This window comes from Lepisma saccharinum, chromosome 9 (assembly GCF_977018435.1).
Source record: "Lepisma saccharinum chromosome 9, izLepSacc3.1, whole genome shotgun sequence".
Classification (NCBI taxonomy): Eukaryota; Metazoa; Arthropoda; class Insecta; order Zygentoma; family Lepismatidae; genus Lepisma; species Lepisma saccharinum.
This window is the reverse complement of record NC_139237.1, coordinates 34,944,752-35,230,341: the sequence shown is the minus strand read 5'-3', so window position 1 is coordinate 35,230,341 and position 285,590 is coordinate 34,944,752. Positions and strand designations below refer to the sequence as shown.

The 285,590-nt window shown below is 37.4% G+C and overlaps 4 protein-coding genes across 10 annotated transcripts; 1 reads left to right on the top strand and 3 right to left on the bottom strand.

Annotated features, from left to right (window-relative positions):
- Positions 1-90,003: 90,003 nt before the first annotated feature.
- Positions 90,004-274,749, bottom strand: LOC145991995 (uncharacterized). 7 transcript variants are annotated; one of them, XM_083127994.1, is made up of 4 exons: positions 274,360-274,749; positions 263,598-263,759; positions 245,875-246,335; positions 90,004-92,433 (listed from the first exon to the last, which is right to left on the bottom strand). In XM_083127994.1, the coding sequence occupies exons 1-4, from the start codon at positions 274,519-274,521 to the stop codon at positions 91,254-91,256; spliced, it is 1,965 nt and encodes a 654-aa protein (XP_082984120.1). In that variant the 5' UTR covers positions 274,522-274,749; the 3' UTR covers positions 90,004-91,253. The 7 variants fall into 7 exon arrangements, with proteins under 7 accessions (XP_082984120.1, XP_082984121.1, XP_082984117.1 ...); XM_083127995.1 differs by lacking the exon at positions 90,004-92,433 and adding an exon at positions 118,412-120,731; XM_083127991.1 differs by lacking the exon at positions 90,004-92,433 and adding an exon at positions 140,018-142,493.
- Positions 106,671-118,905, bottom strand: LOC145992833 (uncharacterized). Its single transcript, XM_083129228.1, has 2 exons — positions 118,820-118,905; positions 106,671-109,163 (listed from the first exon to the last, which is right to left on the bottom strand). The coding sequence occupies exons 1-2, from the start codon at positions 118,903-118,905 to the stop codon at positions 107,843-107,845; spliced, it is 1,407 nt and encodes a 468-aa protein (XP_082985354.1). The 3' UTR covers positions 106,671-107,842.
- Positions 152,938-155,830, bottom strand: LOC145992832 (uncharacterized). Its single transcript, XM_083129227.1, has 2 exons — positions 155,640-155,830; positions 152,938-154,741 (listed from the first exon to the last, which is right to left on the bottom strand). The coding sequence occupies exons 1-2, from the start codon at positions 155,828-155,830 to the stop codon at positions 153,478-153,480; spliced, it is 1,455 nt and encodes a 484-aa protein (XP_082985353.1). The 3' UTR covers positions 152,938-153,477.
- A 6,338-nt stretch (positions 274,750-281,087) lies between the features above and the next one.
- Positions 281,088-283,161, top strand: LOC145992368 (uncharacterized). Its single transcript, XM_083128751.1, has 2 exons — positions 281,088-281,129; positions 281,902-283,161. The coding sequence occupies exons 1-2, from the start codon at positions 281,088-281,090 to the stop codon at positions 283,159-283,161; spliced, it is 1,302 nt and encodes a 433-aa protein (XP_082984877.1).
- Positions 283,162-285,590: the final 2,429 nt, after the last annotated feature.

Below are 285,590 nucleotides of genomic sequence, written 5' to 3'. Positions count from 1 at the left end.
TGCCTTGCATTCACACTCTGCATCGTATACACCTGGGTTATCAAGGGGGGAGAGGAAGTACCGTTTGTGTTGTTCAGTTTATCGGCTATTTTGGAATTGGGTTTGTGCACTACTTTGATGCCATATGGGAGAAGGGCTTTGAATATGTGGTTGGAAGTGGTGGGATGGTAGGGGAAGGCAAACCATTTATATTGGCCGCTGGAGGTTGATTGTGGATGGGTTGATTGTGGTTGGTTAGGGTGTCTGACCTGTATTTCCGCTTTACTGCACCAAGTGGAAAGTTGTGCTTCAGTGTAGCCATGTTTCAGGGCTATTTCAGTGATGGTGGCTATCTCCTCTCGTAGATCCTCTTCTCTGCAACAGTAGGAGAAGGCTCTTCGATAAAAGTTCAGCCACACATTGGCTTTTTGCTTTGGGGGGGGGGGGGGGTGGACAGTGGTTGTGAATTTGTTAAGTGCACGGCTGATGGTGATGTCCAGTGATGTCAATATACTGGGTGACTATGAAAATTAGGGCATTGCATATGTGCAACATCAGTGAAATAAGGTATAAAAATTTTATAATAGGAGAAAATTTTGTATACCTTCTATAGAAATTATTTTATTCTCGCTGAAACATACAATCATATTTTTTGAGAACTTTTTATCAATATAAAGGAGTATTAATAGATATATGGAGCACTTAATTGTAATTTTTATTCTTTAAAGCAATAGTAACATTATATACTATGAGCACTAATTGTAGTTTGAATTAGACTTCTACGGAATTTTTGCAATACAGAAAGCAACAAACATTGAATCGCGAAGATGAGGGTGAGTGATTATATGATGAAATTGATGAAGGGACACTCACAAAGAACACCATATCCAGGCCTGGATCCAAACCTGGGACTCTTAGCATCATAGCATGCTATGCTAAACACTCCACCATGGAGGTCACCACTAACTTTATATTTGTCAACAAGTCTAGACATAACTCAAACTATTTCTCTTTATTATTTAGTCATAATTTATTAATATTCGATTCATGGATATATATTAATTAAGTTATGATTTTTTTTTAAAAAAATAGAAAAATACATAGAATTAAAATTGTTAATATTGATGTGTCAAATTTTTAGAATGCAATTACCAAACTGCAGTATTACAAATGTTGATAACCACTGCTCTAGCCAGTGACAGAATGACCCTGATAGAAAAGGCATGTTTCATGTTGTTCAAGCAAATGGACACGTCAGCTCTCGCTTCTGCGTGACGTAATGGCTGGCTGTGCAAACAACTTCACTTCTCAATCGTCGACTTGATATATCTGTTTCGCGTAGAAAACCAATTCCCTCGCAGAAATTGTAACTTGTCATTCCTACATGTTTCCTAGTACTTCAATGTTACGTGCATGTGCTGCACAATCACAATGACGCGAATAAAATCATGCTTGTGTGTTCTTGTTGGCTGGTGATGAAGAAGTGAAAGGTTGAGCACTAGCTCTGACAACGAAAGGTAGCATGTACACTGCTGCCATCTGAAGTTTGCACACACTAATATCTGCTAACAAATGATGATGAGGTTGCAAACTTAGTCAGGAGCGGAATGCCGATGAATTGTGACTGATTTTCTACGACAAATAAAGTACAAAAATGAAGTAATTCTTGGAAGATTTCCTGGCGGTGATTGGTGAAGAAGTTTTCTGAGGATATCTGACTGATATCCCGAGAAAACTTCATCAAAGTACAAAAATGTTGGCATTGGGAAAATCGTCACAACTACAATAAATCCAATAGATTTTTTTTTTCATAAATTCTCATTTTTGGGGCACAAACTATATAGTAAAAGTGTTTGCCCCATTCATATTTATTTTATGCACCAAAGATGGGATATGAAAAAATATCTAGCTGATTCATTGTAGTATAGCATTTAAACTACTAATCTTTGAGCAAAAATGGTAATAAATATAATGAAAGAGCATTGATTTCTGAAGAAAATGTTTCTTGAATTATTACATTTGGAATTATAGAACAGAAGTTACAGCTATTTTTATAAAGGTCTGAAAGTGCTAAAATCACATGAGACTAATTGAAAATGGCGTCAGATCTAAATACAAATCTGGGGGAAAAAAAATGCATGTTGAATTTTGAACACTTAAAGGATACAGAAATAAGTAGTTAAATTATTAATATTTTTAAAAATGGTGATGAGATGAAGGTTGGCCGAAATGATAGGGAATGACCCTGATAGAAAAGGCATGTTTCATGTTGTTCGGAATCCATTTTAAACTGTGGGCCCAATCCCAATTAACCTATCCTAGCATGAAGTGGACCTAAAACAAACTTGGAGGTAATTGCAGTTAACTTGCTAAAAACACTATACAAAATGCTATACCTTGGTTATGTAATTCCTGCATAAAATTGTCACATGTATAGAAGTATGGTCTACTATAAGACTTCTGAATTTGTAAGTTAATAAGATTATGCATTCTGTTTTTTTTTTTTCAATGAAAGTCTGAAAATTGTAATATTTATTATTATGTATTAAATGGTTTTGCTTTAATACCTAAGTTGACAGATTGCATGAAAAAGTGTTGCATATACATTCCATGTAGTTGCATACACATCTTATTTGATTGCATTGTTGTTTCATTATGTTGGTATATTGTAATAAAAAAAAACTGTCTTAAATATATATGTGTGCTCATATGTTTATATTTTGTAGAAATTTTGTGTGTACAGTGGTGCCTCCCATAACAAATGCAATTGGTTCCAGGATGATGCTCATTATGGAGGATTCTGTTTCCCATAGCAATAATTTTAATCATTTCCCAAGCCCTGTCTAAAATCGTGAAACATCATAAAATTTGCAGGGAATGTCATAAAAATCACAGCCGATTTTCTTCTCCACTTTTACTGGTTGCTAAGTTGCTGGCAATTTTTTCCTCGTGTTAGATCCCTGACTTTGGTAACAATGCTGTTCATCAAACTTGAGTAATTTGTGCATTGTTATTTTGGCTTTTGATGCTTTGGTGGGTCTTTCTTTTAGTGTATTTGCAACAATATATTTTTTTACGTGTAATTGTGTATAAAGTACAGTACCTCGTAGTTTCTCATGTAAGGTAATAAAGCATGTCTCCTGAAGGGTTAATCATGTGTCATGATATCCGCATACAGTTCGCAATGCAGGACTTTCGTTGTGTGAGGCACCCCTGTGTTGGTATGTATGTGTGTGTGTTTGTAGTAGCCTTAGAAGGTCTTAAGAGTCATTGTCGACAGTGATCGAAAATTTGTTGCCTTCTGTAATCAGAGAAATCTTTGCTAAAATTGATAATAAGTAAATCAGTTAAATTGTTATTGAGTCATTCCATGACAAATCAACGAAGGAAGGTGCAAATTTCAACCTGACCCATTGTGATTTCCATGAAATGTAGCCGAGTTTAGATACTGTGGAACTATGTATCTTTACAAAATTGTAGCTTTCATATATCTTCTACTTTCCAAGTTACAGAGAATCTACTTTGTGAAAAAGAAGTGTATTTTTTTTGGGGGGGGGGGGCTAAACTACGCGGCACATCAAAAGGTTTTCCATGTTAAGATATAATTTGTTTAATAATGGAAATATTGAAACAATGAGCATACATGTAGTTTGCCTGTACTGTCCTCTACTCAAGAGTTACCCTTTCACATATTTCCCATCACATTCGATGCATTTGAGCCAGCATTTTACTCAGGCATCAAAAACATTTTGGAAAAATTCCACAGAACACTTCCTGCCCCATCGTTCAGAGCTGTTTTAACCTTCTGTAGGTCCTCGAATCTCACGCATGAAGCACAAACTTAAGTAGTGAAGTTCAAAGTGGGAGAAACTGAAAGTGTGGACAAGACAAAGTAGTGGCAGGCCATCAACGTCGGTGAGCAACGACAACCGCCACAGGGTTGATGAGATCACTCGAGCAGGTAAATCAATCACCATCCAGGACATTTCTGATGCAGTGCACATGTCCTATGGGTCAGCACAGGCAATGATTTAGAGTTTGGGATACCATAAAGTCTGTACTAAGTCTGTGCTTCATGGCATGAGATTCGAGGACCTACAGGAGGTTAAAACAGCTCTGAACGGTGCGGCAGGAAGTGTTCTGTGGAATTTTTCCAAACATTTTTTGAGGCCTGGATAAAATGCTTGCTCAAATACATCAAACGTGATGGGAACTATGTGGAAGGGTAACTCTGAGTAGAGGACACTACAGGCAAACTACATGTATACTCATTGTTTCAATCTTTCCATTATTAAGTACAGTGTGTTTCAAAAGTCATGCAACCCAAACTTTGATCGCTTATAACATGAAACTGTAAGGGAGAGGCATCTTCTGTGTGCATGCGATGCATGCGGCGCATGCATCCATTGTGGAAAAAGAATTGCTACTTTCTTTCACTTAGATCCAAGAAATGTAATATAAGCTTAGTTGAGTGCTCTCGTGTAAAATAAATACTTCTCCTATATGAAGAAATTAGAATGTAGAAATGCTCATTAATATCGTCGCAGAGCAAGCTGTCGGATGGACCGCATCAGCGAAGGAAGATTTTAACGTGGGCAAGCACTGTTTGCATGCTTCTTCCATTCTCTCCACTTTTTTTCCCTCACAATGAGTGAATATCACGTTGGCTGCATGCGGTGAGGTGACAGCTACAGAAAAGAGTGTGCTTGTTGTTTCGTTAAACAAAGCGATTGATTTTTCTCCTTGGAGATACAGTGCAATGCACATTTAGTTTAAAGTTTGGTTTATTTTTATTTCTCGGCCTCTTTCAAAGTTCCACATGACTTATTGCAGTATTTTCCCGAAATATTTAAAAAATAACTGAAAATGAAACTGAGGGTGTGATACAGGACCTAATTAAAAGAACATTCAACTTTCGCTCTTTCTCGGAAAAACAAGAAATAGTTAAAAATGATAGACCTGCCCTTCTTTAACCGGCCTGTGTAGTAATCATAAGGATAAGAAACAGGAGTATGTAAGACATTTTCAAACTGCGCAATATCAAGTGATTTTATAATTTTATGAAGACTTCCACACCAGACATCAAACCTGGTGAGTTTTAAACTTTTATTATCCATATTTCTTTACCTTATGCGTTATGCAATATTTAGTAATGTTAATGTGCAAATCGTCAACTCTTGAATATGTAAATTGCTATCCCCCATTCCATAATATATGTGTTTTACTAAGTTTGTGTACAGCATGCCTTTTATGAAAATCAAGGATATGCCACTGCTGTAAGGAATATTTACACGGAGTTTTCTGCATTAGAAAGCCTCATCCATTGAGATATTTTTCAATGCTTAACATTATCAGTTTATTCCATAAGATAGGAGAAAATAAATACTTTGAAATTTTACAGAAAGAAAACTTCTTGAATATATCATTATGGCCACGAATGTACTGTAGTGTAGTACTGTAATGTTCCTACAAGCATGTGAAGTCACATTAAAAATAGTTAAATACTTCGTGGGAAAAAATGAAACTGTATAATGATCCCAAAAGGAAGCACTGCATCGAGCTTAGTGGGAATTCAGTTGTAACATAAGCCCTATGGATGCAAATCTCTAGAATTTGGCCGATAATCACCATGAAAGACCCACTCCTCAATGACATACCACTTGTGTCCCAACATCATTTTATAAAGCCCATAAATATGCATTTTTGGAAAAAGAATATAAATTTTCAAGAGTTTTTTTTTCTAATTTCAATGCTTTCCTTCTTTCGGTACCGACTCCTTATTATTGAAGGTATGGAAGTGAAAGTGTAGTGAATGTAGTTACATTTTCATTCTATGACATGGGATCGTCATTTTTCGATTGCTGGCAATTTGGGGGCCAGGCGGGATATACCCAATTCCTGAAATTTACAAAAAAATTTGCATGTCTCGCAGGATACTTTTTATGGGCTTTTTTTTTTTTTTTTTTGCTTAATAATGGACACAAGTGACATGTGATGGAAGTGTGGTCTCACATGGTGTTTCTCTGCAAATTTAAACCTATCTGCATCCATAGGGCTTATGCCAGAACCCTAGTTCAATAACATTGCAGCAACATTCCTTTTAAAAAATAAACTTCTTGGAAAAAAGCATTTTTGAAAAACCACTAAAGTTTACTGTTTTATTTCGTTATTCGAGTATGTCGTATAATCATATGTATGTTAATGAACAAATTCAGAACTGAAACTTAGTTTTTAGTTTTGGAGATGATGATGTGATATATGCTGTCACGCTGTGCTGGTCCATCAACAAGAGGCCGAGGATAGTAATGATGGGCCGTGAGTGAAAAGGAGTCAGGGTAGCCAGGGGTAGCATAGGATCCTTTTAGGAGTTTGTGCAAAATAGTGATTTATTATTTTTCATGTTAATGGCCAATACTTAGGCACATTCTGCCTGTGCTAGCAACAATTTTTCAACTTGATATGTTGCAGTTGACTCACATTGGTGGCAAATGACAGATTAACATGGCATTAGTCATCAGATGACTACTTATAATCCTGTTTCTTACATATGTTTCTCACTCAAAAGTGTCATTCTGTAAAAAAAAAAATCTTGCTGACTTCAGTCACTGATTATTTTTTAAAATTTCCTGTGTGGAGTAATCTGATGATGTTTAACATTGAAAAATATCTCAGTAAATGAGGCTTTATAATGCAGAAAACTCAGTGAAAATATACCTTACAGTTTTCATATTACAGGTGCTCAAGCTTTGAGTTGTGTGACTTTCGAAACAATCTGTAGATATATTATACATATGATAAAGAATAGCCGGCTCTGTGTCTTCATGAGTGTCCCTTCATCTGTCTGATGGAATGTGTGGGATGTGAGGTATGACAAGTGCTCCAACACAGCTGGTGAACACAGTTGTTTCATTACACCGGTCGGCATGGGCTTGGATGACTCGCAAATGGCTTTTGTCTCTGAATAATTTCAGCATGCTGATTCCAAAAAAATGAAATCCATTTGTACCCATCTAGTACCCATTTGGAACCACAAATAGGATGACTTGATGCATGCCTTCACCTCATGAGCTCGAGTTCCCCTAGGCACCACAAGCAAAGTCTGTATGAAATCTCCAACCAGGACACAGTGACACCGCCCCTCACACCATCATTGCCCCTGATGTATTCCAGGGTGCTGTGTAGAGCCAGAATACCACATTTGTGCACTATGTTACTTCATTTTGAGATGTTACCCAAAGTATGGTGAGAGGCAGCTTGAAAGCAGCATTGGTCATCTTGCCTCCTAACAAAGTGGCAGCCAATGAACAGTCCTTTCATCTCCAATGCAAATCAAATGATAGAAAATGTCAAAATCAAATAATATATAGCTTTAGAAGAAATTAATCCTCACACGCTGCACCCCAACATTGTAAATGACAAGCATTTAATTCAACAGTTCTTCGGCCTTTCCATTCCCAAGGAAGTTTTCTATATATTCTTGCGTGCCAGCAAAGCTGATTTTTCTTGTTCTGTCAGTGCTGAATTGAATTATTTTGCATCTATAGTTGAATTGGTCGAGGTCCATCAAATACACTTACTTGTAACTTTCCTTCACTCTTTTTTCGAGGGAGCAGGAGAGGCATTCATCTTCTAGGTTTAGAAATGCATTATTGTCATGAGATAGTGACACAACTAATTGCTTCATCTCACAAAATTTGATATGAATAGATGACAACATTTCTTCAGGAAACAAGTTGTTCCTGTATTATACTTTACTGATCAGGCAACCAGTTCTTATAGCGTAGACAGTGGCGGATTTATAGGCACTAAAACCTCTAAAATAAGCAGGCAAATAAGCACCAAAAATTAGGCACTTAAATAGGCATTATAAAATTTAAGAACTCTTCAAAAGAGGCAGTAAACATGAACTTGTTATTTCAATTTCCTTTCATCACTTTCAATTATTTGGACAGAGAATATAGAAGGTGCAGTAAATATTCAATTTTTATTTTTATTCATTTAAAATATGGAAATATACTGAAATAAATTTGTAGTATGCTTAAAAAATTAAGCTCTGTGGAAGAAAGAAACTTGAATTAGTGTGAGAAAATAATCCATTCCCAATTTATAACTTGGAGAAAGTCTTTCTCTAAGATTAAGGGACCACTTTGTGGCTCTCTCTTCTGAACTGTTCCAGAGATTCTGCAGCAAGTATACTGCACCATACACACTATCAACGAGTCCTTTGTTTCTCTTTGAGTAGTATGGGATAAATCATATAAAATGTAAAACAACTCCTCAACCACTGCTTTTTCCTGGTATACTGTATATTTCTGAATCCAAGACGAGGTTTTTTGCCACAATTTCGTGCCCAGAAGTATAGGGTCATCTTGCTTTCGCGGCATATGATGTGGAGTGAAGACGATGTACTATGGGAAGAAAAACAAGATCACAATGACAGTGGCAGTGACACTGGACTATGGACTATTTGAGTGAGGAGGATTAAGTGGGAGCTGTATCTGATTTTATATTTTATGTACCCGTACTTTTATTGTCTCCTTCAGTTACTTGTAATAAGGTAACCATTTGCAACTTTTGAAAATAGTTTTTCTGTAATCCCTTGTTGAAAAATGGGTGTCGTCTTGGATTTGGAGTCATCTTGCATTCAGAGATATATGGTACTTCTCTTTTACGTGTAATAATAAGAACAGAAGAACACTCTAACAGTTAGCAGTCCAGGGGAAATGCCCAAATTTCAAAATTTTCTGGAAATCAATTGCACATTTTTTTTTCTTTCTTCAAATTTGGGGACATGCATTACTAGGAGCATGCATATTTCATTTTTGACGAAAAAAACGAAATGTGAAAAAACACATTGTAGTGTTAATTTTTCATGTTTTTGAAAGGTGTGAGATGCATTTTGTGATCATGTTCTGTCACGAAATAATGCAAAATGAACTGCAAAAAGCGAAATTAACTCTTAAACACGAAATTTAGGGTTTATTCACCGATGCGACACCTTCTGAGGTCTGAATTATCCTGAGAGTTATGCAATTCCCGGAAAATTGATTAAATCTGCTGTTAATATTGGAGAAGCAAAAAGGGATTCCGTTACACAGAAATAAACTCAATACTCTGATAACTACATAAATCTGCTATTAGAAGTGAAATGTTAATTCAGTGGAATAAGTGTAGTTTTTAAATCAAATTTAGGATTATATTCACAATTTTAAAACCAAAATGTCTTTTTATATACGAATTTTCATCCAATGTTTCACCGCTATAACACCGATATTTTATTTTATTTACCGCTTTTGAACCTGAAATTGACTCCGTTTTTGTACCGAAATTTTGCTTTTTCATTTACCAAAAATATGTGCCTCTATGCATTACATATTCTCAAGGAGTGGTTGTTTGTCTTGCTTCCCTCCAAATTTGGACCATCCAGTACCCATAGGGCCGGTGCCACAGGCAAGTATCCGGAAATTATTTCTGTAAGCTGGCAACACTGTCATTCTTATACATTGTTATTATTATTTTTTTGCCCAAGAAGTATCATCCTATTTTCAATTAAACCTTGCATGGTTGTTGGAATGTACGACTGCTACATACAACAGTGTTTTCATTTACTTCGGTCCATTGTGTTGGCTACAGAGGCATGCTGAATACCATTTTTTTTAGCAATTTGGATTTTCTTCTTCTTGTTCTTGCTTTAACTTTCATGCATAAATTTCACCTCCACCAAAAGCCTTGTTATTACAAAAAAAAAAATTCTACGACAATTAGTTCTCGAGCTACAATTCTTGTCACAATAAAAAATAATGACTTCTTTATCATCTAGATTTTGTACAATTTCAAATCTATTTTATGGTTTAATCTGGTGTGAATTTCTTGACCATGAATTTATCTGTGCATAAATGGATCTAGAACTTGCCCTCACAGTTTCTGTCAGTGATTAGTTGTGTTAAGTGGAGTAACCTTTTCAGAATACTCTTAAATACTGAGGCAAACAAGGTTTTGGCTCCAGAATGAGAATAATCCTCTGTGGGCTTGTGTTTTGTATCTTATCCATGTGTGTTTGTAATTGTCCTTTCATCACTTTTATTTAATCACTATCCATCCTCATTGTTGCAATTAGAAAAAAAAACTGGAACGAAAGCAACATAAAAAAATGATTAGTCATCAGTGGCTAGTTTTGCAGGAGGTTAGAGATAAACAGGGTATGGCACTGATTACATTCCTCCACTATTGCTGAATTTAAGAATGGGTTGAACTCTACCTTTACACCCCTGTGTGGATGTCTTGTCAGGCTGTGAAGCTTAGTAGATAACCTTTTATCTTTTAAGAAAGGGCCTATTTGAATCACCTTCATTTATTCAGCTCCTGCTCAAAATTATTGCCATCTTTAAATTATTTCTTTATTTCTAAGTATATGATATTAACTTAGTTTTGTTGTGCTCCCAGGTACTGAAAATAAACAAACTCAAATATGTTTATTTTCTATAATGCATTGTTCATGTTAATGGTGGATCAATGTAAATTTATTAAGGAATGGGCTCAAATAATAGTCAAAATCAGGTACTTTTATTAAATATAATTTATTATTGCTAGATAAATGTCAATTAATCAAATATTAGAATCCTGATTTAAATTTTAACTGTGTGTGCATCAACTAACTTGTGCAATTTATGATAATGTATATAAACAAGTTCTTGGCTGTAACATGTACAGTATATTATTATAATGTAAATTGGAAGAGGATTGTGCACAGCTAATATTTTTCATTGCTTTCACTTTTTACTTGTAATTGCAAATCTGTAAAGTTAAGAATGTACAGGGTGTCCTTAAATATTCTTTGAATATAAATAGGCTTGGCATCACTGCGAGTGATTGTATGCACATGAATTTGGTGTCTTCAGCTCATGAATGCAACAGACATCAAGGTGATATTCTCACACCACATACGCTCACTCTCACCTGTGCCTCCCCTATGACTTAGTGATAACATCATTGTTGCTTCATATACAAGAGGTCCAAGGGTCGATACCCAGTGGAGGCACACTTTAAACCATAGGTCCAGTTGCAATAGACTTTCTGTGCATAAAGTGGACTTAAAAACAAAGTCAAAAAGCAGCTATGACTGCTGCCATCAAGGTGGATATGCTAGAGTGCATGCAGTGAGAATACCCTTGATGTCGGGTTTTCGACATGGCGGTGCATGTGCCAGTGTAATACTCCTCCTGGAGGGATCGGTTTTCTTGTGTAAACTACGACCAACAGTGACGCCATGCCTGTTGATAATCTGATCATATCTTGTGGATATCCTGCATATACAAAGTGTATGGAAGAAGACAATATGTTTCAATTTTCAATTTCAGGTCTCGCATTGCTAATCGTAAAAGAGGTTCTGTAACGAAAGAGAAGAGAACTAGACAAGCACAAGGAGAGAAGTATTGTGAGCATTGCAAGAAACGATTTGTATATGAGGACGAAGTTGAAGAACACTTGAAATATGGCTGTACTCCAAATTCCTTTCCCTGCATATTGTGTAATAGAGTGTTCAAGAAGTATTCAGCCCTGAAGGAGCATGTGAATACTCATTTCAGTGAACTAAACACTTGTAAAATATGTGGAAAATGCTTCACGCAAAGGGTAAACTTGCGTAGGCACTTAAAGCTTCACAGTGGGTCAAAACCCTTTGTTTGTAATGTGTGCGGCAAGCCTTTTACTCGAAAGGAACACCTTACATACCACCTTAGCAGTCACACGAGGAATCCCTACATGTGCGAATTGTGCCCTAGAGTTTTTCCTGAACAAGGAAAGTTGACTACTCATCTTGTTACAGTTCATGGAAGACTTTAATGTACACTGCTTGTATCATATGTCCACATCTTAGTGTTATATCAGGGTGGCACCAAAAATGCAATGTATATTTTGTGTGAGGTTTTTCCTCAAACATAAAGTTGTCCTTATGCAGAGTTGCAGAAAGCCATGTATTCGATCAATTCCTTTGTTTCTTCCTTTTTGCTGTATTTTTCAACAGGCTTCAAGCCTGGTCATCCTCTTTTGTATAGAAATATGCATTCCTTCTATATTCTAGGCAATTTGTTATCTTATGTGATGATTGCTGATGTGGCATTGCTAGTCGTACAAAAGCTGCTAAAAAAGATACAGCCTTATTCTAAAAAGAAACAGCTGACTTCAGCCATGTTTTTCCCTTGTATCTGCTAAGAAACTGCAGACCTACTTGAATTGCAGAATTCATTCTATTTATTTGTTACTTTCTCACATTTCTCAGTGCCACTTACCTGCTAAGAGATGCAGTTTTCCAATGTCAGAAATGCGAGCAGCAATATGTTTTTTTTCCTATTTAGCTTGTCATTATAAGTGTACCATCTTCATCTTAAAGTAAATATATAAGACATGAAATTTGACAATGAACCTGTAATGTTTTTGACATTTTTTTCTTTCTTAAAATAAGGTTCACTACAGTAGTCACCCTATATATGCATACGATTGTGGGGCATATTACAAGAAGGAACTATGATGTCTGAAATATTGTATATTTGAACACCATTATGTTTACTTGTCTGGATTCTCTTATAATATATGTATATATATTCCCATTCATCAGTTTTACAATTATTTTGCTTATTTTATTGTTTTGCAACAGCCTACTAACCATATTCAAAAATCTCAGAATGAAATGGACGCAATGATGAATGTACATTTCTTTTAGTTGACTTTTTTATAATATTATAGCTTTAATTTAAGTAAGAACAAAGAACAAACAGTAATGCATTATCTTCTATTTGTACAGTGGAACCCCAATTTTACGTTCCCGGGTTTTACATTTTCCCGCATTATACATTCAATCTTCATGGTCCCAATGCAGCAAAATGCTATAAAAATTACCTCGATTTTACATTTTCCCGTATTTTAAGTTTTTCCAGCTTGATCCCCTGAAAAACGTAAAATCGAGGTTCCACTGTATATGAATTGTCAATACCCTGCAATGACGTGTTTTAAAATCTCTGTTATTGATAAACTTTGAAGGAAAATCCTTAACTTGGAATATTATATGTTTCATTTAGGTTGTAAGCAATATTGCTTATATGGCTTTTTGTCAATTTGTATCTGCATAATAAACTTAGTTGTTGCTTTAAACTGTTCTGTAAATATTGAATCGTGCTACTCTTATATAAAGTTAAAAAAAAAAAACTGAAGCCTTTTTCTTTTGTAATTATTTAGTATTTTTTTTCCTCCACTAGATGACTGCAGTTATGCAGTTTCATGGAAAGTCATGAGTTTGGTTAAAGTGAAGTAAAAATAACTCATAATTGTATAAGGAATGCATCTGCATACACCAATAATAACCAGTATTGAGAATATGTAGAATCCAATCTCCATTATACTTGATTGGTTATTGTGTTGAAATCCACTACTATAATAGAGTGGATAGGGTTTTACATTTTCCCCATCCTGTATTTTAAGTGTTCCCATCTTGGTCCCCTGAAAAATGTAAAATTGAGGCTCCACTATTTTTTTTTTAAATTAAAGAATTGAAAGATATTTTGCAGTTAAACTTGCTCTGCCGTTGCATTGAGATCATAACTACATAAGTGATTTTCACATACAGGTCAGAACAAAGGTATGTGGTAAGAATTTTTTCATAGGTAAAAGAGGGAGAACAGTAATCCTAGGGTGGTCACATGTGGACATTGTTCAGCTCTGTGTACATTTAAATAAATGAGAGGAAATCTGTATTTAGCAATATACAGATGCATGCTTTCAAAAGTTCTCTTCAGTTTTATATCACTTCAATAGCTACTATGATGTTCTCAAACATCCCATCACAGGTTTATTCAGACGAGTTCAGTACAAACCAGATGTATGTAATTCCTCTTTCTTGGCACTGAGATGTTGCAATGTTTGAAGTTAAACAAATGAAAAGCAGCACATATTTACGCTTTTGCTACACATTCAATCTCAATCTAGCGGACAACAAGGGGTGAAGTGGGAAGGGAAGTGTACATCAAAGCACATGTAATGATTAGGTCTATTTTACAGAATTACAATATGTAAATCTAGCAGGGTTGGCATTTCTTTTTAAGTAAACAAATAAAACATTTTTTAAAGTTTTAAATAGTGTTTTAATCAAGAGCATAAAAAAATGTTTAAAAAAAGTCTTATTTTCTCGATGAAAATATCTCTTATGGTTTTCATGTCATAAGCAATTATGATTTGCTACGGCTGATATAAAATTTTAACCGATATCAATAAAGTTCCGATATAAAATTCCAAATTGTCCTTGACGAACCTGAAGAGATCATTGATCTCCTTAATAAATGCATGTTTCGTGGTGACCGCAGTGCAAAAGAAGTTGCATATTTAGACATTTACTTTTTAAAAAGTATGGAGATTATCCTTAAAAATTATAACAAAATGGCAGAATTTTGCACAAAATTATAAGATATTTATAGATATATCAGATCAGTAAAATAATCTGTAATTTTACCGATACTGATGGAGTACCGATTAATCTGTCCCATCCCTATAATGTGCATTGTGTGACTTTTAAAACTCTCACTATTTGATTAATCTACATGTTGGAAGCATATATCTTTAACAGAATTAGTTTCTGGAACAGAAAAACTTGCCAATGACGCTGACCATTGTTTACATTTTTGCAGAACAGACCACTTCAGCATGAATAGTAAGTGACATAGGATGCAATATTGATGTAAATCAATCATAAGCCATTGGTGAGCCAGTTTGAAGTTTCTGAACAGGTCTGAAAAATGCATATTTTAATTAAAAATTTATTAAATACACTTATATACCAAAGGTATTTTGTGCACATCAAACTTCAGCATATCAAAATTGACAGTGTTAGGGGTGTAGGGTGTATGGAATTCTGCAATGAAGTTGGAGTAGTTTCTTGTTATGTTTAAAAAAATACAATATTGCTTTGAAGTTGTAATTTTTGCACGTGTATGAACACAGAATTCAATTTTAGAAGACAATCTGTTTTAATTTCAATTTCAGGTCTATCATTGCCTATAGAGCAGGAAAACCTCCAGGCTTTTCTGGAAATAACGAGCATCCCTTTTACCATGGAGGAAGGACATTATTGGATAATGAATTGTCATATGGGTATTCTACACCAATAGTAAACCATGCAGCACAAAATTTGGGTTTTGGTTTAGGTCAGAATGAGTTTCAGACGTTGCATGGCCAAAGTTCATTCATTGTAGGAGAAAACTATGAATCTATGTGCAATGTATCAGTGCATTTTTATACTTGCAAACTATGCAAGAAAAGGTTTCCATCTGAGGGTCTTATTCGAGATCATTTCAGATGTGGTTGTGCACCGAAACAATTTGTGTGTGCTGTTTGTAATAAAGGGTTTTCTCATCCTCCTGGCCTTTCAAGGCACATGAAACTTCATTCTGGAGAAAAACCTTTTCTGTGTAATGTGTGTAACAAAGCATTTTCTCGAAAGGAACATTTGATCAGGCATTCAGTCGGCCACACCAGAATGAAGCCATTTTCTTGCGGCCTGTGTGACAAGTCGTTCACAAGAAAAGAACACCTAAATCATCATGCTAAAGCTCACCAAGGATTTTAAGTGTAAAGCAATATTTTAGAAAACAATATTTCGAAAACAAAACACAGGCTACCATGCATTGACAAATCTACTTTGCTACAGTAAAATCCCGAATACTGAATCACAACCTTTTTGGTGGAGTGGTTAGTACAGCATGCTATGACACCAGGAGTCCCAGGTTCGAATTTCTGCTTGGACATTGGAGTTCTTTGTGAGTGTCCCAACATCAGTTCCATCATATCATCATTCATCTTTGCCGTGATTAGCCAAAAATGGCAGAAGAGCGATGCTAAATAACAAAATCATATCAAATGAAAGACTGAATCGGTACTGTGCATCATGTGACTTTTCGTACATGTCATTTACTACATACGTAAAGTGAACAGAACAATTTAAGCTGGCTCCCGTGGTGGAGTGATTAGCACATCACGCTACGATGCCAGGGATCCCGGGTTCGAATCCCGGCCTGGGCATGGATGTTTGTGAGTGTCAATTCATCAATTTCATAATATCATCACTCATCTCCATCTTTGCCAAAAGTGGCACAGCAAAGTAAAATAAAGCAAATCAGTAAATCAATCAGAACAATTTAACAAGAGCAACAACAAGTTTTCTAATACATACAATGTACAGAAAGCTGTTCGGGATATAGCTGATCGACTCTCAAGGTGTACTGACCTCATGAAATGTCATGCTGCCACCACCGGTTGTATTCTGTCGGAACATCAGTATTGTGGACCATCACCTACATCTGAGTTTTTCAATTATAGCAAACTATGTTGGAGAATGGGGATGCGAATCCTATCCCATTCCTCTCTGCAGGCTTTCCAAAGACCGGGGAGGTTGTGTGGACGGTAATGTTTCAATCATTGTTTCGAGAGTATGAATGCACAAATACATAGGACTGGTGTCAGGGCTTTTCACTGGAATCTCCTGAAATGGGAAACATGGATCCCGTTTCCCGCTGCATCTCCTGATAAAAGTAGAGGGATTTTCAGGCAGTATCCCTTTAGGCCTTGCCCATATCAATGCACACTTGTTGAGTGTTCTCTCTGTTCAAACAAGGGATGTCTGTACAGAAGATGGGGGTCACAATGGATGACTGAAAAATGGCATCATTCACCTTCAAATTTCTGTCCACCTTACCTATCGACAACTTCTCAGCATAACCAAATCCAGTGACAACAACGAAGCTCCTTGCAGTAGAAAACATGCCATGCTATGGTATGTAATTGACCAAATATGATGACTGCCAATGAGGAAAATGTGTGCTTAATCCATTATGACCACAGTCCTCCATTTGGACCCAGCCAGTTGTCATTCATGGAGTTTTCTACAGTTGGTCCTGTGTTCAACAATGTGGTCGAGGATGAGGGGTGCACGTGGGCCTTACGAAAGCACCACAGCCCGATATGGTTATGGATGGTCGTGTTCACAGTGGATGGAACCCCTTAGCCATCTCACGCTGTGTTGGTGGATTTTCCCGGCATGCCATTTGCCGATTATTTCAGAGCACAACAGGCGATACCACAGATGACAGGCATTTGCAAAGTTGTTCAGATATATCCCAAACAACCTTCTGTGGAAGGACAGGTCCCATTCAAGATATCGCTGCCTTGTTTCCAGCATACACAAGGAACTTTATGTTGTTCTGAAATTTCTGCATTAAGTGTGTAATTTCATAATTTTTCAATTAAAGTATAAATTTCCACATACATTTCCTACAAATTTATTTCTTAGTTATAACAATCCCATATCTCCCCATTTTTCTGTGTATATCTGTATTATGTACCTTCCTTTACCTATCAAATGTTGTGAATATAATACATGCTTTAATGTGCAGTCAGGTCAAGAGATCCTATGTCTTTCTTCTTAACCTGTTCCATCAATTACCTGTTCAACCTCACTGCTACGTTAACAACTACAGTGATATAGTAACCCACAGAGCTTCAATTTATGTAAAACAATTTAATCCATAATCTGAATTCATACATCTTTACAAAACTCCATACTTGACAAAGAAAAAACAAATAAGTGAACAGGGGTACATACATATATTAGACTGCAGATTTTTGCACATTTGCTTGTTCTTTCATTCGAAAAAATCAAATGTTTTTAATTGATTAATACATTTCATGTAATTTGGATTACTCTGGTGAAGTTTTATAGTACTGAGTGCGGCAAAAAAACTTAACTGAGGCTGAACTAATTTATTTCTGAGAAGTACGCAACTGCGTGATACAGTACACTTCATATCAAACAATTACATGTTCAACATGTCTGCCACCATTATCGACAACGTATTCCATTCGTCTTATCATATCTTGGACCATGTTGGAACACTGATCTTGCGTTATCTCACCAATAACAGATTCTTTGTTGGTACGAAGCTGGTCCAGGGTTCTTGGAAATGGTGAGAAGCAATCTTCTTTCAGAAGTCCCCATAGATAAGCGTCACATAATGTAAGATTAGGACTACGGGGTGGGAAAGGAAAATCTGTTCCTCATGATACGATACCACTGGGAAAGAGTTCCTTCAACAATTCATTGTTACCATGTCCCACATATGCGGTTGCTCAGTCTTGTTGGAACACTTGGCGTTCAAACTGTAAACCATGAATTTGGCAAAAAGTCAAACGATTAATTATTTTTTCCCTATACACTACTGCATTAACTGTTCTTGTTTGCCCATAGTCGTCTTCAAGAAAGTATGGCTCAACCACACCATGTCTAGAAATTGCAGCCCACACTGTCAGCTTTTCAGAATGCAGCGGTCTTGCAGCATACTCGTCAGGCTTCTCCCAACCTAAGAAACGCATGTTCTGTTTGTTAACATGTCCACTTAGCAAAACATGAGATTCATCTGACCACTGCCAATTGATCAGATAATGTGGATCTTCATAGAGCTCAGCTAACACACGGCCACAAAAAACTAGACGTTGAACATAATCTGGGGGTTTAATTTCATTCAGAATCTGTATTTTGTACGAGCATGCACCAATTTCCTTCACTATTCGACGAACACTTGTTTCTTCAATTTGAAGTTCAAGGGACATACGCCGCATACTTTTTTTATTTGGTGATTGCAAAACTTTGTCTAATACACGACTGACATTATCATTTGTTCTCGTGCTTCGTGGCCAGCCTGATCACCCTTCATTATGGTTCTTCACCGAGCACGTAGTTCTAAACATTCTAACCCAACTTAGTAACGTATTGTTTGGAGGGGCTTTCTTCAAAGCGTTGTTTGACAATTTTCAATGACCGACCACCTCCCCGTCCTGAGCCATAACTACGGAAGTAATGTTCGATGCACCAACCACGTTCTGCCTCAGGATACTGTGGCATCTTGGTCCAACGGTTAGTCTGCAATGGCAAGAATGATTTGATTAAAAATCAGTATTACGTTATCAGCACAAAAATAAGTTGCATTTAAAGATATTCAGTTATTTTACATTTTAAATTTACATTTTATAATTTTTTTTAAGCAACAAGCTTTCAGATAAGTTCAGTTAAGTTGTTTTTTTGCCGCACCCTGTATATGCATATTTGAGACATTAGTGCATATTTGAGTTCAATGTGTACATCATTGAAAGAAATTTTAATTCAATCATTCATTTCAACTTTTCCTCTTTCCCTTTTTTCTGGGTCATTCCATACCATTTTGACTAACCCATGTTGCATCACCATTTTTTAAAAATACGTATTAATAAATTAACAACTTATTTCTACATCTAAAGCACAAAATTTCTCTCATCACACTGGGCATCCATAATTGTAAGTTCATAAGTTTAGTCAGTAGGGAAGTCACAGTATACAATTGACACACACACCATTATTTTTTGTTGTTTACAACTTTTTTAAAAAATCACAATGATGGTGAATGATGAACTAATAAAATGTGAACACATGAACACATCCATACCTTGCTGATTCAAACACAGGATTTCTGATTTTATAGTGAATCAGTGAGTTATCTGCATTCCTCTAATTGGGGTGTAAGAGGTGATTCCACATAGTACACCAAATTGTCAAGCTCACTTCCACATAGTGTAATCTGGACTGCATTTTGTAGACTGACGAGGCTGTGGCATCTGGACCTATGGCCAGTAAAATCTTCGTAGCACTGTGTGTGTGTGTTGTCCTGTGTTTGTCCTTGTGTGCTGAGTGCCCCTTTACAGCCTCAGCTTTTATCCAAAGTCAGAATATTTTAGTCCTCCAACATTACGGTTGTGGTAAGTTAGTAATATTTTAGTTATGGTAAGGGGCTGAATCCTGTATAGTGTGACAGGTGCAAAATATCCTAAGTGCTGACGCACCCAAATTTTCAAATTAGAAATTAGCATTCCTCTAATTCCTAAACTTTTTACACATGTCTAATTTACGTTCATTTTGATCTTATATTTACCATTAAAACCCCTCATAAACCATGCTCACATCTACCGAGATTGAACATTGTCATTAAATCCCTACAGCACATTATGCTAATAGAGATATCCTAAAAGTAAATAAGACAAAAGTTAGTCAAGATGGTATTAATACAAACTTCTGGAGAAACTACTGAGGAACTATCTAAATTCATTTACAACAACAAAGTCTTATGTTTTAATGGTTCAAGAATAAAATTAACAAGTATAGTGACAAATACATGGAATAAGCACTGTTCCACGGAATATCCTAATTACTCATTTTCTTAGAATTTCCTGAAAACTGAAAAAGACAAAGTCTGCAGGGCTTCAATGGGTGGAGAAAGATCAGCTGTGGTGTTTCCTGTTTCGTGACTTTGTCTTTTTTTATGCTGATCTCCCTTTTAGCTATTATATTTGTTTCATGATTTGGCCATAACTTGTAAAAACTCTATTATTATGAAATGTTAAAAATTACAGTGTATTACATGAAGAAACCTCAATATGGATGTAATTGTAGCTGTTGATTATTCAAAGATATTTCTTCTTACGTAACTGGAACATTCTGGAATTTCTTTCATCACAATCTAAACATTTCCTGAAGCTGTTCAAATCTGAGACCATGTTGTTCTATGTGCTGTTCTGTAGGTGAGCTTATGATTTTGGACATTTTTCCCTCTTTTTTACTCTTTTAACTGTTTTTATGAAATTTGACCAACCTGTCAAAATATTTCTGGTAATTAATGTTGAAAATGGACAGCAATAATATTTGCCACACTAAAGTACTTAGAATCTCTTTAAATTGGAAATGTAGCTGTGCTGTAAACTAGTGAACACACAGAATTCTGCTGTTGTTGCATAATGCACTGTAGTACAAAGTGATTAAAAAATATTGTTGGGGTTTTCATGCCTCTTGAAATTGGAAACAACAAAGTAACACTTCACTCAGAACACAAGACAGTAACTCAAAACATTTTATTTGACAGTGCTGTAATTGCCATATTGCTAGCTGAGAGATTATAACTTCATATACTAAAATCATGTTTGTCCAGATTTGTTGTATCCATACATATTTTTGATAACCAAAATTTCAGATAATCCAGAATATATTGTATTGAACATATACTTTATTATTATTATTATTATTTTAATGTAATGAATGTGACATTATGAACTATAATACGACACTGCACCATAAATTATAGAATTTGTATTGTAAAGATATACAGTAGTTGCTGTTGTAAAGTTGAATACATCGCAATATTGATACACTACTGAATAATGTTGTTAATAGACCTACAGGATATATTAAGTACAATGTTCTATCATGTGGAATTACTTGTGTACACTATTGAATATTGATTATAACAATTGAAAAAAGTTTTTTGTGTATTTTTGAGTTTGAGTTATTTTGTTTTCATTCCACTCCTGCACAGGAGTTAATCTGGACTGGACTTACAGTTAAAAATTGGGATCAGAACCACTATGTGAGTATTACAATTACTATGTGAAGTATTTAAGCACACCAAACAAAAAATAGACCCAGAAAGGAAAATTGTACCTAATAGTTGATTGACCCTCCCTTGGAGTGAATGAACGACAGCATAAATTTGCCATGGCATGGACGCCACAAGTCTTTGGATGTGGGTCACATCGAGTGCAAGTCACTCAGTCATCAACTGGTCACGAAGTTTGGCGAGGTTATGTGGATGTATATTTATCTGCTTGACCAGTTGTTCCAAGAGGTCCCACAGGATTGAGATGTGGGGAATTTGATGGCCAGAGAAGATGGAAAAGCTGCTCCACATGCTCGCCGTACCATACAGTGACAGTTTTGGCACTATGTATGCCACAGTTGTCATCCTGAAAAATTGTCATCCTGCAGCCTGCTTTTCGGACACTTCCTGGCGAAATGTTCTTCATGTGCTGTGACCTCCGTCATTTCCCTTTGTATCCCCATTCGATACCTGCATTCCATGTCGGACATATTGCCGGGAATCCCTCACTTCTTGTGGGGAATTCCTGCCGCATTCATTTTCGACACGCGATTTGTGCATCATTCGCTAGCCCAGGTGTGTTTTCTTTGGGGATATCATGCCGCATCTTCTTTATGAGTACTATTTGTCGGCATATGGAGGTGTGAAGTCCATTTTCACACGATTTCGGCATCCTCTAGCTCTGACACGGTGCGTCATTCAACAAAATTCCATTTACATTTTCGTCTTCATTTCACTTGCTGATTCACCTCCTCCGCATTATAAACGGAATTTTGCACCACCCTGTATATATAGTGTCATTTTAATGGCATGCTCGGACCATGGAAACATTTAGAGGACATCAAAACAAACAACTTTTCTTAGTAACATTTTTCTCGTTGGTGCATCGTTTCGGTGCTACAGTCGATCAAGAAAGCTCGTTTTGCCACCTGAATGCTAGCAACCACACACATTTGATTGTATTTGGGTCGTCATATCCCATCATGAAGCGATTCATTCCAGGGTTGCCAGGAACACACATATTCTGTGAAATATGACAGCTACAATCAGCCACATTATGTACTATAAAACAAAACGAGAAAACATGTTTTGCAACCCAACAGGAAGTAAACAAACTATACGAAAAATGGTAGAAAGAAAATAGAATTCAAGTGGAAGTGCTCATATCGAATTTTGCATTTACAATTTAGTCTATCCACTTCATACTAGTTGTCTGCGACACACTGAACAGATGACAAAATAGAAATGAAAGAACTCAAAATTCCAAAGGTAAGAAAGCAACTCATAATATAATTTATATTCAGGGCATTATGACTCAAGTGACAAAAATGGTTGAAAAAACAGGGGTATAAGTAGTAGTAATGCAAGCTCTCTGACAACTGTGTTTATCTATGCACCGGATACACATGTAATAGTTTGCAAGTGTGAATAGGGCTGTATATTTGCTACTGATTGATAATTAGATTGTTACTGTGGTTGTACGTGTTTTAGCCGTAATGTAACAACGTGAACCTCGGATACTTCCCGTTATCGGATCAAAAGTACCACAAGGCATCTGGACACAAACCTGTAGATATCAACCTTGTAACGAGATTTGCAAATATTTGACATGTAGCTTGGTGTAAACAGCCACATGTAAGCTGTAAGTCCAATAAAATTTATTGTTGTTGATATTTCATATGTAGGCTGAGACAAAATCTGATAATGACACTTCATTTTGAATACGTTTTTACCATTTCTCATACCGTTGGTTCACTTCCCCCTTCCCCTGAGATGACTGCTGATCTTCTGTCTGGTAGGCTATGATGTTCGGTCTACAGGATGTGTTTCTCGCTTCGTTTTACAGCTAATAATGTGGTTGGTAGTTTGTCATTTTTCACAAAATTTGTGTGTTCCTTGCAACCCTGCTGTGCGCTGTTTTGCTGCAGGAAATTAAGTCACAGATAGGATCAAATGTTGTGTTGGGTTGCCAGCAGCCAGGTGGAAAAACAGTATTTTTTGAACGGCTGTAGCGTCGAAACGAGGTTCCAATGAGAAAAATGTTACTGAGAAAAGTTGTTTGTTTTGATGTCCTCTATACGAATCTGTGCCATTAAAATGACACCCTGTATATAGTGATATAGTGGTAGGAAGGAAGTAGCATGCTACTGAAGCTATCTACAAAATTTGTAGCTGTAGTAGCACTACGTTTTGAAAATTGCAGCTGTAGCTGTAGCGAAGCTACAAAATTCCTGTAGATGTAGCAATGAGGTAAATTTTGAATGTGGTAACAGCATAAAAAGAAAATCGTCAGTAATGCTTACTTTTCCAGGAGCTTCATAGAGACAAAGTCTTTTACATGGAAATATGGATAATCTAGATTATAGATATCTTGATATCGCAGATTACAGATATCTGCATAATTTATTTCATTGGTATCTGAATAATTCTAATATCCAGATAACCAACTGACATATGGGTCAATCCATGAGTTCCAGATGTGACAATCACATCCTTCAAATCTAAATATTTTGTGAACAAAGACATCGAGCTCATCCATATCATTATTATAGTATTCGGAATGATGACATTGTTAGTGTCCTGAAGAGTGAGCTCTGTGAACAAAGTTGTTTTTGGGCATTTCAAGAATAGCTGGAGCTCTAGGTGTGACCACACGGTGGTAAAAGCTTCACCTACCCCCACACAACTTGGAAATGTAGATTGTAACATTTCATCTCATGTCTTTTATTCCAGCGAAAACATTTTTATTTTTATTCTCATTAATTTTTCTAAAAAGTTCCAGGTGTGACCTATGTGAATACCTCCATTTAATACCATATTACTCACCTAATACTTTAACTGAACAATATCAAAGGGGAAAATAACCTCCTCAACTCATAAATTTTAATAATAACCAAATTTATTTGTGAAAATTTCAAATTTATTGAGTATTCCTTATACACTCAAGTCTTAATGTAAAAAATACAAACTTTACCACATTTTCCACTTATCTTTTATAATCTGTATTCTTAAAGCCATTCAAGGACATGTAAATATCAAATTAGTAACTATTTAGTGTCCCGTAGTAAGCTAAAGCTAAAGTTTAAGTTTATTGTTGTTTAAATAGTATTTGCACTAATTTACTGTTTGAGTGGTAGGATCACTTTGTCATGGATTGGCTTATATATGAATATATTCCGGATAACAGCTACATTTTTCTTAACCACATCATTATTTCAGGGAGGAACATGGCTCATTTGCACCACCCCCTTAACAAATCCTGTGGATATCCATTGTGGAAGAGACATCAAAATGTCTGTAATTACTGTGTAAAACACAACTTGCAGTGCAAAAACGAGTGATCCATTTTCCACTACAATGACAAAACAATAGTGCCAGCAATCAATGGCTCAGTACATTAACAGCATTGATCATTGTCAGTGCATAGGATTTCGCCAGCAAGAATTTGTTACAAGAATGATAGACATACACTTTCTGCAATTACAATTATTTTCGTCATCATATTTCTTCACAAATTTTAAAATTGCAGTACATTTTGAACACTTTCGTTACACATCAGTTTCCTCAATATATATTATTATATTGTGAAAAATACGTGTAAGTTATTGACTTTTCTGCAGAAATGAAAAATTTTCTTTAGTTAATATACAGTTTCTAAATTTATTTATTTTTCCTACTTTTATGTTGCTTTTCTATAATGTTCGCTAATCATGACAATGAGGATGAATGGTTTGTTTAGTAATTTTCTTATCAAGAGTCGCTTTCTGTCACTTCTGACTAATTGTGGAAATGAGGAAGAATGATGAATGATGAGCAGCATGAGGATTGGGGAAGCAGGGTATCCCATCCTCCCAACTAGGCATCTTTCCTAGTCTTTGTTTTGAGTCCACATTATGCACAGATAAGCTATTCGAGACTGGATCCGAACCACTATGTCCCTCTGCTGGGTATCAAACCTGGGGGCCTTTGATTACAAGGTGATAAAATTTCCACTGTGTCTTCAAGGAAGCATGCCCAACAGGAAAACTTACATCAAGCATTGTTCCACCTGTTTCTCATTTATACCATAGCAGCAACCCTCAGCTATCCCCAAGGTTCGAACAGACAACCCCCCTTTCACCCCAAACTAACATTCCGTTAAGGGCTAAGAAGATAAAATTGATAAATGTCACATTTTTATATTATTTCCCTTTCGCACAACATGCTATAGTTAATTTTAATTGATATGATATTTTCCAATTAATTTTTAAAAAGTAGTCTGTGACAGAAATATTTTTGATGTGACTTTATGGGAACAAGTACACGTGTAAGACCTCACTTAATTAATCTTCCATGTCGGCTGCAGCAATATTTAATAAGAGAAATGATCATATAAAAGTATAGTTAACCCCCCCCCCCCAAGTATTGTTCCTTCTTCCATTACTTCATTATTTAAAACTGCACAGATGGTAAAACTACCCAAACATTGTCTCTCCGTGGGTATAGTAAAATGAACTCTCGAAGAGCATATGACAAAACAGCCAGGGACCAGTGACATATCAGCATGGTGGATCATGTTTTGAATGCCCCGCTGGCCTTGCAACTTTTAATGTCTCATTTTATACCTTAAATTGAATGGACAGATATGTGAGAATGTGCAGGAGTCATGTTTTTATGGTGTAGTTTCTAAAAGTTTAGTAAATAAACTTTCAGTTGGAATGTCAGTTAAAGAAGAATTATTTTATCTTAAAGATGAATATGAGTCATAATTAGGGCTAGGAAGTTGATGTTAAATCATCTTTTTTCTCAGCCTTGAAAACATTGCTAAACCTGATATCAGCCCGTTTGCATTTTTTTTAAAAAAATTTCAGCCTTTCTTGGCTTTTACGTAATTTTCCAGTATCTTTTGCCATATTTATTGCATTTTTCTTTATTTTTGAGGTTTACTTTTCTTCTCCCCTGTTGTTTTGTGAATTTTAAATGCATTTGCTAGCATAATTTATGTATTATTCTTGAAAGAGTCTGTGAGATATAATTTACTTCCAAAATACTGCCTTCTTATCTTAAAAAAATGAAATATTTATTCTAAAAAAATATGATATATAAACATAAAAAAATATACATAAACATATGATTTGTGTATAGTTATAGTCATTAATTTGGGTAACACTCTAATTACAATACTCATGTATCAAATTTGAATTAATATGCCACTGACATAGGTACGTTATTCTCAAACACTATAGTAAAAATAAGTTACTGAAGTAACACTGCTATCAAAATTATCAAATGACAGGAATCATTATAATAAATAACAGAATCTATTTTCCAGTAAGTACAACTATCATACTAACTGCGGAATATCCATATGGTTATTTTAAGTTTTCTTTATGCAGAAGTAGCGTGGGTTACGGAAGGTAGGCCATGATAAATGTAGTCATATGGTAAAAGAGGTGAAACAACATATGCATATCATGAAAACGTCTTGTGATAATTAATATTTGTGTGAAAACCATGTTTTGCCAAATATGTGATTATTTCAGTCGGCATAAGCACCTGTCAGAGAAAACAAAGGATCATGCACTTTGACACTGCTGGGTTTAGTTGCTTTGTGGGCTACTTGAAATTCAGGGTTTGTGCAACAATCTGACAACCAATGACAAACTTAAAAGAACAAATTCGATGCATCCTTGGCAAGAAATGTGAAAATGCCATCTAGACAAAGTGTGACATCATAGCAAAGGAAATAAGATGGTCATTTATCCTATATTGTATTTCCTATCTAATTGTAATTGGGTCACGCAAGAAAAGTTACGTTGATGGTCGCACACAGCAGGGGCAGCACCAGGGGGCAAGAAGGGGTGCTTGTGCACCCCAAATTTTCTTCTGCACCCCCCTATTCTAACCTATGTTGAAAACATGAACTCTTACAGTGTCATATGCCGTAGTCACATTGAGTGCCTAAATGTTAGGTATTGTAGTGAGACCACTGTTATTGTATACAATAGCCAAGAATTGAAAGAGAAGCCACATATATTTTCCAGTACTGTAGGCAGTCTTTAAAGATCAGAGGCCACCGTCTTATCTTTCGACAGTATTGTTGTTAAGAATTGTTTCTTCTTTTGTATTAAGTCGCCTGTTTGTGTTTTTCAATATTTTGTCTAGAGCTCAGTGAGTTATTTTTTTGGCATTGTTGTTAAATGGTTTTATTGTCCACCTACTTGTTGGTCCTCTTTTTTCCAAGTCGCACTGGAACAAAAATTTCAGGTGCTTTCAAGATATCATCAGGTTGTGCGTGCTTGGGAAATTATTTAACACGAGTTGTATGCTAGTTGAGCAACCGCAGGGGGGCATTACCTCCCCCAACCTTTGTCAGAAATCAATTCTACAAGGGCAAGGGAACAAACATTGAAGTAAAAAAAATCAAGGCTAGCAGAATCTAAGAGTAGCAGTACAAAATGATACTCAAGATGGAATTAGTTTTCATGTATTTCTTTACTTTCTCTTCCAGATGGCCAAGGGCACCTGCAGGGGGAATGGGGGCACAGAGAGGCAATTGCCATCCTCGATTTCAAATTTTATGCAAATAGAAATACATTATGTAAAAATTTTTTCGTACATTCATAAAATTTCAGAGCTGTAGCTGGGGGGGGGGGGGGGGGTGAACAATCTAAACTAAAATGTTTTAAAAGAGAGAATGCGGCACCCTATTAAATTAATATTGTTTTCAGTTTGCAATAATTTGAATATAAAAACTTTCTTGTGAGCGAAGCATTGAATGCTTTAATGCATTGAAAATTACCAGAAAGAGAAGTGAGACCAACTATGTACTTCAGACTGTTACTGCTAAGCAGTTTGGTCTTAAATGCATGAACAAATATTTGGATGAAAAGGAGCATGCACATTTGAGAGATTTATATAATTTTTGCTGTTGGTATGTTATGAGGTGGATGAATTGATTATGTAATGCATTTAAATAATAAGTTATATGTATATATGTATGAAAGAAACTTTGAATACGTACACAATTTAGTGTTAACATGTTGAATATGTATTTTGTTATTTTTTACGTCGCTCCATGTTGCATATGTGTCCTCCTAGATGGCTCAGTGTTAGCGTTGTCGCCTTGTAATCAAGGGGTCCTGGGTTCGATACCCAGTTGAGACACATAGTATTTCGGATCCCACTTTAAACTGTAGGTCCAGTCCCAATTATTAGCCTTACTGTGCATAAAGTGGACTCAAAACAACAACTCAATCAATCAAAAACCATGTTGCATATGTGTAAAACATATGTTGGACATGAAAGTTGTGTGTGTCATATATATAAAAAGAATTATTTATATTTGTCATGCATTTTCTGTCTTTCAAAAATACAGTTTGGGTGCTTGTTTTCAATTATTAGCTAATGTGAAATTAAACACGTTCAAAAAATGTTTCAAATTGTTTGTTCCAACACAAATGCTTTAGCACCGACTTCTACCCTGTTTTGCTTAATTTACGAGGATAATAACATCTTTGAATACTACTACTACTATTATTATTATACTACAACTAATAAGTCATAATAATAATTATTGTTGTTGTTGTTATTATTATTATCATTGGCAGGCTTATCCTGGTACTTGCCTCCCACCAGACAAAAAATCGTGGTTGCGCCTCTGCTAAAACATGCATGCATATTTCATGTTTTCTTCATTTTCAACATTGTACCCCCTAATTTTTATTTTGCACCCCCTCAGCACCCCCAGAGGATTAATCCTGGTACCGCCACTAGTGCACGGTGTCAGAGACAGGGTTCTTAAAATATGTTCAATTAAAGGTCTAAAATGCCAAACTCTCCATTATTATGATTAGATATTTTCTTGCAATAATTGAGATTCTATAAAACTATAAAAAGACTCTCTTCGTTAGTCGGGCATGGAACAGCAGACTTGATTTTCAGTAAAATTTTAGTTATGCCTATAGTCGTGCATGGATTTAGACAACAAAGGACTTCAACGAACCCCCTCCTAGCAGCTTAAAGATCTAACAAACACTGAAAACAAAATTGTGGTGTACAAGAGAAAGGTTAGAAACTCAGCTAGACAGAGGGAGTGTGTTGACAAAACAGTTGTTGATAAATAACGACGTTAAAACCACACACCCAGACATAGAGACCGTGCACAACAAATACAGGATTAAATTGTACAATGTTAAAATAAAGATTGACAGTTTTCGTACTGCAAGTATGCTTTTTACTTCCAAACATGTAGTAGCTCCTTTGTTCAAATCCCTAAGAAATGGTAAACATTTACCTCTCAAATGTACAGATTTAAATATATTATTTCACAATTGTCAGTGGGTCTTTGTTAGTGAAATGTAGTATATAATCTTGATATATGTAAAATTGTGAATGTCCAGTTCAGCTATACAGAGTAACTTTTTTCACTTTCAGGATCACAAGAGGCACACATAGTTTTGGTGCACGTGTGAATACTGAACAGTTTGCGTATGTTGGTAATGAGCATTGTGAACAGAATGATTTGTTAGTAGGTAGTGTTGTGCCAGCGAAGAGTGCATCTTTAACATTAAGTCATCCTCATGACAAGGTAAATGCATTCTATCAACATGAATTGATGGAAACACTACCTGGGAGCACGGGAATAGTGTTCGTGCGTGACGTAGAAAACCCATACATTTGCACTTACTGCACAAAAAGATTTGCTACTAGAGACAAGCTTAAAGTGCATTTCAGAGTGCATAGTGGAGAAAAGCCATACACTTGTGTGATTTGCAATAAATCTTTCTCTCAGCAAGGCAACTTGTATACACACATGAAAATCCACACGGGAGAGAAACCATATGGCTGTGATGTCTGTGGCAAGAGATTTGCTCAACGTGCCAGTTTTGACTCGCACACAAGGATTCACATTGACAAGCCTTATTTGTGTGAGATCTGCAAGAGGGCTTTTAAGTATCAAAACCAATTGCACATTCACAAGCTTGGACATACTTTGCAGCAGTGACTGTATTAATTCGAGTATTCTGCGGAATATCAAGTGTACTTGGTGCAGGCAAGCATCTTTTTAATTCCAGTGAATGAAAAACATTGCATACTTTTATGCTGTAAGATAAATCTTGCTGAATTAACATATTGCTTTACAGCTTTAAACACTGTATATAAGTAGTCTTACAGTATTAAAGCTCTTTGACATGTTAGCACTGAAGTTTCCAGAAGATGAAACCAGAAGTTTTGCCTTGAAAAAGAAGAAATGTGAGTTTCAAAAATTGCCAGTGATAGCATATCAAGGAGCTCTGTTCTTTGTTGTAAGTTACTGTTGTAAGTTCTTTGTTATAAAGTACATATGCTGTGTAGAAAAAGTGATGATTTGTGCCAATGTTGACATTATAAGAAAATTTTACCAAGAACAGTAAAGTATTAATAAAACATTACCAGTAGTGTACTCAACCAATGGAAAAGTAGAAACATTTAGTGTAAAACTTGAATATTTTCATCCTTAATAAATATGTGACCGCACATAAGTAACTCAATATATTATTTTTTTGGCGAGAGAGAGAGAATTATATATATGGGTCATTCCATGTCAAATCAGGCAGGAGTTGACCCTCATAGTCACCGATTTTGATGTTATTTGGTAAACAGCTTTGCTTCGCTCCAAAATCGACATCTGTCAAAGGATTTTGCCGAAATATGATTATTACGAATTATATGAGGGTTGTTCAAAATGTCAATTTTGAGCAACATGCCTTTTTCAATTACGTATATCTCGGGAACGAGTGAAGATACAGAAACGTTCTTGAGCTCGTTGCAAAGAGGAAAGAAGGTAGCATATTATGAGATGATCAAATGTTGAAACTTAGTAAAATTTGAACACATTGTTCAAATGTTCAAGTTTAAACAGCTCAAAACACACCCCAATCGATTTTTCTCATTTTTGGATATTTTTAACTACCATCCTTCCTCTTTATACTGAGAAAGTCTTATCGAGGTGTTTTTTGATATAAGGGAGCAAAATGAAAATGAAATTTGTCCTGCATCAGCAATGAATGGATCTGCAGCATCCCTATGATGAGACTTTTTGTTTGTGTCACGCTAAAGAATATATATACTTACTGTTCAGGGACAGATGATATTCCACTTGATAATTGGCTTCCTTATGTGCTGTTATTACTAGTATATATGTTATTGTTTCCATATTTTTAGCCACGTTCGTGTGGGACAAGACATTGGTGTGTTATGAAAACTTTGTGTTAGCCAAGAAAATGAAGGAAGGGGGGCAGACAGGGGATTCGTTGTCAGTAGTCTTAAAGAACTCGGTGGAAAAATTTCTGCAGTACTTATGTTCTCTGTATTTACACCACAACTTTTTTGCACGTTGTACAATATGCATGTATAATATGGAAAGTAGTTTTATTACACTGGTCAACAATGAAAAATTTTCAAGAATAGAAATGGGTGTTTCTTATGTATTTTGACCCCCTAAGCACGAAAATGTTATTAGTTTCTGTGTAGCACCCACAGTTTTAAAAATATTTCATTATATAAGAATTGTTATAATAAGCAATGCTATACATACATATTACGCTTGACAGGAAGATTGTGTCGTTTGTTCCCGCATGTTAAGTTCCCCCAACTGGTACCACATATTGTCTGTGTGAACTGTTCGTCTCGTCTGAATGATTGGATGAAGAACAAAGGTAAAGTTGCAATGCCTTTTGCTATCCCGATGGTATGGAGGGAGCCGACTAATCACGTAGATGATTGCTATTTCTGCATGATTAAAATAGCAGGGATGAAGGGCAAGGATAGAAAGAAGATCAAGTATCCCAACATCAAATCAGCTATTCGACCCGTAGTGCACAGTTCCTCCTTACCTGTCCCCGTTGCTCCAGAGACATGGTCATTGGACGATGAAACCCAGATCGATGCTAATACAGACACAGAGAATGAAAGCTCTGATTTCGATTACGAAGAAATTACGCCACATCTCCTGACACAAAACGATTTGAATGATCTTGTTAGGGACCTGAATTTTTCTAAGGCACAAGCTGAACTTCTGGGTTCGCATCTGAAACAGTGGAATTTACTACAGAAAGATGCTAGGGTTTGTTTCTTTCGAAATCGTCAGGCTGCCTTCACACCATTCTTTGCCATGGAAGACTCACTCTGTTACTGCAATGATGTGAATGGTCTATTTAATGCTATGGGACTGAAACATATACCAGTGGAATGGCGACTATTCGTTGATGCCTCCAAAACTAGCCTCAAAGCGGTACTCCTGCACAATAGCAATGTTTATCCTCCTATTCCCGTAGCTTATGCCACTAAAATGAAGGAAACATACAGCAGTATGGAACTTTTGTTGAATAAAGTTCAATATAACATCCACAAGTGGCAAATCTGTGCTGACTTTAAAGTAATTGGGATACTTACAGGATTACAATCAGGGTATACAAAGCATTGCTGTTTCCTTTGTGAGTGGGATAGCCGTGATCGAAAAAGTCACTACGACACAAGGATTTGGCCTGCCCGTACACAAATGGAACCTGGTTGCAAGAACGTAGCAAACGTTCCATTGGTGAACTTGAAAGACATTTTGTTACCACCACTTCACATAAAACTTGGACTTATGAAGTCATTCGTTGTTGCAATGGACAAAGATGGACCTGGTTTTATGTACTTACGTCAGAAATTCCCTGCATTGAGTGAAGCCAAAGTGAAAGCTGGTGTGTTCGTTGGTCCTCAAATTAGACTGCTTCTTCACGATCCTGATTTTGTCACAGCTTTGAGCCCTCTTGAACTGGACTGCTGGAATTCTTTCAAAAAACTGTGTTCTGATTTTTTTGGAAACAAGAGAGCAGACAATAGTGATGTGTTTGTCAACGAACTACTACAGTCGTACCGTAATCTCGGTTGTAACATGTCTTTAAAAATGCACGTTCTCCACTCACACTTGAATTCTTTTCCTGCTGGTGCTCTTGGACAAGTCTCCGATGAACATGGGGAACGATTTCATTAGACCATATCTACATTGGAGCAACGCTATCAGGGGCAATGTGCAACAAGTATGATGGCTGACTACTGTTGGACACTACTGCAGGATAGTAGTGGCACCCATAAGAGGCGCAGCAAACGTCCAAAAGTAATCTAGGTATGTATGAAAAATATTTCACTAGCATTTTATGGACTTTTGTGTTGATATATTAGTATTTAGAGACAAAATCATATTGTATGAGCATCATAGAAACCTAATAGCATTACATAGCGAATAGTACACTTTACACAAAAACTGAGGGTGCTGTGGAAAAACCAATGCCAGATTAGTGTTCAGCAGGTCGAAATACATGGGGATAACCCATTTTGGTGCTCGAAAATTTTACAAAGTTGAATTTTGTAGACCAGTGTTATTTATTAAATGGGGAACGTATTATGTGCAGACAAAAATGTTATGCTTTCTTTTCTTTTTTCAAATATGGAATATACAGGGTGCTCGGAAATTCCCCTTACAAACTCATAGGGCTAGTAGAGGGGACTGAGTAGACAATATTTGGAATAAGGACCCATGTCCGGAAACGTACCGTTTCCGTGCTACAACCATGACAATGTGTCGGATGTCCCTGTGTTGGTATGCAACCGGGTAGGCAGTACATGACTTCAGATCACCTGATGACCTAAAGTGACATAATTTATTACAACCATGTCAAATGAGGTGTTACGTAAGGTACGGAATTGAATGCTGTGTGACAGTACATAATACAAACAAATTTATTTGGTAACAATGCCAAGGGAACAACAAAGAAACATACTATTCATTGATCACGATAACACTTGTGTCGACAGTGGAACGCAAAAATTTGTTTATGTCTTCTGCACTGGATGTGTCGCATACGGCACTGCTCAACTACAACAGTGGCTCGATATGACGACCACCAACGTCGTTGCACACATTATACCGACGAATCATTTTCCGGTACAATCTCTCCATCACACCGGTGTCCCGTTAGTCTCTTGTGCAGCGACCAGAACTCGTGCCAGCAGTTCTTCCTCTGTCCTTACGTGAGTCTCGTACACCATACTCTTCATACGTCCCCACAAGAAATAGTCCAATGGCATTAAATCCGGCGATCGTGGGGGCCACACGGTTGGATCACCTCGGCCTATTCATCTTTACCCAAATCTTCGGTTAAGATGTCTCCGAATGTCACGTGTAAATTGAGGCGGTGCGCCATCGTTCTGAAACAACAGTTCCTGACGGACGTTCAATGGCACATCATCCAAGAACAAGGCCAATACTTCCTGTAGGAAGATCAAGTACGCGGCACCCGTTAGCCTGGCTGGATACCGCGGCAGGGTAGACGTCACGTGCCATCAGCTGATCTTCTGACGTCATGCACTGCCTACCAGGTTGCATACCAGCACAGGCACATCCGACACATTGTCATGGTTGTAGCACGGAAACGGTACGTTTCCGGACATGGGTCCCTATTCCAAATATTGTCTACTCAGTCCCCTCTACTAGCCCTAGGAGTTTGTAAGGGGAATTTCCGAGCACCCTGTATAATGATTAAATAACAAATATTTGCTCAGTCTCTCGCTCTCATTTTAGTAATGTTTTATTTAAATATATTAATCTCTTGGCCTCCAATAAAAAAAATGGGTAAGCTAAACAGTCATAAATACAGATGTATATATTTGGAAAAGAGAACACGTGTTCTTATTGTTGGTTTGTTTTATGTTACTTCACTTTTCTCCCATATTTGGTTATCGTAAGAATGAGAATGAATGATGATATGATGAATTTGATGAAGGGAGCTGGCAAAGAACAATCCAGGCTGGGTTTGAACCAGTAATGAGCATGCATTCTTGTTCCTATTTGTTGTACTCTGCAGTGAATAACGAAATAATTTGGAATGAAAAATTTATCCCAAAACTCATAGAGCCAAATGAATTTTATTGAAGAAACTATAAAAAGTTGTGTTTTGTTACCTGTATATGCCCTTTAATATATCGATTTTTTGACACCTCCCATCACTTTTTCTAGCTGTATAGATATAGATTTAATCGCGATAAGTAGCTAATGAGCTTGTGGAAGTCACGAGGGACAATCATAAACAGAACTCTGGACCTCTGATTTCACAGGGAGGGTTTTTTTAAATTTTTTATATAGCATTTTGCTTTTCCATTACTTTACCTAACTTAAAAAGTTTGTCACATTGGATTTCCAGAAAAGAGCTAAATCCCACCTAAAACGGGGATACTATTTCTCTGAAGCAACTAGAGCTAGACTGCAAAGAAAAACTGGATTTAACTACAACTGAAACCATTGACGTAATAGATGAAAAGATAAGTACTTGATGCGATTCGTGATTTGGACAAACCTTGCTCCAGAAAACTAAGTTGGCAACAGTAGTACGTACATCTGGACTTCTCTTACACTGCTGGAGATGGGGAATTCTGTCATCTGCTCACCGCACAACCGTCAAACTGACCCAAATGTGTGGTTCTTCTTACTCTTTCAACCTCTTTGCAAAGAAACAGAGATGGTTGACAAGGCTCTACTACTATTCGCTGGATTTTCGCGGTAACTCTCTCATGAGTGGTGGCTAAAGCACTGAGTGGATTGAAAAAAAAAGAATGAAATGAACAAAAATCTAGATCAAAGGCATATTTTTTTTTTTTTTTGGGGGGGGGGTAGGGTGGAGATGATAATGTATGATGGCCAGTAACACTTTTGAAAAAGTCACGCCACGCCACTGAAATAAACCAACAAATCAACCAGCCATGGGGGAATCGTTATCACAGCATTCTATGACTCCAGGAATTCTGATTTCGAACCCTGACCTGGACATGGGTTTTCTTTTTGTTTGTCCCTTCATTAATTTTATTGTATCATCTTCACGATTAACCAAATGTGAGAAAAAAGCGATGCTAAGTAACAAAAATCAAATCAAATCATTGATTGATTGATTGATTTGGTTTATTTTACTTTAATAATATAGAAAAATCAGGCTTATATGTTGATAATTACTTGAAGGCCAATGCCTTCTTTTCACGAAAATATGTTCTTCATAGTTTGTAGTTCATGAATTTTCCATTGTTGTAATTTAATTCCATGCATATTTTATTCTCAAGTTAAATCCTCCCTCCCCCTTCCCCTTCTGCCTGTCTCTGAGAAAAAATGCAAGTTCATATTAATGAAGTTATAAAAAAATGTTTCCATGAAAAACAAATAACAAGTAAATACGGTAAAACTTCTCCTAACGGACACCTCTAAATTACGGACATTTTTAAATTCCCTGGCAGAAATACATGGGGTTTAATGGTAATATTACTTCTTAATAACAGATGCAGACACTGAAAACTACCTCCCCAACGCAGCGGCGGCTCGTGACTTTTCAAAGATGCGTGCTACAACTGATGCTGTTTTTCATGTACTTATAATGACCCCCCCCCACCCCCCCACCCACACATATGTGCCGGCTCTGTGGCCACGAACATTAAGTGGTCGACTTTCAATCTCGCCATCAAAGTTCCGGGTTGGAGTCTCGGCCCGGGTATGGGTATTCTTTGTGAATGCCCCTTCATTAATTTCATTATTACAAAGTATATCCATACCCGGGCCGAGACTCCAACCCGGAACTTGGATGGTGAGATCGAGTGCCTTTAACACATTCGGGTCTGGCCTCATAATACAGCATTGTTACCTCTGGTCTGCGGTTTTTGGTTGTTTTTCAAAAAATCATAGAAAAAATATTTTTAATTTGTTTTTATTTACCACATATTTCTTAAATCTACAAAACTTCCTCTTTTCAATGAACAAAAATTTGTTAAATTTTATTTTCATTTTCAGACGTTTTTTAATATTTTTTTCAGCAATGTTTTGTGAAGAAGAAAAAAGTTCAACATTGTAACAAATGTTAATATAGAGATATTTTAAGTTCGTAATCTGGAAATTTCAATAATTAACTACATAAACTATCAATACATCTTTTGAATCTTGCCTAAGAATACTTCTTATGTGCACATAACAAAAAATTATTACAAATTACAAGTAATTATCTTTTGTATGAAAAAGTGGCTGCAGGACAGGACCAGACGATGTATCAGTTGGTTCTGCGTCATCTGTAAAAATTAAACAAATAAATAAATAAACTAAATAAATAAAATAAATTTTCATTTTACATACACTATACAAAATAATAAATGGAAAAAACTAAAAATACATCAGTGCATGTAGGAGAATCAAGCAAGAGGCAAGATGAATAGACCCAAAAAAATTACCTCTTCTCACTTCATTCATAAAATACTAGAGTTTGCAACACTGTTTATATTGTCGCCAATAATTATTACGAATATAACCTACCTTCCAAATCTTCAAATTAATCTGCATCATCAAAATCGTCGCTAACTTCAAACTCTGAGGCGGAATCCTCTATGCAGTCTGGATCTAACGACGCCATTCTAAACAATGCACAGTACATCAACCCGACAACAAACAGTCGCAGGTGCAAGATAAAAATAGCACATGAGTCACCTAGCGGTCGGAATTTCAACAGAGGGGCTTGAATGAACACGCGCATGAGACGAAGTACGAGCATAGCCCATCTTATAATCGGCAAAGCAATTGCATACCGCAGGACGGGCTATGCCCGTCGTTCAGCCCGTCGTTCGTCCACATTGACTTTAAGTGCACTGCGGGCTATGCCCGTCGTGAGACCCCAATGTGTTAAATACAGTGCTGTTGTCAAGATGTTCTTTAACAGCATTGTCTAAACTGCGGACAAAATCAAGGAACCCTAAAAATACCCCAGGGTTTGCGGAGGAATCTGTTTCATCGTGGCCGGCCATGCATGGCCAACGCAAAAGCTCCACAGAACTTGATGCAGTCTATGATTTTTGACAAGACGTGGCGATTTTTTTCAACTTGCTTATTATGTGATTCTAGATAAGCATGGCTTAACTGCGTTGCTATGTTGACAGTTCCGAGAGAGACAAAATTTCACTCATTATTCATGTGCTTTTTGCTTTCACTATGCTTTCTCATATATTCACATAAATGTTCTAGATGTTTTACCCCTCCTTTAGACCATGAATCATTACTTCCAAAAAGTATGCAAGGAAAACAGAATAATGCATTTCGAATTTGACACCCACAAAGCCATGGTTCACTATCGTACAGTTTTCTATTAAATTGCCTTTTATACGTAGTGTCCTTACCTCACTTTGCATTTTGCGATAGATCCAAATCTGGCAACGCCGTCCTAGCACTTTTATTTCCAACTTTTCTTCAAGTGTTCTTCAAGAGAAAGGTCACTGCAACAAAGAATCCACTGAATACATCGTACACTAACACACACTCACTTTCACTTTTAACAACAACAAAAAGCTAATCCTTCACAACAATGACCACCACTTCACACGCCACGCGATTTTAACAAAATGAACCGCGCGGAAAATTTTCGGGTCTGGAAGCCGGGGAAAAATGACTGTACTCTGTAAGTTTGTTTCTTGACTATTGAAGTGCTACATAAACACAAGGAAATATATTTCTAGCATTTAAAAACAGGTAATTTAGATAAAATATAAAATTAAAATTCCCTAAACATAAATTACATAGCAGAATCCACTTTCGGAAGCAAAAAAGGCACGGACTATAGTTTCAGAGTTGCAATCTTTACACCTTAACACCAAAATAGATAAAAGGCTAAGGGGTAGTGTCAATTCGCGTTCCAACTTTTTGCAGGTGCTGCTAACGTATACAACATGTTACAGACATTACATAAGTCTACACTGATAACGTACAGAACATTTGAAAATGACATTAAAAAACGTTGTTCTGACGGCAAAAGGTTGTCGTAGACTTTCTTCTTATCCTGAGATGGCACACTTACCATGCTGAGTCTTCCTGTAGCACACTAGCAGACGATTTTTCTCGAGTCGAGACCCTATCCCCCGTACAAATCGAGGAGTGGGGGTGTAGAGTACTCATGCGCTGAGTGATGAAAAAGGGGCGAAAACGTGCTGTTGAGATTTTAGCATGGTACACTATTCCTTATAGCCCCAACAGCGTGAGGGAAATACGTGGCGCCACTGGTAAATGTTCAGACTCTTAACATGAGAAGTTTCATTTCACTTTGGGGCTTCATTAAACTTCTTGCATCTGTGAGATTTGCTTTTTTCTTCTTTTCATTTTAACAAATTTAGCAACGTGCTATAGCACGGTAGCACATATTAAGCAGCTGCCACTGCCCCAACGCAAATAAAACTTCTTAATAATGGACACCTTGAAAGAAAATGGTCGCAATTCCTGGAATTTGACACAACAATGGCCAGTATTTTGAACTAGCTGCATTGTTTCATGTTACACCGAACATATTTCTTTTTAAAAGTGCAGACAGTAGACAGTATTCTTTGTGATTATCTTGAGAAGTGTGTGTCACTTCTGCTATGATGTTGCAGAAACGCAAACAACTGACTTTTAAGGAAAAAAGTTGAAGTCATCAACATCTACGAGGTAGAGATACTTAGTGTTTGAGATATGGCCATGCGGTTTGCTGTTGAAAAAACACAGATCAATGAGTTTGTAATGTATGTAGGAATACTTTAGTAAATTTATATTCACCATATGTAGTACAGTATTTTGTTCCTTCAATGTAGGAAAAAGAACATTATGTTCGTAAAGTATGTACTGTAATATGCTTATCCTATTGTGTAACATCCTACACTTTTTTTCTGAATAGCGGACACTTCTTAATAATGAACATTTATTTTTTTCCCCCAGGCCTGTCCATTATTGAGACGTTTTACTGTATAAGTAGCAGTATGTAAAGTAATAGGTCATTGATAATAGTAATGCTCAGGTGACACACTAACAACACAACTGGAAAGGGTGTCTAATATCTTCCTTACTCTACCCATTTCAACAAACAAGAAAGTCTATGCAATCAAAGAAATAATTGTCCAAATCATGCAATACACACACCATTTAAAAATGTAACAGAATACCAGCAAAAAATTTGGTCAGCCTTGTGCTTGCAACATTACTAAATTTTTGCTGAAGATCTTTCCAATTAGACATTACCAAGTGAATTTTCAGACATAACAGAGTGTGCAATTACTATTGCATCCCGCAAATTGATTACTTATATCAAAATAAGGAGACTGGTCTAGACAAGAAGTAGTGTGTTCAAAACTCATTGGTAAAACAGAATAAAATGTTTATCTACAATTATGGAAAATTTCCATTGCTATATCTGCAATTCATGAGTTAGGAAGATAAAGAATTCCTGTATTTCAGGAAGACATTTGAATCACACCAGACAACAAGATGCCACATGGAATATGCAGAATCATTTAAAGTAGCATAAATTTTGAGGTGGGTAGTTTCAAATAATGAGTGTAACAGAATATCTGTTCTTGTAATTATCCTGAAACATACTTGAATGAATGAACATTACAACCCTGGAATACAGCCCAACTGAAAGACATCATTGGGTTTACAGTGCACTTGCACTCCCATGGACAGTCTGTCATGACACATGTACAAACTGGACCACTTTAATTTGCTTTGTGCCCATGGGTAACCCAAATATGGTGACCCCTTCTTGAAACTCTATTGCATCTGCATCGAGATCCTTTTGGTGAGCTGCTTGCTCACAACTGAAGCATAGCACCTCCCCAGGTAACTGTACAAGACTTCTGGCACAGGTTGCTGCTTGTTGTTACTATCAGGATGCCTCAGTGTGGCTGTAAAGAAACTGCTGAGTGTTCTACCAGGGATGACTATCTTTTTTTGTCCTGGGAGCTTGTTTTTTAAATAAGGCTGGACCAATATATGACATGTTTAATGATACTGATAAACTGCACATAAACATTACTGGTGCCAGAGAAAATGGGTGGAGAGAGAGAGTGAGAATATTGGTTCATTTTATGCTCAGACTGGCTAATTGGGACAGGGTCTACAGTTTAAGACTAGTATGTTGAATGAAGATCAGATTGTGTTGCATGCACTCTATATGTTTTCATATGTTACAATGTTTACCCTATGCTGTGCAAATATTATTTCCCCATTCATATTTTTTTCTAACATGAAAAGACCAACCAATAGATTTTTTGTTTGTAACATGCCAGTTGTTTCTTTATTTCATCAATTTGAAACAGTAGCACGTTTATACATCAAATTTATGTGTGTAACATCATCTTATTAAATCATACAGCACGGACATTTGTTTCATTTACAGGTGTGCTTCGAAAATGGATAGAACAAGAAGATATTCTCCAATGAAGCACACAAATGCCAAACAGCTCCTTCAACTTGTCGAGTCAACAGAGCATGTGAGCCCAATAATTCAGGAAATATCCGAGGCCATTGATATGCTGTCGCATCCTTTACATATTCCAAATCAAGAATTTGGTGAAAGTTCATATCACGAACACAATTTATCTAGTCAAGAATTTCCCAGAGGAACACATGCTAATGTTCATACTTGTAATGAATGTAAGAAAGTGTTTGCCTGCAGATCGTGGCTTGCGAGACATGTGCAAGTTCATAATAGTGCAAGATCATTTGTTTGTCCCATATGTAACAAAGCTTTTAAGCATGAAAGAAATCTGTATTCACATTCCAAAATCCATGTTGGAAAAGGTTACATGTGCTCGATTTGCAGCAAAGACTTTTATACCAAAGGAAATTTTCAACGCCATTTGGAAACTCATCAAATCAAGCAGACGCGTGTTTTTGTCAGTGACGTGGTGTAGACTGTAAACTAAATCTACACATAATCTCAATGTAGTTTATATTTGATTATAGTTTACACACTTTATCATAAATTGCAGGAAAAAGCAATATGAAGTGTGAAGGCGAAATTTCATTTTGAACAAATTTGAACAATTCCAGCTCATATCAAACTGTAAAGAAACCCATTGTAAGGTTAATCTAGTAGGGAAAAATTAAATGTAAAGGAAAAAACATGGACATTCATGAACAAAGGTTGTGTTCTTCATGAACTTTTTCCTCGGCATTGGCATGTAATCATGCCAAAGTGATTCCAACTGTTCCCTGTCTTTGGCAAGTTTTCACGTCCTGATACATACATCTTCTCAACATTCATACTGTGCGGTAACTGAATATGTGAATCTGAAGTATGGACTTTGTGCCAGAGAATATATTGGTTGATCTTGAGACTATCATCTTGTCAGCTGGTGAAATGATTGACAGGGAGAGAGGAGAAAAATCATGCCCTTTTTTTCATTGTTAGCCTGCTAACTATAGTTCCAGTAGGGTAAGACAAAAACAAGCATTTTTGTATCTAAAGTTATCTGTTTGGCGGTTACGTGGAAATAGGTAATTCACTCTAAAAATTCATGTTTAATTATCTGCGCAGTTCTTTCTCTCGATTGATTTCGCCACCTGTCTGGTGGCTTCGTCGGGCATCTACTGTCTTACTGCAGGTGGCGTGGTTCCTTTCTCTCCCGCTCGCATTTGTGGAGGTGCTAGTTGATGCAGGCCTTTCCCTTTCTGCTGCTCCAGCATGGTACTTCCTTCTTTTGCCACGCATCAGGATTTTGGTGCTGTCTGTTGCCAAAGCAGCGAAATCGATCACAGACAAGAACTGCGCAGGAAAGTGAAACCTTTTAGAGTGAAGCATTTCTGTGTTTCTTACTTTCGGTAAACAGGCTAACAAAGGAGAATTCCTCTCCTTCCCTGGCTGTGTCTTCCACCAGCTGATGAAACAGTAGTCTCAAGGTCATGAAGATGTATTCCCTGACACAAAATCAAGATTTCACAATTGCACGTAAAGGTAGGAGGCAATAGATACATTGAGGGCAAGTGTATGTATTAGGGCATGTAAACATGCCTACACCAGGGAATGGTTGTAATAGCTTGGTCGTGTTATCATCCCAACTATTATAAATTTTAAAGTTTTCTTGCAACTATAAATTAAAGTGCACTTCCATAGATTTCAGACTTGTTAATTTTGAATGTTCCACCAAGAAAATGGTGGGTGGCTGCAATGGGAAGAGTTCATGAGAAAAATACATTTGCCCAGCAAACTGTTTGAAACTCAAAAGAAGGTTGCAAGGTAATTCTCTAAGTCTTCAACGAGTTCAAACTTATAATTCTATCCCGTTTCTACAAAACCCTATGCTGGATGTCTGTATGTATTGTAATGCAATCTAGTCAAATTTTATCCAATTTATCATGTGATAAAGTGATTGAATGTTGTACCATGACTTAGCCAATCTGCGGTATTTGTGAGCATTTTGTTTCAAGGTTAGACATGTTTCTCATACGCTATCTGAACTCGTATAAGAATATATTTCACTCACGGATCTCTATCAGGATAATAATTAATAGCCACATATAGAAAGCGAGACAGCTGTAAGATATGTATAAGAGGAAATTTTCAAAGAGCAATGTATGTACCTGGAATGCAAAGAATGACTTTGCACTGCTCTGCTCTGCTATAACTTTTTCTATTGATGACTTTCTTCTGTACTCTGTATACAGTTTAAGAGCAGCTTGAATGAAGGTGTTGTATGTTTGTTATCTCAGCATATTTCAATTTATGAAGTTTATGCATCATGTCTGCAGTAGAGATAAGGGAGCTTTAAACAGTGTGTAATGTGGCATGTTGCATAATTTTGGAAACTTGTTAGCAGTTTCAAGTTTACTTTCTGTACTTTTATTTTATTTATTTTATAGTGGCATTTTTTGTAATTCCTTGAGGCCCCATAGTTGCAATTGTGCAGTTGTTTTCTTCATAGCATGGATTAGTGTAAAAACAGGGCCACACATAGGTTATCCCAGTCTACTTGTTGAAAGTGTTATAATATATACGCGGGCTATCCAGAAAGTAACTTACATTTTGGAATAAATAAAACCCAAGTGAAGGGGACATTTTTTATTATATACATTTGAAAGTCAAAACTCTTACACTATTTTTGAACATAGTCTCCATACAAATTGAGTCACTTATCATAACGGTGCACCAGCTTATTAATTCCATCGTCATAGAATTTTGCCACCTGGGACTTCAACCACTCATTGACGCCTGCCTGCAGTTCCATGTCGTCGTTGAAGAGCTGCGTTGCAAGCCAGGTCTTCATGTGTGGAAACAACTGATAGTCGCTTGGTACAAGATCCGGACTGTATGGTGGATGATCAAACACCTCCCATTCGAAACCATCCAAGAGCTCTCAAGTGTGATTGGCTGTGTGCGGGCAGCCGTTGTCATAAAAAACAAAACCTTGGAACTCAACTTTCCCCAACACTTGTATTGAATCGCTCTTCTTAACTTTTTTAATGTTTCACATATCTCTCAGAAGTTGTTGTTGAATGACGTTCGAGGAAATCCACCAGAAGCACATCCTCCCTGTCCCAAAAGACAGTCGCCATGATCTTTCTTGTTGACAATGTTTGCAAACATGTCCTTGGTTTTCTGGGAGAACTTGTGTGTCCCCACTCCATAGACTGTTTTTTTGTCTCACAATTCACGTGTTTTAACCAAGTCTCGTCCCCAGTTATGACACGATCGAGAACTGAGTCACCATCTTTTTCGCAGGCCTCAAGAAATTTCAACGATGCTGCCATGCACTGTTTTTTGTGGTCTTCTGACGAGAATTTCGGTACCCATCTTGCACAATACTGATGGTAGCTTAGCTTTTGCATCACAATCTCATGCAACAAACTTCGTGAAACTTCAAGCGACAGCTCCGTAATTGTGAAGCGGCGGTTTTCAAGAATCTTTGCATTGATTTTCGCCACCAGTTCATCAGTCACAATGCTCGGTTGGCCACTTAGCTCTACATCGTGCACATTAGTGCGGCCATTTTTAAACATATTGCACCACTGCCTCACTCTGCCTTCACTCATTATGTCATTTCCATACACCTCACAAAGTTGCCGATGAATATCAATTGGTTTGTGGTTTTTGCCAATAAAAATCTAATCACTGACCGCACTTCACAACTCGCAGGATTTTCGATTGCAGCACACATTTTAAACATTCACAGTGAACACAGCAGAAGCACCATGAACCGCACGCTACCACAGCTAGATGCGTGCTGAGTGAGGGACGCTCTGACACCAAGATGGCGGCATTAGCCCCACCCCTCGTCCCACTCCACCAAAACGTAAGTAACTTTCTGGATAGCCCACGTATTTCTTTATTTCTGTGGGCGTGGTTCATCCTGATGCTGTTCTATCCCATAACCCACTTAACTAGGTACAGTCAAAGATATGTATCCATAAGCATATTCATTCAGTTTGTTCTGCACAGTGCAATACAAAAAATCCCATGGAGACATACGAAAATAGCGATGAATAGTTTGTGTTCATGTACTAGGGTCAGTCAGTAATTATTCACACTTGCTGTAATTTTCTTCAGGTTGGCCATACTGCTTTGTGCCCCTGGTACACTTTCAGAGGACAAAAAATGAATCATTGTTCTTTAATGAAAACAGAAAGTGCTGCTGCTTTGTTAACTCTGCAACAATAAGAAAAGAAAATAAGTGAGAAAGTCAAATACACTGCCCTCCAGAAATTAAGCAACAACAAGAAAATGTGAGGTAAAAGAGAAAACAGTTGGAGAAAAGAGAAGAAGAGTGGTGGGCAAGCTGAAAGAAAGCAACGAATGCGTTAGGGATCATATCCCTTATTAGTGTCAGACAATGGTCAGTTTCGTTACAAATAAAATATGTACACCCTCCGGCCTTGTGTTTGATTCTATTGGATGATCACCATTTGTTGCTTAATTTATGGAGAGCAGTGTATGTACTAAAGCAATGAGAGAGAGAGAGAGATAGGGGAGAGAGAGAGGCAGACACACACACATGCACTCACTCACTCATTCACTATCTATTGACATGCACATTTACAAAGCAGTATTGCCAACATAAAGAAATTTACAGCAAAACGTATGGATAATTACAATGGGGAACAGTGTTTGAGAGCTAATTTAGGGTGATTTCATGCTGCTGAATAATGATATAATAATATATTTCCTGAATTGGCTCTAATTTATGAAATAAATGCAACTAAACCAAAATGGCGGAAACATAAGACATACATATAAATGAACTTCCAACAACAATTTAATATTTCTTTTTGTGATTACAATCATTATTATAAAAATAAATTTATATAGGCCTATGATCATAATAATTAAGACAATATGTACACAATGAAGCAACAAACTATGTGAAACGTTTTCTATACGATTTCCTGCTGTATTGCCTTTTAGGACAATCCCTCTGTAAGCTCCAACAGTAGTCGGCCATCATGTGGCGATCCCACCGTCCCTGGTACCTTTCGTCCATTATCCTTATATCCTGATGGAACCTTTCTCCTTGTTCTTCACTAAAATCACCAAGGTTCTCAGGGAATCTGTCAATGTGGCTATGTAGAAAATGTATCTTCACACACATATTAGCTCCCAATTTCTCAAAATTTTTCAACATATTTCCTTCTATATCGCGGTAGTTTTCTGCTCTGTGATTCCCCAATTGCCTAGCAATGCTTCATAAGTTGCCTAGCAACAATTTACAAATAAATAAATAAGTTTCTTAATGGGAATTTCAACCCATTATCAAATTTTAATATTACCGAGAAAAGCATGGAGTAATTTTACCTCCTACATTTTCCATGGTGTGTTTATTTTTATAACTGGAGTCAATTCAACTGAACCAATCATACAATTGGCAATCACAGCTGTTTTGTGTGCTGAAACTTTGTGTTATTAAACTTTATGCCACAAAATAATTTTTTTTTTGTTCCCCAGTGTTATTGACTGGCCCTAATATCTCCAAACTTGATCATACAATAAGCAAGTAAGATTACAATTTTAATATGCTTACACAAAAAACTGTTATTGATTGTAAAATAATTATTGTACATAATGCAAGGTATATTTGTAAATTATTAATATTAGGTATTTTTAAAATGTTATGAAATATTTTAAAATAATTTTATTTTTACCAGAATCGCCATTCCTTACACTACTGTTCTACATAGTTTTTATATTTGTTGATGTATTTATCACAAAGGGATACTTACCTTACATTTTGACACACACTGGAAATTTAAGTGAAGATTCGGCCCTACCAAGAACTCAAATCTGGGTTTTTGGCATACTCTGCTATTCTTTTACCAACTGAGCTGCTGAACCAACCCTGGTTTCACCTGCATTTTTTCTTCTAATGTTGTAATCATGTGGGAATTGTCTCATAACATACATGCTTCTTAAATGCATCTTACTTAATGAAGAGTGGAAAATAATTTCTGATGTAGAAGTTGTGGCAGGAAGAATTGAAAGTAATTACAAGCAGTCTGTAGATGTTTGGTAAAAAATGCTTGTTACCCTGAACAAAAACTATCACCACTTTACTCCCCATGTGATTGTTTTCCCATTGTTCCAAAGTGATATTTCAGTTTGAACAATGGTAAAAGCATGACTGTCAAGATCAGCACTACGTGTGTTACGGTCTTTTACAAACATTTCCACTGCAGTGACCAATATATTTGGATAATTTGATAGCATCTGGGAGGAATTCATGCCTTGTAGGCTTGTGCTTGACTGTGCCAGAGGTTGTATAACAGCAATGGTCAAGAAATGTTTATGCAGAGACCAATAAGATAAAAAATTGCAAAATAAATTGATTACTCCCTCTGTCCCATAATTATAGTCTGGTATGCCAAAATGGTGACTTTTTATTTATGTTCTTTTGGACACTTGATCGGCAAATTTGTACTGATCCTTGAGTAATAACGTTGTATGACCCATTCCCATGTTTAATTTTCTTCTTCTGTATACACCAATGTCACAGTTTGCCTATCGGACAAATATTATGGGACAACAAACAAAAGTGTACCGGACAATAATTGTGGGACAGAGGGAGTATAAAATATGGAATGTTTGTGTCATTACAGACTCTCACATTCAAAGATTTAAAGCACCTGTTTCCTCATGTTCAATCTCTTTCATGATTGTCTGAAACAAAATACTGACATTTAGTAAATTGAAAGATTTCATTTAGAAATAAATTACATGCCCTGAGATTTTAAAATCAGAATTAAGAAATAAGTGTCTTTATTTTATTTATTGAGGCTAAAAAATATTTATTCACTAGTATAAAACATATTATGTAATAAATGTCAGCATTTTGTCAGATGGGAGCACAATGTGAAATGCTTTTATATTGCTAGAAAGTAAAACGTATGCAGTATGGTTTTAATTGATGTGTTTCTACGAGGGTCATTTCATAAATAATGAAAACTATTTTTTTTCTTACATGTTTATTGTATGTTAGGCAGTATCTCCGTATAGTCCTTCAGTGTAGTCCCCCTTGCTTTTCAATAACTGTCAATAACTGTATCCCAATATCTGCGAAGATTTGCTGTGCCAGTTTGGGTAGCACTGTTGTTCAATCTGTGGATGACTCACGATACTGCTACAGAAAATTCTTTCAGGGAGGTAAAACATTGTCCTTGCATGAGTTCTTTCAACTTGGGGTATAAGTTGAAGTCTGGTGGACTCTTTCTGGAGTATATGGCTGTCAATACTTTCTACTCATAATTGCTCAACAAATCGGTCACAACCTTCCTCAGGTGAGGGCATGCAAAATGAATGGCCCATCCCGAAACAAGCCAGGTCGATTTTTGTGCATTTTCTGTGTACTTTTTGGATCCAGGCACAATAAAATGCTGCTGTGACACTAGTTTCATACGAGACTCTATCAGTCATGTTGATTTCTTTGTGATCATAGGCAAAGGTGATCATTTGCTTCACCTTTGCTTATGTTTGTCGAATTTTTTTGTTTCTGGGGTGATGGGACTTCTCAACTCATTTGACTGCAACTTCAACTATGGTTAAAAGTCTGTGGTCCACTATATGCTCACCACAAACTTCACACAAAGCACTGTGAATTTCTGTCTGGTTTTTGCTACGCAAACTTTCATAACCCCATTAAGCCTTGTTTCCATGATAACCAAAAATCAAATATGCTGACCAAGGCAGAATTTATTTTATTTTAAAACATAAACTAAACGTTATGTTTCAACCTTCTAGCAAGATCTGACAAATGACAGAGTCTGGAGACCTTCCTAGAAGGTTGAAATGTAACGTTTAGCTTATGTTTTAAAATAAAATAAATTCTGCCTTGGTCAGCATATTTGATTTTTGGTAAACTTTCAATTTTTGGTCTTCAACCGTCACAGTACCCCGAGACACCTGCAGTTACCACTTCTAACACTTCCAACTGGCGTTGAAAACGTGTTGTGACCAGAGGCCTTCAACTGCAAGTTGTGTAACTTTTACTCTGATTGTATAATTCACTCTGAGTGTTGCCACTTTGTGCAATGTTTATGAAATGACTCTCCTATTCGGGAGGGATTCATTATTTTGTATTTGATTATTTTACGTCACTTTTGTACCACTGCACCTTACCCATGGTGATGTGGCAAATAAAATGGGAAAGCCTTACTTAAGATTTGAATCTAGAAGTCTTGGCTGCATAGCATGCTTTGCTAACTACCTCATCATGGAGACTGTCTAGGACATTAATTAACACTCTATGGGCAGACTTATAACGGCACTGTGTCCATTGATACATTTCATGATAATTTTACCATTTCAGCATTTTGTATCTACTTGTAAAAATTCTGCAATTTTCTATTTCTATTTTAGTTAATTTACATTGCTTTTTCTACATCTTGGGCTAATCACATTGACAGATGATGCAGATGCTTGATAAGGAGTAAACTCCCATTTCTTAACCAGTATTCAAATCTATGACCTCTTGCTTTACAGGATGCTGCACTGACCACTCACCATAAAGAGTGACAATTCTGTAATTTTATTATCCTGATGAATATTAGCCAAAATACATGTACTGTTTTTTGCAGTACCATATCCTATTGCAGTAATATTTTGAACAATACCCATGGAAAGTTACACTTACCACCTCAAGTATACCCTGTCAGCGTTCCTGATTCAAATACATACTATGAAGTTTGTCGTACTTGTACCCTTTGAAAAATGCCCATGATTGTCAGTTTTATAGTAGTTGCATGAGTAATTGGCATCGTAGAATGTTCGACCTACTGTTGTAATGTACAAAGAACACATTTATTTTCATTTTCAGGTTTGACAGCAAAGAATTAGGAAGTGGATACCCAATCGGCCTGGCCAATGTTAGTAAACAGCTTCCTCATGCTAGCATAGAAGAGAGTTCCATGTTATTGCAAGGAAATAGCTTTTCCGCGTCTCTACTGCCACAGCATTCAGATACAAGACACTTCGTGCCAAAATATCACAGACTGGAGAATTTTTATAGCAATTCCGAAATGGAACCTTACTATTTTAACGGGGAACGTGTATATTCATGCAAGTACTGCATGAGGGAATTCCATTTTAGGTCTGATTATATACGACATGTGCGGGCCCATAAAGGGGAGAAGTTTGAATGTCCCGTGTGCAATAAATCGTTCACTCAGAAAGGGCATCTTAACAGACATTCCAGAATGCACAGTGGGGAGAGGCCATACCTGTGTCAAATATGCAACAGAGCTTTCTATCGAAAGGAGCATCTTATGAAGCACGTAAGAACTCACAAAGTCCTGTAGTTGTCAGATAAAGTGTATTACGAGGAAACCCAGACAGTGAATTTGGTCTAATACATCAACGAATCTTGCCAAAACTTAACGGAATAAATTTTCTACTGAGCTGATACCACTTTTAACCAGTTCCAATGCTGTTATGGTTACAGATTTCTGCCAATATTGATACCTGAACTTAATAGCAATTTAACCCTTACGTTACGAGCTAAGGATTGTGTCTCCAGGGACCAGCGCTGGAACAGGAACCGTAGCTCGTAACGCTTATACTGTTATCAGTTCTTGCCAACTTGAACCTCTCAACATTTTAATCTTTAATGACATTTATTTACATAACTATGTGAGGATTTTTTTCCCCGCCAATTGATTTACATAGAAAAATAGTGTCATTTGGTAATCATTTACAAAATGCAGGGTGACCACTTTAGCAGTAGTATTATATAATTGTCTAATATAAATTTTTTGAAACATTGAAAATATAACAGAGATGTGCAAAAATTCTCATATCATGAATTAAGAGTTCTTTGCAATATCTTCATGCGTGTTGAAAAAAATTATAGATATAAAAATGTCTAAAAATTTATAAGCCAAGATAAGTAAAAAAGTTGCTGAATATTACTCAAATAGCCACAAGAACAATGAAAAAACCATATATTGAAATAACACAGTAGTAGCACCCTGGGTAATAATTTGTCACAGATTGAATAATGTTAACAAGCAACCTGCTAGTAAACTAGTACAGATACATGTAACACAATAACATCATTAGATGGAGCAAGTGTTCAGGTACAAAACCAGGGTGGCTACTCACTGGGAATTCCTTGAATCCCTGGAATTATGAGCGAATTATTGGAATTATGCATGAATTCTGCTTGAATTTTTCTCCGTAGACGTGAAAAAAGCAACTTTTTAGCAATCCCAATCGCATTGATTTTATACATATTTATTAATGCCCTGAGGCAAGTTTTTCACAGTTAAACTTTTATTTTTATCGAGGAAGGAAAAGAAAAGAAAGCTGCGTGGAAAATAAAAGATAATTCTCTTAATCCATTTGCTTTGTTAGTGTCCTTGGTAGAAAAATCTACAATTGTATCTGACAGACGCAAGATTATTACAAGATGAAATATCTTGAAGTTGATTTATTTAAGTTGATTAGGTAAATTTGAAATTCTTACACAAATAACAATTTTTCATAATTACTATATCCTGTAACATTTGTGACTTGTGTTTGTAGATGTATTTCTAGTCTGAGTATGTGAAATGCCAAATGTAAACTCTACATCTTAAATTAAATATACAGCGTGTAACAAAAGTCCAGGAATACTTTAAAAAAATTATTGTAGCCAAACGAGTAACATTACAAAGTAACAAAGTACATCATTTCAAAGAGTAAACTTGCAAGTTTTGTTCTCATTGCAGGTGTTACGTATAGTTCCATATATTGTCGCTAGGTAGTGTCATAATCAAGATGGCGCTTTCTGGAGCTGGTCTTTGTCTTTATATATATATTGCACTAACTGTAGTCTTGTATGGTTTCATGTTTAATTTTTTACGCAAATCATGCCACACAGTCATTGTTGACATTTCCAACTCACGTGAAGCTCTGCGTATAGATTTTCTCGGACTCCTTGCGAAAGTTTCTCTCACTCGCTCAATGTCATTTTCACTCACACCTGGCCGACCACTTCTCTTCTTGACACACAAACGCCCAGTTTCAACAAACTTTACATGTCAATTGTAGATTACCTTCCTGGTTGGTGCTGCTTTCCCGTACTTCATCCTAAATTTTCGTTGGACATCCGTTGCACTCTTTGTTTTGTCAAATTCTAGCACGCAGAAATCCTTCTCAGCTCCAGAAAGTGCCATCTTGATTATGACACCACCTAGCGACGATATATGGAACTACACATAACACCTGCAATGAGGAAAAAACTTACATCTTTACTCTTTGAAATGATGTACTTTGTCACTTTGTAATGCTACTTGTTTGGCTACAATATTTTTTTAAAGTGTTCCCGGACTTTTGTTACATGCTGTACATATTTCAATTGAATTAGAATTTTTGGATACACTGGAATCACACAGACTCTTTACATTGTTAATATATTTGTGTGTGGATGGTGAGAGGGAAATACCTAAGTCTGAAATAGAGAAAACATCTGCTTGTACCCTTGAATTTGTGGAAAGTTAGTCTTGAAAACTGCGAATTATACTTGAATTTTATCACGGTCCTAGAGTGGCCACCCTGAAAACACTATTCATTCACACAGTCACCACCATTGTCTGTCCTTTTTGCCAGCAATGAGCAAAATCCTGTACACCCAGCTGGTACCAAATATGCCATATTTCAATGTTCCAATGCATTCAACTCAACCTGGTTTCAATATAGGGATGTGCTCAGATGAGGTGATTGAGACACTTTTCATAGCATCGGGTGACAGCTGTGCAAGGCCACCAACTGCCTCATAGTTCTTACATCCAGTGTTTGCTCTCCGTAAAAGTTTTCAAAGCATCAATGAATGTTAATGGGTGCAGTTTTCTCCAGTAAAGAGTTTAATGGCACACTCCTGCTTTATATGTGCATCCATGCTATTGAATCTCCTTTGCTGCTATCGCCCCACAACAGAACTTACTGGGTATTTACAGGAAATTTCAATCTGCACTACTACACCAATGTCCACGTATGATATCTTGATCTAACATAATAGGAGGCATTACTTTTCAAGCACTTCCACATATGTGAAATAGAATTATAATACAATCGTCAACTCACCATAAAATACACTTGCATGACACAGTTTTGGCACAATATTAAGATACTTTTCTATTTTGAATATTTATTAGGATTTTGGACTTCAGCAGGTGCCAAAAGTAAAGTATCAGCCAGTCTCAGTAATGAAATTCAAACCATTATCTACCTAGGCACACAGCTGGTATTGGTCAGTATCAATGAATCAGTAAAGGTGTCAGCTCAGAGCCAGTTGAATTCATGTAAAATAAATTGAATTGTGCCATTTTGGTTGGACCACATGCCACACTTGTGTATCTAATCCAAACCCTGAAGTAACTAAGGGTGAAGTCTTGAAAGCAATGTACAGTGCAAACCTGTGAAGGTGAAAATCTAAATCAGTGATGAAGCTTCAGAAGAAACACAAGTTATGAACTGAAGAAACATAAGATTTAATTATTTATTCATGCTGGGATGTCAGCTGATCTCACGTGTGCATTTCTTTTTCATATACAGAAGAACTTCTACATGTATTTTTATAATATGCAATGGGAGAACGTTTTTTTTATTCATTATATTGATGCTGTACCTGTTGTGGATTATATTTAGTATTGCAATCGTCTTTATTATGCTATTGCATTACAAGAACGAACATAATAAATCTGGCAACGTGACCCAAGGGAATCATTGACGTGAAACCTTACATCAGTAAGTTAGTCAAAGCCAAAATCTTCAAGTGATAGTCTTATTAACTTAAAATAGACTTTTGTGAATGTTTCTCCATCTTCACTTAATGTTTATCTGTCTTTCGAAGAAAATATATTTAATTTATCCTCATGTAGTAAATGGGGATGAATTTACCATGTACAATTTGAATATACATAAATAAATGCAGTGATCAGAATGCTACATTTTAAAAGTATCTGCATTACAGCAACTCCTGTACACTACTTGCTCCTTTTGCATAAAAAATTAAACAACCACATGGATATTCAAAAGAAGCCATTAGCAGTTATTCTTAGCTGTAATAAATGTTTGATATGTATTATCATGATGCCTGTCATTCCAGATATTTTGATAGTAGTGTTGCCATTTGTGATGTGTTTTTACTAGCTTTTGAGAATATAAGTGGTCTATCAATTCAAATTTTATATCTGAGGATAGCAATTGAGATGCTACCAAAATTATACATAATTTGGTAGAATTATTTTTGTTTATATATATATAACAGAACCAGCCTCCGTGGTGGAGTGGTTAGCACATCATGCTGTGACGCCAGGGGTACCGGGTTCAAATCCTGGCCTAGGCATGAATGTTTGTGACTGTCCATTCATCAATTTCATCATATCATCACTCATCCCCATCTTTGCAAATTAGAATAAAGCAAATCAATCAATCAATCACAGGAACAGAATGAGGAAAAGAGCCGGAAGGGCAGACACAAAAATATGTAGAGTAAGAGAGAGTAAATAAACACTTACAAACACACAAATACGAAGTTGATATTTTGCAGCCTCGTTGCATTTTCACAGTGAAGCACAGAGTAGTGAAGATGGCTCAGTATAGCAGTGTAGCCTGAAAGAAGAGATAGATAACAAGCGTTGATGAAAAATTACTTTTACTAGTGTTTACTGCATAGTTGGTTGTGAAATATCAATTTCGTATTTCTGTGTTTGGTTTACTGTCTCCTACTCTACATATTTTTATATACATCAACATATTTTCATTAGAAATAAAGTTCAAAGGCAATGTTTTGTATAAAAATAACAAGGACTAACTAACAACTAACTGAGAATGAGCCAAAGTAAACATTTTATGCGTCACAGAGTTGCATGACATTTCTTTTTCTGCTTTTCAACTGATGGAAAAACTATCACATGAACCTATTGCCACATACAAAATTTACCTTAAAATACTGGGAAGAAATGTAGCTGTAGTTAAATATTTTCTACAAGGTACACAAATTTTATAGCAAAACTACAACTACAATTTTAAAAATTCATTGCCGTTACAGCTACAGACTTTGTAGCTAGCTACTTCTGATCACTGCATATCTGTCAAGAGCAATAATGTTATGTGGAATTTTGTGAAAGTTATTTTTCTTAGTCAAAGTATGGTTATCACTTTTAACTTAGGCTAATCAAGACTGCATGCACAGGTTTAAGTGAAATCTGAATCACTGTGTAATGCATAATGTACTTTCTCCAGGAATAAAACCTGTGACTCCTTGATTACAAGGTGGAGGTAATTTTCCTCATAAATTAGGAGTTTACGAACTGATTGTTTTCAATGCACATGACAGCCGATTATCAATGTCAATGGCGTTATCAGTATACCACTGGGAGGCACTTATTATTATTATTTTTTTAGTAGTTGATGCTAAATTTTTCTATCATGAATCCAACTTTTATATATACATACACTATAAAAATTGAAGAAAATAGGGAAACACTCTCTACACAAGAAGAAGTGATTGATATTTCGTGGCCTGGTTACATTATCATATTAAAATGAAAGATGATGCTGGATGCTGCAAGATGAAGACTGCGGAAGGCATACAGGTGACTGATACAAATGCACAGATATCATAGAGTTCACAGCGGTGTCAGTGCCATCTTGCAGTTTCCATCACTGTCATTCATTCCATACAGCGTACAGTTTTAGAATTGATATCAGGGGGCCACGCAGAGCATGTCCGTGGCGACCAGCACGAGTTCAATGTTATACAGTTAGGAAACTTCAGTGCGGAAGCTAAATGCCATGCCCTGTATTTTTCTTGAGTGCATGAAGTTTTCATAAAGCTCGCCTCTTTAAGGTTCATCATGAAATGGGGCAAGACATTTTGATCTTGACTGTCCAAGTCATGAATTTCCGTTGCCTACAGCCAGAGTTATCGTTTCTCTAAGGAACACTGGGAAACAACACCTCACACACATAATGACTCTTTCCGTTTCATTCTATCTGTTTTGTGGTTGCCACCGTATTGACAGCTGAGTTATTGTGTCTTGGTTGTGATTGATTTGTTGTTTTAAGTCCACTTATGCACAGTAAGGCTAATCAGGACTGGACCTACAGTTTAAAGTGGGATCCGAACCACTTGTGTTTCCACCGGGTATCGAACCCAGGACCCCTTGATTAGAAGGCGACGACATTGTGTCTTGGGAAAACACCCAGAAAACAATGGATATTAAATTTGTCTCAATATGCACAATGACTCCATGGGCATTGTCCAGCATAGCAAGTCTGAGTCAGTTTGAGTTTTTATATGCTGCAGTGATATGATATTATAATCCTGTGTAGAAATTTTCACTATATTATTTCACTGTATTAATATATACTGTGTGTGCATTATAAATAAATAGTTAAATATTGAACAGAGTGAATTCTCTGTCTTTCCCTTCCACTAACAGTTAGTTCGGCAATAGCACTGGCTGAACTCATGATCCTTCTAAGCGTACATCGTGTAATGGGACATGTGTGGCCAGACCATGAAATATCAACATTATGTTTTTGTCTGGGGAGCGCTTCCTGTTTCCTTCAATTCTAATGTTATGTGCCCTTCTAATGCTTCTTCTTTCCTTTTTTATTCATACAAACATCAATACTAAGTAATTTGTTGATTTCTATTATGTTCTATTCACAGTAGATTTTATCCAACAGTGCCCAGGTTAACTCCTTATGTTTACTTTCCAACAACAAAAATGATGTATAATATAGGACAATTCATTTCCCTCTAAAATTTCATGAAGGTGTTAGTCCATGTAGAAATTTAGACTCAAACTCTGGCACATTTCACCTCAGGTCAGCCCTAGTTTCACCTCTTTTTTTTCTCTAGACTTTTTTTTTATTTGCATTGAAGCTAATTGGTAGGGTAACTGCATAGTACATTTCCTCTGTGTGCCAAAACATAAAGTATTAGTCTGTGTTTTTACATCATTGCCATCTGTACTTATTTACAAGATGTATTGCAGCAATACATAATGTGAATAATTAAATATTTGATTCAGCAAAGTTATTTAATATTTAAATGAATTTCTGTTAACCACATGTAATTTACATCAAGAATAGTTTTATGCAATTTATTTTTGTATTATTATATTTGCAATGGGGTTGCTGCTACTTTTACTTTTCCTTGTGTATGCTCTTGCCTCCCTCCCGATACCAATAAATATAGAATTACAGGAAAGATAGACATGCTGGAGTGTGTTATGAAATTTGGAGTGTAGACAATTGCAAAGAACATTACATTTATGCAGTGAAATTGAACAAGGCTGTTAAAAACGAAAACAATATATGACACTAACCTCAAGCTTGTAGTTTGCATGATGAGGTGAAAAAAATGTATGTGTTTGCGATGAGAGAGTCAATTTCAAATATATGAATGTAAAGAAGTATTTATTTATATTATTTAAGAATATTTTTATGTTGTAGCATTTTTTTTTTGAACATCAAGAATCAAATAAATATACTATATCTCAAATGAATGTGCTGTTTTTATTATATCTTTTATTATATATTTCTGTTGTGAATGAGGAAAATGTTAATTTAACCCTCCCTTACTCGTGCCAATTTTCCTAACACCGATGCTCACGTGGCATCTGGCAGACTCACGCGATGACCTGCATTGAAAACACAGATGAACCGAAGCGTGAACACAATTGTATTTCAAACCAATACATTTATTTAAGAATACAAAACCTACATCTTTAATTAAAAAAAATCGAGCAATACACAACAAAAACTTACATTTTTAGTTAGATAAAACACATTATTAGCCTTGTTGTTGCTAGAACTCCGTGTTTTACAACAGATGTTGTATGTATGATTTTGTAACACGAGTACTCGCTTGTCATCTGAGAGACTTGGTGCAGACAGTTAATAACTTCTCACCACACACACTTTAACTTTCGTAGCTTGTTCTGAATAATCATTTTCTCATACCAGAAAGGTACCAGGCCAGGGAATACCAGAGCTACCTCGTTTCAGAAGTTATCGTTACTGATAGACTCTCTGGCATCTTGTAGACGCCGCGCGAGTAACGGAGGGTTAAGGGCTGAGCCAGTATCATCAGTAAAAGGGGTATCCATATCAGAAAGTATTCGGTGTAATTTAACCACTGATAGAGATTGATACTTTTGTCTCGCAGGGTCTAAATATCCTGGAAATCTGCAAAATACATAAAATTTGCAAAAACATTGTGAGGAAAATGGTTTATCTCATGTGAAATTATGAATATTTTATAGCAAAACTCTGATAGATTGCTACGATATAGAAAACCTATCTCTTCAAATTTGTAAGTATTCTGAAGCACTTTGAACTGTTGCAAGTATCAGTATTGGTGGGAATCAGTAAGAGTAGAGGCAGTGGTTTCAGTTCCAAGAAGTATTGGCTCAGCCATAGTTCATTTATATGTACAACATTTTTAATGAAGTTTTGATGTGAGTAATATCAAAGAGCAGGAATGCAAAGTGCATGCAATAATGAGAAAGACTATTGGAAAACCAGCTGAACCTTTAGCAGATAACTAGGACAGCAGTTTATCTTGTGGATGTAAACCCCTTGAGTATGGTTGGGACATGTGCAATCCTAGTCTCATTTGGCTGTAGTATTCACATGTCTCCAAAACTACTGATAACGCTTATCCCTGCCTTCTTTGTTTTGTTTATGCACCATGAAGGCATGGTATCCTTAAATTACAATGCAATGTGGTTTATCAAGAAAAAATTATTTTCAAATAGATTTGAATTTTAAAGCACAGGGTTTTCAGAACTGAAGTTTGCTTTAATTTGTGAAATAAACCCTGAGCTTTATTAGAAAGTGTAATTAGAAAAATATAACATAGGAATCTACACAGAAGTTCCTCTTTGGCTTGCCCCTGCACTTCTATCAATAAACCCAAATGTACAGAAAAAACCTAGGATATAACACTGCTATGTACTTACAATCAATGGTGCAGGAACATTGTGGGAGGGGGGGGGGGGGATGGCATAGTACAGTAAGTTGTAACCCTGTGATATTTTGGAGGCGGTACAATACCCACCTAAATCCTTTGATGTAAATTTTATCCTGTTGAAATAATTTGACACTCAAGATGGTGCCATTCAAAGATTCCTGTTGTAAGTTCAAATAAACCGAAATATCAAAATCTACTTTTGAATCTTGCTACACTTCACTGTTTACCGCGGAAATAAAGATAAGACAAAAATTCTGATCCTGACAGGATTCGAACTCGTGACCCTTGCAGTTTGTTAATTTATACCAAAGCAAAATGAATTGTTTCTGCTTCTCGGTCACAGAGAAGAAACCGCTGGATTGACAGTTTCACGTAGGCTGACCAGACACATACATTCAAAAAGGAGGACAGGGCATGGCAAAAAAGGAGGTCACAGACATAAAAAAGAGATACAGCAAACAATTGTAGCACATTTGTCATTACTATTAATTTCATAAATGTATCAAACGTGCTTCTTCCAACATATAACAACAATCTATTCCAGCCCTGGATCCCTATTTTTGCAAAACAATATTGTTCCTGTTTATATTACTTCTTCTCCTTTGTATAGACTAGTGCAACTGTAGGTTGGAATTGATTTTCTGTGGGGTGAGATACCCAACCCAACTGAAATTCGCCCCTACCAACTGTAACTTCTGGATCCGCAACTGTTTTCTAATTCTGGGATTCGAACCAGAGGTCTTTTGTATCATAGCGCTGTGTGCTAACCACTCTGCCATGGAGGCTGGCACTTTGGTATTTCATAAATGTAAATATTACTTAATAATCATTTCTCATTACGCGTTTCTGTGTCGCGTATGTATGACTCGAAAAGGAACTGCAGTCTGGGAGTCGTTGAAGGCTCATTTGGACAAAATGATAGTGGTTGAGCTCCCAGGTGCTCAATGAGCATTGCTAGGATACTTATCGTGCCTCAAGTGATATGCTTAAATGTAAAATAACACCTGGTTGATCGTTATGGGGAGAAGCATTTTTCCAAAAAGGGAGGACATTTACCGATTCTTAAAAAATCCGCCCGGAAGCCAGTCAGACACCTAAAAAGGAGGCTGTCTGGTCACCCTAGTTTCACGTGACTACATCACTGGTGCTTACCTTACTCGAACATGCCGAATACTTGACCTTGGTAGTCTAAACAAGCTCTCGCGAAAGCCAAGAGACAAGAGGAAACTTTTATTCAGATAGTCCGTAACAAGGAAACAAACATTCTATGGAAAGTAACGTCGAATTTACTTCAAACCAATTCATACGATAAGTTACCCCAGACATTATCTGTGTAGTATAATGTGAATGGAAACGACATATTTGTCCCTTTCATCTATCTGTACTGCAATGGTTGTATTGCTATTAATATTATATTGCAGTCCGGATTCAGCTGTTTCGCTCAAATTGCACCTTGACAGCAGAAGTATGCAGAAGTATAATAATATAATATAAGAAGAATAATTCAACCAGCTAATTATCCAAAATACATATTTTACAGCTCTATTCTAAGTGCCATATGAGTTATGTTTAGGTAAATAATTGTAGTTACTGATTAATTCTGTTTGTTTCTGATAATGACATCTACAATCTGCGCACGTCTTGCCATTACAATTTGGACCAGGCTTTCTTTCTTTCTTTCCCATCTGAAAATTACTCTTAAGGTGCGAGCATTCATCGAGTGGGTCACTTGTAAATATCTATATATGTATAAAACTAGGAGAGTGACACGTGAATGATGGAACATCTTAAAATACATCTGCTGATGTTCCTCACAACTTACTCACTTAATTTCAGTGGTTTTCTTCTTCAGAATATTATCGGTGCGTTTTATGACATACCAATTTTCAATTTAACACTTGTTTTAAATATTGAGGCTTAGCAGCAACTAAAAAATCTCAATTCCAAGTAGTCTCGAGTAACAGTCACGTTCTCTGAACGATTATAACACCATTAAGCCTTGTTTCCATGATTATAAAAAACTAAATATGCTGACCAAGGCAGTAATTTATTTTATTAAAAACATAAACTAAACGTAACGTTTCAACCTTCTAGCAAGGTCTTCATCAGACTCTGTATCAAGTACAAAAGTAACAAGATACACAAAAAGGGCATTATATATACACAAACATTACTCCCTCCAGACTATTAGAAAGTTGTTAGGAACTTTCTAGCAGGTGGCTTTCACTTGCCAACTGTACTTTCACCTAAAAGGCTAAACATAATTACTTTCATATAGAATGTGGTTGGACTTTTTATCTCATGCTCTTTTTCCTTCATTTTTGTCCCTTCTCCTCTCCTCTTTCTCCCTTGTCCTTTCCACTCTTTCTAACACCTTCTTCCATTCTTTGTTTAACTTCAGTCCCCCATTCCAGTTCATTATGTCTTCTTCACCTTCCTTCTCTAATCACATAATCTTTTTTTATTTTAAACTATTTATTTCAAAATGAAGAATCATTATTCTAGAATCTTCGGAGACATTCATTCATTCGGTAAGAATTTTACAAGAGTCACAATTCTATTTTTGTGCTCCATTACGAAACCAATGTGCATGTGTAAAACAAGTAGCACCTGACAATTTTTATTTTACAAAAATTCAATTTACTGTTAAAGTTAAATGAGAGGACAACCATTGACTTATTTTTAATAGCCTGGATGACTGATGTGGTGCGAGGTGGATGGTTCTCGCGTCAGGAAAGCGATATACGAAATCCAATCAAATGCATCTGGATCCGATGACATATCAATAAAAATGTTAAAGCTCTCTCTTCATCATATCCTCCCACCGCTCACACACATAATCAACTACTCACCCTCCACGGGCAGTTTCCCTGATTCTTGGAAGGAGGCAACGGTAATTCCCATCCCTAAAAAACAGAACCCGGTTTCTGTGAATGACTTGCGGCCCATCAGCATTCTGCAGGTGCTTTCAAAAATCATCGAAAAAATTGCAAATGATCAAATTCGAAAGCATATTGACAAACTTCATATCCTTCCCCAGCAGCAATCCGGTTTTCGCCCTCACCATAGCACACAAACGGCGCTCTTAAAAGTAAGCGACGACATTTTTAACTCAATGGATCACTCTAATGTAATACTACTAGTGTTGCTTGACATTAGCAAGGCCTTTGACACTATACCGCATAAGCTCCTTCTGGCCAAGCTTCATTATTATAAATTTTCGCTGACTGCACTTAAATGGTTCGAAACTTATCTTAGTGGGAGAAAACAGCAGGTTAAGACAGGGGAGCTATCTTTTCCACTTCACGTACAAGCTGGGGTGCCTCAGGGCTCGATCCTTGGTCCGCTGCTATTCACGCTCTTGGCCGCTGATTTAGTCAAGTCTGTGAAAATATGCAACGTTCACTGTTATGCTGATGACACTCAATTGTATATATCCACACGCATATCAAAATTGCAGGATGCGGTCGCACTTTTAAACCAAGATTTGAAGAACAAGCGATTCGTGCACTTCAAATGGGTTAGTAATAAATTCAAACAAATCAATATTTACAATTATCGGAACAGGCAGTCTCTTGAAACATATTGACATCAATGAATGCGAAATAATTCTTCACACACAGCGTATTAAATTTTCTGAAACAGTAAAAAACCTAGGACTGATCATGAACCAGCGGCTCGATTAGTCTGAGCACATGATACAACAATGTGGCAAGGCGTATTCGATATTAAAAAGCATCTATCTTCTGGTAGACTTCCTCTCTCCTAAGATAAAATTAAACCTAGTGCAGTCTCTTATCTTCCCCCTGTTTGACTATTGCGATGTCGTTTACGGGCTAAGAATAACAAAAAAGCTTGCAATAAAAATACAGAAAGTTCAAAACGCATGCATTAGATATGTATATAGAACAAAAAAGTGCGAACATATTCTCCCTGTGCTTAATGAGCACGGAATCCTTTCCATGGCACGACGTAGAAAACTGCACTTGTTTTGTACACTGCACAACATAATTAATAGCAAGAGCCCAAACTACCTCTTTTCGAAATTAAACTTCAGAAGCAAAATTCATTCGCATTCAACCAGAAACGCTGCCAGTTTCAGCTTACCTCGTTGCAGAACTTCAGCTTATCAGGCCTCTTTCAGTTGTAACGGTATATTTTGTGCTTTTAAGCTGATTCTCAGCAACATACACAATATACACAACCATACATTTTTGAATCCTTGTCCCGAGGTTCAAAACTTGCAGTACCTGAAGTTCTGTGGATGTTAGTTTAGGCAATAGACACGTACCTCTTCAAATTACAACTTAACGCCCATTTCCTTTTAGATATATATAGGTTTATTCAAATTATATTTACAGAAGTTAATTCTTGGCCGTTATTCGCAGAATTACATTTCGGTGTACCCTGTCCCCCCTTCCCGAAGAGAGAGTGTAGACTCGCGTAGCCACTGGCTCCACGAGTAAAAAAAAAAAATATAACCCTCAGTACCAAAAAAGGTGGCTGAAGGTATGTGTGTTGTGTTCCCGGTTTCCCACATGAAAAAAACTATTGGAATAATGTGAAAAGAGCAAGTGTGTGTATTAAAAGAAAGAAAGTTAACATCCCCGCCGTCGGTTCACATGATAAGGAAAGAAAGCTCGCCCAGCCGCTCCCCTCAGAGAAAAAGATACCTCTTACATCGCTGTACACCGCCAAACATCTGAGGCCGACTGCTCCTCTGCCCTTCCTATTTATAGGCCCCGCTAATGACCTAAACCGTTACTGGAAACTTACCGCTCCCCAACGGCCAAGAACCCAAACGTACAGGAATACATAGACATACACAATTTATAACATAAAAAAGGATCCAGTAATGATCGCATCATTACATAGTCCCCCCTTCCTGAACAGAGAAAAATCAAAGTTCTGTAATCTAGGAAAACAATAATAATATACACAAAGCACTTGTCCACAGTTTTTGTTCACTACAAACACACTTTCATTAGAAGATCACACGACACTGACAGTCAATGTTCATTCTAATTTTGTCCACAAGTGTACTTCGAGATCCGCGATCTTCCCTCAGCACTGGAGCTGGTTAACCCACGTCGATTCTCACCCACTCAGCATCTCTTCCATCCTTCCTCCTGGACCAATGAGAGACAGTCTCCTGGAAATCCATCCAAATCACCAAGGCTGCTGGTTCGATTCCCGGCAACGCCACTGCTCTGCGCTTCTGCCGAGATCGGAAGTCACCGCTTCGACCGGTTTCCACATGAATGGATCGAACTGGCTCTACATCCGAAGATGTCACTGCTATGCCCGGCGCTAGAACTGCGTTCACTCGCCACCGAACTGCGGCTTCTCGACGAAATTACACGGTAAAAGAATACGCACTAACTTTGCGTTACTTTCGCGATGAAATTGACTGCGGAACGACACTTTTGTATGAGTACTGTATGAGGTATGAGGTAGAGAAAATAAGTGAAAGATAGAATAAAGAAAAGATAGATAAGTAACTATGTACAATATTTACAAAAAATCCCCCTTTGAAATTAGACTAGAATCTGTTTCTCAGCTTGTAACGCATCCGGGATATATCTTCGTCTTGCTCCTCCTGCCGAAGTTACGTGCGCTCTCTTTGCTGAATTGGGTTCGGCTACTTTCCTTGCAAAGTCAGGTGGCGAAGAATAAGGCTTCAACTGGTCACTGTTGGCTCTCAATATTCTTCCGTCCCCGCTGTGTTTCATTTTGAAAGTATTTGCCGAAGTTTGCTCCACAATTGCGTGTGATCCAGAGGACTTCCCCGAGAATTTACTGGTTACTCTGCGGGCCTTACCAGAGATAGGATGTTCCTTAAGCCAAGCTTTATCCCCCACCTCAAACGTGCATTTGCGGCGTTTCCTATCACAAGCTTTCTTCTTGGCGTCTTCTATCTTGAATTTCGTGTATTGTTCCCTAACCTTCGCTAACGTTTTCAATCTCCCAGGATGACAAGCGAATGCATTATCATGCAACGACACGAGAATTTGCGAACGTAGAGAAGTAGGTGCCCATATTTTCCCTTTTCCCGTCTCTTTGTACTTTTCCGTAGGCAAATTTCTCCTAAGAATTCCCTCGTTGTCGAAGTACGAAGATTTGGCCTGGGTCTTCACCTTTTCCTTGTACTTCTTCGTTCCTTCCACCTCCTCATTCCTTGTAGCCCTCGCTACGTCAGCAAGTAACTTGTCTTTCATTTGCTCGGAAATGAGGGAGGCTGTGTCCAGAAGCCTACGTGGCTCCTCAGAATTGTATTCTTCATTTCCCTCAGTGGCAGAGAATGGCAACAATGAAGAATCTTCCATATCTTTACTTCCAGAGAGACGAACCATGGGCAGTTTTGTGCTCCGAAGCAAATTTTCCCTCTGTTTCTTCCTCATTTGCTTCGCACTTTCCTCAGTACACAAAGCGCTGAAATCTGCAACTGATTTCTGCACAGTGTCAGTCGAACATTCCACATGGTCAATCATGTCCTCAGTTTCGGCGTGTGGTTTGCAATTTCCCATCGTCGCGGTTGCTTCAGCAACAGTTTCATTTCTTTCCATCGTCGCAGTCATCGTCGCGGTTAGCCCAGCTCCAGCTTCCACAGTCGACGTTCTCTCCTGCTGCGAGAACGGAAGCCTCTTTCCCACTTCCCTCTTCTCCGCAGAAAATAAATGAATGACGTTACTGTCCTCAAAACTGTAGCCTCCCTGCTTCAAATGTAGCGATATGCCGGCCTTCCTTATGAACCCACGACCTGCGATAAATCCCGTGAAACAATTGCGCAGAACGACGAATTTATGCTTAAATTTCATCCCATTCAAATGTACATTAAGATACATTTCCCCACATGATTGTACAGAGCCTACTGCCAAAGAAATATTAATACGTTTATTGTGAATCTTATTTCCTTGTTTTTCCAATTCTCTTGCGATCTCAACAGACACGGTGCTCACAGACGCACCAGAATCCAAATATAGCGAGAAGTCCTTTCCCTGAACCTTACAGGTGACTAACGGTTTTTTGTCGCCAGAAGTGAAATTTCTGTAGTTGCGTATTTCCCTATTCCTCCCCCTGTTTTGCTTTCCTTCTACGTGTGCAAGAACCGGAGTTATCTGTTCTGGTCTAACGGTATCTTCAGAGACGGCACAGGTGGCGCCCTTCTGCCGACCATCATACCCCCTTCTCCTCGTCGGTTCTTCTGCTCTCGACGGGGTTCCAAAATTCCCGGAAAGGCTCAAGCGGTTGAAAAGACCCGGGTTTATGGCACTCATTGATACTTCTGTTCCCACGCGGCCGAAAGGGTTTGTTGCCCCCGCAGCTACTAATTGCCTTGCGACACTCCCTGAAGTTGGCGCTAGTGGTAAACTGCTATCTCTTAGTTCAGGACAATAGTACAGAGCTTCTGAATACAATCTCTTTTGAATGTCCATAGAATGGGTTTCCAAATCTTTGATTGTTGCGAATGTCCTGTTGTACAAGTGTGTTCTGAATTTAGGATGGGAAAATTTCAACACATGCTGGATGACCTCGTCTTCTGTCCCCCGTTTCTCCCTCATTGCGAAAAGCTTTCTGGTGTGTCGAATAAATGCAAGAAGAGACTGGTCTGGTGACTGATAATTATTCTGAATGATCCTTGCTATTTCCGAATCATAATCGACACTAAAGTATTCCTCAAGAAAAGCCTTCTCGAATTCCCTAAAAGTGCCGAAAGGTCTCGAAAATCTGAACCAATCTGCAGCGATTTCCTTCAACGAAAGCGGCAAGATTCTATCTAAGAGAAAAGTATCCCCAATTTCCATGATTTCCTGATAACTGCGTAATTCATACAAATAATCGTGTGGACTTACATCGCCGACGTTTCCCTTAATGATCGGAATGTTTATGTTGCTTTTTTCCAAGATTTTGCTCATTTTTTCCTCGCCGGTCCTTATCGAAGTTCCTTGTGTAACATTTAGAGAAAGTCTCTCAAGTTCCCCCACAATATCTTCCTCAGGCCTTCCCTCCAAGTTCGCATTGCCTAGCAACTTGCCAATGAGCTCCCTGTCTATTTGAATTGCCATTTTGTCTTCTATGATTTTCTTTCCACTTCACAATAACTAATGCCTTCAGTACTTCTCACAAAAAAATATCACGGACGAGCCCCCAGTATGTAACGGTATATTTTGTGCTTTTAAGCTGATTCTCAGCAACATACACAATATACACAACCATACATTTTTGAATCCTTGTCCCGAGGTTCAAAACTTGCAGTACCTGAAGTTCTGTGGATGTTAGTTTAGGCAATAGACACGTACCTCTTCAAATTACAACTTAACGCCCATTTCCTTTTAGATATATATAGGTTTATTCAAATTATATTTACAGAAGTTAATTCTTGGCCGTTATTCGCAGAATTACATTTCGGTGTACCCTGTCCCCCCTTCCCGAAGAGAGAGTGTAGACTCGCGTAGCCACTGGCTCCACGAGTAAAAAAAAAAAATATAACCCTCAGTACCAAAAAAGGTGGCTGAAGGTATGTGTGTTGTGTTCCCGGTTTCCCACATGAAAAAAACTATTGGAATAATGTGAAAAGAGCAAGTGTGTGTATTAAAAGAAAGAAAGTTAACATCCCCGCCGTCGGTTCACATGATAAGGAAAGAAAGCTCGCCCAGCCGCTCCCCTCAGAGAAAAAGATACCTCTTACATCGCTGTACACCGCCAAACATCTGAGGCCGACTGCTCCTCTGCCCTTCCTATTTATAGGCCCCGCTAATGACCTAAACCGTTACTGGAAACTTACCGCTCCCCAACGGCCAAGAACCCAAACGTACAGGAATACATAGACATACACAATTTATAACATAAAAAAGGATCCAGTAATGATCGCATCATTACACAGTTACGCAGCACCCAAAGCCTGGAATGCACTACCAAACCTAACCAAAAATCAAAACTTCAGACGTTTTCGCGATATGCTCCGTGAATCACTGATCAACGATCAGAAGCAGGGTAAATCAACTTATGAATAATGATAAATACTGTGAGATGCCAGAATTTATTTTTTTCTTACTATCATCCTTCTCGACTTCAGTTACTTTATTATCTAGTTCACTGCTAATATTGTTCCAATGTATATGATTTTATTCCTATTGTATTTTATTGTACTTTCTTGATCAATTTCTTTGTAATCTGAATTTCATTTTAATTTTTTTACTTTTTATCTGTTCTATTGTATGAGATTTTATTCCATTTGTATTTTATTGTACTTTCTTGTTCATTTTCTTTGTAATCTTGAATTTTATTTTATTTTAATTTTAATCTGTACTTTTTGGGGTTAGGTGGTAGACCAGCAACAGCTGAACCTCGCCCAGCAATAAAGTCAATTCAATTCAATTCAATTCAATGTGGGGGGGGGGGGGGAAGGGTACCACCTCCTCTCATGTGTCCCCATGGCTGTGACATAAACTCTTCTTCCTTTAGGATTTCTATTATTTTTCCCATCGCACATTCAGTGCCACCTTTGAGATTCTGTTTGCCAAAGTGTATGGGGAAAGAGTTTATTTATTCTTCATGCCTTCTCCTGGACTAGGATAACACTATTTCCGAAAGATTTTTTCTTGCATCATTTTCAGGAATTGCAACAGCACTATTTCTGTCACGCTTGTTCTTATTGCGTTTTTTCCTTTTCCACTGTGGTTCACCTTGCCCCATGAAGTTCAAAGCACAAAAGTCTGCAAGGAAGACCTTTGCTTCATTTTGCTGGGATAAGGATGGTGTGTTACTTATAGATTACCTACCCAAGGGCCAGACAGTTAATGCAGAGTACTATACATCATAACTCACCTGACTGAAGGAGGTTCTGTAGCAGCAATGCCGTGGAATGCTCAAAAATAGGATCCTGTTCCTTCACGACAATGAGCCTGCTCATATGTAATTTCAAACACAGCTGAAACTGCATGATTTTGGCTTTCAATATATATTTCCCAGATCTGGCTACGTCAGATGGCCTTCTCCTATCCCAACTGAAAAACACCTGAAGGGATGCCATTTTGCATCCTATTAAGAGGTGACCACTGCTGTAGAACATTGGTTGTGAGGACAAGACATTTTTTTTTTTTAAGTGGTCTGCAAAATTTGGAGCATCGTGCCAGAAAGTGCATTGAGCTTCGAGAGAAATACGGTGAGTTACCGTGAAATTCCATCATTCTCAGTGCATACCTTCTGGGCCGTATCACGAACTTTTTAGCACCCACTAGTACATGGAAGAAATTTATTTATTTTCAGGTTTCCCATGAATTATGTTGCAAGAACTTCCCCATCAGCATTCCATTTGGGTACAGCACAACATTTTTTCTCTCTGTTGTTGAATGATGTCAGTATTTTTACCAGTTATATGGAGATCCTGAACCTTTTCTCAGAAGTAATATAGGTAAAGGTAAAATTCCCCATGCATATAGCACCGTGCCATGAAGGCACATTTAGAGGATGAGGGGTAGGACCCCACACATTCTCAATCTCAGCCATATTGGAGGTGATGTGATCAACACTATGCTCCGGCTGGCTTTACCCTTCCAGGGTTGCCTCAGATACCCATTGATTTGAGGCTGGGTGTCAGTTAATACTTGCACACTGTTGCAGCAAATGAACTGTGGTTGTGTGTGCAGTGCGATTACACATTACTGCTGGCTACTGTGCATGCGCCATGTCACCGGATATGTATTGCTTATTTCCAGCTAATCGGAAGTTTACTTCTGAGTAGGCCTTGTATCTTAACAAAAAGGAACAGCAAGTAAAGACAGGTGAACTATCTTCTCCACTACATGTTAAAGCTGTGGTCCCTTAGGGTTCAATCCTTGGCCTGTTGCTATTCATGCTCTCGGCAGCTGATTCAGTCACACCCACAAGAAAATGCAACGCTCATTGTTACGCTTATGACATATGACATATGTATATCAATACAATTACAAAATTACAGGAGGAAATCACACTTTTGAACCAATATTTCAAGAACATAAACAACTTGTGTGCTTCGGATAAACTAGTAATAAATTCACACAAATCTACATTTACCTTTAATCGGAACCAGAAGTCTCTTGAAACACATTGACATTAGAGAAATCAAAATAGTTCTTTATACAGAGTATTAAATTTTATCAAACATTAAAAAACCTAGGAGTGATCATGAATCAGCCACTCGATTGGTCTTGGCATGTGACACAACAATGTGGCAAGGTATATTAAATATTAAAAAACCTCTATTTTCTAGTAGACTTCCTCTTGCCTAGGATAAAGATAAATCTCGTTCAATCTCTCATATTCCCTCTATTTGATTACGAATCAAGAATAAAAAAAAGCTTGCATTAAAAATACAGACAGTTCAAAATACATGTATTAGGTATGTATGCAGAATAAGAAAGTACAAACACATACTCTCTATGTTTAATGAGCATGGGATTTTCTCCATGGTATGACAGAGAAAACTGCACTTGTTTTGCATGTTGCACAACATCATTAATAGTAAAAGCCCAAACTACCTATTTAGAAAGTTAAACTCCAGCAGGAAAGTTCACTAACACCCAGGCAGAAGTGTTGCTAGTTTCAGTTTACCTCATAGCAGGGCCTCAGCTTACCAGTCCTCATTCAGTTACGCAGTACCTAATGTGTGGAATACACTCATGAAATTCTCAGAACAACTACAATCATTTTTGCGACATGATCCATCAATCACTGATCAAGAATCAAAAGCAAGATAAATCAACATATGAATAATAAAAAATTTAAATTTTTATTTTTATTTTTTATTTTAATTTTTAATAAAAAATTGTGAAAGTGTTACATAGGCCTACATTCTGACTTGGGCACCGTGGAAAAATATTGAAAGACTAAGACCGCCGTGAAATTAAAAAGTTTGGAAACCCATGATATATGTATTACAAAGTTGGTCTCTGGTTTGCACATCTACGTTAAATTCTAATCCTGTTGGTTAAAGGGTAAACCTAGAGAGCTAAAAAAAAATGTGCTAGTAATTCAAATACAAAACACAAACACTAGATTGTTCTTATCACTGGAAAAACAATTTCAAGGTGTATTTCTACAGCACGTACACTCGAAAATGTTCATCTAGAGGAAGTGCCTTTTCTTCTTTCAGGCTAATTGAAGATTCTAAGTAACTGTAGTCCAGTTTTGGCATGTATTACTCTTTTACTCTAGTTTTCACCACATCATTCATCATATGGCTTCTTCAGGAGATAAGAATAATCAAAGTTTAACACATGGAAAGGTAAGTTGGGTTAAAAAGGTTAAAATTGAAGGTAAAAGATAATGCAGAGTGCCCTGTCACTCCTTCCTACTCCAACTCTGACTGACAGTTGCAGGTGGCAGGGCAGTTGCAGATAATTTTCACTAATTAAGTGATAATGCTATTATAGATGTGCATAATGTCCATTATATTTTGCTTATAATTTTATGTATTTTCAGGAATACCGACAAAGTTTTTCCATGGAGAAGACACTCAATGAAATTTTACAGACATTCAGAGAGAGAAGTGAACGATGTAGTGATAAGGCAATTAGTGCAAAACAACATTACCTTACAGGGAGAACAAATGCTAAGTGGTGCAGGTATTAGGCACAGTGACTCATTTCATCCAGAGGGCAGTTCCTCTGGAAACACATGCAAGATTTGCGAGAAGATATTTCCTAGCAAGTGTTCACTTATGATCCATATGAGAGTGCACAGTGGTGAGAAACCATATGTTTGCTCGTGGTGCAACAAATCATTCTCGCAACAAGGAAACCTTTATACACATCTAAAAATACACAGTGGAGTGAAATCGTTTCTGTGTGAGATATGCAAGAAGACATTTGCACATAAGCATGTGCTACAGAGACATTATAAAATTCATTTAAATTAGTTGCTTGATGATACAATTACGGTTGAGCTGACATCGATATCAATAATTTTTCTTGTATGTACGCATTGCAGAATTATTTCCCTTATAGTCTATGGTTATTACAAGCATAAAAACACGTCTTCATCAGACATTTATTTTTAGTTTCACTAAAGATACAGTTATAACAATGGTTATACCAAAAATAAATGTCTGATGAATAGAGCTTGTGTTCTCCTGAAACGTCTACAAGAGGAAAAATCGATATCAATGTAATTGGCAGGGAATGGAGTTATATGTACTAAAAGTGTAAGGTATGTAAATACATATTTCATTATTTTAATTAAAACATGGAATTAAATATTGACTTATAATTGTCAAGAAAAGCAATTTGCATTAAGCAAGCTGCTTACCTAGCTGAATAAAATATATTTTGCTTGCATAACACTAACTGTAATGCAAAATACAAACACACAAAAAAAAATGGATTGCAAAAATTTATTTTGACTGCTGAATTGTGAATCTCCTAGTGTCCTTATAAAGACAGATTTATATTAGTAACATGAACCAATTGGAGTATATTCAAAGGATTTTTAACGTTAAAGCTTGAGCTTGCATTCTCTGTTGTTGACAAGAATGTTATAATGGCAGATGCATTGTGTATTGTCAAGATTTAAAATAAACAGAGTACAAAACGAACAAAATACAATGTACTACAAGAGAAGAAAATGTAGTATTAACATGAAAATATGCTGGAAAATGTTTCAAAATATGCACATTATATGTAAAACTAAAATATGCAAAATATGTGCTAAAAGCTAATATATGTAAAATATGGACAATAAAAACAGCATTTTTGGATCTTACATTCAACTATATGCAAAGATAATATGATTTTAGTATTACATGAAGATATGTATTTACATAAAAATCTGTTCCTTGGTAATTGGCATAGGCATCTTACAGTATTAGCTTGAATTTTATCACCAATAGTGACCAATACTTCTCTGTATCTTGAGATGTCTAAAAGATAAAAATGCATGACAGTTTTGCTGGCTATAATTATCCTCAAATTATGTAAAACACATAATTATAATTATATATATAAAAAACATTTTATGGACATTATGTGACAAAGTACCAGTCGGTAACAGTTTCGCATATCGGAAACACATTTCTTCATTTTTACAGAAGAAACTACGTACGGAAATGAGTTTGTCTAAGGTTTACAACGTTCGTCGAGGTATTTTCTTTCATCGTGGAATATATTTGACTGGGAAATCACGTATTTTTCAAGAGAAATATCTCACCGACGCACAATTGCCATTGTTTTCATTTGCCTCCCGTACCTAAACTGGATGCAGCGTACGTTTGATGACGTAACCACCTGTCAGTGTTTCCAACCCCTTTTTTTCACTATGCTTGCCTAACCTATCCAAACCTAACCTAACCTTATCGGAAATGGTTCGTCGGGATATTCGTGAATGGTTCGTGTGGCTATCCATCAGCTACCGTGCATAATGGTTCATGGGGCTATCCGTGAATGGTTCATGGGGCTATCCGTCAGCTACCCTTGCATAATGTACAATTTCCACCGGTGATAAACACGACAGTAGATATTTTTCGGTGAAGAAGGTTGGAAACACTGCATACCCACAAAGGGAGTCAAGATGTGGACGCCATATTGTGTGTTATGGAAGCGAGGAAAGGAATCAAAGAAATCACTCTGTATGTGAAAAATTGTGTTTGTTTTCGTGTAAAAAGCATAATGGCACCTTGAACTATGTTCCGCAATACACACTTGGTAAGTATGAACCATGCGAAACACAAAATATCCGATTTTAATGTGTTTCCGATATACTAAACTGTTACCGTACCAGTCTTAATTCCCCTATTGAGAGTTCTCTGGAACCCATTTGAAGCATTGGATTGGGGTGGAACTTAGTAGAGATACTATGGAGACCATGGAGAAATGAATACTGATGAAAAAAATATATTTCAAATTTTCACCACCAGGTGGAAATGTGGCACTGAAATCTTTTAGACAGTGAAGAACATCTCAGGAAACACTTTATGCGACCATTCATCATGCTGTCTTATGCTTCCAAAGGGTCATTCATGTTGATGGCATGTATATTGATCACTGCTGTTCTGACATAAACTCAAAATAAAGTTGTGTAGGTCCGACTTCTGGATGTTGTTATTTCAGCACCTGGTAGTGAAAATTTAATCTATATTTTTATCATCAGCATTTGTTTCCCAAGGTCGCCATAGCCTATATATTTACCAAGTTTCACTGCAATCTGTTGCTTCGAATGGGCTCAAGAGGGCTCTGAGTATGGTAAATTTAATTCTAAATGTCACATTTCCACCTGCTGGTGAAAATTTGAACTATTCTTTTGTTTCTTTTTTTGTTCAGTATTCCCTTCCCCTTGGTCTCTTTATCCCCTACACCAAGTTTCACGTCATTCTGATGCTTCAAACGGGATACAGAGGACTTTGAGTAGGGAACGTTTTATTCTGACCACCTGTTAGATTTTCTGCATAAATGGCAGGTATTATTAATTGTTATCAATAATAATTGTTAATGTTCCTATTAATTCATATTTTTTACATATATATTTTGAAGCAAAACTGCTAGATTAATGTACAGGTGCAATGTTCAAGCCTTAGTACTGGTAGGAGTAATGATATCAATTTAAAGTGGTGTTGACTCAGCACAAAATATGTATAGTAGTCTGCAAAGTTCATAGCTATTCATTCCTTCTTTGCTACTTAGAAGGTGTATTCGTAGGTGTCATTTATAAGGTTTCTATATTTATAATTATTTATGTGTATTGAAGCTATACTTTTCTTTTAATTCATGTTTGTATTTCTTTCTGATTCCTACTACAGGGTCCCCACCAGTGTTTGAAACTGAACTTCAACATTTATACACCAAAATGTAATTCAACAACAAAACATCAGATGCCAAAAGCAATGTAAAAAAGAAGTTACATTGCACTTGTAAAGATCACACAAAGAGCAATAAAATATATACAACTTAAATTTTCTATAATAATTCCTTTACATTCTATAATAATTCCTTTACATTCAAACATTTCTTGTATCACAATCTCTCACCGTGTGGGGGGGGGGGATATTTTTTCTTAGCTGTTGCCTGTTAGGTTCAGTAAAAAATATGCTTTAGTAAGTGAAACCTTTTGATGAGCACAAAAATCTGAAGACATATTAAAAAATAATGTAAGGAACACATTAATTGATGCTTTGAAGTTAGAGACATTTTGTTGCTAAGCCATTCTCTGTGGCTGTTCTCTCATGAATTTCATCAATTATTCATTTGTACTCATAGTTACAGTTAAGCCACCAAAGTGTAAATTCGGATAACCAAAGAAATATAAAGGAAATTGCCCACTCTTACAATAATAAGTGAATATTGAATAAGCCATGCTCCTACATTGGAAAGATTCAAGATAATACGCAAGATTTCAATCATGTTTATTTGAATCACAATTACATAGATTCAGTTAGGTACCAACCTGAGTATTACAATTTTAGTTTATGACTTGTGAATGATAATTGTAAACACCAGTACCAGAGGATCTGGAAAAGTTAGAGAAATTAATTTATGAATGAAAAAGGTCCAATTTTACTAAATGTAATTGTCATATTTTTCAGGATTATGCATTGAAAACATCTTTAAGCATTGCAGAATGACCTGGAAATTTATTTCAAAATTACCTACAAAAGCTGGAAGAGTCAAATAATTTGTTTTGCTAAAGTAAGTGGGAACTCTCTACCTGTATTCTACCAAATTAGTATTTGACCATTGTTCAGTCATTCTTCTTCTTCTTCATGAGCTAGGTGAACTAGTGCATAGTAGTTCTGCATTGGCAACATCATAGGTGTAATTTGACAGGAGCAAGGGTGGGCACTTAATCCCCAAAATTTTCAGCTTTATTAAAATGTATGAGATATTGGTACTTTTGTTAACCTTCTGAGAACTGAATAGAAAAAGTATTAAACAGGAATTGATGTGATTTCATACATGTAACAGTTATTTAACAAATTATCCTGAATGTTATTTTTATGGAATGGAAAACTTTCCATTTTTGCTTCCCCCCATAAATTAAGCTCCAAGTTTGATTCTGCCCCCCTTCCCCCTTAAGTTAGGCCCCCAGTTCAATTCTGTCCTCCAAATTTAAGCCCCAAGTCCAATTCTACCCCCTCCCCCCAAAGTTAGGTTCCAAGTTACACCCTTGGGCAACATAGTGATTCATAACCATGTGGTCCTGCGTATTCTGATGGAGAAGCAGTTTTATTTTGATTTAATCACATACTTTCACTGTCAATCCACTTGCGCAAAGAAATACAAATAAGGATCTGAATGTGTGTGTAAAGTTTTCCGATTTAATGTAAAATGACAAATCATCAGTGAAATTTTTCAGTAATATGTACATACCTCCTGTAATGAACATATCGGACCACAAATGAATATTCCTTGTGATTTTTCCTGAGGAATAGAAACAAAATATTTCAAAACTATTGTCTTTGAAAATAACATACCATAAATTGGGTCCCTCTCCCACTACATAGAGCATCCCCGGCATAATAAGGTTTTTGCCATCTCTTCAAATGAGTAATTGTACAATATTTCACAAATATTTGAATTAAGTTTTGAAACTGTCAAATGCAATCTTCTTTATGGAACAAGTAACTTTCCACACTTTAAAATGCCCTTAGCACTGTCAGCTGTGCTTGGAGTGAAAATTCTTAGGTATGGGGGATGTTTGCTTGAGGCTGGGGTATGCTCCTATGATTTAACATGGTGGCAATGAGACACTTGGGGAATGTTTTGTGTAAATCTTCCTTCCTGGGGGATACCATCATCTGCATTCCTCCCCTCCTGCCCCCCACTTTGAACACTGACTGCCAAGGTTCATCACAGATGCCTTGGTGGTCATCCATCTTGTTTCGTCATTATCCTTTAGTTCCTATCTTGCAGTAACTATATTTCTAGGTCAGGTATCACCAGGAAATTCATCTCCAAAATCAACAGCCTTCCTAAAATGCTGTGGAGACAGACTTGTAGTTGCTTTTGAGGGAGTGCACATTCAATACAAAGACTGTACGGGAAGTCAAAGATTCACTGCAAAATGGTGATGATGAGGAGGGTATAGTGACATAAAACATGAAGGAGCAAACAGTGAAAGGCCATGGCCAGTGGTGCCAACTTTTGAAAACCATTGGGTGGATTGAACTCAGAGATTTGTTTTATAATTTTGTCACATTTTTAAGTGAAACAGGGTAACACAGAGATATGTGAATTACCTAAGTAGACTTAAGCAATTACCTGTGTAGCGTGAATCAACAGCTTGTCACTCTATTCTACCTAGCTTATCCATGCATGGAGTTTACGGGAAGAGTAGAAGGTGTATACTATGTCTTATATGCCTACAGACAAGTAGCCTTATATTTTTTAGAGCATAATTTAGTGACATCAGAATTAGAATGTAGGAGGGCTATTTTTTTTCAACCTCCAGTAGGGCATGAAATCATAACCACAGTGAATAGCAAAATGGGTTTATTGGCAAAAGTTACGTACATGTATAATCTACTTTTCAACGTAATCACCAAGAAGATTCAGACATTTATCACACCGATGCACCACTTTCCAATACCTCTGCAAAGAAAAGTGCCGCCTGTCTGTTGAGCCAGGTCTAGCGAAGCTCCACATTGGTGTGGAAGCACCATCCTCCCAATCACTTCTTGATCACCTGGAAAAGATGGGAAGACATGGTGCCAGGTCTGGGATGTAGGGAGGGTGATCAAACACTTCCCAGTGGATTCGTTGAAGAAGGTCTTGGGTTTATGCAGCAACATGCGGTCGGGCATTGTTATGAAACAAGACAATGCCCGAAGACAGCATGCCTCTCCGACACATAGCTCATTCGATGGTGAATTTCTGCTGCATTGTGCCCCTCTGCCTGTAGAAATCATATCACACTACGCACCTCGCACTTGGCGGGCGAGTCCATTGTAGGAGACATCTGTACGTGCCATCGCTCAGCTTCAACTGAAGCTTTGGCCTTGGCAGTTTTTGCTGGTAGTGGCAAGGGGGACGCCAATCATGCTGTGGGATGACCCACTTCCTAGTGCTTCACGGGCCTCCTGAAGGCACCATCGGAGGTTGAAAAAAAATAGCCCTTGTATGTGTCTATGCAAGAGGTGTACAAGAAAACTAAAAAAAGGGGGAAGGATGTCAATGTTTATGTATGAAATACTTACATTAAGCTATCCAATTGTCTCTTAATACTCTTAACTGCAGTGGTGCTTCACTTGGTCACATCTTCTGACATTCTTAGTGACTAATCCTAATAACAGTCATAGTAGACTTATGTTGTGCATATGTTTTATGGGGATAAAAGAATAAACAGGCATTTGGATTAATGATTTAATAAGTAAACAAAAAAGATAATACAAGGTTAGAATTTAGAATCTAAGACATAATAGTCACAGACATCGAACCATCGGGTTCTGTCGTATACACAATGAAATATGAGCTTGCATACAGGCCTTCTTGGTTTGGTGTTCAAAGCATGTCTTTGGTAATTCTAGCTAATGTGTGTGTTTCAGTATAAGAGTTAATGTGTGTATATGCATACTATGTGTGGTACAGCTTGGTTACATGAAAATAGTATAAATTTACATATTTACATACCTTGCCAAAGGAACTGTTACCATGGACGAATCTCCACAGTTCATGAGGAGGGTAACGGTGCATCTTCAATCCTTGTGCAGGTCTTTAAAAGTCATAGCCAAGCTAACAAATAAAGTTGGAGGTTCCCTGTTCTCAGCAGTTTTTACTTGAAGGCAAAATGAGGGAGTATATTGGCATGAGGGAAAAAGGGGGGCAAATGGGGGAAATGTCATTTGTGCATCCAGTTATGAAACATCTTGTGGCTTGCAAATAATGTTCTCTTTGAGCTTTCATGTGCCCACTTTGCAAGGGGTCAACGGAATTCAAGGGTTTTCTGGTCTTCTCATATAGATCCACCAACCCTTCTGAAACCCTGGCACGGGAGTAGTGGCACTAGTGTCGCTAGTTAAAGTTACAGGGAAGCCTGTAGTTCGCATATTTTCTGAGGTTTCAGATAGCTTGGTGGGTCTATACTTACATGTCCTGGAGCTGTTAGACAGCAACCAACATTTTATACATTGCGAGCAAGATCCTATAGTCAAAGTTCTTTTTAACACATATGCACAGTCAGTGATCGAACCACTGTTAATCACAATCACAGTCCAATTACGAAGTCCTTGTGCGTTGATCATTGCACACTCGAATATAAGATTCAGTACTTATGTCATCAGTAGACCTCGGATTTTAGGTTTTTAACCTATTTTTTTTCCTTTACAGGTGTGTAAGAAGTAATAAGTTATGTCAGCGTTTCGTTAAAAAACGTAACAACTGATGAAGTTTTATAGTGCCTAAAAAAAACTATTTTGCTTGTTAGAACCTATTTTAGGCACATAAATCAAGCCTTTTTTTAGATTTTTATATATTTTTAAAGGTTTTACAGGATTTTTATGTCACACAGAGGCATTTGCTTTGTTTGGTCATGAAAGAATTCAACGACGAATGTGTTTGAAATGTCCTCTCTGTCGATTTCCCTTCCTCCAAGTCCATGGTGATTTATCAAAACTGTAAACAAAGCAAAATGTCTGGCGCCACTGTTACCTGTACATTCCAAAGTGGTCTGATCTATGTGGTCTTGCTCACTTTCGCGTCACTTCGGTGCTTTGTGGCATTCACGCCTTGCAAACTATCATTTCAGCATTGACGTTTGCACCACTGACTATGTTTTTGTTGAAATTATTTTCAGCATATAAGATGATCCTCACAGACAAAATTGCTGAGTTTGACTGTGGATAACATGAAAAAAGACTGTTGCCTAACTAAACTGTGAAGAGTGGATTTTAATAGCAAATTTTGAATGGTAAGTTCTGTCATCGCTGTAGGGTTATGTGCAACACACATAACGTTATGCAAGAGAGTGTGTATTTCAGGATATATTCTATGTGATCAGAAGTATCCGGACACCAACCTGAAAATAAAGAACAAGTTTGGGCAACCCTCCATCGGGAACACTGGCAGTCAATACAGTGTTGGCCCACCCTTAGCCTTGATGACAGCGTTCACTCTCACAGGCATACTTTCAATCAGGTGCCGGAAGGTTTCCTGAGGAATGGCAGCCCATTTCTCGCAGAGCGCCAAAATGAGAAGAGGCATTGATGTGAATCTGTGTGATCTAGCACGAAGTCGGCATTCCAAAACATGCCCGAGATGTTCTATGGGATTCAAATCAGGACTCTGCGCAGGCCGGTCCATTAGTGGGACGTTGTTGTCGTCAAACCACTCCACAAGCCCTGCAGTATGGAATTTCACTGTCGGCACTATACAGGTTGGTAGATGTCATTCACCAGGCATTCGCCACACCCACACCCTACCATCGGATCGCCACATTGTGTACTGTGATTCATCACTCCACACAACAGTATTCCATTGTTCTATGGTCCAGTTTCGACGCTCCTTGCACCATACGAGGCAGCATTTGGCATTTGTTTGTGTGATGTTTGACTTATGGGCAGCTGCTCGGCCCATGGAAACCAAGTTGCCGCACCTCACACCAAACAGTCATGGTGCTTGGAGTAGATCCTGATGCAGTTCGGACTTCCTGTGCGATGGTGGCAATGGATGATTGACGATAATGCTGTACAACCCTCTTTAACACTCGATGGTCTCGGAGGTCAACATGGGAGGTTGGCCTGCACGCTTTTGGGTTGTACACATCCCTTCACTATAACAATGGAAACAGTGGACAGAGGGATGTTTAGGAGAGTGGAAATCTCACACACAGGCTTCCTACACAAGTGGCACCCAACCAACTGACCACGTTGAGAGTCTTGAGAGTTCCTCAGACCATCCCATACTGCTGTCTCACACTGTCTGCAGACTACTGAGTTCACTGACTATGTGTTCCACACGGTAGATGGCAGTACTGTGTCGCCCTCTATAATAAACACACATTTCGCGTTGTGTCCGGATACTTTTGATCACATAGAGTAGGTGTCCCATTGTCATTGCCGGTGACTATACCTAATAAGCATTTTTCAAGAATTTTGAACTATTTTAAGTTTTTTTAACCTACTTCAGGATTTTTTGAGCCTAACTTAAGATTATTAGGACCTATTTTAGGATTTTTAGAACCTATTTTAAGGTTTTTAGAACCTATTTTAGGATTTTTAAAGCCTATTTTAGGAACCTGAAAATCAGAGGTCTAGTCATCAGTGGAAAAAGAAAAAAAAAGAAGAGGGTGTTCACTGTCGTAGGCAATTCCAAATAAACTTTTGAAGACATGAAGGGTATGTCAAACTTTTTGGAGGTGACAAATCACCCCCCTCCTTAAAATTTACTTATTGTTCTAAATAAGTGTAAAGAGTAACAGTTCTTGGCTGTGGCATGACTATGACCACTTATTAGGATCCCTTTTAGAACAAGGCCTGACATTTGTGATCAGAACTAAGTGCTATGGGTCTACCATTTTTGTGAAGTTGTGTATGTTTACATGATTGGCTTGTGCAATTGGAACATTCATATTTAATATATAAGCAGTGACGGCGATTGTGTTCCAAAACTAGGGGGGAGGGGCAAAGACAGCTTATTTTCCCCCATTTAGCATAGTGCAGGGGCAAGTGACAAAAAGTGGGGTGGCAACTGCCCCCTAATTGACACCAATGTATAGGAGTCATATAAGTATGGGTATGGAAAGATCAAAAGGCACAACACTGTAAAATCCTTTCAAGAGATACATGAACCAATATTGAATGCTTTAAATAAAACTCTATCAATGTGATCTATGAGGGGAAAATGCTTTGTACTGAAATAGTCAATATCCAAGGAACATGAAATTTGGGAACATGGGGTGGGAACTTCTGCATCACCCTCTTTACAGTCACGACATTGCACCCTCCGAATATAATTTGTTCGATTTTGTAAAGGAACAGTTATGAGGCCAACGCTACCAGATGATGGAGGACATACAGAAAGCAGTGTGTCAGTTTCTTTGAGTAGCTGGAACGGAGTTCTACCATAAGGGTATTTTCAAGCTTCCAGAAAGGTGGGAGAATACATGCAAATAAATTGAGTCTTTGTTGAAAAATAAAGAAAAGTCTGTAGATTATGCTGTAGTATGTTTTCCTTTAATAAAACCAAAACACGGTTCATGAAAAATTGTTGTTCATTACTTTCAGTATGACCCTCGTAAATGTAATAAGTGTAATGTTCCCTAGCTAAACATACAAACTAGTATGACATGTGTATATCCTCAGTATTTCCAATACATATCGATCTTCAGAATCATAAAAGAAAATATATATATAATTGTAAGCTGAATTACACAATTTGTGGTAATAACGAAAACGAAAGTAACTGTCATAGTGTTATAGGTCAAAAGTTCGTTAAGTCGCACTGATTGAAGTTGTCTTGAAGTCCACTCTTGACTCTCGAATTCCTGGGATTTCTTATTTCCTGGGAACAGCGTGGCTCCTTGTTCAATGTTCTGCCATTCTTGTCTGATGCTGGCAGTTCCAACGGGCCTTGGACAGTGGGGACAAATCAAAATGTGCCTGGGATATTGACACTTCTAAAATACATTTAAAAAAAAGCCTACAAGTATTTTGCTAATGGTAAACCTATATAAAAAAGAGAAGATAAACTTTCAACAACTGTTATGATGGCTAGTTCCACTTGTCTGGCAACTTCATATTCTTCATCAGCAGTTACCATACTTTGTGGAATCCTTGATAATGGCCTGGTAGGCGAGGGTTCATTCTGGGTCATAGTAGAAAACCTTGGTTGAACAAACTTTCTTGTCCCTGTTGGGGTCGGTTCATCATAATGCTCAAGTGGTGGAGTTAACCACTTTTTACAAATCAGCCAGAATACAATGGCACAGATAGCCATAGTTAGGTATATTAACTATGCTAGTTGATTGCCATTTGATGACTTGTTGTCATGCAATGTGGTATTGATAGTTCAATAACTTTTGCACAAATAAGGGAGTTTCATTGTGTTATGCGTAAGCAAAGTGCTATTGCTAATCCATTAGACTGGTTTAAAACGGGACAAGATCACCATTTCAACATGTGGTGATATGCAACGGAAGGTGGGTTGTACACAATGACCGTTGTTCAATTGCAAATGACATTGACATCTTATTAAAATGAGTAAAATTCCAGCATCATAAGATGGATGGAATTTTACAACAATATCCTTGCATTTTATAGAAATAGATTCATGTTGAGTCCTGTCCGACTTATGCGTAAGTCGAGACATTGTAAACATAATGTGCAGTTTACTCGGATAAGTTTACTTTTCATTTTCCCACACAAATTTTCTTCACGATCGATTTCAACACCTGTTTGCTGGCTTTGTCATGCATGTACTGTATTGCTGCAGGCGGCGTGGTTCCTTCTTCTTCCACTTGTGCTCATGGTGGTGCTAGTTGATGCTCCTAATGATATTACATTGAATTCAGACAGATCATCTGTAGCAGGAAGTCTACCCAAAGCTGCAAAATGCATCATCAAGTCTCTTGAATTGTGTATCCCGTTGGTGGAATTCAGTGCTGATTATGTTCTCAAACTAAAATTGTACATTCTGAAAAACCAAGAATGCCCATCGAATTTGATTCTTACCAATGTGTACAGAAGCCAGTTGATTATTTGGTGCAGAAATTAATGGAATAAATTATATTAAATTCTGGCAACCATTTCAAAATTCGATGTCACGGAGCAGTTCAACAGCATCCAATATGAGATTGACAGATTTTGTCGTGGTGCTCCTTAAGACAGGGAGATACGATAGTCAGGAAAAGGATTCTAGCATATTTGATGACTACAAGCTTACAAGCTTAAAAATATTTATACTAATAATGGTCGCAATGAAACATTTTCACGGGAGAATTACAACTTGAACATACAAGTTCATGATTAACTAAACCTTTACGAGGTATACACTGTATACAAGTGAGTTATAATCAGCAGCACCAATATGTATTGCACACTGATGAATTTATGAGATGCAGGTCCCTGTTTGTCATCACCAAATAAAAGAGGACAGGTTATGGTGAATGATCAGACAAATATAAAGATTGTATGCAAGTTCCATGAAGATGTACCCGACAACACAGTGTGCAGTGTCCTGTCGATTGAAGGCAAATCATTTGTGTTTGACACGAGGAATGAAAGAATCATAGAATGATTTTACACTGCCTATAATGAGTCCCACCACCAACCGCACAACATATGCACCCTACCATAAGCTTGTTTATCATGAGCATTCAGTACAATCCGTTGAGGCTTTCAAACGGCAGTGACCCAAGGGCAGTGTATCAATCCTGCATGAGAAGGATGCATTTCTTGTCATCGTGGGGATCCAGTGCAATCTTCCTCACCTTATTGGTGGTCAGCATGTGATCCTCACTTTGGTTTTGCTACTCTGCTCCTAATATTGGTGACCATGTATTGAGGCACTCGATATAATCCTCGAAAGTTAGTTTCTTCTACACCATGCTTCTATCCACACCCTTGTCCTTTTTGATGACGCCACCCTAAGCTCTAATGGCATACATCTTGGCCTGCAGTCCAGCAAATTCGACAATGATCTCGCCATTTTTCTCATCTTTTAGACTGACTACCATGGGGGAACCTAATTTCTTCATACAGGTCTGGTGTTTGATAACATATATGAAGCTGTCCATGTCCATGTAGGCCAAAGAAATGTGATTCTTGTAGAGTGGCTTCATAACATTATAATGGAGCTCGAAGATGAGCAGTTTAGATAGGTAGCCTCGATATAGATTGGCTTGTTGAAGAGGATCATCTTCTTGTTCAAATGGACCAAAGCCAACTGCTCACTCTATATATGCGAGTCTTGAAAGTTGGCCTTGCTAACAGCTTTTGACATCTTTGGCCTCTGACACAGTGTGCTTCGTCGCATTCTCCATGGTCATCCCATAGACAGCATTTGGACATTTGTATTTGGATGTTTGTATAGGCGGCAGATTACTAAACACAGAGTGTAACTGCTCAGGGAATTCCAAGTCCACCTTGAAGAAAAAGTTGTGTTTGCTGTAATCAAAATCTGTGATGTCTACTATGGAACAATTAACCCATTCAAATAAACCATACAGGAGCTTCTGCACCATGCATTGACCATGAAGATTGTTGACATCCACATGAAATATGTAGCTGGATGGTTGGTTAGGATCATATTGTTCGGTCGTATGCTTGTTGTTTGCCTTGGCATATCGCTGTGGACACTGCACCATCCCACCTCAGACGGCTCTCTCGATGAACAGCAGCATGTCCACATACAAAAGCAGTTCTAGTTTACTAGTTTGATATTGGTTTGGTGTAAAATGGGGGATCTAAAATATATAGTTTCATGGCAACTTTGCAGAAAAACCCTGAAACACATAAGCAAGGAGTGTTACATTGAGCTTCACATAATCCTCCACTCAGAAGCCTGTGTTTTTGAGTTGGTTGGGGAGGAAGTGATTCGATTTCAAATTCGGATGAGTCAGTGACATATTCGTAAGGGTTTATTTCCTTCCACCCTGATGAGCAGCACATCTAAATTCAAAAACCAAGCTCTCATAATAGCCAGCTGAGCTGGTCATCTCTTAACTTGAATAAGGGATTTTTAAAAACTGCTTAACATATTGACTAAACTGTCAGCTATGCTGTTGGATATGCAAACTGTACATCGAAATCTAGAGCAAACAATTACGATGACATCTGTCGATTCATGTTGTACACAGTTTCAGGAACAAAATGGAATAGCCAACTTTTAGATAGGACCTCCTATTACATGTAAAGGTCTGTGCTGAAATATTTCTGTTACACGAAGCTATAAATTACAAATCATTAATGTTAGGCATAAATAGTAGAAATTATAAGTAGAATTAAGAATGTTAGAAGATATCAAGATTATTTAGCCTCACATTCAAAATAGAGAAATTTACACTCAACTGGCTTTGCATTGACTGGAGAACACTGATGTCAAATTTCAACACAAAGTCAGGCATTTCTGATACATTTAGCCAAAATTTGAGTTACATACTAGTTTCTTACATTAATTAATCATTGATAATGTTGACAATATCACTGGATCGTATTTTATACGTTGCCTGGGTATTTATTTATCCCAATCTTCTATTAGACAGGAAAATAATGAATTCTAACTATAGTGTAAAATGGACTTGGAGTTGAACGGCATTGAGAGTGTCACTATTCATCTCAGCGGCCCCGAAAACTATCGATTCCACACTACCAGTAGTTCTTGATTATTTTTACATGTCACCCCCTTCCCACCCCCACCCCTAGGGGTGCCAGGGGTGTCTTGGAATTGAATGGCATTGGGAGTGCCACTATTCCTCTTAGCGACTTCGAAAACTATGGATCCCACCCTAATATCAGTCGTTTTACAAGTCACCCCTTCCCACCCCCACCCCTAGGGGTGTCTTGGAGTTGAAGGGCATTGGGAGTGTCACTATTCATGTTAGCGACCCCGACAACTATGGATTCCACACTAATATCGGTTGTTTTCGATTATTTTTTACATTTCACCCCCTACCCACCCCCATCCCTAGGGGTGCCAGGGGTGTCTTACCCCCACAGTATTTTTTTCCAGATTGTAAGTCATATGTGTACCAAGTTTGGTCATCGTGAATGTCACCAATTAGCTTAGAGATTCCGAAAACTGTAGATTCAACACTAAACTAGGTCATTTTTAACATTGTATATTTCACCCCCATGCCGATAGGTGATGAACATGGAGTTGAACAGCACTGGGAGTGTCACTTTTCATCAGCCACCCCAAACTTCATTTGGTGAAAAGTTATTGGCAACTGAAAGTGATGTTTACCTGTTTGTTGCAGGTGCTGAACCATGCCGTTAACAACTGACAAACGGAGGTCATTTTTAACATTGTATATTTCACCCCCATGCCGATAGGTGATGAACATGGAGTTGAACAGCACTGGGAGTGTCACTTTTCATCAGCCACCCCAAACTTCATTTGGTGAAAAGTTATTGGCAACTGAAAGTGATGTTTACCTGTTTGTTGCAGGTGCTGAACCATGCCGTTAACAACTGACAAACGGTCCCAGATCGTCAAACTGTGGGGTGGGAGAAATGCCCGTGCAGTGGCTGCCGATTTCAACCTGCATCATCAAGAAAGCCAACCCGTGTCACATGTTGCAGTGGCACAGTCATTAACCAAATTCGAGAAGGTGGGCACGGTCTTGGACAGACCGTGTAGTGGACGACCACGGACAGTCACGGATGAAGCAACAGCTACGGCAGTGCTGGCCTCCTTCTCGACATCACCGCAGCGAAGCACACGTCGTATAGCAATGCAATGTGCTATGAGACACAGTTTAGAGTACACGGTGCTACAGAGGCACTAGTGGCATCTGTATAAAGTGCAAATGCAGCAACACCTCTCCGATGATGATCCAGATTGCCGTGTGTAGTTTTGTGAGTGGGCTATCGTGCAATTATGGCTAAATCCAAACGTTACTAAGCAGATTCTCCATTCCGATGAAGCAAACTTCTATGTAAATGGGGAGGTGAATAGGCAAAACATTCGCTATTGGTCGCATGACAACCCCGCATGGACAGATCCCTCCAAAATGACCGGTGCAGGCAAAATTATGGTATGCGCAGGCATATGGGGAACATGGATAATCGGTCCTTTTTTCATTCAAGGAAATTTAAATGCGGAACGATACCTGGGGATGCTACAGGAACAGATACTGCCAACTCTGATGTTGGAAGATGGTACATTTCCCAGGTTTTTTCAACATTATGGCGTCGATGAACAATTTCCTGGAGCATGAATTGTTCGACGTGAGCCAATTGAATGGCCTGCCCGATCACCAGACCTAACTCCAATGGACTTCTACCTTTGGGGACACGTTAAGGCTATGGTGTATGGTGTGAAAATTCGTGATCTTCGTCATCTGGAACAACGTATCATGGTTGCCTTTGAGCAAATTTCACCAGATACCTTGCTCGGTGTCCACAGACATTGGGAGAAGCATCTGCACACGTGCATTGCCCAGCACGGACAACATGTGGAGCACATTTTGTAACAGGTAAACACCACTTTCAGTTGCCAATAACTTTTCACCAAATGAAGTTACATGAAACCTGATTTCAGATTTGACATCCTGACGAAATTCTAGCCTATGGTCATGTATCACATGACCCACCTATCATTTTAAATAAAAAAGTTAAATTCAAGATGGCAGAACCAAGATGACGGCCGTCCCCGTGACATACTCCAAAACGTGTCCCCCTAAGCTTATTTTGTACCGCCCATATCAAATTCCACGAAAATACATCACTGCGGATTTTACAAGGGGTGGTAAGGGACTTCTGATACACCCTGTACACATATACACACATACATCCATTTTTATATATATAGTAGATAGATTATGTAAAATGAGATCAAAAGACTCCCAAGACTGATGTATCATTATCATTTGCATTTACATCAGAAACTCTCTGACAAATAGAGTAAGCTGTTGAGCATGATTTGCCCAATCTCTTGCAATGTTGACTTTGCCTTACATAAAAATACATTAAAACATTGTAGATGTGTTAACGATCATTAATGATAAAATGTAATTGAATTCCAATTAGTTCATACTCATTCTACACTCTCCAGGATAATATATTAAACCTAATTAATTTACTTACTGTGAGTTGATATAACAAATTACAAGAAATGAAAATCACAAACACAAAAGAAAACGTTTTATATTGTAGAAATCAGAATTTTTTAATCACAATATTAATGCACACAATACGACTAATTTCTGTGCTTGCTAAAAATGCACAACTAAGGATAACAAAACACATATGAACACACAAATGCAAGAAATTTCGATTCTTGCACTCCATTTTCAGTTTCATGAATATAGAAAGAAACTCGAGAACATCCACATTTCTATCTTTCTTCAGGAAATGTTATCTATTATCCATTAGTTACACATATAGTATGTAAAAATTATATTTCAACAGAGTTTTATACCTTAATGTATGTTGTAATCCCATTGTTTTTTAGGGCCTCCCCGATGGCGCAGTGGTAGCGTCGTCGTCTTGTAATCAAGGGGTCCCAGGTTCGATACCCGGTGGAGGTACAAGTGGTTCGGATCCCACTTTAAACTGTAGGTCCAGTCCCGATTAGCCTTATTGTGCATAAAGTGGACGTAAAACAACAAATCAATCAATCAATCAAAACCATTCTTTTTTAGTACTGAAATTACAATATGATTTGTCACCTTAAAAGTTACTGTATTCCTTTACATAATACTCTCATGTGATAAGAACAAATGTATATCGGCAAAGTGAGTTTCCTGCCATTTTAGCTTCTTAAGTTATTACATCTTATTATACCTTATCAATGAATTTATAACCTAAAACGTAAACAACTATTTATACATCCTTTTAGTTGTCTTAAAAACTTCTCATTTCATGTTCTACATCCATCTCGGGCAATCAATCCCTGAAGAGTGACATTAGCTCTCTAAAGCTTGGTAGCCTCTCCAGAAATCACCTGGCTGATTGCCCGAGAAAGCCCTCTTCATTATTCGCCACCAGGAAAGCTTTAAAAATCTTATTAATGTTTTGCAGGTTGCTTCTTTCATCTCCAAGTCAGTCACAACATCGAGAAGGATGCTATTGACTTCATTATTCTAACATTTTCTAACCATCATTTCCCAACTTTCAACATTTGCTCACCTCCACCTCATAATTTAGATATGTCAGTTTCAGTTATTCGGAAATTCTTCAGGTGATGTTGTTAGATAGTCATAAATATGTATAGAAATACAAGTCTACATTTGTCCATGTAGAATTTAGACAATATTTCGGCATATGTTTACAAAAATTTAGGAAACTACTTCCTACATTGTAATTGTTTTATTCTTCAGAAAAGGATCATACCAGATTCTCATTATTACCCATAGAGCATATTGGTGTTACAGAATGAAAAAAGCATGAACTTTTCACATCCATTACCATCGGAAGTAGTAAATGATCAGTAACAATTCATTATTAACTGAGGAGACGTAGTTGTTGTTCTCATCCAATAAGAGCCAGTGTAAGCTTTTCAGTTTTCGAAGTTTATCTCTACAGTCCCGAATTCTTCACTTCCTGCACCTCACAACATGACAACCCCTATATTAACATTATTTTTTAATTGCAATAACAGCTTTTGCTACAATTGACAATCTGGTTGGATCAAAATCTCAACATAATTGTTACTACAACTTTGAAAACAAGCCTTTTCCCATTTTTCATTGAGAAGAATGGCATGAGAGAATTAGCAATAAATTCCAATCGTGGTTGTATAGCATCTGCTATGCATTATTTTCTGGCAAAAGATGGTAACAAACCATCGCATGAAGATTTCCTTTCATCTTTTGAGATCCTGGATATAGTTTAAGAAAGACGTAAGTTGTTTGGTAAGAGGTTTGGAAGACAAATGACATGTTTTAAGGTATAACAGCATGAACTTTTAGATGTCTCTTTAAACTTGAATTATCCGTGTACATTTTACCACATACTGGACATACATAGGGTCTCTCACCAGTATGAATTCTTGAATGTAATCGAAGTTGTGGCTTTGTTAAAAATGACTTGTTGCACACTGAGCATACATGCGGCTTCAATCCAGTGTGGATTTTCAAATGTAGGTCAAGATGTGCTTTCCGTCTAAATGCTTTCTTACAAGTAGGACACTCATATGGCTTCAATCCAATGTGTATCATTAAATGCATCTCAAGACCACGTTTTTCTAAAAAGGCTTTACCACACGTTGAACAAGCATGCGGCTTAACTCCTGAGTGTCTCTTCATATGCTTTGATAGTTCTGCATTTATTCTAAACGTTTTCATGCATATTTGACATGCATACGGCTTCACATCAAGGTGAATTTTGAAATGATGTTTAAGCGCCCGTCTCTCCCGAAATGCAGTATTGCATATTGAACACACATGTGGTTTATCTCCAGTATGAATTGTGGAATGCTCTTTAAGATATACTTTCTCTCTGAATGATCTGTTGCATATGGAACAAACATGTGGCTTCACACCAGTATGAATTCTAGAATGACTTGCAAGAGCTGTGCTCTGGGTAAATCCTTTATTGCATACTGTACAAACATATGGCTTCTCTCCAGTGTGAATTAGTGAATGACGGTTCAGTGCTGTTTTATCTTTAAATGCTTTATTACATGTTAAACATAGAAACGGTTTTTCTCCAGTATGAATTCTTGAATGAATTTGGAGGTTTGCTGCCCTTGAAAATCTCTTGTTACATGATAAACATGCATATGGTTTATGTCTAGTATGTGATATGATGTGCTCTGTAAGCGAAGATTTGTTATCAAATACTCTGCCACAATCATTGCAAGTAAAACCACTTTCAGGGTTTGAAGATATTGCAGTTTCAGATAATTTCTGTGTGGATTCGGAATGACGTGTAGCATCTCTTATATCAGACAAAGATCCTACAGATTCTTCTGAACTACACGAGTCAACTGTGGATTGTGAAGTATTTGACCCTTGGATGTTTGCAACTGGTATCTGGTATACTCTTCTGGATTCAAAATCTTGATTATTATCCTCATAACCTTGAGGCATGACTCCTCTGACAAGATTCTTCAACATGTACCTGAAACGAGATATTAAATGCATAAACACATTTGACGTATGTTCAAAAAGAAAAGTAACCTTTAAATTAGCTTTATATAATATATAAATTAGCATTATATTTCCATAAAATGGGGACCACAATTAGAATTAATAATGTTGAGCTTTTTGTTTATTATTATAATCATCTATTAGTTCTGCCCATAATTAGTTGTGCGAATTACCCACTGATTTTAATTCAAAAAGGATTCTAAAATACAAAAACTTTTTGGATGTTTCGAGAACAACAGTTCCCTTCTTCAGGTTCTTAAGTTACATAGGCTATCCAAAATACACCATAGCCACGTCAATACTTTTCTCCCAAAATTCCAGGAACAAGGATAAAGGTTTGGTTATTAATATAGGAAAAATTGGAATCCACACTAAAGTGTTTTTCCAAAGTCCTCGGAGCTTTCATTCCACATTTTATTCCATATCCTCTTACTAGTTTCTCTACTTTCTATCTCTCTCTCCTCTCCTCCTTTCATGCCACTCTTCTTACCATTGCCATCTAAATATTTTTTGCATGCGTTTCTTGCCCTATTTAGATTCTTTCTTAACTCTTTCGCTGCGGTCGTCGCTTTTATGCACAGCACACCAGGTGCCTAGCTCCGCGGAAGTCGCATTATTGCAAGTTCATACTTCCACTCGCTGCGTGTGTCGCATTTCCAAAGTATGTCGCTTTTGGTAGCCTTCTGACATCTGTTGATAGTATTTTGAACTATTTGAACTTGTAGTTTTGTTTTTATCCGTATGATGTCGCTAATTACGCCTCCATTTAGAATTCTTTGACATACGAGCATTGAGTGCTCTGACATGTCAGTTTCAAATGCATGTTCGAATGTAAACAACATGGCTTCGTCAAGTCGTCAACCCTTGTCTGATAATGATGTTACTCAACTGTTATTTGCCGACTCAGAATCACAAGGTGAATTAAGTTGTGACGATAATAGTGACAGTTTTTATGAGACTTAAAGTGGTGACAGTGATTGTGTAGTGTCTGATGAAGAATTTGTACCGCCGTCCGTAACATCATGGAGCAGAGTGCAAAACAGCATTGATCTATGTGCGGGAATTTCAAAATTTTTCAAAATATCATACCACCAGGGACTACAGAATGGTTTGCCAGTGCAAGGAATGACTTTTGCAAGTTCTCTATAACATATTTTCCAATGTAATTTTGTAAAATTATTCTTTAAAAAAAATGTTTTTTTTCAAAATTTCAAAATTTTTCAAAATATCATACCACCAGGGACTACAGAATGGTTTTCCAGTGCAAGGATTGACTTTTGTAAGTTCTCTATAACATATTTTGCAATTTAATTGTGTAAAATTATTGTTTCTAAAAAAATGTTGTTTTTTTTTTTTCAAAATTTCAAAATTTTTCAAAATATCATGCCACCAGGGACTACAGAATGGTTTTCCAGTGCAAGGAATGACTTTTTGTAAGTTCTCTCTCATATATAATTCAATGTAATTGTGAAAACTATTTTTTTATAAAAAAAAATATATTTTCAAATTTAATTACGCAGCCAAGGGATATTGTGTGCCAGAGAATTCCGCAGCGAAAGAGTTAAATCTAACTCATGGAATAGAAAATGAGAGTGGGGAGAAGAAATGGGTATAAAGAGTTAGATTTAAGAAGGAACCTAAATAGGGTTCTAGTATGGATTCCAATTTTTCCTATATTAATAACCAAACCTACGTATATCCTTGTTCGTGGAATTTTGGGAGAAAAGTATTGACGTGGCTATGGTGTATTTTGGATAGCCTATGTAACTTAAGAACCTGAAGAAGGGAATAGTTGTTCTCGAAACATTGTTCATTGGAAAACCAGAGACTCACGAATCGTAAGTACAAAAAGTTTTTTTATTTTAGAATACTTTTTGAATATTAGTTCTGCATAGGATACACTTCCCAATTATGTTGAACATAATATAGTATGCATGGGAAAAGAAAGGAAAATGAAAATCTATATACACAATATTTACACTAATTTATGCACTTCATGTATATTTTTTCCTTCAGTGAAATTATTGAATCTGAATATGTCAAATTCAACACTTTTTAATAGTTCGTTCATCAATCGACATTTGTGCAAATGGTCACTAGTCACGGAAACCTACAGCAATGACTGTGGGTTTGTTGTGCTGACCACACGTACGCAAACCCAAGCTTTCAATGGGCTGTTCTGCCATGGGTTAAATATGTAAATTCACATTCAAGTGTAGTATATTAACTATTATTACCTATTTTGAGTATAGAATTGTTAGAATTTGTCTACAAAAAGAAGAAGAAGGAGCTTATTTTTAAATTTTAATTAACTTTATCGGACGTGTAAGAAAAAACCTTCTCTGTGGTAGAGTGCGTACAACATAAATTGACTGGTCTCTTGGCCACAAAAACTATTCAGCAGTTGTGAGAGCAACAATACAACTAGGGGTGTAAGGGGTGCTCCTTCCACATAGTGCACCCAATAGTCAACCTCACTTCCATTTAGTACACACTGGACTGCAGACCAACGAGGATCTGGCGACTATACACAAAAATACACCATAGTCATGTCAATACTTTTCTCCCAAAATTCCAGGAACAAGGATACAGGTTTGGTTATTAATATAGGAAAAATTGGAATCCACACTAAAACCCTTTAAAACTTCCAAGGCCTTCGTTGTTGTTAAAAACACGGTATAAAACCATCTCAGGCTAAAAGAACCCTTCCTACTTAAAAAGATAAAATTATAAAACGCGACCTCCCATTTTACTCCCTCGTACTGGCTATAGGATGCCTCCTCAACGAATGCAGCAAGTTGTCCGCGTGATGCTTACTTCCCGTACATTTCCCCTACCCGCTTACGTCATATCAAGCTCGAAGTCTTGTGTTTTTTGAGCCTCGCGTAATACGTCTGGGGTGAAACAGAAACCTATCTTCTTATACTCCCGCTTCTCCCATTTCTTGAACATCCCTATCTACATTTCATCGACGTTTCCTTCATCCCTGTTTAATTTATTTTCCCTGCCTTTACAAATATAGGAAGCCTCACATATGTTCCTCCTAATTAGTTTACTTTCTTCCCGAATTATCTCCCTTTTTCTAATTTCATGTCCTTCCTCAATAATATGCTCCAAGAGCTCTGTCTTAGGAACTCCCTCCCTTATATATTTGTCGTGCTTACCCCACCTTATGTCCATACTTCTCCCTGTTTGGCCGATGTATTCTTTATTACATTCACATTTTATACCATAAACCCCCTTCTTCCCCCATCTTTTCCATCTTTCTTGTATCCTGTAAAGTGTTTTTCCAAAGTCCTCGGAGCTTTCATTCCACATTTTATTCCATATCCTCTTACTAGTTTCTCTACTTTCTATCTCTTTCTCCTCTCCTCCTTTCATGTCACTCTTCTTATATATATAAATATATAGAAATAATTCCATATTTCACGATCTGAATCGCATTTTCAAGATAGAAGGAAAAAAGATCAGCGTCACTTGGAGAAGAGGCACAGAATACTGACCGTAGCATCTCTACGATCAGTGTTGCCAGAAACAAGTTCAAAACTCGATCTTAAAATTGCAGTTATCCGAAAAAAGTAATTAATAATAAATCCTAGCACAATTTAGAAGCATTTAGCATAATTTCAGAGTTTAAGCAGCACTTTTTATTGTCCTCGATCCACACGACAGGGAGAGGGAGCAAAATCGAAATTCTTGCAAGATCTGAAATATCGTCAATACTATTTTTGTTGGTTTTTAAAGGTTCACATTAAAACATTTCATAGTTCAATGGGGCAAGGGCCCCTTGCCTACCTTGTAAGGTAACATTCTAAATGCAATGGATAGTATGAGCGATTTGTGCAACTGTAATTGAACGCATTTTTCAAACCTTTCTCAGTTTACCGTAACTTCTTCCTACACTGCAAAAAAGCCATGAGTCGCCACTGGATGGACCTGCCGATGTAATGTGACTTGCACTCGCACTCTGTATCATCTACACCTATATATATCGTATCGTCCTGTGATTTGTCCTTAGATTTGTCAGCTTTTAACCAAGGTAAGGCAATTTTAGTTTCTAGACACGCTTTTATTTTTGTTATGATAAGGGGCTTGACCCCGTATAGTGTGACGGGTGCAAAAAAGCCTCAGTGCTGATGCACCCAAAAAAATTTAATTCAAAATTCAAATCCACAATACAGCTAATGCGGAAAAGAAACAATGACCTTCTTCAGACATTCTCAACTGTAAGGCTTATACCAGGTGATCACTAAAAGTGAATAAAACGATGACAGGAAATATGCTCAGCTTGTATTTACAAACATTTTTTTTGAATTACACATCATTTAATGAAATTCTTGTTATTGGATGTAATTAGAGGAAACTATTCAGTGGTTTAAGATCCTCTCGTCATGTAATTCTGCCACAGATGTGATGGCTCTACACTTAAGAACCCCTGATGTACAGAAATTGAAGAATATAAGTGGGCCACATAAATTCCGGTTTCGTAATTTCTTAAAGCAGACATTGCAAAACTGTTAGGTGTTGTTGGATTCTTTCATTGACATCAAAGTAGCGAACAAAGCCAGCTGAGAAATAAAACAAACACAAACGGTACTTCCTCTGCCTCCTTGATAACCCAGGTGTAGATGATACAGAGTGCGAGTGCAAGTCACATTACATTGGCAGGTCCATCCAGTGGCGACTCGTGGCTTTTTTGCAGTGTAGGAAGAAGTTATGGTAAACTGAGGAAGGTTTGAAAAATGCATTCAATTACAGTTGCACAAATCGCTCATACTATCCATTGCATTTAGAATGTTACCTTACAAGGTAGGCAAGGGGCCCTTGCACCCCTGAAATATGAATTTTTTTTAGTGTGAACCTATAAAAACCAACGAAAATAGTATTGACGATATTTCAGTTCTTGCAAGAATTTCGATTTTGCTCCCTCTCCCTGTCGTGTGGATCGAGGACAATAAAAAGTGCTGCTTAAACTCTGAAATTATGCTAAATGCTTCTAAATTGTGCTAGGATTTATTATTAATTACTTTTTTCGGATAACTGCAATTTTAAGATCAATTATGCATATACTTTTAGAGTTTTGAACTTGCGTTACTTGCTATTCACTACACAAAATTGCGTAGATTCAATCTATTAGAATTGCTCAACATAGAACTTGAAATGGTTTGAAAAAATGGTTTGTTTACCCCCAACCTTCTATTGAATTAAATTACTGCCTTAAAATTCCCTCAGGAACAAAATCGACAGGATAAAGAAAAGGTAGAGGATGGAACGTCGCATGGTCGTAAAAAAAAGCATGTCGCTGTGTATGCATACTCCCTTTTATTTGAAACAAGTCCGCTGGTGAAGTATAAATTAGATTTGGATGTAATTTTATTTCTATTTCCTGAAAACATATTCCTTTGAATTCGATTTCCCTCTCCCAGGGACTAGTGCTTGCAGATTATGCTAGATTTGACCATTATGCCAAAAACAGGATTCTAAAGTGAGAATCATAGAACTTCTTCTGTAAACAAAAGCACGTGTACCCTAACAGTGTTGCAAACTTATGGAAAAAAATAATCCACATAGGCTGCAAGGTGTAAAAACATTCCATTTGTCAACAGATACGGAATAAGCAGTGTATCACTGAGTGATGACCTGTTGAAAGTTATTGAATGTATGTTAAAAAAAATTTAAAAATGTACATCTTGCCTGGTGGCCGATTTTCAGACTCATCACCGAAGTTCCCTGGCTCGAATCCCATGGGTGTTATTTGTGAGTATCCTTTCATCAATTTCATCTGACAATCACTCATTCTCATCGTCGGGATTAGCCAAAAGTGGAAGAAAAGCAACGCTGAATTAAAAAAATCAAATACAAAATGTACATCCCCCAGAAGTAAGACGGTTCCGTACCAAAGGATTAATTTTCTCTCATATTTTACTAAAAAGAACCTTGCTAGAAGAATGTGACACATGAGATAAATTACGTTTTGAAACCGGGGTTTCTTCATTAAATTTATTTGATGTTGGAAAGTGTTATGATTTATTATTATAGATAATGAAAGTAAGCTAATACATAAGATTTGATTGAAAAATTAATAATTATGCAGCAAAGCTACCAAGGGAAACTAAAACGGCAACTTAGAGAAGCATAAAAGTGGGAAAAGAAGACTGTAGAATACAGAAATATTTTGAGGCAGTCACATTTTATTGTACGCTACATATAAAATAAAATGCATATTTGGGGGTGAATTTTTAAATATTGTCACATTTTTCTTCGCTCTTGTTGTGAGGTGTTCATTTTAAATCAACCTCCCTCACCCTACGGCCTGCCCTCCTTCACCCGCAAAAGTATTCCGGAGTGTGAGGATGTCACCATCCGGATGGTGAACACCTCTGTTATTATAGATCGACTCCTGCGTCCCACCCCCTTCCCCATCTCCGGAGGATCGTCACTGACAATGTGAAATCACACTATCATATGCCGACAATCGACATACCACTTCCGTTTCTGTACTTGACTTAGTGAGAAGTATTGTGGTTGGCAACAGCCTAATAACTGATTTCTTCCGCATCATGTAGTCCGTTCTATGAAAGTACGATAATGGAAGAAAAACGCGTAAATTACATTGGATTATACATTTTAAAATATATTTTCATTAAAGGTTTCTGTTTATAAGAATAATACGTGATTATTGTATAAAATACAATCTATCACATGAACAGCAAGAAAATAGCGCCAGTTTCGAACATGGCGACTTCCATGCGTGCAGGAAGGTCTCCCGTGTTTTCAGAGTAGTCTTTCGGAAATACAGCCGTTTGAAAAGTGGCAAGAAGCAGGTTGTTCTTAACGTTTATGTGACGTTGTGTCGGTGCTATCCTGAGCAAGCAGTGAAGTTGGTGTCCAAGTGTAATTGTGTGTCTGCGTCTTTGTGTTTTCGGTGCGGTGAAAGAAAGGAAAACGACCGGTCAATTTGTGAGTCCCGCGGAAAAAAACACGTTGTTGCTCGTATAAACAAGTACAGCGATTTTGAGATAAGCGCAATACAATGCGAGGTGCTTTCGTATTCTTTCAATCAAAGAGCCGTCCTGTCCACTGTGGGAAAGATGTTGATAGTGATGATTGATGACGATCTCCCCAATTTTAGCAGTCTTGTGCCACGTTGAGTTCCTTTTTGGGAAGCAAATTTGACAGACTGTACTCTGACAGGATGATGTCTAGCGCCGAAAATGCCTCAAATTCAAAAAGGAACTGCTGAATCAAGGTAAGAAAATACATTACTTGCATGAGACGTGCGTAAATAATGTGCTTATTATCGTCTTCTTGTTTTCTAATGCACGAAAAACCGAGAGAAAGATAAACAATCTCTTTTTATTCCCCGGCTTATCTTTGTTTAGCTTCTGCTAAAACTGGCGGCATATTTGTTGCACAAAGGAGAAAACAATACTCCACATGTCAACAATGTTGGGCAATAATTTGGTGGAAATAAAACCAAAAGGCTTGAATTACTGAAACGAATCTCTCTCTCTCTCTCTCTTGTATAACTTTGGCGCTGTCATACTGAGAGGAAGGGGAAAGGGGGGTCTGTTAACCCAGTGTCAGATAAATTGAACTTTTGGCGTAGAAAAATTATGTTTATTCTTGAACAAGAACACGTATTTAATCACTTGTAGAAAATTTATTCTACTTCAATGTGTAGATTATCAGTTAAAGTAAGAATACGTTTTTCCACGTTATGTAAAATTAAAGGGCGAGTGAACAGCATATGATGGCCGCACCATTCACGGACAGCTGGCGCGGAGTGATACGTTACTCGAAGTGAGACGGTTGTTTACAGAAGGTCGGAAGGTTCGTGATTCTTACTTTAAGGCCCAATGAAGATCAAACTGTGCTACATTTAGTATCATTTTGATGGGGTTGGCACCACTGATTGAGAAACCTCTCGATGCTTCCTCGCTGGATCTTTAAAAACCACAACCTTCCCCCTTGCCACTTTTCCACTCCTCACCCATCTGCCTGTAGGATGACCGCCGATATTCCTCAGCGAGCGGCAGCCAAGCCTGTGTGTCCATCGTCTTTGCACTGTGACTGGAAGGAGCAGCACCAGTCAACTCTTGACAGTAGCTAACCTAGTCAATTGTACGTACATTGCGCTCATAATTTTATAACATGCATTATCATTAAACTCCTACAAAAGTAGAGAACTGGAAGCAAGTATAAATGAGCTGCATGAAGTTCCTCACTTACTACATGGAGGACTCGCCCCTGGGTCCATCAGATCTGTCAATGAAAGAATCCTGCAACACCTAACTGATGCAAAAAAAGTCCAACCCACTACTGGTCTTGCTAAATACATCAAATACAATAGCCATAAAATACAAAAACGTACAAGTCAAGCACACTGTTCATGCACCCGTAGACACCAAAATCAAGGAAACACATGCCATAATGCACTTCCAACATGAGCTAAACATCGATAGCAGACAGGCACACCACACATGGATTCCCCTACTACAAAAGTTAGCACGAGGAAATAGCAGACACACAGTTAACAACAGTACACCTAGTGGTGGCCGGAGAACTACGAACAATAAGGTAGAAGCAAGCCAAGCAACAGTACAACAAGTTCCAATGAGGATGGTGGCAGTGGCCACTGAAATTAATAGAGCAAAGAAGAAAAAAACAGTTTCGGGGATAAAGTGAGTACTAGTTTCTCCATATTTATCAGTTTATGTTAAAAACTTTCAACAAAGTGATCAAAGTAATAATGCGGGTAACATTTATATGAAAATTTGTGTTGTGTTGTAGTGATTTATTTCTTATTTTGAAAGTTAGAGGAAATTCCTATTTATTTTCAATTTCTGTTCTTGTTCCTCACTTTGTCATGCATCAAAATACATCTTGTGCAAGCACAGGGTGGCCAAAAACTCTTTCCAACTTTACAAAAGTTTCACAACTGAAAATGGCATCAGTGCAGGAGATAGCTCAACGTGTTTTATATACGGTGTACACTTTTAGAAGGAACATGAGTTCAGCCAATACGCAGCCAGTGCTGTCGCGCTGTTGCGAAACCAACTGCTAGCGGAAGAGAAACACAAAGAATTCGTTGTGTCCAATATTCAACTTTTTATGGGTATAATGCATGCACGTGATATTTGAGTACAATGAAATATATAGTGAATAATTCTACACAGGATTATATCATATCACTGCAGCATAAGAGAAACTCGTACCTGAAAGAAGTTCGAAGGTACGTATTTATTGTAGGGGAACTGCAAGGTCATCATCATCGCTCTCGTTGTTGTTTTCTGGCATATTTCCCAGGAGATTTGAATAGGGGTTCGCCGATTTCTGTGGTAGATACTTTACCCTGTTTTATAATGCGCAACACAGTAGGCACACATACACCAAACACTTTAGCCGTAAGTTCTCGACTCTGAGAAAACACTGTTTCAGCACGCACTTCTTGCGAACGTCAATTCCTTGAAGTAAGAATAAGCTTTAAAACTAAGATTTCTGTCTTGTGAACGTAATACGAGTATTTTACCCTTGGTGCCTGTACTACTGGTACGTCCTAGGTTTCGAGAACGGCATTATTAATTTGATTTGATTTGCTTTATTTTACTTTGCTTTTCTGCCCCTTTTGGCTAATTGCGAAGATGGGAATGAGTGATGATATAATGAAATTGATGAAGGGACGTTGATAAACATCCATGTTCAGGCCAGGATTCGAACCCGGGACTCCTGGCATCGTAGAGCGATATGCTAACCACTCCACAATGACGCCGGCGCGACATTATTAAATAACACTCACGCAACACACACACACTATTGCACAACTATCGAGCATAAGGGCTGTATTGCACAACGTGCTACAATGCCAGGAGTCTCGGATTCGAATTCCGGCCCGGGCATAGGTGTTTGTAAGTGTCCCTTCATCAATTTCATCGCCCGCCCCCATGGCAGAGTGGTTAGCACATCACGCTACGACGTCAGGGGTCCCGGGTTCGAATCCAGACTTGGGCATGGATATTTGTGAGTGTCCATTCATCAATTTCATCATATCATCATTCATCCCCATCTTCGTAAATTAGCCAAAAGTGGCAGAAAAAGTGAAGTAAAATAAATCAATCAATAAGGGCTGTATTGAATCCTGTCACAACTGTTCTTCGTGCCGTACGAGTAAAATTATCTTACACCGCGCTTGTTATGAAAACGCTGAACTCAAAACTGACCCAGACTTGCAATGTTTGTGAACACATAAGACAATGAAAGGTCATTGTGCATATTCAGCCGAATTTGACACCCATAGCTTTACCAAGACACAACAACTCATCGGGGTCAACACGGTGGCAACGAAAAAAAAAACGGAACACGGAAGGAAAACGAATGGGTCATTGTGTGTGTGTGTGTGTGTGTGTGTGTGTGTGTGTGTGTGTGTAGAGACGTGTTGTTTTCCATGTTTCTTTGAGAAATGATAACTCCGGCTGTAGGCGGCGGAAATTCATGGAACTTGGACAGTCAGGTTCAAAATGTCTTTCCCCATCTTATGATGAACCTTAAAGTGGTGAGTTTTATGAAAACTTCTTGCGCGCAAGAAATATACAGAACATGGCGTTTAACTCGCGCGCCGCAGTTTCCTAACTGTACAACGTTGCACTCCTGCCATTGGTTGGTGGCCACGCACACCCTCTGCGTGACTCCGCCCGATATCGCTTCTAAAACCGTGTGTCGTATAGTATCATGAAACAGTCATCGATTGCTGTACAGCGAATTTTAGTTTGGAATATGGATGATCACCACCTGATTACAAAAGCATCATTGACAAATTTAAGGAGACAGAAAATATGCTTTCCTGTCCATGAACAAGGTGACCATCCATCAGTTGATAGATCGTTGAAGCTGTGCAGCAAGCATTTGTATGAAGCCATTAAAAGTCTACTTGTCATGCGTTTCGTGAAATCTGAATTCGCCAGACCGCAGTGCAAAGAAATTTACACAAGTGACTTAACTTGTATGCATATAAAGTGAAGATACTGCATGCTTTGAAGCGAGATGACTGCCCTCATCCTGCAAATAAATTTACGTTTGAGATTTCACAGCAGATCAATTATGATAATGAGTACCTACAGTGTATATGTTTCACAGATGAGGTTATTTTCCACATTTCCGGGAGTGTGACCAGGCACAATGTGCACACATGTGGTTTACAAGGGCACACTTTGTCATTGAATATGAGAGACAGCAGTAAATTAAATATCTAGTACAGCTTGATGCATGACAGCGATTGGTTCCTTCTATTTTGTTGAACATACAATCACAGCTAACATTTACCTGGATATAATGCAACACTTTGAGGCACCTCAACTGCATAATTTGCAACCGATTATTTTCCAGCAAGATGGTGCACCACCACATCAGGGATTACTTGCTCGAGGTTCCTGGAGGAGATATTTCCTGATATTTGGATTAATCATGACGGCCTGATAACCTGGTCACCACGATTGCCAGACATAATCCACCTAGACTATTTCCTGTGTGGTTATGTCAAGAATAGAGTCTATAGAGAATATTAATTTTGATTTTTCAGAATTATGTCATTAAACAAAACAACAGAATTTTCATGATATTTGGAAAGGGGTTCAATTTCAGTTGAGAATACAGATATGTTTGGATTATCGGATAATTTTATCAATTGTTTGTACTTAGGCTGCTCTAGACTTTTGGGGAATACATACAAGTATCTAATGTTCCAATCCAGAAATCCAGGGGCAAGTATGAAATTATCAATATGTAACGTGGTTTTGCTGAAGCCTGAGGGACCTACAATTAAACAGCAAAGATGGTCAAGCAACAATTCAACTTTTCTTCCAGTATTTTGTTTTTCTTCACCTGGCAGCCCTTTCACCATGTCCTATGTTATATAATTATGCAGTCTCTTTATATCCATTCGCTTCTGGAAAGACCAAGCCATGTGGCCTGCAACTTTTTTTTACTTTTACTTTATTTTACTTTATCTAACATGATATACAGATGATTGGTACTTGGTAAAATTTTTGCTACAGTGCAAAATTTCTGTACTCCAGTTTTTGGTGAATCTCTTCTCAAATGTGCATTTAATTTACTGATTCCTACATGATCACCTATTTTATATTTTGGCTTCTTCTTTGTGAGTTGATAGCAAGGACATTAAGCATTAGATCTTAAGTGCTGCTTGTTGCTTTTATTTACCTCCAAAGGTTTCAAACATATTGTGCTATGCACCGTGTTATTATATCCCACATTAAGATCGGGCTGCATGCTAACCCACAGGTAATTAATTACACTCCAAGGTAAATTGTTTCTGCACGTGGTTCTTTAATGCTCGATTGAAGTGTTCGATAATGGTAGCTTTTTACGCATTGACTGTCAAATAATGCTTTATGCCATGTTCCTGCATTAGCTTGGTAATCACAGAATTGCTGAATTCTTCTCCTCTATCTGTCTGCAGGTGACACAGTGTCCGGCATATTTTTCAAATTGTAGTTCATATTTTGTAAAATTTTAGGTCATAAGAGCATATTTTATTTTGCATATTTTGGTGATTGTTAGGTCATAAAAATCCTAGCCCTAATAATGACATAATATATTGTTACGTTATTGTATTCTGAAGCAATGCTTCGGTAGCTTACATTGTTTTCACGCCACTGAACTAAACCTAAGTCGCATTATCTCCAGGAAATTGGTGTTCAATTTAAACACAACAGCACACTTCTTTCAAGCATTTAGGAGAAATTTAAGTTAAATACATTTCTGCTTGTGTTAATTAAGTATTGCTAATATTGACACTATTTCTTGATCGTATTTTCTTTTTGAAACTATATAAAATATAAAACCAGATCAACATTTAGAGAAATTAATGGGTGACCGCGGTGGCTCAGTCGGTAACGTGTCTGACTACCATGCTAAAGGTCCCGGGTTCGATCCCCGGCCAGTTCAATCTGGGAACTTTTCTAACGTTGGAAGCAGCCTCAGCACCCACCCAGCGTCGAATAACATGGGTACCTGTAGGAAACCCTGGGGGGTAAAGGCAGTCAGGGGCATGATGCTGATCACATCACTCCAACCACGACCGGATCAAGAAAGTGTGGGGCGTTACCACATGCCTTCATGGCATGGTGCTATGCACAGGGGAGCACTTTACCTTTTTTTTACCTTTAATGTTTCTAGGATATAGCATAATCACTTATGTTTGGAAATGACTGGCAAGGCTGAGCATAAATTACAATTTATTTCAGAGACTTTCTGTCAAACACAGTAAGCTGTTCAGAATGATTTGCTTAATTTCCCTAAGCAATATTTTCATCTCCTTACATAAAAAAATACATTACAACCTTATGGAGTTTTGAGTTTCTGTTTTAAGTAAACCTTTATGCACAGATAGGCTAATTGGAACTGACTCTACAGTTTAATGTGGGATCCAACCTGCTACATGCATCCACAGGCTATCAAATCCTGGAACCCTTAATTACAAGCTGATGATGTAAGACATTATGGAAGCATTGACTATTGAAAAATGTAACTGAATTTCACATTAGTTCAGATTCATTCTAGTCCCAGGTTTGATACCCGATACCCAGTTGAGGCACATAGTGGTTCAGGTCCCACGCTAAACTGTAGGTCCAGTCGCAATTAGCCTTGCTGTTCATAAAGCAGCCTTATAACACAAAATCAATGAATCGATCAATCAGATTTATTCTACCCTCTCCAGGATTATATTTCAAAGTATTTGCTCCTAATTAATGTGCTTGCTGAGTGAATTAATGTTGTAAAATATAATAAATGAATATCACAAATATATAAGAAAACACTATATTGTAGACAACAGAATTTCTGTACACAATGCAACTATCTCTGTCCTTGCTATGAATACACAAAGAACAACGAAACAGATACTGAACACACAAATGCAAACATTTTCGATTTTTGTACTCCATTTTCAGTTTGATGAACACAGAAAAAAACTCGAGAAAATCCATTCATTTATTTTTTTTAGGAAATATTGTTTTCCATTAGAAACACACCATTATACTATGTAGAAAATTGAATTTCGATGGTGTGATTCGTCATTGTAAAATGTAACCTAGTTCCCTCTCACAACACTCTTATGTAACAAAAACAAATTCACACAAGGTTTGGCATTATGAGTGGCCTTTTAATCCCTAGTTAGTGATTTCTGGCCACTTCATTCCTAACATAAAATTTAAGCAAATTTTTACACATACTTGCAGTTGTTTCTAAAACCTCACATTTCAAGTTCTACTTCCATAGAGTAAAAAAAATTGACATTTGTGCTGACTAATATGATTTATGTTTCGAAGGTTACTTGCTTGCATCTCCAAGTCAACGAGAAGATCGATAAAGATGTTATTAATTTCATTATTCTAACATGCACAATCTCTTCTGACCTCATTTGTAAGTTCTTACATTTTCTCACCTCCACATCATAATTTAGTTAAACCATCAGTTATTGGGAAATTCTTCAGGTGATGCTGGTTGGATGTCCTCATAAACGATCACAGAAATACAAGTCTTTGGTACCCTTTTCCATGTATGATTTAGGAGAATATTTCACCATACAGTTACGAAAATTTAGGAAAGTACAGCCTAAATTATAACTGATCAATTCTTTAGAAAATGGTTGGACCAGATTCTCATCTGATTATTAACCATACAGAATATTGTATTGCGATTGAACAATAAAAACAGCACAAATTTTCAAATTAGGGTAATTACCATCGGAAGAAGTAAACGATAATGAAGGTAATGCTTCGTCAGACTTAGGACATTGATGAATTTATTTTCACCTGGATAAAAATTAAAAAAACACCAAAAGCTTTTCATTTTCCAAAGTTGATCTCCATAGTCTTGAATTCTATAGTTCTTGAACCTCACATGTGACAATTCATACATAAACATTATTTCAATTGAAATAATAGCTGTCACTACAATTCACATTTGGTTGGATCAAAATATCAATATGAAGGCTGCACAACTTGAGAAGCTGTATTGGGAAGAAGAGAAGAATGGCGTGAGAGATCATTACTTTGAATAAATTTCACTGAAATTCAAAAGCTAAATATTCACATACGTTAACATTCGTAGACAATTCAGTGATCAAATAACTAATTTACAATGATTCAAAATCCAAAACTTCAAATCCCTTCATAAACAAAATTACATTTTTATACTCATAGGCACTAATGTTTGTGTAGCATCTGTTATGTATTATTTTCTGGAAAATATTGCAACATACTTTCACTTGAAACATTTCGTTCCATTGTTTGAGGTCTTGTATTATGTTTAAGAACTATGTAATTTGCTTGCTAATAGGTTTAGAAGACATAGGGCACATATTATGTTAGAAAAGCATGAATTTTTAGATGTGTGTTTAAATTTGATTTACTTGTGAACATTTTACGACATACTGCACACATATAGGGCTTCTCACCAGTGTGAATTCTTGAATGTAATCGAAGGTGTGCCTTACTAACAAATGACTTGTTGCACTCTGCACATACATATGGCTTCAATCCAGTATGAATTTTCATATGCAATACTAGTTCTCCTTTTAGTGTGAACGCTTTGTTACAAGTAGAACACACATGTGGCTTCAATCCAGTATGTATCATTAGATGCCTCTTAAGATCATGTCTTTGTGAAAAAACTTTACCGCATGTTGAACAAAGATATGGCTTAACTCCTGAGTGAGTCTTCAAATGCCTAGAAAAATCTCTACTCATTGAACACATATAGGGTTTATCTCCAGTATGAATTCTGGAATGCCTATCAAGATATTTCTTCTGTCTAAATGATCTGCTACATATGGAACAAACATGTGGCTTCAAACCAGTATGAATCCTTGAATGACTTGATAGAGACCCCTTCTGGGTAAATGCTTTATTGCATACTGCACAAACATATGGCTTCACTCCAGTGTGAATTCGTGAATGGCTTTCAAGAGCTGGGAACCGGGTGAATCCTCTATTGCATACTGTACAAACATATGGCTTCATTCCAGTATGAATTCGTGAATGACTTGATAGAGACCCCTTCTGGGTAAATGCTTTATTGCATACCGCACAAACATATGGCTTCACTCCAGCGTGAATTCTTGAATGACTTGCAAGAGCTGTGCTGTCGGTGAATCCTCTATTACATACTGTACAAACATATGGCTTCTCTCCAGTGTGAATTCGTGAATGACGGTTCAGTGCTGATTTATCTGTAAATGCTTTATTACATGTTAGACATAGAAACGGTTTTTCTCCAGTATGAATTCTTGAATGAATTTGGAGGTATCCTGACCTCGTAAATCTCTTGTTACATGATAAACATGCATATGGTTTATGTCTAGTATGTGATATGATATGCTCTGTAAGTGAAGATTTGTTATCAAATATTCTGCCACAATCATTGCAAGTAAAACCACTTTTAGGGCCTGAAGAAGTTTCACATAGTTTTTGTGTGGATTCGGAATGAACTGTAGCGTATCTTATATCAGACAAGGGTCCTACAGATTCTTCTGAACTGCATGAGTCAACTGTGGATTGTGAAGTATTTGCACCTTGGATTTTTGTAACTGGTATCTGGTATACTCTGTTGGATTCAAAATCTTGATTATTGTCCTCATAATCTTGAGGTGTGACTCCTCTGACAGGATTCTTCAACAGGTACCTGAAACGAGATATTAAGTGCATAAACACATTTGACGTACGTTAATAATGAAAACCAACCCTTAAATTACTTTTACGGGGGGTATTATATTTCTATTTAAATGGAGTGGGGGACCTCAATTATAATTAATAATGTTGAGTTTTTTGTTTGTTATTATCATCATCTATTAGTTCAGCATAAGATACATTTCCCAATTATGTTGAACATAATATAGTATTCATAGAAAAGAAAAGAAAATAGAAAATGAAAATCTATATACACAATATTTATGATAATTTATGCATTTGATTTATTTTTTCCTTCAGTGAAATAAATGAATCTGAATATGTCAAATTCTATAGTTTTTAAATGTTTGTTCACTGTGCCCTGTATTCGCACTGCAGGTGAAAACCTATGCATGTTGACTCTTGCTCTATGTGTGTAGAATAGTTTAATTGTCCTGCACTGTATGAAAACTCCAAAATTTACCAACTAAGGAGGAAACTACTCCAAAATTTACCAACTAAGGAGGAAACTACCGCAACACAAAATTGCACATTATCTGATTGGAACATTATAGATGTACACATGAACTAGCAGACATTGTGTCAAGGCAAGAACAACATAGGTACAGCCTACAAATTCCTAGAGAAATTCCAACCCACCCATGGCCTCAGCAACTCCGTTCGTCAAAGATCAGAAAGGCTGCAATCATGTAGAATCAATGGCACAAACATTCATCCATAAAAGCAGAAGGAGGGAGAAACAACCTGTAATGTCCAAAATAGCTTCCTGGAGGAAATGCATCATCATCCCAGCTGGAAGACAATTGCACCTCAATTGACAATGGAGGATTCTCATGCCAGTAGTACAAAGTGTTATCAGCGAGGACCCATAATTAATTAATTGGATGTATTTAAACAAGACCTAAAACAACTCAATAACCGAACAACAAAATAGATCCAACACCTGATTGGAAATTAAGGAACTAACTATATAACTAACACTAATATAAAATATCCATAATTCCCGACCCCTGATGCTTACTTCTGGGAATATACCTTTCAGTGCTGAGGTCTTTCTGACACAATAAATACTGCTGATTCCTAGCAGAACAATAATAATAAATGAGGAAAAAAGATAAACTATTTTCAAACATAATCTGAGTCCCAAAATGCTACCCCAATTCATCAACTTTATTTTAATTCACTTCATAAATTCAACCTATATCACTCATGCAAGATACCACCTACAGTAATTTGTATTACAGGATACTCTAAATTCCAATTATAATGTCTTATCTATTAAACAGAAAACTAAATACCAATTTCTCATTCTTTAATAACAACTTTAAATAAACTAAAGAAATAATTTACTTAAAAAATAATTTCCAGAAATAAAACAAAACTAAACAAAAATACTTAACTCATCATCTATAATTCCAATTTACAATTAGAATTAAGATTAAAATATAGATCAAAAATATCAAAATTCGAAGCATTACTAGCATCCCTATACTCTTGTCGAAGAAACAAGAAAATATAAATGCTTTACGTTCTGCACATGTGATAGTATTACTTGGATATTGTATCTATTTAAAAATGTAACAGCATGTTTTTCTAAAGAAAGAATGATGCAAGAGTCTTAGATTCCATGTGTTTGTTAGATTTGTTGTTTTAAGTCCACATTATGCACAGGTATGCTATTTGAGACTGGACCTACAGCCCAGTTTAAAATGGGATCCAAACCATTGTGCAATGTGTCTCCACTGGGTACCGAACACGAGAGCCCTTGATTACAAGGTGATGATGTTACCACTACGAAAGATTTCCTGTGTGAAAAATACAAAAGAAATATGTAAGAAATATGGTGGTTGCATCTCAATTGTATTTGAAATTTTGTTACTTACAGAAAAACGATGCTAAATATGATTTAATAAAACATTAAAATGCTTCATGCTTTACTTACATGGAAACAAGGCTCAACAGTGTTAAATATCATTTAGCGTCACTTTTGACAAGTCACATCAATGAGGGTGAGGGATGATTACATTAAAATGATGAAGGGAGCCATGTCTGGGAACTTAAGTGGCGATATTACAAGTCAACGAGTCACATTGCAATGTGTAATTATTATGACAAGTACATTAATGAGGGCAAGAGCACATTCAATTGTTAGGTCAGAACCATGTGTCTCACAATACAGCTGGAAATGTTGTTGGTTGAAGTGGATTGTTAATCTGCCTAAACTCTTAAAGTGCTCTAATTTCTGTTGCAATCATTATTTCACTATTACTGGCCTCCATGACGAAGTGATTAATACACTGCTCATACACTGAAGCAAGGGACACTATGTTTGAACCTTGAGCAATATTTGAATATCTTATTGTGTCATTCATCTATTTCAGGGGTTTCCAATTGGCGGCCCGCGATGCCTTTTTCTGCTGCCCGTGAAGCCTGTTTGCAAAATACATTAATTTCATGTAATTTTATTAAAATACGTTCTATTTTTGCTGTTAAATGAACGGAAGCTCTGTAAAGAAAGACAATATCACAGGTAGAATTGATTTTGCAGTCAATAATGATCATCAGAAGAATCTAAAGTGACGTAACGTTCTTTTCACACCATGCATTCAACCCCTTCGCTATGCGGAATGAACTTGCCCGCTTCCCACCTCTTCGCTATGCGGAATTGCAGGGAATCGTAATAAACGGATGATTTTCAACGTTACTTTGGAAAGGAATAACCTGGTCCATTTTTCAAGCTGTTGGATGCTAGCAGAAGATGAAGAAACACTGGACTTTTCTGAATTCAGTGCAAATATTAAAGAAATAATGGACGAGTTTGACTCCAGATTTAAAGATTTTGAAGAACTTAAAAGCAGCATCCAGCTATTTAGCAATCCTCTTGGTGTTAATATCGAAGAACAAGAAGCTTTTCTCTCCTACTTGAATTGTGTGATTTGCAAGGCGATTTCCTTCAAACTAGGCAAGAAAAGGAGCCCGAGTTTTTCGAATACCTTTCAAAGGAACGCTTTCCAAACCTTCGTAGTTTTGGGCAAATAATGACATCGATGTTCGACAGTACATACACGTGTGAAAGTGTTTTTTTTTTTTCTCAATGAACTTCATCAAGAACTGCTACAGAAGCCGACTGGCAGATTCTTCACTGCTTCACCTTCTTAGACTTTCAAATACAGAAACTGAAGTGGACATTCCAACTTTAATGAAAGAAGCAGATCAACCTCAATTTTCTGTTCAGTACTTACAATCTTTGTAATTTTTAATTCCCCCCCTCCCCCCCAAAAAATGTGGCCCGTCAATCAACTGCTGGATATAATTTTGGCCCTCGGACCTTTTCAAGTTGGAAACCACTGATCTATTTCATCAATTTATCATCATCAATGCTCATCGTTGAAATTAACCACGAAAGGTAAATAATTGTCGTAAAAATAACAGAAATACTACATCAATATCACTTGCTGAATACAATGATATTCTTTGCTGTTTTTATACTTGTATTAGAGCTAAGGATAACCACAATAACAAATAACGAAAAATGAATAACCAATATACATCAATGGAGGAAATATATATTTTTGGAATAAATCGCTGGTTTCTGGATGACAACCAATCAATTTTCTGAAGCCATATGGCCTTAGAACAAAACATTATGTTTCTTCCTTGATAGGGTGACGAGACACATACATTAAAAAAAGAGGACAGAGCATGGCCAACAAGGAGGACAAAGCCCAAAAAGAGAGGACCAAAAAAAAAAGAAGAAGAAAAAATCGCAACACATTTGCCATTATTACTCTTAAACCTAGCTTACCCGAATGAGGTGGAAGGGGAGGGGGACGCTGTCAGTGCCACCATCTCTTCATAAGAACATAAATGTAATGTACATCCAATGGCAAATGAAACAGCACGCTAATTATCCATCACAATTTTCATTCAATCTGTTTTCCACAATGTAATGGTAAGAAAATGAAACTAAGTAGTCGAATAAATTGTCCAGTGAATGACTGTAAGTTTGAGACAAGATATATATGATGCCATGACGAGCATTGTACACTGAACTTACCTCAAATCATTGTCAGGATCATTACAACAAGCTAATTTGTCCTGTTTTGAAGAAGAAACATCTGTTCTGTAGTATTCGTATTACTGGAAGCAACTACTTGATTACCAGCATCAAAATAAGTAGTCATTGTATTAGCCTAAATGTTTGTTTCTTTACGCAGAGATTTAGATTTATTTTGTTTTAACTTAGCCATTGTGAACTTCACACATATGACGATTCACGTAAGAAGTTACGTTATACAAGGCACACTGAAGATTGTGACGTAAGGCTTACTTCAGCAAATGACAAAAATTCTGTTCCATTACAACAGACATTCTTACCAGTGTCAGAAGATTGCACACTTTTTGAACAATCCTGGCTTCTGGGTCGCCACTCTTGATAACCACCTCTGTGCTTAAACTAGCAGAACGATTACCAATGCAAATAAAATTGCGTAATTAACGATAACAGTCATATTTAAAATAAATACAATACAGGTGCAGAAAATCTCACTACTTCCATAATCATTTTTAGTACTTACTATTTCCATTACTATGGTTACAGCAAATTTATTAACATTAATATAAATAGCATTAACAATGAACATAAAGCTTGAGAATTTGGACAGTCTCAAAGACTTCCTTGAATTTGTTCTAGCAGTCGACCTTACGGGTAAGGACTCGGCCACACTGCTTTCTGCAACCTTAAAATGAAATAACATAAACTGTAATTTCTTGGTTGGACAGGGATATGATGGAACATTAGCCATGAGCGGTTATCTGCATGGTGTTAATGAATATATTAGAAAGAACCACCCTATGGCTCTTTATGTTCATTGTAGGTAGTGCTCATTCTTTGAACCTTGCTTTGGCAAATTCCTGTATTGTATATGTTGTACCCAGACAACAAACAAAGAGACTGCACAAAAGGCATGCCAATTGCTAAGTGCCATTGAAGGAGCTAAATTCGTTGTGCCCCTCCTGATCTTGGAAAACATATTTTCTTACACCCTAACTCTATATAGACACTCCAGGCTGTAAATGCAGACTTGCCAGAAGGTTGCAACCATGTGGACCATGTTATCAATACTTTAAATGCCATGCACGATAATATAGAAGAAGAATTCAAGAAGATTTTTGCCTATTCCACTTGCATGGTTACTGAAAACGGTAGTCATATTGATTTTCCAAGGATCGTGAAAAGACAAGCTCATCGTGACAATATCCCCTCTATGACCTGTGAGGAGTATTATAAGTTGAATTTTTTTTCTTCCATTTCTAAACCACATTATAACACAACTTAGTGACAGATTAAAATACCACAGGACATTGATCTCTTCTTTGCAAAATGTTATTCCAAGTAAATGTGTTACAGCTAATAGTGAAGAGCTCAAGAAATGTGTAGGCTTTTATATAAACTGCCTTCCTAAGCCCAAATTTGCGGTGTGGAAATCAAAATGGGAGAAGCACAACACACCACCCAAGTCTGCTATAGAAGGATTTATGCAGTGCAATTCTTCATTATTTCCCAACATCAGTAAACTTCTACAGATACTGGCTACATTACTAGTTTCAACTTCTTTACTGGAAAGAACATTTTCACCACTCAGATGACTGAAGACTTATTTTCGAAATTCCACCAGTGAAAATCGACTCAACAGTCTGGCATTGATGTGTGTTTATCGCAACATAAAGATAAACCCTGAGGATGTGCTTGATGAGTTTTCAAAGCATTCTCGGCATTTTGTATTGTAGCTTTCATTTTGGTGAGCTGTTCTCTCTTTTTTTATTATTATTATTATCATCATTATCATCATCACGATGATCATTATTGTAGGTGAAAAGTTTGAATTTGACATATTAAATATTATTGCTGGCACATATTCTTCATTTCTTTATCCACTAACTGCTTTCTTTGTTGTGAGAACATCATTCAAAACATTTACTACATATAAGTTTCTATTTTAGTTATTTTATGTTGCTATTCTACTTTGTGGGTTAACCGCGATGATGAGAACGTACCATGCTTGACCAGAGTTCGAACCTGCAACCCCCTTAGTTCGTATGTTACTCTTACTATTCCCGCAAGGTAGCTAGCGTAGTATTTACATTTAACCAATATTCGGTGCCATGAAACACATACAGTATAGTGTTTAGTGATTGCATGTAATATTATTAACTATATGATCAATTATGGTTGAACCCCCCCCCCCCAATTTTTTTCTGTCTATGGCCATCGCGATGGCTAACTTATTCAATTGAAACCACTTGTTCATTTTAACTGCTGGTTCTCTATTATTGAACAAAGATGGGCAAAACTTTAGTGGATTGTTGTTACATCTTAGTTTGATGAAAATATACTTCCCCATTTGATTAGTGGCAATTAAAGGCTCCACGTGCCTAATTTCTGAAATTTTTGAATTTCCACAAAAATAACTACTTTTATGGCTTTTGCTTCAAAATGCAGGGGGGGGGGAGTGGCATTTCGTTGAACAGTTGTTTTTCATCGCTGTATCTGCATATCCTAAGTGATTTGCAATGTTGCTACAACCTAATTTTACTACTAAGATTGACACACTGTCTTTTTAGGTGCATTATACCATTTTATTATTTTCTCCAAAGGAGGGTTTAGCTACTTTTCAACAGACTTCACATGATTGTAGGAGCATTAGAATAGTAATACTACACTATATTTTTTCACATACTTTAGTGTTTTGTGCAGCTTTAGTGAGAAAAAAATATGGATAATTTCCCTTTCATCAAGAGAACTGCTATTCTGCACAAAGATATGAGGTGGCCAGCTTCAGGTCTATACAACATTTAGCTTTCCTCGGAATACATTTGAGAAGTATGCGACTGGAAAGGTCAGTCTGTAAATCCCATATCTTTCAGAACCCAGGGCCAACTTCCGCTGCCCCCTAGCTATGGCTCTGAACTTGACAAGATTGTAAGAAAAGCAGAAAATTTTATGAAATGTATTTTTATTTGTATAAAATTTGATTTCAAGGGGAACAATTGCCTATCTATGCCCTCCTGCAGGTTCTCTTGGCCGTCTGGAAGAAATAATACAACTCCTAAATTCTGCTAGTCTGGCTTTCTTTTACTTCAATGTTGGCCCCACGAGAATTTATTTTCACCAAAGGTTGGGGAGGGACAATGTCCACTGCCCCCTTGTGATTGCGCCACTGTACCCTTTCCCTCGTAGTTGCATTGAACATTAATTGGCTTGAAAATACTTAATTTTCTGTAAGAGGATAATATCGTTTAAGGGATAAAATTCCTGTACACTAAATTTCTAGGTGAAATAATGTTGGAACATGGACGCCTGGAGGGGGCTCAAGGATGGCCACACCTGCCCTTTAGAAATCGAATGACAACCTAAAAGTATATATTTCAGACATATAATTTGATTTCCATTAATGCGATAGTTTCAAATTCAACTGCTATTTTTTAAGGAGGCAACATTATTATTATATGCCCCATAGAATAATACCTTCCTTGTCGATCCATGGAAAACATCTGAGGACGTCCATGATTAGGGGGGGGGGCAATTGCCACCCCTTGCCCCCCGTGCACATGCCTATGACAGCAACAATAACAGCTTTCAGGAAAGTTGTAATTCAAAAATTTTCCAAATAGTACTTCATTCTAATAACTAACCAATGAATGCCTGGAATAAGAGATACGTACTTTGAAATTAATATTTAACTTAACAAACTCTACATTGAAATCTAAGCAAACAAATACGATTGGGTCGGATGATTCAAGTTATGCATTAACACAAGAGTGAAAAGAGTGTAGCAAAAATTAAGACTGGACCCACTATTAAATGAAAAGGTCTGTGGTGAAATATTTCTATTAATATTGAGTCAAGCCAGGAAACGGTGTGCAATCACAGTGCAGAACGGTTATTTCGACAAAAATCCTGTTTCCCTACTGGCTGCTTTGGGGAGGGGGAATTGTAACATTGTCACATCTTGCCCAAGGGGTGGGCGTAATTGGCTCTTTGACCACGAGTTCCTCTGAAGGGAATCCTGGCAACAGAGGGTTACTGCCATAAAGGTGGTTACCACGTAGGATATAAGGATGGCGGAACTGTACATAAAGCTATAAATTATAAATCATTAATGTTACACACAAATACAATCATATCATGTTGGTGGATATTCACGATCCTTCAGCCACACATTGAAAATAGAAATATTTACATGGGGTGTGAAACACTAAACCAGCTTTGTCACCTGGCGAAATTGACATCAAATTTGTACACAAAATCAGCCCTTTGGGTAAAATATGACTTAAATACATGTTTCTTGCATTAAATAATCAATGACATAATATTGACAATATCTCTTGATCAGTGGAACTTCAACCACGTCCCTTCTGTCTCCTCTCAACCAGCCCTGATGATGATTCCGAATTGGAATTGAAACCTTGGAAGAACTTTCAAGGTGTTTTTTAACGTGCTGTTTGTGTGTTTTTATTGTTTTTAACAAATATGTAGCCAGCAGAAGTTCTCTACCATCATATCATACTCTCTATTGAAAATTACATAAAACGAGGTACACAGTTTGAGAAATTATTTCTTTTTAATTTATAGTATAATCAGTAATATTTGGAAAAGACTCCAAAAACTGATTTATTATTCGAATTTACATCAGAGATTTTCCATCAAACACTGGATGCTGTTCAGCGTGAATTGCCCAATCACTCTAAGCAATATTGCATTTCAGTATTTAAAAATACCTACAAAACACTAACAATTGATAAAATGTAATTGAATTTTAATTAGTTCATATTCATTCTACACTCTTCAGAAAAATATTTGCAAACCTATTTAATTTGCTTGCTGCGAGAAGTGACGAAAGTATAAGAAATGAAAACCACAAACATATAAGAAAACTTTTATATTGTAGAAAGCAAAATGTGTAAATCAAAACATTAGTGTACACATTGTGTCTAACATCTGTGCTTGCTATGAATACACAAATAAGAACACAAGAGTGAACAAACAAATAGAAGAATTCTCGATTTAGGTATACTCAGATTGATGAATATAGAAAGAGACTCAAGAACATCACGTTTCTTTCTCTCTTCAAGAAATGTTATTCATTTCCATTTGTTGCATATGTAGTACATAAAAAAATATTTTGACAGTTTTTTTACACAGTCATCTATGTTGTAATCCTGTCCTTCATTACTGATAAAATTACAATGTGATTCATCATTTTATAACTCTATTATATAATATAATATATTTATATAACTCTATTCCATTTCACAACACTCTTATGTGAAAATAAAACAACACATTTATCAAGTTTTGGCATTTTGAGTGGCTTTCCTGCCATTCCAACCCCTAGTTTTTATTTGTGACTACTTAATTACTGAGATGCAACTATTTACACATACTTTCAGTTTTCTTAAAAAAACTTTCTTTTAATGTTCTACACCCACAGAGTAAAGAGATTTAACATTGTCCAGAAACATTTGATTTATGTTTTGATGGTTATTTGAATGGATCTCTAAGTCTATGAGAACATCGAGAAGAATGGTATTGATTTCATTATTCTAACATTCACTATCTCTGCTGACCATCATTAATTAACTTCTTACATTTCCTCATTTTCCCTTAATTCAGTTAAACCGTCAGTGTCAGTTTTTGGCAAATTCTTTAGGGAATTCTGGTTGGATGTTGTCATAAAAGTGCAGAAATACAAGTCTTATCTCTTGTTCTTTTTTCCATGTAGAATTTAGAGAATATTTCACCATATGCTTACGAAAATTTAGGAAACTACTGCTTACATTGTAATTGTTTTATTCTTCAGAAAAGGATCATACCGGATTTTGATTACCAACCATGGAGCATATTGCGGTTACACAATGAAAACAGCATGAACTTTTCAAATCCATTACTGTCGGAATTAGTAAACGATAATGAAGTTAATGATTTGCTACTAACATTATTTCTCATCCAAAAAGAGCCAGTGAAACCTTTTCAGTTTTCAAAGTTCATCTCTACAGTCCAGAATTCTTCACTTCCTGCACCTCACATGTGACAACCACTCACTACATTAACATTATTTTTTAATTCAATAACAGTTTTTTCTACAATTCAAATCTAGTTGGATCAAAATCTCAACATAAATGTTACTATTACTTTGGAAACATGCCTTTTCCTATTCTATATTGAGAAGAATGGCATGAGGGAATTAGGAATAAATTCCACTCGTGGTTGTAAAGCATCTACTATGCATTACTTTCTGGCAAAAGATGGTAAGATTTAACTTTCATTTTTTAAGATCCTGGATATAGTTTAAGAAAGATGTAAATTGTTCAGTAAGAGGCTTGGAAGACAAACAGCATGTCTTAAGGTATAACAGAATGAACTTTTAGATGTCTCTTTAAACTTGAATTATCCGTGTACATTTTACCACATACTGGACATACATAGGGTTTCTCCCCAGTATGAATTCTTGAATGTAACCGAAGTTGTGCCTTTCTTAAAAATGACTTGTTGCATGCTGAGCATACATGCGGCTTCAATCCAGTGTGAATTTTTAAATGTAGGTCAAGATGTGCCTTCCGTCTAAATGCTTTGTTACAAATAGAACACACATGTGGCTTTAATCCAGTGTGTGTCATTAAATGCCTCTCAAGTTCACGCTTTTCTAAAAAGGCTTTACCACATGTTGAGCAAGCATGCGACTTAACTCCTGAGTGCCTCTTCAAATGCTTTGATAATTCTGCATTTATTCTAAATGTTTTCATGCATATTTGACATGCATACGGCTTCACATCAAGGTGAATTTTGAAATGATGTTTAAGTCCTCGTCTCTCTCGAAATGCAGTATTGCATATTGAACACACATGTGGTTTATCTCCAGTATGAATTGTGGAATGCTCTTTAAGATATATCTTCTCTCTGAATGATCTGTTGCATATGGAACAAACATGTGGCTTCACACCAGTATGAATTCTTGAATGACTTGCAAGAGCTGTGCTCTGGGTGAATCCTCTATTGCATACTGTACAAACATATGGCTTCTCTCCAGTGTGAATTCGTGAATGACAATTCAGTGCTGATTTATCTTTAAATGCTTTATTACATGTTAAACATAGAAACGGTTTTTCTCCAGTATGAATTCTTGAATGAATTTGGAGGTTTGCTGCCCTTGCAAATCTCTTGTTACATGATAAACATGCATATGGTTTATGTCTAGTATGTGATATGATGTGCTCTGTAAGTGATGATTTGTTATCAAATACTCTGCCACAATCATTGCAAGTAAAACCACTTTTAGGGCTTGAAGATATTGCAGTTTCACATAGTTTTCGTGTGGATTCGGAATGAACTGTGGCGTATGTTACATCAGACAAGGGTCCTACAGATTCTTCTGAACTACATGAGTCAACTGTGGATTGTGAAGTAACTGGTATCTGGTATACTCTCCTGGATTCAAAATCTTGATTATTGTCCTCATAATCTTGAGGTGTGACTCCTCTGACAGGATTTTTCGACAGGTACCTGAAACGAGATATTAAGTGCATAAACACATTTGACGTATGTTAATAATGAGAAGCAACCTTTAAATTAGTTTTACTGGGGCATTATATTTCCATATAAATGGAGGGGGAGACTACAATTAGAATTAATAAAGTTGAGTTTGTTGTTTGTTATTATCATCATCTATTAGTTCAGCATAGGATATATCTTCCAATTATGTTGAACATAATATAGTATGCATAGACAAGAAAAGAAAAGGAAATATAAATAAAAAAAATCTACATACACAATAGTTACGTTGAATTTTTCTTCAGTAAAATAAATTATTCTGAATATATCAAATTCTACATTCTTTAAAAGTTTGTTCACTGTACCCTGCATTCACACTGCAGGTGAAAACCTATGCACATTGACTCTTGATCTATGTGCTTAGAAAAGTTTACATTGTCCTGCACTGTGGTGGCCTAAATTAAAGGTTATCATTTGTAATAGCTGGGAACCCTGACAGTTGTGTTTGATCAATTTATGTAGGAAAATGATGTTACTGACAACTGTTCTGCTAAATAAAGTGTCCAAATCAATATAGTTTCATAACGTTGAATGCGAGCTGACCCTATGGAGTTTTTTTTTCTAAAGGCTCATTAATGGTTGGAAACACACTGCAGGTGCTAAAAGCGACTTAAGGAATTCGTGTCTTGTGCTAAGTGCAACCCTACCATAGATGACGGACACTCATCAGAATTTTTAAAAGCTACACGAATAATCCTCCAAATGCACTATAAACATTCTCAGGAACATGTGAAACTGAACCTTGGCACTGTCCTGCACACTCTCACTCACTCACTCTCTCTCTCTCTCTCTCTCTCTCTCTCTCTCTCTCTATATATATATATATATATATATATATATAAAATAATAGAATTTCAAAATACTATTCTGCAAAGTTGCAAAATAAACTCATATGCGTGGTCATGTCTGCCCATCTCGGTTAGCTTCACCACTTCAGAACCAACAGAGGTCTAAAAATAAATATTGGTGATCTTGTAGACCAACTTGTCAGTAGTCACAGCTGAAGGATGTCTACCAAGATGAGATGTTGTTAGGGTGCATGGGAGAGTGGGTTTTTTGCCCAAACTTCAATACCCACAGTATTACATTCTAGCACGACATCCCTAACAACAAAAGTACAAGCGTTGCAAAGATAAGTGGAGAAGGAGTAAGCTGGTCATGGAGGAGCTTCAAGATTTTACACGCAGGCAAGATACAGACATTATTGCGATTCAGGAACCATACACATTTAAAAACAAACTACAATACGCACCAACCTTTTCAAAAGTAGTACAAGAGAACTCAGGCACATTCATGGTTTAATTAATAAGCCAAATATTGAAATGACAAAAATTGCTCACGACTGTTGTACGAGGGTCACTATTTATATTTCGAGCCTAACAATGAAAAAACAGGAATTTGGCATTGAAAACTGCTTTATTGTTTTTCGAAGTATTCTCCTTTATGGTCAATACACTTTTGCATTCGTACAAACCATTTGTCAAAGCAGTTTTTCCAATCTTCTTGAGACACCTCCATAATATGGTTTTCGAACGCATCAACGGCATCTTCCGCCGACGAAAATCGTTGTCCACGCAATTTATTCTTGACATTCGGGAACAAGAAGAAGTCATTGGGTGCCAAATCAGGACTGTATGGCGGATGACCCATCAATTCGAATTTTTGACTGTTCATGAAGTCGGTTGTTAGATGAGATTTGTGACAGCTGGCATTGTCTTGATGAAAAATGATCCGATGGCGTTTGTTTGTTTTCTGTATTTGACCGAAGACCTCTGGCAAACAAATTGTTGTGTACCATTCAGAGTTGACAGTTCTACGTTCCTCTAAAGGCACAGTTGCTGCATGACCAGTTTTCCCGAAAAAACAGGCGACCATTTGTTTGATGTGCTTCGAGCACGAACAACTTTTGTTGGATTGGGTTCATCTTGAAACACCCATACAGTCGACTCCTGTTTACGTTCCGGCTCATATGCATATATCCATGATTCGTCACCTGTTACAATCTTATATACTGTACGTCTTTTGAAGCACCACGATTGTATTTATTGAGCATTTGTTTGCACCAATTGATGCGAGCGTCTTTTTGAGTTTTTGTCAAATTGTGTGGGATCCAACGAGAACATACCTTTCTCACAGCTAAATGATCATGTAATATTTTATATATGCTGGTGGAACTAATGCCTATGGTTGCCTCAATCTCACAGTATGTCACATGACGATCTTGCAGTATTAGGTTTTGCACAGCATCAATGTTTTCTTGAACAACAACTGATTTTGGACGACCTTCGCGAATCTCGTCGGTGAGCGAATGGCGGCCACAATTAAATTCGTTATACCAGCGTTTCACAGTGGCAAAGGATGGGGCTTCATCACCAAATGTGGAAGTAAGTTTATCGATGCACTCTTGTCTTGATAATCCACGTCGAAAATCGTAAAAAATCATCGCACGAAAATGCTCACGAGTTAACCCATTAATGCATGGTGTCCGATTAATCAGACGTTGATATATTTGCATTTTCTGTAACACTGTTTTACTTTAATTGGTTATATTTATCAAATCTAGTTCTTTGGTACCTCTGTGATGCATATGTCATCCCACAGGCTTGGCAACATTGTAAATTTGCCGCCAAATTTTAAGGGAGTGAAACATGGAGAGAGAGCTGTACTGCGTTTCTGCGTAACGGGAAAGCTAATTTCAATTCATATGTAGTAGTTGACATTTATCCGAGATGTATTTTGACAAATATGCCTAAGAAACATTAGTAATCAAAAATGTAACAATAATTTGTGCATTAGTTTCATCCCTGAGCTGCTATTGCGAGAGAAAATATAGTGTCCGATATATCGGACTCTATGCACATTGAGCACTTTATGCAGGTTTTCCATTTCCTGTAAAATTTTCGATACCTTTGATGTTTAGACATTGTCAATGTATATATGTGTATGTATGTGTGTGCGTGTTTGTTCATGAGTGTGTGTATGTGTGCATATATGTTTGTATGTGTGCGTGTTTATGTGTGTGTGCATTATTGTGTGTATGTGTGTGTGTGTATGCTTTAGTGTGAATGTGTGCGTGTTTATGCATTAGTGTGTGAATGTGTGCATGTTTATGCATTAGTGTGTGAATGTGTGTATGTTTATCCATTAGTGTGTGTATGTGTGCGTGCGTGGGTGTGTGTGTGTGTGTGATCAAATTTTGACTACTTTGGAGAATGAAGATGTGGAGGAGGAGGAGGAACAACTCATTTATGTTACATCACCAGTGGATGGCAAGGATACAGACGAAGACAGTGATAAATCTGATGATCAGCATGCGGGCAATCTAAACAATTTTTGGCAAAATACGCTAATGAGCGTTTGTGAGGTGCAAACTAAGATACGAAGTTGTTTTGATTGTGAAGGTTCATCCAGTAATGTAGCGACTACATCTACCACTACACATAACACTGGCGCTTCAAAAACAAGAATACGTCTTCAGTTAAAATCAAGACACTTGTGGAAGAAAAGTCTACCTTCATTCTAATTACAAACTGAGTGCTGCCCTATTGAACCATCTGAAGAAGCACGAAACTGTGAATCGCAATTAGACTTTTATAATTTATTTTTTGATGAGGACATGCTAAATGTTATAACAAATGAATCCAAATTGTATGCTTCGCAAAAAATCTTGATTTGACGAAAGAAGAACTTCTTGTTGTTCTTGGTGGTCTCTTGTTGTCAGGTTATGCAAAATATTCAAACAAACGTATGTTTTGGTCAAAAGAAAAAGATACTACTTCGATACTTTCTGAAAGCATTCATTGTGGTCGATTTGAGACTATTCTGTATAATATTCATTTGAATGACAATACACAAATAGATAAGTCCGAAAGTCTGTACAGGATACGGCCATATTTGGAGAAACTTTCCTCATCTTTCAAACAGCATGGGGGTGTGGACGAAATGCTTTCCATCGACAAGAGTATGATTCCTTACTATGGGAGGCACTACGCAAAACAGTTCATTAGAGGAAAGCTGATCCGTTTTGGGATCAAGAACTGGTCAAAAAAGCTCTTGTAGTGGTTACATGATAGATTTCCAGTTGTTCACAGATACAAACTGATATCGGACGACTGTGTTCTGTACTGTAATAATAATAATTTTGTGTATATTTGTTGATTTCTATTCCAAATGTTTCCTTTTGTATTGTTTCTTCGAAATATGTGTATGTATTTATGTATGTATGTAAACATACACATGACCAGAGGCGGCGATTAGGAGGGCAGTTGCCATCCACATTTTTAGTCACTTTTGCACCTGCACTATGATAGACCTTATCTACTGCCTTTGCCCCCTACATTTGGCACTTTGCCCCCTCTCGTTTGGGAACCCAATATCCACCACTCCACATGACTGATCTTAAGTGTTTCACTTTCTTTTGGTTACATATTTTCCACAGCAATACTTTTTCCTTGGGACAGCTATTTATAGACAAAACATGAAAGTGATCATTGTGCACAGTGTCCGATTTATTGGACACACGGAAGTGATCGTAGTGCACAGTGTCCGATTTATCGGACGCACTGTATCTCTTACATACATTTTAAAAATAAAAATGTATTGTATATTGTGTCTTATTTGAATTGTACTGATACCAAAACCATGAAAAAAATTTCATGAAAGGGATTTGTAAACTTTATGCATTAATGGGTTAATTCCATTTTATTGTTGTCGCGCAATCTCCAAGGCAACATAAACAACACAAATCAAGCTATTGACAAAACATTTGAAGTACGTTATGGTCAATAATGCCAGACGATTCCGTGCAAATGTCAAATCGCGCCTAACTTCAATCAGTGTTGCCAAGGCTCAAAATATAAATAGTGACCCTCGTACACCTATAAACTGCATAAACCACCGAGCAAAGTTCCTGGATCCTGGTTGACGCTTACTTTCAATATAGTCATGCAATAAGAAAAATTAATAGAATATGTGACGTATATAAAAATCACAAAGTAATCATGATGGCAGATACAAACTCCAAATTTCCATTTTGGTACGATGTGAGGATAGATGATAAAATTGTAGAAATTGAGGAGTTCATCGTGGAGCAGACTCTAATTATTGAAAACTTGCCAGAAAACCCACGAATGTATAGAGGTTGGACCTCCACAAAAAATAAGAGATGATATAAAAGAACCCTATACAAATACATCGATCGGTTCAATCGCCTGAGGCTGCTGGTTTCTCATCATCCATAGCAGCAGCGTGGCCGACTTGAGATCGGGTGAGCTTCGGGTCGGCTTCGGCTGTGCTCGGAACTGGAATGTTATGAAAATGCAACATTTTCTTACTCCGGTTATTCTTTACCTTGTTCTTTGTAAGGTATGTGTGATATACAGTCGTATTCTCCGAAATCTCAACTTTACATTGATGTACAATACACATCATAATTTTGTTTCATAACTGCTGTCGCAATAATCAAAGCTACCTTTTCTGAACGAAAATAGCATTGAATTGGATAGGAAGAAAACACGTTCTCTCATACCGCGCTCTTCAGATTTCACCGGTGGAAGGGCTGGTGCACCGCTGATGCATGCTTCGGCTTTCCATATTTTGCCGGGGTGCACCAAAGCTTTCACCAGGTTAAACCACAACGTCATCAATTTACACCAGCCTCAAGAGGTGGTGCGGCTGGTGAATCAAAATGGCGTCGTCTGCACTGAAGCTTCTTCTGATTCATGATATGCATTCTGCAGGCAATAGATGGAATGTCACGCCGAATTTGTTCCATGGAGGGTGAATAAACTGGATGCAGGCATGAACTGTCGACATTTTAAATACTACTGCTCCTTCATTTGCACGCAAAGTGAAATAAAGTAAGGCGATGCATCAAAACATGCGTCCATCTTCTGCTGCTACATGCAGGAAAGGATCCATTTGTAAAATTTGATATCTTTACAAAAGAATACCACTTAAATTCGTAGTGCACGTGCAAAATAAGATGTCCTTAAGTGAAAATATATAATATTCATGATATATCTTATATGATTTTGTCACTGATGGTGAATATTTCCTGATAAATGCAGATATGCGTGCGCATTCCGAATCTAACTTTCATTTGTTTCAGTACGAAGCTTTCCATCAGAAAATAAGATCCTTAGGAAAATCTTTGGACCTAAAAGGGATGAGGAGACAGGTGAGTGGAGAAGGTTACATAATTTAGAACTACATAATTTGTATTCATGTCCAGATATTATTAGAATAATTAAATCAAGAAGACTTAGGTGGGCAGGCCATGTGGCACGAATGGGAGAGGAAAGAGGAGTTTACAGGATTCTTGTTGGAAAACCTGATGGTAAGAGACCTGTAGGAAGGCAAAGACGAAGATGGAGGGACAACGTTGAGATGGACCTAAGGGAAATCGGTAGGGATGGAAAAGAGTATATAGAACTTGCTCAAGATAGGGAAAGATGGAAGGCCTGTGTTGCTGCAGCCATGAACCTTCGGGTTTAAGAAGGCTAGGGAGTTAGTTAGTTACGAAGCTTTCCATATTTCACCGAATTTGATGTCATTTTTGGTGCACCAGTCTGATGAATGCTGGTGAAATCTGGAAAGCGTGGCTTGTGACGTCACCACTAATGGACTCCATTGCAAACAAGACTACTTGCTGATTTGCCCGAATAAGTGGCTAAAGAACACACACTAAACATTCAATTTCTTTAGCCAGTTATTCGGGCAAATCAGTAAGTAGTCTTGTTTGCAATAGATACATTTGTTACAATTGTTATTCATTTTTTCACCGGACAGTTCTTGTAATTGATCAATTCACTCGAATACATGGACGATGGGTAAATGACACATCCTGGGCATTTGTTACCATTTGCACATATACAAGCGACTCGCTTCCAAAATACTGCTTCTGGAACGATTCGTTTCGTACAATGCATAAGATCTAGGATGGTAAATATGTTTGATTGATTGATTTGGTGTTTTAAGTCCTCTTTATGCACAGTAAGACTAATCGGGACTGGACCTACAGTTTTAAGTGGGATACGAATCACCAAGTGCCTCCACCGGGTGTTGAACCCGGGACCCCTCGATTACAAGGCGACGACGGGTAAACATGTTAATGACGATGATGAACAGATGTTACTATACGCTTTACATCAGTGGTTCCCAAAGTATGTGCCACAGCATCCTGGGGCACCGTAATTGACTTACAGGGGCGCTTCGAAATGTTCCAATATTTTCACTGAATTGTTAGTTAATGCTATGCATGTTTCAAATATGTGCTCATTTAGTACATTTTTACATATGAATTGTTTCTTAATTTGAAATACGTGTTTAATTTTTAACTTAAGCCATGCAATCTTACAAGTACCTGCACGTTGCAAGTGTTAGAGGGGGCTACATTCTTGGTGCCACGGAAAAATCTTTAAACACTAAGGGTGCCATGAAGCAAAGAACTTTGGGAACCCTTGCGTTAAATGGTCGAAAATCAATCTCTCTGAAGCATGGCAAAATCATGCTAGGAGGAAAAATACGAAACACGAGGGAAGAAGGAATATGAGCAATGTTACATTGACTGACACTTCAATCATAAGCATCGCAACAGAGTTATTGTGGGTGGGGGCATTCTGTATAACACCCAAATATCGTAATACACAAAATATTTTTCTTCTGGACTGGATGCGTCCTCCCCTCTGTCTCGCTAATGATGCACTTGCTTTCAATGCTGAATGAATGTCGTTGGTTAACATATGGTCGGTGTAATAGAAAGTAGATTGCGAAGTATGGTAGTCTTGCGTTGTACATACCTGAGATTGCATGTTATACTAATTAGTTTGTACTAGCCATTACTAATTGTAAATTATGTCATTAAAAGGGTGTTAGTTGAATAAAAAATCTTGGATTACTTCAAATATAGCGTGATTTTTGGGGGAAATTGTTGAAAATAAGTTGAACTGTTATTCTTTATTTTTTCAATTGAAGATGAAGTTACAAGGGAGAGGAGTAAATCTCCATTGAGTATAAAAATTTTATTGTGAACACCCATATGTGAACCGCATGTGACGCCACTGTTCTTCCTTACCCTAGAAACTGTTACGTTATTATTCATATTATTCAGGCTGGTATCTTTTGGAATATAAAAAGGGTTTACATGTTGTTACATGTTACATGTTGATGTCAAGTTACAAGTGCTACGAAGTCTAGTTCAGTGTTTTTGCATTCATCTGTTTACAGTCATACGCAGGTGTTGAAGACATTTGATGAAGAGATGTTTTCTACATGCTTAAGATTGCATTTAAGGAATTTTTCTTGGGTACTGCAGTGGTGTACCGGATTAAATTAACATAGAGATTTAGACTCGGTGAAGGTTCTCGTATAAGACTGGAGCGACTTGCAAAAACATGTCAACAGCTTCACACTTAGTGACTTTTGTAATTGTTAGGATCGGGTATATTTTTGTCTGCGGCCTGTCACGTCTTCCTAATTATATTTGAAATAGTTGTAGCGATTTACTGCTATTCACATAGCAAAATCTTACAACGTCCAACTCGTTGTGTTGGAAATTGCTCCGCTCAAAAATGGAGATAAAAAACGACGCATCATTTAATTCCCCGAACTTCCGTCAGATGGCGCCACTGACTATTTGCGAAATATTTCGCGGTAACCATGCCATCTGCAGCTCGGAAGTTACAGGAAGTGAAGGCAGTGTGCAGGTATGTGCGTGAGCACAGAACAGTATGTCTTGCACCTGGTATCGGCAATACACGTATTTGACTCGCTCCACCGCAAAAATATATCTCGGGATACGTAGTATGGACTTTGTCGTTTTCATAAACTCGTGATGAATTGCCGAGATTTGTTGAACATTAATCAAGACATAGTTACAATTTTTTTTATTTTTTTTTTAATATGGTGACGGTTGCAGAAATTGAAGCATAGGAAGGAACACGGCATTTGACAATTCGTATCCATCCAATGATATGGAAAATGGGAGAGTGAGGTACTTCGGTTTCCTACCATGAGGTACGTTCATCAAAGAGTGAAGGAAGTCGTCCATTGTCAGAACCTATAAGTTACGGCGCATAAAACGAAGGTAGGAAGTGAAAGTGTAGTTTTTGGTGGATTGTAGTGAGTGTCAAAAATGCCAATTTTTGCTCGACAAAAAACTACTCGATTTTCGTAACGTTTGTTTCAAGTGCTAAAAATAACTATTTTGTTACCGGACAAGTTCTGTTTTACTTCGTAAAAATATGTATATGCGCTTGTTAGAGAAAAGACGGGATTGAATCCTGTAATTGATACCAAAGGCGTAACCTTAGTGAAGCACGCAGTAAAATTAATAGTGTGTCACATGAGTGCGTGGAACCTAGTACAGTTTAAACAATGGACGAAAGTTCGTTTATTAAGTGGAAAAGACTTGTAGCATTTTTTGAACGCGTCACAAATAGTTACCTTAACAAATCGCGACGACGTCATAAAAAACAACGCTGTTCTACATCCCCCCCCCCTTTTTGGTATTCTGTCATTTTACTGGCGAATATGGCAAAGTAGTTAAATTAATTGGGTTTTTGAATGAGCATCTAGGAGGGTACCTTGTACAAAAATTGATGTGAAATTGTAGCAATTTATTGGTACGATTTTTTGCAGTTTATGCGCCTATGGTAAAATGATGAATGCGTTTTAAAATATTGAAATCAATGGATTTAATTTTTGTCTCAAAAGATGATTGAAGCATAGATACTAAAGTAAGATAACAAAAAATTGTATATTTCACAAATTTTTGGTTATTCACAAAATTTCCAACTTTTCCTTTTTTTTTTGTTGGGTAGTTGCTTTAACATTTTTGAAGTACAAACATAAGCGTACGAGTAAATGTGTTAAAAAAAACGGTCCAAACAAAATAGTATCTAGTCAACGTCTAAAGAGGCGTAATTTGTTGATTGATTGGGGTTACCCAATATTATCTAAATGTTAATGAGAACTTTGTTAATGATTTAATCAACGAAAAGCTGGTTGTGGTGATTGTAAAAAGATTATATTCATCTTGTTATGAACATTTAATTGTTGAATAAACTGCGTCGTTAAATTGTTGAAAATTGCTATCTGATTTTGACTTCGTATAAATTTAAATTTTCCCTTTATCACTGCGTGGTCGAAGATACAAAAAAAGAAGAGTAAAAGAGGAATTTATAGTGCATGTATTTGTAGTTTTTAGTGGAGGTGAATAATTCTAGATTACATACGGTTACTAAAACATATAACGCATTTTGGAAGTTCTTGCAGTAGAGTGTTCTTAATTTTCAGGATAAATTTGTAAACGGCAACTTCTTGTGTTTACCCCCATTCCCTCAAATCAAAGTTAAGGAATTGTGAAGTTTGTAGTCAACTTTGAGGTGCCGCGAACAACGTGGCAATAACCTCCACCCTAATTGATTTTGTAAGTTCGAACAAGGTGTTAAAAGTATACCACGGCCTTTTGAGGTAGCATAAAAGATCCATCCCAGTCACATCTTTGAAAATAAAAGCACCTTGGAAACTTGAACGTTACATAGTCCACCTATCACATTACACAAGGCAAAGGATTTCCAATAAATTAGGACTCAAATTCAAGAGTGTTCATTCTAAAAAGTCTACATGGATTTTCAACTGTCATGCAATATCAATAATCGTAAGAGAGGCTTGCGACAGATGAGATCGACGAATGAAGAACAAATGCTCTCTGCCTCGTTTCGAACATACAGACTGTAACAATTTATTTGCAATTATCTTTTGCCAATATGTAGCATAATATCTAATCGAGTCCGTGACATAATACAGAAGCAAGTCACTTTCAGAAAACAAAATTGTGTTAAGGGCTTTTGCAATAAAATTTAAAAATACATCATGTAAAAAGGATCAACTCATTAAGAGCAGGTCTCCGTGGCGGAGTGGTCCCCACAGAGCTTTACGATGCCGAGCGGCCAGGGTTCGAATCCCGGCCTGCACATGGATGTTCTTTGTGAGTGGTCCTTCATTAATATCATCATATCACTTATCCTCATCTTGGCGATTAGCCAAAAGTAGAAAAATGTGAAGAATAATAAATCAAATTAATCAATCCATCAATCAATGAATCATTATTAGGAAGTAAAACCAAATTATCCATACTTATATCGAGCGCCGAGCTGTATAGGCTGCTTGGAATGCACAGTGAGAAAACTAAAAACAACATCAAACCCTGCAAAGCAATATTCTCGAGCTGCCAAAGTGGCCAACTAGGTTTAGATGATCGGAACATGATCTTGCTACCAAAGGTTTAAGATTAGAGTTCCTGCCTGGACAAAAGTTAGCACTGGGTCATTCGATTCATCGTTATGGTTGTGACTTGCCTGGAAAGTCGGAAAGATTAAGTAAAATGAGAAAAATAGAAATACAAGAGGGTTACCTTAGAAACTGGTCCTGGTATCAGAAGCACGTCTTGGGTGTCTTCGGAAAATGTCAACCTTTCACTACAATGTATAATGAATAAATGTGGACAATTTAGTACGTGTTCTCGGTTTTCCTTTGCTTAACAATCTTTCTCGTTCGATGATAAAAGAATCAGCTACAAAAACACAAAATAAGGAAACTAATTCTCACATGTAAATGCAGTATGAATTACGAAAATCTCTGTTTATGAACCAAAGTAATTTGATATCGTGAAATGTTGAATAAATTTGCACAGACAAGCACCGAACTCCCTGTAATTCGTTTCCATAAAAAAATAATCTATATACAATAAAAATGTATGTATGTATGTATGTGTGTTTGTTTCGCATAACTCTCAAACGCCTGGAGCAATTTCAACCAAACTTGGTACACGTATCACTTGCAATCTTGAAAGAAATACTGTGGGGGTAAGACACTCCTAGGGGTGGGAAGGGGACATAAAATAGCATTCTGTTATGTGGAATTTTCGTGTCGTATCCTGCTAGTTATGCATCCTGCAACATAGCATGGCGAGGTTGGTTGCCTACACAGAAGGTGCGATATTGCTATCCTCAAGCAATTTAAGCACATATCACTTACAATCTGGAAAGAAATACTGTGGGGGTAAGACACCCCTAGGGATAGGGGTGGGAAGGGGGTGACGTAAAAATAATCGAAAACGACCGATATTAGTGTGGAATCCACAGTTTTCGGGGTCACTAAGATGAATGGTGACACTCCCAATGCCGTTCAACTCCAAGTTAATTTTACACTATACAATTCATGATTTTCCTGTCTAATAGAGGATTGGGATAAATAAATACCCGGGCAATGCCAGGCAATCAGCTAGTATTTGATATAACCTCAATAAGAGAGCATTTAAGTTGGCCCAGTTTGTCTAGACAGATAGAGAGAGAGCAAGTGAGAGACTTGTTGTAACAGTTTTTAATTCTCATGTTCCAATGGGATTGATACTACAGTATTGAAAAAAATCTTCAAACCTTCTTTTGTAACACCAAATAATTTTCCTCACATGCATTATCAGTTGTCGCTGAAGTTTATATGCAATACGTGTTTAGTGAATCTTTCTTGCAATTTTTTCCAGAATACCTATCGTATGTTGGTTATTTTGTGACCTTAGCCTCATTACGCTTTGCTTTGTGTTTCTTACGTGGGAGCTGTACATACAAATCCCGAAGTTTCTTAGTACCGTACGAATTACTCCCATTTCACCGAAACCTGTTTATCTGAATGCACACAAAATAGTTTACTTGCATGTAAATAAGATGTTTCGTTCAACAAAATGATGCCAATGTAGTTTTCTTTAAATACTATTATTTGATACAGCTCAGAGCTTGACATAAGTATGGGGTTAGTTCTTAATGAAGAGATGATCTTTTAATTAGTTTCATTCTGAATTAAGGTATGTTTAAACAAAGTCCACAAAGTCCTGCTACCATTACAATGAAACATAGCTCCTAAACTATATGAGATAAAGACATGCGGTTTTTCGCAACGTGTTCTACAGCTCTCAAAGTTTTAATAAGTAGTGGTATTTTATTATTAATATTTTATTTTTTATTGTTTTTTTGCAGATTATGTTGTGAGCCACAATGACGACAGCAAAGGGTGATGTTCTCTGATGAAGCCACTTTCCATGTGTCTGGACATGTTAACCACCATAACGTTCAGATATGGGGTTCTGAAAATCCTCACGTCATTCGTGAACATGTTTGAGCTATCCCAAAACTGAACATTTGGTGTGCTCTTATGCCGATTTATCTTTGATGAGGACACGGTTACAGGGGCTAATTAATTACTACAACATGATTCATGAATACCTACTCCCTCAGGTGTTGGAACTGCAGCCAAACATAATCTTCCAGCAAGATGGAGCACCTCCTCATTGGTCTCTAGATATGAGGGACCTTTTGGATAGACATTCCCCTGGGAGATGGATTGGCCGCGATGGACCAATCTCCTGGCCACCGCGCTCCCCTGATATCACCCCCTACGAAACCCCTGTTCCAGATCTTGTCACACTTCGTACATGGATTGCAGAAGTTCTCGAACAGGTTGACGCTGCAGCGTGTATGGATGGAGATCGAATATCGTCTCGACGTCCTGAGGGCAACTAACGGGGTGCATGTGCAAGTGTTGTAATTGTAAATAAAACTCTGAGAGCTGTAGAACACGTTGCAAAAAACTGCATGTCTTTATCTCATATAGTTTAGGAGTTAAGTTTCATTGTAATGCTAGCAGGACTTTGTGGACACCCTGTATTTTTAAATTTTATTGCAAGAGCCCTTAACATTATTTTGTTTTCTGAAAGTAACTGGCTCCCGTATTATGTGACAGACTTGATTAGAAATTACGCTACATATTGCCAAAGGATAATTTCCAAATAAATTGTTACAGTCTGCATGTTCGAAACGAGGGAGAGAGCATTAATTCTTCATTCGTCGATCTCATCCTCTGTTGCAAGCCTGTCTTGCGATTATTGATATTGCATGACAGTTGAAAATCCATGTAGACTTTTTAGAATGAACACTCTTGAATTTCAGTCCTAATTTATTGGAAATCCTTTGCCTTGGAAAGTTTGTAAGTACTGTAAATACTTCTTACAACATCGCAAGTATCAGCATTCTTTTGTACTTTGCTCAGGTAAGACTGCCATGTAATGCTAGTGGCAACCCTGCCACGTGTCCCTGGAAGTTAAGTCAGAGTGGTATTTTGCTATGTTGGGTTGCATACATACAGGATATATTTCAAGTGCTTATAGAGCAGAAACTAAGCGCTTTCGAGTTAAAGTATATTACATAAAGTTTCTTGTTTTCATATCTACCAGCACCCAAGCGGTGTTGAAGTTTTTTGCGACACACTGTATATATTTATATATATATACCCATCAATGTAATAAAACTAAAACATTGAGATAACATGAGATTTTTCTTTCCCGACAACTTTCACAAGGCTTTTGCCCCCCTTAATCAGAGGGTCTGCGCATGCCTATGGTGAGTGTATGTGTGTGTGTGTGTGTGTGTGTGTGTGTGTGTGGTGAGAGTATGTGTGTACTTGTATGTGTATGTATGAGAGAGAGAGAGAGAGGTTGATTGATTGATTTAGTATATTTTACTTCGCGTTTTGTGCCTCTTGGCTAATTTGCAAAGATGGTGATGAGTGATGAAATGATGAATGGACATTCACAAACAACCAAGCCCAAGCGGGATTCGAACCCGGGACCCTTGGCGTCGCAGCGTGATGTGCTAACCACTTGGCCACACGGTCTGGCATGTGTGAGAGAGAGAGGGACCCCATTATATCCACATAATGGTAGGAAAATGTCCAGAATATGTTCCAATCTACTCAATAAAAGATCATGGAAACATCATATTTACATCTCAATAACATCAAGAAAATGTTAAAATCAAGTGAAAAAAAATGTTCTTTTCATATCTAAATAATGTCCAGATAATATCCAAATGTAGTCCAAAAAATGTATTTTTCATATTCATACAATATCCAAAGTACATACAAAAATTGTCTAAATCAGAACATAATGTCTAGATAACATCCCACTTGATGTCCAAAACACTTCCAAAAGTAATCTGGAAACATCAATATCTTATCTACACTATCTACCAAAAAGTAATTGGGCACCTGTTCAAAATGGTTGTGTGGTGGTATGAACCCTGTTAGAACCTCGTGGAGCCACCTCTTGCTGCTACAACAGCAGCCACCCTGTCACGCATGCTCTCAGCTAGCTTGTGGAGGACGTCCATTGGAATGCGTTGCCATTCCTCTTGCAAGATCTCACTCAGTTGGACAATGGAATTTGGCCGCATCTCCCGAGACCTCACACGCCGGTCCAATGCATCCAAAAGGTGTTCTATGGGATTGAGATCAGGACTCTGTGCAGGCCAGAAAAATCGGTGAACAATGTTGCCAGCATACCACTGCATAGTAGCCTCTGAAACATGGCACCTAGCATTGTCATCCTGGAAGTAACAGGGGTCCATTCCGTAAAAACGCCACAAGATTGGGAGCATTTCATTGTCTAGTATTGCACAGTATGTCTGTGAGTTCATTGTGCCACGAACAACCACCAGTGGTCCCACACCGTAGTACGAGAAACAACCCCACACCATTACTCCACCACCACAAAATTTCCTGGTAGGCACTATACACTCTGGTAGAAGCCGTTCACCGGGTAGCCACCACACCCATACACGTCCATCAGACTGAAACAATGTGAATCTCGACTCATCATTCCACAGAACCACTTTCCACTGCTCCAGTGTCCAGTTGCGACGGTCCAAACACCACTTGAGATGCTGAGCTTTATTCACCTTGGTGATATGCGGCTTACGTGATGCTGCTCTTCCAGAATATCCGAGTTGGTGGGCCTCTGTTCGCAATGTTCCGATGGAAACTAACGCCCCTGTTGCTGCCGTAAACTCCTGTCTGATGGTAGCCATCGGCTGTGTCCTGTTTTTGACAATTTCACGTTTTAGGGTTCTCCGATCTCTGTTAGTCAGTTTTTTCGGTTGCCCGGAACCTTCACCATTGTCACAATGTCCATGCACCTTCCACTTACGAAGCACAAATGCTATTGTTGATTTGGGCCTGTTTAACTTTGCGGCTATGGCCCTGCTAGACAGCCCACTGAGGTGGCAGCCCACAATTATGCCCTTGTCAAAGTCTGATAGCTCTGCACTATGCGCCATCTCTTTCACAAGTGGTTCCCTTGCTCACGGAACAACATGAAGGCCTCACGAATCAAATTAGATACTAAATGATTCAAATTAGATACAAAATTAACCACCATCATAGGTGCCCAATTACTTTTTGGTAGATAGTGTATGTTTGGATATCCAATGGATCTCTATTAGATATTACTGGATATCGAATTACATGAATATCCCTGGGATATCCGATGGTTGTCTTTCAGACATCTGTGTGAGGTATGGGTCACAGAGAGAACTACGTCACACAACATTTTGGCGATATGAGGTCTCCAGATAAGAAACTTTCTAAAGAAAGATCCCTTCAAGAAGATCTACAAGTAGTAATGAAATGTTTTCTTCTGTCTGGTGTTCTTAAAGTCCATAACAAGGAGATCCACTGTCAAGCTGGTTTAAATAGAGTCCTTGTCATGCAATCAAACTCAAACAGGCGAGTAAAATGTTATATGTGACAAATATTATATGACCGTCACTTGAAATTTGAAAACAATGGGTTGCATTAATAAATAAACAAGTACATGCTCTAACCATGGTGGACTAGGTGATCAACAAGTGAGCATATGATAAATATTTCATAAGAACATACTTAGTCACACATAAATGGCAGTGTACCAATATACTCAGCATGAGTTAAGCTGGTTGCACCCTCCTGCCACATTGACTTCTGTGTGAAAAACTTGCAAAATGCTCACTTACAGCTTTTCCTCAAAGTATAAGTATGGTTGATTGATTGAGTTGGTGTTTTAAGGCTCGACTGGACTTTGGAAGCCTTAAGGGCGATTTTTTCAAATTTACCGTTGTGATATTCCAAAATATGAAAAATTACATCAGCTTAGAATAATTTCTAGAGCATTGATGTCAATTTTCACGTAGTTTGCTTTCACTGTTATCTACATACAGGGTGACAATTAATGAACTATATGAAATAAAATGGAAATTAGTGACAAACCACGTATTAGTGACAAACTGTATTGCACATGTAAACGGCGCTACAGACATTCGGATTTAGGTTATGACATATTCGATATGTCTGCCATCTCTTGCGATGATGTGGGGCAAATGAACAGCAAAATTCTGCATGACCCGCTGAAGTGTCGAAACATTGATGACCTCCTGAATGCAGTTTTCAGCTCGGTAATGGTTTTGGGGTTATTTCTGTGCACCTTGTCCTTAACATAGCCCCCTTCCAGTGGCCTCTGGGTACCCCAGGGCCAGAATGCGGTCCCCAAAATACTCCTATAGAACATTTTCACTTGCAAATGGCCGACATCAACACGTTGCGTGCGCATACGCATACGAATTCCCATCATGCCCTGTGACCAGCCACGTAGTTTGGACGTCATCACGCGAACTGTTCAGAAATTAGGACGGTTTTATTTCATATAGTTCATTAATTGCCACCCTGTATTATCAATAGTTTAATAGACTTACTTAATCGTGAAACTATTGAGAAAATCTAGGTAACAGTGAAAGGAAGCTACAGAAAAATTCACATCAAAACTCTAGAAGTAATTCTAAGCATATGTAAGTGTATGTTTTGGAATATCACAGCGGTTTTTCAGATGGAGAGGAAAGTTTTTAAAAATTCGCCCTGACGGCTGCCAAAGATCCAGTTGAACCTTGAATCTTACGTCCACTTTATGCACAGTAAAACTAACAGGGACTGACACCATATCCTTAGTGAATGAAGACAGAGAATCTTCGAAATGAATGGGATTTAACCATTAAATTGTGCAATGCGGAATTTCTAAATCTCACGTAAGTAATAGGGACTGGACCTACAGTTTAAAGTGGGATCCGAAACACTGTGCCATGTGTCTCCACTGGGTATCGAACTCGAAGTATAAGTATGGGAATGAGAGTGTCGTCAAAGAGTGGTATTTCATGGTGAATACCTGCAAGTTCAACTTACTTATATCCATAGGGTATATTCTCAAACCTCATTTTCAGAACACTGTTCATCAGAGCAAGATGTCTAACTTATTCAATTAAAATAACTTGTTCATTTTAACTGCTGGCTCTCTCTTATTGAACAGAGATGAGTAAAACTTTAGTGTAGGGGTTTTCAAACTTTTTCCTGCTGTGGCTCCTCTCAGCTGCCAAAATCAACATGAGCTTTCCCTGAGTATTAATAAATACATATTACCATGAAAGACCAACAAAAAAGATCTGTAAAATACAAGTAATGAAAATATAATGTGTGATTAATGCAGGTCACGCACAATTTCGAGTTTATAAACTGGTGTAAATTCAGTCAGCAAAACGATATCCACAAGAAACAGGGATAAACATAAGCAATTAAAAAAAAACTGGAAAGTATATGGTAATAACAGGCATATTGCAATTTTTAACAAAGTGGCGAGCTTACATAGCTACTTGAAAAACACAAGTAAGGGGGTCCAATCTCAAAAGCCAGGAAACAGCGGTGACAGGAGTCGATACGCTGACCACACATCATCCAATGAAAGAGCCACTTTGACAGAGCCTGCGTCATGTTTCCTTTTCTTTTTAACAAAATTTGAAAATCCAAGGCACATCTCATACTGGATATTTATTAAGCAACGTGTGTTGCAATAATTAAGGGGGAAAATGTGTTCAGCCTCCATATCAACTCACATTTTTTAAAAAATTGGCCCCTGGGATCGACTTTTCATGTAGTTCACTAATATTATTGCTTGCTGCATGAATTGATATAACAAAAGTATAAGAAATGAAAACCACAAACATATAAGAAAACATTTATATTGTAGAAAGCAAAACTTGTAAATCAAAATATTAGTGTACACAATGTATCTAACTTCTTTACTTGCTATGAATACACAAATAAGAACAAGAGAACACATACTGAACAAACAAATGCAAGGATTCTCATTTGTTTCATATATAGTACACAAAAAGTTATATTTCGACAGAGCTTTTATACAGAAAGCTATGTTGTAATTCTGTCCTTCATTACTTATTAAATTACAATGTGATTCATCATTTTATAAAGTAACTGTAAAATATCAAGTTTTGGCATTTTGAGTGGCTTTCCTGCCATTCCAGCCTCTAGTCTTTATTTGTGACAACTTAATTACTGAGATGCAACTATTTGCATATACTTTCAGTTTTCTTAAAAAAACCTTTCTTTTAATGTTCTGCACCCTTAGCGTAAAGAGATTTAACATTGTGCTGAAAAATCTGATTTATGTTTTAATGGTTATATGATTGGATCTCCAAGTCTATGAGAACATCGAGAAGAATGGTATTGATTTCATTATTCTAACATTCACTATCTCTGCTGACCATCATTAATTAACTTCTTACATTTTCTCATTTCCCCTTAATTCAATTAAATCGTCAGTGTCCGTTTTTGGCAAATTCTTCAGGGTATTCTGGTTGGATGTTGTCATAAAAGTGCACAGAAATACAAGATTTGTCTTTTGTACTTTTTTCATGTAGGATTTAGAGAATATTTCACCATGTGCGTATGAAAGTTTAGGAAACTACTCTCTACATTCTAATTGTTTTAATCTTCAGAAAAGGATCATACCAGATTCTGAATACTAATCATGGAGCATATTGTGGTTACACAATGAAAACAGCATGAACTTTTCAAATCCATTACCGTCGGAAGTTGAAAACCATAACATTACTTCTCATCCAAAAAGAGCCAGTGAATCATTTTCACTTTTCAAAGTTCATCTCTACAGTCCCGATTTCTCCACTTCCTGCACCTCACACGTGACAACCACTACATTAACATTATTTATTAATTGCAATAACAGTCTTTTCTACATTTCAAAATCTGGTTGGATCAAAATCTCAACATAAATGTTACTCATGATGGATGCAAAACGTCGTCCGGATTAACATATACTCACTGACGTAAGTTTGAAAAGTTTTAATACTATTTTACATATTTATTTTGTATTCAATAGTGAGTAATACGCACTTCCTTATCATGTTGTTAATGAAGACAGAGGGTCTTTGAAATTAATAGGGTTTTACCTCAAGTTGTGCAATGCGGAAGTGTGAAATTTCTAAATTTCACGTAAGTAATAAAATGTTACTATAACTTTGAAAGCATGCCTTTTCCTATTCTATATTGAGAAGAATGGCATAAGAGAATTAGGAATAAATTTCACTCTTGGTTGTACAGCATCTGCTATGCATTACTTTCTGGCAAAAGATGATAAGATTTTCTTTCACTTTTTGTGATCCTGGATATAGTATAAGAAAGAGGTAAGTTGTTCGGTAAGAGGCTTGGAAGACAAACGACATGTGTTAAGGTATATCAGAATGAACTTTTAGATGTCTCTTTAAACTTGAATTATCCGTGTACATTTTACCACATACTGGACATACATAGGGTTTCTCCCCAGTATGAATTCTTAAATGTAATCGAAGGTGTGACTTTGTCCCAAATGATTTGTTGCACTCTGAACATACATACGTCTTCAATCCAGTGTGAATTCTCAAATGCCTATCAAGATGTCCTTTCTGTGTAAATGCTTTGTTACAAGTAGAACACACATGTGGCTTTTTTCCAGAGTGCACTACTAAATGTCTCACAAGATCGCGCTTTGTTAAAAAGGCTTTACCACAAGTTGAACAAACATACGGTTTAACTCCAGAGTGAATCTTCAAATGTCTCAAATAATATGAATTTACTAGAAATGTTTTCATGCATATTGGACAAGTATACGGCTTCACTCCAAGGTGACTTTTCAAATGACGTTGAAGTCCTCGTTCCTTTCGAAATGCAGTATTGCATATTGAACACATATAGGGTCTATCTCCAGTATGAATTGTGGAATGCCTTTCAAGATGTTTCTTCTGTCTGAAAGATCTGCTGCATATGGAACAAACATGTGGCTTCAAACCAGTATGAATTCTTGAATGACTTGATAGAGCCCCTTTCTGGGTAAATGCTTTATTGCATACTGCACAAACATATGGCTTCACTCCAGTGTGAATTCGTGAATGGCTTGCAAGAGCTGGGCTCTGGGTGAATCCTCTATTGCATACTGTACAAACATATGGCTTCTCTCCAGTGTGAATTCGTGAATGACAGTTTAGTGCTGTTTTATCTCTAAATGTTTTATTACATGTTAAACACACAAACGGTCTTTCTCCAGTATGAATTCTTGAATGAATTTGGAGATTTGATGACCTTGCAAATCTCTTGTTACATGATAAACATACATATCGTTTATGACTAGTGTGTGATATGATGTGCTCTGTAAATGAGCATTTGTTATCAAATACTCTGTCACAATCATTGGAAGTAAAACCCCTTTCAAGGCTTGAAGATGTTGCAGTTTCACATAATTTTCGTGTGGATTCGGAATGAATTGTAGCATCTCTTATATCAGCCAATGGTCCTACAGATTCTTCTGAACTACACGAGTCAACTGTGGATTGTGAAGTATTTGAACCTTGGATTTTTGTAACTGATATCTGGTATACTCTTCTGGATTCAAAATCTTGATTATTATCCTCATAACCTTGAGGTGTGACTCCTCTGACAGGATTCTTCAACAGGTACCTGAAACGAGATATTAACTGCGTAAACACATTTGATGTATGTTAATAATAAAAAGCAACCTTTAAATTTGTTTTATGGGGCATTATATTTCTATATAAATGGAGTAGGGGACCACAATTAGAATTAATAATGTTGAGTTTCTTTGTGTGTTATTATTATTATCTATTAGTTCAGCATAGGATACATCTCCCACTTATGTTGAACATAATATAGTATGAATCGGAAAGAAAACAAAAGGAAATCTAAAATGAAAATCTATATACACACAATATTTACGCTAATTTATGCACTTGATTTATATTTTTTCTTCAGTGAAATAAATTAATCTAAATGTCAAATTCTATAGTTTTCAATAGTTTGTTCAGTGTGTCCTGCATTCACAATGCAGGTGGAAACCTATGCATGTTGACTCTTGATCTCCGTGTGTAGAATAGTTTTCATTGTCCTGCACTGGGGCAGCCTACATTAAAGGTTATAGTTTGTAGAAGCTCAGAACACTGATAGTCATGTTTAATCAATTTTTATAGGAAAATGACGTCACCGACAACTCTTCTGCTAAATAAAGTGTCAAAACCAAAATAGTTTCATAATGTTTTGTAGTCTTTCTTGTGATAAACAAAAAGAGATTTAAGAGATTTGAGATTTAAGTCCACTTCATGCATAGGAAGACTAATCGGGATGGGGCCTACAGTTTAAACTGGGATCCAAACAGCTATGTGCCTCCACCAGATATCGAACATGGGACCTCTTGATTACAAGGCAATGACGCTACAACTGTGCCATTGGAGAGGCAGAATTAATGATATGTATATTAAGTTCATCCCACACCATAGCAACAAGATCTAAGGCATCATGCTTTGGGCTACAACTATGGGACACGTGCAGGTTCGAGTATCCTGGGGGAACCGCAACAACTCTTCTGCTGAGATTTCAGCCTGTGTATAAGATTGGTGGCCACTCACTATCATGAGGAAATTGAGGAGCTACAAATGAGTAGCATAACCTATGCCTGTTTGCACCAACCTTGTACTAACTTGCGAGTAAAAAGATCCGTGGGTCAGGGTAATCTTTGAATAACGATCATCTTCTGTTGCACCATCATCAACGTGTAAGGTGCGATGAACATAGTGAGTCACAAAACTATGGATTAACTCCAGATGAGAAGCTAGCCTCAAAGCAAGTGCCAAAACATCAAACAGATGTGTGTGATTGGGTACTCCTTTCAAGGTGTGGTTGGTGGGGATCTACACGTGGTGTGGTAGGAAACAAGGAAAGGATGGAAGTAATGGTACCTCGACGTAGGTATCCTAAACAGTGTCAGGGAACGGGCATGAGAAAATTTCAAGCATGGAATAAAGATGGGGAAAAACATATTTATGTGAATAAATTTTGATATGCACTCCTCACAAAAAGTTTGAAATATTGTTATATTAGGTATTAGGTGATAGGCACAGCCTTGGTTGCAGCAACATGTGGTATCTGTCTGTCTGCTAGACTTTCTTGTGCTTTCGCTCACATATGCCAGAGTGCCTTACACCTTTTGTCTAATAAAACAATATTCCAAACTTCTTGTGAGGAGCATATTAGTGCAGCTAGCAATTGTAGTAAGTGGTGTTACAGTTATATTTGTTGTAGCACTCCCGATTGTTTTTCTATAGCTAATGTTTACATTGCTACAGGTTTCTGGGTGTAATTTATGCTTGTATTGCACATGCAATTTTGCAAACTATCTACAGCAGAATATGTACAGTAAACATCTCCCAAAGAATATACATAGTAACATACTATATATTTCTCGCTTTTGAGATGCACAGTTTGAATCTATTACTTTCTATTTAACATTTATTTAGCTAACACTGCTTGTTCTTCTCGGTTACTGATGACCCTGAGAGCAGTGCAGATCTTCCTTAGTCTTGTATACAATATTGGTATTTCTGATGCAGTGTTTCCAATTCAATATCGCATCCTTTTCTTCTTTGGGTGTAACAGGTGAGGCCCTTCATTTGATTTTGAGTGTACATGAGAAGATATGAATTGTTTGAAGTTAAACAACTTGTACATCAAAGTGTATAGCAGCATATTTCTTCTTATCCTACTTATTCGAAGAATATTTCAATTACATACTTTTTTATGAACCAAGAAATTTTCGTAAAAAATTCAATTCAAACTTTGCAGCTTGCAATATATTCAAAAGTGGAGAAGTAAATCCATAGCTCAGGGAATTTTGCCATATTTCTTAAAATGTGAAGGATTAAAGATAAAGTTAAATTCCCATGAATAAAACACTGTGCTCCAGCCACCTGTAAACCCTCTCCCCCACCCCCAGGTTGCCCTCGGGAAACCTCACTGATAGTGAGACCCAGAAACACTTTACACGGGGACAATGCCGGAAGAATTCCAACTTTAGATTAATCTCCTCAGAAATCGAACCTGGGATTACCACGCGGCTGTCAAGATGCCCTACCGACTAGACCACCAAACAAACAAAAAACAAAACTGTTGGTTAGTGTTGCCTAGTGATGGAGATTGGTTCTTGGCGTATATTGAGCTTTGATGACATGACCCATTCTCCATACACCACACATCTCCAAGGGATATACATTGTATATCCACAATTCTGGATATTCAATAGATATAATGGAATATACAGAACTGGATATCTATAACTCATGCAATTCTGTATATCAATAATATAGATAGATCTTGTCCAAAACTTGATATCCACTAATGGATATAAGCAGGATGTGTTTCGGATATTAGAAAATGAACCTCGTAGATATTTTTCATATTTTATCGTGCAATTAAAACAATAATTGCACTTATTTAAGAATTTATAAACTTATTTATTTGTTATTCTGTTATTAGTGATTGAAACATCTTTTTACTTAGATCAGAAATGCTACAATACAATGGAGACTAAAATCGAGTCAATACTAGCTCATAGTGTCACAAATCTCCAAGGGATATTCACAGGAAATAAGATCCATGTACATTTATTAGCAATATCCATTATCTCTCCATTTAAACTCCTCCTCCGGATATTCAGAGGATCACTTGTGTGGCAATTGTCTGTGTCCCAGTGAGTCACACATGCATGCAAGTCAAGGTGAAAGTTCGTTTATGATGATTTATTTGTGTCCCGCACGTTGTCGCCAGTTTGAAATTAGGAAGTTCTGATACGTGCACGTGGCAGTTTAGAACAAGCTCAATACTCTGCTATCATGGATATGCATGTTAATATAAGACATTTTTCGGATGTGTAGACATGTGAGTGAGTGTTCTTGCATGTCTGTTCATGTTTTGTGTGTGTGTGTGTGTGTGTGTGTGTGTGTGTGTGTGTGTGTGTGTGTGTGTGTGTGTGTGTGTGTGAAAGAGAGAGAGAGATAGATAGATAGATAGATAGATAGAGAGAGAGAGAGAGAGAGAGGTAGGTTGGTTGCTTGGTTTGGTGTTTTAAGTACACCTTATGCACAGTAAGGCTAATCGGGACTGGACCTACAGTTGGGATCCAAACCACTATGTGCCTCCACCGGGAATCGAACCCGGCACACTTGATTACAAGGCGACGACGATACAATTGTGCCATTGGGAAGGCCAGAGAGGGAGAGAGGAAGGATCCCATTATATCCACATAATGGTAAGAAAATGCCCATAATATGTTCCAATCTACTCAATAAAAGATCATAGAAACATCCTTTTTACATCCCAACAACATCCAGAAAATGTTAAAAACAAGTAAAAAAAATGTTCTTTTCATATCTAAATAATGTCCAGATAATATCCAAATTTAGCCTAAAAAATATATTTTTCGTATCCATACAATATCCAAAGTACATACAAAAATTGTCTAAATCAGAACATAATGTCATAATGTCTAGATAACATCCCACTTGATGTCCAAAACATATCCAAAAGTGATCCGGAAACATCCATATTATATCCATTTTTGGGAGGGGACATCGAACAGATGTCTATTGGATATTCCTGGATATCGAATTGACATGAATATCCCTGAGATATCCGATGGTTGTCTTTCAGACATCTGTGTGAGGTATGGGTCACAGAGAGAACTACGTCACACAACATTTTGGCAATATGAGGTCTCCAGATAAGAAACTTTCTAAAGAAAGATCCCTTCAAGAAGATCTACAAGTAGTAATGAAATGTTTTCTTCTGTCTGGTGTTCTTAAAGTCCATAACAAGGAGATCCACTGTCAAGCTGGTTTAAATAGAGTCCTTGTCATGCAATCAAACTCAAACAGGCGAGTAAAATGTTATATGTGACAAATATTATATGACCGTAACTTGAAATTTGAAAACAATGGGTTGCATTAATAAATAAACAAGTACATGCTCTAACCATGGTGGACTAGGTGATCAACAAGTGAGCATATGATAAATATTTCATAAGAACATACTTAGTCACACATAAATGGCAGTGTACCAATATACTCAGCATGAGTTAAGCTGGTTGCACCCTCCTGCCACATTGACTTCTGTGTGAAAAAACTTGCAAAATGCTCACTTACAGCTTTTCCTCAAAGTATAAGTATGGTTGATTGATTGAGTTGGTGTTTTAAGGCTCGACTGGACTTTAGCAGCCTTAAGGGCAATTTTTTTCAAATTTTCCCCTCCATTCGAAAAACCATTGTGATATTCCAAAATATGAAAAATTACATAAGCTTAGAATTATTTCTATAGCACTGATGTGAATTTTCATGTAGTTTGCTTAAACTGTTATCTAGATACAGGGTGACAATTAATGAACTATATGAAATAAAACTGAAATTAGTGACAAACTACGTAGTACACAAACTGTATTGCACATGTAAACGGCACTACAGACATTCGGATTTAGGTTATGACATATTCGATATGTCTGCCATCTCTTGCGATGATGTGGGGCAAATGAACAGCAAAATTCTGCATGACCCGCTGAAGTGTCGAAACATTGATGACCTCCTGAATGGCAGTTTTCAGCTCGGCAATGGTTTTGGGGTTATTTCTGTGCACCTTGTCCTTAACATAGCCCCCCTTCCAGTGACCTCTGGGTACCCCAGAGCCAGAATGCGTCCCCAAAATACTTTTCAGGACATTTTCACTTGCAAATGGCCGACATCAACACCTTGCATGCGCATACGAATTCCCATCATGCCCTGTGACCAGCCACGTAGTTTGGACGTCATCACGCGAACTGTTCAGAAATTATGACTGTTTTATTTCATATAGTTCATTAATTGCCACCCTGTATTATCAATAGTTTAATAGACTTACTTAATCGTGAAACTGTTGAGAATATCTAGGTAACAGTGAAAGCAAGCTACACAAAAATTCACATCAATGTTCTGGAAGTAATTCTAAGCGTATGTAAGTGTATGTTTTGAAATATCACAGCAGTTTTTCAGATGGAGAGGAAAGTTTTTAAAAACTCGCCCTAACGGCTGCCAAAGATCAAGTCGAACCTTGAATCTTACGTCCACTTTATGCACATTAAAACTAATAGGGACTAACACCATATCCTTAGTGAATGAAGACAGGGAATCTTCGAAATGAATAGGATTTAACCATTAAATTGTGCAATGCGGAATTTCTAAATCTCACGTAAGTAATAGGGACTGGACCTACAGTTTAAAGTGGGATCCGAAACACTGTGCCTGTGTCTCCACTGGGTATCGAACCGAAGTATAAGTATGGGAATGAGAGTGTCGTCAAAGAGTGGTATTTCATGGTGAATACCTGCAAGTTCAACTTACTTATATCCATAGGGTATATTCTCAAACCTCATTTTCAGAACACTGTTCATCAGAGCAAGATGTCTAACTTATTCAATTAAAATAACTTGTTCATTTTAACTGCTGGCTCTCTCTTATTGAACAGAGATGAGTAAAACTTTAGTGTAGGGGTTTTCAAACTTTTTCCTGCTGTGGCTCCTCTCAGCTGCCAAAATCAACATGAGCTTTCCCAGAGTATTAATAAATACATATTACCATGAAAGACCAACAAAAAATCTGTAAAATACAAGTAATGAAAATATAATGTGTGATTAATGCAGGTCACGCACAATTTCGAGTTTATAAACTGGTGTAAATTCAGTCAGCAAAACGATATCCACAAGAAACAGGGATAAACATAAGCAATTAAAAAAAACTGGAAAGTATATGGTAATAACAGGCATATTGCAATTTTTAACAAAGTCGGTGAAGCTAGCATGGCAAGCTTACATAGCTACTTGAAAAACACAAGTAAGGGGGTCCAATCTCAAAAGCCAGGAAACAGCGGCGACAGAAGTTGATACGCTGACCACATGATGTCATCCAATGAAAGAGCCACCTGTTGTGTTTTTTTTGTTGTTGTTGTTGTTGTTTTGTTTGCTTTTTTAGAAAATTCGAATTTTCAACGCACATCTCCTCATACTGGATATTTATTAACCAACGTGTTTTGCAATAATAAAGGGGGGGAATGTGTTCAGCCTCCATATCAACTCACATTTGTTAAAAAATTTGGCTTTTTTGGATCGACTTTTGACTTAGTTCACTAATATTATTGCTTGCTGCGTGAATTGATATAATGAAAGTATAAGAAATGAAAACCACAAACATATAAGAAAACATTTATATTGTAAAAAGCAAAATTTGTAAATCAAAATATTAGTATACACAATGTATTTAACTTGTTTACTTGCTATGAATGCACAAATAAGAACAGAGAAAACACATACTGAACAAACAAGAATTTTCAATTTTTGCACTCTATATGCAGTTTGATGAATACAGAAAGAAACTCGGCAACATTAATATTTATCTCTTTATTCTTTTCCATTTGTTGCATATATAGTACACAAAAAATTATATTTTGACAGAGTTTTTATGCACTAATCTATATTGTAATTCTTTCCTTCATTAACAATGAAATTACAATGTGATTCATTTTATAAGGTAACTTTATCCAATTTCACAACACTGTTATGTGACAAAAAATAATCAAATTTTGGAATTTTCATTCGCTTTCTTGAAACTCTAGCACCTAGTTAGTTATTATTTGTGACTACTTAATTACTAAGATTGGATTTCCACGTCTATCGGAAAATCAAGAAGGATGCTAGTGGTTTCATTATTCTAACATTCACTATCTTTGCTGACCATCATTTATTAACTCCTTACATTTCATCATCTCCACCTGATAATTTAGTTATCCTTCAGTTTCAGTTATTGGAAATTCTTCAGGTGATAATGGTTGGATTAAGAAATGTGCACAGAAATTGAAGTCTTTGGTACCTTTTCCCAAGTACAATACACAAGAATATTTCATCATACACTTACAAAAATTTAGGAAGGTACTGCATAAATTATAATTGTTTTGTTCTTCAGAAAATATTTTCACCAGATTCTGATTATTAACCATCGAGCACTTTGAGGTTACACAATAAAACAGCACAAAATATTTTGAAATCCATTTCCTTTCCAAGTAGAAAAAAATAATGTAGGTAACGATTCGTTACTAACTTACGAGATTGGCAAACATCTGAAGCAGTTCATCTTTCCATCCGAAAAGAAACACTGAATGCTTTTTAGTTTTCAAGGTTGATCTCCTCCACAGTCCTGAATTATCCACTTCCTGCACTTCATAAGAGACAATCCCTTCATTCGAAATAATAGCTTTTTTGACAATTCACAATTTGGTTGGATCAAAATCTCAACATAAAAGCTACTACTACAACGTTGTCACAGCGGGTAGGAAACAAGAATGGTGGGACATATTATTACTTGGAATAAATTTCACTGAAAATTAAAACTGAAATCTTTAGGCACACACAGGAGATGTACTTCGTAGACATTTTCAGCGAAAAATGCAGGCTCGACCAGGACTCGAACCCGAGTAGCAACCTGGACTATGTTCTGTCCACCCTGAACGAAATTAGTATCACACCACATAAGAACATCCTGAATTCCGACCACAACAGTTTGGACGTGTCCATTTTCATCCCCCCCAACCCCTAGAAGAGGACGCCGACCCCTGATCCAGAAGAAGTGCTACCTGTGGAACCGAGCATCATGTGAGGAGATAAGACTTTCCCTCGACTCCTTCTGGAAGATGGAACCGTCGATGACGCAGCTGACCTATTTGCAGCTGTCATTTAAGCAACAGTGACGGACCTCATGCCTACTGGGAAAATAGCTTCTTGTAGATTTCCATGCTGGTTTGACTCAGAAGTGCGGGATGTATTGCCCAACAAGACACAGGCATGGCAACTTTGGAAGGACTTCCCAAGTGAACAGACGCACAACACCTTTGCTGCTCTGCGACAGCACTCAAAGTATCTTCTTCGGAAAAAAATACAAGGAACATATAGACAATATCACTGCAACAACCCCGGCAAACCCGAAAAACTTTTCTAATCTAATAAACTCAAGAAAAAATAATAATAGCATTCCAGCTGAAATTATACATGATAGTGAAAGTGCCTCAGACGACTAAAGGGCAGAACTCTTCAGTGCTTACTTTCATGTTAACTTCCACCCACCGTCCTCTCTTGCAGCTTTGCCAAACGTAAGGCCAGTCTGTTCCTCCTCTCTAACGATGCTTACCACTACACCCGATGAGGTGAAAATCTATTGTCGTCTCTTTCAGCTCACCATGCCCTAGGTCCAGACGACATCAACACCGTGTTCCTCAAGAAAACAGTGCAATCCTTGTGTTATCCCCTCTCCATTCTCTTGAACAGATGTTTCTCGGAAAGTGTTTTTCACCGATTCACACCGATTCACAAAAGTGGTAACAAAAATCTTGTTTCTTCTTACAGACCAATCTCCTTACTCTCTCCTCTGTCCATCATCTGTGAAAAAGTAATCAAAGACAGACTGTACAAATTTGTTTCACCATACTTAAGCTTTCTTCCTGGTAGCTCCTGTCTTACAAACCTGTCTGTTTTTCTCGCACATGCTATGAAATTTATTTCAAATAATTCACAATTAAATGTAATATACTTTGATCTCGCCAAAGCCTTTGATACTGTTAGTCACCGCCTTCTGATTCACAAATTATACAATAAATTCAACATTTATGGCAAATTTCTAACCCTTCTCACAGGTTACGTTAGCGATCGCCAACAACGTGTCATTCTTCCAGGGACTGTATCTAACTTTCTTCCTGTGCTCTCTGGAGTACCACAGGGTAGTGTTCTAGGACCTCTCTTATTCATATTATTTGTCAACGACCATCTCACAGCTCCCTCTAGTAACTACCTTCTTTCGCAGATGACTGTAAAATTTTCAGAGAAATCTCCAACGATACTCATCCTCTTCAGAATGACATAACAACATTTACTTCCTGGTGTCCGACATGGGGCCTTACATTAGATCCTGAAATGTGGACTACTCTTACTCTCACCATCTCTCTCAAGAAACACCTGTTAAAGTCATCTTATTCCATCTCTGGCAATAAAATCCAAGCAGTATCATCTCACAAAGACCTAGGCATTGTTTTCGACCAAAAGCTCACATTTGAGGAACAAATTTTAGGCACCACTAAAAAGGCCATGCGTCTCTTAGGTTTACTGTACCTTTTCACCGAAATTAGTGACATCTCAGCCCTCACATTGTACCTCAAATCATTCATTTCCCCAATAATAGAATACTGCTCTCCTGTCTGGTACATGGCATGTACCACTCATCTCTCTAGAATCGATTCAGTCTTTCACTTCTTCCTAGCTATAGTTAGATACAGGGTTCCCTCATTATGCAATTTTTCATCTCCGCATCTTTTGTCTTTTCTAAACTTACAAATAATATTCCTTTGAAACTCATTTTCTACACAAACCAAACCAAAGATGATTTTCTTAAAAATGTTCTATTATTATGCTTTTCAGAGCCTGAAAAGCTTAATAATTCTGTCATTTCGACAATATGATCAAAACTTGATTTTTCGAGAAATTCGTGTTCAATTCTAATATTCGTTTGAAACTCATTTTCTACACAAACCAAACCAAAGATGATTTTCTTAAAAATGTTCTATTATTATGCTTTTCAGAGCCTGAAAAGCTTAATAATTCTGTCATTTCGACAATAGGATCAAAACTTGAATTTTCGAGAAATTTGTGTTCAATGCTAATTTTCGTTTGAAACTCATTTTCTACTCAGCGACGTTTGCAGAATGATTTCAGTTATTTATACAAAACTGTGAATGGCAAAATCTGCTGCAACGCACTTCTTGAGGAATTCCACTTTATAGTACCTATGCGCTCAACTTGCAATACAAGATTATTTTATACAAAAAACCTAGACTTGAAATTCAAAAAAGATCTATCTTTTACAGACTTGCCACACAATACAATGATCTATCATGAAGAACCGATACATTTTCCTCTGAGTTTGCCTTTCGGTCATCTATTAGAAGGAATGTTTGTAAATAATATCAAATAGTGCCATCTTTTAGTTATTTTTATTAATTTGCTATTAACTTTTGTTATTTTTATTATATTTTAATATTTTTTTGCTTATTATTATTATCATTGCATTTTCATTGTTGACAATTTAGTGTAAAATGGCCAACTATGCTGTATCTGGAATTTTCTCAATAAATCAATAAATAAATACCGTGCCATTGCTATAACCACTGAGCTACCGAGCCGGGCCTGGGCTCGCCTGATTTTTCGTTATCGCTATTTTACATCCGTGGAATCGTCTCTGCCAGTGCTAAATCTTTATGTTAGTTGAAATTCGTGGACCCGTTTCAGTGATCGATTAACTCCTTCACAACAATTATACATCCAAAATTTCAGAATTCCATTTTCATTTATTCATAAATAAAACATTTCCATACTTGTAGCGACTGTTGATTCTATGGCATCTGCTATGGATTATTTTTCAGCAAAAAATGATAACATACCACTCCTTGAAATAATTCCTTTGATTTGTTGAGATTCTGCATATCGTTGAAGAAACATGTAAGTTGTTCTGCAAAAGGTTTGGAAGATAAACAGCACATGTTAAGGCATAACGGTATGAACTTTTAGATGTGACTTTAAACTTGAATTATACGTGAACATTTCACCACATACTGGACATACATAGGGTTTCTCACCAGTATGAATTCTTAAATGTAATCGGAGGTGTGACTTCCTAGTAAATGATTTGTTGCACTCTGAACATACATACGTCTTCAATCCAGTGTGAATTCTTGAATGCCTCTCTAGATCTCCTTTCCGTCTAAATCCTTTGTTACAAGTAGAACACACATGTGGCTTTAATCCAGAGTGCACTACTAAATGTCTCACAAGGTCGTGCTTTGTTAAAAAAGCTTTACCACAAGTTGAACAAACATGAGGCTTAACTCCAGAGTGAATTTTCAAATGTCTCGAATAATCTGAATTTTCTAGAAAAGTTTTCATGCATATTGGACATGCATACGGCTTCACTTCAAGGTGACTTTTTAAATGACGTTGAAGTCCTCGTTCCTCTCGAAATGCAGTATTGCATATTGAACACACATAGGGTCTATCTCCAGTATGAATTGTGGAATGCCTTTCAAGATGTATCTTCTCTCTGAAAGATCTATTGCATATGGAACAAACATGTGGTTTCACATTAGTATGAATTCTTGAATGACTTGATAGAGCCCCTTTCTTGGTAAATGCTTTATTGCATACTGCACAAACATATGGCTTCACTCCAGTGTGAATTCGTGAATGCCTTGAAAGAGCTGGGCTCTGGGTGAATCCTCTATTGCATACTGTACAAACATATGGCTTCACTCCAGTGTGAATTCGTGAATGACAGTTCAGTGCTGTTCTACTTGTAAATGCTTTATTACAAGTTAAACATACAAACGGTTTTTCTCCAGTATGAATTCTTGAATGAACTTTGAGGTGTGATGTCCGTGAAAATGTCTTTTTACATGTTGAACATCGAAAAGGTTTATGTTTGGGATGTGATATCATATGTTCTTTAAGTGAAGATTTGTTATCAAATACTTTGTCACAATCATTGCAAGTAAAACCACTTTTAGGGTTTGAAGATATTGCAGTTTCACATAGTTCTTGTGTGAATTCGGAATGAATTGTAGCGTCTCTTATCTCAGACGAGGTTCCTGCAGATGCTTCTGAACTACACGAGTCAAATTCTGATTGTGAAGTATTTTCACTTGGGATATTTGTTAGTGGTATTTGGTATACTCTTCTGGATACAAAATGCTCACTGTTATCCTTATACCCTTGAAATGAGACACTTCTGACAGGATTCTTCGATGGGTACCTGAAAGGAGATATTAGCTATGTCAATACATTTGGCGTATTTTCATACAGAGAAGCAATCTTAAATCACATTTTATGGGCCCATTATATTTGGGCATAAATGGATCAAAGGACCATAATTGCAATTAATTATATGTATATGAGAGATCATATTCAAGTGTCCTATATTTGCCACCACTTGAACTGTAAATATGTATATCGAGGATTCGATTGTTGTAAACTGTGTACAGAAAAAGAGAATGATGAGCTTATTTTATGAAATTGTCTTTATTGGACTTGTAAGAGAAAACATTATGTGTTGTACTGTAGGATGAGCAAGTATCACTGTTTTCATTGATCTATCTCTTGCATCCTACCTTTTATTTATGATGGTTCACAGGTTCTGTGCAGCTTCTTTGTTGCTTTCTATCAACTGTTTGAAGCTCTCATTACATAGCACAAAGAGAATTAACTTGGTGATGCACAATTTCCTTGGGTAAATATGCACACTCTCTACAGCATGCACAATATAAATTAGTCAGTCTCTTAGTGACATGAACTGTTCATCAGTTGCCATGAGCAACACGATAGCTAACTAGGAAAAGAAACAATACCCTTCTTGAGATATTCTCAATTGTTTGATGTATACCAGGTAATAGCTACAACTGAATGAAACAGACTACAGGCTATCTATGCAAGTTGCATTTACAAATATTTCTTGCAAATACATATCTTAATTTAAAACTTTTGTTATTAGGTAGAAATAGAGGAACATATTTGATGGTTTATCACTGAAGAGATCTCATCATGTAATTCTGCCACAGATGTGATGGGTCAACACCTGTGTACAGAAATGGAAGAATATAAATGGGTCACATAAATTCCGATTTCGTAATTTCTTAAAGCAGACGTTACCAAACCATTGAACGCAATTGCGGTCTTCAAGACTTTCCACTCCTCGAAACATAATAGCTGTCTCAATAATGCCTACATTCTTCCCACGACCCAGGAATCCTGTTAACAGATGGATCTTCACCCCGAAGTGGATGCCAGTGTGGATAACCATGAACTTTGATCTTCCTCCAGACTCAAGATGGGCTGCAGCCACCATAAATTTCGTACAGCGGAGATGGTAGAATATGGAAGATGCAGGTGACTAACATTGGAGAACAACTTATCGCAGCGTTCCAGACTTTTGAATGTTAAACAGGATGGATCATACTGCAGCAAATCTCTCACTCTTTGCCCCAGACCCGAAGAAACAATAGACACCCTGTTCCAGTGAGACCAGCCATCTGCATCAATATAAACAAATCATCGATGAGGCATTTAAAGAACCATAGCAGACACAGAGGTGGTGTTCTAGATATTTCTGTGGCAGAGTGATGAATACCGGAATTTCAACTTTAACCTCTTATCCAGACAACATATTTCATTGTCTTCATGATGTTACGGCACCCAGCAGACACAAACAAAATGAAACGTTTGAAGTTAGAGTGTTCGCACCAAATTTCCGGCAGTGTAGTTCAAAGTGAACAAAATACTTTTAATCACTTCCCACCACGGCCAGTAGTTTTGATTACAAGAACAAGAGCTTTACTTGTTAAAGCCCTGAAGCTACAAACTCTTTACAGACAACCCCGACGTGAGAGGAGCTAGCCAACTGATCAATGAAAAAGGGGGACAGTTGATACCGGAAAACTTGGTGGTTAGAAAGACAGTGTTTGGGGGCATTCCAAAAAAGAGGGTACACAACCCTCTCCGTTTCTTACAAGTTTTTATATTATAACAGTGCTCCGGCGAATTTCAAACACAGTGCACGGGCAGATTTCAAGAAGACAGTTTTTTCTCCACTTTTTACCGAGAACAATACCAGGAATGGATGTTATCCCTTTTTTCGGCATATAACACAGTGCTCGACAAAATTGTAAGAGAAGTTCACAACAGTCTTTTTTAGCATCGACAAAGAGTCTTCTCCATTATTTACCACAAACGTATTATTTTATGTGGACCATAAGTTTTACTTATTAGAGTGCACCGAGTGTGAAAAGGACCATAGCAGCAAACCTTTTTTTCCAGTATGTTTCCAACCAGTGCTGGCTGGGACACGTGCACTGTGAGATTCATGTGTTCGGTGTCTCTTAACACGTAACACTTCAGTACGTAAGTAATATGTATTAAAGTTATCATTGTGTACAACACCAGAACGACGGTGTCTTGATTTATGTGATTTCTTTGCCTTGTATTTAGAAATTGATAGCTGGTTTGTGTCTAAGACCAATGATTAAGGAATTTCATCGTCCATAATCTTTGGCCGGAGCCTGGACCCAACTCAGCTGAACATTACACGCCCATGTTTTTTTTTGTACATAAATTTCAGTCTTTTTTTTTTTCATTTCTGTTAACGAACATCCATGCCAAGCTTATCTAAATTTAAAGATTCAAACCCCTGCTTATTTTGTTATAACGCCAGCTTGCTCTGTAGGGATTTTTCTAAATGATCGACAATGGTTGGCGACATACAGCAGCAGGTCCTAGAAGTGAACTTGAGGGAAACTTCTGAACCTCACATTTTCATGCAAGCTGCAACCTCTTGTAGGCAATGGATAACACATCAATTTGTAAGAAAACAAGAAAATAATCCCCTAATACACTATAATCATCCTCAGGGTCATGTGCAAGTGAGCCTTGGTACTGTCTAGCACTCCCTACAAAGAAAATAATGAATTTGAGAGTACTATGTGTGGCTCTTATGTGTGGCCATGTCCATTGTTCCTTGCTAGTAATCACAAGTTCAGTAACAAAAAGAGGTCTAAAAATATTTTTTGACCTGATAGACCTACTTAACAGTGGTCAGAGCAACAGATTAACTCGATCAATCTATCTGTCCGCAAGAGTCAACATCAATATAAAATGAAAATGATTTATCTATCTCAGAAAGTAATACCTGCGAAGATATTAATTGTTTGAAATTAAACAACTTGTACTCTTTGCAACATCTTATTTATCTGTCCTGAATTCATAAATTTGGCAACAGAGCCAACATTTATTAGCCAACTTTGCAACAGTTCTTCTTTCTAAAGGAAAATGCTCTTGTAATTTCTTCATGTTTTTACATTCCATGAAGTTAGAAACCCTAAACAAGTAATATAACAGACAAAAATCATAAGCAGAAATACAATATTGAAAAATTCTTAAGATTGTTCATTCTGAATTTAAAAATTGGGAAATTTATGTGCAGTTCAAAATACTGGACAATTCTGCAAAGTGTATATTTTCCTTAAACTGCCGTTACTCAAGGCTGAGTGCTGTGCTTACTTTTGTTTTCAAAATCTTGTAATTCAAGCTTCATGGAAGTAGGAGAGCCAAGTTCTCATCTACCTTCCCCTTCAATAAAATACCACAATCCGAAATATGAGTCATCACCCATCACTAATGTTTTCTGAGACATCTTTTTATCCAGATGTGTCAAGAGGCAAGAGAAGAAGGGAGCATGGTGTAAAGATGCAAGAAACTGTATTTTCACATGGCAATGAGTTACAATAGATTTTATTAGATTCTTAAATAATGAAAGTGAAGCTTTAAAATGTGTATTATTCATAAACAAAATATACATATATTGCATAAACTTCTTTATCTCAGTCAAATTTATCTACTAAAATCATTACAAATGCTAAAATACGTGCAATGAGCATGGCAAAATATGGTTCGGGACTCCGGCACAAGGTAATTTCCACTGAGATCAACATGTTTTACACAGTCTCTCATTAGTAATGTCTTGAAGAAGTTGGTTAGATAATCGACCTGTTGTACTTTTTCTTTTTGGAGCGAATTTACAATACCGGACTCCAATTTTTGTAATATTTTGTCTCCTAATAACAAATTTGAAGTTAAAATGTGGGGGTCACGTGTAGAAATTGCATAATAAGCTAAACTGAGTGGTCCATGATTGGAACAGAATGCAGGATTGCTCATTATTTACCGGAAGATTTTGTGTTTCCAATACCTAAAAAACGAAATATACATTCCTGACATTACTACAATCCAAAATTTTAACTATGCTTGCCTAACCTAAACTAACCTTAGCGTGAATGGTTTATGGGGCTACCCGTGCATGGTCTTACGACCCCAAATTCTAACTATGTTTGCCTAACCTAGCCTATCGAGAATGGTCAGTGGGGCTATCCGTGAATGGTTTTGCGCTAATTGTGATAACGAACCCATAAAAAAATCTTATTTTCGTAGCACTTGAACGACAAACGTTCTTCATCAAAGATGACATTTTCGTATCCTGCAATTTTATGATCGATTCATTGTTGCCAAACTTACCTGTAATCAACAACTTTTTTTACTGTTCTCTTCCGCCATTCTTACACGATCCATGCTCTCCAAGTATGAAATCAACAGTGTGGCAATGCTGTAGACAGCTTAACTAATTGCGAACATCATTTGTTCATATCAACAAATATGGTTCCCATACGGAGAATCATTGCGAGAATAGAAAACCTTATTTTACAACTTCTACATGTTAATGAACAATTTCTACACCTCACCCCAACATGTTAACCTCAGATAAATCATCGAGACTAATTATTTTGTCAGTATAAATTCCTGCCTTCTTTTTTGACAAGAATGAAATATTGCATTTTCAAATCCAACCATTCCCTGTTTCTTCTTACGGTAACGGTTCCGATTGTTTTATGAATTCTCCTAGCACAAATACTAATTATCGTAGAATTTTGGAAATCATTGTCACACAAAATTTGAACCTTGAACTGTTTGGACTCGAAAAAAAGTTATTTATGTTGAAAAAAACTACTTGAAAATTACCTTACGCACTTCTCACTGACAAGATATTTTCCGTCGACAAGCGACAGTAAATGTCCTAGAAGCGTGGGAATGAACGTAGAAGTAAATCGGAACCTTAGTAGAATGCATTTAGGGACTTTATGTTAATGCTAAGGGAACCATGTAAAAATTGTATTCGTAACATGATGAAATCGCAATAAAACAAAAGGAACATGGGCCCATGAAATTTCAAGTTTGAAGTTAGTCGCCGGACTAAAATCTTTGGTTGCCACTATTTTATATTGATAAATAATAAAAATATGAGCAATTATTAAAAAGAATGTACCTTAGGAATTAATGTTTGTGTAGCGCTTTCGTTCTGCACTGAAGTACCACTTATCAATCACAGCTGCTGGGTCGAACTCTGACAGGGGAGTCCATTTACGGAAACTCGGAGCAAATCATCCAGTGTCTCAGTCTTCAAAGAGTTTCTCTAATAGTCTTGAGTCTGTTGTGAGAGCTGAAACATCTCTCACATGAAGCTGTGCTCACTGTCAATCTTCTCCAGCGTCTGATTCAAAGTCAGAGAAGAAAACAAAAGTTTGTATTCTGTCCACTCTGCTAACAGAACACCCATTTTCTCATCATAAAGGCTCGGGAAACATCTGGTGATCCATTTTATTACTGCTTCTGTGTTTCCGCCAGGCATTCTTTTGTCTTTGCACTGGCAACATTTTCACTATGGACTTTACTCTGACTATGCTTGAAAAAGGATTCCATTTTAAAAGGTACAGAAAACCCATTGACCCATTTTTTATCAACATTACTGGTTAATAATACCTGTTTACAATATTTGCAAGATGCAGGATTTGTTGGGCAAGAATTTACAATACCGGACCCTTCTGTAATTTCTATGCTACTGCTTATACTAACGAAATAATTAGTCGCGATGATTTATCTGATGTTAACATGTTGGGGTGAGGTGTAGAAATTGTTCATTAATGTGTAGAAGTTGTAAAATAAGGTTTTCTATTCTCACAATGATTCTCCGTATACAAGTATGGAAACCTTATTTGTTGATATGAACAATTGACGTTCACAATTAGTTACGCTGTATACAGCATTGCCACACTGTTGATTTCATACTTGGAGAGCATGGATCGTGTAAGAATGGTGGAAGAGAACAGTAAAAAAGTTGTTGATTATAGGTAAGTTTAGCAACAATGCATCGATTGTAAAATTGCAGGATACGAAAATGGCATCTTCGATGAAGAACGTTTGCCGTTAAAGTGCTATGAAAATAAGATTTTTCATCAGTTCGTTATCACAATTAGTGCAAAACCATTCATTGATAGCCCCACTGACCATTCTCGGTAAGGTTAGGTTAGGTAAGGCAAACATAGTTAAAATTTGGAGTCGTAAAACCATGCATGGGTAGCCCCACAAACCATTGACGGATAACCCCATGAACCATTTATGCTACGGTTAGGTTAGGCAAGCATAGTTAAAATTTGGGGTCGTAGTATGTATATGTATATGTCAGGAATGTATATTTCATTTTTTAGGTATTGGAAACACAAAATCTTCCGGTAAATAATGAGCAATCGTGCATGTCTGTTCCGATCACGGACCACTCAATTTAGCTTATTATGCAATTTCTACACGTGATCCGCAAATTTTAACTTCAAATTCGTTATTAGGAGGCCTCAATTAGTGAGTATGTGAAATTTTACAAAAATCGGGGAGGGGTCCGGGTATTGTAAATTCGCTCCATTTGTTGCTTTGTCATACAACAACCACTCAAAATGGTTTAACCACTCTTTATTACATTTTCCTTTAACTGGTAATGGCACTGAATCGCTATCACATTTCCATTTACCATTTTTAGCACAGCTGGGGGATGAGGTAAGCTGAACACTGCTAGTATACGTCTCGCACCACAACTTGAGCTCTGGGGAGAAAGTATTCGAGTTGACCGTGGAAGCAGTGACAACTGTCATAATGAGTTCTCCGCCCTTCAAAAGCAGTGTTTGCAACGGCACTAATTTCTTGGTATTCTCAATATATGTTACCAGAATGCTTGTGATAACCAAGAACGTTTCTTAGCAAAGCTGTATGTATATACACTACATTCCTTTAATTGAAAAAAAAAATATGTTCCATTATTTAATTGAAAAAAAAAAGTATATCGACCTTTTAACCTATTATGGCCATATTTGCTTTGTACGTAATAGCGCGAGCTGCTCTTCCCCCCTTTCCTTCTCTCTCCTTTTCATAATGGAAGTTATTGGGTTAAAACTTCTGTCCAACCCTCTGACATCATCAATGTGTATATATGTCTCTTCTCGACATATGCATTTTTTTTCACTAAGGGCCCCAAACATTTTACTTGCAAACTGTGCTGCATCGATGGTTGCCATTAGAAGCTTCGGCTTCCTTTTCCACTTGGTGGTAAAGGCCTTACAACATCTTTGTCATACTGCCATGTTTTGGCACCGTATGATGTTCGTTTATGTATGTCTCGTCTAAATAGTACACGGCTCTTCCAGTGTTTGGGCAGTCATGAATATCTCTAAAGAAATCGGCAAGCACAACAATAATATCTGGTTTCTCCATCAAAACCCCCTATTGGATTCAGTTTTCTGATAAGGAAGACAAAGATCAAGTAAACATTTCCTTAATGTGACCCCAAATCGCAAATTGATTTCTTCTCGCAACTTCTTTGATAGGTGTAGGTACAGTATTGCCACAACGTAAGAATCTCTTACAAGCCTTCTAATAATCCCTTTTTACGGTTTGTGGCGGAGTGGTTAGCACAGCATGCTACGACACGAGGACCCTCGGATATGAATTCTGATGGTAGTGTTTTTGTGCGTGTTCCTTCATCAATATCATCATATCGTCACTCATCGTCATCTTTGTGATTAGCCAAAAGTGGCAGAAAAGCGAAGTAAAATAAATAAAATCAATCAATGAACTAATAACACCTTTATCCAAATAGGATTCATTTACAGGCCAGAATTCAAACCCGGGGGTCGTAGCGCACTGTGCTAACCACTCTGCCACGGATATCGGTGAGTATCTTGGAAAACAAGGCTTCTCCCACATTTCTTGTCTGGTTTCATAATGCAGAACCCCCTTTTTCCAAATTATGCAAATCTACATCTAAACTGAGTGACCAGTTAATTGTTTACATCTGTAGATGGCAACATTGGAATTTTGCTCCACCAGCCTGCCTTTTTCTTGACAAAACCCACATAGACCCCTCGGATTTCCACTTTCCCCAGAGCTCATGTTGTCGCACAAGACCTATAGCTGATTTGATACATCCCCCGTAACGAAAAAGGATCGTATGTTTGTTTGCTTCTTTTCCATGGCAGTAATTGAACTAAATAAAACTAATTCTCTGGGACCATTTCACTCACAGACAACTACCACCGAACCAAGAAAATGAGATAATGAGAACGAATGTTACTACAATGTCAACCAACGCTCACGAGTGTATTTATCACATTCTTTTGTCAACAAAGACTGGACACTGAAGCACGCGAGAGCAGTTCACAATGGTAAAAATGGGGGTTTTCTACGCACAAGCAAGGAGCCATGGTTGAGCCACGGTCTGCTCCACTCTACCCCTCCCCTCCCCACCTCAAGTCTGCATGGTGCACAATACACACATACTTTCTGCAGTGTCGTCATTTTGAAACAACAGTGGAGGAAAAGCAAAGCAGGAACTGTTGCGGAACTGTTGTGCTGATTAGATGGTGTCGGCGTTGAGTGGATATGGGGTTTTCAATCAGCTCGCTTTCCAAAACCATGTACGAACGTTAGATTGAGATGTTCGGTCATGTTTGACACACACTTGAAACAACGAAATTTTAGTCGTCAGCCCCAAACCGGAAATTTCGCACCCTGGTCTAGAAGCATTTAGAAAACAAAAGCAAGCCATTAGGATTAATGCAGGAATAGAGACTAGGGAATTGTGCAAAACGTTGCTTAAGAAATACAAAATATTAACACTCTCTTCTGTATGTGAGAAAATATACTACACCACAAAGCTTAATAGAACATGCATTTAACACCCAAAATAAACAGCTTCAGCTTCTAAAGACATAATTCTTGAAGCTTTCCCGACGGCAAATCTCTTGGGCAATCAGCCAGGTGATTTCCGGATAAGCTTCCAAGTTTTCGAGAACTAATGTCACTCTCATCTTTAGGGATTGAAAGGCAGAGATATGTCATGGTGAGGTTACATGTATTTGGTATTGGAGGGGCCTGGCGTATGTTGCAGGCCAATCAGGTGGCATATCTCAGACACCCACTCTCTCAGTCGACTATCGCTAACCAAGCTGGCTCCTGTTCTAGTCCTGTGCCCTGTTCATGTTTTCCTTATACCCATCTATGGCTATTGCTTCTTCAGGGTGGCTACAGCCAAGCAGAAATGAAATTCCCTGACTTTACCAGGTTTTGCCGGACAAAGTTTGCAATTTTTCCCATACAATTTTAAACTAAACCCACGTATTTGTACATGAAAACAATACACTCGTGCAGCTTCCATATGTAGATTGTTCTTGTATAATAGCTTACAAGAAATAGACTTCTATTCTCTATGATTTATATTCAAACCAGCAATTAGTGAATTTCGACAATTATTGCAATTCAGAATCTATAGATGGGGTTTTAGGAGGACTTTTTCACATGGAAGCAGGTTTAAATAAAATATTTGCTTATTTTCTTAGAGTTATGACTAAATGAGATTAGAGGGATTTGTTGTTTTTAAGGAAGAAATTTTGTTATTTAGCATTCATCTTTCCTATATAAAGCAAACAATAACTTACATTAGATATACTTAAACTTAGTGAATACTTAAATTGCACATTATTGAAATTTTGTAAGTAAATTTATTGTCTGAACTGTACTGAATGCTCAAAATACCAATGTATGTGGTTTATATTAAGTAATAAATTCATCAATTCAAATTTTAAATGTAAATTTAGAACACAGAATAAACTACACAATTACCATAATGATTATCACAGGGAATCTTTTCATTAATATTTTAATCCAGTCATTTATGATGCACTTCTCACTTATAATACGGTTGTCTATTGTAGCATTGCATATGTAAATAAAAAAAATTAAAAACCTTGTATAATGCAAATATTTTAAACTGGTAAGGTAAAACAAGGAAAATTTGATCATGGGGGAATTCGGGTTGTTTTGAGTTTACATGCTTGTAACTGGCAGACAAAACAGAAGCAATTTATTCCAGTCTCAATATTATGCTGACACATTCAAAGAGAAATGAACACTTCATGCTACAAGCCCACGAAGAGCTTCAGTTAATGTTGGTCCTTCTTGGTGACTTTCTCCAACAGTTTGTGAAAAAGGACTCAATGAAAGATTTATATACTCAAGCCAAGCTTATGTTTCTAATGTAGTTGATATAGTAATATTTAAAGTACAATGAATTTTCATCTTATACATGAGTAAATATGATTGTTGTATAGACCTGTCTCTCTTATACAGTACCTGTATGTACTGACTGCATTTTTTGAACAGTGTAATTTGGGTTAATTCAGGCCTCCTTTAGTGAGGTCAAATGGTTCATTGATTTTTTCACTTCAGAATTTCTTCATATTTTTTCTTCCTACATATATATTATGCAGTGATGAGATGCACAACCTTGTACAGGTGCATTCAGATACATGCAGGATCAGATATCCTATTGTCAACAATAAATATAAAAAATATTTATGTAAACTGCACATATAGATATCACAATTTAATCTGGTACTACAAATATAATTTAAGTACTTTCAAAAAACATCACAGATATACGAGGCTCATTCGGAAAGTAACCGCCGTTTGGCTGTAAATTAAAAACCCGCATAGATACAATAAATTTTTACTTTACATCTGAAAGGTACAGCTGTCCTCTATTTTTCAACATAATCGCCATGTAAATTCAAGCACTTGTCATAGCGTTTCACCAACTTACCAATCCCTTCTCCATAAAACTCAACCAACCTGGCACAGCATTTTGAAGATCCTCATCGTCAGCAAAGTGCTGTGCCCCAAACCACTTCTCCATGTGAGTGCACAGATGAAAATCACAAGAAGTCAAGTCCCATTTGAATTGGCGCGAAAGGCTTGTGTTCGCCAAGCAGTGTGAGGGTGAGCGTTGTCATGCATGAACACAACCCCAGATGTCAGCAGACTGTGACGTTTGTTCTGGATGGCTCTTCTCAGTTTCTGCAAAGTGTTACAGTAAACTTCAGAAGTGGTTGTCATACCACGTTCCATGATTTTTTGCCCAAAGAAATCTTATCACTCCATGTACCTCGCATTTAGCGGGATTTTCGATGGCAGCACACATTTTGTGATGTTATAACCAGATGACGCGTGGCACTACAATGCTCTCACTAGCACAGCTGGAAGCTTACTGAATCACAGATTGCGTGATGTAACAATGGTTGCGCTCTGCCCACTACTACTAGTGCCATGTCACAATGGCGGGCCAGACCTTGTGGCCGAGTGGTTAGCACATTGCGCTGTGACACCAAGGGTCCCATGTTCAAATCCCGCTTGGGCTTGGTTGTTTGTGAATGTCCATTCATCAATTTCATAATTTCATCACTCATCCCCATCTTCGCAAATTAGCCAAGAGGCACAAAACGCGAAGTAAGATAAACTAAATCAATCAATCACAATAGCGGCTACTTTCTGAATGACCCTTGTATGTATGTAGAAAGGATTTTTTTGCTTGCTGCACAGCAAATCCATGCAAGCTCCGAGATTCTGCATATTTTAGTTCAATTTCCAAATAACTGAAAGTGTAATGCTATTGATATTAATAATTGTAACATTATTTGTATAAAAGTGAAGCATATAGGTATGATGCATCAGTCTGAACACAGGCGAATTGTGAAAAGAAGCCTTGGTCTAAAGGGGAGATTGGAAGGTGCAGATAAGAGTGCTGCAATGAGCATTTTTCACTGAAGTGGCAAATAGTTAGCATGGACAATGCTAGATGGCATGCAGAATTGATAGGTCCTACGCTACTAGTACACGTATTTCTGTCATTTGTCTACTGTAGTGAACCCTCAAGTATGGATCGTGGAGTAAACGAAGTGAAAATAAAAATAAGTGAAAATAGTCATCATCTCCATGTAAAAATTCAGTTTTTTATATCTTAAATGAGATATGTGAAAATTCAATAGATGATTTATGGGCTGACATTTTATGTTTATACGATTATTGTCACATTAAAATGATATTCGATTGACTGTTATAACTGCATTTTATTATTTTGCAGAATATGATTATCCTTTTCGGTAAGTGAACAGTGATGTATGTGCAGTGCAGGATCTACAAGCCACAAAACCTCGCACTGCCGGGTGGACATGTAAGCCTTTAGGGGGCCTTCAGCCATTCACATAGTAGAGGGTTCGTATATGGGTATGTAAAAAAATAAACGTACTTACTCAGGGGTTCAGAAATGAATGCAATATATGCATATACAGCTAAAGGTAAAGTTAAAGTTCCCTGTGCATATAGCACCGTGCCATAACAACACATTTATGGTGTGTGAGGGTAGGGTGCTACATATTTTCGATGTTGGCCATCTTGGAGGTGATGTGATCAGCACAATGCTACGGCCTGGGCACCATTTGATTTGAGGCTGGGTGGGTTCTAGAGCCGCATTATGCGGGGACAAAGCTGGGAAAATTTCAACCTTAGATCAACCACTCTGGTCAGAGTAGAATCAAATCAGGCTAGAATTTCATGAGAAATGCAGTGGTGAAGGTTTCTTCAACCTATATTTAATAAAGAAAAAGTTATGACCGCATGATAGTAACAAATGTATCATTTTCCAAGTGTGAGAAAACAGTGTCATATTATCCCCTTCGCATTTCAAAATTTTGAGTTGAATTTCAATATGGCAGACATCAGCTTGGAACACACCAATGTGATTCCCCGTAAGCCTATCCTGTTTCTATCATGACCAATTGTACCCAGCTCAACTCCTTTACTTTGTATGTATATATATGTGTGTGTGTGTGTAAAGGAAGGTAGGTAGAGGGGGCCTTTGGTAATATTTTGCAGGGGGGGGGGGAGCAGCAAGATTTGTAGATCCGGCACTGTGTACACGTATTTGTTGCACTGTGATACAATAGTTATAATTGCTTAAGCAGGTCTGTCAGCATGTGTTTCCTTTTTTACGTTTCGGTCTGTAGATATTGCATACTTCCATATATATTGAATTTGAGACTCGTAAGTGAACATAATAATATATGGAATTATTATTTAGAATTGTAATGGCATAGAGTGGTTTCCTTCCATGTATAAGTTTTAGGTTGACAGTGCTGCTTATTAGGGTCTGAAATACGGCACGTTGCAAATCACTATGAGTGTGGTACGATCGAGCATATCATGCTTGAGCGTGGGCGATTCGATTGAGTGTTTTCGAGCGAAAGTAGTCCAATGCAGTACTCTAGTGCAGATTTCATTGTTTAGAAATTACTTTTCCCCTTAAAATTTACACTATATTATGAATAGTAAATAAAAAATGCTTAGCGATAAAAAAATTGAAAGGGTAACAGCAACAATGTACTCTTATTGACTTACATTCCTAGAGCATAAAAATGTCCTTTACCTACTGAATTACAAGTAGCTCTTCCCTCTCACCTTGGCAATCCTTTTGTAAGCTTTAGCAATGTTTACAACAAATGTAGAATTTTGTCTAACTTTCACGTGTATTAGTAGTTTCCAAACTCTCCTTCACAATTAAATTTTGTACTTGCGCAGCTAAGATTCTAATGGACAAGATATTTCATAATGCATCACCACCTTGTTTGCAGAAAAATTGCAGAACAACTTTCGTTATGCAATACAAGGATGTCAACATTTTCATTTCATAACAAATACTCAATATAACAATTTTCTGAAAATTTCTTCCAAAAATTTTCAAACTAGTAGTTTGATTTATTAACTAACCAATCAACACCTGGAGTAAGACAATCATTTTAAATCACCTGTTAACACATCGACTAAACTGTCAGCTATGCTATTGGATACGCAAACTCTACATCGAAATCTACAGCAAAAGATTACTATGAGGTCAGTCGATTCATGTTGTAAACACTACTTCTGGGCCAACATACAGTAGTAAACCTTGAGATAGGGCCTTGTACTAAATGCAAAGGTGTGTGGTGAAATATTTCCATTCTCGCACCCTACACAAATTTATAAATTCTAAATCACTAATGTGATACACAAACAGAAATCATCAGTAGAATTAAGATTTAACAGCAAAGAAGAGAGAAATTTACGTGAGTGTGATAAACTAAACCTGCCTTGCACTAAACTTGAGGAAATTGGTGTTAAATTTAAACACAACAACACACATTTCTCAAGCATTTAGGAGAAACTTAAGTTAAATACATTGCTGCTTGTGTTAATTAAGTACTGCTAATATTGACACTATTTCTTGATCGTATTTCCTCTTTGAAACTATATAAAACCATTTAGAGAAATTAATGTTTCTAGGCTATAATATAATCACTTATGTTTGGAAACAACTGCCAAGGCTGAGCATAAATTACATTCGGTAAAACTGTCAAAGCCAGGAATTGGATTTCTTCAAATTTACAGGAGAAAGTACTTACGGAATTGAGTTTCTGTGTAATTTCGGAAGGTCGTAGAAGTGTTTTCTCGCATTTTTCAATGTATTTGGCTGCTAATTCATGTATTTTTCTATAATAATGTCCGCCCGATGCACGAAAACTGTTGCTTCCATTCCATCCATGTACTTGAACCGGATGTCGCGAGCATCTGATGAAGTAATCCCTAGTAAGTGTTTCCAAACACACAGTTTTTTAACTATATTGCCCAACCTAAAGCAACCTAACCTAACCTTACCGTGATGGTGCATGGAGCTATCGTGAATGGTTTTTGGGGCTATGCGTGAATGCTTTTTGGGGCTATGCGGGAATGGTTTTAGGGGCTATTCGTGGATGGTCATACTATCCCGCATGGTTTTTGGGGCTATGCGGGAATTTTTCTGTTAAGAAGGTTGAAACACTGCTTTGCTGTTCGAAACACAACGCTAGTCAAGATTTCCCCGCCATTTGGTGTGTTCAGAAGCGAGAAAAGAATTAACAATAATTACTAGATATGTCGACAATAGATACTATTTTCGTTAAAAAAAGCAAAATCCCTTGTTAAGCAATCTTTCGCAATGCAGAATGTAAGTACAAATGTCAACAATTACAGAATAAATGAGTTACAGCCGATTCCCAGCTTTGACAGTTTTACCTTACAATCTATTTCAGACACATTCCATCAAACACAGTAAGTTGTTCAGCATGATTTGCTCAATCTCTAAGCAATATTTTCATTTCCTCACATAAAAAATATATTAGAACATTATGGAGTTTTGAGTTTCTGTCTTAAGTAAACTTCTATGCACTGATGGGCTAATCGAAACTGGTTCAACAGTCTAATGTGGGAATATTGTAAAATATAAAAAAACAAAAAATCACAAATATATAAGAAAACACTTTATATTGTAGAAAGCAGAATTTGTAAACCATAATATTAGTGTACACAATGCGACTATCTCTGTCCTTGCTATGAATACACAAAGAACAAGGAAACAGATATTGAACACACAAATGCAAACATTTTCGATTTTTGTACTCTATTTTCAGTTTGATGAGCATAGAAAGAAACTTGAGAAAATCCACATTCATTTATTTTTTTAGGAACTGTTATTGGTTTCCATTAGTAACACATGTTTATACTATGTAAAAAATTGAATTTCGATGGAAGTTTATGTATTAATGTAACTTGTAATACAGTTCTTTTACTGATAGTATTACAATGTTATCCATCATTGTAAAAAGTAACCTAGTTCCCTTTCACAACACTCTTATATAACAAAAACAAATTCACATAAGGTTTGGCATTATGAGTGGCCTTCTTACCATTTTAACCCCTAGTTTGTGATTTCTGACCAGTTAATTCCTAACATAAAATTTAAGCAAATTTTTACACATACTTCCAGTTGTTTCTAAAACCTCACATATCACGTTCTAGTTCCATAGAATAAAGAGATTTGACATTTGTGCTGCATAATATGATTTATGCTTTGAAGGTTACTTGCTTGCATTTCTATGTCAACAAGAAGATCGGTAAAGATGTTATTGAATTCATTATACTAAGATGTAAGTTCTTACATTTTCTCACCTCCACATCATAATTTAGTTAAACCATCAGCTTCAGATATTGGGAAATTCCTCAGGTGATGCTGGTTGCATGTCCTCATAAATGTGCACAGAAATGCAAGTCTTTGGTACCCTTTTCATGCAGGATTAAGGAGAATATTTCACCATACAGGTACGAAAATTTAGGAAAGTACTACCTAAATTACAATTGATTAATTCTTCAGAAATGAATTGGACCACAACCTGAATTATTAACCATGAAACATTTCCACAATAAAAACAACACAAACTTTGCAAAGGAATTACCATCGGAAATAGTAAACGATAATGAAGGTAATGATTCATCACTGACTTAGGACATTGATGGACATCTGAAGTAGTTAATCTCTTCATCCAAAAATTGCCTGTGAAAGCTCTTCAGTTTCCAAAGTTGCTATATTTTACTTTGCTTTTTGTGTCACTTTTGGCTATTTTTTTAAGATTGGGATGAGTGATGATATGATGAAATTGATGAATGGACATTCACAAACACCCATACCCAGGTGTTTGAACCTGAGACCCCTGGCATCGTAGCATGATGTGCTAACCACTCTGCCACGGGGGCTGACACAATTCTATAGTTCCTGTACCACACACGTGACAAAAAAAATCCCAACAGTAACACTATCTTAATTCCAATAATAGTTTTTCACTACAATACATACACATTAGGTTGGACTAAAATATTGATAAAAGCTAGAACAACTTGGGAAGTTGTATTGGGAAGAAGAGAAGAATGGCATGAGAGACCATTATTTGAAATACGTTTCTCTGGAATCCAAAATCTTAATTTTTCACTTAAAATTTATAGAAAATTCAGTGATCAAATAACTCCTTCACAATTATACAACTCCCAAAATTTCAAATACCTTAAGTATTAAACAAAACAAAACAAAACTACATTTTCATACTCATAGGCACTCAAAGTTGCATAGCATCTGTTATGCATTATTTTCTGGAAAAATATAGTGGAATATCATCGCTTGAAACATTTATTTCCATTACTTCCAGTATATTTTTTAAGCAGTATGTAATTTGCTCAGTAAAATGTTTAGAACAGATAGGGCACATGTTAAATAAGAACAGCATGAACTTTTAGATGTCTCTTTAAATTTGAATTACGGTAGTTCTGAACATTTTACCACATACTGGACACATGTAGAGCTTCTCGCCAGTATGAATTCTTGATGTAATCAAAGGTCTGACTTCCTTCCAAATGATTTGTTGCATGCGGAACATACATATGGCTTCAATCCAGTGTATAATGATCATCTACATCTCCTTTCCGTGTAAACAATTTGTTACAAGTACGTAGAACACACATACGGCTTCAATTCAATCAAGTATGTATCATTAAATGCCTCTTAAGATTCCGATTTTCTGAAAAAGCTTTACCGCAAGTTGAACAAACATGTGGCTTAACTCCTGTGTGAGTCTTCAAATGCCTTGAAAAATCTCCACTTCCGCTAAAGGTTTTCGTGCATGTTGGACAAGCATACGGCTTAACTCCAAGGTGAACTCTTAAATGACGTTTAAGTCCTTCTCCCTGTACATATGCAGCATTGCATATTGAACACACATAAGGTTTATCTCCAGTATGAATTCTGGAATGCCTAACAAGATATTTCTTCTCTCTAAATGATCTGCTGCATGTGGAGCAAACATGTGGTTTCAAAGCAGTATGAATGGTTGAGTGACTTAATAGAGCTTCTTTCCGAGCAAATGCTTTGTTGCACACTGTACAAACATATGGTTTCACTCCAGTGTGAATTCGTGAATGACTGTTCAGTGCTGTTCTATTTGTAAATGCTTTATTACAAGTTAAACATACAAACGGTTTTTCTCCAGTATGAATTCTTGAATGAACTTTGAGGTGTGATTTCCGTGAAAATGTCTTGTTACATGTTAGACATTGAAAAGGTTTATGTTTGGTATGTGATATCATATGTTCTTTAAGTGAAGATTTGTTATCAAATACTTTGTCACAATCATTGCAAGTAAAACCACTTTTAGGGTTTGAAGATGCAGTTTCACATAGTTTTTGTGTGAACTCTGAATGAATTGTAGCGTCTCTTATCTCAGACGAGGGTCCTGCAGATGCTTCTGAACTACATGAGTCAAATGTGGATTGTGAAGTATTTGCACCTGTTAGTAGTATCTGGTATACTCCTCCGGATTCAAAATGCTCACTGTTATCCTTATAACACTGAAATGTGACTCTTCCGAAAGGATTCTTCGATAGATACCTGAAAGAAGATATTAGCTATGTCAATACATTTGACGTATCTTCATACAGAGAAGCCATCTTTAAATTATATTTTAAGGACCCATTATATTTCTATACAAACCAAGCAAAGGGCCAAAATTAGAATTAATTATATGTAAAGTCATATTCAAGTATGGTATATTTGACTACTAGAACTAATGAATCTGTTTCGAGCACACGATTATTCTAATTCTCTACAGAAATGAGCTAAGAAGCTTATTTAATGAAATTGTCTTTATCGGAAGTGTAAGATAAAACATTCTGTGTGATACAGTGTGCACAACATAAATTGGATGGTCTGTTGATGACAAGAACTTTTCAGCAGTTTTCATGAGTAACATTATAGTTAACTGTGAAAACAAACAATACCCTTTTTCAGACATTCTCAACTGCACGAAGTATACCAGGCGATCACTAAAAGTGAATAAAATGACAACATGCTATTTGTGCAGCTTCAATTTACAAATACTTCTTGTGAATACACAATATCTTTTATTCAAACTCATGTCATTGGACAGTATTGGAGGAAAATGTCCAGTCGTTGAACACTGCAGAAAGATTCTCTTGCCATGTAATTCTGCCACAGATGTTATGGCTCTACAACCCTTGGTGTACAGAAATGAGAATATAAATAGGACACAAACATGGGCTCTACACCCCTTGGTAATTTCTTAATGCAGACATTGCAAAACTGTTGTGGGCTGGCCCCACAGAGATTTTCCTCCATCAATGGTTGGGTATACACAGTAGGTAATAAAAGCTACCTTGAGGGAAATTTCGCATCTTTGTGCTAACTGCAACACCATTGTAGGCAATAAACAACACTTCAATATCTAAGAAAACAAGAAGAATAATCCTTCAATGCATTATCATCATTATCAGGGTCACTTGCAAATGAACCTTGATGCTGCTGAGCATGGGAGTACTATGAGAAGTGCACTGTCATGTCTCATTACTATTGTGCTTGAAGGTAGTCTTTTTCTACACCATTTATCATCTTGATTTTATAGAAGTCTGACTGTTCTCTGCGATATCTTGAAAATTCAAGACGAGTCTGATATTTATCTCAGGATCATTCTTATATCTGCAGTGATTTCCTAGGGGTGGCGTGAATACAATTTAAATATAAAATACTATACCAAAAATGTTGAATATATTCTACTATGGATGTAATATTAGCCCATTTTTAGCTAATGTTGCAGATCTCCAATAAAAAAAAAACACATTTTGAAAATCATATTAAAATGGTACATGTTTCTGAATTTTGTGTTACTAACATCAAAGAAGTCCAATTCTTCATTTTTTCAAAATTCAAACAGTACAGTAAGTACAAATATATATTTTTTATGACGTCATGTTTTTCATATTATTTTTACCTGGCAACACTGTCATATTTGAAACCATTTGTTCCATGTTGTGTTCCTCATATATTCTGCTAGAACATATGCTGCAACGAATTCACCCCTGGTTTCATTTGTTGGAGTTATTATATTTGTTAGTGTACCATATATGCAACGTCAGCGTAAAATGCAATATTAAAATCAGTTATAATTTTCTATCTAGGAATCTGTCCTAACACATTCATGCTGCATTTCTGATATAAGTAAGTACGATACACAACAACTATGTATTGTGAAAAGTTGATAACACTCGAAGCAATAGCCGACACTCATGATGAAGTGGTTAGCACAGCATGATACGATGCCACGAGTCCTGGGTTCAAACCCTGACCAGGGAATGTGTGTCATTTGTGAGTGTCTCTTCATCAATTTCATCAATTTGTGACTCATTCTCATCTTTACTATTAGCCAAAAGTGGCAGAAAAGCGAAATAAAATAAACCAAACCAATTACACCTGCTGAGGTGGAAGATCATCCAACTGGTTATGGGGTGGTATGTGGTCGGCACGGCGAACCCCCCAGTCATTGATGTAGGTTTCCATGGATGCGTTACGCTCCTCAATTTCCTTACGACGTTGGGTTGCCACCAGTTTTATACAGAGGCCAAAATCTCAGGAAAAGTTGAAAAGCTTCCTCCAGGAGACTCGAATCTGTACATGTCACATAGCCTGAGCCCAAAAAATGATGCCTTAGACCGCACAGCCACGTTGCGGGACTTTTATAAGTTTAGAGAGTTTAAAAAATGCACATATAAAAGCATGTCGTGATCAAAAGTAATTCCAGATTCAATGTTTGTTGTTTTATGTCTGGCAAAAATTCCATGGAAGTCTGATTACAATTAGTGCTCTCAGGAGTAGCAGCTTCTGCATATTCGCACATTCGCATGTGCACACCCAAATAAATCAATAATGCAATTAATTTTGCAGCACACAAGGAAAGAGAAGGGATTGGTGCCTGTAGCTTGCAGTATTATGGGCTTGACGAGCACCACTAGTGCTGTGTTCACGCAGTGTTGCTATCCAATTCCATTCGAGATCGTGTGGCAGAGTAGAGGCAGCCCACATATCATTGTAAATAGAGGGATTTCTTTTTTGGAAAAGGGGCATTTCTAAGGTATCTTCGCCCACACTGTTGTCCCAAGTATAGTGGGTGCAAGAAAGAAGGGGAGGAAGGAGGGGGGACTGAGGGCAAAATGCATGTTTTAAACAATGTCTTGCATTGCCTTTGCTTAGTGCAGCAGCTTGGTCAAAATAAACTGTCCTTATGGTGCTGTAGTCCATCAACGTGCACGGGGGGGGATCTTTGATCAGTCAGCTGTTTTCAGTGTGTGCCAGTTCATGCATTGCAAAAATTGTTACACTGTGGAAAGCTCGTTCCTGTTTCACTGCAAAGTGTTTGATTTCATGATGAAAGGGAAAATTTCTATATGGCAAAAACATATACTTAATATTTAACGTTGTTGAATATTTGGAGGGAAGTTAGCTACAATGCGTGCAGCGACTGTAGTAATAATACGGATATGGCGGAAGGAGAAAACATCTGAACTACAAAGCAGGGCAGTGAGTGAGTACTGTTATTTTCTTTAATATTTATTACTTGCTTGATTTTGTTTGGTCAGTTGGCCATTAGAAATAAACAACTGCTAGATAATTACAACTGATTTTCTGCATGTTGTCTTTGGATCGGCTACCTTATTTGCAGTAGTGGCTTCAGATAAAATTTTCACCCGGGCAAGGTTTTGCCCCCTCTTTTCCACCCTGGTGCTCCTACTTTCCTCCTTGTTCCAATGTAAATCATGGCCATCTTATATATTTAAGGTTTCGATGACAAAAAATAATAGCCGTATTTTAAAAATAATTTGAGTGTTACTGTTAAAGAACATGTTCATTATTGTGTTTATTTAATACCTGCATAATGACATCAAAATAACAGTAATCTTTTAGCTTAAATTCCTACATGATTTTGCAATATGCTTATTAAGTTATTCAGCAGTAACTTCAATTAATTCTTGAGTACAATAAATCCAAATCTTCTTAAAAACAAATAGCCACACACCTGGTGGAGGCACATAGTTGTTCGGATCTCACTTTAAACTGTAGACCGTGTCTGCTTTTCTATGCATAAAGTGGACCTAAAAAATAAACTCAAACAAAAAAAATAGCCACACTTGCGATTTGGCTATAATCAAGAAGGATGCCCAGGTTTGGTCACAACTTTGGTTGCCAATGCATTGTGTTTGCGAAAACAGTGTGAGTATTTGAGAGGGGTGACTTCTTATAACACTTCTTCTGGACGCAAGGCTGAAGTGCACACCCATAGAGGCATACCACCAGCCACCACTGGCTCACAGTATATAATGTTATTATTGCTCTAAAGAATACAAATTGCAAATAAATGCTCTCTATATATGTATTAATACTCCTTTATATTGATAAAAACTTCTGCAAAATTGGATTCAGTGAGAAAAAAATCATTTTCCTAGAAGGGAAACAAATTTTCTCCCATAAGATTTTTATACCTCATTTCACTCATGTTACACACATACGGCACCCAAATTTTTAGTCACCCTGGATATTGAAACAAAATGGCATTTGTCTTGCATTATTCGTGCCTCTGACAACACTCTAACATGAAGTTGAAGTAATTTCATCCAGCTACAAATTTGTGGCGAAAAATGGGTTAAATAATGAAGTACTGTTGAGGGTGTGTCAATTGAGATACTTTTATCTTGGGTCCCACTCTCGAAATTATTCCGGGTCCGGCACTGGGTTGCCAATGAAAGAATTTGCAATATAGACCTTCGGACCAGGAAAGGGGAGGGGAGGTTGTCGTTAACACAAGTGCTGTAATGACGAATAAGTCACCCTTAATTAAAGAATAAAACGAGGTGTATATATAGTAAGTTTTATAATAGTCTCCATGCCCTAAGAGCCCGACCCTGTGGCCGAGTGGTTAGCACATCGCGCTGCGATGCCAAGGGTCCCGGGTTCGAATCCCGGTCGGGCTTGGTTGTTTGTGAATGTCCATTCATCAATTTCATCATTTCATCACTCATCCCCATCTTCGCAAATTAGCCAAGAGGCACAAAACGCGAAGTAAAATAAACTAAATCAAATCAAATCCATGCCCTAAGAATGTTAAGTTTCAAAATTTCATGTATCATTCTGACTTTCTGAGAGTTTTCTTCATTTCCACCAGCAAAGTGGGCAGATGCTTAGATGGCAAAGTTACACAGACGTACAATGTAATTAATCCTAATTTATATAGAAAATAATAGTTGTATAATGTAATCATGAGACAAAGAGAAGCAAATTACTTATCAAGCATTTTTTGATGTCATTTGGCTATTTGTGGGAGTGGAAATCTAAACCTGTGTGATGAACTTTCATCCTGCAACTTCAAGATGACATTTTCTAATTTGCTTCTATTATGTTGCTTTTCCATCTCTTTTGTAATTGTAACGATGAGGATGAATAATAAATAGTGACGAGACAAACATACCTAAACCTCTGATTTCATAGTGTGTTGTGAACATGCGTCAGGTTCAGAATCCTTTGAAAGTACAATAAAAGTGGGCTAAAAGGAACCAACATACGATAAAAAAATCATTAACATGTCCTCTAAAAAACTGAAATTAGTAAATAAAATTAAACTCCATAGTGCAACAGCCCGTGGAGGTTCAAGGCTTTCTGGGTGGTTTTCCATTGTGATACGCATAGTCAGCACGTTAAGTCCTTTACGTTTTCGAGAACAGAGTTCGATACTAAATTGATTTCAAGTAGCTCGAACCTAGGACCTCTAGCATCAAAGACAAGAGCACAATCATTTGTGGGAACTCTGTAATATTCAGTGCCATCAAGTCTTCAGTTCTGCACATACAACGATTATTTTTTAATGAAATTAGTTGGGGGGGTATAAAATTCTAATATTCAACATTATTCTCCAAGTGTATAATAATAAACAGCTGCTAGAAGAGACTCAGGCCTCCCTTAAGCTTAGTGGCTAACACAATTACCTTGGAGGAAGAAGTGCCAGGTTTGATTCAGTTGCCATTAATATTGTATTCCACATTAGATGCCTACCGTGAACATTATGTACACTTTTACTTTTTGCGAGATTATTATATCCCTCATCCCTGCACTCTTCTATATCTAAAAACAGTCCATCGAAGGCCACCAAGCGACAATCAGAAAAAAAAAGTTTTCCAGTGAATGCAAAATAGAATATCTCTTTTTATATTTTTTTTTCAGATAAATTTACAAATATAAGTATTGTAGATGGTAGGGCAAGAGTGACGTATCCACGACCCTTCCTCAGCATAACTCAAACTTGGCAGAAGCGGTGTGTCGTCATTACTCTTATTGTTACCATCGGCTGTCAATCGTAAAGTGTTCAACTGGACTACATCGACCTGGAGTCGACACAACGAGGTTTACGGCTGAGCAAGGTGAGTGAGTGGTATTGCCTATCCGGTTCTAATCCCTTCGAATATCCTGCCTTCAATTAAATGTGTGGAACGAGACGACGGTATTAGCATTGAGGATCTACCTATCTCCTGGTACCGTCTCTATCATCCCATGAAAATAGGTGTGATCGAAGCTGGAGGTTGGAAACTAATACGTTCTCTATGCCTCTAGCAAGCAACTATATCTCGGGGAGATGAGAGACTAAAGTATTGATGACATATTTTTCTTTTGATTCAAATCTGATATAACAGAAAAATACACGAAAATCTTAAGACATTCTAGAATTTATTTTGTTACTCTACATGCTATTAAGTTATGAGTTCATTTTGCACTTAAATTCCCACATAATGGTCATGGATTTCCAGAGTCTATATCCATCTCAGATGTTCCTATAAAACCCCGTCAAATTTTTCTATAATTTCTATCAAACCAAAAAATTTGCAATTGTTGTGGGTCCACAGGAGAGAGTAATCTTCCTTTCCAACAAGATTGCACCAGCAGCAACAGGGAGAATGAGGAAACTTCCCTACACGATTCCGGCAGCTCAGATTGAGAAGAAGAAGCTGAACCATCCAAAGGCTGTGTCAAGTCACCTGAAGTAGTTGATGCACAAAGTGGAACTTGTCCCTTTATAAAGATTAAGGGAGGAAAGAAGTCGACCACTGTTTTCAAGTTTTTGTGTGTTGTGCAGGACGTGAAGGATAGAGGGATTACAGTTAAGGGTCTATAAAGGTACCGACACATCAAAAAAATTAGTTTGCAGAAAATGAAAAAGTTACCTCATTGGCAACTTTTGTGGGAATCGAGAATATTGTGGAACTCAAAGAAATTGTGGAACAAGGGAAAAAACTTGTGTATAAATTTGAACAATCTCTCTCCCAGTCAAGAAATTTTAATTTTATTTGGATCTTTTTTGTATATTTTAAACTTTTGTTTATGAAATTTTAGGAGTTTCATCTTATAAAATGTCAATTTGCTACATAAAAAACTCAAAAGTTCCTAAAATTTACTTTAAAAAAAAGCAATATTTTATACTCTCATACATGCAGCCATGCTTCTCTTCACTTTTTAAAACACTTGTATTATTTTTCAAGAAAGTAGAAAAGGATGTAGATTACTGGAATCTGTGGATTTGAGGGGTGTCGAATAACGGTGAATTATCTGCACATTTAAAAAATAAAAGTCATAATCACAATTTATAAATGGAGGTTTCCTGACAACGAATATTGAAGAAAGAAATTCTTAAAAAAAAAAAAAAAAAAAGTGATTTCTACAATAGAACTTACTTGTAAAGGTAATTTTTAATGCCCAACACAAAAAAATAAATACAGTCTTTCTCATCGGTAAGTGGTCGACCACTGGAGCATTTACCTTATTGCTTTTCTCCTGATTCAAAATCTGAGACATCAATTACTTTGATTACAATCTAACATGCTTCACTATGCACAGTGGCACCTTTCCTCCTTGCACAAACACAAAGTGAAACACAAATCAAACCTCCTCCCATCCAACACACTTTCAAAAATACATTAATATTATCATGAATTAAGTGTGGAAAATGATTAGTTTTCATTTAAGGAAGAGGGAAACCATTCATGTGTTATATTAAAACAGTGCGCAAAAGTAAAGTGTTCCCCTGTGATTAGCACCACGACATGAAGGCGTATAGGGGATGTGGGGGTAACGCCCCACACTTTCTTGATCCGGTCGTGAGTGGGGGTGATGTGATCTGCATCACGCCCCTGACCACCTTTACCCCCCAGGGTTTCCCCCAGGTACCCATGTTATTCGATGCTGGGTGGGCGTCGAGGCCGCTTCCAATGTTAGAAAAGTTCCCGGATTTGAACCGGCCGGGGATCGAACCCGGGACCTTTAGCATGGTAGTCAGATGGCCGGGACCTTTAGCATGGTAGTCAGACGTGCAAAAGTTGAAATTCCTAGAAAGGGGGGAGGTGTGTTTGGTTCAACTTGTAAACAATGCAGTAGGTGGCGGATCAGGGTGGCCACTCTACGACCATAATAAAATTCAAGTATAATTTCAGCTTCTCAAGGTAAACTTTCCAAAAATTCAAGGCTACAAGAAGATGTTCTCACTGTTTCCACCTTGTGTATTACCGCCTCTCACTACCACCTGCACCCCCCCCCCCCCCACACACACACATAAATACAGTATATTAATAATATAAAGGGCCTTAGTGATTCCAATGTATCCAAAAATTCTGATTCAATTCCATTAAACAGAATATGTATATAAGTATTTAATTTAAGGTGCAAAGTTTACATTTGCCATTTCACATACTCAGACACGAAATACATTTACAAAAAGTCACAAATGTAACGGGATATACTAATCTACAAAAAATTGTTGGTTATACAAGAATTTCAAACTCAAATTTACCTAATTAAAATTCAAGATATCTCAATAAACTTCGGCCTGTCAGATAGATTGTTTTGCAAAGGGCACTAACAAAGTAAACAGATTGAGAGAATTCAGTTTTATTTTCCACGCAGCTTTCCTTTCCTTCCTTCATAAAAATATAAGCTAAACTGTGAAATAGTTGCCTCAGGGCATTTATAAATAGGTTATGTATAAACTCAATTGGATTTGTATTAATAAAAGTTGCAATTTCTCATGTCTACGGAGAAAAATTCAAGCACAATTCATGCATAATTCCCGGAGCCAAAAATTCATGTATAATTCCCAGAATTCAAGGAATTCCTGGTGAGAGCCACCCTGTGGATGTATGAGTACATATACACGTTTTTGGAATGAGAGACCAGGAAAAAATTTGAAAAATGGTAACAAGGTCTTTGTGTATCAAGTTCTGAGTTTCATTTCTGACAATATGATCATCTTAAGCAAAGCTCAAAGTTCTGTGCTCACCTAACAAAAATAAAAGTCTTTGGGATTTGAACCCTCAACATTTAATTCCTCACGTGAATGGATAACTGGCCAAGCATCTTAACCAAATGCTCTCTAAGATTGATGTTTGTTAAAACCATCATCTTCCCGCATTCTGAAATATTTTTCACTGAAGATTGCGGAAAAGATCCACTTTACAGAAATGTCCGATACTGTGCAACACTTATACTAATGGAAAATTTATGTTTGTGTTAATATTTGACTGTGATATTCTCCAGGTGGAAGACACAATGGTCAGTGTTCCTAACATTACACAACATCAACCACCAGAAGCTTTTACTTTAAAGTACAATGATTTTTGATCATATATATTGTGGAAAGAGAAGGAGATCTGGAAATAGGAATGCAACTTCCGATCGGGCAATGTCGTTGCTGAGTCATGAAAACTGGGAGACATTGGCCAGGAGGAAGTCGTGGCTGATCGGGGAGTTGCATTTGAGGAGTGTTGGGAGAAAGTGGTGCCAGAGAAAGAGTGGCATTCTGGAAGTGAGGAGGTACCAGGAGAGGAGACACATTGGTCAGAAATTAAAGCCGTTCCACCAGCTTAAAAATCAAGGAACAAAGTATGACACAAATACTGAAATTCAGGTCGCCTTTTTAAAAAAGAACCAAGGGAATCTGCGTAAAATATTTTTGCTTTTCCAAATCTGGAGAGATGATTGAAATTACAATGTAAGTGGCAAACATGCATTAAGAATAGATAGAAATTTGTCATTAAATAAAAGGAAATAAACAGAAAATGCAATACTAACTTTACATATCATATGCAGCATGGAACTTTCCAATAATGTGTAGTTTGGCCTTATTCTATTTGTTAGCATTTCGGATTGACATTTGAATCTCTTTAGAAACTAAATATTTAAATGATCCATTATCTAATGCACTGGCTTTAAAGTTTCAAAAGTAAGATGTAAAAGTAGTTGTGATAACCCACCATGCAGTCAGAGTGTGAAATTAACCTTATGTACAGTGTCTCTCTTTTAGTAGTCTATGACATAAATTACCAAGATTTTGTTCAACTGACAATACATTGTAATTACGATGTGTGTCTGTGAAAATATTTGTTTTGTGTGCAAACAAGGATAAAATAATGCCTTCCACAAAATTGATTATCTTGAAATAAACAAGTGGCATTGGGTAGTGGTGACTAAGTTTTACATTTCTGTTGTTTTGTCTTGCAGAGATATGTTACAGTGAAGGAATGAGTGACTTTGTGTTCTACTGTTTTCATTAGGTTAGGCATGTTAAGCTTATTGCTCTTAGAAGATTTATAAATTTTTGTTCCAGTGTTGTTTCATCCCTGTACTTAATATGAGTAAATTTAAAGATTATGGTGTAATGTCTCGTGCACACAACTTTTCTCAGCATGGAATTTTCTCTTTGCATTAAGCATGTTTTAAACTAGTCTGCCTCTATGTTATGGTTAAAGCTCTTGAACATCACTGATATATTTTTATTTTGCACATGATAATTTAAATTCTTAATGACATCAATATTTGATGTTTATTAAATTTGATGATTCAGGATGTGTAAAAAGTACAGAAAGCTCTGTGAAATGCTGAAATCAGAACACTTCGTAAATAAGGTTTAGCATAATGCAGGAGCAAAAGTGCTTCCATCGTGCCTTTTAATAATTACTTCAGTCAAGTGAAATTAAATGTATGAACTCTCCCGATATACCTACAGTTTCCAGAATGGGTGTGAACGTGAACCTGCCCTTCCCCTTCTCGCAATTCCACCCATGAGATATGAAAAAAAATATGTTTTTATAAGGAAGATTTTTATAGTGCATCACTAAGTACAAACCATTAAATTTCCAACCCATTTCATTTAGTATTATGCATTATTTCGATAAAATACAGTCATCTGCAGACAAGGATGTAAACATATTACAAAAGGTGTGGTGTGCACAGTGAACAGTTTGTCTTCCCAAGGATAACCACGTTACAGATCCCCAATGAACTACCCGCTCCTCCGTGGATATAACTCGTTGCTCCCGCCCACAGCAGCGATACATGTGGATCCCGTCCAGTAAGCAACCAAAGTGCGATGATGCTAGCCCAGTTTTATCCAAGCTGCGCTGGCGCAGCGAGCTGGGTCCTGAGACGTGCCACAATGATTGATCAGACCCTGCTTTACGGAGTGAGTCATGCCTGCACACGCAGACCTCTAGTAAACTGCACATTTAGATCAGAAATCATCAGTAGAATTAAGAATTAACAGTAAATATTCCCAAAGAGTAGAGAGAAATTTATGAGTGTCATAAACTGAATCTGCCTTGCATTAACTCAAGAAAATTGGCGTTAAATTTAAACACAACAGCACACATATCTCAAGCATTTAGAAGAAATTTAAGTTAAATACATTTCTGCTTGCGTTAATTAAGTTTTACTAATATTGACAATATTTCCTATTTCAAATTACATAAAAGCAGATCAACACTTTGAGAAATTAATATCTCTAGCATATAGTATGATCACCAATGTTTGGAAATGACTGCCAAGGGTGAGCAATCATTAGAATTTACACCAGAGACTTTCTGTCAAACACAGTAAGCTGTTCAGCACAATTTGGAGAAACTCTCTTACCAATATTGTAATTTCATTGTATAAAAAATACATTAGAAAATTATAGAGTTTTAGTTTTGGTTTTAAGTAAACTTTTATGCACCGATAGGCTAATTAGGACCTACAGTTTAATGTGGGATCCACACCACTATGTGCATCCACTGGGTATCCAACACTTAATTAAAAGCCCACAATGTAAGACATTATAGAAGAAATGACGAATGAAAAATTTAACTGAATTTAACATTAGTGCAGATTCATTCTACTTTCTCCAGGATAATATTTGAAAATATTTGCTCCTAATTAATGTGCTTGCTGTGTGAATTGATTTTGTAAAATATAATAAATGAAAATCACAAACATATAAGAACACACTTTATATTGTAGAAAGTGGAATTCGTAAACCTTATGCATGTACACAACGCGACTAATCTCTGTACTTACTATGAATGCACAAAAACAACAAGAAAAACATACTGAACACACATATGCAAAAATTATCAATTTCTGTACTTTATTTTCAGTTTGATGAACATAGAAAGAACTCAAGAACATCCATATTCATTCTTTTTTAGGAAATGTTATTGATTTCCATTAGTAACATATACTATGTACAAAATTGCATTTCGACACAAGTTTATATACTAAGTTGTACTGATGGTATTACAATGTGATTCGGAATTTTTAAAAGTAACCTAGTTACCTTTCACAACACACTTATGCAACAAAAACAAAGTTATACAAGTTTTGGCATTTTGAGTGGCCTTCTTACCATTTTAACTGCTAGTTAGTTATTTCTGACCAGTTAATTCCTAACATAAAATGTAAGCAACTTTTTATGCATACTTGCAGTTGTTTTTAAAACATTTCATTTCACATTCTACGTCCACAGATTAAAGAAATTTAACATTTAACCTGATTTATGTCTTGTAGGTTACTTGCTTGCATCTCCAAGTCAATGAGAACATTGAGAAGGATGTTATTGATTTCATTATTCTAACATTCACAATCTCTTCTGACCATCATTTATAACTCCTTACATTTGCTTACCTCATAATTTAGTTAAACGATCAGTTTCAGTTATTGAGAAATTCTTCATGTGATGCTGGTTGGATGTCCTCATAAATGTGCACAGAAATGCAAGTCTTTGGTACTTTTCCCAAGTAGGATTTACAAGAATATTTTACAAATTACAAAAATTTAGGTAAGTACAGCCTAAATTATAACTGATCAATTTTTCACAAAAGAGTTGGACCACATTCTGATTATTAACCATGGAGCATATTGCGGTTACACAATAAAAGCAGCACAAATATATAAAATTAATTACCGTTGTAAGTAGTATACAATAATGAAGATAATGATTCGTCACTGACTTAGGACATTGATGAACATCTGAAGTAGTTAATCTCTTAATCTGAAACTAACCAGTGAAAGGTTCTGAATTTCCAAATTTCACATACATAGTCTGTAATTCTATAATTCCTGTTATGTACACGTGACAATGCCCATATTAACATTAATTTAATTGCAATAATAGTTTTCACTACAATTGACATTTGGTTGGATCAAAATATCGACACCAAGGCTACAACTTGGGAAGTTTGGGAAGAAGAGAAGAATTGTGTAAGCGACTATTACTTGGAAAAAATTTCACTAGAACTCAAAACTTTAATTTTCATGATTATTAAAATTCGTAGACAATTCAGTGATCAAATAACTCCTTCACAATAATTCTACATCCAAAATTTCCATCCCTTAAGTATTCATTCATAAAGAAAACAAAATTACATTTTCATACTCATAGGCACTCATGGTTGTATAGCATCTGTTAAACATTATTTTCTGGAAAAATATGGTAGAATAACATCACTTGAAACATTTTGTTTAATTACTTGAGATCCTGTATATTCTCTAATAAATATGTAATTTAGTTCGGTAAAATGTTTAGAAGAGATAGGGCACATATTAAGTTAGAACAGCATGAATTTTTAGATGTTTCTTTAAATTTGAATTACACGCAAACATTCTACCACATACTGGACACATATAGGGTTTCTCGCCAGTATGAATTCTTGAATGTAATCGAAGGTGTGCCTTACTAACAAATGACTTGTTGCACACTGAACATATATATGTCTTCAATCCAGTATGAATTTTTGAATGCAGCTCTAGATCTCCTTTCCGTGTAAATGCTTTGTTACAAGCAGGACACACATACGGCTTCAATCCAGTGTGTATCATTAAATGCCTCTCAAGATCACGATTTTCTGAAAAAGCTTTACCGCAAGTTGGGCAAACATGTGGCTTAACTCCTGTGTGAGTCTTCAAATGCCTTGAAATATCTCCACTTCCTCTAAAGGTTTTTGTGCATATTGGACAAGCATACGGCTTCACTCCAAGGTGAACTCTTAAATGACGTTTAAGTCCTTCTCCCTGTACATATGCAGCATTGCATATTGAACACACATAGCGTCTATCTCCAGTATGAATTCTGGAATGCCTATCAAGATATTTCTTCTCTCTAAATGATCTGCTGCATGTGGAACAAACATGTGGCTTCAAACCAGTATGAATGGTTGAGTGACTTAATAGAGCCCCTTTCTGAGCAAATGCTTGGTTGCACACTGTACAAACATATGGCTTCACTCCAGTGTGAATTCGTGAATGACGGTTCAGTGCTGTTCTATCTATAAATGCTTTATTACATATTAAACACACAAACGGTTTTTCTCCAGTATGAATTCTCAAATGAATTTTGAGGTGTGTTGACCGTGTAAACGTCTTCTTACATGAAAAACATACATGTGGTTTATGTCCAGTATGTGAAATCATGTGCTCTTTGAGCAAAGCTTTGTTATCAAATACTCTGTGACAATCATTGCAAGTAAAACCACTTTTAGAGCTTGAAGATATTGTAGTTTCACATAGTTCTCGTGTGGATTTGGAATGAATTATAGCATCTTCTATCTCAGACGAGGGTCCAACAGACACTTCTGAACTACATGAGTCAAATGTGGATTGTGAAGTATTTGCACCTTGTGTTTTTGTGAGTGGTATCTGGTGTACTTTTCTGAATTCAAAATGTTGACTCTTATCCTTATAACCATGAGATGTGACTCTCTTGACAGGATTCCTCGATAGGTACCTGAAAGGAGATATTAGCTATGTCAATACATTTGACGTATCTTCAAACAGAGAAGCCATCTTCAAATTTAATTTTACGGGCCCATTATACTTCCATACAAACCAAGCAAAGGACCAAAATTAGAATTAATTATATGTATATGTAAAATCACCTTCAAGTGTGGTATATTTGACATTATTAGAACCATTAAATCTGTTTCGAGCATACAATTGTTTTAATTGTTTACAGAAAATGAGAACGAGGAGCTTATTTTATGAAATTGTCTTTTTCGGATGTGAAAGAGAGAACATTTTGTGTGGCACAGCGTGCACAACATAAACTGACTGGTCTCTTGATGGCAAGAACTGTTCAGCAGTTTCCATGAGCAACATTGTACCTAACTGTGAAAAGATACAATGCCCTTCTTCAGACATTCTGAACTGCACGAAGTATACCAGGTGATCACTAAAAGTGAATAAAATGACAACACACTATTTGTGCAGCTTCTATTTACAAATAGTTCTTGCGAATACACCATATCTATGATTCAAACCAGTGCCAGATGCACAACCCGCAAAACTTTGCAGAGGGGGGGGAGAGGGGGGGGGGAAATAAGCCTTTAGGTAGGTCCCTCAGCCATTGACATAGTCGAGGGTTCGTATATGCGCATAAAAAAAATGAACGTAGTTACTCAGAGGTACAGAAACGAATACAATATCACAGGTAAAGTTAAAAGTTCCCTGTGCATGTATCACCAGACCATGAAGGAACATTTAGGATATGTGATTTTCGATGCCGGACATCTTGGAGGTGATGTGATCAGCACCATGTTCCGGCTGCATTTACACCTCCCCCCCTCCCCCCAATGGGTACCATTTGATTTGATGCTAGGTGGACCTGGACCAGCTTTTTGCGGGGACAAAGCTGGAAAAATTCTAACCTTAGATCAAATCAGGCTACAATTTCATGAGAAAATGGTGTCATATATGTATATCACATCACCACCAGTGTTGAAACCGGGAGGGAGGGGCAGAGGGGCCCGGGCTCATCCAGTTCTCGTTTGACGCCCTTATAAGGAGACCAATGCATATCTTGCAACATATTACATAACTTTTGCACACAGAAACTTCACACACAACAGGTGGGAAATTACGCAGGATTCTGCTCTGAAATGGGAAGAATCAATAATGTGGAACTATCACTCGGTTTGAGTGTCTTTCTTGTGCTTATGGCTTTATTATTTCAGCATTTCCTTTTTCAAACCTACAATGAATTAAGGAAAACGCATGGCATATTATGAATGAATATGTGCGAGAATAGAGGAAGAAGTATGGGAATACTGCAGTCTTCATGCTCATGAATTAGCCAGTCCATTGCAAAATAGACTACTTTGTTTCTCTTTGGAAGTCAAAAATCGGCCTTGCTTAGATGAAAATTTTATCTTGGGCCTTCCTTTTTTATGTAAATATGTGTGAAGATATTAAACTCCTATAAAAGATTGTAATAATAAGTATTATAAACAGAATATGATAAAAAATTCTCAGTCAAAAGTTCAATGTAAAGTATTATGTTGTATAATTACATAATCACAGTAGTGCAGTGAAATTTTTGTCCAGCTAATAAAGTTCGATGTACCTTAAGAAAAAAAAATTGTCCTTCTTCCCGCAAACGGAAAGAAATCAGTATTTATGCTTTACCCTCCCCAAATCTAACAAATCGGCACCTATGCACATCAACCCCTTCCCATTTTAAAAACAAATTGAGTTGAATTCAATATCGCGGCCACTAATATGGTGGACATCCACTTGGAACACACCAACGTGGTTCCCCCTAAGCCTAACTACAGCACCTTGAATAACGCAGTGTGGAAAACGGCACAGTTCTGCATGCTCTGGCTGGTTCCACTCGAAAATGATCCGTTAGAGGCGCTGGTGTTGAACCCGGTGCTTGGTATTTGTCTGCTTATAATGGAAGTAAATGGAGTTTTCGCTGCAACGTCTGATTCCTTTACATGAAGCATTTCTATGAATGTGATAATTGCTATGATATCTGGTACAGTGGTCGCGAAGATATTAACGAACATTCTAGACAGTCGACCACGTCCTGTTATCGTCATACTTTCGTTAATAATACGGGAGAAAAAATACGCGTGGATTGTTCTTGGCAACTAAATTTTTGTGTATGAATTAGGTTCATTATTATTATCATCGTCATGATTTCTTTTAAAGATATACACACTGAAGCATTTGTATTTTGGATATTTACTGTCTCTTTTCTTCCGCTTTAAACTAATCGCGGCGATGATGATAATGATGATTCCATGAAACGACAAGGGGAACCCCACAAAACGTTCTTAGTGCCATCGACATGAGTGTAAGGAAACTTTCAAACCAATGGGACAAGCGACACGGGATGTTCACACTGTCACACTAGTGACACACACTTCCAGACTGTAAAATAGCATTCATTGCACATGAGGGTCCAAATAGCAAACGACACGTTCATATGGCATATTTGCCTGCTACTTGTTACTTCGGTCGGAAAGCTCCTTAAAGGAAGGGTGCTCAGACCGAAGCGACGCGCTACAGGGGGAGTTCCCAACTAAGTGACAAGCGACATGGTGCCTTCAGTCTATTGGCAAGCGTTCGCTGCTAATTGTGCGAACAACAGATAGGTGACACGAAAAACCGCACATTACAACAACAGATCTAGGCGACATGATAAGTCACACGCACGTGTCGCTTTGTCGCTTGTGCGTTGCTCAAACTGGGCCATTTCCTCAATAGCTTGCAACATGTTGCCGTGGTTTGTTGTTCGCGCATGCGCGATGCAATGAGTGTCTTGTTTTAGGAAGATTGCGCACCAAAGCGACAAGGGGGACTTATCGCTTAAGGATTTCACCAACCGAACGCTGGTCTGTGCTTCCCGTCATGCCGCTACCATGTGAAATGTTGCTCTTGATTGGCTCGTTTCCAAGCAACATGTGTTGCTTTGGTGTGAAAGTTGCCTTGGACCGAAGGACCCATGTTGCTTTGGTGTGAAATCCTCGTATCGTTTCTCGCGTGTGGCTTTGGTGTAAAATCTCCTTGAGGAAACAGTGGTCAGAACTTGTGTCCCTACGATTCGAAAGGCTGCATTGATTACGGACTGCTCGCTTCCAAGCGACACTTGTGGTTTGTCGCCTCGGTATGAAATATCTCTCAGGATACTATTTATATTCAAATAACATAGAAAAATAAAACTCTAGTACACAATCCAACACCTGATGTCCGGAATCACTTTGCGATGTTCTTCTTGTGTTACGCATGCTATTTATTTATTAATTTTATTTTACTTTTCTTTCCAAATTAATGTCATTTCATGACTGCAAATCACTCCACAAATATAACTGTTTCCATCAATTCACGTACCACCTTTCAAGACAAACAAATCTACATAATATATTCCAAAAACTAACAAAGCTCCATTACTTTCATAAGAAAATTAGCACCGACATTGATCGCACTGCCATCTCTGTTTCTCATCCGTCTGGGGAACCAGTTTCTTGGGTCGTTTTCCACACTACGTTATTCAAGGTGCTGTAGCCTAACCTTTTCTATCAATTGTGCCCAGCCTAGCTCCTTTACTTTTTATAGGGGGTGTTAACAGACTTTTGAATCACCCTGTAGGCCCTCGTATGTGAGTTTGTCAACATGAGATCAAGTTACACACACAGTTGGTAACGCGTCTGACTACCATGCTAAAGGTCCCGGGTTCGATCCCCGGCCGGTTCAAGTCCAGGAACTTTTCTAACGATGGAAGCGGCCCCGGCGCCCACCCAGCGTCGAATAACATGGGTACCTGGGGGAAACCCTGGGGGGTAAAGGCAGTCAGGGGCATGATGCTGATCACATCACCCCCACTCACGACCGGATCAAGAAAGTGTGGGCCGTTACCCCACACTCCCTATACGCCTGTGTGTGAATGTAGGTAGAGGGGGCCTTTGGTAATATTTTGTAGGGGGGGTGCAAGATTTGTAGATCTGGCACTGATTCAAACTCATGTTATTGGACAGTATTGGAGGAATATGTTCAGTGGTTGAACACTGCAGAAATATCCTCTTGTCATTCTGCCACAGATGTGATGGCTTTACACCCCTTGGAGTACAGAAATGTGAGAATATAAATGGGTCACATACATTCTGATTTTGTAATTTCTTAAACCAGACATTGCAAAACCGTTGAATGTGGGCTGGCCTCAAAGAGATTTTTCTCTGTCAATGGTTGGCTACATACAGTAGGTCCTAAAAGCTACGTTGGGGCAAACTTATGAACTTTGCATCTTTGTGCTAACTGCAACCCCACTGTAGGCAATGTACAACGCATTAATATCCAAGAAAACAAGAAAAATCCTCCAATGCATTATCATCATTATTAGGGACACTTGCAAATGAACCTTGATGCTGACGAGCAACTACATAAAAGTACTATGAAAATGCATGCTCATGTCTGATAAGTATTGTGTTTGAAGGTAGTCTTTTTCTACACCATTTATCATCTGTCCCGTTCTCTGCATTATCTCCAAAATTCAAGACAAATCTGAAATTTGTCTCAGTACCATTCTTATATTTGCAGTGATTCGCTAGGGGTGGCGTGAATACATTATAAAATATTATACTAAATACGTTTAATATAAATACGAGGCGTATTCGTAAAGTAAGTACCATTTGCATATATTGCCGCTGTAATGATGCAGTCGCGACCGTGCGAGTTGTCGCTGACGTCCTTCATCCGTTAGTTAGCCACAGACACGCGTGGGAGCAGGTCATGCTTTTTCTTTGTAGTTATCTTAAGGTTTGAAATGTTCAAGAAAATCAATCGGCCCGCCGACTGTGAAGTCCGGTCTGTGATTTGTTTTCTCAATGCAAGAATGGTTGAATTCTTGCCTAGAGGACAGACCCCCAACAAAGATGCCTGCTGTGACACATTAATCCGACTACATCGTGCAATTCAAAACGAAAGACACGGAATGCTTAGGGAAGGCTTTGTGTTGCTTCACGGCAATGCTCGTCCGCATATGGCCCAACAAACTCAAAATTTAATCATGCCATTCGGCAGGGAACAATTTGTTCATTCGCCAACAGCACTGACTTGGCACCAAGTGACTACCGTCTTTTTCTTCATCTGAAGAAGAAGTTTCTTGCTGGTCAGCGTTTCGACGACGAAGATGACGTCGAAGCAGCAGTGCATGGATGGCTTTCTTCACAGGCGGGAACATTCTATGATGATGGGATACAAAAACTAGTGCCACGCTATGACAAATGCTTGAACAATGGTGGAAACTACGTAGAAAAGTAGTTTAAGGTCTGTAGAATGCAATGCAAATCAAAAAAGGTACGAAACTATTTTACTTTATTTTTTACACCCTTTTGGTACTTACTTTCCGAATACGCCTCGTATAATATTAAATAATGCATGTACTGTTGAGGATGTATCAGTTGAGATTTTATCTTGTGTCCCACTCTCGAATTTTTTCTGGGTCCGTCACTGGGTTGCCAGTGATAGAATTTGCAACATAGGTATACCTGCCAGGGATGGGGGGGAGGTTGTCGCCAGCACAAGTCCCCCTCACTTAAAGAAGAAAATGAGGTGTATACGTATAGTAAAGAGTTTTACAATAGTCTCCATGCCCTAAGAATGGCAGGTTTCAAAATTTCATGTGTCATTCTGACTTTCTGTGAGTTTTCTTCATTTCCACCAAAAAATGTGCCAGCTGCTTAAATGGCCAAGTTGCACAGACATACAAATGTAATTCATCTAATTTATATAGCAAATAATAGTTACATCATGTAATCATGAGATGTAGAGAAGCAATTACTTATCATGGATGCAATTTATGATGTCGTTTGTCTATTTGTAGGAGTGGAAATCTAAACCTGCGTCATGAACTGTGCTCCTGCAACTTCAAGATGACATTTTCTAATTTTCTTTTAGGACCTCGTGGCGAAGTGGTTAGCACATTGTGCCAGGTTCGATTCTGATACCACTAATATTATATTCCACATTAGATGTCTAGCACAAACTTCATTATATACTCTTTTCTATTTTGAGCGATTATTATATCTCTGATCTCTGCAGTCTTTTATATCTAAACCCAGTCCATCGAAGGGCAGAATGTCGGAAAGAAGCGATACTATGTTTGTGTAGTATTACGTGCATTTTACGCGAGAAGTGGGATTGTACAAGAACTTGCCGATATGCAATTTTACGCATTCTGTGAACGTGTTTCTGAACCCATGATTGTGAAGGAGGAATGCAGTTGGCTGGGGACATGTTGCCAAATATACTAGGACGTCCACATCTAGACCGAGGTGAACCCACGACGGTCGGAGAGCGGCGAAGTTACTGGAGGGCGCTTCACTGGTTCTACGTCGAATGGTCCTGATTCCTGTCGCCAAGAGAAGGGGCACAGTGGCGGAACTTCAAAACCACAAGACTTCAATTCCTGACAAGCGGCATTAAAGTCTGCATAAAAAAAAAAAGAGTATAGCTTTTCTCCCTTTGTAAGTTGACTCCACATCGAACGATGTTCTGATGAAAAATATTCTACTCGACCACTAGTCACGTGACACTCTTAAAGTCTTCCTGTCCTGCTGGAGTTCACATGGAAATAGTTTTCCAGTGTTGACAGGCAATCTGTGTTGCCTACTAACTAGCATTATATACTGGTATTATACATATTATACTGGTTATTAAATTAGATTTTCCAACCCTGTAGCTCACATTATATTCAGGGTGGTGCAGAGAAATGGCAAAATTTCAATTGACGTAAAATGCACAAATAATCACAGGAAAAAATACATTTAATGGATAAGCATGTACATAGTATGCCATTAACTATGACATTTACATGTCATTTTACATGTCACTTTACTTATTAAAGATTACATCAGAAAGATGTGTTCCATCTCAGCGTACACATTCTGAAAGTCTGCTGTGGAAACTCTGGAATGCCCGCTGTATCATGTCTTATGCAACACAGGGTCTTCAGGATGTAATTGCTGCACAATCTGTAACTTATAGTGGTGGAACTTCATTTCATGCAGTATTCTTTGTACGCTTCTTCCACTACACTGTAGGGCTGATACATGTTGTCGAACAGAGCGGCGAGGGCTCCTCTGAATGGCAACTCGAACTGCTTCAATATTCTCTGGTATACGTACTGTTCAAACTCTACATGGGGGCTTCTTGTTTAACGCTGAACCGGTTTCTTCGAAATTATGCACCCATGTTTTAATCGCACAAGCTGATGGGACACGAGCATGATGTCCTAGCTGGTAATGCTGCCGAAATACCCTTTGCACACTATCACTGTTCTTATAAAAAGCTTTCACAGCGAAAGCACACTCCGAACCATTCCAATACTGCATCATTACTAAATAACAAAGCCTCCTCAATGATGTCACATCGGTGCCGAACAAATGCCGGTGCTACAGTGTTGCCAATTCCACATTCAAATTTTGCCATTTCTCTGCGCCACCTGTTATTTAGGGTGCATTTGAAATCAGATTGATCTGCCATTCTGCAATATATTTCATTGATTTCTTATGTTCTTAAACTTTTTAAAAAATTTCTAAATGGATCGTTGTGATACCACAGGATGGCCGACCATGATAAAATTCAAGTATAATTCCCGGTTTTCAAAGCAAACATTAAAAAAATTCAAGGGATCAAGCAGATGTTTTCTCTATTTAAACCTTACATATTACCACTTTTCACCACCCATGCAGACACATACAAACACGTATATTAACAATATATAGGGTGTGTGCGATTCCATTGTATCCAAAAATTCAAATGCAATTCAACTGAATGGTATATATTTTTAATTTAAGGAGCGGAGTTTACATTTGGCATTTCACATACATAGAAATACATCTACAAACATAAGTATCAAATGTTACAGGATATAGTAATCTATGAAAAATTGTTAATTGTACAAGAATTTCAAATTTATCTAATCAACTTCCAGATATATTGTGTTGCAATAATCTTCCATGTCAGATAGATTGTTCTGCAAGGGACATTAACAAAGCAAACAGATTGAGAAAATTCTCTTTTATTTTCCACCCAGCTTTCTTACCTTTTTCCTCCCCAATAAAAATAAAAGCTCAACTGTGAAAAACTTGCCTCACGGCATTAATAAATTTGTATAAATTCAATGGGATTTGGATTAATAAAAGTTGAAAATTTTCACATCTACAGAGAAAAACACATAATTCCCGGAGCTAATAATTCATAATTCCTGGAATTCAAGAAATTTCTGGTGAGTAGCCACCATGTACCACTATTACTCGTGATTTATAAAACTAAATACGAAAGTATAAATGGACCACATATTTATTCTATTTGACAAAAAAACAGACATACTGAATTATGTTACCAGAGGTCAGAATCGACGTAATGAAATGTTATATTCAAGATGTCATGGGTTTGATTTTCAGTCTGGGCATGGGTTTTCCTTTTGAGTGTTCTCCTTCCATCAGTTTCATCATACAATCACTTATCCTCATCATCGCAATTAGTCAAAAATAGTGAAAATCAAATCATTCATTCACCATTAATTGTTGAAACACTTTGTGACATTTGCATTTCCATATATTAGGAATGTGTTAAGATATTACAGATGCGTTGATGATTGATAAAGTGCAGATTAACCTTCAGTGTACTTCATGTTCATTGCACACTCTGCAAGGTAATATTTAAACACATTTGTTCATAGTTAACTTGACAGCTATTTGCAGTCTTGGGAATCCTACGAGGGTCACTATTTATATTTTGAGCCTAACAATGAAAAAACAGGAATTTGGCATTGAAAACTGCTTTATTGTTTTTCGAAGTATTCTCCTTTATGGTCAATACACTTTTGCATTCGTTCGAACCATTTGTCAAAGCAGTTTTTCCAATCTTCTTTAGACACCTCCATAATATGGTTTTTGAACGCATCAACGGCGTCTTCCACCGACGAAAATCGTTGTCCACGCAATTTATTCTTGACATTCGGGAACAAGAAGTCATTGGGTGCCAAATCAGGACTGTACGGTGGATGACCCATCAATTCAATTTTTTGACTGTTCATAAAGTCGGTTGCTAGACGAGATGTGTGACAGCTGGCATTGTCTTGATGAAGAATGATCCGACGGCGTTTGTTTGTTTTCCGTATTTGACCGAAGACCTCTGGCAAACAAATTGTTGTGTACCATTCAGAGTTGACCGTTCTACGTTCCTCTAAAGGCACAGTTGCCACATGACCAGTTTTCCCGAAAAAACAGGTGACCATTTGTTTCGATGTGCTTCGAGCGCCAACAACTTTTGTTGGATTGGATTCATCTTGAAACACCCATACAGTAGACTGCTGTTTACGTTCCGGCTCATATGCATATATCCATGATTCGTCACCTGTTACAATCTTATATACGTCTTTTGAAGCACCACGATTGTATTTATTGAGCATTTCTTTGCACCAATTGACGCGATTGTCTTTTTGAGTTTTTGTCAAATTGTGTGGGATCCAAAGAGAACATACCTTTCTCACAGCTAAATGATCATGTAAGATTTTATATATATGGTTGCCTCAATCTCACAGTATATCACATGAAGATCTTGCAGCATTAGGTTTTGCACAGCATCAATGTTTTCTTGAACAACAACTGATTTTGGACGACCTTCGCGAATCTCGTCGGTGAGCGAATGGCGGCCACGATTAAATTCGTTATACCAGCGTTTCACAGTGGCAAAGGATGGGGCTTCATCGCCAAATGTGGAAGTAAGTTGATCGATGCACTCTTGTCTTGATAATCCACGTCAAAAATCGTAAAAAATCATCGCACGAAAATGTTCACAAGTTAATTCCATTTCATTGTTGTCGCGCAATCTCCAAGGCAACATAAACAACACAAATCAAGCTATTGACAAAACATTTGAAGTACGTTATGGTCAATAATGCCAGACGATTCTGTGCAAACGTCAAATTGCACCTAACTTCAATCAGTGTTGCCAAGGCTCAAAATATATATAGTGACCCTCGTACACACTGAAAAATTTAAATCACAAACATAAAGGAAAATATATTATTTTATATTGTCAAAAGCAGAATTCATAAATCATAATATTTGTGTATACAATTTGAGTATTATCCTGCTTTCTATAATAAACATATAAGAAGAAGAACACACATACTGAACATACAAATAGAAAAGAATTCAAAATTTTACATACTATTTTCATTTCGGTGAATATAGAAATTTCAGAACATATACGTGTATATCTTTCTTTACCAATATAGTACATACAAAATAACATTTCGATGGATTTTTACAATTCCAGTTCACTTTTTACTGACGGGAATGCAATGTGATTCACCTAATAAAAAAAAGGCCACTTCATTCCCATTTACAATTCTTTTATGGAATAGAAACAAAATTATTCTATTCAAGTTACTACGAGGGTCGTTCAAGGAAAAAGATTCCTTTTTTTTTTTTTTTTTTTTTTTGGAGAAAGTACGAGCCCGATAAATGAAATGAAACTAGCAATGTGTTCTTTTGTCTTTCCTCTACATTTACACACAATGCAATGTTCGTGCAGGCTACCGTGCATGTGCGGCACGTGATTAGCGTGAGTCATGTAGTGAGAAACGTGCCCTGGTCATAAGAAGTAGCGAGTCATGGCGGAACAATGTGTTTTGGCGGTGTGGAGTATTGCTCACCGAGTTTTTGCAGAAAGGGGAAACAGTCAATGCTGCATGTTATTGCCAAACACAGGAGAAAGTGAAAAAAGCAATTCGCCGCAAACGTCCTGGACTTCTTTCTGCTGGTGTCATTCTTTTGGATGACAATGCTCGTCCCCATTCAGCAGCACTAACACAGGATAAACTTCGAGAAATGAAATGGGAAAGCCGTGACTTGGCCCCGAGTGACTTGTTTCCTGCACTGAAGTCCCAGCTGCAGGGTCAACGTTTTCACACTGATTTGGAGGTTCAGACAGCCGTGAAAAGTGTTCTTCGTTCCCTGGACACCGAATTTTTTGCAGATGGCTTTCAAAAACTTGTGCAACGATGGGACAAATGCTTGTGCCGCCTTGGAAATTATGTTGAAAAGTGAGAAAGGACCATGCTACTTGGTGCAACTTGATTTTTGTCTGTAACTTAAGAAATAAATTTTTTGCAACATAGGGAAACTTTTTCCTTGAACTACCCTCATTTTAGCTCCTAGTTAGTTCTTATTTGAAACCAAAACAACTATGTACTTGCATGATGCTTTAAAAACCTGGATTTCTTATGTTTCACATCCAGGAGTAAATGGATTTAAAGTTTTTACAAAATTATATGATTAACCTTTTGCCAGTTATTTAGATCTCCAGGTGAATGAGAGCATTGAGAAAAACACTTTCTTTTCCTCCATATCCTCTTGTGACACTCGCGATATGGAAATATGCAATTTCTAACTTCTTAGATTTCCTCATCTCCAACTTTTAATTTAGTTTCACCTCTATCGTAAATCATAATTTTATTCTCTTTTTCCTTAATTATTTATTGACCCATTTCTGCCGCTGCACTACCTAGGTCCCATATCTAGATGTTTCTAAACCTACAAACTAGTAGGCTTACAACACATGCAAACTTAAGTCTTCTACTCACATCTCATTGAATTCCTCATCTCGTCTTTCTCCTTGATACCACCTCACATCATTTAGAGCCAAAATGAAGTGCAGTGCATTGCTCACACAAACCAAATGTTATATGACCCCCCCCCCCTTTTTACAGAATACAGCAGTAAATTTTCAACATGTGTTGAATAATGTTTCTGATGTGTTTGACAACTCAGTTGGTCATAAATAAAAGTAACTATTCCACAGTCATTTAGCAAAGCATTGCAATCATACTCAATGGTGAAAGAAGTAAGGAAAACCAAAAACTCAATATGCTGACTAAGGCAGAATTTATTTTATTTTAAAACAAACATAAAGTGGCTGCACTCTTCACGACGCTCGGTAACGCAGCACTGCTGATCCGCATTAGGAAGAAGAGGACTGCTCACCTTTCTACTAACTTTTCGAGTGACTTAGGCAGTACTCATTGACTAACTTCATAAGCTAATTTGTTCATTACTATTAAGTTTCACACGTGAATAATCGTACCGAGTTAGGGGGGCTACGGATGCACAGAAAATTCTGCAAGTTAGTAACACTTGTGGCCAGCGTGGATGAGGTGTTTCCAACACCCTTGCCAAAGACAACGCGGACCGGGGGTCGCTTGCCATCTTTTTTTTCTTGAAGGAGGAAGGACAGTGACCATGCAAATGAAATAAGGTACAAAACAGGAAGATATATATATATATATACAGTAAAAACTGCATATCCCAGAACCTCTATAAGAAGGAAACCTGTAAATACGGAAAAAAAGTCCCCAGAATGGACAGATTTTATACCTGAAAATGACCTGCTTACGGCAGAAACCTCCTTAACATGGAAACGGAACACCATTTAAAGACCAACGAGATGTTTTTATTCTCAGTAAGACTGAAATTTCTTCCTTTATATTTTTTGCTCGCAAGAAAACAATGCAATACTGTAAGTGGAACACGCCTCTGTTGCCACTCGCTTATCGGTAACATTGTCGATATGAAACAATGCGCTACAATACTCATAGCTGTTACGATTCCGTTTCTTTCTTTCATCTCTTACCCTCTTTCTCCACCTTTCTTTGTCTATTTCTCCTCTGCTCTTTCATCATCTTTCTATTTTTCTTGTTATCTCTCTTTGTTTCTTTCTTTTTCTTCACTTTTATCTCAACCTTTCTTCACCTCTTTTATTCCATCTTTCAATCTTTTTCTTTCCCTCTATGCACATCACGCTACAATGCCAGGGGTCCCGGGTTCAAAAAGATACATAACTGTACGTTCTTACAATACTGTAAAAAGTGTACCAACATGTTGTGTAGTTAGATAATTGTAATCTCTGCTATGCTTATTGCGACTGTATCACATTTTTATTCATGTACGTACATGCATTAGTACTCTACATTATAAGTAATGCGAAATGTAAATCTGTCTTTCCATTATTTCCTGCAGTGCTCTATACTGTATTTAAAGTCAACCCTGTATAAGAAGGAAAACTGTTAAGATGGAAAATTTTGCTCGGAATCATCATGTTGTTTCATCTGACAGGCGACTTTGATAAGCATTTTATTTCATCTGGAATGTAGTTGGACTCCTTATCTCACGCTCTCTTTCCTTATCCTTTCTTTCTTCATTCCTTTCCTTCTTTTCTCCTCCTTCGTTCTTGTCCTTTCCACTCTTTCTAATACCTTCCTTCAGCCTCTTTCAGACAGGTTGAAAGAACATAGGGATGATGTACAACTTAAGAGAGAGAGAGAGAGAGAGAGAGAAATGCGATATTTAAGCACACGAGAGAAACAGGACATGACTAGAGTGGGATGAGGCTAAGCAGATAGGAAGGGAGAAGAAAGTACTAGTGAGAAAATGGAAGGAGGCAAAGGAAATAGAGAAGGGGAATAAGACACAATGAACTGGAATGGGGGACTGAAGATAAACAAGGAATGGAAGAAGGTGTTAGAAAGAGTGGAAAGGACAAGAACGAAAGAGGAGAGAAGAAGGAAGAGGAACGCAGAAAGAAAGGATAAGGAAAAAGAGTGTGAGATAAGGAGTCCACCACTTTCCAGATGATAGGAAATGTTTATCTATCGCCTGTCAGATGAAACAACAGTTGACAGGATCTAATTATCTTGTGTCTGGAGGGGTTATTTTTGTGTGTATATACATATCTTCCTGTTTTGTACCTTATTTAATTTGTATTTGGTACAGGGTCTGAAGAAGACCTTGCTAGAAGGTTAAAACATAACGTTTAGTTTATGTTCTAAAAATTCTGTCTTGGTCAGCATATTGAGTTTTTGTTTATCATGCAAACAAGGCTTAAAGGTGTTATAGAAGTAAGGAATTTCGATAATGTCAGAGATTGTTGGCAAATTTTAGAAGAAGATACCTAATCCACAAATGTGGGAAGAAGTCTGGAAACAAGCTCATGTACAACTGCTCTGTATTATGCCATGCCATGATTCATTCATCTTAGACGGAACACAGATTTGTTGAACGTAATAAAGCCTGTCCAGAATTGAAGTGAGTGTTTTATTTTACCTCCACATGTGTCACATATTATGCACAGGAACTGTATTGTGTGTGTGTGTGTTTTTTTTGTTTGTTTTTTCCACTCATTCTGTAATCAATTTTGAGAAGTGTTCCCTGTTCTATAATAAATCAAGGTAATCAATTAATAATACACTTCTTGATGCATGATATTTTATATTCTTTGTTATGTAGTATAGCAGACATAAAGAATAACCTGCTCCGATGTATCATCTCTCTGAATAATCACAGAAACTACCATAGCAATGACAAATTCTGATGAATTAATAAAGTAGTCAAATAGTAACTACACATAACAAAAAACGAACTTGACCAACCCAAAAGTCTGTCCATGAGAGAAAACAACTTATGGAAAATGGTATGTAAATAAATATCTCAGAAACTAGCAAATAACAAGCTTTGAAATTTTGTATAATTGGAGTACCACAAAACTGGCATAAGGGATACCTGAAACATGCGGTATAAAAAGGTGGAGCAAGTGCCGCTTGCGTTGTTTCTTTATCTTAAGTTCATGTTTTTCAATGCCTTTATACATATTGGAATGTAGTTTATCTACTTTAATGTATTTACATAGGTAGACTTTTCAATTCCCCTATTTCCTGTCGCATTGGCTGCAAACATAAAGTGGCTGCACTTTTCACGAGGCTCGGTAATGAGGCACTGCTGATCCGCATTACGAGGAAGAGGACTGCTTGCCTTTCTACTCACTTTTCGAGTGACTTATGCAGTTCTTGCATGGTCACTGTCCTTCCTCCTTCATGAAAAAAAAAAAAAAGATGGCAAGCGACCCCCGGTCCACGTAGTCTTTGGCAAGGGTGTTGGAAACACCTCGTCCACGCTGGCCACAAGCGTTACTAACTTGCAGAATTTTCTGTGCATCCGTAGCCCCCTAACTCGGTACGATTATTCACGTGTGAAACTTAATAGTAATGAACAAATTAGCTTATGAAGTTAGTCAATGAGTACCAGCCATATGGTATTTATAAAAAACAAAATAGCCAGGCAAGACTTGGACATATCCGTAATGTGCTCAGTAACTCAAAAATATAGAGGGTAACGTAACAATGCAAACAAGGTGAAGAAGAGGCGGCATTTAGAAGAGTGGGAGCTGCGGGTACACATTTTCTTTACTGCAGCCATCGTCCTGTGCTATTCTGTTCATTTGTATGTTGTTTTTGCTGTTTTGCATTAAAGTATGGTCTTGCTATTGAAAGTAACCACCAGGGCTGACAAACGAGACGAACCATCAATTAGGAGTGGTGCAGGTAAGGACACGATTAGGAATCTTCTTTCATTCAGTTAAAGAACTTCTATCGAAAAGTTGGAGGTGGTGAATTATGAGAGACCCGTGTCCTGAACTATGCATAACCAAAACAAGTAATAAAAACTGGAAAGTTTTCACTAAGCAATTAAAAGTGTCTTGCACAGATAGGCTAATTGGGACTCGACCTACAATATAAAGTGGGATCCGATTAATTCGACCGAGTATCGAAATCAGGCCCCTTCATTACAAGGCAACGACGTTACGTATTGTGTGGTTATGTAGAAGCAATGCTATTTATAAATCATTTTGTTGGCACATGGAATTTTACAGGCCACAATCACTTCAGTAATTTTCATAATGCAGTGCAAAGACATGAACATATCCAAAATCACACTGGTGCAGTGACGTACAAAAGGAGCATTGGTGGGGGTCTCACAATCAGGAGGAAACAATTTACTTGACAAACCCACATAAATTAACTTGGTTGGGTAAAATATTCTCGATTGGAAAGTTTGCAGTTTATTAGTCAACAATCGAGCACGTAAATACTTCTTGACATCTCAAAATATACAGTCATTGCCTTCTTGGTGGAAGAACATAGTTTTCAGTTCCGACTTTGTTGTAGGACTTATAAGGAAAACTGAAAACTCATCAGAATATAAATACAACACACACAAGGAGTAGAATATGTGAACTGAGAGATGTAAGAGGTTTATGAATAAGGACATATTTAATTTCTTCATCGATCTGTCTGTGTGTGTCAAGCAATTGAAGGAACGAATTGATAGTATAGTGATTCATCAGAGACAAATAAATAGCAAGGTTACATTATGTGGAGTGTAATAATAATAATAACAACAACAACAACAACAATAATCTTCATTTTGCAATTCACAAAACTTCTAGAATCGCCATTTTAAAATTTTGTGTAATGAAATCTAATTTCAATGCAAGGAACTTAAAGAAAAGAACTCTCAAGATTCCTACTTGCTATGTTTGATAACTGTAAATATGGATTACTTTCACACATAGGTAAAGTAAATATTTCACAGTAAACTGATAGCAGTAGTATATTGGTGTATGAACCTCACAATCATGACATTCATGGATTTTACAGTTTGGAATTTTCAAGTGGTGCAGGTTAGTTGCCTCAATATTTTGCATGAAAACACAACCCTTTTTTTAACAACGGAGGATTTACAATTTGAAAAAACCTTTGCAAAAATTCAGGAAATAAATAGCAAATGGTTTTATGCTCCTGAAGGTGGCTGTACTGGACTAATAACCATGGACCACATTGAGACTTGAGGCCACAAACTTTATAAATTCAATACTGTCAGAAGCAGTACATGCTTGCCAAGGAAATGATTGCTCACTAACTTCGGAAGGCAATGATCATCAGAAAGACTTCACCTTCTCAGGCAAAAAGAGGGGCCTCCCGATGGCGCAATGGTAGCGTCATCACCTGCCATCGCCTTGTAATCAATACCTAGTGGAGGCTCATAGTGGATCGGAACCCATTTTCAACTGTAGCTCCAGTCCCGATTAGCCTTACTGTGCAAAAAAGTTGACTTAAAACACCAACTTAATCAATCAATCACCCAAAAAGAATTGTGAAAGCTTTTCTATTTTCATATTCCATACTCCGTACAAGTCTCCCTACTCTCCAATCCTGCACTCACACAACTTCACATGTGAAATCTCGGCATGAACATTATCTAAGTTGCAATAATACACCCCAACACCAACTACATTGTGCAAGATTAGCTTGGATCAAAATGTCGATATCCCCCCTCCAACTGGTGGTTGCATGACCTTGTAGCAGAGGTGGTCACCCCCAGAGGGCGACCCTCATGAGGGCAGACCTCACCTTCACCCTCCGAAGACTTGTGACGATGAGGGTAAAAGGCAAGTCAAGAGAATGAGGGCACGTGAGGATGAGGGCAAAGTCGATCTATGAGGGAGTGGGCATGTGAGGGTGAGGGCGAAAAGTGAATCGTGAGGGTGAAGTCAATCCATGAGGGTGATGGCAAAAGTCGAGTTGTGAAGGTGAGGTCAAGGTAAATCCGTGATAAGGAGGGTGTGTGAGGGTGGGGGCAAAAGTTGAGTTGTGAGGGTGAAAGGCAAGTCCTGAGGGCATGTGAAGGTGAGGGTGAGCCATGAGGGAGATGGAGGTTGAACAAAAATGACCATCTCTGATATTCACAACTCTCCAAGTAGAAGTACACGGTGTACAACTGGAATGTTGTAATTGGAATAAAGACTTTGATCATTGCAACATGGAAAGGTCAAGGATTTGGGATGTCACAAGAGCCAAATGAAGGCTCCTGACGGAGCAAAAGAAATTAAGTCAAGTAATGACAATATAGAGGCTACTAGAACATCAAAAATAAACTTCCTCCCAGCATCATATCACTGAGAGAAATTGCTTGCAAGGAATTTCAATGAAAATAAAAACATAAATCCCTGTGTTCCTTAAAAGTCGTAGCCCCTTCAGTACTCATATGGTTCCTTTAGCAATAATGCTACATTTAAAATTCCTTTTCTACTGAAAAAGCAAGGGCAAATTATGGACTTCTACTTATAGGCGCTCTTACTGGTATAGCATATGCTATGCATGATTCTCATGCTAAAGATGTGATTGATCTTAGTCTGGGTTTAAAAATTGTATTTCGTTACTTGCGATGATGGATATCTTTTAGAAAAACATTTTCTTCAGTAAAAGTTGTGAAACAGAAACTGCACATGTTAAATTACTACAGCATGAACTTTTAAATGTTTCTTTAAATTTGAATTATACGCAAAAGGCTTACCACATACTGGACATAGATAGGGCTTTTCACCAGTATGAATTCTTGAATGCAATCGAAGGTGTGTCTTATCTACAAATGATTTGTCGCACATTGAACAGACATGAGGCTTCAATCCAGCATGAATTTTCAAATGCGTCTGGAGATATTCTTTCCGTATAAAAGCTTTGTTACATGTAGGGCACACATAAGGCTTAAGTCCAGTGTGTATCATCAAATGCCTTTCGAAATCCCTCTTGACTATAAAACCTTTACCACATGTTGAACAAATATGCGGTTTATTCCCTGTGTGATTCTTCAAATGGCTTGCATAAGCTCCCTTTACTCTAAATGCTTTATTGCATATCGGACACTCATACGGCTTCGTGCCAGTATGAATTCTTACATGATGTGTAAGTGCTGCTTTCTGTGTGAATGCTTTATCACATATTGAACATAAAAATGGTCTTTCACCAGTATGAATTCTGGAGTGCCTCTGAAGAAATTTCTTCTCCCTAAATGATTTGTTACATGTTGAACAAACATGCGGCTTCAAACCAATATGAATCGTTGAGTGACTTGACAGAGCTCCCCTCTGTGAAAATGCTTTATTGCATATTTTACAAATATATGGCTTCTCTCCCGTGTGAACTCTTGAATGACATTTTAGTTGTTTTCTATCTGTAAATGCTTTATTGCATGTTATACATGCAAATGGTTTTTCTCCAGTATGAGTTCTTGAATGCATTTTAAGCTGCGTTGTTTGTGCAAACTTCTTGTCGCATGTCAAGCATTTAAATGGTTTCTCTCCAACATGAGACCTCATGTGCTTTTTAAGTAAAGATTTCTTATCAAAAACTTTGTCACATTCATTGCAAATAAAATTACATTTGGGGTTTGGAGATATTGCAGATTCTCCTAGTGTTTGTGAAGATTCAGAACAAATTGCAGTGTCTTTTATCTTAGACAAGGGTACTGCAGATACTTCTGAACTCCGTGAGTCAAATGCGGATTGTGTAGAATTTACACCTTTGATTTTTCTAACTGGAAGCTGGATAACTCTTCTGAATTCAAAATGTTCAGTATTATCCTTACAACCTTGAGATGTGACTCTTCTGACAGGATTCCTTGATAGGTACCTGAAAGGAGATATTAACTATATCAATACATTTGACCTATCTTCCTACAAAGAAGCAATTTTCAAATTTCATTTTAGGAGCCTGTTAGATTTCCATATCGATGCATCGAAGGCTATATTTCATCTGTAAAATGAAAATGGGTTTAAAATGCAACTAGAGTCAATTATATGTATACCTCAGCTCATGTTCAAGTGTGGAATATTCACCACAACTATTCATATTAACTTCGAGCAAAATATTGTTACAAATTGCGTACAGAAAAAGAGAGCAAAAAGATATTTTATGGAAGCATCTTTATCTGATGAGGAAGAAATAGCTCTCGTCGTCAAGGCTGTGTAAGCTTACGGCGTAAATTTTGTCACAATTATCTCGAAAACTGTATACAAAAAATTTCAAAACTTGGGACTGGGCATTGAGAAAAGATGTTTGTAGAGAACTCTTCAATGATATTATCATTTACTGCATAACTTCCCAAAAATTTATTTTGCTCTTGAAATTTCAAATATGTTGGCAGGGCAAGCCAACCAGTGTTGACAACAGGCTTTTTGAACCTCAAATAAGGTGGCCACTCTAGGACCATGATAAAATTCAAGTATAATTCCTGGTTTTCAAGGCAAATTTTCCAAAAATTCAAGGCTACAAGCAGACATTTTCTCTACTTCAGTCTTACCTCTCCCCCCCTCCCCCCCACACACACCAATATATTAACAATATACCTAGGTAAAGGGTCAGTGTAATTCCATATATCAAAAAATTCCAATTCAAATCAATTAAATGGGATATGAATTTCAAATATTGAATTTAAAGTGCAGAGTTTACATTTGCCATTTCACATACTCAGACTCGAAATATATCTATGAATGCAAGTTACAACTGTTACGGGATATACTTATCTAATAAAAATGTATAAGAATTTCAAACTCAAATTTAACTCATCAACTTTAAGATATCTTGCATTAATCTTCCATTTGTCAGATTGTTAGTGTCCTTTGCAGAACAATCTAAGTAAATGGATTGAGAGAATTCTGTGCTATTTTCTACACAGCTATCTTTTCCTTCTTCCATAAAAATAACAGCTAAATTGTGAAAATGTGCCACAGATCATTTACAAATATGTATAAATTCAATGGGATTTGGATTAATAAAATTTGCAATTTTGCATGTCTTCGGAGAACATTTCATGCAGAATGCACGCATAATTCCCGGAGCCAATAGTTCATGTATAATCCCTGGGATTCAAGGAATTCCCGGTGAGTAGATACCATGTCAAACGATGTTTTTGAAATTACGGACTAGAATTGCTGGAATGAAACTGTGCTGAAATAGGTACACCTACAGAAAACATACTCAAATATTAAGGTAAATATACTCAAATATTAAGGTAAGGTAGGATCATGAAAATACATTGATTAATATAAGTCTAATTACAGTCTGCCAAGGGACACAGCAGATATAGTGTGGGAAAGATAGCCTATACTTTTATTTTTTTATTTTTTCTTTCAAGTTGCCGTAGCATCACAAGATCGTGACTGTTTGGTTCTAACACAATAAGGGCAGATTTCACGCAGACTTTGTTGCAGCTGATAAACAAATTCACAGCTCTCAGCTTGCTGGCAAGAAAAGAACAATTTGTTGGAACACAGATAACCTACATCAGTGTTTTTAGTTCATATATAAGGCATGTTTCCTTCATAACACTATCTGTCCACTCTAACACATTATCAAAATATTAATCTAGAAAATATATACAAAAAAAATATATTTGTTTTATATATATTTGTAATGTGGACAACGCTGCACGTTACAACGTTGCTAAAATAAATGTGTAATATCAACCTGGTAGTGGTAGCACCGTGACACATTAGCATGATAGGCATGACATTCATAGAGTTGGCGAATTTTACTGTGATGTAGATTGGATGCTCTCAGAAATTTCCAGGAAAATACAACTCTTTACTGCATTTTGTCAATGAAAAATTTACTAGCATACATCATCGTAAGTTTATAAACATTAGGAACCTCTTGAAAAAAATATAACAGATTTTTCTTTAGAAAATGGTTAATAACGATGGAGCATGTTGTGACTACATAATATAAAGGGCACCAACTTTCTAAATTCACTACAGACCAAAGCAGTAAGCTTTAGTCTACTTAATGATGTTTAAAACTTTAGTTAATGATGTTTCACTAACTTCTGGCATGATAATTGCCAGGAAAAGTTCACCTTTCATCCGAAAAGTATCGGTAAAAGCTCTTCAACTTTCACTGCTAGTTTCCAAACTTCCAAAATAGCCACTTCTAATGTGACAGTATCAACAAGAACATTCTGTGAATCACAAGAGTACATAATTCGTAAGACTGGGTTGTATCAAAATCTCTACTAGAAAATCTGAGCTACTGGAATTTCAAAACATATCAATGAGAGGAATGTGTAAAAGGCGATCACCTGCAATAAATTTCACTTAAATTAAAAACCTAAATTTTTCACTTTGGTTAAAATCCGTAGCCCTTGCAGTACTCGAATGACTCCTTAACAGTAATAGTACATCTAAAACTCCTTATCAATTTATTGAAAAACAAGAACAAATTACAGTTTCAAACTTACAGGCACTCTTGGTAATATTGCATCTATTGTGCATTATTCTACTACAAGAGGTGTGAATTTAGTCTCGGCTGAAATACTTAGTTTCATTTGAGGTGTCAGACATTATTTGATCAGTAAAACTTTTAGAACAGAAACTGTACATGGTAAGATATGGCAGCATGAAGGTTTGATGTTCACTTAAATATTCAATTATACACGAACGGTTTATCACATGCTGGAAAAACAGGGTTTTTTGCCAGGATAAATTCTCTAATGTAATTGAAGATGAGTCTTATCCATAAATGATTTGTTGCACATTGTGCACATATGTTGTGCAATCAAATGTGATTTTTCGATCTATATAGTTATTCCTTCCGTGTAAAGTTTTTTCCCACATGTAGATCACATATAATACTTCTATCCAGTGAGTATAATTAAATGTTTTCAAGATCACATGTAACTACTAAGTGTTTTCGAGTGACTTGAAAAGGTAGCTTTGTTGTAAATGCTCTATTTCATATTTTATACGCATACGACTTTGTGCCAGTGTGAAATCTTAAATGACGTATAAGTGCTACTCTCTCTACAAATGCTTTATAGCATATTGGACAGACAAACCGTCTGTATCCAGTATGAATTCGCAAATGATTTTGAAGATGTTTACTGTCCTTAAATGATTTGTTGCATATTGAACAAACATGCAGCTTCACACTAGTATGAATTGTTAAGTGATATGGAAGAGTTCCTTTATGTGTAAATGTCTTATTCCACATTGAACACACATACGGTTTCACTCCAGTGTGTATTCTTGAATGACATTCTAGTGCTTGTATGTCAATGAACGCTTTACTACATGTTGAGCAAACAAAAGGTCTTTCTCCGGTATGAATTCTCGAATGTATTTTAAGCTGCGATTTCTGTGCAAATCCCCTGTAGCATGCCAAGCATAAAAATGGTTTCTCTCCAGAATGTGATCTCATGTGCCTTCCAAGCCAACCTTTGGTAGTAAATACCCTGTCACATTCATTGCAAGTAAAAACACGTTTAGGGTTCAAAGATCTTGCAGTTTCTCCTAGTTTCTCTGTAGTTTCGGAATAAACTGTAGAGTGTCTTATGTTGGACAAGTGTTGTATGTCGGACAAGGGTAGGGCAGACAGAAATGTAGATTGTGAAGTATTGACATCTTGGACTTTGGTATCTGGTAGCTGGTATACACATCTGGAGTCAAAATGTTCACTGTTATCCATAAAAATGTGAGTTTTGATTCTTCTGACAGGATTCCTTGATAGGTATCTGAAAGGAGATATTAACTTTGTAAATAATTTGATGTATCTCCATACAAAGAAGGAATCTTGAAATTACATTTTACAGCCTATTAGATTTTCATATCAATGCATCAATGAATGAATATATACAGTTAAAACTTGGCCTGGGTAATTCATCTGTTGTGAAAGAGCTTTTAAGGTTTCGCAGACTGTGGAGTAACAAATGATCAGGCCCTGACTGGTACCTGGTGTTGGATTCAATATATTTTCTATGTGAAATGAAAAGGCAATGGAGTGACTTTCCAATAACTTCATTTATTACGAATTCACAGTTACAAGAATACTTATCAACTGGCGTTTCTGAAATAAGTTAAGAGATACAGATTTGAGTACAAAATCGAAACTGGTGACCTTTCCGAGATTTATTCACATTATCTTTGATATTGCAGGTTTGCACCAGAGTAGAAGGTAATGGTTAAGTTGATCTGAGATATAAGCCTTTTGGCAACCAGGAAAAGTACGCTGTAGAACAAACAAAATAGGCTCTTGTTTAGTAAAAAGTCTTTTTTACAAAATGCCTAGACAACCTGATTACCATTTACACATTTCCATGGATTTACAGAATTACATCATGTATACCATTTACAAATTTTATATGAAATATATAAACCTGAAATTAAGATACCTTTCTGAGACCCAAAACACAATAACAACATTATAATTTATACTTTAAATTCCGATAAAAATTTCATCTAGCTTGCCAAATATTATTCATGCAGATGTCTCAATTTTTTATTAAAATGCACAAAATGCCAGAATCAACTAGGGCGATAGAAAATAATATCTTATAATGTTTAAACACTTAATAAACAACATACTATCACAGCATAGGCTAAAGCTTAGGTAGTACGTAAAATAAATTGCAATATTGGTGAATGGTGTTCAAAATGGGGATGACCCCATCTTGGACTACCCTCAACAACACCATTTTAGCAGACATAGCTGTAAGATAACCCATCAAACAGTATGACAAAATCTAACTTAAAAGTAGAACAATCAATGCTGTACTTACCAAAATTGAATGTTCAAATATGGCTTCATAAGACCCAAAATAGTACAGACGCAAAGGCAAACACGTTTTTCACAAAAACTTGAAAACCTTGCAGAAAAAATGTCAGGCTACCGGATCAATGACTCAATTCAATTTGGCATATAGAGAGCCAGGAATGGTCTGAGCTCCATTTTCAATGATTCTTCCTAATAGCAGTAATCTCCCTTATATTTGACGTAGAAATTGTTCTAAGTGTGGTAGTATTTACCCCAGAATTAATTACAAAGAGACAACGTACTGTGTTAGGTCCCAGGTAGCAGCATTTATTAGTGAGAAACCAAACTTCCCAATTTGGACGACTCTCTCCTATCTTGGAAACTAGCAAATCAGGTACGAAATTCCATAAAATAAGAGACCAACAAAATACTAATTTAAATCAGCATAAATTATACAGATTTGCCAATTTGGCAAGCTGAAAGAACAGTGAATTATTAATGGAATAACCATTAACTCATTCATTTACCTTTTTATGCATAAACAGATCAACTCAATTAATGAAATGCTACAAATACAAAAACATAAAATCTACAGTGTTTCAAAGGTAACAGATCCCATTGCGGTAGCACTGGCAGAGACGATTCCACTCGGGTAAAACAGCGATAGCGAAAAATCAGACGAGGCCAGGCCTACTCAGTAGCTCAGTGGTTAGAGCAATGGCATGCTGTGCCAGAGACCCGGGTTTGAATCCTGGTCGAGCCTGCATTTTTCGCTGAAAATTTCTACATAGTACATCTCCTGTGTGTGCCTAATCTACAATTATTAACATCTCTGTGCTGAGAGGAACCAGGCAACATCGAACTCTACTGTGTTTCAAAGGCAACAGATCCCGTTGCCGTAGCACTGGCAGAGACGATTCCACACAGGTAAAACAGCGATAGCGAAAAATCAGGTGAGGCTGGGCCGGCTCAGTAGCTCAGTGGTTATAGCAATGGCATGTTGTGTGCCAGAGAGCCGGGTTTGAGTCCTGATCGAGCCTGCATTTTTCACTGAAAATTTCTACGTAGTACATCTCCTGTGTGTACCTAATCTACAACATAATTTAGATAATTCAAAGATCTGTTTAACAGTATTATCCTGTGATATAAATAGAGTTGGAAGTGATCGGGGAAAAAATGGCTCTTTTGGAAAAAAAAACGGAGTTTTTTTTGCGTGGCTTTTTTGGTTGGGCTTCTTTCGGCTTTTTTCACAAAAGTGTCTCAAATCAATGAAAATACAGGAGTTGGCAGAATTTTTCCTGTTCCATGGCTTTTGTTTATCTTCCTACTGTAAAATAGACACTCATTTCTAAATTAAAATACAACTTACAATATGAAATTCATAGCTTAGACATAAACAGTGTTTTCAAGAAAGCTGGTTTCTTTGAATGGGCAGTTCTTTCCGAGTGTTATCTTTGTATATCCGTAGGCTTATTAAATATATATATATATGTAGTATAAACATATTCACATAACTAAAGTAGTTTTGCATACATTTTTAATATAATCTGATAGTACAATATGATTTTCAACAATTTGAATTTGTCATGTAAACATGTACCTACATGAAGTAAAAAAGAAAATGCTGCTTTACCTTTTGAAAATCTAGTATCAAATCTCTTTAAATTAAATTTTGTGCTCAGAAAAATATATTTGTACTCTGGCTTTCCAGTACATCATTTATAATTTGGTCAAATGGCCGCTAAACCTGGTCACTGAGCAACTAGTGACTGTGAGACCACAGCCCAGTACATTTATTACTTACAAGTTGATGCCCTGAACCCAAAAATTATAAATACATCTGATCTTTTAAATGTTATATGTAAATTAATATGCACCCTTAATTAATATTAGGCTAAGTATTAATATATAAACTATGTCAATCATAAAGAGTAATAAATAGTTCAATTATGTCTAGACTTGCTGTCAAATATACAGTAAAATTAGATTTAAATTAGTTGTCAACCCCTGGGTGCAACTCAACCTCGGCCTGTTGGTTGAGAAACACTGGCGCTAAAACAGAAGCAGAAGCAAATAAGATTGGCCGTAAATGGAAAAATGAAAATTATTAAAACATCTGGCTAATTTGGACTAGATCTACAGTTTGAAATGAGATCCGAAGCACTCTGCCTCCACTGAGGATTGAACCTCAGACCCCTTCTTATTACCTATCAAAAACCCAGCCTTTTTCCAACTACAGTACTTGCAATTTGTTCTCTGTGATTTACCAACTAAATTAAATCTCTGGTAAAGTAGCAAACAATCTTGAAAAGTATAGAGAGCATGCAGACCGAAGCAACTCATGACAGTGGGGAAAGGGAGGGGGGGGGTCACATTGAAGTGACAAATGGCATGGCCCCTTCAGTCTATAAGCAAGCACTCACCACACATGCACAAAAAAAGAAACAAGACCGAGACCACATGATGCGCACCATTGAAGGAGCTTTCAGACTGGTCACAGGTGACAAGCAACGCAGTCTCCTTCAGTATAAAGCAAAACATTCACCGTGTATGCAAGAACAACAGACCGAAGCGGCACATGCACACCATTGAGAAAACAGTCTAGTCCGAGCAACATGCAAGTGACATGATTAGCTCGTTGTCGCACTTTGGTTCAAAAGGTTGTTGGATTACTGAGGGTCTGATTCCAAGTGACACATGTCACTTGTTGCTTCGGTCTGCAAGTTCTATGAGAAAACAGTACAGGGCAAGTAACAAGCGACACTTGCAGCTTATGTTGCTTTGGTTCGAAAGGTTGCATTTACTTCTAAGGGTTGATTTCCAAGAAATACATGTCGTTTTTATCTCAAAGCTTCGTTAAATAGGATATATATACACACATTCGCGTAATATGTATACTTCTGCATGTGTGTTGTGAACAGTAAAGATTTCTTTTTAATTGCCCCGAAACAGAATATTTTGATATTAACATTTGTTTCATATTTTTTTATGACATCAACATTTAAATTGAGACACAAACATGTAAAAGGTTGTATTAAGTCTATTTCATGGTCAGATGTCAGGACTACACGTTTAGTTTTAACCCTAGCTTAACCATGCCATACAAGACTCTTTCATACCTGGGGCGGCTAACAGGCCCACACTTTTTTTTATCACTAAAATTCAAGAAACCATTTTATTATTGAATCACTGTTTCCTTTCTGATTACATATGTGCAGTAATTTATTAATTATAATAATCACAAAAATTACTACAATTAATAAAAAATAATAACCAATTATTGCATGAGTGTCTCTCATATATTTTATCATTCACTAAAATTCACAAAATCCATAATAATTTTTTGTTAATGCTTTTCTGTTTGTAGAAGTGCAGCTGTTTATTAAATATAATAATTACAATAATTACCATAATTACCAACCAATTGTACACTGTCACTGGCATGAGTGTATCGAATGAGACGCATTCAAAGATGGTGCTTGATATGCCCATCAAATGCATTTCGCCTCCTAATTACATTACATTTATGTTTTTATGAACAAAATTAGTACAGAAATATTGGCCGCCAGGCCCCCACCATCGGTAAGCTAGGGTTAAAATTGTATCTGAACCACTATGCAATTTGTGTCCACTGGAATTGGCCAATATCTGTCTTTTTACTGCTACATCAAGTAATTTTTTTTAGCTAGTTGTAAAATATGTCACTACAAACCTGTAAACTCATAACAGTAACTTCAAGTGAAATACGTTAGCTGTAATTGGTAAAAAGCCAAAAAAGCCAAAATTTCAGTTTTTTTCAAAAAAAAAAAGGCCGGCTTTTTATCGGAAGAAAACCATCCATTCAAAAAATCCAGCTTTTTGTAACTCTAGATATAAACGATCTTGGTTCATATATTGGAGTTAACATATAAATTTATAAATCAATATATTTTGAATCTTTGCCATCAGGATCAACTACATACAAACATATAGTTTGCTGCACTGAGAGACTTTGTTGGGTCTTTTATTTTCAACTGAACTGTTTATTACCCTGTTAATCAACAATTGAGCCTTTAGATACATCTGGATTACCCAAAAAATTCAACATGTACACTGATGTAAGTATGTGGACCGAAGAAAATAACAAGTTACATACAGGGTCTGGCAACTAAACCTGGTGTTTTTTTTTTATTACAAATAAAACAAAACAAAATAAAACAATTTAATATCATCTGTTCTTGCCAAAGAACTGCATGAAACAGCTACTCATGTTATTTTCCTAAAATGCTTTGAGATGTAGTACAACATGTATTAAAATTGACTTCGTTGCATGAAAGAGTTTTGGTACTATTTGTAATTAAAAACCATCAAGTTTAGTTGCTGGACTCTGTTTAACATGAATTTTAATCAATTGATGGATATGTCTGTCAATGCGAGTCCAGTAATTCACCACAATAACAATATCATTGTAATTGGTCAGGGACGAATGAATAAAGCAATATATTTTGTTGATTGGTATAACAATTTGGTAGGATGTTAGTTATGTCTATTCTGATATAGATATAACTCAGAGATAAAATTATAGAATTTTACACAAAAAAAAATTACAGTTTCTTAACTATTTGATACTTGTTTTTATCCTTGTTAATTGTAGCCACTTCAGTTCTCAAATGAGTTGCCTAATGACAATGCTATGCCATACTACTCTGCACCTATTTATTGATAAATAAAACGAAAAAAATCTGTTTAGTGTATGTAGGCACTCTTGGTATTATAGCATCTGCTATGCACTCTTTTCCTGCAATATATGTCAACTTAGCCTCAGGTGAAATATTTTGATTCTGATTTCATTATATTCTGGTTCCTTTATAAATCATTGGGCTTCTTATGACATTTTCAATCACGAAAATATAAAATACATTTGCACTGCATGTGAGGTCTATGCTAACTTTCAAAATGGAGAAAGTAATTTAACTCACAAAAAACAGGAGTAGGTGCCTGTAGATATAAAACTGATTACGCTTTATATATAAATATTCAGTATAGTTAAGAGAAATGCTGTAGCCATGCAGGACTCCTTTTCCTTATTAGAGATGCTCGGTTTTGTATAAGATGTACAATTTTTTCAGTAAAAGTTCTGAACAGGAACTGAACATGTTAAGGTACAACAGTATGTACTTTTAGATGCTTGTTCATGTTCCATTTATACGTAAATGGTTTATCACATATTGGACACTTGTAGGGTTTTTCACCTGTATGAATTCTTACGTGCAGTCGAAGATGTGTCTTATCTACAAAAGATTTGTTGCACATTGAACATGCATATGGCTTCAATCCTGTGTGAATTTTGGAATGTTGGTTAAGATCTGCTTTCAGTGCAAATGTTTTGTTACACGTAGAACACACAAAAGGCTTCAGTCCACTGTGTAGTTTTAAATGCCTGTTAAGATCACGCTTCTCTGTAAAAGCTTTACCACATGCTGAACAAACATGTGGCTTAACTCCCATGTGAATTCTCAAATGACTCATAAAATTTCCGTTTCCGGCGAATGCTTTGTTACATGTTGGGCACACATACGGCTTATCTCCAGTGTGTATTCTTGAATGACTTATAAGGGTTCCTCTCTGTGTAAATGCTTTATTGCAGGTTGAACATACAAAAGGCCTTTCTCCTGTATGTATTCTTGAATGTATTTTAAGGTCTGTCTTCTGTACAAATGCTTTGCTGCATGTGGAACACGGAAATGGTCTCTCTCCAGTATGAAATCTCATGTGCATTTCCAGCGAAGACCTGCACCGAAATGTTTTGTTGCATACACTGCAAGAGTGAGAGCATGAAGATTTTCTATCTGCTACTAACTTTCTAGTAGGTTCAGAAATAACACTAAGCAGTGTAGATAAAATTGAGTTAAAGGGTTTATTTCTGTTGTGCGACATATTCAGTTTTGTTGCCTTTGCACCTTTTAGCAAATAGGTTCCTCTAGATTGTACCCATGCACAGTTATTCATATTTTCTTGAAGCATTTGATCTGCCCCAGTATTCTTAGATGGATACCTGAAAGGAGATGTTAAGCATGTAAATACATTTAACCTGTCATCCTTGACATTTCAACACTAAAAGTATTGTATTAACCTTTTGGTGCCCAAGCATCTCGAACGAGATACCCAAAAGTAACCCTCGGGGTACCAAGCCTCTCGATCGAGATGCTGTGTCAAGGTCATAGTTTTTACGTTATAACTTTTCTATTTTTGACTAGAATTTCGATTTTATTTTTTTATATTGTTCCTAACACATGTATTTAACAGAAATGGTTTTTTGCATTTTTTTTGTCTTCATGAAAATGGAGGGGGAAAGGCGGGGAAAGGCGGGAAAAGGCGGGAAAAGGGACTTCTCTTTTGCATCTCTTTTCAAGGTCAATTTTTTGCCAACACAGGAAGATTTTTTTTTTTTAAAAAAATAATTTTGGGGGGCTTTCTCCCTTCCCCCTCCATATATACACCAAATTTGCATAAATTTTGCATTTTGTGCATTTTGACATTTTTTTCGGTACTCGTTAATGTCGCGAACGTAACATTCTGCATTGCGGAACATTTCTTTAGGTGAAATAATGAATTTGTAACGAAAATAATGTATATTTCTTACATTAACGAGTACTTACTGTTGATCATTATTTCCCACAAACCATCCACGGGTAGCCCCAAAAACCATTGACGTTAGCCCAAAAATTCACGATAGCCCCACGGACCATCACGGGGACGAGGTATGCCTACTAGGTTAGGTTAGGCCTGTTAGGTTAGGTTCCATTAGCACTTCTTTCGTTCAATTTAGCATATACGGACAAGATTGGCTTCTAGCAGCAGCAATAGCAAGTATTGTGCTCTCGTGCAGAAAGCAAATGGCGGCAGCAGCAGTAGCTCGTCGGAAATAGATTTTCGTAGAAAACCACATGCATTTGCATTAAAATGGATCAAAACTTCATTCCCGAACACGTTTCCGACATTCGGACAACATCGGCTTCTAGCAGCAGCAATAGAGTGTATTGTGCTCTCCTACAGAAAGCAAATGGCGGCAGCAGCAATAGCTCGTCGGAAATAGATTTTCGTAGAAAACAACATGCATTCGCATTAAAATGGATCAAAACTACATTCCCAAATACGTTTCCGACATTCCTCCTCACCGGTAAATAATGAGCAATTGTGCCGATCTTGCACTTTCTACGCGAGGTGGGGTGGAAACATTGCATATGGACTACGGTGGTGAAACTGTGACGGCCATTTCCCGTGTTACGGAAGGGAAGAAGCAAGCAAGAAAACTTACTCGATATGTCGCAAATATAGCTATTTTCAGTGAAATAAGCGAAATGTCACCTTCAGCAATGTTCGTCAATGCAGAATACGTAAGTACGGAATATCGAAATCAAAAAAAGGAGGAAATTTCAGCTGTTTGTCCGATACGAGAAATTTACCGAAAAGTATTTTTGAGACGATTTCCCCCCTTTCCCCCTCCATATGTATGCCGAATGTGCATAAAATATACAGGGTGTCATTTTAATGGTGCCCACAGACCACAGATTTGTATAGAGGACATAAAAATAAACAACTTTTCCCAGTAACATTTTTGTCGTTGGTGTGTCGATTCGATGCTACAGCCGTTCAAAAAAGAGTGTTTTGCCGCCTGGATGCTGGCAACCCAACACAACATTTGATCGTACCTGTGACGTCATATCCTCCGGCGAAACAGCGCACGGCAGGGTTGCAAGGAACACACAAATGTTGTGAAAAATGACAAAGTACCAACCACATTATTAGCTGTAAAACGAAGTGAGAAACGCGTCCAGCAGACCGAACATCATAGCCTGCCAGCCAGAAGATCAGCAGTCATCTCAGGGGAAGAGGGAAGTGAACCAACGATACGAGAAATGGTAAAAAACTTATTCAAAATGAAATGTCAATGTCGGATTTTGTCTCAGCCTACATCTAAAATATCAAGAACTATAAATTTTATTGGACTTACAGCTTACACGTGGCTGTTTACGCCCAACTACATGTCAAATATTTGCAAATCTCGTTGCAAGGTTGATATCTACAGGTTTGTGTCCAGATGCCATGCGGTACTTTTGTGCTGATAACGGAAGTATCCGAGGTTCACGTTGTTACATTACGACTAAAACACGTACAACCACAGTAACAATCTAATGATGAATCAGTACCGAATATACTGTCCTGTTCACAGACGCAAACTATTACATGTGTATCTGGTGCATAGATAAACACATAGTCGTCTTAGAGCTTGTAGTATTACTACCACTTATATCCCTGTATTTTCAATCATTTTTGCCACTTGGCTCATAATGCTCTGAATATACATTATATTATCTGTTGCTTACGTTTGGAATTTTGAGTTCTTTCATTTCTATTTTGTCATCTGTTCAGTGTGTCACAGACAACTAGTATCAGAAGAACGAAGTGGATAGACCAAATTGTAGATGCCAACTTGGTAACTAGATTTGCAAATATTTGACATATAAGCTGAGACAAAATTCGATATGATCACTTCCACTTGAATATTATTTTCTTTCTACCATTTTTCGTATCGTTTGTTTACTTCCTGTTAGGTTACAGAACGTGTTTTCTCGTTTTGTGTTACGGTACATAATGTGGCTGATTGTAGCTATGTCATTTTTCACAGAGTGTGTGTGTTCCTGGCAACCCTGGAACGCATCGCTTCACGACGTGATATGACGTCACAAATGCAATCAAATGTTGTGTGTGGTTGCCAGCATTCAGGCGGCAAAACGGGCTTTTTTGAACGACTGTAGCGCCGAAATGACGCACCAACGAGAAAAATGTTACTGATAAAAGTTGTTTGTTTTGATGTCCTCTATACGTTTCCGTGGTCCGTGGGTGCCATTAAAATGACACCCTGTATATCGTCTGAATCTGTGATTCATTCTGCGTACAACGGTATACCTTTCATATCTCCAGGGCATTTAGTTTCTGAGCTATAGTCATTTCAAGGTACCGCTGCATTTTGAAGCTTGAATCAGTGGAATGCCAACCATTCCTTTTGGGGGTACAACTCATATTACATTGGTCATACGACAATGATGCAAATAATTTTCTGTTTCTTACATGCCAATGATAATTTCTATGTGCATTTTGAACTTTTCATATCCTTTTTTTCGAGCGGGCGGGGGGGGGGGGGGCAAACCCCATTTTTAAAAAAGTATTTCAGGGATTTCCCCCCCCTTTCCCCCTCCATGTATACGCCGAATGTGCATAAATTATATATCGTCTGAATCTGTGATTCATTCTGCGTACAACGGTATATCTTTCATATCTCCAGGGCATTTAGTTTCTGAGCTATAGTCATTTCAAGGTACCGCTGTATTTTGAAGCTTGAATCAGTGGCGTGCCGACAATTCCTTTTCGGGGTATAACTCAAGTTACATTGGTCATATGATAATAATGCAAATATTTTTGTGTTCCTTACATGTTAGCGATCATTTCCATGTGGATGTCGACACTGTCATGTACTTTTTGCTTGAGGGGAGGGGGGGGAACAAAAAAATTTTCCCGAAATTTTGGAATTTTGAGAGTTAGCCCCCTCCCCCCGCCACATATACGCCAAATTTGCAAAAATGTCATATAGTCTGAATCTCTGGTTCATTCCGCGTACAACGGTATATCACTCATCTCTCTAGGGCAATTAGCTTCCGATCTACACTAATTTAATTGAAACTCTGCATTTTGCTCAAAATCGGCTTGGGCAACCGAGGCTTACTTCTGAAAAAGGCCTTGGGCGGCAAAAGGTTAATGCTTCGAAAACATTCAAAATTGTTACATCAAAATAGTGAATGTGAAACAAAACTCTACTTATAAATGTAAGGTAAATAATGAAAATAAAAGCTGTTCATAGCACCAGACTCCTAGCCATGTAGGGGACAGGGGGGGCTGACCCTGGCACTGCTGTCAGCCCCCTTTACATTACATAAAACTACTTTATATAATTTGTTTCCAGTGAAGAGTGAAATTGTAGATGACAGCAGATATTATATTGCTCACAACTTGGTAAAGAACAAATCCACAGAACATGAACAGCAGCTTTTATATTCGTTCATCTTGTATATGAGCCAAAGTTAAAGTAGCAGCAACTATTTAGAAGATTCTCTAGACTTTAAGAACTTCTTTTATAGGGTAGCTGCTTTATCTGTACCTTTGCTGTCTCTTTTGCAGCCTGCCATTTAGACACAAATCTCTGACTTTGGCATCATTTTTCACATTTCTTTCCACATCAATGGACCAACAGCTCAGTAAGTGTTATTGCTTTGGCCGGTGGGGGGGTAGAATATTTGGTAGCAGGGTGGCACTTTAAGACCAGAGAAAAATTCACGCAGAATTTTCGGAGACAATAATTTAGTCATAATTCCCGGTGAGTAGCCACCCTGAGTAGGTACTACGATTGCACCTTATTGTGCATTTTTCTTGCATGATATAAATATTTGTATCATCAACAGTAGTATAGGGTGTGTAGTAAGGGATGATGTCGGCAGTCAATTATCACTTCAAGAGATGTTTCAGAAGATATAAAAAAAACTGTAGTATTTGCATGATATTTCTAAATTTTGTATTACCCTCCACCCACAAATAATTTACCTTCATTTAATAATATTAAATTTTTGAAAATGGACCTGGTTTACAAACACCCTTTCCCACCCCAAAAAAATAAACCATCAGCCCCTCCTGGAGATCAATTCTAGCTACCTGTCTAGCGTATCGTACCCAAGGTATTGGATAGAAATGACAAGTCTTATGTCATTCTTAGCATAGTAGGAAACAGAGATAGGAATGCGGAATAAGCAATGAGGAAAACGTGAGGTTATTGACTTGGGAGACGAGGCGGCTTAGACTGTTGGAATTGACAGGGAATGAGATCAGTTGGCAAGAATCCTTTCTAAACCAATCCATATCAGTTCAGTCATATAGAGTACAAAAACCAAATCTAACTTGAGTTAATTTCTATCGCCATTCCTTTAAATGTAACCTCTTGCATTTATCACATTTAGGCCAAGTGAGTGATAACCATCTGAGAGATGAATACAATCTAAAGGTTCTTGATTTGATCCCAAACACAGAAGTAACATTGCGTTATGTGGTGTAGCTGCGTTATGCTAGCACACTATTGAAAAAGAGACTAGTCCGTAATGAATATGTCAAAAGTGGAGGAAAAAAGGTTTCACACTATTTGTTGGCCTCCTAAATGATGACATTTCAGCCCATTGCAAAATGTACCACATACTGAAGATGGAGAATCATGCTCATTAAATCTGCTCCAATGAAAATTGGGGCTCTCAGTTCACGTGATGTAAACATTGGAAAACACTATTCTCCCTTGCTAGCAAACTCGTTTCCAACAAGCAAGAAATTTTGAGATGAGGCTGACCACTGAGTACTACACAGTAAAGAATGTGTGGTATAAAAATTAATATACTTCAGTGTCTAATTTCACATGCAAAGAAACATAGTGGGATAAAATTTGTGTTTTAAAAAGGGCCGCATGCAATACTTGTAGACATTTATACATAGTATCTTAAATCCTGCACTCGGCGTAATGGTCCCTCATATTGGAAAACACTGCTTTCTGCTTTTCACTCAGGGGAGTAAATGAGGGCAATATTTAAGCTTAAAACTTACATAATCGCCAACTGACAGTGACTGTGCAGAAAATAAAAAAAATAAGGAAATAAGTTGTGGTTCTCTACCAGTTTACCACCCTCTCTAGCTAATTCTGGCTCGTCCAGTTCCCCTCCAAATTTGTCAAGATAAAATTCTGTTTGTATTAAAATAATCATTACTGTGAAACACTTAAAGGTATATAAATAAATAATCCATGGCATAACTGCCGTGAGGGCCAGTGCCTAACTACCGACTATGGACCTCCAGTTACAGGGTGACCTGTGGTCAGTGCAACGAACACCCAGTCGTTGTTGTAGGTTTCCATGACCAGGTTATGCTACTCATTCCAAGCTTCCCAATTTCCTCACAATGGTTTGGTGGCCACCAACCAGTGCCATACATAGGATGAAATCTCAGGAAAAGTTGTTATGTCTCTCCAAGGAGACTCGAACCTGGGCATGTACTATCGTCAAAGCCCAAAGCTTGTGCCTTAAACTGCATGGGCACAGTGTGGGACCATACTAGCATATAATACTACCTATGTAGTAGAGATTATCGTATCCAAATATGGAGTACTTTTCCCATGTAATTTGAAGTATTTCTATGCAATCTATATGGTGAAAATTGCTGATGTTCATTTTTTATTTACTTTATCACACTCAAATATATTTTCCAAGAAAGTACTTCGTATTCTAGTCAAATTTTGAGTATGAAGAATTGATGTGTTCTTTCAATACAAAGAATACAGTTAAGCCTAACATGGTACGTAAAAACACTTTCTTCTCAAAAGAAAAGGGAAAATAATGCGTAAAAGGTTTGCATTTAATTATCCTATCCATCCAGTAAAAACATTCGAAATAGAAATGCATAATATTGCATTGCATTACTTTTTTTACTTTATTGCAAAAGAATTTGTCACTAGAAATGTGAATGTTTAGATGTTGTTTTGGAGATGGTCTTTTGGCAGGCACACCCTCTCATGCAGTACACCCAGAAAAAATGCATTATAGGAGGATAATGCGGTTCCATTGACTGGATACAGAGTCAGTACTATCTGCTTAGATTTTGCATTCATTTGTCAGAATCACATGGCCATCCATCCTGATTTTCGCAGTACAGTCCTTTTATTTTTTAATGGGCTGTCCTGCAGAATGCAGAGACCTGTACAGTCCTTTTTTCTTTTACATATGACCTGCAAAATGTCCTGATTTCTACTCCAAAGTCCAAATATTTATTTTATATTTATATTTTCTTTTGTTTTTTCCATGTCAACAGTTTATGTAACATAAAGAGTTTTGTTTCTCGTACTTTTCTATTGTTGTCATGCTGCAGAGAATAAACATCCATTACGCAAACAATGAGTAGATATTGCGTACTCAACAGTTGCGAACAGAATGGTCAGCTGTCGATTTGAGCAGTTGTCTGTTGCTGGAGTGAGTCTCGTTCCTGAAGTGCACATCTTGTTTTTCAACGTTGTGGGGTGAAGATGCCTCCACAGAGGAAATGTGTTTTTAATTCAGAATTGAAATCTCTTTATCCATTCCCTAAGAGGAAAAACGGATAGTGAAGTTCACTGAGAAAAATGTACAGCTCAGTTTTCAATTGCAAATAGTGGAAGGTCTGAAATAACACAAAATCTGCAAACGACAAAACATAAATATGCCAACCCTGCTGCTGCATCTAGTGATTTCAACATTTTTCAGAAACAAGGATTTTGGACCTAAAGAACAAAAATTGACAGCAGTGGAAACGTGTTTTGCATTTCATACAGTGCAACATAATCAATTCTTTCATTCTAAACACTGTAGTTCAAAACTTGTGAAGAAGTGCTTCGAACCACAATATGATTGTGCAAAAATAAAATCTGAAGCGACTGTGATGAATGTGATAAACCTCTATGCAATTTCAGAGCTTCAGAAAGAGTTAGACAAGGTAAATTATACTTTATACAGATTCCTCGAACCATAAATCTATTAAATTGTTTCCATTGTTGGTGTGCTACTTCCATTGTTTGAGTGAAGTGCAAGTTAAAGTTCTGGATGCTCAAGATCAATGTGGCGAAACGTCAGATATTGTGTCTTCACATATCATGAAGACATTAAATGAATACAACATTGAAAGTAAAGTTGTTGGTTTATGTGCTGACAATACGAACTGCAACCTAGGAGGAGCAGCAAGAAAAGGTAAAAAAAATGTTTACAATATTTCAGGAATCCTTAAACAAACCAATTGTAGGTGTAGATTGTTCTGCACCTATAGTGAATAATTGTGTACAAGCTGCAATGAAACGTGAACATGCTTTACATGACTTTGTGGAGATAGAGTTCTCAAAGCTTCTTTCTTATAGCAAAACTAGGTGGCTTGCTTTGTTGCCAGCCGTAGAGCACATACTTAAACTCTATCCAGCATTGAAATCATACTTTCCATCGCAGGATAAGAGTTCCACAATCATTAAAATGTTTGTTGAGGACCCCTTGTTTGAAATATGGCTCTATTTTATCCATTCCAATGCAGTACTTTTTAATGACTTCGTTCACTTTCTTGAGCATCAATATGTTTCTATGATAGAATGTTCTGCATTACTTGCAGAACTTAAAACAAAAGTTAGTTGACAGATATAACTGTACTTTTTTGCCTCTCATAGTGCAGTTGAAACTAAAAAGTCTGGAGGAAAATGGGTTTCTTTGTATGTCAAGTTTTAAGGAGCATATGCGTTCATTTTATTCAACTAGTATTGAATATATTAAGCAGTGGTCGTCTCTCTTTTCTGAAATTTGTGTGTTGGAATGGGTGAAACTAGATTAGTGATCCAATGGGACAGGGTGCAAAATAGCATACAATTTTTCAACAAATGGTCAGGAAAACAATTAATTATCTCTTTGATGAAATTTCAAATGTAAAGCTTATGTCACTCTCGAAAAGGTGAAAGGGTGGAACCCTATTCAAATGAGAGTAGATTTAAGATGGGTTGAGATATTCAAACATTTCCAGGAAAAATGCACCTCCTTTTCTCATGTATTTGAAATTGTACAGTTCAGTTTGTGCCTTCCAGCCACAACTGCCCCCACTGAGAGAGTTTTCTCATTAATGAATAACATGTGGACTGCTGAGAATCTCAATTGAAAACTGAAACACTGAAACACCTAATTTCAATTGCACCTGTAGTAAATTCCATGATATGGTTCTGCAAAATAAAAAGTTAGTAAATGCTATTCAGTCGAATCAAAAGTACAGAACCATTAAGGATTATGAAATATTTGTTAATTTGAATGTATTGAAATAGTTTTAAAAACTTGAAGTTTAAGTGACATGTTGTCAATAAAATTTGCTCACAACTGTAGTTTGTTTAATATGTCAAATTTTTAATATACTTAGTTTCCATTTTTGTTCACTGTCGCTCATATAGTGTAATCAAATAATAGAATAATTTCTATTACAAACATTTGTCCTTTATGTCTTTACTTTTTTTAAGCAACTTGGGGGTAGGTTGACAATACATATTGTCATGTTGTGTGTAATGTTTCTTGCTGGTAAAAATCTGGTCACCCTAGCTTTCATAATTTCATGTTATCACCATTTGTCCTCGTCAGCATGGGTTAAAAGTGGCGAAAAAGGGATGTAAAGTATAATCTATTAACACACATTACAGGACAATCACCCATAACAATGTATCAGAATATGTCATTCTGAAACAGTTTTCTGACAATCAATATGTAGGGATGTGAAATTTTGGTTTTATTTTTCCCTGAATTTTGTTATTTTTTACTGCAATACGGTGTTATATTTTGCGGTTTACGGCAAAATTCGGTGTTATGAATTTGAAATTGGTGCTATTTTTAGATGCATTTTTACTGTTCGTGCTCTGTTTAAGATTTTCACATTGTTTTAATTCTGGAAAATTGAAAAAAAATAGTTTTAATGAAAAAAAAATGTTTACCTTTTTGAGAAATAACCCTATTTCTTCCATGTGGAAAACTATTTCATCTCATCAGCCTCTAAATATGAAATGTTTATTGAATTATAACACCAAAATCAATCATTCACATCATATTTCTCTATCAATGCCAAACAATCCCTGTGTGACTGTTTTCTGTACACACACACACATGCTCTCCCCCCTCCTAAACACAACAGTGATTCTCCCTGAAAATTTTCCCCTTCTACACTATTTTTCTTTTCGGAAGATCCCCCTGAGTGAATTGAATTTCAGGACGAGGTTAAACACTGCCAGTCATGTCTGCATCAAACTTCAATAAATGAAACGTGATAATCTCGAGAACTTCAGGTAGTTCTTTTTGAACAGAAGAAGTCCTATGAAGTTTATATTGCATATTTCATGGCATTTTTCGCATTAAAATGAAAAATTCGGTGTTATTCTGTAAAATGGCATAATTCGCGATATTTTGCAATTACGAAACACCAACAATTTGCTTCCTTTACCTACCCAAATACATTTTAAATACTTTATCTTGCTTTCCTCAACTTTTCGGTGTTAACATTAAAATGAAAACTTCACTTCCCTGTCAATATGCCACTTTATTATATTTCATGCATGTGAAAATGTACATGCTCGCATGCGCACACACGGTACATAGTTTCAGAATCAAGCAGGTAGTATTTGTAGAGGTCATTTGAGGAAATTTCCCTTGTTGACAACTGCATACACTTTCAGGTTTGAAATGTACACACACACATATATATTCATAAATTAATCATTGAAAGAAGTTACTGTAGTTAACCTTGTCTTTCATTTTTAAAATAAAACACTGCTCCACCCATAAGCATACCTTAATGCATTGTGTATCTAGAATGAAGTCAAATTGTTCTATTTATAAAATATATTATCACATGCGCATATATTTCATCTGCACTTGTCATATGTCTGAAATGCAAATAAAAAAACATTTTCTCTTCGAGTAAACAAATTTTCTGGGCCAATGGCAACATTTCAGAGCAGTTGTATTTTAGAAAGAAAACAATCAAACACTTTATACACAGTGATTGACAAAAGTGTGTGGGTTGTTGTGACTGTGTGACATTACACATTAATTCACAGTATAAAAAACTTACATGAGTGAGTATAATAGTCGTAAAACTCCTTGCAGACGACGTTTCGCGAATAAAATACTTCATCATATATGTTAAAATAAATCCAGGATTAGGTAAAAAAAAAAAAAAAAAAAAAAAAAAGGGTATTGGGATATAGAATTTAAAATTACACTCCTCGCCATTAAAATTGCAACACCCAGAAGGAAATGAGATAGAAACACGAAACTTGGCAAATATGTAGTTCATAATAAGATAAGAAAATGATTACAGTTAGAGCTCGGTGGTGTGACATGTGACACGTAGAACATGGTTGCATAACCCCAAGGAGCTAGTAGTGTGTACAGCCTCCACGGGCGGCAATAACTGCTGCAACACGGCGAGGCATGGACAGAATGAGTCCATCGATGTCTGCTTGCGGTATGGCGTCCCAAGCGGCTTCCACACGGTGCCAGAGGTCTTCAACATTACGTGCCAGAAACCTGAGTTGGGCCAGCCGGCGACCCACCATGGACCAGACAAGTTCAATTGGCGACATATCCGGCGAACGTGCTGGCCAAGGAAGCAGGGGCACATGATTAGCTTCCATAAATGCGAGGACATTCCTTGCAACATGGGGGCACGCGTTATCCTGTTGAAAAGTGGCATTATGCAGTGCATGGATTAATGGGACAGCAACAGGGGTGAGAACCTGTGTGATGTACCGTTGGCTGTTCAAAGTCCCTTGAATGCGTACGAGACGCGAACGAACAGCTATGGCGATGGCACCCCATACCATGATACCCAATGAAAGCCCTGTGTGATGATGCATGATCCAGGCGTCATGAAGCCTAGTGCCACGGTGCCGCCACATGCGTGTACGTCCATCATGATGTTGTACACAGAAGCGGGATTCATCAGAGAACACTACAGCATTCCACTCCGCCATCCATGCACGACGGTCTTGGCACCATCTCAGACGCAAACGCCTATGCTCTAGCATCAAAGGAATCCGCAACAGTGGGCGCCGGGAAAAAAATCCCCTGTTCGCCAAACGACGAAGCACGGTTCGTGGGGACACTGGACGTTGTAAAACATCCCGTACTTCATGCTCAATCCTCGTTGACGTGGCCGTTCTGTCTGTAAGGGCCATGCGTATCAGACGTCTGTCCTCTCGTTCCGTCGTCCGACGTGGACATTGTGAACCTCTACGTCGCTCTACAGTGCCTTCCTGGACCCACTGGTTCAATACACGGATCACTGTGGATGCATTCCGTCCTACACAGGCACCGATCTCACGGTAGAATAATCCGCATTCACGGTATACAACAATTCGGCCGCGATCGAACTGGGAAACCTGCTGGAATCGCTGCCGTATTCGACGACGTGGCATTGCTGACCGATTTTAACACACTACACTCACGACCATGCACTTTCACTGCTCTTCTGCACCTATCTGACCTGCTACAGGTACCACTTACCAGATGGCGTGGCAGGCGCACATGACGCATGACGGCCTTGAACACCTAATCATTTCCTTCTGCACCTCTCCTCTACACACTGTGCACATTTCGTCCGATTCCGATTACTCCTTCTGGGTGTTGCATTTTTAATGGCGAGCAGTTTACGTGACGTTAAAAGTGCCATGTGGGCTAAAAGACAATTCAAAAAGAACGGTGTACCCATACTACCATACAGAATGAATGACTACTTTAGCATACGAATGCTACATCCTCCCCTCCAAGAGTTCAATGGGAAGAGTTTGTGGAAAAGATAGGAAAGAAGAAAGGGAAAACAATGACAGAAGTCCGAAAACTAGCCTTGGACCGAAAAGTGTACAGGAAGTGGATGATGGAACCTGACGCTTAATGGCAGAAGGGGATGGAAAAGAAGAATAAGAAAAAGTGTGACAAAGTGGATAAGAATACATGGTATTTCATTCACTCCCTGGGACAGCATATTTAGTTCATTCCCTGGGACAGCACTAAATCTATACTTGAGCGTAGCAATGCATAACTAATGCCTTCGGGTACTTGTCCTGGACCTTCTTTTACAAATCTGCTAAATGCCCGACATAACTGCCAACCCATCCTAAGTTTCAGCATTAAATTTATCCTAAAGTTTTTACTTATTGACAATTTATACATGAACAAATAACCCATCAGATATACAATCAGCACCAGAAGCGAAGCATAGTTTTACGAAGGACGCAAGCGATGTTTCAGTGCAAATAGCATGTAGTACAATGGCATGCTGAAAGGGGGGGGAGGGGAGTATTCAAGGTTTCTAGCCTCATTGGCCCAGTCCCTGGATTTGTCAAAATATCATAATGAAGTGGCGGTACTAAAAATAAACCATATGATCCACAAAGTTTTCATGATAAAGCTGGATTCTAAATAAATCCAGAAACGTCTTGCATATGCGAACTTTCCGCATACGACTAAAGGGGTACGAAGTTTCTTATTTATTAGTACCTTTATTTGTTCACTATTTTTTGATGTGGGCAAACGGTGACCAAACAATGCCTCACTTAGATTGTGTCCCCGGAATGCTAACTCTTGAGTACCAAGAAAGGTTGTTACACTTACAAGATGCTTCAAAATATTGTGATTTTGACCAACTTTGTTATGGAGCTCTATCGTCACTAATCTGTGGTGATCCAGAGCAAAATCCACACGAGATTGTCAGAATTCTTTCAGAGTTAAAAATGCTCTTATGTGAGATTCTGCCTATTCATGTGTCTAAAGCATTGTGCACGTTATTCAGATGAGAATATCCTGTACTTGACCACACGGACTTCGTCTTGTCCACGGCGAACAATATGCATGGCCAGTAATACAACCTGTTGCATTCTTCACAATCTGCTGGCCAAATAAACTTTTCGTACCAATTAATTTGGAAATGACGCACAAAGCCCTTTGGGCTAACTTGTTTTAAGTCCGGCAAATCTGGTATTGGTCGTCCCCCGTCCACGATTTTCATTTTCATACTTATCCCTCTCGAGCTAAACAAAGCAATTTTCAATTGCTCAATAATACGAGTACACCGGCACTTCACCGTATCAACCGTTCCTAAATATGCGTTCATTACGATAAATTCAGAGCACAAAACACGAAGCAACAAACACTCACTTTCTCCAACGCTCTTTCCACAAATGCAAATGCAAGCATCCACACAAGGTCACTTTGAAAATCTCTGAAACAACAGAAAGTGATACCAAACTATTTTCTTAATTTTAACCCTCACGAAGGAAAGATATATCAGTTTGGTGATAGAAATTACGTGGTTGAATCAGAATCATTACAGCAGAAAGAGTATAATAACATTTAAGTAATAAAGTGTCATACAGTGGCATGCCCAGGGGGAAGGAGGTTGTTGGGAGACACAACCCCCTCCCCCTTCGGCAGGAATGTCAAAGGCAGGAAAATATGACAAAATGATGACTGACTAATAAAAAAATCCTGGGAACACCACTTGTGTGCGAGTGTAAATAAAAATTTAAAAAGACCTCCCCGATGGCGCAGTGGTAACGTCATTGCCTTGTAATCGAGGGGTCCCGGGTTTGATACCTGGTGAAGGCACATAGTAGTTCGGATTCCACTTTAAACTGTAGGTCCAGTCCCGATTAGCCTTATTGTGCATAAAGTGGACTTAAAACACAAACTCAACAACAATGAAACTTAAAACATGTTCTTGTGTTCATGATGGGCACAATCTATACGATTTACTTCTGTGTAGTCTACAAATATCAGTAGATAGTTATTTTTCAGATAGATCTATTTTCACCCCAAGTTTTATTTAAAAGCCGTCAATTTATTGAATGTAGTTGTAAAATTTGTGAAACAGCTCGCTTAAATTACTTTGTAAATAATTTGGCAGTTGCAAACACTGCTAGCAGTCAACACTTCTGACGTAATTTGATTGGTTGGTTGATTTGTTGTTTTAAGTCCACTTTATGCACAGTAAGGTAAGGACTGCACCTACAGTTTAAAGTGGGATCCGAACCACTTGTGCCTCCACCGGGTATCGAACCTGGGACCCCTTGATTACAAGGAGAAGATGCTACCACTGCGGGAGGCCCTCTGACGTAATTTGAGCTGGACCGACCAGGATGCAGGGTGCAGACCAAGGTCCGTTGAATCTTCCCTCCCTCCCTGGGGAAACTCTTCACGGGGGTGCAGACATTCCACTTCCTGGAAACACAAACACTCGTCCTTTGCCATCTTGCCCCAACTCCCAATGTCAATCTTTTTAAGGCATTTTACAATTCGGGAAATCTAAAATAATTTGTAATATAAAATTATATATATGGAATTTAGAAGAGTGATAATAACTTCTGAAAGTTATTTTATGACTAAGGATTATTATTATATTCACGATCTTGTTTACGTGTTCATGAAGACAAATATTTGTTACTAGTTTTTACTGGCAATGTATCCTGCTTTCGGTTGAGCTCGGCTATTTTCGGGAATCACGCAAGCTCAGGAAGCAGAGGTTTTTGTTGAAGCGTTGTGAACGGTTTCAACCTGAATTTCACGCTTTGCCATTTGACCTCTTCAGATGCGTTATTTTCCCGAAGAGCGGCTGCAGGCATTTAAACTGGTGCTTGCTACAGACCTGCTGAGAGAATTTGCAGCCGTAATATTTCACAAAAATGAGTGCAATGCAAACTAAATAAAGCTAAAACATTAAGTACATTAAAGCCTGTGTGCGGGGTGGGGGAGGGTATATTTAGGAAGTTTAGGATACATTTACATACAAAATGACCTAGTCCTGCACCTGGCCATAAGACTTTCTGAAAGTTTGAGGTGGAAAGCCAAATGCCAAGAAGACACTACAATTTCCAAAGACAGCACAAGAAGTTTTCTCCACGTTTCAAGAGAAAAGGTTTGTAATCTGCTCATAACCACTGTCAGCACTTATTCACAAACAAAATTCCCGACTATATTCTTACCACCAATGTTTCACTTTCATCCCTATTCGATAAAAGTGGGGCTATCATAATATTTCATTATTTTTACAAATTTTACACCATTTTAATTTTTTGTGAAATCATCTCATTTCTACCACTTTTTTCGAGAAGAACCCACATGTAATTTTATTCAAGCATTTGTGTTGGCATCACAAAGTATTCAAAATCTCTTCAGTGAACGATATTACTATCTACAATATTCTCGTCTTCAGTTCGGACCCAGAATCATTCACAACCTTCTCCAGACAACACTGAATATTATGCTGGGAACAACTGTCAAGAGCAACCTGGAGTAAGAATGTCCGCTGTTGTGCCAAATGAGAAAATGCACAGCACACATGCACATGGACTAGCAGAGAACGAACAAAGAAACAGCACTTGTGCTGCACTCAAGTGGGCAAGTTATGAACTGAAATATCAGACATTTGTAGCAAAACATTCAACGAATGATGTCGAAACACACATATTTCCATAAGCACTCAAAAACAAAGAACGAATATCTACATTATCCACAACTTGTGCACCTTGGGGGAAAACGTACGTATATGATCTCTGCATCAAAAGTTAAAATTCGGCAAGGTTTTTTTTACAAAAAAATCGTGTCTTGGTAACTAGGAATCCTAGTTACAAATTTTAGCTTGTTTCTTTCCAGTACAGATTAGGCTACAACCCTATAGTTAAAAAAAAAAATTATAAAATATTTTCGAACATAAAAGCTCTGGTTTTTTTTTTCAGTTGAAAAGTTAAAATTCTGCAAGATATTGCAATAAAAATGTATATCTCGGTAACTATGAATGCTACAGTTACAATTTTTTCTAACTATTTGTTTGGTACAGAGTACGCTATAAGCCTATGGTTAAAGAAAAAATCCACATTTCATTTATGAAGTGAAAGAAGTAATTTATATATATATATATTCAAAATTTGAACTCCATCTGGCCCCCCACACAGGCAATGCAGGGATGTGAGGGTTTAAAAAATTACCTGCATATTGCCTGATTTATGTTCTATTCTTGTGGCAAGAATTGCATACTTCCTGACGATACCTTCAGAAAAAAATATCCACATGTAAAAGCTTAGCCCGTTTTTGGCAAGAAATTCAAAATTCCAAATCTACAAATCAAAAGTCTTGGGCAAGTGATCCATCACTGGTAGAAGTGTGTTGCCTTATGTGGTACATAGAAAAGATAAAAGTACAACACCAACAATTGTACTGGTTGCTCTCTGCCTGCTCATTAATATGAACTTTATGACAGCCCGTGTACATGGATATATGTTTTGCACTCGACTATAAATTCCTTCACGTTATTGCTCATTGGTTATGTATCAACAAAACATATAACAGAATAAACAATCACATTGACAGATATCTGATAATGACTTACCTGTAAATTGTTCAACTCAAAAACATCCAAATGCAAGGAACAAAAAGAAGAAAATAACTACACAAGAAATATAAGCTACTAGGTTCAAAACCTAAGAGAACTACTGTCAGTCAACTAAGAAGTATTAGTCAGTCGATACAAGACATAGTACTTAATGTATCTGGACGATTTTCACATTCAAGCTTAGAGCAAAAAATGTTGTTATCATGGTGAAATGGGAGAAAAGGCTCCAGAGTCTAAACTTCTCCATGGAAAAAAGGGAAAATAAGCAAATGCTTTTTTTATATATGCTGAATGAGATCAGACTTTTTCATCACTGCTGTTTTAAGTTTGACAGTGCTCGGTTGGGTTGTGAACAAACCGATTGTGTTTGTAGAAATAAATTATCGAAGCATAATTATACACTGTCTGCCTCTATTATTTAGATCTTCGAAAATTCCAAAAGCTTCTCGGTAATCATCCTTGACATTCAATACCCGGTGCAGGCACATAGTGGTCAGATCTCACTTTAACTGTCGGTCCAGTCCCAATTAGCCTTTCTGTGTATAAAGTGGACTTAAAACAACAATTCAATCAATCAATCAATTGTCAAGATGAACAAAACAGAAAGGAAACATATTTCGAAGAGTAAAATGCCAAGGGAGATTTCACATTGTAGCAACAAGTGACACGTGATACACGTAGCGTGAAGACTTCACCAATCGAACACAAGCTTGTGAGGGCTGTCATGCCACTACACTGCAAAATGTTGCTGTTGAATGGATTGTTTCCAAGTGATTTATGTTGCGTGTTGCTTGAGTCTGAAATCTCTTAAAAGTAACAATATTTGAACTCTGGCAAACTTAGATCTTCCACAGATCATATAATAATAAAACAACCTTGAAGAAGATAAAGGTGAGAAATGAAAGGTAAGCTGCAAATTTCATATTTACAGTTGGCAATTACATGACAGAAAAATCATGAATACATTCTTTACATTAAGAATGAGAAGTATAAAAAATGTTGGGTGTTTAAAAAAAAAAGTAAGTGAAAACATACCAGAAAGTGAGAAATGGAATTTGGAAGCAAACATAAAAAACACTGAAAAACATTTCCAAATGATTCACACTTATGTAAATATGAAGAGGATGTACTCATCACTTAACAAATGGTACATCACTTATTACACAATGGCATGATGTGCACACAATATAAGTGTACTTCCATGGGAAAGACTGATGCTACATCCTCTTACAAATGAATAGAATGCAATGCAACTGTAGGTCTGTTCAATATACTGTAATCCAGACACTCCCAGTAATCACACAACAGTAATATAATATTGGAAGGGGGAAAAGGGGAGATAAAGCAAACATTGAGGAAAACTCCATCCCAAAATCAATGTCGAGTGCATAAATACACATGCAAAAATACACACATTAATAATAAAAATAAAATAATTAAAACTGAGTATGACAATAAGCACCATTCAAATATCAGAATGCAGCAAATACTATATTCTCTTCAATTTTGAAAATTGTGCATTAATGACATCAATACATCACATTTCAAAACAATCTTCAGGGTTGCAAATATTTGTTTTGGGAAAGTACAGAACTTGCCTTGATGACACCCGTGCAAATGAAATAATTCAATCGGTTTTTTGCAGGGCATTGTTGGACTGAAGTTCACATTCCTGTGACTGCAGCATTAGTGAGCATTATGGCTGGTACAAAGGTGGAGAATACATTATGTATTGGAATTTCACGTTATTATGCTCATAATCAATGTGCACCATGAATTTCATGCAAAGTTCAATAAGAACCCACCAAGTGGTAATTGTATTTGTGCATGGTACAAACAGATTACAGAAACATGTTGCCTGCACAAGTGAAAACCACCTGGTCACCTCAGCTCAGAGGAAGACAGGGAATGCATGCAGACATGTTTGTGAGCGACCTACAGATATCAACAGGAAATGCAAATAGAGGACTGGTGATGTCAAAAACAATAGTGTGCAGTGTTCTCTGCAAGCATTCGTTATTCAAACCATACCATATTTATCTACTGCAACAACATAACAGTTGGGCTGAAAAGTTCGTAGGCTGACACATAGATGGCGTTACTAGAATTAAATCCATGTGATTTTTACTTAGTACTAACCTTCAAAAGATACGTGTATAAATTTCACAGCTGCCGGATAATTAGTTCGTGAGATATAGCATTGTGAGTGAAGCAGCTTTTGTTATTGTGAAAAAATGGATAAAAAAGAATTTCGTGTGTTAATAAAGCATTGGTTTTTGGCAAAAAAAAATAGTTGAAGCCAAGGCTTGGCTTGATAAACATTATTCGGACTCTGCACCAGGAAAATCAACCGTTGAGAAGTGGTTTGCTAAATTTAAACGAGGCGAAATGAGCATCGAAGACGATGCACGCAGTGGATGCCCCAAAGAGGCTGTTACCGACGAAAACATCAAAAAAGTCCACAAAATAATTTTAAATGATCGTAAAGTGAAGTTGATCGAGATAGCTGAGACTTTAAAAATATCAAAGGAACGTGTTGGACATATTGTGCATGAATATTTGAACATGCGAAAGCTGTGTGCAAAATGGGTGCCGATCAAAAGCAACAACGTTTTGATGATTCGGAGAAATGTTTAGCGATATTCAACTGTAATAAACACGAATTTTTCCGTCGATATATTACAATGGATGAAACAACATGGCTCCATAACTACACTCCAGAGTCCAATCGACAGTCAGCCGAGTGGACTGCACGTGATGAACGAAATCCAAAGCGTGGAAAGACGCAACAGTCGGCTGGCAAGGTTATGGCATCAGTATTCTGGGATGCGCATGGTATTATATTCATCGATTACCTCAAAAAGGGCCAGACCATCAACAGCGATTATTACATAGCGTTGTTGGAGCGTTTAAAGGATGAAATCACGAAAAAACGGCCCCATTTGAAGAAGAAAGAAGTGCTGTTTCATCAAGACAATGAACCGTGTCACAAATCAATGAAAACGATGGCAAAATTATATGAATTAGACTACGAATTGCTTCCCCATCCACCATATTCTCCAGATCTGGCCCCCAGTGACTTTTTCCTGTTTGCAGACCTTAAAAGAATGCTCGCTGGAAAGAAATTTAGCAATGATGAAGAGGTAATCGCCGAAACTGAGGTCTATTTTGAGGCTAAAGAGAAATCGTACTATAAAAATGGCATCGAAAAATTGTATGACCGCTATAATCGTTGTATCGCCCTCGAAGGCAACTATATTGCATAATAAAATCGAATTTTGTCAAAAAAATATTTTTTACTATGTTAGCCTACGAACTTTTCAGCCCAACTGTTAGATCACAGGGTCCGGTTTCAATTTTGTTTAAGAGTTCCAGGGAATGATGGCAGAAGATGAAAGTTTTATGGAGAAGGTTGTGTTCAGGTATCAAGCTATCTTCCATATCAGGTAAAAAGTAAACTGCCACAATATTAGGATTTTGAGAACTGAATACTTATATGTTTATGTGGAACATGACTATGATTATGCGAAGATTAAAACGTTCCGTGCCATCTCTCGTGAACACATTTATGGGCCATTCTCCTTCCTGGATAACACAGTAACAGGAATACAAATAGCTTGAGATGTCACAACTGTGGCTTCTATCTCCGATACAAAACAACCATATTTCATTTCTACCATCAAGTTTGTCGATACCCAAACACAATGTTGTCAAGACATTATAACATATTGTAGCTTGGTGCGTACTACTCACTATTAAATAAAATAAACAACGTTAAATTGTATTAAGTTAAGTTTAACACTACTTATGTGAGTGAGTATGAAGCTTTTTTGAACAACGTTTCAGGGTCCAACTGCCCCCTTCATCAGGTTCGTAAATATTTTCCTAAGCACTGAACACAGTGCCGCGTTAAAAAGTGTTAAAAATTTATTTATTTATTTAAAATTCCACATATTAAGAATCCCGTAAAGACAAACCACTTAAAAATGGGAACACATGAAATCGATAAAAACCCATGTCGGTTGCACAGCCAGCACTGGTAAACAACAACAATCTTATAATGAGGTGAAAGCTGCTTCCCCTCCTAATCAGTCCCACCTTCTCCTCCTATTATGTCACCATTCTAGCACAAATTCTCATTCCCCACCGGCCGCTCGGATGACCTCTGAGAATGCCGACGTAATAGGAGGAGAAGGTGGGACTGAATAGGAGGGGAAGCAGCTTTCACCTCATTATAAGATTGGTGTTGTTCACCAGTGCTGGCCGTGCAACTGACGTGGGTTTTTATCGATTTCATGTGTTCCCATTTTTAAGTGGTTTCAATCGAAATAGGTGGTTTGTCTTACAGGATTTTTAATATGTGGAGGTTTTTTTTTTTAATTAGGAATGTGTCAGGGATACCCTCAACCTAATCCTCTTTTAACACTTTTTAACGCGGCACTATGTTCAGTGCTTAGGAAAATATTTACGAACCTGATGAATGGGGCAGTTGGATCCTGAAATGTTGTTCCAAAAAAGCTTCATCCTCACTCACATAAGTAGTATTAAACTTAATACAATTTAACGTTGTTTATTTTATGTCAAGGCATTGCATAGGACATGCCCCTGATGTTGTGGTCCCCAAGATCACTAACCTTACACCGTGGGACTTTTTTTTGCGGGGTTACATCAGGTAGGACTTTTTTGCGGGGGTTACATTAGAGACAGGGTGCTTCTTCCACTGATGTTCCATGATATTGCAGACCAATAGGAGTGTACTGTTGTGGTACACATTCCTTTACAAATACAGTGAAACCTCGATTTTATGTTTTTCAATTAACCAAGCTGAAAAAACTTAAAATGTGGGAAAATGTAAATAGAAGAAAATTTCATAGCATTTTGCTGCATTGAGACCATCAAGATTGCCTGCATTATGTAAAATCAAGGTTCCGTCTGTTGATGTCAGGGAAAAGAAACACCTGCTTTGGTTCTTCACTCCTTCAACATTGGTTTAAGCAAAGCAAGTGTAATAATTTCCACACAACACATGTTTGATTATTTACCTTTAACCATCAATCTGATTTATTGTGTTCAATTGCCTTTGGACAGCTCGGCGAGATTCCAGTTTGCAGTGTTTTGCCAGAAAGGCTAAGCTAGTGTATATAACAGGATGTATAATCTGTCAGTAATTTCATGTTCAGTAAGAGCACACATATGACATGAACTTGTCCATCGTCACTGAATAAAATTCATGCAAAACCTTAATTATGGTATGTGCTTCCTGATATTTGTGTCAATCGAGGGTTTAGCGAACAAAGATGAAAAAAGAGCGAAGTAAAATTTCACTAATAAGCAGATTGACACAAATTCAAACTAGTTCATGTCATAATAAACTTTCCAAATTATTAAAACTAAGGCTGAGCTGATACCGGGGGTATCGGTAAGTATCGGTTGATATTTTTTCACCGATACTAGCCGATACCATTGTTTTTGAGTCACTAGATGTGCGGCCAAAACCAATTCTTTTTCCATTTCAAAGTTTCGTTCACCTTTTTCAACTTACCTTTGGTTTTAAGAAAAAATAAAAATAGTTGTGCATTTGTTAAATGAACCTGTACTCAAGTTTCCGGGAACAGCAAGTGTGTGACACAAAGGTCTGTAAGCAGATAAGACTCGCGGTCAGGTATCTTCCAAATCAAGCGTAACATGAAATTATACCCATAGGAGTTGGCTGCTTCTGTTCAGTTCCCTTCGAAGTCTACCAGGCTTTGTTTGTACAGATGCAGTCTCGTGTAACAATAACCCCAATGAGGTCCAGAAAGCCAACGATGTATCTGTTGGTAATCCTTCCATTTTCTTTGGTGTTTGCGGACATCCCTCTTTTTAGTGACCTCCCGCAGTCAAAAAGGTCATCGCCCATGAAAGTGGTGGACGTGTCTCAGACATAGCACATAGCATTTTCCTGGAAATTCAAATACCTGGGCTAATCCCCCTTTTCCTTTCCGACTTTAGACTCTTGTTTGTCCCGACTGGGTTTCAGCAGGCATGTTTCGGCACAAGGAACGTGGCAGGGGAATAATTTTCTTTGAATGACAGATGACGGCACTTAGTTTCTGGAAAGTGTAGTGATGGGTTTGGATTTCCTCCCACGCCAAGCGATAGAACCATGCATTTAACCTTTCTTAGAAATAATTTGCCGAAAGTATATCGAAAGCAAAGTCACTTCGGAATATCACTGTACTGAAGTCAATTGCCTGATATAGAAGCAAGAGACTGGTAAGTTTTCATTCTCCCCTTACATTTTGTTTACTAATTATTATTCTTTTTGTTAATGGGCAAAAAGGAGACGAGATCGGTTTCACATTACAGCTTTACTGTTAGTTTTAGACATCTTGTCCTGGGCTGGTAAATCGCCAAATATTATTGTCTTCACCGATGATTTAATGTTAGTTTGGGAAGAGTGATCCTTTAGTTTTAGAGGAGGTTGAAGAGGCATGATCTCATTTTTCAACATTGGGGGAGAGGACGACGACGACCACAAGATTGCCTTGCTCTTAGCTTCACATAATATTTCTCTAATATTTGAAACATCTGATCGATTGTCACCTTAAAAAAATGTAAAGTTGAGATGCATCGTTACAACAGAGCATCGTTTGGTGGGTTAATTTATTCATCACTCGTCATCAGAAATGCATACGTATAAAATGTAATAATAATAATTTCACAAACACATAATTTTTATATATATACGTGGGCGTACCCAAAAGAAACCGAACTAATTTTGTGGTGGGCAGAGCTTTTGTAGTACCGCGTTTTGCCGCTAGGAGCGGATAGAGCGAACCTGCCTGAGTCTGTAAGCCGAGTGCCGTCGCTGAAGCAGGTCAGGACACGTTTCGGCAGAGTTTAGAGTGACAGCTGTTTTGTGTGATTGTCGTTTTTGCAATGGCTGATTTTCGGGAACAGCGTGCGGTGGTGAAATTCTGCTTTTTGCTCGGAAAGAGTGGAACAGAAACTCTTGAAATGTTAAAAACGGCATACAAGGATGATGCTATGGGGAAAACTCAAGTGTTTGTGTGGTTTTCCCATTTCAAAAATGGTGAAATGTCAATTGATGACAAACCTTGTTCTGGTCGTCCTTCCACAGCCCGAACACATGACAATGTTGAAAAAATTCGTGAAATCATCAACGAAGATCGACGATGGACCATTGAACAAATTGTGGAGCTGTCGGAAGTGACTTGGAGTTCAGTGCAGCGAATTTTGACAGACGATTTGGGAATGAAAAGGGTGGCTGCCAAATTCGTGCCATCACTGCTGACTGCTGAACAAAACCAAGGTCACTTGGAAACATGCCGTGCTTTGAAAGAAGGGTCCCAAAATGATCCAAACCTTTTTTCAGTTTTGTGTGACTGTTTTGTGTGATCGTGGTTTTTACAATGGCTGATTTTCGGGAACAGCGTGCGGTGATGAAATTCTGCTTTTTGCTCGGAAAGAGTGGAACAGAAACTCCTGAAATGTTAAAAACGGCGTACAAGGACGATGCTATGGGGAAAACTCAAGTGTTTGTGTGGTTTTCCCGTTTCAAAAATGGTGAAATGTCAATTGATGACAAACCTCGTTCTGGTTGTCCTTCCACGGCCCGAACACATGACAACGTTGAAAAAATTCGTGAAATCATCAACGAAGATTGACGACGGACCATTGAACAAATTGTGATGTCGGGAGTGACTTGGAGTTCAGTGCAGCAAATTCTGACAGACGATTTGGGAATGAAAAGGGTGGCTGCCAAATTCGTGCCACGACTGCTGACTGCTGAACAAAAACAAGGTCACGTGGAAGCATGCTGTGCTTTGAAAGAAGAGTCCCAAAATTTACCAAACTTTTTTTCAAAAATTATCACAGGTAACGAAACGTGAATCGAAGCAACCATCAAGCCAGTGGAAGACTTCAAGTTCGCCGTGCCCCAAGAAAGCTTGTCAGGTGAAATCAAACATTAAAACAATGCTGCTTTGTTTTTTCGATGTGAGAGGAGTCATCCATTCAGAGTTTGTTCCAGAGGGTCAGACAGTTAACCAGGCTTTCTACTTGGAAGTTTTGAAATGATTGCGCAACAGTGTGCGGCGGAAGCGGGCCGATTTGTGGCAGTCAGGTGACTGGTTTTTCCATCATGACGATGCCCCGGCTCACACAGCCCTGTCTGTACGACAATTCTTGACCAAAAATGGTATGACCCCTGTTCCTCACCCCCATACTCAACGACCTTGCTCCGGGCAACTTTTTTTTTGTTTCCTAGAATGAAAGGAGACATGGAAGGAAAGCATTTTGCTGATGTTGCTGAGGTGAAGAAAAAAACGACGTAGGTGCTGTCACGCATCACAAAAGATGACTTTAAAAAAATGTTTTGAAAAATGGAATCAAAGATGGGACAAGTGTCTTAATGCAAGTGGAGAGTACTTTGAAGAGGATTGAAGGTTTGTACTTAAATTGTGAATAAATAAGTTCACAAAAAAATTAGTTCGGTTTCTTTTGGGTACGCCCATGTATATGTATGTATGTATGTGTATATACAGTGTGTCCATTTGGATCTGCAGCCGAGAGATCGGGAGAAACGTGGCGGGCGGTGCTGACGGAGATGCCGACATTTGAGGCCTGTAATGCTCGCTTATTTTTGTGGACATCTTGCAAAACGAGCACTAACCTGTGTTATAACACGCAAAAGTTCTTCTGTAATTCTTCCAAGTTCCACCCTTATATACACAAATAAATATGCTTTAGAAATGATGTTAACAGCCACAGATAATACTCTGTAAAACATTTTAATCATAGTTTTGACCAGTAACGTCCTGCTTAAGTTTATATCCTTGAAAGAGTTTTGTGTCGATGGGGATCGTTTGGAGGTTTCGAATGTGCAACACTGTATCAAGATTACGCTGCAGACGAACCGTTAAAAGCTAATGGTGTTCGTGAGCTTCCTTGCAATCCGAAATCTCCTAGCTCAAGTTTTTTGTCCCTTCGCGACTACAGAGCTGTGAATATAGTGGCAGGCAGATGTAAACCAAGAGCGTGTTAATTTCGTACTGTGCGTAAGAGTGTTATTCTTGGTTACTTGCCGTTACTTGTTTGTGTTATTGCAGTGTGTATGTGTGTTGTGTCAGTCAGACGATTGGAATGCCAGCCGCAAGGTTCACGTAAGAACAAAGAATTTTTATGTATGACACTTACGTGAAAACAGACTCGTGTCGAGACGTGTGTAGGCAATTTGTACAGAAATTCCCAGGCATTTCACCTCCACATAGAGATACGGTTAGACGTCTTGTCCTTAAATTACGAGAAACTGGATCGTTAAATATTAAAACACCTAAGCAAAAACGACGGATTCTAACCGAAGCAAAACTCGATGAAATTGGTGCAGCGTTAGAACATTCTCCAAACAAACCTCTACGCCGTGTTTCACAGGAGATTGGCGTGTCAAAATCATCAGCACATACAGCCACTAAGGTACTAAAATTAAAACCGTACAGAGTTTCTATAGTGCAAGAATTACGGCCCCCTGACAACGTAAGTAGAGTAAATTTCTGTAATTGGGTTTTGCAGAATATTGTAGATGGTATTGTTGATCCACAGTTAATATTTTTTTCGGATGAGGCATGGTTTCACTTGCGTGGTCATGTTTGTTCACAGAACAATAGATACTTAAGCACTGAAAATCCCCGAATAATACACGAAGTTCCGTTACACGATGCAAAAATTGGTGTGTGGTGTGCTGTAAGTGCCAAAAGAATAATAGGGCCTATATTTTTTGAAGACACAATAAATTCAGAGAGGTACCGCACACAAATACTCGCGCCGTTTTTTCAGTTGTTATCAGATAATGAGAGACAATATGGGTATTTTCAACAAGATTCGGCCACAGCCCATACCGCCGCTGATTCTTTGGACGCTATAAGGGAGGTGTTTGATGACAGAATAATTTCAAGAGGTTTATGGCCTTCACGTTCGCCAGATCTTACCGTATGTGACTATTATTTGTGGGGAACCTTGAAAAATTGAGTCTACCGAAATAACCCTCATAGCATCGACGAACTAAAAGACAATATAAGGGCAGAACTAGGAAGAATTATGGAAGAAGAACTTTTGCGTGTGAATCAAAATTTCATCAAACGATGCCAGGAATGTGTGAATGTAGGTGGACATCACTTTGAACAACTCTTATAACACAGGTTAGTGCTAGTTTTGCAATAATATATAAATGTCTGCATATGTCCATAAAAATATGCGGGCATTACAGGCCGCAAATGTCGGCACCTCCGTCAGCGCCGCCCGCCAGGCTTCTCCCGATCTCTCGGCCGAAGATCGAAATGGACGCACGGTATATAATAGCCTTTGTTATTTTATACTGGTATTATACAAGTATCGGTATCGGTGGGTATCGGTGAGAGTATCGGTATCGGTTCAAAGTGGTATTGACTCAGCTCTAATTAAAACCAATAATGGACAAGCTCACCAAAAATTAACACCATTACTACAATGACTTACACCAGAGAGTGATCAAAGTGATGAAGAAAAGGAAAAAAAAAATTGGCTGGGACACTGACAAAGAAGGAACTGTCTGTTAAAAGATGCACCGGAAGGAATGGTTAATGACAAAAGTAGAAAGAAGAAAATCTAGATGATATTATGTATAAATTAAGTGGATGCTATGCTGCCTTGAAGCACATGGTAAAAAATCGGAAAGAGTACAGGTAGAGTGAAAGACCTGCCTATTAAAGCAGGGAATGGTGAATGAAAAAATGTGCCGAAAGAATAAATATTGTTTCATTTCGAGATGTTGAAAACTTAATAATACATATCTCTGGTGGATGATTCAGTACAAAGAACCAACGTTGAAACTGATAATTGCTAATTGAAAGGAACTCATGGCCCATTGTTTGCATGGAACTAAATGATTTGCTACTCAAGATTCTAGGTAACAGAATTTTGATACGGTACAGTTGCAGTATTGTCATACTCAATTCTGTTCTAGAGAAAGCATCATGCAACTTACCCTTCTTCTTCAGCAGCTGGGCCTTCACTTTCAATCTTCAGTTCAGTCTCTTTCACTTCTTCAGATTCTATTTCAACTTTGTTACCATCACTGTCCTCAAAAGAACTGTCTTCAAACTGCACACTACTGTCACTGGGCCCCAAATGTTCACTTTCCTCCTGACCAAACTCACTCGTCCCTGCACCAATGTTCACATATACATGGGAGGGATTTTCCTCAATCGAGTCCAGCTTAACTAGCACCTGCTCCGATTTAACAGATGATGAAGGTTCTGGTTGCCAAGCATATGCATCTGTCTCATCGTGAAAAGGAACATCCTCAGGTTCAGCCTTAACTGTGCAAGTCACGAAGTCAGGCGCTGGTTGTCGAGGTGGAGGTGAATGTGATTCATCAGTATCTAGCTCCTGCTTGCTTCCTGCTTCAATTTCTTCTTCTTGTAATGAGGTTGAAGCACTAGAAGCCTGAAAAGACAGTGCACATTTAACTAAGAAGCTATACTCAAATAATGAAAGTAGGGACACCTATTACATCCAAATTATACTACTGCAATGGGCACAAAAAAAAAAGAAAAAGATGACAAATATCTATATATATATATGGTACAAATGATCAAGGTGAGGGAAAAAAAAACACTCCATGATTCAAACAGCCTATTGAGGGCGAAGACCTGCCAAGAGGCTCTTCAATGGGTGAAGCACGGTCAGCACACCTTGTCCCCTATACCCTGTCCCATCTATCTCTGGAGGAGGTGGACAAAAACAACTCTCTGAGCAAGTAGTGACACACTGGAGAAGGAACAGGACTGTGTGGAGGGGGGAAAGAGAAGGCAGTTACAGTCCTTGATTCTCTGTCGCTATGTGCAGCCTTGCTCCAGAGATAGTTGGGACAGGGTATAGCTGCTGTTTTCAAGAGTGGAGTCCATTAATAGTGCTTTCACATAGCTCCCCAGTTCTCCTCATGATACTGAGTGAACCCTGTAATTTTGGAACTCCCACCTGAAAACGAACCTGGACTGCTCCCACAAAAGGCAAGTGTGTTAAACATTAAACTACAGAGAAGCAAGTCATAGAATGAGACAAATCAGAAGAAGAAAAAAAAATTTTTGATGGGAGCCATAGACTACAAGACTTAACACCAAACAATGAAATTTGTTCATCTATATCGGAACATTAGTTTCTAGTCAGGGCAGTTGTGAGGCAGAAATAAAACAATGCACAGGAATATCTTGGAATACAGTTCAGTTAAGTTTAGTTGGTGTTTTAAGTCCACTTTATGCACAGTAAGGCTAATCGGAACTCGACCTACAGTTTCAAGTGGGATCCGAACCACTATGTGCCTTCACCGGGTATCGAACCCGGGACCCCTTGATTGCAAAGCAAGGATGCTACCACTATTCCATCGGGGAGGCAACTCATTGGAATGCAGTTAACCACCTTGTAATTATATAGTGCAACAATCAGTTACACAAAATTACAAAGCAGCAGCTTATGGAAACTTAGGTGTTTTCTGTATTCCACTATGGTGTTGTATTGAACAATGAAGACATCAGATGAAAGTCAAATATGTAGAAGCCTCCCAAAACTGATGGTTACAAATGTCGTGCTTGGACAACTACAAGAAATAAATAATGTGTTGATTTTATCCTATAAACACAGAGCCAGGAGAGCATCTGGGTGATTCCACAACTAGGGGATAATTTAACGTCCCAGCTTTGTAACAATAGTTACTAAGCTTGTGGAGTAATTCTAAATATTTTCTCATATTCTAAGTATACAACCCTTTATCTTCCTCCAAATATATTCTCATATTCTAAGTATACAACCCTTTATCTTCCTCCAAATATATTCTCATATTCTAAGTATACAACCCTTTATCTTCCTCCAAATATAATGAAAAATTATTAAAAAATATGAGATAAAAAAATTCCTGGACTGAGATACAGGTCGCCAAAAATGGCACCTCATGCATAATTTCTCACATGCGATTTTCGGCAAAATATTAAAATGCTCTATCTCTGGAACGGTTCAAGATATTTTGTTGCTGTTTCTTGTATTTGAAAGAGAATAAGTTTCTGATTAAAATGATAACCTCCATTTGTAAATATGTGTCAAAGTTCTCTTGCTGTAGCCTTCTGATTTTTTTTAAAAAAAATAAAAAATAATATTTTTTTCAAAAATGCCAATCCCAAAGGAGAACTTCCACTTTCAAGTTTAAGCGGTTTTATAAACAATTGAAAATTTTGCCATACATTCAACCAGTTTCCATTAACACATTCACACATATTGGGCTCATGAAATCAAAATCTAGTCTTATTTGACATGGCATTTTAATTCTTCATAAAGATAAGTAACAGACACAGCTTTCAAAACATATTACAGGTTCCAAAGCATACCACTTCTGTGCACTCTGCTTAGAACTGAAATTAGCAATTCAATGAACTAAAAATTTGTTAAACTACATTAGTATCTTCCTTTGATATTGAGTGATGCCTTCCTGTTGAACCAATAGGAACTGTAAATTCATAAAAGTTCAGAGCTGTAGCTAGGAGGCAGTGAACAATCTAAATTAAAACGTTATAAAAGAGAGAATGCAGCACCCTATTAAATTAATATTGTATTCAGTTTGCAATAATTTTCTTGCTAGCAAAGCGAGCAATATCATTATTTTCTGTAATGCACTGTAAATTACCAGAGAGAGAAGTAAGACTGTTACTGCTAATCAGTTTGGTCTTAAATGCATGACCAATTTATTGGATGAAAAGGAACATTTGAGAGATTTTGCTGTTGGTTTGTTATGAGGCGGAAGAATTGATTATGTAATGCATTTAAATAATATGTTATATATATATATATATATTAAAGAAACTGAATACATACACAATTTAGTGTTAAAATGTTGCACATGTGTTTCCTTATCTTTTACGTCACTTTATGTTGCATATGTGTAAAACATATGTTGTACATGAAAGTTATACATGTATGAAGAATTATATTTGTCATGCATTTTCTGTCTTGCAAAAAAACAGCTTGTGTGCTTGTTTTAAATTATTAGCAAATGTGAAATAGAACGTGTTCAAAAAATATTTCAAATCGTTTGTCCAACATAAATGCTTTAGCACAGACTTCTCTTTTTGAGTGATTTAACCCTTTCGGTGCGGAGAATGTATACATTCGAGTCATTCCATGCGAAATCAACACAGCCTTTGACCTGACCATCTCCGATTTTCATGAAATTTGGGGAGTTGAAACTATGCATGGAACTTAGTAAGTATAAAAATTTTTAGTTTCGTGCATCTTGTAATTGTTAAATTATTCAAGGTCAAAGTTAGCATAAATTGCCCTTTTTGAGCCCGCTTAGCTATACTAAATCTGCTGTAACTCCGCCCCTATTTTGCCTAGGAAGCTCAAATAAAGCTTATTGTACAGGGAATTGAACAAGCTTTCCAGTGATATATAACAAGTCTACCTTTGGATAAAAATATAATTTTGTCACGTGACCTTGACTTTTGACCTTGAATATCTCAAAACATGTCATCACCAAAAATCGTGAAAAAAATATATTTGGTCCCTCATTCCATACTCTAAAACATACCAAAAAATCATTCTGGGACTGCAATGGGATCAGAAGATACAAACTAATATGTGTAACTATGTGATTGATAAAAGCCCCATTACATGAACTATGAAGAGTCAAATGTCCCTTAACACTCCCTACAAAATGTGAAGGAGTTATCCTGGGTATAATTGGTCATAAAAGAAATAGGTTAGGCACAGGGAGATCCCTAGCCGTGTGTGTCAAGTGCAGGTCCGGCATATTGTTGACCGCCATATTGAATTCAACGCAAAAATTTCAAAGGAAAGTGGGTGATGTGATATATCAAATGAGGCTAGAATTTCACGAGAAATGAAGTGACGAAGGATTTTCCAACGTATCTTACGCCAGCAAAAAGTTATACACATATCTTTCACTTACGATATATGCACATTATAATGTTGTCAATGTTCCTTTGAGCACACTCGTTGAAGTCTCTCACACTCGCATAGAACATTTGGTAATGTAGCATGTGCAACAACATCGCAAGAAACTATGTCCTCTCTCAGATGGTCAATATCAGGGACTTTTAGTGCATGCACCATTCTCTTCAAATGTTTCTGAAGGTAAAGTCCTCCTAAGATGTTAGATCTGGGGAATGTGCAGGCCTTTTAATAGATCCCCGTGTGCCCATCAATCTACCTAGAAAATTACCATGAAGAAATTGCGAAAATGTCCACATAGTGTGGTCACACTCTGTCCTGTTTCAAAACTCTCGAAAAGTGCCATATCCCGTAAGCAAGGGTGAAAAAAACCTGTTCACTTAACAAATCCAAGAAGCCCTCACCATTTAAGGTACCGTTGTTGAATATGGACCAACCATTTCCGTTCGGCATAAATTATACCACATAATTAGCTTACCAGCAACAACCATTCGACTGAGCAAATCACAGGTATTGCATATTATTTTTATTAACTTCACCGTGAAAATAAAAATTTGCCTCGTCACTGAAGAATTTTTCATTCCAAAGGAAGTGTCACGTAATTGTTTGAGATACTTTTCCCAATATTCTTCACTATTCAACTATTATGTGAATGTAGCTGATTAAAATCATATGCAATGGTGTGTATACTTCTTTCTCTCCCAAGATGTCAGCGTGATCTCAATGAGTTCCTAACACGTTAGGAGCATTCCAATGCTTTGTTTTTAACACCTCGAAAAGGAGAAAATGGTTACAAGCATGCAGTAATAAATTTTTGCTGGTTAAATATATGTTGGATAAACCTTCGTCACTTCATTTCTCGTGAAATTCTAGCCTCATTTGATATATCACATCACCCACTTTCCATTGAAATTTTTGCGTTGAATTCAATATGGCAGTCAACAATATGCCGGATCTGCGCTTGACACACACGGCTAGGGATCTCCCTGTGCCTAACCTATTTCTTTTATGACCAATTATACCCAGGATAACTCCTTCACATTCTGTAGGGGGTGTTAAGGGACATTTGACTCTTCATAGTTCATGTAATGGGGCTTTTATCAGTCACATAGTTACACATATTATTTTGTATCTTCTGATCCCATTGCAGTCCCAGAATGATTTTTTGTATGTTTTAGAGTATGGTATGAGGGACCAAATATATTTTTTTCACGATTTTTGGTGATGACATGTTTTGAGATATTCAAGGTCAAAAGTCAAGGTTACGTGACAAAATTATATTTTTATCTAAAGGTAGACTTGTTATATATCACTGGAAGACTTATTCAATTCCCTGTACAATAAGCTTTATTTGAGCTTCCTAGGCAAAATAGTGGCGGAGTTACAGCAGATTTAGCATAGCTAAGCGGGCTCAAAAAAGGCAATTTCTGCAAACTTTGACCTTGAATAATTTAACAATTACAAGACGCACGAGACTAAAAATTTTCATAGTTACTAAGTTCTATGCATAGTTTCAACTCCCCAAATTTCATGAAAATCGGAGATGGTCAGGTTAAAAATTGCACATATCTGTGTTGATTTGGCATGGAATGACTCTCACGTTTTCCCCTTCTGGGCTCAAATCACGGATAACGTATATATACGTTCTTCATTATACATGCGTAAATACAGTAATGAAACAGAGTCAGTATGAACTTTGTTTTGATATCTGGTGGAGGCATAGTGGATCAGATTCCACTTCATACTGTAGGTCGAGTCCCAATTAGCCTATCTGTTCATAAAAGTGAACTTACAACTCAAAAAAATACAAACTTTGTGTGCTTTTCTTGTTACATGCTGTTCTGTGGTGTTCTACAGAAGGCAAATCAAAGACAAATGTGCTGGTATCACAGATGGACTGGTATACATAATTTACTAGTTAATTATTTGTAATAGAAAACAATTTTTCACAACTATGTAAAAACTCGTTTCCTAAATTTATTCAGAGAAAGAATGATGCCATCAGCATGTGGCCAACCAGTTCTTGAAACTCTTTGGTTCTCCTACCCAAAATAATGAAACAAGAGTAACTACAAACTTTGCACCTTTCTCTTGTTGCAAGCTGTTTTATGGTGTTATATATAGGGTGTCAAAAATAAATGTGCCAGCATCAGGGCTGGGCAGGTAAATTACTTGATACGTAATCTACTATTACAAATCTTGGCCTAGAAAAACCATTATAGTCCAGGCAAAGTAAGGCAATTTTCCACCCAACCTGGACAAAATAGCTTCAGAAGCTTTTTAATCAACTTCTAGCTCAGGAATCATTGCTGAATAACATATCCAAAATCAGACAAAATTGGACCACAGGAAAACCCCCAAAAACTGATTTCAAAATTGCGGACTGGCTATTGTGAATTTCCTAACATTTTATGTTTACTTATGAATATTTTTTAATATGTTGTGTATTATTACTTATAATTTGCGTTTTCTTGTTGTGTCAAATTATATTTTGCCTTTTAAGAATGAAAATCTCTTAATTGTGTGCGATTTGTCAGAAAAAATTGGACAATGGACAAGATCTAATTTAACGTAGTTAAAATATGATAACCACGAATGACCAGCATTGCATGTAACTTGATAACAGCTGATAGAACCGACTCCTGGACAATTTGCAGTTGCAAGCTATGCTGTAGATTCTCTCCATCATTGCAGCAGCCAGACATCAGTCCCTATACCTGTACTTGCAGAAAACTTTTTTTGGTCGTCTGAATATACAACCGTGCAGATAATGTTCCTGGGAGGTAAATTTGTGACAACATGAAGTGACAGGTTATGGGTCGGACTCGGATTGAGTTATCAAGTCCACTTAATGCACAGAAAGGCTAATTGGGGTTCGATTTACAGTTTAAAGTGGAATCCAAACCTCTATGTTCCTCCACCGGGATTCGAACCTGGGACCCTGGGTGGAACTCCGATCGTAATAGAACAAGTACTAAGGCATTCTCTGCAAAGCAAGGTAGGACTGACTAGAGGAAGTGGATTTACAGAAATCCAGAAGGCAACATGGCTGTTTTCATGCACTTGTGTTCCACTTACAACTTGCTAATGCAAGAATATCCAAGAGTTTTGTTGAAGAGTAGGGAACAACACAATGAAATGCGATATACAAACTGGGACCATAATGATATTTAAGAAACAATGGAACAACTGGAATCCACATCTTAATTCCATTCTGACTCAAGTTTCTGCAACACTAGTGCAGGAGTCACAGCTTATCCTGGAGTTAATTTTGACAAATTGCATTACATCGGTACAAACATCATCTTCAAAAAAATTGAGAAAGAGGTGTTCAAATATTCTGCCAAAAGGTTGACAAAAGTGAAAATCGTAGGATTTTCTGCTGCTGCTGCTGCTGTTGCGAGTCCTATCGGATACGATATACAAGTAGATGCAGCACTCGTTCAGAGAATGACTACTATTACCACGGTGGTGCCACTGGAAGATGCCATGTCTTACTAGATTTGTGTGTATCCTCATACATTATTCGAATTATCAAGTGTGTTGAGGATAGTCAACAAGCCTCAGTTAGGTCATACAATACTCAAATACACCAGCAACTTTCGAATGGAAGTTGAAAAAATCCATTGTATAAGCCAGTACTTTTGGATGATGGATCTCTCCAACATTCCGTTCCATGGCGTAACAATGAAACACACAAGAACATTGGTAGATTTCACTCTGAAAACAGATGGAAGGGATAAGGTTGTTTCTGATGGCTACAGAGTGGCTTTCCAACAATCAAGGCCATAATCCTCAGAAAAATCTGCATAAGACCAGTAGGAATGTTAGATCAGCGCTGGCAAGAAACAACACTCCCTACATAATGAAGAACCAAACCAAGCAATTATTTCCCTTATTGGTGACGCATTGAAGAAACACATGTGATGTGTACAAAGCAGGTGAGGATGCTCATGTGGTCATCGTTCTTGCTGCAGTCTCATCATCACAAAATGTAAGTATTTGTACAACAGTAATAGAGGGAAGAGGCTGATTTGCTTCTGTACCAGGCCAAGGATAATGGTTTCAAGTCATACTATCGCAGTGACATAAGGAGGAGACCATCTCCCAATACTGTGCATGATATCCTTGGAATTCAATCATTGTTGGGTCGTGACATCTGCAAGTTGCTCATGTTTCTGTATGTTTTCACTGACTGTAACACCACACCTAGAATTCTTCTGGCCTCTCCGATGGTGTCGTGATAACGTCCATTCCCTTGTATTCAATGGGTTCAGGGTTCGATACCTAATGGAGGCACGTAGTTAATACGATCCCACCTGAAACTTCATGTCCAGTCCTGATTAGCGTATCTGTGAATGAAGTGGACATAAAATAAAAACTCGAAACCCCATCAAGAATGCGTTCGATTGGGAAATCCTCAGTATTAGACAAACTGATGAAGGTAACTGAACTCAGTTCAGCTGCAAATTCATTTTGTTTACATTCGTGCCAACATTCAGATATTGTAGCCGTTGGAAGAAAATAAATGCTTCTGTTGTATGACTGAGATCGTTGTTGGAATCCAGAACTATGTTGTAGAATGTTAATTGAAAACGTAGCTGCAGGTACATTGTTTGTTACACCTAAGTGTTTGTTACCTACCGATTCGTCCACAAAGTACCATAACATTCGCACAAACTTTCAAATAAGAATATGGAAGTATAGAGAAGAGATGATCGTATAAGAGTGGGGGTTGGTATGTAATGAATAATTCCTGCTATGCTGTACACCCACTAAATCCAGATTTCCTCCTTAAGATGATTAGCTGTTCCTGCATGTTGAACCTTGATCATACTTCACGATGTGGATGCAAGCCTAATTGTCCTCTTCAACAATGGCGAATGGTTGTAATAATAATATGATGGCAGTCACTAGCGTACGCAGGATAATTTTTTTTGGAGGGGAGGGGGTTGGAAAACAGACATTAAGAACATCCTATGGACGGGGTAGGGGGGGGGTACACAATAAAATATTTCGTATATTTGGAACTTTCACTCAAAATTGAAATCTAAGGATTAATTTAAGAGATATTTGCAATTAGCAGATTCATTTTCCCAAGTTATTTCCTGCTTTCACTTAAAAATTTTATTTTTCTCAAAATTTCAGGAGGGACTGTAGCCCTATGTAGCCCCCTTGTGTACGCCAGTGTTTACAGTGATGAAGACTATTAATTAAACCTTGTCCATCCTTAAAAGTTTACTTTATATTCACGAGAACTTAAAAAAATAATTTTATTTGAAGTAATTGTTACTTTCTCAATTTATAACTTCTATAAAAAACTTTTAATATCAAAATTACACAAGAAATAGTATATTGTTGAAAGATAGTTTTAGTTTAAATATTATCAAATGAAAATAAAAGCATTAACTCTCTCTAAAATGTATCAATTACTTTATTTTAGCCTTTAGCAGAAAATAGCCTTCCGCCATTTTGAAATCCATTTTGGGAGGTTTTCCCCTGGTCCTGATTTTGGATATGTTATTCAGCAATGATTTCTGTGCTACAAACTGTTTAAAAACCTTCTGAAGCAATTTTCCCCAGGTCAAACCGTAAATTGCCTGAACTATTATTTACATCAGCATAAAAACAATTTTCCTAAACATTCAGATGAATTCAAATTTACAATTTAGTGATATTCTGACTCTGTATAAAAATACATTCTCATTTATGTGAAAGACAATAGTTCTTTGGATCCTGTTTTCAAGTGAAACAAACCACTCAACAGTGAGTAACTATATACAGGGGATGGACAAAAATATGGAAACACCACGACATCGGAACTGGTGACCTCGACGCAATTTTTCCACTTGAAATCGGACGCGGTGCGACATTCTTTTGTTTGACACCGTGAGAAGGAGGGAGTCGACAGTTGCACTGTAGATAGCATGCAGTGCAGTTGATACTGAATCATGTCCGAGCTGACAGTGTTTCAAAGAGGGCAAATTGTTGGTGCCTGCCTTGCAGGTGCTTCTGTTACCAAAGTATCCATGTTATTTGGCGTATCGAGAGGGACTCTATCCAAGATCATGATGACATAATAATGAGTCCAGAAAAACATCAGATAGAACACCTGCATGGACGAGAATATACACTGAGTGACAAAGACAGAAGGACACCGACATTGTGACCATGTTTTGCATGAAGAATGGTGCAAGATCCTGTTATCCACTATCCAGGGCTTGTATTTGTCCATTCCTCGGAGACTGCAGGCCGTTTTGGAAGCTAAAGGCGGTCCTGCACCTTCTTAGCTACAACATTTCAGCTTTTCTTTGCAGGTGTTTCCATATTTTTGTCCATCCCCTGTATTAGGTATGACAAAACGTATAAATTTAACCAATGGTGCATGATTGTTGTGAATGGTCCTACAAGGGACGAACATGCAACACATTAAAAAAGTATGAAAATTGGAAATACTAAAACATATTCTTACAGACTCTGTACACACCAAGCCTTTCTCAGAAATGTAGACATTAACCCCTTCCCTGCGCCGACATCGAAGGGAAGTGCTTCCAAAAAGAAATCATAGATGCAACCACAAATTTGTTTCTTCATAAATAATGTAAAAAATAATTACAAAAAGATTTGCCACATATTGAAGCTAAGGAAAGCAAGGAAACAGGGTAAGTAAAACATTTTTGGTGCCTCCCAACATGGATGAAAGGCAGTTGGGACTGGCTCCTGGGGATATGAAGTTCCAGACATTCAACCAAAACTACCAGGTGATGGCCGATGACTCGACTGTGTCCAACAAGAAAGGTCAAGACTTCTCAGCAGAACATATGATATGAGGAACATCAGGCACCAATGCTTGGTTTGATAGCACAAAGCTTGTTCCCTGTTTCTTTTAAAACTCTTCTGGCCAGGTGTCAAGGAGAACTGCTAAGCTTTGCTCCAAGGCAAAGTCCAGTGCATACAGTGTAGTATATAGCTATGCCATAAAGTCCAGGGTGTAAAACAAAGATGTAGTCTTAGAGCCATCAATCAGGCACAGCCACCTGATTCATCTGTTCTGGAACCGTCCATAAAGAAAACACCGAAACTGGGGTACCTGGATCGAAGCTCCAGAAAAATCAAAGTAAGGTGCAGGATACTGCCAAGTGGGAAGCAGCATTTGGATCAGAGACATGTCTGGAAGGTCATTGTCAACCTGAAGTGTGGCCACAATCTTGTCTGCATGCACACTGAAAGGTCTAGTAGCCTTCAGATGCAGGCAATAGAGATCAAGAGGTTGATAATCTGAAACCATGTGGCATGATGGATGTGAAAGCATGGAACTTTCATGGAGCATATAGTTTAATGTTCATGGAGAAAATAGAAATTCTAGCTTTCCTGGCGACATGATTCAAACAAGTGTTCTCGGTTACCAGCCAGGTTAAATCACCGTTAGTTTCCAACATTTCATTGGAATCATCACATTGTGCTCGAAACATTGGAAGCTAACGCCGATTTAACCTGGCTGGTAACCCGAGAACACTTGTTCGATTCATGCAGAAGGTTGATAACTTGCAAACTGGCAAACGTTTGTTTGCCACATTAATTTTTGATCACCAACAAAGCAGATTTGACTCACAAAATGCAAGGCAGTCCTCTAAAAATGCAGGTCGGGCTTGAGATGGTCAACAGAAGTGGACACACAGTTTTCTTACTTGAGTTTGTTTTAAGTCCACTTTATGCACAGAACAGGACTGGACCTACATTTTAAAATGGAATCCGAACCACTATGCACATTCCAACAAACAGGGTGGCTACAAACAAGCAGAAATGAAATTCCCTGACTTTTCCAGGTTTTCCAGGACAAAATTTACATTTTTCCCTGACAATTACAAACTAAACTAAATCGATGTTTTTACAAATAGAAATAATAAACTCATACAGATCCACGTATGGTTTTGTTAAGTACCAATATTATCTTCTATGAAATTGACAGAATTTCTCTATTCTCTATGATTTGAATTCAAACTGCAAAATAGTGAATTTGGAAAATTATTACAATTCACAAGCTAGGGATTACGGAATGTTGTCATACGCAGTAAGTTTAAAATAAAATACTTGATTATTTTTAAAGTTACGACTAAATGAGATAAGAGTGAAGAGTGATTGATTAAGAAATGCAATTTGTAATTTATCAGTCTCCTTATACATTCTCGGGATTAAATGTTGATATTTCCACTGGTATCATATTTCCTTACATTATCAATGGGATTTCTGCTTCAGTACAGTATATCCAAGTGAAGTACTGTGAAACTGACAACATGCAGTTATACCATTAATGCTGATGAAAAGTGTATGTAGATATTAGAAATTTAACGCAAGCAATTTATAGAATCTCATTGTATAGGTACCTGACTTAGCTAACCACACATTAAAACAGGAACACTCTAATAATAAAAGCTTCTGAAAGTTCATATACGAGGGGCATCCTGAAAAAAGTCCAATGTTCCCTATACGCAGCACTAGTGGTCGGAGAGCGACACACACACATGCAGGCAGGAAGAAGTGGCATGTAGCTGTAACCTGGTACAGTTGCAATGCAGCCGTTTTAAGAAAGTTCTAGGTTAAATATTGCAGCTCTCATACAATCTCCCACCGACTGCGATGTAGCCTACGTGTAGTAATCAGATTTTTGCACGCTCAAAATTTGGCACAGAGCAATCAGCAATCGTGAGCAGACCAGATGTTGTGAATGATAGTATGGTCAGACGATGGTGCAGACAATTCACGAAGGCCAATCAAATGTGCACAACCCCATACAGCTGAGTACACGCGGGTGTTCCATCACTTCAGGTGAGAGATTTTGGACCACTTCCTGTACAGCCCTGGCCTTGAATGTACCGACTTTCATCTCTTTGTTTAACTGAAGAGGTCTCTGGCAGGGCAAGGAGTTCACAGCAACACTGCGGTAGAGATAGTTCCAGTCCTTGCAGTCAGACACATATACCATGGGCATACAAAATTTAGTGCCATGCTACGACAAATGCCAGAACAACGGTGGTGATTATGCCGAAAATTAGGTTAGGAATCACTGTTACTAATGCAATAAATTACAACTGATACTCTTGTTTTATTTATACCTAATCGGTAGGGACCTTGATATTTTGTTACTTTTTTTCAAATTGTTGTATTTTCTTTCTTTCTTCTTTTTTTTTTTACTATAACGTGTTATTTTAACGAAAATTCACATTTTCATTTTAGCGCATTTTCTGGCAAATATCTCAAATTATACCTTCATGGTGTTTTAAAACTACTGTTTCAAATTGTAAATCACATGGCTTACGCCTCTTTGTGAGAGTTTGATATCTTGAAAGTTATTTTGGGAAAGTTATTTCCATACCCCATTTTTGAATTTTAAGGTATGGATTTTAGATAATGGAAATTTCCCCGTATATACTGAAGGGTGCATAATGACCATAAGTGGCGATGCACCCAAAGAATTAAAATCAATCAATCTCATGTGACCAATACCGATATATTATGGCACCAAAAATTGGCATTGTATTTTTTTGACTTGTTAGTGTTACGTTTCCCAAAATTCGCGTTTTTGTTTTAGAACATTTATCTGCCAAATATACTGAAACTTAATACGCCATTGTGCTTTTAAACTATTATTTTAAATTGTAGGTCAAATGGTCTACGTATTTTCGAGACAGTTTGATATGTTGGAACATATTTTTGAGGAAGTAAAAGTAAATAGCTCCCCTGCCCTTTTCCATGAAGGTGTATAGGGGTTTGGAGTTAGGGCCCCACACTTTCTTGATTACGGCTGAAGGTGGGGGTGATGTGATCAGCACCACGCTCCTGGCTACCTTTATCCCTCAAAGTTTCCTCAAGGTACCAGCTTCATATGATGCTGGGTGGTGCCGGAGCAGTTTGAATAGGTGGAAAACATCCCGGTTCTCCCCCGCAGGGGATCGACCCCGGGTCTCTCGCATAGTAGTCAGACGCCCTAACGACTGAGCTCCATTATTAGTCGCTTGACAAATGCCGATGGTGCACACTTAGCTTGGTAATTCAAAACATATCTCGTGCGACAAATACTAAAGATGCTGCTCCCGTGTGACTGTAGATACGCAACTCGATCTCCTGTTAGAAACCTTGCCACTTTTACATGATTTAATGTGGCTGTCGGAATTATTCCATGTACGTATAACTCTATAGTTTACTCTTGAATAAAATGTTGGAAAACTTGCATGTTCTATGTACACAAACATGGCCTAGAAAAGACAAGCATGTTGGATTTCATGGAATATTTCTTTGTTTTAGGACATTCCTTTAAAAAAAAACGCTAAAAACGCCAACAATTCGCATTTTATGCCAAATACGCAGTATTTCGATATTTCTAACGGGCGAAAAATGTGTCCAGATATCACTGCACATTCCTAAACATAACTTCACAGCAATTACCATTTTTCACGGTTTTGGCGTTTGCGAAAAATCAATGTCCCTACTAACAGACAGGACAGAGAGTGGCGTTAATTTCATTGCAAAATTAGTGTTGCAGTAAATTTGAGGTTGGGAGCATGCACTTGCCAATTTTTATAATGTGCACCAATGCAGATTTATGTTTCACTTTTTCGTGATAGTATTCAATATATATCCCGTTTGGTTGGATTCTTCTTGATATCTAAGAATAGTGCAATGTCATTGTAAACGTATGTTAACTTGTGCGAAATCAGTAATACGTCAGGATGATGAAAGAGGACCTTCGTAAGCACTGCTACATTAAAGAATGTAAAGTGAGCCAGAAGAGTAATACATTCCAGCAGCATATTTGCAGTCTAAAGCTCTTCTTGTTTATGCATGAAATTTTTGTAGGATGTTGCAATCAATGCAATTTCTGTCGCATGTTGTAGTGAGATACTTAGTCGGGTGGCGATATTCGACAAAAATCGTATGTATCAATGGAACCTATTTGTTTCAATGTTCCTTCAGTTTGACCAAGAAAATGCCTTACTACGACATCCGACAACTATCGGACGACACCACCGGCTCTTATCCCCTCCATCTGTTAAGTTGCCTTACTACTCCTATACGGACAAGAAAAAAATGATAATTCAATGCATTTTCCATGTAATATTTAGAGGCTTAACCTTTACTCCCCCGATGATATCATCAGAGTAAGGTCATACTGGCCCGATGATACCATATGGTATCATGGTGCCGATTACGAAATGAATGTGCTTTTTGGACCTATATACTCTTATGTTTGGGTGGAAACTCTGACACAGGTCTGGATCAAGCCTGGGAAATTCATATTGATGACCAACCTCCCCCCTCTCCCCGCAACATATCCATGCCACATTTCCGAACAGAGTTTCACATTTTTGGCTCATTATTCAACTTTTATGGCACCCAGGAACATGAAATGTTTCAATCGTTTTGAAAACGTCCATTCTTTGAAGAGAATACTAAGGTTTGCGCCTTCTCCCCCAAATAGCGGGAGAAGAAGGGGCAAACTCCAGATTTTTATAGTTTTTTCATTGAAATTCGGGGGTCGCGCCCCCCAACCCTCCTTCCTCGGTTCGGCATTCTGAATTGTACATTGTTGCATGCTCTGATGTTTTAGCTGAAAAACAAAACTTATCCCAAGTAGATTGCTCCCATAGTGCCCGAGTTATAACAAATTTTCTGAGTAATATGTAAATTACCTATTTTTTAGTAAAAAACAGAGTTTCACATTTTGACTTATTATTCAACTTGTATCGCACCCAAAAACATGAAACATGTTTCATTCTCTCTGGAAACGTCCATTCTTTGAAGGGAATACTAAGGTTTGCGTCTTCTCTCCAAAATAGCGGGAGAAGAGGAGGCAAACTCCAGATTTTTTCTTCATTGAAATTGGAGGGTCGCGCCCCGCAAGCCCCCTTCCTCGGTCCGGTGTTCTGAAATATACACGGTTGCATGCTCTGATGTTCTATCTGACAAACAAAACTTATCCGAAGTAGATTGCTACCATAGTGCCCGATTTTTAAAAAAATACTTCCAAAAATACAAATTACCTATTTTTCGTAAAAAAAAATCAAATTTTGGCTTATTATTCAACTTGTATGGCACCCAAGAACATGAAACATGTTACGTTCTTTTGAGAAATGTTTATTCTTTGAAAAGAGTACTAAAGTTTGCGCCCTCTCCCCAAAATAGTGGAGGAAGAAGGGGCAAACTCCAAAGTTTTATGTTTTATCCATTGAAATTCGGGGGTCGTGCCCCCAAGCCTGCTTCCTCGGTCCGGCGTTCTGAATTGTACACGGTTGCATGCTATGATGTTTTAGCTGCAAAACAAAACTTATCCGAAGTAGTTTGCTCCCATAACAATTTTCCTCCAAAAATGAAAATTACCTATTTTTCGTAAAAAAAAATAATCACATTTTGGCTTATTATTCAACTTGTATGGCACCCAAGAACATGAAACATGTTTCACTCTCTTGAGAAATTTCCATTCTTTGAAAAGAATACTAAAGTTCGCGCCTTCTCCCCAAAATAGTGGGAGAAGAGGGGGAAACTCCAGACTTTTATGTTTTTTTCCATTGAAATTCGGGGGTCGTGCCCCCAAACCCCCTTCCTCGGTTCGGCGTTCTAAATTGTACACTGTTGCATGCTCTGATGTTTTAGCTGCAAAACAAAAGTTATCCTAAGTAGATTGCTCCCATGGTGCCCGAGTTATAACAATTTTCCTTCAAAGAGTGTTCGAATTTAAAATTCCCGCCGAGAAGCCCGGGGGAGAGAAATATCTCTCTATCTCTCTCTTTCTCTCACACACACTCTCTCTCTCTCTCTCTCTCTCTCTCTCTCTCTCTCTCTCTCTCTCTCTCTCTCTATCCTCCTGCCATCACTGCTTCCTGGCGCCGTGGTGTGCATAAAAGGGGCCTGAAAGTTGAGGATGAAACTTACGAACGAGATTTCCTGTTCCCGTGCAGAGTTCCATAACGATATATTAAAAAAAAAAAAGGACGAAATTCCCTGACATTTCCCTGACTTTTTTTGACACCTCAAATTCCCTGACTTTTCCCGGTTTTCCAGGTTTTCCAGGTCTGTCGCCACCCTGAACAAATATCTAAGTCAGGACGGGACCCCCTTGATTACAAGGTGACAATGTCACCACTATGCCATCAGGGAGGCTCATTTCTTGAGAACTAGAAACCAGTCTATATTGAGACCAGGGTCGTTAAAGGGCCAGGAACCCATAAATTCTGATGAGTTCTATTGGGTTCCGCTGAACGACTGGAACCATTTTTTCTCACACAATTTAAATTCGGTCCAAGTTGTGTATTGTTTCATTAAAAAAAGGTTCCTGGACTGTATTTAAAGTCATTCAGAAAAAAGGTTTCTGGACCGTATTTAAATTGATCAGGAAAAAAGGTTCCTGGACCAAACTGAAATACTTTACAGATAAAAAGGTTCCTTACGGTCCAGAACCCATTTATGCTTGCTGATTTTCTCTCCTGGACCGGAATTGAATTTATTTAAAATTCCTGGACCTTAAACAACCCTGACTGAGACCACTAAACCAAATGATTAGTCTTTGACATACAATAGTCTTGTAAATAAAATAACTCCCAAGTTTTCCTTGGTCACTTAAAATTCTCTCATTCTTCCTAGGTTCCAGGTCTGTTGCCACACAGACATCTTTTCTTAGAATATAGAAAAAATAGCATTCCATTTATGACTACAGTCTACTCTGTATTTCTTAAGAAACACATGAATTGTACTCACCTTGTAGGATTCATTCCTTTCCTTGCATTCTTCCACTTGCGAGATGTAGTCATTGAGAAGAGTCTCAGATTCATGGCACATGTCTCGAAACTCCTGGAAGTTATCCAACTTGTCTACGCATGTCATGCACACAAACTTCGGCAGGCGGTCATCTTCAGTAACCTTCATGTAAAACAATCAATAATAAGGAACAAGAAAAGCATTATACTTACATGAACTACACACAGAAACTTTGTTCTCTTTGTGCACCTATAAGTTAATCGGAACTGAACAATAGCCAGTTTTTTTATCAAGTGTTAACATAAAATTGGGAAAATCAACATGCTTTATCAGAATTTCATGAATAAATTTTTTCAAGTTAATCCAGTTTACATTTGAAGTTAAAAAAGTATATGATTGCAAATTTTGATCCCTATATTCAGCCACGTAGCTGGGGGAAGGGGGAGCACAGGGGCCTGAAAATCCACCCTGAAATCCTACAAATATCTAATCTAAATAGTGTATAGTGGTAATTTCCTAGAAGGATTAAGCAAGATGTTTAATGTACTGATATATTCATCTGGCTAGAGGCCTGCATACTCTTTTTCCATTAGTTCAAATGACCATTGGCTAAGTGCTCTTGAAAAGAGTATAGAATTTGGAGAAAGCTGAAATAAAACATGGTGGTATTTGCCTCTTCCTCATGACAGTAATGTTCTTTTGTTCAGGGAGTTTTAAAGGTGCTGTAGGAACATTTCCTAATTGCAAAATAAGTGTAACAAAATATTCAAACATACATACAATCTGAAATATTTTTTTCCCCTGTAGATGGTGATAATAAAGTGCAAAGATGTGAAGAGGCATACATTTTCGAAGTCATAAGAAATCATGCTTATTTTCAAAATTATGCCAAGCAAAAAAAGTTACAGATACTTCCAGTCTCTATTCTTTAAAAGAACTACAACAACACTCTATATTAATAACAAGATTAAATTATAGGAATGGTCTCAAACAGAAAAAAATTAAACTGAGATTTCTATTTTCTTCCATTTTCAAAAATATTCATGGAATAACAAAAGTACTGTTCTCAACAATAACTTGGCTGAAAATTTAAAAAGAAAATTATTTTTCACATTTCTTAAAACAGATTCATCTTGGATTTTTCAAAATATTATGAAATAATTTTGTGTGATTGTTGTTTGTTTATAATGAGTTTTTGCATATTTGCGAGCATTAGCATTGACCATTCTGATAGTGGCCTCAACAAAGACAAAATGTCGATCCACAAATGCTTGAAACCATAGGTGTGCACATCAGTGTGCCAGTGGTGCCCTGACACGACTCTTGTTGTTATTTTTTATGAGAGAACTTACTCTTTGTGAGTGGTATTTGAGTGTATCTTGTATTTTCCTACTTAAAACTGCTTTTCTGCCTCTGCATGATAATGATAATGAATGATTGATTTTTTTTGTGGGGGTGCTCCGGCATGTATGGGCATTTTGCACCCTTCTAAGTATATGGTCTAACCCTCACCTTAAAATTAAAAAAGGGTTGTAAAGAGCTCCTTCAGAAAAGTTAAAAATGCAAGACGTAAAGGGACCTGCACAGAAAGCAAACATTAAAAAAGGTAAGGATAGTCTAGAAATTTCCTCAGAAATAGTGTAAAAGGCTTGATCTTCTCAAAAAGCTAAAAACATTTGGAAAAACGTTGTCATCATCTCCCAACATAAATTGTTGGAGGTAATAATGACAATGAGGATGGAAGTCAAGATACTAGTGACGGGACACTCCCACAGGACCAGAATTTGGACTTTTTGGTAGTGAAGTATAGTTTGACCACAAGGAAAAAAACCTTCGGTCAAAAGCGTTTGCGCATCTTCCCTGCCGTTATCGGTGCCCGGTGCAGTGTTGCTAGATCAGACTTGAAAAAAATTGGGAGATTCATCGTTGGGAAACCCGAGGATTTGCTACAAAATCCAATGATCTAATAGTAGCCGATGAACGATGTTCTTGGGGGGGGGGGGGGGAGATTTTTCCAGCGAGGGGGAAACAATGTATATTTATCAGGCAGGTAAACAAGGCATATTACCCCGAAATAGCATTTCCCTCTCAGAAAACACCACTCGAGTTTGAAATTATCACATTCCTACATCCCTATTATAATAATGGATGTAAATTACTGTGACTGAAATCAACTCGTATGTCTGAAATAAGGTACCTTTATGTCAACATTCATTTTCCAGACGGGAAGGGGATGAGATAGGTTGTGAATAACTTTGTGGCCAAGCAAAGGGTCACAATAAAATCCCCCTGCTGCAGTGGCGCACGTTGTTTACGGTGTAAATGTCAACGATACTTTTGTAACAATGGTGCTAAACCCAGCACCCTGTGTTTGGCGAAAATAAACCGAACATCTACATTTCATGAGTGGACATGTTTCAAACAAGAGAAAGTAAACCGTCCGAGGGACCAGACCAACGTCTTTCATCTCTTCCACATCTTCCGGTGATAAAATCTAAGAGGGTACGTAGAAAACACCCTCAAGTTTGCCCTTTCTCAGCACCGACACAAGGGATTTGCGATGCCTCTATTTTCGCGAAGAATATTTATGACAGGAAATCATAGAAAGTTGTGTGAAGCTAACGTGCTGCCTTTCAATGTCAGTGATTTTCCACAATCTTTGAAGTTCAATGTTAACAATAACAAATCAATTTGCCTTCTGCTGGTGGTTGGTGTACAGGTATCGTTAGGGGTGATATGGTGCAACATATCATCCTCATCTGCTAGAAACACATAAACACGTACAAACTAATAAGCCCACGCTACGAAGTAAGAGGCTCCTCCTAGTAAGGCATGGACATTTCACTGTTTGTGTCACTTCATCCATTTCACCAGTTTTCAATTTAACCTTATTGTCGTACTTACCCGTAGAGGCACAAAAGTAACGTAAAATAACTAAAATACAAATAGATTTTGGAGTGGGATAAAATACAACCATCTAAAAATAGTAATATAGTGATAAAAAAAAGATAAAGTGCTCCCCTGTGCTTAGCACCACGCCATGAAGGCGTATAGGGGGTGTGGGGGTAACGCCCCACACTTTCTTGATCCGGTCATGAGTGGGGTGATGTGATCAGCATCACGCCCCTGACCGCCATTAACCCCCAGGGTTTCCCCCAGGTACCCATGTCATTCGACACTGGGTGGGCGCCGGGGCCGCTTCCAACGTTAGGAAAGTTCCCGGATTTGAACCGGCCGGGGATCGAACCCGGGACCTTGAGCATGGTAGTCAGATGCGTTACAGACTGAGCCACCGTGGCCACTAATGTAGTGATAGTAATATTAAAAATTGTGATCTCCGGGAAATGCCTCAAATTCGTTTATTTTGTTATTTTTCACATTCGTACTTACGTATTTTGCATTGCTAAGGATTCTTTAAGGTGGGATTTTGCTTTTTTCACGAAAATAGTATCAATTTTCCACATATCGAGTAATTATTGTTCGTTGCTCTTTCGCTTGCGTTACACACAAAATGGCGGGCAAATCTTGACTAGCGTTGTCTATCATCAGTGGGTATGCAGTGTTTCCAACCTTCTTCACCTAAAAATAACTACTTTCATGTACACTGATTTTGTATTTTTTTTCCCAGGTTCGAAAACCCATTCACGCATAGCCCCACACACCATTTACAGATAGCCCCACAAACCATGCACAGATAGCCCCAGAAACCATGCACGGCAAGGTTAGGTTAGGCAAACATAGTTAAAACTGTCATCTTCTTGCAAAACAACAGCATGATTGGAAACACTGACCGGGGGTTATGTCATCAAACCCACAGAACATCCGATTCACGTAGTGGAAGGTAATGGAGGCAAGAGCTTTTGTGCATCGGAGAGACATTAATGTTGAAAAATACCTGATTTACCGGCCGAATAAATTGAACGAAGGGAGAAAACACTTCCATGACCTTTTCGAAAGTCTACAGAAACTCAGTTCCGTAAGTACTTTCTTCTGTAAAATTGAAGAAATAAGTTTCCCGGAGATCAGAATTTTACCACTTTGGTACCAGCTTCAAGGTGTTCAAATTAGTCACCTTGGATGCTCACACATTTTTGATAAATCTTTATTGACACACCTACTAACGTAAGCTGATGATGGGGGGGGGGGGGAGGCTAGAAATCATTTTTTTTTTATGGATGTACTGAAAGTAGACACAAGACTGTGAAGTGATAAGGGTCCTTGCTTTTTACTGTGGGGCCTGTTTATTAGTCTGGCGAATGTGACGTGATGGGGTGCTAGTTATGTATTGTGCTTTTTCTAGTGTATTCAACTACAAAGTGTGTTATGGTTCAGCAAATGTTTTCTACTGCACAGCGAGTATTTATTCATGATTCATGTGCGTTAACTCAATCGACACGTGAAGTTCAAAGGTGATTTCAAACAAGATTGCCTGGTGTAAAAGTTCGGGTAACAAGTTTCATACATCGGAGACACATTTCTTCAATTTTACACAAAAAACTACTTACGGAAATGAGTTTTTCAAGGTTTACAACGTTCGTCGAGGTATTTTCTTTCATCGTGGAATAAATTTGACCGGGGAAAACATGTATTTTTCAAGAGAAATATCTCACAGACGCTCAATTGCCATTGCTTTCATTTGCTTGCCCTACGACAACTGGATGCTGCGTACGTATGATGACATAAGCCCCTGTCAAGAGTTTAAAACCCATTCTTTTCTTTACTATGCTTGCCTAACGTAACCAAACCTAACCTTATCGGAAATGGTTCGTGGGGCTATCCATGAATGGTTTGTGGGGCTATCCGTCAGCTACCCGTGCATAATGTATAAGTTCCATCGCAGTAAAAGTTTACTATCCGTTGGACACCTATAACTTCTGAGTTTCATCAATTTTTGACATCCGTACTTACCTATCTGCTTTGTGGAACATTCCGTGATTGGTTTTTGGGACTATCCATCCCGGAAAATTATTTTCGTTTGAAATTTTTGACTCAAATTTCCCACCGATTCTGGGCTCAGCCCCTGGGGTAATTGACCTACTGCACCCAACCCCTAACATGGCCCCACCTCCGCTCCGGCTATTTCTATAGACTCCCTGTTAAAGGCATGTTAGAAATTGGACGGAGACACCTGCCCCCAAATGAGGCCCAAACTCCCGATGTTAGACAATACTACAGGAACTTATTACGGTAAGTAGTTTCTTCTGTAGAAATGAAGAAATCTGTCCGACGGATAGTAAACAAGTACCCACAATTGGTAAGTACGAACCATGCGAAACACAAAATATGTGATTTTAATGTGTCTCAGATCTATGAAACTGGTACCAAAGTTCGCTCCAATTCTTATCTCTGGGGTACGTTAAGAAATTGCTGTAAACAAGTCAAATCCACACATACCCTGGAAGAACTGAAACGAAACATCCGCAAAGAAATTATCAACACTGATCAACAAGAACGGTAAATATGTGATATCGCCCGAACAGATTTCTTCAAATTTACAGGAGAAACTACTTACTGAAATCAGTTTCTATAGCATTGACAAGTTCTTGGAGGTATTTTCTTTCGCGGAAACTGAAAACTTCAGGATAGAATGCTGCAGAACAAGGAATAATCACTTTTCATGTAAGGAACTTGCATTTTCTAAGCGACAACATTATGCCGTTGTTCCCATTATGTACCTGCAGGTGGCGCGAGCATCAAAAGTCACGTGGTCTCGCCAGTGTTTACAAACGTGCCTTTTTTTTACGAGAATTTTTTTCTTTTTTTTTAACTATGCTTACCTAACCTAACCTTGCCGGAAATGGTTTTTGGGGCGTGAATGAGTTTTGGGGCTATCCGTCAATGGTTCATGGGGCTATTGTGAATGGTTTTTGGGGCCATCTGTCAATGGTTCATGGGGCTATCGTGAATAATTTTTGGGGCTAACCGTCAATGGTTTGTGATGACATAATGAACACGAAAGTAGGTATTTTTCGGTTAAGAATGTTGAAACAATGCATAACCACTCCAAAGCGACAAAACACAAGCACGACGTGCGATGATCCATGGCGAGTCCACTCCATATTGTCTGTTACCCAAGCTGAACAAGGAAGACAAATAATGACTCGTAATATGAAAAGTTGACACTATTTTATGGAAAAAGGTATAACTTCACCTTAACCCGGTACCGCATGTTGTGCCATATCTGCGACATACCGTTTTTTCCGTTCTAGGGTTTTCACCTTTTACCTCTCTTCAACTACATGTGCATGAGGCTGTTCGTTATGAATGTGTTACTTGGTCTGCAGGAACTGGTGCCACCTTGTGGTTAATTTCTGAATTACAGCATGCCAAATGTTCTGTTGTGCTCTTCGTGTGGACGTGAAGTTGATGGACAAAAATAATAGATTTTTTTTCAGTGATTATTTATTTCTGACCAATAAGAACTATATACATTTTGTTCCTGAACATTCTTGTTCGATTTACAATTGTTTTATACAATTATTTGTTACGCATAGTGTGAGAACTTGGTTTTCTGTGTTTGTGCCACATGTGGCACATTGTGCAATAGAGGTCATGGATCCAAATTCCTTTTATGGGCGAAAGAATCTCCCTAGAACATTTTCAAATGAGTGGCAACTGCCGAGTAGCAGCGAAGATTCTGACTTGTCTTGCTCTGATGATGATCCTGAATGTAAGTATAATTTTATTTATTTTGTATAATCATGATAAAAGTAATAGAAATACCACAATGAAAACCATTGCAATCACAAAACGATAAATTGTCATCAAATATAAATGATTAAGTATGCAGTTGTCCTTCCTAGGTTTATAGAAATGATGAAATTTATCATATTATGATAATGATATGATATCATATTATCACTGATAATTATATCAAATTTGTAAAGCATGGTGGAATTTATTATTTGCAGGTTATACAAATAATAATAATAATAATTCCACTCAGGTAAAACAGCGATAGCAAAAAATCAGGCGAGGCTAGGCTGACTCGGTAGCTCAGTGGTTAGAGTAATGGCACGGTATGCCAGAGACCCGGGTTCGAGTTCTGGTCCAGCCTGCATTTTTCGCTGAAAATTTCTACGTAGGACATCTCCTGTGCGTGCCTATCTAAAATAATTTCATATTGATTGAAATTACATTGCTTTCAAATTTGTTGCATGTTTAGAAAATATAAATCCTAATTACTCGTATTCTTTATTCCAGATGTACCTGAAAATGATGACTGTACTAGCAGTGATGATGATTCACAAAGTATGGAAGATGTTGAAAGAAAGTCATCCAATGAAGAACCAGCTGCAGGATCTTCCTCCGAGGGTTGTCAACAATCTACAAGAGCTGTAGATGGAAGACGCATAATATGGAAGCACAATTACCTCCAACATTCGGCTAGTGACACATTATTTTCAGGTGTTACAGATTTGCCCCAGTGTGTTTCTGCTCTCAAAAGTCCATTTGATTTCTTTTCCTTTTACTTCACACCTGAACTGATAGAACTGATTGTGGAACAAACACGACTCTATTCAGCACAGAAAAGACCTCAGAAACCAATTGATCTGACAAAAGATGATATGGAAAAGTTTTTAGGTTCTCCTTTGTGGATGTCTATCATCAAACTGCCTAGATCAAGACTATATTGGAACAGCAGTTTCTTCATACCCCAAATTGCCTCCCTGATGAAACTGAACCAATGGGAAGAATTAAAACAGTTCTTACATTTCAATGATAATTCCACTCAGGTATCTCGGGATCAACCTGGATATGATAAGCAACATAAAATAAGACCACTCTTAGAAAACATAAAAGTTCAATGCCTGAAAGTTCCAATGGAAGAGAATCTGTCTGTAGACGAACAAATATGTGCTTTCAAAGGACGGAGCTCACTAAAACAGTATAATCCCAAAAAGCCTCATCGCTGGGGTTATAAATTGTATGTTATTTCAGGAGTCAGTGGACTTCCATACAATTTTGAACTTTATAGTGGAAAAGCAACTGACACACTTCCTAATTAAATTGACTGTGGTGCATCAGGAAATGTGGTAATTAGATTGACTCAACCAGTCCCAAGGCATGCTAACCATAAGGTATATTTTGACAATTATTTCAACAGCCCTAAATTGCAATGTTACCTTTCAGATGAGGGAATTTTCAGCATTGGCACAGTCAGAATAAATCGAGTTCCTGGATGTAATTTAGTAAGCGAAAAAGATTTGAAAAAGAAAGGACGGGGTTCATATGATGAAGTTACAGCCACAATAGATGGGACAGAAATATCATGTGTCCGTTGGTTTGATAACAAGACTGTGAACTTGATGTCAACATTTGTGGGAAGTCAACCTGCAGGAAAGGCTAAGAGATGGTTTTCCTCAGAGAAAACATTCAAAGATGTTGACTGCCCAAGTGTAGTTTTGGCTTACAATAAGCACATGGGAGGAGTGGATTTACTAGACTCACTTCTGTCACTGTATAGAATACAACTTCGTTCGAAAAAATGGTATTTCAGGCTATTTACTCACATGCTGGACTTCACAGTTGTCTCTGCATGGATTTTGTATCGTAGAACTAAGATAGAGCAAGGAATGTCTCCACGTGAAGTACTAAACCTCTTCCAGTTCAAAGCAGAAGTTGCGGAGTGCCTTGCTTTATGCAAAAAGTCGAATATTCGAAAAAAATCTGGTCGTCAGAGTAGAGAAGTTGAACAAGAACTGGAAGCCAAGAGACATAAGGGCCCAAGAGCAGCAATCCCTGTCTCTGATGTTAGGTTGGATGCGACGAGCCATTGGCCTGAAGTTACTGATGATCGCCAGAGATGTAAGAAACCTAAGTGCAGTGGCAAGTCCTTCATAAAATGTTCTAAATGTTCTGTTCATCTGTGTCTCAAGAAAACAAATAATTGTTTTGTAGAATTTCACACAATGTGACATAAAATAATACAGTATGGTTTGTTAAATATTTACTTCACTATTCACTATAATTAATTCCTTGAGCTTCACATGTGCATATTGTATCATATTTGGAACATATTGTAAGTGACTTGAAAAATGTTCTAAGTGTTCAGTTCAAAAAAATTATTTGAAAAATTACTTTGCACAATCCCATAGAAACTAATAATGCATGAAATTTGCCCATTTTTACCATTAATGCAAAGGTGCACAACGTGCCATGGTAACAGTAGTATAAGCCGGAGACGGATTTCTTAAAATTTACAGGAGAAAAGATGAGAAAGTACTTACGCAATTGCGTTCTTGGGGACTTTCTGAAGCCGGGGAAATTGTTTTTCAGAATCGTGCAACGTATTTTGCCTGTAAATAAGGTATTTTTCGTCAATCATGCATCTCCGTTGTACGATAGCTCGTGTCACCATTACCGTCGACTACGTGAATCAAATGTTCCGTGCGTTCGGTTATGTAACCCCCTCACAGTGTAGCAACCACGCGGAAGTTTGACAAGATGACGTGTGAGCAGTTTTTTTTTCCAATGTAAGGTAAGACTCTAGTTTACGTCCTTTTCCTAAGGAATACGTCTCATATATCGTTGGAAAGCTTATTTTATAAGGAATTCAACAACGTAAATCCCAAAGCGAGGAAAAATTTCCTGAAGGAGTGAGTCGAGAAAAACCGATGTTGTCCGGATATGTGCAATTGAACGTACTGAGGAATTTTTTAGATGATGAAGCACATATTATGGGGTAAAATGAGTGCTAATGGAACCTAACCTAACCTCGTAGGCATACCTCGACCCCATGAATGGATAGTGGGGCTATCGTGAACAGAAAGTGTAAAAATAAAAAGTTACTAACCCGAAGAGATGCCGGGTGCCGCACCGCGAACGCAAAGAAGCAATCACCATGCAGATAAGAACGTAAAGTAGAGTCTAGCCTCAATTTTCGCTTCAAAATCTTTCGTGAATAGTTTGTGCGGCATTTATCGGTTCATAAGTTTGGAAACACTGCACATCAGCTGACGATACTGCATATTAGCTGACGATAGACAACGTGAGTCAAAATTTGCGTGCCGAATTAACAACGACCAATAAATGATTATAATGTTAGTGATCCCCAGCTTCAAAAATCTTCCGCTATGCATATGAGGTAAGTAGCAATGATTTTTATTTGAAAACAAACGAGTTTAATGTATCTCCGGCTTATACTACTGTTACCCGTGCCATATCTGGCACATACTGGTATCTCAAATTCAAATAGTGGTAGATGATTTTGGTTAACATTCTTTCCATATGTACAACCAATTGACAATAAAAACCAAAAATAATTTTTTTTTTAGTTTCATTTTCTTAATTCATGCAATGGAGGGTTAAAGAATCTTCCGCAATGCAGAATAGGTACGTATCAATGCTAAAATTAACGAAATAAACAAGTGAGAGGTGTTCGGGCGATATCGCATAATTACCCAGGAGTTATAGGTGACTCATCAAGAGGTGTGAAATATTTGTGGACAACGAAGGCAGTTTCAGCACCTGCTTTCATAAATTGGTATGTAAATAAATCACTCCTTAAACTAGTTAAGGAAATTTGCGCGCTTCACTCACGGACAGTCTACAGTTATGCAAGCGTCTCGCTTGCCGATAGCGCAAACAGCGGTGCGGTGGTCTACGCTTGCATACTATCATCACTGGGTGAAACAAGCTCTTTCCTCTATTCTCACCATCTTGTAAAAGTGGTCGCACCGCTTCTTGACGCACTTCACACCTTCAAAAATTAAAATTTGCATGTTGGGCGTTAAAAGAATAAATAGCAAAATTGCATTACCTTGAGGGTTAAACAATTCAGTATTTTCCCCGGAATGTCTCTTGGTCGTTCATCATCTTCATACATGTCTATTTTCAAGCTTGACTTCTTCAAACAAAGTCTGCATAATGTTTGAAAATCTTCTCCAATTTCTTGATACTGTCGCTGTACTTTTCGACCCATTTTTTGCACGCAGAATATTTGCACATTTGAAACAAGCGTCTCCCAAGTTTCACACACAGAATGTGCCCTTTGTGCACACCGACTTGCAACCACAATCTTTATTTTACTTATCGGTATTGCTCTTATGAAGATGCTATAACATGTTAGTAGAATAAATACCAATGAGATAAAAACAATTAAACAGTCAATTTAATTCGAAACATGCAAGCAACAACGACAGTTCAGACGTCTCAACCAGTGTTGCCACAATCTGTAAGCACAATTTCCCTTTCCAAGGGGTAAAATTTCCCTTTTTCGCCCATTTTTTCCCTTCATCTAAAGAATTATTATTATTATTAATAATAATAATAATAATAATAATAATAATTAAATACTATCATTGACCCATGTTCGTATGTATGTATAAAATGTTAATCAATTTAACTTTTAAATGCTACGACGCCAGGGGTACCGGGTTCGAATCCCGGCCTGGGCATGGCTGTTTGTGAGTGTCCATTCATAAATTTAATCATATCATTACTCATCCCCATCTTTGCAATTAGTCAAAAGTGGCAGAAAAGCGAAGTAAAATAAACCAAATCCATAAACAATAAAATCAATAACTTTTTAATGTTTTTTTTGGAAGATTTAGATTTTATTTCTAAACCAAGCTAATTTTTTTGTTTTGAGATGAAAGCTAAAACTATGTTATAGTTGGCAACTGAAGATTTCCAACAGTAAAAAGCAAAACACACAAACAGAGATTGGATTTAGGGAGGCCAATGCCCCTTGTCTTCATCACACCATCAGAAGAAAATTAAAAATATTCTACACAAAATGCTGTTATAAGGCGCACATATGAAAAGTTTCTGTGGAAAATCACATTTTTGCCTCCCCATAAAAATGTTAAGTTCGGCGCATGGATGTACGCGTTTTATTAAAAAAAGATATATATATAGTACATACCTGAGCAAATGTTCTATTCTGGTAAATTTCACATATTAGGTGGAAACTTCTAAAACACAGCAAGTTTTTTATTAAAATTTAATCCATTGTTGGTCATTTTTTGCCACTCTGCACGGAATTTTTTAACTTGTTTCTGCTGTGTTTTTTCGTCTTCCGATAATTCTCCACGACGTTTTCTAATATATTCTGGAGTTGCAGATAGTCTCCTTTGCTTCCCTTGTTCTCCCGTCGTCCAAGACGGGCACAGCCTTCCACCAAACACTCGCACACGACGAATAACCCACCCAGTGTCCAATGAAGGTTTGCGACAAAGATAACTTTATGGTTTGCAGGTGTAGTGTTTGAGGCAAAATTCAGAGAACCGGGGAAAGCTTAAATAAACAATACCCTCGGACTCCCACTACCATAAGGGTGAATGGCCAAAGACCTCCGGTCCCAAACGGTAGACAGATGTGGGTCAACCCAAATTCCACCCTTCCTCTCAGAACAAAGTATACGACAAAATAATAAAAAAAAATCTCATTTTCAAAACTGGAATCTGTTATAATGTTTAATATAATTAATGTTTAGTCTGTCTTAAAATTTCCCTGAAAATTCGCTATTTTTCATCGAATTTCCCTTTTCACTTAAAATTAGCTCCAAATTTCCCTTCAATATGAACACAGAAAAGAATAGTCGCCGAAATGTCCAGCAGTACAGATTAACCATCTCAATTGCATTTTAATTCAGTCTGTTGTGATGCTCATGAATTGAAATATAAACTTCAACAAGGAAAGGACAACATCGATTCATATCAACACAATTCTGTTCCTTAAAAGAAACTAGATGCAAAATAAAAATGGGAATACAAATAGAGAAATTGACAATTTGGGTACTGGTTTCTTAGCAGTTGAGGACACTATTACGCAAATTATCCTTCGCAATGTTTGATCACACATCAGAGCAAGGGGGTGGGCGACTGCCCGGGGCCTCGCACCTAAAGGGTCCTAGCGTCCCATAGGAAATAAAATTAATTTTAAATTTTAGTTAAACGTTATAATTGGAATGAATACGTCTAATTAGGGGCATAACATACAGCTAGTTATAAACTTGCATTTTTCTCGTCTTCATCTGTTCTTAAGATTTGTAACATCCTCTTAGCAGGCGAATTACGTGGCAGCAGTGGCGTGCCCAGGATTTTCGAAAGGGAGGGGTTAAGTACACTTTTTCTGGTAGTCAGCTCTCATTTTGCCATCTTTTCCTACCTTTGATGTTCTTTTTTTTAGGAATACTGGACCAAAAGGGGGGGTTATAACCCCAACCAACCCCCCCTTGGGCACGCCACTGCGTGGCAGGATCAAATTTGAATCACCCCACCAAAAGTTTCCGGCGGAAGAGTTTTTGTTATAAGAAACAAAAGATAAACAATTACTTTTGACTTCAAATATACTTTACTATAGGAATAATAACAAAAATCACACACGAATTACTGTGGTTGTGATGTTTTGAATGCTCTCTCTCTCTCTCTCTCTCTCTTTTCCTTCCCTCTCTCTCAAGAGATCATTGCCAGATTTACATCAATAGCCTACTCACAATAAAAGTAAAACAATAATGCAAGATAATAATAACTATGAAATTAATTGATTCATACTAACATAAAGCAAAAACTAAATAAAAACTTATAGTAAAACCGCTTTAACTATTTCGTAATTTATGACAAGAGAACTGTACACCATGATCTTCATGTGACCTTAAATACAAAAATGCAATGGATTTAAATCAGGTGACCATGGAGGCCACAATACAGGCCCCGCACGACCTACCCAGTGCCGACCATAGCGTCGCGTAAGGTGCCTCCGCACAGGTAAAGCAAAATGTTCTGGTGCCCCATCGTGAATGAACTAGGAATGGCCAAACGGATCCGGGTCTGAAAGTTTCGGATCTGGATCCGGATCCGAAAGTTTCGGATCTCAATCCCATTATAATATTACCACACCTTAAAAGGTATTATGATCTTCGATTACAAAGAAATTTTTCATTAGTTAGTCCTACAATAATTTTTTCAAGTGTTCTTCCTAAAATACTTTGCTACGCATCGGCTAACACACTCGTGCACAAAAATAATCTTACTTGTTTAACATAAAATGTCAGAGGTGATTTTGTAAATGCCATTGAAACGAATATGTATTCATTCGAATGTATTGGAAATGAAAACACACATAAATGTGAGACATTCCATTCCAGGATGAAACCTTTAACACATATATCAAGATAGAAATGTTATACAAAAATTATACAATTGTTCTACAGTTACAGTTTTACAAATTAAAATAAAACATTATAATATATGCAGTGTTATATAATTACAAAGTGTAAGACTAACAAGGGAGGTTATCTAAGTGTCCAACTCCGATTTCCATTAAACTTGGCAGGCGTATAGTGGGGCCCAAAGGAAGAAATACGTGTTTTTTTTTTCAGCTATAAAAAACAGTTTTAGGGGGCAAACCCCTTCAAATGTAGATGAGGACAAATTGAAGTGAGGATCTGACCCCTGTGTCCCCCTCCGATTTCCATGATACTTGGCAGGTGTGTGTATAAACGGGCCCAAAGGAAGAAATACCTGTTTTTTTGTTTCAGCTAAAGAACTGTTTTAGGGGGCAACCACCCTCAAATGTCAATATGGGGACAAATTGAAGTGGGCATTTGACCTATGTGTCCCACTCCGATTTCCATGAAACTTGGCAGGGCCTAAATGAAGAAATACGTGTTTTTTTTGTTTCAGCTAAAAAACGGTTTTAAAGGGCAAAACCCACTCAATTGTCAAGATGAGGAGAAATTGAAGTGGGGATCTGACCCCGTGTCCCCCCTCCGATTTCCATGAAACTTGGCAGGTGTGTGTATAAACGGGCCCAAATGAAGAAATACGTGTTTTTCTGTTTCGGCTAAAAATCTGTTCTAGGGGGGCAATCTCCCCTCAAATGTCAAGATGTGGACAAATTGAAGTGGGGATCTGACCCCTGTGTTCCCCTCCGATTTCCATGAAACGTGGCAGGTGTATAGATGGGCCCAAAAGGAAGAAATACGTGTTTTTTTGTTTGAGCTAAAAACTGTTTTAGTGGGCAAAATCCTCTCAAATGTCAAGATGAGGACAAATTGAAGTAAGGATCTGACCCCTGTGTCCCCCTCCGATTTTCATGAAACTTGGCAGGTGTATAGAGGGGCCCAAAGGAAGAAATACGTTGTTTTTGTTTCCGCTAAAAAAAAACTGTTTTAGGGGGCAAAACCCGACTCAAATGTCAAGATGAGGACAAATTGACCTGGGGATCATCTGACCCCTGTGTTCCCCTCCGATTCCCATGAAATTTGACAGGTGTATAGAGAGGCCCTATGCCCCCTGTTTCTTCGGGGTCAGATCCCCACTTCAATTTCTCATCTTTACATTTGAGGGGGGGCTCTATACACCTGCTACGTTTCATGGAAATCGGAGGGGGAGACTTAGACCTCCTTTGTAAGTGTATTAATTAATTACAAATCGCGCACGCGCGCACACACAATATATATATATATATATATATATATATATATATATATATATATATATATATATATATATATATATATATATGTGTGTGTGTGTGTGTGTGTGTGTGTGTGTGTGTGTGTGTGTGTGTGTGTGTGTGTATTATATATATATATATATATATGTATATTAGCAGATAACAATATGTTATAAACACATTCTTACTTTCCAAAGAAGCGCATGTGGGATGGCAAAATGGATCTGGATCCGAAAATTACGGATCCAGATCCGAAAGTACCGGATCCGGATCCGAAAATTCTGGATCCGAATCCAAAAGTTCTGGATCCGGATCCGAACAATTTTAGGATCCGGAACCAACCGGATCCGCCAGGATCCCGATCTGGCCATCCCTAGAATGAACCACACACAACCGATGATGATGGTGAACATATTCCAGGATGCATAGATGATGATTACGTAGGAACTGAAAGTACCCATGACCATTGAGTTTGAGTGGTAGGATGTGATGTCCCAATATGAAATCACCTACTACACCAATTCACACATTCAAGGTGAAACGTTGATGTTATGACTCAAACATTTCATGGGAATTTTTGTCACACTACACGTGAGTATTATGAAAGTTCAAAATTCCGTCACGAGTGAATCCAGCTTCGTTTGTGAACAAAATATCAGTTAAAAAGCGGTGTAATGCAACTGTTTGCAGCACCCACTCACAAAACCTAACCCTGGCCTTGCAATCCGTTGCTTGGTGACCTTGTACATGTTGGAGATGGTACGGGTAGAGCAACTGGCGATGTAAAATGTGCCACACACTGCTGCGAGAAACAGCTCACTCCTATGCCGCGATCCTCCTAGTTGACATCCCTGGTGCTTCTTCAATGCGTTGTAAAATGCTTTCCTCTTCTTCCACTGTGATATGTATTCTGTTACCGCTTCTTTCTCCATATTCAAGACTCCCATGTTTTCAGAGGCATTGGTGTAATCTTATGAACACGCGACGATCAGTGTGTCGTCAGCCAGGAAGAGCTACCTGGTACGGGCGTGCAGCCTCCACTGCATTGCAGTTTGCTCTCCTGTAGAAGAAATTCATGTCCGCATATTCCACACAGTGGCGTGCCCAAGGGGGGGTTGGTGGGGGTTATAACCCCTCCTTTTTGGCCCAGTATTCCTAAAAAAAAGAACGTCAAAGTTAGGAAAATATGACAAAATGAGGGCTAACTTCCAAGAAAAAGTATACATAACCCCTCCCTTTTGAAAATCCTGGGCACGCCACTGATTCCACATTAGTGTAGGGTAAAGGAGGGTAAGGGTACGCGGGCGGCTAAGAGTACTATTGGCTTTTCCCAAAGGTTGGTAGCACTGATCGAGATAATTCTTCCACCACGCCAGTCGCTGGGAAAGTCTAGTGCAGCAGCACCACAGATATTCTTGCTCCCGCATTTTGTCTACGTATGATAGGTAAGTGAACATTTTTTTGCTTTTCGTTATAAAATTTTGCATGTTAAACGTAAGGAATATGACCATGTAAGTATGGCAAATTCACGAAGTGCATGTAATACGAAGAACATGCCTTATTAGACAATGCACAGGTGAGGCAGACCTGTTTCTGTCTAAGCAGTGCACCCCTCTGGTGATTGAAATGAGAAGTAGTGTAGGTGGAGGGCAAGAGTTCGCATTTCCGTGCGTGCGTACTCTTGGGCAACAGTTTGTAATGAAAGATGCACGTAGGTTGTCTAAGGTGAGCATTGTACATACCTTGCAGGTAAACGAGTATGAAATGTTTAATCAGGGTGGCTACAGAGAAGCAGAAAGGAAATTCCCTGGCTTTTCCCGGTGTTCCAGGTCTATCGCCATCCTGTTAATGTACACGTGCATATGAAATCGTTACATATAATTGTGAGTAAAATTAAATGTAAATTGTATGAAAGATGTCTACGTGTCATACCATGTACGGCTAAGGAAGGTTTTTATTGCAGAGAACAAAGATGGGAAAGTATAGAAAGAAGACAGAGAGGAAATTGCAGTTTACGGAGGAAAATCTCCAGGGGCAAAGAGAAGAGTAGCCCAAGGTGAAAGCAAGCGGCAAGTCGCACGTACCATGGGAGTGAATGAGTGCACATTGAGGAAAAGATTGAAGCAGGTATCTAAGCCCTTTTTACGACATCAGTTCCTTCACATGCTCTTACTGCAGAGTCCGGTCAATTATATTTTTAATGAGGCTAAACATCACTTAAATAACAGCCAATAATAAGAATTTCAATTATAACAAAGTCAGTTATGGAGTCCTCTCAAGGCCTATACGACAAATGTAACTTTCGTTGTGTGATAATGAAATTATCGTTTTATAATTAAATAGGCTACTTATTTATTTCCTAGAATGTTCACAACGAAATATGATTATTTTATGATGGAGTAAATTTTTCTCTCATTGAATCCGATTACCTCCTTCAAATTCCACTGAAAGCCTACTGATATTCAGAATTGAAAAATGTTTTAAGCATGCCCACATCGTCAACGCCACACACATTTTTTTCTGTAGCCTATTAGGTTGATGATGCAATAGCCTGAACACTTTTTGTGGCTCCTTGAATTGCAGAGTTACTTTGCAAGCCAACGTTATGCTTTAGAATTGAGTATTCATCTTACTACTTTCTTATTCCCAGAAGTGCAAATCAGATTATTATTTACCTAGCCCTAGTAGTTTTGAGTAATTCATGACTTAACCTTGTAGGGACAACAATCAGGCATAATGTCTCGAAAATGTAACAAGCTAGCTCACTTCAAATAGCATGAGGTGTCTTCAAGACACGTTTCTTTCCACTTAAAATTCATTGGAGTGTGGTGGAGAGAGTACTTTAGCCCTATGTGCTAAGTGCATTTGTGCATGAGTTTTTCTTGTTTTGTCATTTCAGGGAACAGTTCCATCATCCCTTGGTCGATTTAAAACGGTCTTCAACACTACCCAGGAAAAGGAGTTAGCTGCCCATTGCACAGACCTCAACGCAAGATTCTATGGCTTAACGCGCAGGAAACTGATGCAAGTCGCTTACCAGTTTGCTGAAAGTCATCTGGTTCACACAAGATTTAATGAAGAAAAAAAGGTAACAGGTAAAGACTGGGCAACCAATTTCTGCAAGAGACAAGGTTTATCTCTACGTACACCAGAACAGTGCAGTTTACGTCGGGCAATGGGATTCAACAAGACTGATGTGAACCATTTTTTTGGCAATTTGCGCAGGTGTTTTGAAGAACGGTCCCTGCCTCCTCCCAGAATCTTCAATATGGACGAAACAGGAATATCCACTGTGCCCCCCAAGTCGCCAAAAGTCGTCAGCCCAAAAGGACAACGAGCGGTCTGCAAAGTGTCCGCAGGGGAGCGTGGCCAATTGGTCACTATCGTTGGTTGCGTCAGTGCTACTGGTTTTCCTGTTCCGCCTGCCATGATATTTGCAAGGAAAAGACTGAACCCTGCCCTCTTTAACAATGCTCCTACGGGAACACTTTCAATGATTTCAGACAGTGGTTACATGACTGCAGATCTGTTCCCTGAGTGGCTCAAACATTTCACCTATCATGTGAAACCCACTGCTCAAGATCCTGTGCTTCTGATAGTTGACAACCATTCATCTCACTGTTCACTACCTGCAGTTCTATATTGCCGAGAAAATTTTATCACGTTACTTTCTCTACCCCCTCATACAAGTCACAAGCTCCAGCCGTTGGACGCAGCAATCTTTGGCCCCCTTAAAACTGCCTATGCAGCAGAAGTCGAAAAGTGGATGGTGAATCACCCAGGAGAGATTGTTTCTCAATATGACATTGCTGGATTATTTCGAGCAGCTGAACGAGCGTTTGCTTGTACGGGGATTTATCCCTTTAATCCGGACATTTTTACGGAAGAAGACTATGTTTCTGCTAATGTTCACACCGCACTTATGCCAATCGTAGGAGGTGGTGCAGATTTGATTCCAGGGAGGCTTGGCAGAACCCCAGATAACGAACCGTCAACGTCTACTAAACCTTGTCCTACTCCATCGGCGAATGCCAGTGTGTCTCAACCAGGGGGAGTGGGTCTGTCACCAATAGAAAACCCTGCACAGAAGACTCCTTCCGGATCTAGGAAAGGGGGTCATCTGAAATTCTCTCGGGATCACATTTTAAAAATAAGTTAGTGGATAGGCAGAGCACCAAGAAACAGCAACCCCTTCAGAAACTAACAAAAAAGCCATTAAAGATTGTGCAACGTCAACAAGATAACACACAGGCGGCTGCAGATGAAACCGAAACTATCTGCGCTGGGTGTGGAGAGTCCTTTGCTGACGACTGGGTTCAGTGTGGGGTGTGTCATGAGTGGTGGCATGAACAGTGTTCTGATTACATTGGACATGGACCATATGTGTGTGATAATTGCTAATGCGTACTCTTGAACGACCTGTTTAGTACTCTTAGCCGCCTATGTGTCCAAGAGTACGCATGTGCTATTTTTTCATAAAATCTTTTCTGTAGTTTTTCCTTTTACAGTTACTTTCTTTGATATCTGAGCAATGATTACTAAAGGGTTAATAAACATTGTGACAAACTTTCATGTGTATCTGTGATTTACCTTACTATTTACACGGCCTCAAACGTTAGGTGCGTACTCTTGACCTCCTTTACCCTACACACGTTTCATTTGAACCGCGAAGTACATGCACTTCACTGACAGACAATGTTGTACGTATTCCGTCTCGAACAGACACACTTCCTGAACTACGTACCTTTTACGTGATTCAAAGGCACCTACAGTATGAAGTACAGTGATTTTCAATAACGTCATGTACGTTTCGGTTAGGGATGGTATCGAGACGAGACTAGACGAGACTTTCCTTGGTCTCGTCTCGAGTTCAAAAGGGTGATCTCATTCTTGTCTCGAGTGTGGTGGTCTCATTCTCGTCTCATCTGCAGAGAGGCGTTCTTGTTCTCGTCTCGGTCTCGCCTGTACCAGGAAACTCTTCCTCGCTGATTGTATTCTCATGGGTGTGTATATGTAGTTCACGTAAGGAGTGGGTCAACATTTGGTACAATTAGGGTTCCTATATTTCAGAAGTAAAAATTGGGGTCACTACTGACCGGAAGCTTGTTGAGGAGCCAGGGGGGGGGGGGTGCTGGACTCGATAAAGTTGTATGTACGAACAACAAAATTGTTATTTACATTTGTATAGCCCCAGTATCATATTATTTAAACTTATTAAAAAACAGAAATTTTTTCTTCAAAGTATACGAGGGTCACTATTTATATTTTGAGCCTAACAATGAAAAAACAGGAATTTGGCATTGAAAACTGCTTTATTGTTTTTCGAAGTATTCTCCTTTATGGTCAATACACTTTTGCATTCGTTCGAACCATTTGTCAAAGCAGTTTTTCCATTCTTCTTGAGACACCTCCATAATATGGTTTTTGAATGCATCAACGGCATCTTCCGCCGACGAAAATCGTTGTCCATGCAATTTATTCTTGACATTTGGGAACAAGAAGAAGTCATTGGGTGCCAAATCAGGACTATGGCGGATGACCCATCAATTCGATTTTTTGACTGTTCATAAAGTCGGTTGTTAGACGAGATGTGTGACAGCTGGCATTGTCTTGATGAAGAATGATCCAACGGCGTTTGTTTGTTTTCCGTATTTGACCGAAGATCTCTGGCAAACAAATTGTTGTGTACCATTCAGAGTTGACCGTTCTACGTTCCTCTAAAGGCACAGTTGCCACATGACCAGTTTTCCCGAAAAAACAGGCGACCATTTGTTTCGATGAACTTTTGTTGGATTGGGTTCATCTTGAAACACCCATACAGTCGACTGCTGTTTACGTTCCGGCTCATATGCATATATCCATGATTCGTCACCTGTTACAATCTTATATACGTCTTTTGAAGCACCATGATTGTATTTATTGAGCATTTGTTTGCACCAATTGACGCGAGCGTCTTTTTGATTTTTGTCAAATTGTGTGGGATCCAACGAGAACATACCTTTCTCACAGCTAAATGATCATGTAATATTTTATATATGCTGGTGGAACTAATGCCTATGGTTGCCTCAATCTCACAGTATGTCTCATGACGATCTTGCAGCATTAGGTTTTGCACAGCATCAATGTTTTCTTGAACAACAACTGATTTTGGACGACCTTCGCGAATCTCGTCGGTGAGCGAATGGCGGCCACGATTAAATTCGTTATACCAGCGTTTCACAGTGGCAAAGGATGGGGCTTCATCGCCAAATGTGGAAGTAAGTTGATCGATGCACTCTTGTCTTGATAATCCACGTCGAAAATCGTAAAAAGTCATCGCACGAAAATGTTCACGAGTTAATTCCATTTTATTGTTGTCGCGCAATCTTCAAGGCAACATAAACAACACAAATGAAGCTATTGACAAAACATTTGAAATACGTTATGGTCAATAATGCCAGACGATTCCGTGCAAAAGTCAAAGCGCGCCTAACTTCAATCAGTGTTGCCAAGGCTCAAAATATATATATAGTGGCCCTCGTATAACTTACCTTGCAATTCCTTTTGGTGCCAAATGAACTAAGCTGCTATCTCAAAATGTGGGAACTT

Excerpts from the sequence above, each read along its gene's own strand:
- LOC145992833 (XM_083129228.1), bottom strand. The coding sequence starts at position 118,905 with ATGACAACATCCAACCAGAATTCCCTAAAGAATTTGCCAAAAACTGAC. Across the intron at positions 109,164-118,819 it reads TTAAGGGAAAATGAGGAAAT|GTACCTGTTGAAGAATCCTG; the intron begins GTAAGAAGTTAA and ends ATCTCGTTTCAG.
- LOC145992832 (XM_083129227.1), bottom strand. The coding sequence starts at position 155,830 with ATGGTGGCTGCAGCCCATCTTGAGTCTGGAGGAAGATCAAAGTTCATG. Across the intron at positions 154,742-155,639 it reads GACCGCAATTGCGTTCAATG|GTACCCATCGAAGAATCCTG; the intron begins GTTTGGTAACGT and ends ATCTCCTTTCAG.
- LOC145991995 (XM_083127991.1), bottom strand. The coding sequence starts at position 274,521 with ATGGGTCGAAAAGTACAGCGACAGTATCAAGAAATTGGAGAAGATTTT. Across the intron at positions 246,336-263,597 it reads AAAGGAATGAATCCTACAAG|GCTTCTAGTGCTTCAACCTC; the intron begins GTGAGTACAATT and ends CTGTCTTTTCAG. Across the intron at positions 142,494-245,874 it reads CCAGCTGCTGAAGAAGAAGG|GTACCTGTTGAAGAATCCTG; the intron begins GTAAGTTGCATG and ends ATCTCGTTTCAG.
- LOC145992368 (XM_083128751.1), top strand. The coding sequence starts at position 281,088 with ATGGGAGTGAATGAGTGCACATTGAGGAAAAGATTGAAGCAG. Across the intron at positions 281,130-281,901 it reads TGAGGAAAAGATTGAAGCAG|GGAACAGTTCCATCATCCCT; the intron begins GTATCTAAGCCC and ends TTGTCATTTCAG.